The sequence below is a fragment of the Cydia pomonella genome, chromosome 20 (assembly GCF_033807575.1).
Source record: "Cydia pomonella isolate Wapato2018A chromosome 20, ilCydPomo1, whole genome shotgun sequence".
In the NCBI taxonomy this organism is placed as follows: Eukaryota; Metazoa; Arthropoda; class Insecta; order Lepidoptera; family Tortricidae; genus Cydia; species Cydia pomonella.
This window is the reverse complement of record NC_084722.1, coordinates 13,770,827-14,032,476: the sequence shown is the minus strand read 5'-3', so window position 1 is coordinate 14,032,476 and position 261,650 is coordinate 13,770,827. Positions and strand designations below refer to the sequence as shown.

The following is a 261,650-nucleotide window of genomic DNA, read 5'->3' as shown; positions in this document are numbered from 1 at the left end:
CAATCGGTCGTTTTATAAAAACTTAAATTATTGAGTGGTATTTAAAATATTCAAAACGGTGTTACCGTTCGGTATTTAATTAAATTATTTCCAAAATGGACCACGATACAGGTGAGTCATCTGATTCATCAGATTCTACTAGTAGTTCTTCCACGGATACTGCCCCTATGGAAAATACCCCGAAGCCACCCGCGGAGGCACGGGAGCCCGGACCTTCGCAAGTTGGAGGCAAGAGGAAGACTGCGAAACGCACAAAGCGGCGCAAGAATAAACGCCGTCGCATGGAGTCTACAATAAGGTATTTAAGTAAGCAAGTAAGTGGAATATCAAATTTCATCACGAATAGCACTACCTTTCAGCCTACCCTCCAACCTGTGTTTCACTCCACACCTGTTGTAGAGGAATTTTATGATTCTGACGGCGTTAGTGCAAATGTTAGCGGAGACCTTTTTGATAATGGTACTGCGGGCACGGCGCCCGCGCCCCCGCCCCCGGCTCGCACCGAGCAGCCTGCACCCGGGTGCTCATTTCAATTGCCGCTTAATACTGTTTTGAAAGAACCGACTATTCCTAAGTCGAGGCCAGACTTAGTTAACTTAATTAACAACATTCAGCGATTTAATTCGCAGGACTGGGATAGTGTGCGCTATGCAGATGTACAAAAACAATACTGTTCTTCGCCAGGTTTCACTTATCTAGAAACGAATGATGAGCTCAAGCCATTTGATAAGTCTAACTCGCAAGCACTTATTGAACGTGGGTTTGCTACTATTACGCAAGCCCTTATTAAACAAAATGAAGCGGCTCAGAGCGGTTTTAAAGATTTAGTTGATTGGTCGAATTCAGGGGCCCAGATTACTCCCAAATTACTGGAGGAGAAATTAAACGACATTTTTGTGCAAGGTAGCTTTCAGAAAATTAGTAACGATGTTTTGCAAATAGCTTGTGGCCATAGGGCCGAATTAATACAACAAAGGCGCGATAATATGTTACGATCAGTCAAGGACAATTTTCTGAAATCTAGCTTGAAGAAAATTCCACCCACTTGCGAGAATTTATTTCATAAAGAACAGTTGGCCAACGCTATTGAAAAAGCCGGTGGGTCCTCTAAAATATTTTGGCCGCCCAGGGCGCCTTCCAGTCATAAGGCTGCTGCGCAAGCTCAGCCACAACAGCAAGCTCAGGCCATGCCTAGTTATGCTAATACCTATCCAAACAAAGCACCTCCTTTGTTTAATACTAATTACGCATACCCTGATTACACAAATCGGATGCCATTGCCCAATCCATTTGTGAACTATCAATCACAACCTCGCGACTACCCTCGCTTTAACCAAAAATATAACCAACAGACAAAGCCGTCTCGACAAAGGGCTAATAAAGGTTTTCAAAGTAACGACACCTTTACCAATAGCTACCGCGGAGGTAGGTTCTCAGGCCCATCCTCATCGCGAGGGCAAGGTAGACGGAAGTTGTGACTCGAGCAATTTTCGGGCTGGACGTTTAATGGATTTTGTAAAACATTGGAAGGATTTACAGGCTCCAAATACCTTAATCCAAATAATTCAAAATTTTCGGATCCCTTTTATAGCCAAACCCACTTTAATGGTGCCAAATGTAGTCACTCATCCCTTGATGACTCCCAAAAGTTGCGAAATGGATCTCATTATAAATCAAATGTTACAAATGAGCGTGTTGGAACCTGTAGATCCCAGCCCCAGCTTCGTATCCCCAATGTTCATAATACCGAAGAGCGACGGGTCAGCCCGCCCGATATTCAATTTAAGAAATCTAAACGAGTACGTTATAGTGAAACCTTTTCGCTTAATGAACATGCACAAAATACCAACTTTCTTGCAACCGCGCGACTGGCTTGTAAAAATAGATTTATCAAATGCATATTTCCATCTTCCGATTGCCAAAGCACATCGATGTTTCCTACGGTTAGTTTACGACAATCAATTAATGCAAATGACCTGTTTACCTTTCGGCATAGCCTGTGCCCCAAAAGTCTTTGCATCCCTCACAAATTGGGTGGCTCAGTTACTCAGGGAAAAGGGTTTTCGAATAGTTGTTTACTTGGACGATTTTCTAATGGCCAATCAGGACCCCCGAATTTTAGCCAACCAAGCTTTAGAAGCAACCCGCCTATTAGAATACCTAGGCTGGCAAGTCAACTATGCCAAATCGATACTGACCCCCCAAAAGAGCCTCCAGTACTTGGGCGTGATTTGGGATACGCACAGAAACGAAAAGTCTCTACCGTTTCAAAAAATGCAAAGCTTTCTACAAAAAACACAAAGCTTGCTAAATCGAAAAACAGGCAATCTAGTCGAAATTCAGAGTCTAGTAGGAATGGTCAATTTTGCCAGCTTTATGGTACCCAGGGGTCGTTTGAATCACAGAGCGCTATTAAATCATTGCCAAAGTCTATTGCTCAAAAATCCACGCCATCTATACCCAATTCCATCACATGCCTTAAGCGAGTTAAAATGGTGGTGCGCAAATCTAATGAAAACTTCCCCAATTCATTACCCCCCTACAACCAGTTATCTAGTAACGGACGCATCGGGGCAAGCGTGGGGAGCCCAGTTAGACAATCTCAAGCTGTGGGGTCTCTGGACTCCAGAGGAAGCAAAACTTCACTCGAATCAGCGCGAAATGTTGGCAATCTACTACGTTCTAAAAGGTCACGGTCGGCACCTAGCCGGTGCCTCTCTTTTAATTCAATCAGACAACAAAACGGTAGTTGCTTATTTAAGAAACGAAGGGGGCACAAAGTCACCTAGAGATATTCAGAATCCTAGACCTGTTCAAGATTCACATGGGAATCCATTATTTACCAGGCCGGTACAACGGCGAAGCCGATCACTTGTCTCGCCTTACGAGGCCTCCCGAGTGGCACCTGTGCCCCAAAATAATGAATCGGATTTTTGCGAAATTCGGCCGTCCGTCAATAGACCTATTTGCGTCGTCAGTAGCCCATGTCCTCCCAATATACGGCACTCTGGACCTGACGGACAGACAGGCCAGCCTTTACGATGCCTTCAGCCAAACGTGGGATTATCCCCTAGCGTGGGTATTCCCACCCCCGTTTCTGATACCCCGCGTGCTACAACACCTCAACAATGCGAGAGGGATATATTTGTTGGTAGCCCCACGTTGGTTGAAAGTGTTCTGGAGACCAGACCTCAAGAACAGGGCCCTGAGTCCTCCGTTCACAATTTACAACTTAGACCAAGTTCTGGTGGACGCGACAACCGGCCTTCCTCCTCCCATGATACAGGACATGACTCTGGAGGTCTGGAAATGTGGGGGTGGTCAGCCAGCTTGAAGGGGTGGTCACAGGAACATATACATTTTTTACATAAGAGTTGGCGGGATTCTTCCATTAAAACTTACAAAAATTCCTGGCAAAAGTGGTGCGTTTGGGCTAATACAAATTCTGTTAGTATGTCAAATCCACAGGGGGCCGATTTAGCTAAATTTTTAATTGATCTTCACCTTAAGCAGGGTCTGGCCTATAATACTATATTAGTATACAAATCAGCAGTTTCAACTCTATGTGATCCAAACCTAAATACCCCTCTTAGCTCACATATACTGGTACGCCAGGCATTAAAATCTATACGAAATTCGAGCATTAAAAATAAAAAGGCTCCTATATGGGATACAGACGTCCTTGTACATTGGTTAAAGAACAATAATTGCAATGAGGATAGTTTATACGAATGTTCTGCTCGCGCTGCTATTTTATTATTATTATGCTCTGGTCGTCGGGTACATGACTTGACATTATTGGCTGTAGGTGATGATAGCTGTATTGAGGCTGATAATTCCATGACTTTCTGGCCAAAATATGGATCTAAAACTGATACTGTAGTAAATCGTCAATCAGGATGGCAAATTTTTCAAAATAAAGATAGTAAAGTCTTGGATCCATTATTTTGGATAAAAAGAGTCGTTTTACTATCGCAACCTAGACGTAGAGCTTGCGGTGTTGACAACTTATTTTTGACAACGTGTGGACAGCCAAAGGCTGCTTCACGTACAAATATATCTGGATGGATAAAAAAGATCCTACTGCAAGCCGGTATTAAAGCTAGTGCTGGCAGCGTCCGGCCCGCAGTAGCATCTAAAAGTTGGGTTGATAATATCCCACTAGATGAAATTCTAGCCAGGGGAAATTGGAGGTCAGAAAATACATTTCTTAAATATTATTGTCGACCAGTTCAACTTGCTAATTTGCCGTCACAATCATGTGCTAATTTATTTACACCGGTAGGTGAATGATAAATATAATTGATATTGATATGATTTAAAAATAATTATATCTAAATGTTAGAATGAAAACTGTGTATTTAATCTTGACAGTAAATGTACTTACATTAAACTTGCTCATTTTGTGATTAAAGTGTTTTTGTGTACATACATATAATTTAATTTCTTAAACTAATACTATGATTCTATAATTTATGGTGATTCTCTTGTATACATACTACATGATACTAGGCAGAATCAAAGATACTTATGTAAAGAGTAATTAATTAATTTTAAGTTATGGTATAATTACATATACCTAATTAGCATTATTTTTGCTTTCATATACTTATTTGTGCTTGTCTGTAATTATTATAAAATAAAATAAAATAAAAAATAAAATTTGTTTATTTCAGACCATCAGATTATTGCAAATGAATATCATTTAAATAAAAGATTGTCATACAATACACATAATGTCTTTTAAAATTCTAATATTCCCTATATTCCTAATCACATTGGCGCCATACAGTGCACCAGGCGATATCAAACAGATCTCAAATTATTCATTTATGTTAGGCTTCAAATAACGGTTCAAAGCTTAATAGCAGCGTTTTACCTACCATTAAAACGCTTATTAAGCGATAACCTTATTTGAAGCCTAACATTTAAATCCTGCCTGGTACATTCATATTTGAGAGCCAATGACGAGGGCTCCGAGCGCTACCTGCCTCGTTGCCCCACCTGGTGCACAGGACCTGACGTCACAAGGTAGGGATGGAGTGGGGCGTATTCGTGGTTTGACCGATCTGTTACAAGAAATCAAGTTCGCAACTCTCAAATTATTCATTTATGTTAGGCTTCAAATAAGGTTATCGCTTAATAAGCGTTTTAATGGTAGGTAAAACGCTGCTATTATAGCGGCAACAGAAATACATCATCTGTGAAAATTTAAACTGTCTAGCTATCACGGTTCATGTCATGAGATACAGCCTGGTGACAGACGGACGGACGGACGGACAGCGAAGTCTTAGTAATAGGGTCCCGTTTGACCCTTTGGGTACGGAACCCTAAAAAGGTAAACAAAATCTACACTCAAATGGCTTCTTAAGCCAGTTGAGGGTAGATGAAAACATTGCATGATCAAATAATGTAGGTTTAAAGTCGGGTCGTTCAGTGACAGATCCAGGAGGTTTTGTATTTGGTTGGTTAACCAATAAATATTAAAACTATCCGAAAATTTTACAAATTGTTTACTTTTATTTAAATATCTAAAGATACAGAGTAGGTATAATGATAGCAATGCTGAGCCGAGAAAAGCCAAAAGGAGGAGTGTCGCCCCACTGCTCACGACTCTGGAATACCGGCTCAACGCTTTTGCAACTGAGCTATTAAAGTTTACCTTGCGGCGAACTGTAATTTCGTTTTATTTCTCAAATACTAAATTGCCCCAATTTCTCGAACCGATCTGTAAATTTAGTATATTCTGTCCGTTTGCAAAGATCAAGTACGCCATAGTAAATGTATGGCGAAATTGATCTTAGAAATCGGACAGGCTATACACTACACAATCTGTAGCAGAGAATTTGAAATAGAGGTGGATTGTCAAGAAAACTTTGTAGCCACAGTAAATTTACTGCCATCATTCGACACATGATTAAAACTTTTAGAACGCCATTTCACTTTGATCTTCATTCTTTCACTGACATGTGTTAAATATGTGGCGCCATCTAATAGATCAAAGGCCAGAGGTATGGCGGTATCTTTTCGAACGATGGCGCCACAACTTTTAGCCTATGCCAGGCGTTCTAAAAGTTTCAATCATGTGTCGAAAGATGGCAGTAAATTTACTGTGGCTACAAAGTTTTCTTTGACATTCCACCTATATTTCAAATTCTCTTTGATCTGTAGGTACCTAAAAGTAGGATGTTTGGAAAGTAAATTGAATATTCGCCATTCAATAAGAAATTAAACAATAGGTTATATAATTCGTTTTTATTCAAAAATATATTCCTACATTTGTTGCCTACCTATTGATACAAGTATATAAAAACAAGCTTACTACATTCCTTATCAATCATTCTTCCTACACTAAGAAAAAAAAATCATTTAAAACAATTCAAAACTGCATTAACGTGCTTTATACAGTTCCATATGAGTGATATGAGCCTATCGAACAAAATGGTAAATTTTACTGTTTTGAGTAGCTAAAATGTTTTTTTCAATACTTAACAATTACCGTTACCGTTTTGTTTTGTTTTTGTGTTTAACGTTACTCTTTTTCAAACATTTGTTGATATGGTATAAAGCAGTTAATCACTTAAATGTGTGTTCGATAGATCATATTTTTTTCAGCGTATACTTAGTGGTACTTTTTTGAGATCACACACAGGACAGTTATTAATTGTCCCTTATATTATGTTGGCGACCGATCGTAAACTTCCCGTGTAATGTTTTGACAGTAGTCACGTCAAACCAATAGATAGGTAGGTTAGGTTCGTTCATTCGCTTGCTTCAGATGCCCGAAGGGCAAACTGTCCAGAAATAGGAACGACGCGTACCTGGGCTCCGGAAACGAGACAATGATATTCACGATATGCCTAGGAATTTCATGATTTGCCTGATTTTACGATCGGCCGCTGAAATATATAAATGAAGCGAAGACCTACTGTTTAACTGACGACCTTAACGTAATAAATATAAGGGTGAATTCTTAATTGTCAAATGCGCCGGTTATAGTCTACTAAAAAATTATCTACTCCATTTGAAAATCGATGACCTGTCTCTATCGCTCAAATATGCAAGACCGATAAAGATACATGAATAAAACATGCGATGCATTTACGAACTGTACAAGAGAATTAAAAACTGTCAAAGAGGATAAAATTTGGAAAAAATCGTCTTTTGTAAAACATGCACGACCAATGAATATTAAGATGTAGTTTCAGCCCGCAATTTTTGAAAAAATATAGTGTTAGGGTTTCGTAGCCAACTAGGAAACTTTACAGTTTCGCCATGTCTGTCTGTCAGTCCGCGGCTTTGCTCGGTCGTTAGTAATATGAAAACTGTTTCAGGTCAGACCAAAACACATTTATAGAAAACAAAAAAGTACCCTTATTGTAAATTTACAAACTGTAGCGTTTTTTTTAAGGATAAAATCTCAATAAATCGATCAACAAAGGAACGTAGTACACTCAATTGCCATTGCAACAACAATCCCAGCGAATTAACCTGCTAAATTCAATTATAGGTACGCAGGTAAAAATCATTTTATTGATGTTTTTCTTATATTAAAACTGCAAGGTACAGTCGCCATCAGAGATATATCTGAGCAGCCATGTTGTTCACAAATATTTGAACAAAACCTCTATTGTCGAGACATTAGATAACGTGTTCAGATATTTTTGAGTAACCTAGTCGCTCCGATATATCAGATGGCGCCTGTAGGTACTACAGCATCAACCGATCGATCGTTGATCCTCACGCGATCGATGATGAAGCTTTAAAATCAATAAATAGATCAATTATCGATTAGTCGATGTGGTAACAGTAACACCTAAGTGACTATCATCAAAATTGCTAATCAACTAATGTTGCATTTAGCAGGATAAGTTAACTGGGATTTGTAATAGAAAACTGTAGGGTAAATCACCTATCACTGCCACTCAATATTCTATGCAATTACAAATGATACCTTCTTTAATCATTATTATTTATTAAATCATTTATTGCAGAGAACATTGATCCATATACATATAACATTTATAAAAAGAATTAAAATAATGTTTTAGATAATAGTTCTTCAAAAATTAAGTAGGTACCGTAAATATCACAACATTCTTTTTGCAAAATGGAGACGGCTGGCAATAGGCAACTTGACTTAGCTTAACAAAAACTTGGTACCTCCAAGACTAGAGCTATTATATACAATTATTTAGATCTAGACATGAATCACTGTTCAAATAACGAATATGGTGCAAATAAAAGAACGACGAAACAGTAGTACAATGAAAGATAGGTGCAACTTTACCCTAAGCTATACAATTAGATTATGCAGTCTCTCTCAGAGTGTCAGAAGTAAAATAATATTATAGTTCAATATCAGTAGCTTTACTTAAGATAAAAGCCAACGGTTACCACTTTTTTAAATGCCAGAAAAATGAAATTTATTTGTTGTTTATAGATCGATTTAGCAAAGCTGTTGTAAAGCCCCATTAAGATGGTTCAAGAACTTGCATGAAATATTTGATACATTGCTTACTACAGGCAAAGAGAATTGGAAATAGAGGTGGATTGTCAAAAACTTTGTAGCCACAGTAAATTTATTGCCATCTTTCGACACATGATTGAAACTTTTAGAACGTCATTTGATATGTGTTAAATTACAAAAAGCGGCACCATCTAATAGATCATAGGCCAAATGTATAGCAGCATCGTGTCGAGCGATGGCGCCACAACCTTTAGCCGATGCCCGGTAAGATAGCGCTAGTTTTTGATATTTAACAAATTTAACATTTATCAGTGAAAGAATAAAGATCAAAGTCAAATGGCGTTCTAAAAGTTTTAATCATGTGTCGAAAGATGGCACGTAATTTACTGCGGCTACAAAGTTTTCTTCGACAATCCACCTTTTTCTACTAATTTCAAATTCTGTTTGCTACAGAGTACAATGAATACAGTCGGTCGACCAATACCGCAATGTAACGAAAACAGCATGCAAGATGACATCTCTCGACAAGTACTTACGAGTGGTACCATGTCTTATATAAAATGATTTATAACTACATCCATATTTACTTTCTATCGCTTTTTCAACGTGCCGTTAAATTTAACGGCAGCTTTGGTAAATCGACCGATAGGTATTATATTTGTCATATTTTTAACGTACCCTGTCATATTTTTAACGTACCAAATAACAATCACAATGTATTTTTCTCGTGGACGATTAATCCAAGAAGAGCTAATGCTATTTTATCGTATTATAGACTAAAACGTCTACAACCTGACCACTAATAAATGTCTTACCATTAATGTGAAAAAAAAAAAAAACAATGAACATAACTCGAAACTCGTTCGACATATTTTTACAAATACAGATAAATCTTAAACAGAAATAACTCTCCACTTAAAGTAACTTTGATATTATACTATATAATTATGGCATCAAGAAATATCAGATCCGATCTACGGCAAATGCCTGCACCAAATATAGGTAAAATATAGGTTGACTGGTAGAGAATGCCTATTGGCATTAAGTCCGCCTGTTGTACTCTTTTTTATGTGCAATAAAGTTTAAAATAAATAATAAATAAATAAAATATTAAGTTCGTTGTTACATTATATATGATGTCGTAAATAATCTAAGTAATCATGATTATGCATACAATATTTTTTTTAAAGCAAAAACTAAGGAATTGAATACTTTCACGAAACCTTAGCAAGCCAATCGATCGAACGACCATAAATCGATTTTTCGATCGATGAGTTAAGGATCTATTGATGTGGTAAGCTTAAATAGTCTAACAATATGAATAAAAGGAATCAAAGATATCGTAACCGTTTCAATTTACTTCTAGGTACCCTACGAGTATAAGTTCCACATAGCAAATAAGTAAGCAGATAAGTCTTATTTATTCTTAGTAGCGCGGTCGCATTTTATCACTTGTCACTATGCCTGTCACGTTCTAACAAGTATGTAAGTGCGAAAGTGACAGGCATCGTGACAAGTGATAAAAATGCAACCATGCTGCAGCCGCAGCTGTAGGAAAAACACATAGTGTTGTGATTACCTCGAGTTGATTTGGAGCCATGAGAAGTTCAAATAAGCAAACATGTGACCACTTACCCTTATTCATAAACGTCTACTAAAGTTAACAAGCCGCTAATAATCGTTTAACCCTTTCCATCACACCAATACGTCGGAAAGGGACAAACGATTATTAGCGGCTTGTTTATGAATAAGGGGTGTTAAATTATAATTATTATCTCATAGGCGTCTGCTCTCGACACTTCTCGAAATATAAATAAAAAAGCGGCCAAGTGCGAGTCGGACTCGCGCATGAAGGGTTCCGTACCAGTTATGACGTATTAAAAAAAAATCTACTTACTAGATCTCGTTCAACATTTTAACACTTTGGACATACATTTTACCACTTTGGAAGTGTCTCTCGCGCAAACTATTCAGTTTAGAAAAAATGATATTAGAAACCTCAATATCATTTTTGAAGACCTATCCGTAGATACCCCACATGTATGGGTTTGATGATAAAAAAAAATTTTTATTTTATGACTTATTAAAAAAAACTACTTACTAGATCTCGTTCAAACCAATTTTCGGTGGAAGTTTGCATGCTAATGTATATCATATATTTTTTTTAGATTTTTCATTCTGTTATTTTAGAAGTTACAGGGGGGGGGGGGGGGACACAATTTTTTTCACTTTGGAAGTATCTTTCGCGCAAACTATTCAGTTTAGAAAAAAATGATATTAGAAACCTAAATATCATTTTTCAAGACCTATCCATAGATACCCCACACGTATGGGTTTGATGAAAAAAAGTTATTTTTTTAATTTTATGACGTATTAGAAAAAAAACTACTTACTCGATCTCGTTCAAACCAATTTTCGGTGTAAGTTTGCATGGCAATGTATATCATATATTTTTATTAGATTTTTCATTCTGTTATTTTAGAAGTTGCGGGGGGAGGACACACATTTTACCACTTTGGAAGTGTCTCTCGCGCAAACTATTCAGTTTAGAAAAAAATGATATTAGAAACCTCAATATAATTTTTAAAGACCTATCCATAGATACCCCACACGTATGGGTTTGATGAAAAAAGATAAAGTATGGGGAACCCCCAAAATTTATTGTTTTTTTTTTCTATTTTTGTGTAAAAATCTTAATGCGGTTCATAGAATACATCTACTTACCAAGTTTGAACAGTATAGCCCTTATAGTTTCGGAAAAAAGTGGCGGTGACATAATCGGACAGACAGACGGACATGACGAATCTATAAGGGTTCCGTTTTTTGCCATTTGGCTACGGAACCCTAAAAAACATTAATGAATAATAATTAAAGACAGTGTCACATTCGTCTAAAATTTTAACTGCCGGCCTAGCAGAGGTGACAGTCGCTATCGCTACGACAACGAAACGCTGTGTCTCTATCACTTTTCCATATTAGTGCGAAAGTGACAGTTCGTTTCGGTCGCTACGGATGGTAAGCGATTTGCATGTTGGCTACGCGGCCTTGTTAGCTAATGAGAGACATCCCCTAGAGTCCCTAGTTTGTAAAGTTTAATGGAACCATAGAGAAATAAGAAGTAATAGAGTGCTCGCTCCATACATCAGTTTTGGTACCAAAATGATTATTATATACGCAGTCGACATCTAGCATCGAAACTGTCAGTACTGCTACTCGACAATAGATATCGCGGCAAACAAAAAGTCTAATGCTCAACGATTTTCCGCTAATATTTTAACTAGAGTAACCGGAACTCTATATTCAACTCCTACACTTACTCTGGTTATAATATTAGCTGAAAATCGTTGAGTATTAGACTTTTTGTTTGCCGCGATATCTATTGTCGTGTAACTCGTGTAGCAGTACTGAGAGTTTCGCTACTTGATGCTAGATGTCGACTGCGAATATAATAATTTTGGTACCAAAACTGATGTATGGAGTAAGCACCCTATTACTTCTTATTTCTCTATGATGGAAGATAGTTCTAAATGTTCCGAGAAATACCAAAAAGTAATAAGTATGAGGTAGTTAAGTTATTTACAATACAAGTGCGGAAATTTGCACGTGTATGTGTGTACGTAACGTGTGTCGTAATGTAGCTCCAGATGTACAGTAAAATACATAAAGATTTTAGGGCATATTTACCCTAGTTCCAAACTTAGCAAGTTCATGTCCATATAGTGGGAGATACGTTATAAGACATATACATCCTCATCTGTTATTTAATCATATAATAATTCAGCCTATATACGTCCCACTGCTGGGCACAGACCTCCTCTCATGTGCAAGAGGGCTCGGGCTATAGGGCTATAGTCCCCACTTTCCTTCACCGAAAAGCTAGTGGTAAATATAAAATGACATTTCGTACATAAGTTCCGAAAAACTCATTGGTACGAGCCAGGATTTGAACCCACGACCTCCGGATTGAAAGTCGGACGTCATATCCACTCGGCCATCACCGCTTATATGATTAATCATATGTTATATCAAATGAAAGCTTATTTTATTCGTAATTTACTGTAATACTGCAGGCTACTATTTGATATGGCATACGATTGACATAAATCTACTTATTTTTAATGAATACTGACTGTGCATCCTATGTGCAATGTGTGAATGTGAATATTACCTCTCATTTATTCCTTGTCACAAATAAATAGGTATCGGAGTTTTTATTGCATAGTAAGACTAGGGAGCTATGGTTAGCAATAAAATGTAACTCATATTCATAATCATTCACCTATTTCATTAATTTTAATTTTATAATCAAGAACAAGAATGTTAACGAGTTCGTAAACGATCCTTTAATTTTCTGTTTCAGGACATAAACATTACAAATAAGGATAATGACCATTTTTTGTATATCATATTTATATATTCAAAGACAAAATTAAGGGTTGTTTATAAAATAAATATCAGTAATTAAATAGATGAATGAGTATAAATATGAGTTGGATTTTATTGTTAATGTCGACTCCATAGCTCCCTATTAATGTTACGGTGCGTTAAAAACTCCGATGACTACTAATTAATAACAGATGAGGGTATAATTATATTTCTTATACCGGATCTTAGACCAATATATGTCCTAGGCCAAAATATACATCTCCCCACGACTTCGTCTGCGTGGTATGATAATGATGATAGATAAAAACTATCCTATGTCCTTGCCTTGCTCGGAGCTCAAACAATCTCCATACCAAATTTAATCTAAATCGGTTCGGTTTAGCGGTGTAAGCGAGAAGAGATTACAGACAGACAGACAGGTTTTAAAGGGATGTACAAAGTGTAACAAAAATACTGGGGATCCGTTTAAGGGTATATTCACGACCGACGACCGGTCTGGTTTCGGTTTTGGGTTCGAATCCCGGCAAGTGCATTTATTTGCGTGATGAGCACAGATGTTTGTTCCTGAGTCATGGATGTTTTCTATGTATTTAAGTATTTGTTTATTATATTAGTATATCGTTGTCTGAGTACCCACAACACAAGCCTTCTTGGCTTACCGTTGGATTTAGTCTATTTGTGTAAGAATGTCCCTATAATATTTATTTATTATTATTCATATATCGTGTTAAGAAAAAGTATAAATTTTGTGACGTGTAAAAAAATATTTTTGATGGGGCAGGTTGTCCACGACCATAGAGAGGCATACCTAAATATTTTTGCGTCAATTTTTTTTCTACTTTTTCGTAATCAGAAGATGATATCAAATATGCCCTTAAACGGGTCCCCACCATTTTTTTTACATCTTGTATATTAAACTCGTCCTATCTTGTTGCGGATTCATTTGATGCTAAACAGGTTACAGCTTGATTTTTTTTTGGTACTGGCAACTATATACTTACTTGAATTAAATATGACGAGGCCGTTTATTGAATTTTACTTCGGCAAATTAGTTCGGTAACCAGTACTTTTATCAAAGAGAATTTGAAATAGAGAGATGGATTGTCAAAGAAAATTTAGTAGCCGCAGTGAATTTACTGCCATCTTTAGACACATGATTAAAACTTTCAGACCGCCATTTGACTTTAATCCTCATTATTAAACACATATCAGTGAAAGGTTAAGGATCAAAGTCAAATGGCGTTCTAAAAGTTTTAATCATGTGTCGAAAGATGGCAGTAAATTTACTCTGGCTACAAAGTTTTCTTTGACAATCCACTTCTATTTAAAATTTTCTTTGCTTTTATTAAATAATAATAATATCTTTTAAACTCGTCTCGTATTAAAATATATATGTTTGTGTAATTTGTTCCGGAAGTACCTACTGTACAGTGAATATCAACTGTTCTTTCAATTTTTAATCGATTACCTCTTTTTGATTTAGGACTAGGAAACGATATGTATCTAATTTGTTAATTTGGATACATATAGTTTTTAAGATAAAATACTATTCGAATCGCATTCTATACACGTCAGGCTACCCTTATTTATAGTTTTATAACAACTTTATTACAATTTTTTTACGCAAGTCTCTTTAATAAGGCTAATAATTCACAGATTAATTTACTTAAACCATCAAAACTTTTTTAGTTTGGTATTTATAAAAAGGTTCACCCTCTTATTCATTATCGCACTTACAGCCTCAATTAGCATATCATCGTATCATCTGTCATTTGAGCTTATACATTTGTAAGAAAGCGATAATAGTACATTACGATACAAGTGCGAAAAATAGGAAATTCGAAACGAGTGGCGATAAATTAAAACACGACCGAAGGGAGTGTTTTAAATCGACACGAGTTGCGAATTACCTATTCGCACATGTATCGTACAACGTTTTACAGTACATATGGCCCTTTAAATGTTCGACACAGTAACGTAATATGCTACTTTTCGCACTAGTGCTATAAAGTAGCCCCATATGTACTGTAAAGAATATTTACTTACTTACTTACTTATATTAACTAATTGGGGTTTGTAGTGTTTATGACTAAGGGGGTAAATTTTTGCCAGTAAATTTTAAACATATCCAATGTCAATAGTAGGTACGGTAATATTCATTTATTAGTATCCTAATTCCACGAGTTTTACTCGCACTCACACATAAAACATTTTTTACAACAAGTGAACGAATAAAATATGCTTTATTCAGGACCAACAATTCAAAAACTACTAGTTACTTAACTTACGAGTAAATTTTATAATAAAGTAACGATTTAAACTTACTGACCTTAGACAATTTACCTCTTAGAAATCTATTAGTTAAATTTAAAATCCGGCCCATATCTTCGTTGGAATTTCTGTAACAAGAAATTGAATTAATACATTAAAATAAAATGCCGCTTAGGGAAGATTGCAGTCTAAAATGTATAATTTATTATTACTAAATTTTGAAAACACATCCTATAGTTCGTTTTTTAGCATTAGAAAAAAAAGCGGCCAAGTGCGAGTCGGACTCGCGCATGAAGGGTTCCGTACCATTTGAGACGTATTAAAAAAAATCTACTTGCTAGATCTTGTTCAACATTTTACCACTTTGGATACACATTTTACCACTTTGGAAGTGTCTCTCGCGCAAACTATTCAGTTTAGAAAAAAATGATATTAGGAACCTAAATATCATTTTTGAAGACCTATCCATAGATACCCCACACGTATGGGTTTGATGAAAAAAAAATTTTTTTTTAATTTTATGACGTATTAAAAAAAACTACTCACTAGATCTCGTTCAAACCAATTTTCGCTGGAAGTTTGCATGGTGATGTATATCATATATTTTTTTTAGATTTTTCATTCTGTTATTTTAGAAGTTACGGGGGGGGGGGACACACATTTTTTCACTTTGGAAGTGTCTCTAGCGCAAACTATTCAGTTTAGAAAAAAATTATATTAGAAACCTAAATATCATTTTTGAAGACCTATCCATACATAACCCACACGTAAGGGTTTGATGAAAAAAAAAATATTTTTTTAATTTTATGACGTATTAAAAAAAAAAAACTACTTACTAGATCTCGTTCAAACCAATTTTCGGTGGAAGTTTGCATGACAATGTATATCATATATTTTTTTTAGTTTTTTCATTCTGTTATTTTAGAAGTTACGGGGGGGGGGGGCACACATTTTACCACTTTGGAAGTGTCTCTCGCGCAAACTATTTATTTTAGAAAAAAATGATATTAGAAACCTCAATATCATTTTTGAAGACCTATCCATAGATACCCCACACGTATGGGTTTGATGAAAAAAGATTTTTTGAGTTTCAGTTCTAAGTATGGGGAACCCCCAAAATTTATTGTTTTCTTTTCTATTTTTATGTGAACATCTTAATGCGGTTCATAGAATACATCCACTTACTAAGTTTGAACAGTATCAGCTCAACGAGGGGGGTGGGGTTAGGGTCGGCAACGCGCATGTAACTCCTCTGGAGTTGCAGGTGTACATAGGCTACGGAGACTGCTTACCATCAGGCAGGCCGTATGCTTGTTTGCCACCGACGTAGTATAAAAAAAAAAAAAAAAAAAGTATAGCTCTTATAGTTTCGGAAAAAAGTGGCTGTGACAGAATCGGACAGACAGACGGACATGACGAATCTATAAGGGTTCCGTTTTTTGCCATTTGGCTACGGAACCCTAAAAAGGTAAACAATTTTGACGCGTCTTTTTATTTAAAATTATTGAATTTAAATAAAAATAAAAAACGCTTTTTAAAAATTAGTTTATATTAATTATAAAACAAAATAAGTTTAAATCATGTGTCAAAAGATGGCAGTAAATTTACTCTGCCTACAAAGTTTTCTTTGACAATCCACTTTTTATAATGTAAATAATCGTATATGATTTATAATTGTTAGATATTTGCTGCGCTGGTCAGACAACCTAACAGCAGTCGCTGGCCCAAACTGCATAACGACAGCTTCAGACAGAGGGCTCTGGAAAACCTTGGAGGAGGCCCATACCCTAAGAGGGGTTCTCGTACAATCGAGTTCATAAATATGTATACATTTCTTTCGCCTTAATCTATTGCAATAAGGTGCAAAAATGTATACATATTTATGAACTCTACTGTACATTCTCTCATATCGTTAATTATATCTGACGTGTAATATTTTTCTGTGTTCGAGAAATTTAACGCTTTTCTATTGTTTATTTATTTTACATATTTGCTGGGACTTATTTTTCAAAACCTTTCTAATGCTAAAAAAAGCGAACTATAATATAAAAATTACCAAAATAGGAATGCACGTAGGAAAATTAAAATTTATTTATCTGCCTCTCTATCACTCGAATATGCAAGAGAGGCAGACAACTCAACTTCGATTTTAATTTTTCGATGTAGGCCCTCAGGTATAAAAAACATATCGTTAGGATTCAGTTTCAATTAATCTCTTTTAAGCTATCTTAAAATAACTGTTATTTGCAGCTCGACAAATAAATCAACTCAATGCCCATTACAAGAACATACATAAGAATTTGAAATAGAGGTGGATTGTCAAAGAAAATTTTGTAGCCACAGTAAATTTACTGCCATCTTTCGACAAAAGAATAAGGATCAAATTCAAATGACGTTCTAAAAGTTTTAAATTTAAACATGTGTCGAAAGATGACAGTAAATTTACTGTGGCTACATAATTTAAATAATTTTCTTTGACAATCCACCTCTATTTCAAATTCTCTTTGCTATTTCTCATAACAGCACTTGTGCTTTAAAACCTTAGAATCCTTACATCATTTAAACAATCGGAGATCGCTTTTAAAAGCTTACCAGTCTATCGAAAACCTCTGTCAATGGCCATATTCACGTCATACCTATTGTATGGACTAAAGGTTATCTGCATGGCTATTTGTACGTAACGTACAATTTAACGTGCCCCTCCCCCGCAGAAATCGGTACACTGGTTTGTACAGAATATTACAGACAAGGCGTGTCCAGTTGGTTAAATGCTCTGAGTTTAAAACGGCTAAAACGATACCGCGATTAATGGCTACCAACCTAACAAAATCAAAATTAATAGTTTCAAACTTAAAATATATTCATTAGGTTGATAATAGAAGCAATTGCTTCATAAGTCAGAAACACGCACGTATATAGCAACATCCATAGATAACGAAAACAGCTTAACGTTGCTTGTCAGTCTCCATAGGCTACTGTGGCCAAAATCGAGAAAAAAGCTGTCCAAACATTTAATTTAGCAAGTAGCAAGTACCAGGGCCTCATGAGTTACGAGAAGGTGTCGCTGACCAGCCGGCCGGGCGCGTAAGAAGGTATGCTCGCGTATCTTAGCAGTATATAATGATTCTACTAGTTTCAAGTATTATTTTTGTTGACTTGTAGAAAAAGTATTGTACGCAACGTTGTGTACGCAAGGGTCAAAAAAGCGAGTGGCGTGGGTTAAAGTAAACATACAGACGATGGGTGTCCAGGTCGAGCCGTAGGCCTCTTCACAGGCCTCGGCAGCCTCATGTAAGGCATCCTCGGAATCCGCGCCATGATACTGCACTCATTCCATTTGCGGTACTGCGGACGCGGCGGGAGCGGGCGCGGTGGCGGCGGCCTCGGCATGCACATGCCCATGTTGGGAGGTCTCCTATCCAGGTGATTAAAAGTCCGTATTATGGTTGGCTCCGTGACGAGTTTGTTCTGAAATTTTTTAACGTTTTTTATAAATATCTTTTTTTTTCAATGGGGACTAAATTATATTTAAGAAAGAGCGATAAGTATAGATTACTTGCATGCAGGGACCGATCCGGTGTCCCCTAAAAGGGTTTTTGAAGGGATATTTCGTAAGGCTTTGTTTACCAAAACCGTTGCTAATTAAAACCCTTTCATTTGGCTTTTTAAGCTGATACCCGTTCCTAAGCGCTAACCCCTTGAAGGGGTATCGTGTATAAATTATAACGATTATGCCATTTTCAACTATCTCTTGGTAAAAATAGAATCAAATATTGCTTATTTATGTTTAAAGAGAAGGATTAGGTGTCTAGCGCGTTGATAGCATAGGAGTCATATTTTTTTTAATTAGGAAGGGGATATCCTTTCATTTAGCGGTATCTCTGAAAGGGAAACCCCTTCCTAGATCTAAGTCAAATGACCGGGTAAGCCATTCAAAGGGAAAGCCAATCGTTGGAGCTATTCGAAGAACGGCTAAGCCATTTAAAGGCTTTTTTTTCTGGGAAGGGTTGGACGGATCCCTGCTTACATGTTTTGAAGCTACCTACATCATAAGCCTAAATACCTTGGAAATATCACACATAGGGTTGTAACCACATATTTTATATTTTTATGAGTTTCAGAGCAATCTATCTTAAATCATAACGTAGTGGAAAAATATATTATTAAAATGATAAATAATTCAACTAGGCACCGCCAATTGCCTGTCACCATCTTTAATCGATTGTTTTCCTAAAGCTGTATTTTGTACTGAGGTGTGCAAAAAAAGAGTATTCTATCTATCTAGGTACTCAAAGTATCAATATTGTATGTTTTTTTATCGTAAAATTAAAATACTATATTTCAACGTAAAATTAAAATAACTATATGTACTTCAAACGCAAGTATATCACGAAATATCCCTTCCTTGCTTTTTCACATAACCAGTATGTGACGTCATCACGTCACAGAGTGCGGCTCATTAATATGCCGGAGGCGATTTAAGTGCAATAAAGCGTTAGAACCTAATGTAAAATTTAATATCTTTTGTACCTGGTACATGTATGCAATTATAAAAAAGAATAAATATTTACAGGGTGGCACAAAATACGTAGACAGTTTTTAAAAGAAGATTTTTGTTACTTACACATATATATTTTCTAAATTATCATTAAAAATTAAAACTACAATGATTTCACTAACACAAAACGTATTAGCTTCAAATATTCTCCTTTACCTTTAATAAACAAACGCAAACGTTTGTAAAATTGTCAACAATATGCCGCATGAAGTCTTTGTCAACGTAATTTTTGGGCTACCTGTATTGGAGTAAGGACCTCCGCAAATCTCCGAAGGTTTACACAAAGTATTTGCGGGGGCCCTAAATGAGTATAAAAATAAGTTTAAGTAACTCACCACATTATCCACATTCGTAGTGTCCGGAGAGGTGTATCTCTGCTCAGAGTCTTGTGCGCTATTCGGGTTGAAAATCGGCGGTTCCAGCTCCCGACTGCCCCGACTGCCACATGGGGATGGCAAAGAGGGCGGCAAGGACGCACCAGGCTCACTGGCTGACTTCAACCTCACACTTGATACACCCTCCATTTTGATTGACAAATACCTATTATATAACTCCTTGTTATAAGTTTCCAGCGACAACTCGAACCTATTAGTCAAACTGTTCTTGAAGATCTCCCTATCAGTCTTTGCTAGAATCGATATCAGACTCATTGCCAATGAGACGTCAAAAGGCAGAATGCACACTCTCTCCAGGATATGAAATGCCACATCAAATTCAAACGTCCGATTCGCACGTACCATGAAATCTATCAGATTTACGAACACTTTCTTGAATCGTGAAAAATTTTGTGTATTTGCTATTATTTTTAAGAACACATCACACAGGACTTCATCTCCCAAATTATATTCGAGCAACTGTTCACAAACCATCAAGTTCCAATTGTTAAGGTGCATCAAAGCGTGTTCAATTACTTGAACTCTGAGATCTTTATGTTCTACTATATTTGGAGGGGTTCTGAAAAGAAAATCTATAACTATTTCAACTAGGATTTTAGGCAACTCTCGTCTTTGGCACTCGTCGATGAAGCATATTACGTATTTCTTTCTCAATATTGCCCACCTCGCAATATGATTATACTCTTGGATGAACTGTGATTCGCTAAGTTGGGCAATTCGCATCCTAAACTCGTCTTCTTCAATGAAACGGTGAGGGATATGAGTTAGGTGAAACGGATCTTGTCTGTTACACATTGAGGACAGATTTAAGAAGCAGACTCCACTTAGCGTTGCGCTTCTATCGCGAGAACGGAACGGGTAATATGAGATAGTAAGCGGTGGTGGTGGTGGTCTTTTATTTGCAGCCGTCGACTTATTTATGGGTGTCTGAGCCAGGCCAGTTCCACTTATTGTCTCAGGCGTTTCATTCGAAGCATCATTGAGTTCTGGTTCCTTGTGTATGGAAGTAGAATCCGCGTTTTGTTTCTCGCATACGGGTTTTTTCGCACTTGAGGTTTCTGGCTCGTTTATTTTTGAAGGTTGGTATCTCACGGCGGTGGGGGGCCTCTGGATAAGGGGTTGAGGCACGTACTCCTCGAAGATGGAAGCCGCGCTACCCATCCTGGTAGAATCAAGGTCGTTATCGGTGGCGTAAAGCTGCAGCACGTCATCGTCAGAATCGTCAGAGACCCGTCGCCGCGTAATACTGCTTGGTGTATTATTAAAATTATCACAAACACTTTTGTCGGAGATCGCAGTATGGTTAGACATAGCAAAGTCTGGTTCTTCGCTATGTTTCTGTTCGATTTCGGGAGCAGTAGTATTTGGCAGATAGCTCTCCGATAAAATTCTGTTTAGAAAACTACACTCTAATATAGTATTATACTCCTCATCGAAATATTTGGAAACCTTCTCCTCGAAGGGACTCATGTCGTAATCTTCGTCGTCATCGTCGATACCAGGAAAGTCCAAGTCCAAAGTTTTCAATTTGGGTGCAAGTATTTCTAGTATTGAAGTGACTTCGTCCTGCTTAGTTTTATCGAAGCTTTGATTGCGTGGTGTATAAGTCGGGCTGTACGGAGGAGCAGTAATTGAAGATGTGCTTAAATTTAAGCCGTTTTCTATCGCAGATTTATCGCTTTGGGAGGAACTAGAAGACGAACTAGAAGAGCTGCTGCTGCTGCTGCTGCTGTCTTCTGAAAGGGAATGCTCTGGTTCTATCTTCTCGGTGAGGGGTTCTTCCGATTTATCTTCTATTAGGCTATTTTTTAGATTAGAAGACGATTTAAAAGAGCTGAAGTTGCTGTCTTTTGAAGAGGAACGCTCCGGTTCCACCTGGGTGATGCCTTCTTCCGAGTTGTTTGGTCGTATTTGGCATTTCTTTAGCTTAGTTAATTTTAGTTCGGGCAGTTTTCCGTCTATACGCACGAAGTCGTTGGAGGTGACGGTGATGCAAGTTGTGGTACTGGATTCAGATAAATCTTTGGTCCAAGATAATTCCGACGCAGGTGCACTTGTGATAGATGTTCTTCTGGACTCGTTATTGTTTTCTGCGGCGTTGGGGACCACAGGGGATTTAGCGATCGTTTTCTGTGTGTCCTTGACAGGTGTTTTGACTTCTGTTTGACAGTAGCTCAAGATAGAAGGGGAGGTTATGGTGCAGTCGTCTTCCGCAGGCTTACCTGGCTTCCGCTGTCGGCATCTTTGTCTTTTTGGAGGCGGACTTATGGAGGGTGAAATTTTTGAGACAGCCTTTCGCTTTGGAGCTGCAACTGAAACATGTCTATATTTAATTATACTTACCTATTGACCATCGTTGCTATTAGTTGAATATAATTAAAGTTACATTGATTACGTAAGATGTGTAAAATCTAAGACAATTTCGTGATTCGAATTTGACAGGTAAACGAGATGGCGCTGAACAGCTCCATACAGTTTGCGGAAACTCTGATTGGCAAAAATTTACGTTTGACCGTTCAGTGACCGCAAAACATGGCACAGTACAGCGCCATCTGTTTTGGATGTCAAACTAGTGCAAGTCTGGTAGAAGGATTCTATCATGGGAACGCAATCTCGTTTGAGTGTCCCCAAACGCCATGTTAATTCACTATTGATTGTTTTGGTTCTATCATGACAAGACATTCATGAAGTTTAATTAAAGAGTGCATTTTGTTAATGCGAATAAATTGTATCATTAAAAAAAAATCATAAATGATTATTAGTGTAATAATAATTTTATATGAGTACAGTATGTAGGGTGAAAAATTAAAACTGTATGAATAAAAAAATATTAGAGTAAACTGCTATACTTACGAAATCGTCCGTGATACCTCCCTTCGTACGCAAACAATTGACATAATATGCATGAAATGTTCATAGATAGGGATCTACGATTAGTACGATTACTGTAAGTGAACCATAATCACGACCACTCTGCCAAGAGTAACAAGCGACTAAGAAGAAGAAAAGGGAGAAGAAGTATAGGAAAAATAAATATAAATAATAAAAATCGGTCTCTTTAAAGCAAGAGTGAATAGGCTACTACTGAATCGGTGAGCTCCATCTTAGGCCCTGTCTTCACTTTCCATCAGGTGTGACTAGAGCCAATCGCCGATCAGTTTTTAATAAAAAAAAAAAAAATCTGCCAAGAGTAACAAGCGACTAAGAAGAAGAAAAGGGAGAAGAAGTATAAGAAAAATAAGTCCAAAACTAATCTTAATTTAAAAAAAATCCACATGCCCGTATGGAAAATCATTTCATGCAGATAAGGGGTGTAACGAAAAAAAAAACTGTAAATTTCAAATGAAAAAATTGATTCGATTGAGAACAAACTAAGGTTTTTAGAATAACTACAATAAAAAGTTAATTTTAATTTAGATAATTGACAGTATTTGCCTGCATCAGCCCACTGCTGGAATTGTTAATGTTTTTTGGTTGTTTCATTCTTCCCTTTTAATACACTTGATTTGAGCCGAATAATAGTTAAGAGAACGCCATTGCAGGACGTTTGGTGCTCTTACTCTGCTCTTCGTCAATTACCAAATGCGATTTTTGTACGAAGGGAATTGTATGATATTCGACTTGGCCTAGAATTTAAAGTAAATTTTCGTTTACTTTAGCTATCCTTACCTTCGTACGATGAACTGAACTGACTTTCGTCGTAGTTCGTTCCACTTTAGCCGCATATGTACCCCAGTTTTTACGATAAATATGCCAGACATGCTTCGTTTTCGCAAATTCTATTACCAATCATTCTGACGAGCCTAGAGTCACTTGTTCCTAGAGGTCTAGCGCTTCGAGGCCTCTGTTCAAGAGACAACATACTAAATTAAGGTTTTTAAAGGGTCGGCAACGCGCATGTTATATATACCTCTGGGGTTGCAGGCGTCCATAGGCGACGGTGACTGCTTACCATCAGGCTGGCCGTGTGCTTGTTTGCCACCGTCGTGGTATTAAAAAAATATATTTATTATGAAATGCACGAAACTTAGAGGTAATTTTAAGTGTTTCGTAATCAAGCATACAGGATGTTGCAAATTGTCTTGCTATTTGGAAAATACCAATTTTCTCTTCTATTAACCGGTGTAACGTCGCACAGCGTTAACTAAACTTATTACAGCAGTAAGAAAGTCGTAGTCACTTTGCTTAGAAACAAAGTTGCAGCCGTTTGAAATTTACAGTTTTTTTTTTTCGGTACAGGCCTTAAGCATCAATTTAGTTTAAAACTAAACTACTTTTTTCCTATTTCAGCCTTTTTTGTCAAACTACAAGCTAAAAATAGTTACACACTTATTTTTGTAATAGCACTAAGCTAAGCAGCATCTACTTTTACATATTTTTATTTATCTTCTATTTTTGTGTCTATAATGAAAAACTACGTGCAAATGTATGTTTCTCACTACTGCTGGTACTGAATTGGCCTACCTTTTGGCGTCTTTGTTTTTGCCACCTTCTTAGTCGTTTTTTTAGGAACTTTAGCCTTTGTGGGCAACTTGGGCCGTTTCTTAGGAACGACCTCAGCCGTTTCTAAAAAATATATTATTATATTAAACACTTAAAAAATCTAGTTTTACTACACGAATCGAATAATTGTATGTGTGTGTTAATCGAATCGAAAGTGATCGACGATTTATAATGGAGTTGCTAACATTTTATAACCTGGTTCTCCGTAGACCAAACCCATATACATACATATTTTTTTTCTGTATAGGTATACATATACCTATTCTATGCCATTTGGCACTTGAATCTTAAAACCACCCTAAACCGACGAGCATGTATGAGGAATGTCATGAAAGTGAAGGAAGCGAAAGAGGTATGTCAGGATCGTAGCAAGTGGAAATCCGTGGTCCCTGCCTACCCCTTCGGGAAATAGGCGTGATTATATGTATGTATGTATGTATGTATGTATGAATCTTAAAACACACAGTGTGTTATGCAAGCTAATTAGTCTTATTTTTTTCATCTTCCTCACTTTGTCCGGGCATTTTTGCCAGAGTTCATGGGAGCCTGGAGTTCGCTAGGTAACTAATCCTAAGGATTGGCGTAGGCACTAATTTTTACGAAAGCGACTGCCATATGACCTTCCAACCCAGAGGGTAAACTAGGCCTTATTGGGATGAATGGGACAATTTCCCAAAAATTTTTCTTTAATTTTTGTGCCTAAAATTTTAAAAATACGGGAAAATGTATCTTTCTCACTAACTCACTATTGCAGGTACTAAATTGACCTACCTTTTGGCGCCTTTCTTTTGGCCACCTTCTTAGTCATATTTTTGGTTGGAACTTTAGCCTTTGTGGGCAACTTGGGTTTTTTCTTAGGAACGACCTCGGCCGTTTCTAAAAAGTATATTATTATATTAAACACTATTCATTATAAAAATAATGCTTCCAGATTTCACTTACCCCCCTAATTGCACATGTACTATTATCTCCAGAATGTGCCCCAACTTCTATAATTTAACGTCAAACGAACATAACATAACTTACCTGGTTCCGGTATCTTCTTTTTCCTGCCTCTTTTCTTAGCCACGGGGGCTGGGGCGCTTTCAGTGACTGCCACAGGGCATTCTTTGACTAATTGTGCACGAGCCACTGAAAAATAAACATCAACAACTAAGTACTTTACAATAAAGAACTAATTTAGACGAGCAGATTAGAATTATGTTCCAAGTGTCATACAGTCTCGCACAGCTTCAGTACAGTAGACAATGCCTTATAATAAAACATTCTTGCAGTAGAAGCCACTGTGCGCCTCCTTAACCTTTTAACCGCCGTGGCGCCGTAGTCTTGCATAGTAGCGATAGATTAGATATACAATTTCCAGCTCATTTTGCCGCATTTTGATAAATAAGACAAAATTTCGTGTAACTTTGTACCGGCGGCAACACGAGCACGCTTGATGAAAAATTCTAAGCGGTTAAAAGGTTAAGGCGTGTATAATTTAGGGTAAGTATAGAATGATAGCAACTTAATCCCTTAACGTGTCATAAAAAAATATAGTTTAAATTTGAACTTGAATAGCTGTCAATAGAGTAGAAGATTATATCAGCCATATATATAGGTTGCATATGCGGTAAGGGGTTAAGTACGGTACCTTTTTAGGTGCATAAAAATGTCAAAAATGAGCACTGTCTCGCCAACAAACCGCATAAGCAGTTTGGCGAATAACTTTAAAATTGATTATGTATATGTGCCTTTGAAAAATAAGTAAAAAATAAAACATAAAGGAAAGGGCTTCATTCTGTGTAAAGATCTGGTAAGTTCCGGTGGCTACGTTGGTTTAGAGCAGTGGTGGAAGGATTTTATCCGGCCCGCCGGTCCTATGAAATATTTATTAATTTAGTACATGGCAATGGCCCACGATAATCGCAAATCAAAATACATTTTTGCTGCAATTCTGGCCCTCCTCTTAAATTTCTTAAACTTTCTGGCCCCCCATGAAGAAAGTTTGCCCACCACTAGTTTAGGGAGATCAGACTGGTGTTCTGAAAGGTTCGGGTCTAGCATGAAACGGATCCTATAATATTAATAAAAAATATCAAAGACATTAAGATACCACATGGCACATCAGTAACCTGGCTCAACACATTAGACTTAGTTTTATTTTTCCAGTTGAGCAAATTCCTGTTTGTATACTCAAACTGCGACAAAAAAAAACTTAAACAAAAAAAATATATATTGGGAGCTGGCTCATTTCTGTCTATTGGTTTATGTAGGGTCCCCTTTTTTATTAACTTATTTTTTTTCCTTTCTTGATCCCTATTTAGGAGTTCTCAACCAATCAAGCATCTACAATTCTACAAGGACTGGATCAAGACCTGCAACCGAACTTCTGCATCCAACAACCTTGACGCTGGCAAAATTGTCCCAATCGGCAGATACCATAAGAATTAAAAACTAAACTGAGCTGAAAATGGCTGTCTCAAGAATTTTTGTTATGTACATAACATATATTAACAAACATGTTAATGTTGTTTAAAGTGTAATATTGAAAGCTTATTATGCAGTAAGTAAACTAATGTGGAAGTGTGAAATGTGATTAACCATTCTTTAGTTAACACTGGGCGATCCATCATGGGTATTTGTAAAGTCAAGCTATCACTTTACTAAGAGGAATTACCGTACAACATGCAGCTCTACAAGCACACTTTAGATATAGGCGATTTTTTTTTTTATAATTTAATAAGCAGGTAGGCAGTAATGAGCTGTATATGTAATATGCTTGTCTAATTTATTTTTAAACTGGTTCATATTTGTCCTAAAACCGTGTCTTCTGGTAGTTTGTTCTAAGCTCTCACTACTCTCAATTGTTATATACATGTCATGGCGGCAATTGGAACTGTTTACTGGATAGTGTTGTGACTGCACCCTCGGTCAATGTGTTTAAAAACAGATTGGACAAGTGGCTTTAAAACAATAAGTTAGAATGATGTTACTAACTGATGTGATATGACTTTGCACTAAACTAATTTATTCTGATTAGTCCAACAATTGACTAGTAAAGAATGTGTTAAGGTGTTAAGTCTACCGTTTGTCCTCTATTGTGAAAGTTTAAATAGTAAAATACTACATTATAATTTTTTTTTTAAATCAAGGCATTTCATATTTTTGTATAGAAACTTATTGACTCTCCATTATTGAATCTCAGGAATGCAGTATTTTTCTCACCAAATCGCCAAGTAACAACTAATTGTTAGTATATAAAAAGTAACCTTCATTCATTCTGTCTATCTTCATGTCATTCTGTGGGTTAAGGGTCAGCATGTCTTTCATTTCAACTTCTGCAGGACTTTTTGGGTCCAAGGTTTTCTTCTTCCCACCAATGGCATTTTTAACATCTAAAGAGAGACAACACATTTTATCACACCAGACAAAAAGTCATAAATATAAGTAACGCTAGGCTAAAGTGACTAGAAGTAAGTCAAAACTGTATTCATTTAGGTGGCAGTGGGCTGCAGGTTCAGTCACATCAAAATGTCATGGAAAAGAAAACGCAATGGCACTGCTCACCAAATCTTTAACACATTCACTGCCGGGAACCCACCTGGTGGGCGCTCGTGAACTTTGTTGACGCCCACTGGGCGGGTTGTTTTATATGCAGCTATAGACCACCGGTTTCTGGGGTAGTGCGCCGTTTTTTGTCTGGCAGTGAATGTGTTAAGTGAACTTGGTAGTTCACTTGCCGTCGCATTTTCTTTTCGAAAAAAGCTCTGCCCTGCCCTGGCACCAGGCACCAGCCTGTGATGTTTTGGAAGTATGACAGTATGCTAGTAAATAACAATTTATTACACCAAATGTTAAAAGGCAATAAAATGGAGAGCTAACTTTACTGGTAAAGATGTTAAATCGACAATGAAATGTTTTAACATAGATGTCCTAAAATCCAACCTGTATTAATGTCCTGTATAAATGAAATGTTTTAACATAGATGTCCTAAAATCCAACCTGTATTAATGTTCGATTCAAATATCCAATTTCAACTTGTAAAACACACGACCATGACGAGTTAACCAGGAATAGTGCAGAATTGCACAAAAATATACTTACTTTTACTCTGAAATTTTACTTTCAGCTTGTTCTGTGGTTTGAATGGTTTAGCTTTCGAAATTTTTTCTGTTGGAATTTTTAGTAAAAATGATGAACTTTCAGTTTTCTTTTTCGGTGCCATTCTTGGTCAAGTTTACAGGTTTCTATTTTAGTGTTATTAATCAGGAATATCGTATATTATTTTAACTGCACTAACAACAATATTCTTATTGTTAAGATTTGCTTTCATATCGTATTATCGTAGTGATAATGAAAAAATAAGACTATATTTTTCACATTTACAATGCAATGCAAATTGCAACAGACAGAGGCTAATCTTAGAAAGGGAAAGGAATGATCCAAAATATTTTGTATCAAAATATTAAGCCGAATATACATCTATTACACCATGTGAGTAACTTTTTAATCAAGAGACGTATTTAAGTAATGCATTACTAGGACGAAAAAAAAAAGTAAAGTATTACTGTATGTCCTGCTGCATCGTGTAGAATCTTTGTAAGAAAACTTTGTCTATGGTTTTATAGATTTAAGGTAATAATTATACTTTATTTAAAAGCAATAAGGTTTACTTTGCCATAATACTAGCTCGCACGTAAAACGTCATTGATGAAACAATAACGGAAGGTCAAAGAGAGGTTATTGGTGTCAGACTGATAGATCAAAGAGTTGTATTAGATTAAAGGTTTGACCGGTTACGAAATTTTCGAAAACTATGCCTGGAAAATACAAAATTGTTATGATTCGCCATGGCGAAAGTGAGTGGAATCAGAAGAATTTGTTTTGCGGATGGTTCGACGCCGATTTGAGTGACAAGGGTAAGTTTAAAGACATGTAAAGTTTGCTCATTTTTGTCTTGATGTTGTCTGATTAGGTAATTGCCGCAGGTCGCGAGGAGGCCGTGGCTGCCGGCAAGGCGTTGAAAGCTGAGGGTTACACGTTCGACATCGCCCACACGTCGGTGCTGAAGCGAGCCCAGATCACGCTGAACTCTGTGCTGAAGGAGATCAACCAGGCTGACCTGCCGGTTAGCAAGACTTGGAGGCTGAACGAGAGACACTACGGTGGACTTACCGGCCTTAACAAGGCCGAGACCGCAGCCAAATATGGAGAAGCTCAGGTATGTATGTATGGCAGGCTAGCCTAGTTTGGGGCTCACCGGACACCTTTTGTGTATGCTATTGTATACTTAGTTATTCAATAAATTTATTTTATTCTATGTATTGTGCTTGTTTGTGAGTGGATTGTGAATTGATACCGACTGGAACATACTAGCGTGTTCTTATACTATCTGACATCTATTTCAGTTTATACTCCTATCCACTGAGGGGGATATCGCAGTAGGGGTAGGTGGAATAGGGGGTTTAAAGTTTTAACAGAAACATTTCAAATGAATGTCTGATTAAACATTGTAACTCCAATCCCATAAATTCAAATACGTAATTCCTTCAATAATGCATGTTGGTTATATGACGATACAAGCATTACTAGCTTCTGCCCACAACTTCTGCATCTAATGATGATTGAGCTTGGGACTTTTTGGCACTTACTGTGACTTAAAAAAAATAATATTTTACCATATGACAACTCCGTGGATTCTAGAACCATGGTAAGCACCCAAAAGTCAAGCCTAATGACGACAATCCTATGTCCTTTCCTGAAACTATCATGTTTATATAATTACCTTTATTTATCTGCTCAAGGATGACAGGAATTTGTCCTGTTTTAACTAAAATGCAATCTGCTTTCATTTGAGACTGCGGCTGGCGAAACATAAGGATGCTTGTCATAAGGATGATATTTGCGTATTTTTATACAATTAAGTCAAATAACCTGCCCAGGCATACTTATGGCAAGCGACAAAGTGGGATGTTATGCCGGCCACAGTCACATTTACTAAATTACTTCTCAGAATCTTTTATCCTAGTAAATTCTCTTTCTCGTCAGAGTTACAGCTATTGTTATTTGGCAGCTATTGTTAAATTTTGCTAGTTTCAAGTCATTTTAAATCAGACTCGATTTTAAGCCTTAAAATGTTGTTTGTTAGTAATATTTCCATTTTGTTATTTTTGCAAAAGTATGGCGAAATAATGTTTTTAATGTTAGAAGTCATTTATTATTTCTTAAAGGGTGAGAAACGGAAGCCCATTAATAAGTCCCTGCTGTATTTATGTATGACTGCATATCAATCAACCAACTTAATTACTAAGAAATTGCATAAACCGTTTAGTGAATATTTTTAAAATTGATTTTTAAAGGCATGTGTTTGCTGAGGCATTTATATGCCTTTAAAAAATAAATGAGAATAAAATAAAAGGAAATATTTGAAAACCATTAAGAGCCACCAATTAAAATTTGCACAGTATTGTTTTATATAATTGTTATGACCACAAATAATAATAGCCCAGAGTCTACACTGGCCGGTTTGTGCGCGAGGAAATTGCCTCGCGCGTATGCTCGCTCTGTGTGTACCTGCCTAATAAATAATAAAGAAATGTAATAATTTGGTTTATCTTAATTTTCTTTTTTTCTAACACCAACATGGTAACAGATAAGAAACACTGGTGGTAAATATTGGATATATTTTATTGGTATTTCACAGTACAGGTAAAAAAGTTGAGAAAGAATTCTCAGTATTACTATCAAAATCATAACACCAACATAAACATGGAGTCACTCTACTAGATAGTTTTTAAGTAATACTGTAATGACTGTGTTCAAAGTATTTGTATGTTCAGTCAACCTTATTTTTTATAATCCAGGTCCAAATCTGGCGCCGCAGCTTCGACGTGCCCCCTCCCCCCATGGAGAAGGACCACCCCTACTACGACACCATCGTGAATGACCCCCGCTACGCTGGCGACCCGAAACCTGAAGAGTTCCCGATGTTTGAGAGCCTCAAGCTCACTATTGAGCGCACACTGCCGTACTGGAATGATGTTATTGTGCCCCAGGTACTTTAAATCCTATACCTTTTTACTATTAAGTATATATATAAATTCGTTTAATTCAGACCAGATGATCCATATTTTTGTTAGTAGAACTAGAATAACTTACACCCTATATCAAAACTCACTTAAACTTTAAAACTACCTTAACTACTTAAACGTACGAACGTGTCATGGTATTTCAGTCCATCTCAGTAAAAAAAGGACTGAGGTTGACTGAAGTAGCATGATAAATACGAACGGGATTTCCGGGAAAGAAAAACAGTTCCCACTATAGTTACCAGCAAGTGTTAATATACCACCAATTTTTTATTTTTTTATTTTTGCAGATCAAAGAAGGCAAGAAAATTATCATTGCCGCTCACGGAAACAGCCTTCGAGGCATTGTCAAGCATTTAGATGGTGAGTTCAAGAAAATATTACAGTTATTTAGTTCTAACTTATTTCTAGTTTTAACTTTAAATTCAAATAATTTTTATTTTATTATAAGCCCATATTGTCCCACTTCAGGACAAAGGCCTCATCCTTTATTCTTCCACGTGTCCACATCCTCGGAAGTCTTTCACCAGTCTCTGTCAAAGACAAAAAATCAACATAACAAATATCAACCAAAGGCCTTACTTAAATCGTGCTAGATCAGTGGTATCACTCACGAATTCGAGCCAATCAAACAATCGCGCGCGTGATGCGTACTCATCATCCAATCGCGTTAGACTGCACGATTGGCTCAAATTCGTGTGCGTGACACCGCTGTACTGGCCCCATTCTTATTGTCCGTAAGGCCCGTCCTTGGATATATGTCAAAGATATAAACATATAAAATTTTATTTAAAAAATTGCAATTTTTATATAAGTAAGCCAAGTGCAAGGTTTTATTATTAATTTTAAAATTATTTAATGTTGACAATGTATGTAATAATATGGTGGCAATAGCTGGCCAGAAATTTGTACATCGAAAATTATTGTATAGTTTAACTATTAAATTTTAATACAGGCCTCAGTGACGCCGCCATCATGGAACTCAACCTGCCCACGGGCATCCCGTTCGTGTACGAGTTAGACGAAGACATGAAGCCGACTGACTCCATGCAGTTCCTCGGTGACGAGGAGACGGTCAAGAAGGCCATGGCCGCTGTAGCCGCCCAGGGCAAGGCTAAGTAGAGATTAGACCTTATTTCTTTTGTGTAACGTGTATTGAATAATATTCAATCATATTATGATGTGTCATTTAGAAGTTTAAATAAAAAGTGCATCAAATAATTAGTTTGAGTTTTTCGTTTTACGCGTGGCAGCAAATATGTTGGCAAATGAGTTAACTCATTTAGGGACAATCAACGGAATAATTATTTTACTATCTGAATTCAAATTAGATACGTAAAGTTGATGCACTTTTTTCAATAAGCAGTCAAAAATGATTTCATAGGGCGAAACGATATTCGTAATTATTAGTGTAAGGCAATATTCGATAGAATTCAGGCAATGGATTACAAATAAGCATGAAATTTTACCAGCAATATTCGCCTGTCATAGATATTTAGATGTTTTTATTCTAGAAGACAGGAATATAGACAATATTGATATCTCTCTATAATGTTTTGATGTTGTTCGATGTTTGACAACCAGGAATCTCGAATAGTTTGCCATTACACTGTTAAAATTAAATATTTTAATATATGCTCTGAGGATAACAAATTAATACAATATCACTGAATATATGCAAGTCATATAAACATGTTGAAATTTAGTAATAAGCTTAATTTTATTTATTTAATAGTAATGTAATGAGTGTGAGAGTAAATAAACTGTTATGATGTAAAGTTTGTTTTATTAAGTTGGTAAACTGTCTTTTAAGTCCTTTACAACTTCATCCATGTTTACATCTGCGGTAGTGTTTTCTTTATCTGTTGTAAACTTTTTTCCTGTATATTTAGGAAAAGCTTTTTGTTTTCTATTAGTAAACATGAATTGTTTTTGTTTTGTAACTGTATCAACATCCATAGAGCTCTCTTCGTTCGACTTTTTATTTTTATTCTTTGCTTTACCCTTTTTGTTTTTGGGTTTTTGGTCGAATCTGAAATCTTTAGGCATTCTGTGAACATTAACACAGTGTTCTAGACGTTCTTCCGCATTCATGAATTTTTCTTTGCATTCTTCTATATAACAGCAATACTGCAAAAAAAAAAGGTTTAAATTAATATATCTGTACAAATTAAATAATGATATACAGAATGTATGGCACTGGCAGAAATATCTCTATTAAGGTTGTGCATACATATTAACATCAAACATGAACATCTTACTTGTTCTAATATATCACGTGATTACAGCTTCGGATTTTCTACGTACTCCTTAGAATTAAGTCAAAAGAACCATTTGTTTCCGAATTTTCAAGATGTAAAACCGAAAACCTCGAAAAACTAAATAATACCACTCGAATAAATAAGACTAAATAATGTCACATTACTACAGAATAAAGATGTGTATGTTACGGAAAGTTTCCAAAAAGTTGAAAAAAATGGAACTTTCGGAAAAAATCCCAGGAAAAAAAAACCTTGGAAAATTTCGACCTCCTCCGGAAACCTAGAGCCGCGACGGCACATCAATACATATTACATTATGATTCCATATACTTTACCGAAGGTTTCTTAGTGGCCATCACAGCGAAAAATGAATCATGCTGTTCCTGTATATGCAAGTCTAGCAGGTGTGGCGATGGGAGGACTTTCTTGCATTGACTGCACGAGTATCTATGTGAGGCGTTGTAGTGGTTCTCGAATTCTAATAGAGATTCTGTCGTGAACTGGCATCCCGGAATGCTGCAGGTGGATTTTATTCTGAAATAATGTAAAGGTTTGACTTTATATTCGGACTGAACACATTTCGGCAGAAGATTTCTGTGGACAATGACAATTATATTTATGTGTAATTTGCTTGCTACATAGTGAAAAAAGAAAATGGAAATTCCGTTGTCAGCCTCTCGAAAGACTGTGGAAGAGCGATAGAGAGGCAGATAACGAAATTTCGTTTTTCGCGGAAGGCCCTCAACTCTTTATTATATGAAGCAAGTAATGCGAGCGAGGGGCATTGTCCCTTGCGATATCCCAAAATGTATATGCAATGAATTAGAATCCGGTTTCCTCACGATGTTTTCTTTCACCGAAAAGCGAAGGATTCACTGGTAAATATCAAATGATATTTCGTACATAAGTTTCGAAAAATTCATTGGTTTGGTACGAGCTGGGGTTTGAACCCGCACTTCCGAATTGAATTAAAGTCGTACACTTTTACCGCTAGGCAGTGTTGGCCGAAAGTTAATTAGAATTGAACATAAACTATTATAAATTGAACCGTAAACTGTAACCGTCCGTAACGGTATACGATTTAATTTGTAATGGTTCATTGTCAATTCTAATTAACCTTCAGCTAACACTGCTGCTACGCCACCAACGCTTGAACTTTACCAAATACATATAGCAATGAAGACTTACATTTCATGACACAGTTCCTCTTCATCCTCATCTCGTACGCCGAGTCGCGGCAGTGGCGGGTCGTCTTTAAACAAGTCGTCTGTGAGCTTCCGGCGACCCACGCCATATTCTTTCAGCTTTTCTATCAGGACCAGCCTATCCATTGTGATCTATCTTGGTAGTCAAAATACACAGTATATAATTATAAATAAGCATTTTACATAATTACATAGGTAAAATTCGGAAAGTAAAAGAGAAAGATGCCCGAACTTTGCGAAATTTCGGTTTTCGCAGTAGGCCAGAGGGCCTACATGAAAACGACACATATTCTTAATATTGAACATGGCTCTCAAAAACATAACATTAAAACATTAACATTTAACCTGTCTCGTATGTGTGTGGTGGTCAAAAAAATCTTGGGTTCAAACCTCGGTGGCGCTGTATAGAGCAGATTATTTTTCGAAAAAAATGTCAGGGTCATAAACGGATAAATTATTAATTAAAGTAAGTATGTTTTTGATGGTAGAGTTGTAGGTCCATAGCCGATGTAGCGGTTATGATATCCGTTTTTAGACAAAATTTAGGAACAAGCATATAATTAGGCATATTCTATATAAAATCGACATTTAAATCAGATCAGTGTTTGATACTTCTGATATATTATAGCAAATGATTAGATTGACAGCCTTGTGTACCTTCAAGTACCTAACCCATAACACCGCGCTCTATAGATATAGAACTTTGTGCCTAGGCCATTGATGTTTTGATTGAATGGTTTTTAACAGTCAAATAAGTGCCTATTGAGCGGGGCAGATACTACTTTAACCTTGAAGCCTTAAGACCATTATACATTAATCTTGACATAATATAAGTACCGGGCCTAATAATAACACATATTATTATGCTTGTTATGAAATCATTATAAGTATAAGTACCTACCAATTTTTTTTTACTACCCATAGTTTACAATAATGTATATACCAACCTGATATATTTCGTAATTGGTACCTATTATATTTCATTTATGGGCATTCAATTAATATATAAAAGAATATTTTTTCCTTTTTTTATTAATTAAATTATTTAAAATTATTATGAATGTAAGTATTTGACTTCTATATTGGTTTTTTATGCTTATCAACTGTTCAATTTATCAACAATTGTATTACTTATATAAGTAGCATAGGTAATTATCTACTTAGGCATGGTAATAACTTGGTAGGTATTCGCTTATATTAAATAGGGAACTATTTAAATTCATGTGTATGTTCAGCTTGGCCCATTATGACGACATATTTATAAATAATACTTAATAGAAGATAACGTATCGTAAATACGTTACTTCCTCACTCTGCATTGGTGATCGTATCCCGCTAGTTCTCGCATCAATCATTAAAAAATATTGCGAATCATCGTGACTACGATAGCCCAGCCCAGTAAGACCAGACGTTGGGTTGATACGATTTTCCTTGACAAATAAATTAGTGATATAGTAGTCGCTGCGGCAACGGCTGTTAGTGGAATTGTGTAAAAATACATCTTTAGTTATTGAACAAACTTTATTGCAATGGCTGATGTGCGCAGACGGAAGGTAAGATAAATTCAAATTATTAGTAGTTATAATATAAACAAATATTTTCTTAAATTATAGGCTTTTGCGATATTGGGTATAAAATAAACTTAGTTTGGTTACTTGTTTTAATTTCGATTCTCTCAAAGGGGACTAGTAAAAGCTTATGCTGTGTGTAACCTAAACATTTCTTAAATTGATAATTAACTAATTAAGTATTATTATTAAGCATAATAATTAACCTTAACCTTCAAACTTAAAATTTGTAATTATTAATTATAAAATAAAATACTCACATGTGTCAAGCTGTATTCACACGCTGCAGCACAAGCACATCGCTTTCATAAACAAAGTAGAAGAATTTGAGGAATACACTTTTGAAAAACGCCCTACATTTTTTTTTCTGTCCAAGCTATTTAAGGTACTCTTTACATCGATTAAAGCTGTTGCCAGCAGCAAAGCATCATTAATTATCCCGCTTAAACAGCTTCACTGACATATTTTTGACAGCTGTATTTCTGCCTTCCAAATTTTGCGAGCGACGTCGATTCTAGTCAGCTAATTGTGGAAGGCTTTAGTTGCTGAAATCATGTTACAAAAAGACGACGTCTTTTAACATTTAAATGTACAGTATTTATTATTTAACATAGTGTCTGGTTGTGATGTTTATGTCAGCCCGATATGGGAAAATTCAGTACTTACCGGTACTTAGAGGTAAGGGTGTTGGTTGTTACTTGACGAACGCAAGTTGTAAATACTGAATGAATTTTGCACTTTAGTTGGCATATTTAATGCGTGTCTTCACAACTGGGCAGCGTAAAATATTTATAATTAATTTCTTGTTATTATATCTACCATGCCAGTACTCAAGAGTCATTACTATTGATTTAACAAAACAAAATATTTTAGACAAAGTTTCTGTCGTTATAAATAGATATGCCTTGAATTTCAGATTTTTTTGCAATGTTTGTTTGTGCTGGAACGATTCCCCTAACATTGACAACCCCAATAAAAAAATGCCATTAAAAATGCATCAAAACTTATATATACAATTCAAACGAGAAAACTTTAAAAAGAGCCTCCTCTACATATATTATTCCTAAAATACTAGGTTTTCGGCCCAAAACTCGTATGATGTCTTATCAGCGTGTAAAAAGCGTATTATTTTGCAGTTAAAAGATGATAGCTCGGCACCGAACATCAACATACGGAGTAACAGAGTGCTGAAACCTCCGCGTCGGCTTAAGAAGACATTCATTCTACTCATTGTAGCTGCATTATGCATGACATATTTTATGGGTAAGTGTTTCTTAAAGATTATAGCATCAAACATCAATATAAATACAGTGTAAACTCCATAGAGTGTCACTTGATATAACGAGGCAATCCCTATAATGTCAACATTTGTTTTACTTTAGTATTAATTTCTCTTTATACAACTTTCTACCATGGGGGGAGGAACATCTTCAAAGTAAACCCCAGATGCGTTGGGACGACAACATCAAAATGACTGTGGGGATACGCAAAATAGGCGCGAATTGCGACGTCGAGTTGCGGAAACCTAGCCCGCGAATATGAATACGAATACGACTGTGGGGATGAAGTGGCTCCAGGTCGCACAGAACTTTGAGTAGCATAAAACGAAAGGAGACCTACATCCGAAGGGTAGGGAAGGGCTAAAGAGAGAGAAGAGAGATACAACGAAAACTTTATTGCATCAAAAAACGGTTGGTCCCTTGAGTGTTGCTATATAGAGTTTACAACTTCACACTGTAGTACTAAAGCAGAGTGGGCCATTGATCTTGCTATTGTAGTCGGACTATTGTAGTGATCGTTTCATAAACAAGTGTTGTGTCCTTACTTGGGGCACATTCTAGGAATTTAATGTTGATAAATTAGATGCAGATATATATTTATACATAGGAGCCCTGAGACAGTTAACTGATAGTTAACTCTAATTGTAATAGGTCCACTGCACAAACAGAAATCGGGAAGATAAAGAAAAAGATTGGTCAACAACATTGTCGCAATCATAGGAAGAATTGGAAAAATACTGATGCAAACAAACAAAAATGGAAGAAGATGGAGGAGGCTTTTACCCTCAAGGGATCATATCATGAGCATATAACAAAAGAAAAATCAATCTTTAAAAGGGATGTGTGGGAATAAAACTTAAATAAACTAGAGGTGTAGACCTCGCGTTAAGGTTAGAAAATGTTTTTTAGTTAAGTCATTAGCACATTGAACTCACAATGGTCTTAAGCGCCAGAGACACTATTGGCACTTAAGTCCTTTATGCCAATTTCGGCATTTTGAAAGTTTACTAAAAACTGGATTGACAATAAATAACTATTTAATCATAAAATGTGGTCACAAAATTTCCCGAGAATCAGTGAAGAATTGCGACCTGTAGAGTAGAACATCCAAAAGCAAAATGCCCAAGTTAAAACAGAGACCTTTGCTAGCGCTTCGGTCAATAAATAATTAGTCCTTGATGGGTTGTAAAATGTATCAATCTTGTACAACTGGTTATCTCTAATAAGTATTGTATTTTTTATGTGAAATTTAAATTTACTACATATTCAAATTATTCGAAAACAAATTTGAATTTTGAGGTCTGTAAGCTTAGCATGAGTGCACCACAATAGCAAGGCTCGGAACCGGTTTTAAAATACCGGTTTATTTCGGTTTTCCTCCGATTTTTTATAACAACACGAACGTTTTAAGAACCGACGCAACGCACGTAAACATACACATCGACATAGGAAGAAACCGGTTTTTATTGTCCTAAACCAGTTAATTTGACAATAATAAATTTGATATCTGTAGCATTTGTTTATGAGACTGCTAGTCCAGACGGGATTTATTTGTTTAGTATAAATTTTATTTTGACACTTGGAGTGACTTTACACCTCCAAATCTTATTAGTATTAGTACTCTGACATTGGGGACCTTTTACATCTCAAGATTTAATGTATTTTTAACCATAGAGACTATACATCTCTATTGTAGTAATTATTTATTTTAAGATTATTATAGTGTAATGTTTCCCCAGGTATTGGCTGTTGTATTTATAAATGTTGTAATGTATTTTTCATGTCACTATATGATGTTACTATAAATGTTGTATTGACTTGTTAAAACAGCCCTTGAGGCCTGCTTGCAGAATAAATTTTTGATTTTTTAATTTGAATTTTGAATAACTAATTCTCATAAAAACCGGTTTAAAAATAACAGTTTTTCGAGCGAAACCGAAATTAAAAGTTTTTGCGCCAAGTACATGATAACGGTTTGGAAATTTAACCGGTTTCCGAGCCTTGAATAATCCTTGGGTAAATGCAAATATTAATCTTAAATAATAACCTTATCAGCTGCCGTATAATTACTATTAGTAGTAATACCGCAATAACAGCCATCATTAATTTCGAACCTAAGTTTCTACCATGGCTATGTTGGCAAAAACGGGTCATAAATAAATAACTAATAAATAAATAAATATTATATGACATTATTACACAAATTGACTAAGTCTCACAGTAAGCTCAATAAGGCTTGCGTTGAGGGTACTTAGACAACGATATATATAATATATAAATGTGTTAATTAAAATGAATAAATAAAAAAAAAAAAAAAAAAAAAAAAAAATTTATAAATACTTAAATACATAGAAAATACCCATGACTCAGGAACAAAATATCCATGCTCATCACACAAATACATGCCCTTACCAGGATTTGAACCCGGGACCATCAGCTTCGTAGGTAGGGTCACTACCCACTAGGCCAAACCGGTCGTCATATTATGAAATTCCTTGCAACATGTTAATAAGTTTTGTACCTTTTTAGGGTTCTGTAGCCAAATGGCATAAAACGGAACCCTTATAGTTTCGCCATGTCCGTCTGTCTGTCTGTCTGTCTGTCCGAGGCTTTGCTCCGTGGTCGTTAGTGCTAGAAAGCTAAAATTTGGCATGGATATATAAATCAATAAAGCCGACAAAGTCGTACAATAAAATCTAAAATTTTAATTTTTTATAGGGTACCTCCCCTACACGTAAAGTGGGGGTGAATTTTTTTTTTCGCTTTAACCCTAGAGTGTGGGGTATCGTTGGAAAGGTCTTTCAAAACTAATAGGGGTTTTCAAGAAACATTTTTTGATAAAGTGAATATATTCGGAGATAATCGCTCCGAAAGAATAAAAAAATGTGTCCACCCCCCCTCTAACTTTTGAACCATAGGTCCAAAAAATATAAAAAAAAATCGTGGAAGTAGAGCTTAAGAAAGACATTAAATGAAAACTATAACAGATATGATCAGTTTAGCTGTTTTTGAGTTATCGCAAAAAGTTTTCCCTTCATAGTAAAAAGACTTACTTTAATTAGGTACTGATTATGCAAATTTGCCTATTTGTTTAACTCGGGTGAAAGGTACCGTTTCATCCCTTGGTTAACAATTTACTATACTTTAAGCTCCAGTTTAGCTTATTGTGACGGAAGAGTAACTACGGAACCCTACACTGAGCGTGGCCCGACATGCTCTTGGCCGGTTATTTTATCTATTTCTGATAAATTGATGAACAAACAAATATACTTATACCTATATAGTAATCTCGACATATATCATAACGAGAAGCACGCCTTAGGTCTGCGTCGGTCCGCCAACGCGAGCTCCCGTTGAATGTCCTCGTTGATTGAGACTAGTTAGTCGAGCAATCTTCGACTTAAAGAACGTGAGTTTTAATGTCTGTCTCACGGCAGTTTTGTTTTTAAAATTCCTATGTGACGACCGGTCTGGCCTCGTGGATAGCCGATGGAAGCCGATGGTCCTAGGTTCTAATACCGGTAAGAACATTTATTTTTTGATACGAGTCCTGAGTCTCTTTTCTCCGGGATGTTTTCTATGTATTTAAGTATTTGTATATTATATATATCTGAGTACCCACAACACAAGCCTTTTTGCGCTTACCGTGGGATCAATTTGTATAAGAATGTGCTTATAATATTTATTTATTTGTGTGTAGCCCAATTCTTGTGATAATTTAGGACTATTGTAACAGATTTCTTACAAACGCACAGTCTGTGTTTTTTCTATAATGCTGTCGCGATAGTACCTACTTCGAAATAAACGCGCGTAACTGCCTATACCTACCTATAGTAAAGTATCAGAATCATTTTTGCATTTTTGAATTTGAAATTTAAAGCCTTTTATTCCATAAGATTTCAATTTTTTTTTGTATAAGACCGCGATAACTTACAAAGGTATAACTGGTTAAAAATTCAATATGTCCATTGTTGGCAATGTTACAACAAGTCTACTGCCATTGCCTATATTAATATCAGGTTAGTCATTTATATTTTCCTAAATGTTTGTGCTTTTTATTATTTCGATGAAAAATTGTTTACTACCTTCACACAACTCGCTTAGAAATGTCTAACCTTTACGCTTTAAAAGGACAAAATCAAATCGAGTAATTTTGAACTATAATGCAATAGAAGAAGGGTCCAAATTCAAAACTATAAAAATGACTGGGACTTAGGAGGTAACTCATAGGTGTGTATACACTGACCTGTGCAGGCATCCTATTGGTTGTGTGCGCGATGGTGGTACCTTTTTTTAAATACATGGCTTTTAGTCTAACGCTAACTTTAGCAAGGTGGATTCTGCCAATGGCATTGGCACTGGCACCTGCACCGTGGTACATTCACGTCTGAAAACATCGTCATAATCGAAGTGACAAAAATATGTATACACGACCCTATATTATCGGGTAGTGTAAACATATTTTTGGCACTTTGTCCGTATCGATTTTTTCAGACGTGACCGTACCTACCATCACATTGTTGTTTCAAAGATGAAAAGTAGTATGAAATTCAAATGTCGAGTGCAACCATCGCTTTAAAGCACTTTGCACATCAATGGAAAATAGCAACAGAATGTGACCTATTTGTTTTGAGACATTTGCTGTCCGAATATTTTTGTCACTAACGTACAAAAAGCACGTCTGTTTTCATTATCTGCATATATTTCCAGTTTTGTTTAATAATATACCATCAAAATTGAGGTGTTCAAGGTTGTCATGTCAGTGTAGACTTGGCCTAAATTATAAACAATGCTTACAATGAATACTCGTCTTAAGTGAGTTTCCATTCCAGAGTGCTAGAAAAATAAATCTTGGAAATATAGTTTCATATTGCTGACCTTAAAAAGTAGTGTCGGACCAAAAACTGGGTATTTTTTTCAGAATCTGCCGATACCGACACTTTAGTCGGACACTCCGAAAATAAAGTTTCGGCGCGGTTTTTGGCGAAACCGAACCTTCGGCCAAGACATGATTTTTATGCCGAAACCTACCGATACCGAAACTTCGGTCGAACATTATTCTATTAAAAATCGGCCAAGAGCATGTCGGGCCATGCTCAGTGTAGGATTCCAAAATATAAGTTTGAATTGGCCTCTCAACATCATCTTTGACAGAACAAAGTTTAAAGGTGCTATTGTAAACGTCATATTTTCATGGAAAGGTCTCACTATAAATCCTGTGCAAAGTTCCTTGGCCTATTCTATTTCTTACGTAAATATATTTTTGTCTGCAGGTCTGTTCGCGGGCCAGACACAGTGGTTCGATGGTCTGGCCAAGAGCCTCGGGTACGAGAGCGAGCGCCACCACGCGGTCATCATAGACGCCGGGTCTTCCGGCTCCAGAGTACTAGCATACAAGTTCCGGGTTCCTTTCACATGTAAGTAGAAGCCATAACTCTGTAGGAATAGTGTTGTGTTCCTAGTGATCATCATAGACGGCTCTTCGGGCTCCAGAGTACTAGCATACAAGTTCCGGGTTCCTTTCACATGTAAGTAGAAGCCATAACTCTGTAGGAATAGTGTTGTGTTCCTAGTGATCATCATAGACGGCTCTTCGGGCTCCAGAGTACTAGCATACAAGTTCCGGGTTCCTTTCACATGTAAGTAGAAGCCATAACTCTGTAGGGATAGTCTTGTGTTTCTAGTGATCATCACAGACGGCTCTTCAGGCTCCAGTGTACTAGCATACAGATTCCGGGTTCCTTTCACATGTAAGTAGAGAAGCCATAACTCTGTAGGGATAGTCTTGTGTTCCTAGTGATCATCATAGACGGCTCTTCGGGCTCCAGAGTACTAGCATACAAGTTCCGGGTTCCTTTCACATGTAAGTAGATGCCATAACTCTGTAGGGATAGTCTTGTGTTCCTAGTGATCATCATAGACGGCTCTTCGGGCTCCAGAGTACTAGCATACAAGTTCCGGGTTCGTTTCACATGTAAGTAGAAGCCATAACTCTGTAGGGATAGTCTTGTGTTCCTAGTGATCATCATAGACGGCTCTTCAGGCTCCAGAGTGCTGGCATACAAGTTCAGGGTGCCTTTCACATGTAAGTCATATATATTCGTCCGTTTCTAATGAATAGAGTTAGAAAAAGACGGGTACTCTCTTTCGCGTTGGTACGAGATACTGTCGCGGCTAAGCCTGCGGAGTTGGTTTGAACTCCAGTCACGCCTCGAACTCAGTTTTACGAGACTGCGTTTAAAGACTTCAAAGTTTTTCGAGATGCGAGTTCGTTTCTAGAGGACTCGCGTAAATAATCCGTACCTATTTAATCAGTTTATTTAGTTAGCTAGAGTTACTATGTGGCCAAAGTAGGCAAAAAGAAAAGCGTGGAGACCATTCACCAGATGCTCAAATGATATCTGTCGAGCAAGTATGGACATTAGATGAGATTAGATACACCAAAATCAAGGGATTGCATAGGTATAGATCACGACCTATTCAAACCAACTTAGCCGCGACAGTATCTCGTACCAACGCGAAATAGGCTACCCGTCGTTTTCTAACTGTATTGATTAGAAACGGACGAATATATATGACATTCACGACGACGCGTGCCTTGACTCGTATTGTCATGTTATTAAAGTTTAGATTTGACAAATCTGCGCGTCATCGTGGATGACACGAGCTATAATAAAGAAGATCCCTAGGTATATACATCAGTATAGGATACAGACTGAATAGATATGTAAATAGACTTTGATTAGATATGTGAAAGATTACAAATATGTCGCATCATGAAAAGTTACAGTAAAAGTGTATTTCTCTACAAAATCTTGTGTCGGCGTGTTGATAACACTAAAACCTGATAACAGCACTGTTTTGTGATTAACTATACTCAAGGCCAAATGAAAGAAATAAAAGCTATTATTGCCTATTTTAATTGGGTACTTGACACGTATTGAATATTGACCCTGCCCTGCCTGTCCTGGGTTCAAATCCCGGTAAGGACATTTATTTTGTGATGAGCACAGATATTTGTTCCTGAGTCATGGCTGTTTTTTATGTATTTAAGTATTTATATATTATATATATCGTTGTCTGAGTACCCACAACACAAACCTTCTTGAACTTACCGTGGGACTTAGTCAATTTGTGTAAGAATGTCCCTATAATATTTATTTATTTTATTTATTTATACAGGAGGTGTTTATAAATATGCTCCAAGTTATCAAAGAAAAAGGCTCACTTCTATGTAAATATGTTTCAAAAGACGATTAATAGTATTTTATTATTTATTTCATATTAAAATCTTACATTGAATCAAACAGAAAAGTGCCATGAAAAAGCTCTCTGTAAAGCAGGGGTCACCAATTAGTTTCGCTCGGGGTCTGTTTTAAGAAATGAAATGACCATCGCGGTCCGCACAACATTTTATAGAAAAAATATTTATTAAACAAATGTAATTACAGAAATAACAAAGGTATTTTTTACATATCAATGAGAAAAATGTCATTTTTTGTTGCGGACTATCTGGACTATCTTAGCTAGTGACTTCGCCCGGCCGTTTTCAAATTGACGTCAACAAAGATAATGCGGGGGATACATTTTTATTTTAAATTACGTACTCTGTAGTGCAAAAGTTGCTGTGTTCTCGCGGTCCGCACAAAATGGGTCGGCGGTCCGGATGCGGACCGCGGTCCGCCATTTGGCGACCCCTGCTGTAAAGTGTTCTGATGTTGTGTTGTGTGCTAATTTTGTATATTTGTTCGCAGTATTCGGACAGCCTAATTTAGATTTAGAGGAGGAATACTTCGAGCAGTCAAAGCCGGGGCTGTCTTCCTTCGCCGACGACCCTGCCAAGGTATGGCGCACGTAATATATAACAGTACTGCGTAAACTATATTCGGGTAATTCCAAGTATTTAATTCCGAAATCGTTATTTACGATACAAGTGCAGAAAATAGGGAATTCGCAACGAGTGGTAATAAATTAGAACACAACCGAAGGAAGTGTTTTAAATCGACACGAGTTGCGAATTACCTATTAGCACGTGTATCGTACAACGTTTTACATTACATATGGCTCTTTAAAGTTTCAACATATGCACGGCAAGTGATCATTCCCGCACGTGTGCGGGAAAGTAGCACCATATGTACTGTAAATGAACTTTGTTGTGATGGAATTATTTTCAAAACTAGGTACCCGAAAGTACCCGGAATTATCCGATTATGAAAATATCAGTGAACTCGAGTTCCAGTTATACACAATATCAAAAACCTCTCAAGTCCCAAGGGACTTCTCATACATGTTGTATGGTAATGTTTGCGGTGATTATGTTCGACGACCGGCCCGGCCTAGTGTGTAGTGATTGTAGTGAACCTGCCTATGAAGCCGATGGTCCCGGGTTCCCGGTAAGGACATTTATTTGTGTGATGAACACAGATCTTTATTCCTGAATCATATTATTTATGTACGTATAATTTTATATAATTTTGTGATATTTTTTTTTGTCATTTTACTCTGTATTCTGACCCTGCACCAATTAGGATCTTTCGGTTTGGCTCATGGTTGACTGGTAGAGAATGCCTTCTGGCATTAAGTCCGCCATTTGTACTCTTCATGTATTGTGCAATAAAGTTTAAATAAATAAATAATAAAAATAAAATCATGGGTGTATGTATGTATTTATGTATATATGTACGTACATCATCGCCTCGAGCCCATAGTACGCGCTTTCCTTAGTTTGGGGCTAGGTTGATCTGCGTAAGATTGTTGTGTGTGCCATATCGCGTGGGACTTCAAGGGTTAAAGTCATGATCTCTCATCATCATGATTTTCTCCTCTTTTTTTTTCTTTTTTTTGAGTCTGCTTTGCCTAAAGGTTGACTGGTAGAGAATGTCTTATGGCATTAAGTTCGCCTTTTATACAGTGCAATAAAGATTAAATAAATAAATACTTTTATTTTTTATACTTTGTTTAATTTTTTTGACCGAAAGTTGTCTTATATTAGGGCGCGGACACAATAGTGCAGCTAATCAAGAAGGCGGAGTTCCTGACGCCGCTGGAAAAGAGACGCAACACGCCACTTATAATTCGGGCTACAGCGGGCCTGCGACTACTGCCACAGGTATTTTTAATGAAAAAGATTATAGCTCGTGTCATCCACGATGACGCGTGGATTTGTCAAATCTAACTTTTAATAACATGACAATACGAGTTAAGGCTCGCGTCTTCGTGAATGACACGATTTATATTGGAGATAAATATAGTTTTTTTTTTTTCCTCTTCCCAAGTGCGGTGCCTACTCTAGACATCTGACCCGAGAAGATTTAAATCCCTCCTAAATTGTAGGAGGGTATCCCAATATGGGATTGGCAAGAAGCTCGGCTAGCTGATAGAGGATAGTAGGGTAGAACTGGGCGGCTAGATGATAGTGGATCATTTCTCCATAAAAATCACAGAGAGTCTACCCCAAACCACGCTCGACGTGTCACACTTACGTACGAGTTTACAAGTGCGACAGAGAGGTAATACGTCGAACGTGGCGCGCGTTAGGTGCACAGTAATACAGACCGTTCAATGATTAAAAGAGCGGCAAAAATTGTACTGAATTCAAGTGACATTGGGAGTATTGAAACCGAAATTGATATGGGATTGCGTGAGTTATGTATTTGTATAACTTTAAATTATAATTAATAAAGACGTAACCAGGCGCCACATTACTTAATTGCACCTGTTCGACGACCGGTTTGGCCTAGTCGGTAGTGACCCTGCCTACGAAGCTGATGGTCCCGGGTTCAAATCCTGGTAAGAGCATTTATTTGTGTGATGAGCATGGATATTTGTTCCTGAGTCATGGGTGTTTTCTATGTATTTAAGTATTTATAAATATTTATATATTATATATATCGTTGTCTAAGTACCCTCAACACAAGCCTTATTGAGCTTACTGTGGGACTTAGCCAATTTGTGTAAAAATGTCCTATAATATTTATTATTATTATTTATTTATCTGTTCGCATGTTTCATCATAACAACTTTAAAAAAAGATGCAAACGGGTTGATGACGGGTTGACGGGTTGATGTTGTCGGACGTCAGACCGCAGCATCTGCTGAGGATGCCTCGTAGAGAGCGAATGACATGTCGAGTTTTGTACTTTTGGTTGTTGTATTTATTTGCGTATTTATTTTTGCGGTGGGAGGGTGGGAACATTAATTGCGTGTAAAAATACGCAAGTAAGTATAACGGGTTAGCACTGATTGACTAGCACGTTATCTTTTCGCGGATAAGCAAAGTAATATTTATTGTTTTAATTAGTATGGATTTTCCGCAAAGTAACGCCTGATTATATTCATAATTTGATGACAGATAATTATAATTAAGTATTCTTGCAAATAAATGATATTGGTTGATTGAAGTTTAAATTCCTATTTATTAGGCGGGTCCACACAGAGCGAGCATACGCGCTCGGCCGAGGCACGTCTACAGTGTGTATTTTTGATATAACCTCAAACTTAAACTAGACGTAGGTTTTAGTGCTATAAAACAATTCTGAAAGATTGTGACGTTGCGTCATTAACGAGATGTTTTGAGTTAAAACAAAGCGGAATTATTTTGTATGAAAAAATAAAAGTCGTCCATTTTTTGTAAAACCTATGAAAGTGTGTTAATTACAGCCTAAACTAACTGCCCTTTGATTATGTGTTCGTATCAAAAATACACGCTGTACACTGGCCGTTTTGTGCGCGAGGAAACTGCCTCGCGCGTATGCTCGCTCTGTGTGGACCCGCCTATTTCCAAATATCTGATGTCAAAAACTTCATAACTCTCCTTCTCTGATGTATCAATGGGAATATTTTGTGTGCGTGCTTATTTTTGACAGGAACCATTTGTATGTCTACAGGAAAAGGCGCGCAAGCTGCTAGCGGCCGTTTCAGACGCAGTCGACAAGTGAGTACAATATTATAATCGCTTGAGAAATCCATATTTAAAATGTTTTTACGATCGGTCTGGTCTAGTGGGTACTCATCCTATAGAAGCCGATGGTCCTGGGTAAGGGCATTTATTTGTTTGATGAATACAAATAGATATTTGTTCCTGAGTCTTGGATATTTTCTATGTATTTCTATATAATATATATATATCGTTGTCTGAGTACCCACAACATAAGCCTCCTTGAGCTTACTGTGTTAAACTGTGTAAGAATGTTCTATAATATTTATTTAAAAAAACTTACTTAAATTACCTTCTTCTAACCTGTATTTCTTGTATTTAGTAAACATTAATTTCGTCTCAAGTCGTATTAAGCATGACGATAGTGTGTAACGCGGAAGATTCTAAAAATTTAAACACAAACGGGTAAGTCTACAAAATTCTCTATCCTCTTAAGGCCCAGCCATAGAAATGAAAAATCCAAAATTTGCCACTGGAATTTGAACTTATAGTGCACGGAATACAGTAGATTTTATTTTGTTTGAAAATTGCATGAAACAAAACAAATGCAACTCTGTCCTAATTGAATATGATTTAAATTTCATCGAACTGAATAAGTCCTACAGGTAGGACCTTGGGCCTTGCGAGGCTATATAATAAAATACGCAGTGTTGTTCAAGTTCTACAGCTACAGTAGGCGCTCGGTAATGCGGCTCCCGATTTCATCCCTCTTTGCCGGATTGTTACACTGTCGGATTACTGGATTTGTATGAGAAGCAAAAGCACGAAAACAAACACGTGGCACTACCGAACAATGCAACCGCTCTGTAATCCGGCGTTCGGCTGTGTAAACTGACGGATTATAGAGCGGGTCATTTAAGACGTTAAGAGGCCGTTATCGATTTTAGTCGCAATAATGTCAGATTGACAGATTTCGTCGATGAAATTGTACACCTTTTGTTAACTGTTAGAAGTTACAAGTACTGGTTTCTATTAGCACGTCTTGTTATCTTCCATTTTAATAAATTAATTTTCGGAAAACATACTCACTAGTAATGATTTTTTTCTATTGGATGGATGGATTTTTTTTGGAGGTAAACGCGCGTATGGACAAACGTTTAGTTAACATTGATTTTGTCGATCTTATCTGTAAATTTCGTAAAGTCTGGATTGCTAAAAATGGTAATTTTGTATTACACATGTCCTTTCTTCAACTTTAATATACTACATTTTTGTTATTATAAATTTGAAGTAGTGTAAATGAAAGTTAGACGAAATCAATTTTCTCCAGAAATTACTTCAATACAAGTGACAATTACTCTGAAAATCGACTTAATTTCAACGTAATTTTGATACTTAAACAATCTACAACATTTGGTGAAACTGTTCTTATACATCATTTTGTATAATTTACCACCATAATTTTTTGATGGATTTTTAAAAATGGTCCCTTCTCGACACTTATTACCGAGGACGCACGCTTGCGCCCTCATTATTAAAAGACAAAATGAGAAGACGTGCTAGAAACCAATACTTGTTATTTAGATATTACGTAACAAAAGGTGTACAATTTCAACAACTAAATCTGTCAATCAGACATTTGTGCGACTAAAATCGATAACGGCCTCTTAACGTCTTAAATGACCCGCTCTATAATTCTTTTGTCTGTTTTAATTTTTTTGTCTTTTAATTATTTATATAAGAATTCAAGCCTTGGCGACCCTCTACATCTCTAAGGATAATTTAATATATATTTTTATATTTTATCTCTGACACTTAGAGACTTATACATCTCTAAAGAATTTTAGTATTTTATGGTTTTATTTTTTTATCATAGTTTTTTTTTGTGTAATTTGACATTTAGAGACAGTATACATCTCTAATAAAGTATTTATTATTTCATAGATTCGATGTTTGTAATTGTTTTTTTTTTTAATTTATTGTTTGTAAAAATGGACATGTAAAAGTGCCCCTGTGGCCTATTTGCTGAATAAATGTTTGATATTTGATATTTGATATTTGATATCAATTTTACATTTTTGGTTTAAAATCGTCACCGGGCTCTTAACTGCCGGAATACTGAGCGTGCCGGATTACCCAACGCCTACTGTGATTAATATCGTTGTTGCAGGCTGGGGTATGATACACGCGCCGGTATAGAGATTATGGATCCCGCGGATGAAGGCATCTTCATCTGGTACACCATCAACCTGCTACACAGTGAGCTACTAAGTTTTTTAATTTATTCTAACACATATTTTAAAAGTATCGGTGGCTCTGCAAACTGTAGATCTGACGGCGAAAACGAAGGGGCAAAAACATTTTTATAGTATTTTATACAACCGTTGTATAAGAAGGGTCAAAAAAGGCGAGTGGCGTGAGTTTACAATGCGAGCCGGAGCCGCAAGCGTAGGCGAACATTGTAAAGGCATACGTCACGAATATTTTTTGACCTACTTATACAACGTTACATACAATTCTTTTTCTACGGGTACTGACTTAAAATAAAATGCAAAAACAAAAAAAAAAGTATAGACGCGGGTTACATCAAAATGAAAACATTGTCTATGGTGAACTTTGTTTTTAAGTGACGTTCCCGAGACTTAGTTTGAAAACTGTATTAATTTTGATTTTGTTAGGTTGGTAGCCATTAATCGCAGTATCGTTTTAGCGATTTTAATGCACAAATGCTGTTATGAGGAATAGACAATATAGACTTCTTTAAACCTTTTATGTATTGTTCTTATTAGTGTTCATGAATGTATAAATGACAAATAACAGTAGAGGAGTAAAAAAAAGTACTTTATGAACTTGATGAAATTAAGTCTTTTTGAATGCAGATGGATCCAATCTTAAATCTGGACCATTCCATTGTAAGTAGAATCTGGAAGGCAAAAATAATTAATAAAATTCAAATTGGTTGTTAATCATATTTAACTATTGCTGTACCGATATCATTCAAAACAACGAAATGTTATATAAACGAAATTGGATGAATCGCATAAGAGGTATTTCATTTTAATTACTTTTTGTAATGTATACATACCTAAATGAATGTGCAATGCGAACCGACCGATCCCCGGTCTTCGGAGGGTAGACGATGCGGTCCGACGTGTCTCTCGTGTACGTAAATACCAATTTGTGTTTTATAAAGCGAACCCCCCTCACGGTAACAGTGGATGTTACACTGTTATTTTACACGTGACAAGAATTTTGACCATATCAGTTTATAATATTTTTTCTTCGATACTAATTGGTACAGTTAAGATAAGAGGAATTTATTAGCACAAAAATAACAATAAAGCGGCCAAGTGCGAGTCGGACTCGCCGATGAAGGGTTCCGTACCATTTATGACGTATTAAAAAAACTACTTACTAGATCTCGTTCAAACAAATTTTCGGTGTAAGTTTGCCTGGCAATGTACATCATATATTTTTTTTAGAGATAAAACCATAAGGCGCGCACTGTCGAAAAATTATCAGATCTCATGTAGAGCCAAGCTTTTAAATGTACAAGCCAACTTTACAAACTTTACACGTTAGTCAAAATATGTGGCTTGGCCGTTTCGTTACATGAACTATTTATTGTAGAAACCTAAAAACCTATTACAAAAAAGTAATGAATAGTAAAGTAAGTAAATTTTTCACCTTACGTCCATGTAACGGTAGCGAACAAACTTTCATCCCCTAGTTTAAGGGGTTGGGGAGGTAAAAGTTCCAAGTTTTAGATTTTTTTTTGTTGCTTGTGTATTAATACTAGCTAACATAGTAAATTTCAGCTTTCTAGGACTTCAGGAAGTATCCTAAGAGTTTTGATGACCATCAGTGAGTGAGTCAGTGACGAAATAGTTTTGTTTAGATATCAATAAAATCTAAAGAGTATATAAAAAAAAAAAGTTTATTCACGTTTCATGCCTTATAAATATTTACAATATACTTCTGCCAAACCACAGAGTGGTTTGTTGGCAGACGAAGCTCCTATAATATGCAAGCTAGGTAGTCTATATGTTACTTATATTTTTATCTATTTAACCCCTTACCGCATGCGCAGCCCTATATGGCAGTTATAATATTCAATTCTATTGATAGCTATTAATGTTTATTTTTAAACAGATATAATACTTTTGTTTAAGACATGAAGTAAGGGGTTAACGCTACAATCTGATCATACAGTATAAAAATGCAGTGCATGTATACAATTTATAGCGGTTGTATTTTACCTTTTATTTTATTTAACAGATTATTGCTAAGCTTTTTAAATGTTCGTTTTGTTATAAGTAGGAGCTATGTAATTGAAACTTTCGGAGGCAGTACCGTACCCTCAAATGGACGTAATTAGATGACGATGATAATAACGTTTGTTTTTCAGATATAATGGAGGGTGAAACTATGGCAGCTCTAGACCTGGGCGGGGGCTCCACCCAGATCACATACCAGCTGTCCCCACACGACACTCCCAAGTTTCCAGCCAAGGATCTACACCTCGTGCCCACCAGCTCTGCCAACCTTACCGTGTACACGCACAGGTACATTTAACATTTCATATGTATGTGGTGTGAAAAACTCGTGGTTCAAACCCTCTATGAGTAGGGTTTAGTGTTATTTGGCCGCGGTTTTCTGTAAGGTGGAGGTACTTTCCCATTTGGGCTCTGCTCTAGATCTGGAATGTCATCCGCTGTGCTGTGCCCTACCACACAAAGCGAGATGACATTCACAATGCCCAAACCTCTCTTTTGGACGTAGTTTAAGGACGTACCCGGGTCGACAGTATATTTTACAGTACATATGGGGCTATTTTATAGCACTAGTGCGAGAAGTAGCATATTACGTTACTGTGTCGAACATTTAAAGGGCCATATGTACTGTAAAACGTTGTACGATACATGTGCGAATAGGTAATTCGCAACTCGTGTCGATTTAAAACACTCCCTTCGGTCGTGTTTTAATTTATCGCCACTCGTTTCGAATTTCCTATTTTTCGCACTTGTATCGTAATGTACTATTTTATATCTCCAGCTACCTGGGCCTGGGCATGTACGCGGCACGTCACGGCATCTTCAAATCGGAGTCCGGCAACGACTCGCTGCACGTCACGTCCGTGTGCGTCGAGCCCATCGTGGCGGGCGAGAAGTGGACGTACGCTAATGTGGAATACACTATCAGGTAACACGGTCTAATTACATATGTAGATACCACCAGCAGATTGTGTCAGGACCAATGAAAATTAGACAAGCTTTTGGAAAAATTCTGAGTATGAATAAAATTGAAGTAGCAATGTATATCGATTTTTTTTCAATACTATACTATAGTCCTCCTCATCGTTTTCGATGACGGCGACCCCAAATAAACACATTATGGACGTTGTCTAACATGAGCCCTAATGTGGCTGGCCAGGCCGAACTTGCTCTTAAATACTCTATTGCACGCGTGACAATAAAGTTGGCCAGCTGCGTTGAACGTGTACACATAGGAGGGCTTAGGTCTCTCTTTCCGTGACTGGCGTTTTATGTCTAGGCTAGGTTTTTGTAATATGTAACTTTTTTAATATGTGACGACCGGTTTGGCCTAGTGGGTAGTGACCCTGCCTACGAAGCTGATGGTCCCGGGTTCAAATCCTGGTAAGGGCATTTATTCGTGTGATGAGCATGGATATTTTTTCCTGAGTCATGGGTGTTTTCTATGTATTTAAGTATTTATAAATATTTATATATTATATATATCGTTGTCTAAGTACCCTCAACACAAGCCTTATTGAGCTTACTGTGGGACTTAGTCAATTTGTGTAATAATGTCCTATAATATTTATTTATTTATTATTTATTTATTTTAACTTTGGTAACACGTTTTATGTAAACCCTTTTTGTGTTTTTTTTTTTCATGATTTCGGGGTTGGTCCCATATTAAAAGTTGCTCAGTGTGACCTAAATATTCAGCCCGTAAATTATTAATAAACACCTTGTATAAAAATATTAAATTCCCCGAAATATTTTATAACATCACTTAATCAACTATGACATTGTGATGTTCAAAAAATCATTATCACATGAAGAGAAACTCAGGGGGATGCAATACACTAGGCGCCTCTACGGCACTATCTGTATGACGCAATCGCAATAGATCGATCTCTGGAAAACTTCATTTCATTGTTGCCAGGTAGCCGATTGCTGCAGCGAACTACCCAGTGTGATAACACTAATACATTTTATTAATAGTCGTTCATGTGACTGCTACATAATAAAATGCATTAATATACACGAGTGTGGGTTTAAGAAACGAACGAAGTGAGTTTCTTAAAAGGATCACACGAGTGTTTTAATGCCTAATTATGTACAGTTATATACACGATTTTATCTACACACGTATTTATTTATTTAAACTTTATTGCTCAAACAAAGAAAAATGTACAAATGGCGGACTTAATGCCAAAAGGCATTCTCTGCCAGTCAACCATTACACATACATATTATATACACATATATATTACATATACATATTATAAACTTTCTATGATGTATTCACTAACCCAAATTACAGCCAACTTTGGGGTATCGTTGCTCTCTTGGCGGAACTCGCGGATATGTGGTGGCATCACCGAAATATTTTTATGGCTCATTTTACACGAAACTTTTGCTATATTTACTTTAAAAACAACAAAACATATTCATTTTATACTTAAAACAAATCAAATAGCGGCAAATGGAAACTTTTTTCACGCATGTCACCCATTCGTAGTTTTTTTTTCAATTCAGAGACTAGAGTCGGGGGCCTATTTCCCTATCATTCGATACAAACTAACGCATATTAGATATGTCTCACGTATGAGAACTCGCCACTGCCCCGCGCTCTCTCACTAATGAATGCGCTCGTGACGTCAACACCGGAGTGCGATCTGATTGCATGGCGGTGGGCGAGTGTGAGAAATGAATGCTTGAGGTTCTGTGAGGTGATGGATGCCAGGCCTTCGAGTCTAATGTTTTTTTTTTCTTTTTTTTTACGTATTGAAAACTACACAAACAATAAAGTAAAAACGTTAGTGACTCATGGTACCAGTTAAAAATTTTAGTACCATATTTAACCGCTTGGAGCTCTGTACACTTTCTCCATACATTTTCTGTAACGTTCTCGATATCGAGTAACGTAATCCGATCTCAATGTAATATTGTTTTATTTTGTGTACAATGTTATTGTATCTTCTTTTATTATGTGCTGTTGTTAACATGTTTGATCTTGGTTGCATGACGCATTAGACTTCTGTAATGTCGTGTAAACATATTTTAAATAAATAAAATAATTTTAAAATGTCAAAATTGTATGCAATTGACATTTCATTTCGAACAAAAAGGCATCTCGACTGATATTAGAATAGATGTCAAATCGAATTGCTTTTTTTCTCAGAGATGTTCCAAATTTGAATGTCATAACCAAATCGATTTTGATGTAGTTATGAAGCAATTACAACATCATCACAGATAAGAAATTGGTTGTAACAAAACAGTTTATCGTAATGTTGGCCAGTATTTAAGGATTTTGAAGGCATCATAGAAGGTTTATGATATGTGTGTAGATAATAGTACATTACGATACAAGTGCGAAAATAGGAAATTCGAAACGAGTGGCGATAAATTAAAACACGACCGAAGGGAGTGTTTTAAATCGCCACTCGTTTCGAATTTCCTATTTTTCGCACATGTATCGTACAACGTTTTACAGTATATATGGCCCTTTAAATGTTCGACACAATAACGTAATATGCAAATTTTCGCACTAGTGCGGTAAAGTAGCACCATATGTACTGTGAAATAATTTTGGTATTTTGTGTAGCGGAGCCTCCCGGCCGGCGAACATGAAGCGCGAGGCGGCGTTCGAGCGCTGCTACCGAGTCGTGAGCGCGTACGTGCGCGCCGCGCTGGACTGGGAGCCGCGCGGCCCGCCGCGGGGCAGGGTGGCCGCCATGAGCTTCTTCTACGAGGTCGCCGCCGACGCCGGGCTCATCGGTGAGTTTACACATATTGGGAAAGTAGTATTCAAAATAAAACTTTTCGAAAAAAAAAAAAAAAATTTGGTACTAGCTTTTATCGCTGACTGAACTTTACTTTCCACAGGCAACTAATACTCATTGAGCCAATTCTAAAAACCTCACACACAATTAAGTTGCATTGTTTTATTACAGAGTTCCTATGTCCACCTCTTGTCTCCGTCATCAGATCAGCTCGATGGTACCATAATATTTTTTGTCACCCGACTTACATGTGTATGCAAATTTTCAGCTCGATCGGAAACCAGGAAGTGCATCAAGTTTAACTTGCAAGATTTGATTACAAACAGACAATGGGCAAGTGAAAGTAAATAAAAGCTTGTAAAAAATAAAATAGACATTCTGGGATTCAGATATTTTGTTACTATTACGTTTTATTCCGTAAAGTGAAATTAAGTCGCTGTTAAATAACCTACTTCCTTAACTTCCAGTTCCTCCAAATCGATCTTCCTCGTGTTTGAACTTAAAAATGGTAGTTAACTAAACTGAGGCCAAGACAACTAAACTAGGGAAATACAGCTTATAAAATTTTTGGTTGTATGTGTTCGTCGCTCAGATACAGTCAGAAAGGAAGATATTCGGTCCTGCTCTACCGACTTTCTGTATGTGCTGTATGGGTACAAACGCAACAGTTCGAAGCGACGAAAGAACATTTAGACGGTTTGACCTGATATACGGTCTTCTCCACATTGTCGTTACCATACATCGGGGTTTTCAAACAACCAGGTATGTAACCAAAACAGGTATAAACCATAAAAACCGATACTATTTTAATATTTGTAAGCGCATTTGGAGCTTACTGTCTATTATTAATTCCTAGTTTGGTAATTATTTTACAATAAACATAGTTATAAATACACGAAAACATTCCCGCACCAAAAACCCCGATGTATGCTTATAACAACATGTAGCCCGGGTAAGCTTAAACAGACCGGTCTCCACAAACAGCAACCGTTCACGAGTATGACGCGTATCTCAGCCATCGCTTCTCTCAACCTTCATTCAGGAAAGTGGCGACCCGATTAACGACGCTACCGCAAGCAAAAACTTTTTAAGCAAGCATGACATGTTCAAGCTGCCTGTATTAAATCTGTGAGATACACCATTTGTGCTTGTATCTTATACCTTTAAACGAGCAATTATTGTATATATATTTATATATATATTTCTGTGATCTCGGAAACGGCTCTAACGATTTCGCTGAAATTTGGTATATAGGGGTTTTTGGGGGTATACAATCTATCTAGATTGCAACTCGAAAACACGCGTTTTCCCAAACATAAGGAAAACGCGTGTTTTCGAGTTTTCATGCGTTTTTCTTTCGACGCAGAATATGGTCGCTAATTTCGTATTGCCGGCCACTGTGCGTCTGATCCAACGGGTTAAGACGCGGACTGCTGAACGAGTGTTACGGGTTCGAATCTCGCCCGGTGACTAACTTTTGTTTTTTTTTTATATGTTCAAGTTTATATATAATTTTTTAATTTTTATTGTTTTAGACAAGTTTAATTTAGTAAAAAAATGACCTTTGTAATAAGAGAAATTGACAATAGATGGCGTTACTCTGTAACAAGTGCTGTAAGGTTAAAATCGATTGTAAATAATATAATAATAATTGTCAGTTCACATTTTACTTTTAAGTTTATGTAGATTATCACCTATACACCACCATATTACAATAAATAGTTATAACCGAACAAAGCTCGGTCGCCCAGGTACTGTTATATTAAAGACGGCAGAGCGCCACATAAACGCGACAACATAATATTCGTAAGGATGCCTTAGTTCACGACCTCTCTTCTGTCGGTCTAAATTTCACCTTCCTTTTACAGACGTAATGAAAGGCGGCACCATATCGGTGTCGGCGTACCGGCAGGCGGCGCTGCGCGCGTGCGGCGCCAGCAACGTGGAGCAACCCTTCGCCTGCGTCGACCTCAGCTTCTGTCTGGCGCTGCTGCAGCAAGGGTACAAGATCCCCGACCACTCGCCTGTCTCGGTGAGCAATCTGCTCTCTTAGATCTCATTTTATTGAAAAATGCAGTATATAGACCTGAAAAGAGATTCCCAGCCTCATATCTCTATACGACCCCGTTACGCTTGGCCGTCTGTTACTACCTCTCTTGTAATCTATAATTTAGTCTACTGTATATCGACGTGAAAACGTATTGATAACCTCATCCCTATACGACCTCGCTGAGCTCGGCCGGCTATAGCTACATCGCTGGCAATGTTTAGTACACGATTCACTTGCATTGAGAGGGGTATAAAATCCCTGACCACTCGCCTGTGTCGTTAAATATTCTATAGTGTTGTTCAAGGACTATTTATCGGCGTAAAAGGGATTGCCTGCCTCGTATTTTTATACGACCTCGCTACGCTCGGCCGTCTAACGTCCAAGCCGTCTGTCGTCCGAGCCGTCTACGTCGTTGTTAATTGCTAATTTTGTCCACGATTCGCTTGCATCGAACTCTTCTGTCCGTCGATGATATAACTGGACAGGGGTACAGTTAGTACAGTATTATAATCTACTCCTAAAAAAATGATGGACCCTGGAGGGAAAGTGCCTTAAACCCTAAGTTAGCTCATTTTATTTAAAGGAAACATTCTTTGATTTTTAAAAAGAAACAAAACTACATTAAAAAATATCGCAAACATCTCGCCCGGGAACCGAACCGAAATATTAATGTTTAAATTTCTCCAAGAAACAGGTTTTACCCTCGTCTGTCGTACAAAATGTAGGTACACATGAATATTTTTAGACAAACAAATTGTAAAAATTATTTGAATGCAAATTTCTTTCTTTGTAACCTTTTGATCGGCAAAGACGTCATATGACGCGCGCGGCTACAGCCCAATATCAACCTTCATGCGTACCGACAAGGTTCACGATTACGCGTCGCGTACGATAGGCGTGGCATTCAAAAGGTTAAAAATAAAATGAGCTAACTTAACGTTTTTTTTCACCTGTAGATACAATTCATAGTAAATAATATAGTGTGTTTAAAACATACATAATACATTTTTATTTATTTAACAGCTATTCAAGAAAGTGAACGGGCACGAAGTCTCCTGGGCGTTAGGGCTCGCCTACACTTCCATTGTGAATCGCCTCGCCGAGACCAAAGTGTAAACACGCCCTAAGTATTCAACCTAGCCTATAGGCTATGCGAACCGTGGTGGGGGAACTAAAAGCACAAATACTTGGTCTTATGTCAGCCATATGATTAATTCAGCCGCCTGGTGGGCGCCACTGTCGTGCACGTAGTCAATATTGTAGCGGGTGAAAAGGAAGGAGTTCAGTATCAGTGAATTAATAGAAGCCAGCGAGTCTTTAGGCAAAACATTTGACGTAGTAAGTATTTTTTATTATAAATTAATTTTTAACAAGCACTTGAACTCACGGCCTCTGGATCGATACTCCAGCGCTCTGCCAACTGAGCAACCAAGACCTCATCCATAGTCAGCATATTTTCCCACGATATTGGTCTAGGGGACCTTACCGACATCTACCGTAAGAGCGTTATACTTCTTAAACGGCTACCGCAGTTCCAAGTCATTGGAAATTCACCAACGGAAGTGGTACCCATACTAAATTATTTTTAACAGGCAGAAACGTCTGCGAACATTGCCATTATGCTCAGTTGGCAGAGCGCTGGAGTATCGATCCAGATGCCGTGAGTTCTAATCTCACCCGAGGCAGTAATTTTTCCACTTTTAAATTTATTTGTTTTTTTATTCCAACATACAAAAAAATGTAGTATTATTTTTAATTAAACAGCGTACCAAACGGTAGCTAGTATAAACTGAAACGATGCAAACCTATTGATTTATTTTGAATTAATGGTCTTGTGTAGGTATTTATTTGATGAGTGAAACTGTTTAGCTAGACCATTTTTCACATTTCGAGTTGTGTAATTCCGAATATAGTATTAGAATGTTTTGCCTAAAACTGTTTTGTGTAGAAAATGTTAAAAGGCACTCTTAAAAGACCAATTTTAAACCTTATCGGACTTAAATGAGCTCTAATATTGGTTGTTTAATTGGGAATATTACGCAAAGCTTTACGTAAGGGGCGCCGCAAGCACAAACAGTAAACATTGATGCATCATGTCAAAAATAATTTGTAAAACTCGTCAAAAATTTGTTTACGGCCATTGACATATATCTAAGGACGGGCCTTATGGGCAATAAGAATGGGGCCAGTGAAGCGGTGTCACGCACACGAATTGGAGCCAATCGTGCAGTCTAACGCCACAACGCGATTGGTTGATAAGTTCGCATCACGCGAGCGATTGGTCGCAACTATACTCAGTATCTTTAGGTATTTAAAAAAAAGTAAACAAACAATTTGTACATTTTCGGGTAGCTATAACATTTATTGGTTAACCAACCAAATACAAAACCGCCTGGATCTGTCACTAAACGACCAGACTTTAACCTACATTATTTGATCATATAATGCTTTCATCTACCCTCAACTGTCTTAAAGAGCCATTTGAGGGTAGATTTTGTTTACTTTTATTTAAATACCTAAAGATACAGAGTATAGTTGCGTAATGCGTTAGACTACACGAAACTGAACTTGCACCATTCTTAGTGCCCGTAAAGCCCGTCCTTAGATATATGTCAATGTTTTCGACGTAGTATATATAAGTGACTCTATATGGTTTACGGTTTGAGCTAGTGCTGCACTCTAGCGGCAGTAATACAGCCCGATTCGACTTAAAGATACGTCAAGAAATTCGTACATTACGATATAGATTGGATAAAATGTCAGTGTCTAAAGTGAAGTTTTTGTTTGAAGAAACATCTCTTTTGACACTCACATATCTAATCCATATCGTATCTATGGAAGGTGGAGGTAAGGAATGGAATCTCCATGTACCAAAAAGTGTCATCAAAAAACCTTAAATAGGTGGCGCTACAATACCTAGAACACTTGAAAAAAAGAATCAAATCATAGACAGCGCACTTCACTCCGTCAATTACGCCTAGGTTCTTAGCTACTCTAGCGCTACTCTGGAGCGATTTGGAACATTTATAGCTGACAGCTGGACACTTGCAACAGTTATACTATAAGAGATTTCACTCCTTTTAATTCCACACTCCATAATCGTATCTTTAGCAAATGTTTGACGTATCTTAAAGTTCGAATCGGGCCGTTACTCCTTATTGCCATCGTTTGGTATTTATTAGTTTCATATTTTTTATGAAAACTTTTGAAACAGTGATTTTAAACTGTATATAGTATTAAAAACGTTGTGAAAATGGGGTTTATTTCGAGTGTTATTATTTTGTTATTTATGAGATCCAATTTCTTCCTTCTTACTGTTTTTTTGTTATTATTTATTCCGATTATCTGAGAGATACCTAGTGAATATGATTTTGTGAGATACTTATGATTATTTTAATATTAAATAAATAGTTCAATTTATTTTTTGATATGATTTTTATTTAATAAATTATTGAATACACATTACATTGATTTGCCATATTTCCTTTATTATTTTAGTTGGGCGTATTTTATTAGGGTCAGACCAAGCTAAGTTGGCAGCGATTTTCACAGCCCAGCCTGTGCAAGTTTTAAGTAATAGTACATTACGATACAAGTGCGTAAAATAGGAAATTCGAAACGAGTGGCGATAAATTAAAACACAACCGAAGGGAGTGTTTTAAATCGACACGAGTTCGCACATGTATCGTACAATGTTTTACAGTACATATGACTCTTTAAATGTTCGACATAGTAACGTAATATGCTAATTTTCGCACTAGTGCGGTAAAGTAGCACCATATGTACTGTAAACGCCATAATTTCTTAGATGTTTGACATTTAACATAACACTTGCACTGTCTGGGCTATCAAAATCGCTGCCAACTTATCTTGGTCTGACTCTAACACATTTAGTGCACGCTACGAGTGTAGCCAATAACATAGGAAAATGCGTATGTAGCGAAAAGCGACTACGGACTGAGCGCCCGCCTGGCGGGTTGCTGGCAGTGAATGCATTAACATTTTAATTTGATGAAATGCCTTGTTTTATGCCCAGACTGGCTTCGATTTCAACATGATCTCGCAATTGGTCTTATTTTCATATCAATCGCAGAGCAACTCGCACGAACATAAGAAGTACAGTCACGTCTGAAAATATCGATACGAAAAATATGCCAAAAATATGTATACACTACCTTAATGGGGAATAAAGTCACGTACATATTTTTGGCTCTTTTTTCGTATCGATATTTTCAGACATGATCGTACGAGCAAAAGTCACTGATAGTTTGGGGTTAAGAATTTTGACGGAATTTAAAACCCATCACGCGTGGTATGGGCATTTAATGAGGAGGGATGAATGCCATATAGGAAAAAGAATGTTAGGAATGAATGTTGATGGACGGAGAGCGGATGGTAGACCTAAAAAACGATGGATGGATTGTGTGAAAGAGGATATGAGAAAGAAAGGAGTGAGTGCTGAGGTGACGAAAGATAGAGGAGAATGGAAGAGAAGAACATGTTGTGCCGACCCCACATGACGTGGGATAAGGGCAGGAGGAAGAGAAGAGAGACTCCTCCATCAGTCGGCTAATCAGATAAGGCTGCAGATTTATTTGCAGCAGATTTTGTTTTGCAGCACCAGGTGGCAGTAGTTTTTCCTATAAGGGCATTATCAGTAAAAAGTGTACCCTGTACTTTTTTTTAAACCTAACAAATTTTGGGTTATTTGTACTCAGAATTACGAGTACTATCGATTTAAGCAATAAAAAAGTGTCCCACTTTTAATTGGCAGCTTCGTTACGCAACTCGCAGTTAACATGTTGTATGGACCGCTACAAAACTGACTAAAATACATTTTGTATGGAAAATTAGACTTGCCTTAATTTTCATATAGGTACTTACATAAATTGTTTATAAGTGGTACATTTTTTTAGAAAACCCCCATAAATAAGATAAATTTTTGACTGCAATACAGGTTTCGTATATTATATTTTTGGGCACTATATTCACCTGTCTAGCCTGATGTTTTTTACCCCCTTTACACATGTAAATTACTCATTTATACATATAAGTAAAGCTATAAATCTGTGGTTAGGGGTCTTTGAGTCTGTATTTTTAGAAATTTTGAGGGAATTTAAAACAAAGTGACTTTCCCAGCAGTCGGTTAAGCAGATAATAGGGCAAACCTGGGCTATTCGGTGATATTTGGTTATTTAGTGATAGTCAGTTTTATTGTCTTTTAGCCGAGTTGCCCTGTAATTTTATTGCTTAATACGATGTCTAAGAAATAGCACGAATGTGGCTAATGCGGTGTAATATGGTTTCAAGTCATAAAATTACCAGGTAACTTGGCTAAAAGACAATAAAACTGACTATCACCGAATAACTATGTATCATCAAATAGCCAAGGTTTGCCCTACCATAGTATATATATTATGTAATATAAAAAATATTAATTCAGCCTATATACGTCCCATTGCTGGGCACAGACCTCCTGTCATGCGCGAAAGGGTTCGGGCTATCCCAAACCCTCAATGCGGGTTGGAAAGTTCACATACATCTTTGAATTTATTTGCGGATGTATGCAGGTTTATAACAGGCAAATATCACATGATATTCCGTAGATAAGTTCCGAAAAACTCATTTGTACAAGCCGGGATTTGAACCCGCGACCTATAGATTGAAAGTCGGACGTCAGATCCACTCGGACACCACCGCTATACTAACTTATTTCTCCATTTGAATTTATTTTAAGACCAATTATAATTTTCGATATCGGGCCAAAAAAAAAATTATATATAGATTCCTGTCAACGGTCTTCTTCTTCAACCTAGCGTTTTCCCGGCCTAGCGCCAGGGTCCGCTTTCCTACTTAATCTTCTCCACTGCCCGGTCTTCGGCATCCTCAAATGTGAGATTGTTCTCTTCCTTGTCCGCTCTCACAACCTCCAGCCAACGGTGAGATATAAAATATCGATGCGCTGGCTAAACCATGCCGGTAGGTGATGGGGGGATATCAATGTCACCCATTGGTGGTGAGTCATTAGTTCATTACTCATCAACGTTTTTTGGAAGCAGTTTTTTTTTATATTGCAGACAAAAATGGGTGAAGAGTTTAAAAATGTTATTTGATGACTAAAATTGTAGTTGATTATGTTCATGTTTAAATTAATTTCAATACCTAAAAGTACAGACGATATAGACATAATATTTTTATCTCGGTGGGTAGTATTAGCTAGGCTGTGAACACAATGGTTTACAGTTATTGTCTGATATATGCGTCCCGAAAAAACTTAATATTTTAATATTGTTTAAAAGTATGAATTTACTTATTTTATACAAGGTGTAACAATAGTGGAGAACCGTTTAATTTTCTTCTACTTTTTCCTTATCAGAACACGATTCTGAATATTAACGGATCCCCAATATTTTTTACACTCTGATGTATGTACGTAAGTATGTATAATTAAACGTTTATATATCTTTTGAGTTTGACTGTACTAGACGGTAAACATGTACTTGTATTTGAAGAATATAGAGAAGTTAGTCATACATTATATGCTTATCTGCAAAAACGGATAACCTCAATTTTTTTTTACTTCAATAAAAATATATCTATATTTTATTTAACCAGGATGTTAAATTAACTTCTCTAAATTCTTATATTACGTAAAAACACACGTAACAATTTTTGTAGCACTAAAATTTAAATTTGGTAGCACCCATTTACAAACCTTAGCGTAATTGTAAATATGAACCCAAACAAATTTTAACTCTCTTCACTGAAGTTAGAGCTGAAAATTGTGTAACAATGTACTGCCTCGATTCATGCACCGTTGATACAAATGAAATATAATTGTCTTTGTGATTAAGTTCATAATCAGTTCTCGGGAAAATGGCGAGCCTTCCTATATGTAGGTCGTAAGAGGAAGTAAGTTTAACCTATTTGCTTGGTATTTGAACTCTATTATCTAGGAAATAAGGGCGACCGCTGATTACTGCAGGTATGAAGCAGTCACTGGATAAAAAGAGGTCAAAGTACAGTAAATACACTATACGAGGGTCTACAGTATGAGGTTCTTCAAAAAAGGGGTGTACAGATTTTTAAAGGGTCGGCAACGCGCATGTAACACCCCTGGAGTTGCAGGCGTCTATAGGCTACGGTGACTGCTTACCATTAGGCGGGCCGTGTACTTGCTTGCCACCGTCGTGGTACAAAAAAATAATAATATTAAGGTACACACGTATTCGGTGTGCACAGGCCTTTGCCGAATCTTCCATACGGCGACCATTTTTACGAGGACATTTTCATAATGTATTTATATTAGATTAATGATTTTGTGTCTAAAATGCCGTTAGACAAAACTGTGTCGCGTAACATTTTTTGTTTTCCGTTAATTTCAAGGGTACTTCCCTGAGCTTAAATTAAGTAACACTGGTATTCTATAATAAACTCCATTTCGGAGATAATCAATAATTATTTTTTTACCTTATAAGGCCTTTCTCCTAAACGTAAGTACTATCTCTGACGATTGATGTTCGAAATGAATGAATTTTTATAAAAAAAAAAAAAAAACAATAAAGTAAAGTTTTTTTAAATTAACTATACCATTTTGTTTTCTTAAACGTACTTACCGATACCCCGAAGTTAACGGAATTCAATAAAAATACGATGTATAATTTAAATATAACGTATAATTTAAGTATTTTTAAATATAACGTTTTTTTTCAGACATGATACTGATATGCTAAATATGATGCTTTTGAAACAGGTAAAGAAATATGGCAGCAAAAATTGAATAATATTCGTACTATGTTACTTACAGAGTGAGAATTATTTTTAAGTAGCTCCTTTAACCCTTTGAACGCCATAATCTATAGAGTCCAACTGTGGCGCATAACTTCAAGCTGCCCACATCTCTTCATCCGGCACGGCAACGTGTCGGAAGCCGGTGTTGCTCGAAGAAGCGAACGGTAATCTTATTTCTAAATCAGTTTGTGTTTATAAACGTCTAAGCTATTGGCAATCGACACAGTCTGGGAGCGTTTTCATAATGCTTATGGAAATAAGACTTTTATAATAGCACTGTCACACTTCGTTACTGCCATGTGGGTGTAGTTTTGATAGGTAAAATAGGGAGCGTGCATGAACTGTAGGAGGCAGCACAGGAGCCATAAAATTTTTGGCGCGAGGCTTAATTGTGATGTTTATTGTTCCGATGTAGCTCAAAAGATGGCAGAACCTTCTATGCACAAGAAAACACGTGACGTGTAAATGTACATGTTTATGGTTCCGTTTCAGGCCACAAGATGGCAGACCCTCCAACGGTCCCTATAGTCACTCATCATACGCCTAGATTATGGGCGCAAACGAGCTAATGTAAACCTTATTATGAATCTTGAAGGTTACATTGACATTGACAGCGTACGCCATTACACTTATAGGTAAGTGTTCTGCAGTGGCAGTATGGTTCCATTATTATCGCTTGTCACTATGCCCGTCACTTTCACGCTTACATACTTGTTAGAACGTGACAGGCATGGTGACAAATGATAAGGAGCCGACCATCTTAGCCCTACTGAACGACTTTAGGCGTTTTTGGCGTCCAAAGGGTTATTTATCTAACAAATGTATAAGTTACGAAAACATTTTATGTAAGCACAAAACTATATTATTTTTGATATCATCAAAAAAGGTTGTGTGCCTAATTTAAACACTGAAGATGTTTTAAAAAAACATTTTACTAAATTTCTTATGAACCTAAGCACTAATCTAACTATATTATATAAATTAAATGTAGATAAATGCTACCCAATATTTTTATGAGAAGATGAGATTTTTCCATTTTTGAGGCATTGTATGAGATGTTTTGTATTAGCTTCCTGCACTTAGGTATTGAATATGCGGGCAGCGTCAAATATATAACTACGACCAAAGTAGCCAAAAATATCTATATCATTGTAACACACTTTCGTTGCTATATAAATGATGGCTATCGTTTTTATTCTCACCAGTGGGCGCCACTGTAGATGTAGGGTCCAGAAAAACAGATCTCTAAATTCTGCAATACTTATAAAAAAACAACACGTTCTAATATGCACAAAGGTTTTTTAACGTCTAAATTTGCCGTTTTACAACCTGTTTAATTTTGGATATATTTTAATCGGCACTTTTTAAAACCACAAACATTTATTGAACTATATTGTTTACCGTGATTAATCAAAGCTGGAAAAAGATTTACCAAAATTATGAATAAGGTGGACACTACACTAGCGCCCATAGCGGTGAAATTAAACGCGGTAGTCCTCATAATGATGTGTTCCGATATATATGGCACTTTGGTGGTCACTATGTATTTGTTGTTGACTGTACCTATCGTGACTTGATGTTTACTGTAAACTGTACAAATTTAATAAACGTTGGATCTCAAAACTTGTTTTCTTTATTTATATAATGGATATGTACAGTCAGCATCAAAAGTAGCGGATCAAATAACGCTTCATAAGTATCTACCACAGAACACAGATAACAGCTTAACAAAAAGTCATGTCTTTAATAAAGAACAACTAACTAAGACTGTAAAAGATATATTTTTGAACGCGAATTTTTGAAAATTATTTACATTTGGAAAAGTTATACGGAATATCAGATACTTTTGGCGCGTTGTTTCATCCGCTACTTTTGATGCTGACTGTACACAGTTATTACTATTAGTAACTAGCTTAAATCTAAAATAGGCCCCTTATCTCATGGCATTGTACCAAGGATGCTCGCGGCATTTCCTCGTTGTATCGCAATACTGATGCGTTGTGCGAGGAAGCCGCGAGATCTTCGGTCACCAGCTACGTAAAAGTAATCGATGAGTCAACTCAAAAATAAAATTGAGCATTTTTAGAAGGAATATTCATTTTTATATTCATATTTAATATTATTTTAGCTTCTGTGCATAAATTGTTACACATTTTAAGTGTGTTTTGGGCCTGTGTTCGTGATTTTTTTCTATCGGGTGAAAGTCACAAAATCAGGATTCAAAACAATGAAGTCCTTAGAGAAAACCCTCAAGATTGCTAATTAAATTTTTGGCATCCGTATTGTTATTTAAAAAAAGCGGCACGATTTTTCAAGAACTCCACATACGGCACCTTAGGATGGAAGGGGACGACCGCCCTGAAACCGGCTTTCCATACAAATATAGTCCCAATTTTCCTGGATATTAACATTATTTAAAATATTTTTTACACAATTTGATGTTTTAATCATCACTATGCGCGACCGTTTGATTCTTTTAGACTTTTTCAATATTATAAGAGTTAGGAGCATTAAAAAAATTGGTTTTCGCTCCTTACTTTTATCTACCCATTCCTCTACCCAACCAAGTATCTATTAGGTACCCTCGGATACAATTTATTAGAGGTCAAACGGACCTTTAGTTTATTAGTTACTGCGTGTCGAGTCCTGCGCGGCGAGTCGGATTGCCCTGAACTAGTAAGCCGCCTAGTGCGACTATTTGTTCCAGACGTCCCCAAAATATCTCTCAGGCCTCGACGACGCGTTCTTCTTGCTGTCCCGGCTGCTCGGACTGTGTCGCGTAAGAACTCGCCACTGCCCCGCGCTCTCCCACTGCTTAATGCGCTCTTGGCGTCAGCACCGGAGTGCGATCTGATTGCGTGGCGGTGGGCGAGTGTGAGAAATGAATGCTTGAGGTTCTGTGAGGTGATGGATGCCAGGCCTTCGAGTGTAATGTAATAAATATTGTTTTATTTTGTGTACAATGTTATTGTATCTTCTTTTTATTATGTGCTGTTGTTAATATGTTTGATCTTGGTTGCATGACGCATTAGGTTTCTGTAATGTCGTGTAAACATATTTTAAATAATAAAAATATATATATAATGATTAAAAAAACGATAAAATGAAACGGGCACAGCTAAGACTAAAATACTGTAAAAATATTTTACATAATGTCAATATCCAATATGACGACCGGTTTGGCCTAGTGGGTAGTGACCCTGCCTACGAAGCTGATGGTCCCGGATTCAAATCCTGGTAAGGGCATTTGTTCGTGTGATGAGCATGGATATTTGTTCCTGAGTCATGGGTGTCTTCTATGTATTTAAGTATTTATATAGTATTTTATGCAACAGTTGTATAAGAAGGGTCAAAAAAGGCGAGTGGCGTGAGTTACAATGTGAGCCGGAGCCGAAGGCGTAGGCGAACATTGTAAAGGAATACGCCACGAGCATTTTTTGACCTACTTATACAACGTTGCATACAATATTTTTCCTACGAGTCAACAAAAATAAATCTTAATTTAGGTAAACAAATTACAGCAAAAGTATATAGCCAAGACGCGCGAGCATACCTTGTTACGCGCCCAGCCCTCCCCGGGCCGCGGCCGGCCGGTCAGCGACACCTCGTAACTGATGAGGCCCTGGTACTTGCTACTTGCTAAATTAAATTTTTGGACAGTTTTTTCCTTAATTTTGGCCACCGTAGCCTACGGAGACTAACAAGCAACGCTAAGCGGTCTTCGTAGTCTATGGGTGTTGCTATATTACGGGTGTCACATGCGTGTTTCTGACTTATGAAGTAATTATTTTTACTATGCAACCAAATGAATATTTTGTAAGTTGGCAGCAATGCACTTAGTTTAAAACTGTATTCGTTTTGGTTTTGTTAGGTTGGTAGCCATTAATCGCAGTAACGTTATAGCGATTAAAAGCACAAGAGCTTTTATGAGGAATAGACAATATAGACTTTTCTTGAAACCTTTTATGTATGTTCTTATATTCGTGTTAATGAATGCATAAATGACAGATAACAGTAGAGGAGTAGGAAAAGTATTTATATATTATATATATCGTTATCTAAGTACCCTCAACTCAAGCCTTATTGAGCTTACTGTGGGGCTTAGTCAATTTGTGTAATAATGTCCTATAATATTTATTTATTATTTATTTATTTATTTATTTATTATCCAGGGAGGAAAATGAAGACTACGTTGGTATGGAGAATCGAACGTCCGCTTTCCTCTCAAGTCAAAGGAGTAAACTTAAACCATATAAGTTTAGTAAGAAAATCTTAATGACAGGGCTTAAGGTTCAAATTCAACAGTTTTTTTTTAGAAGTTTCCTCTGTTAATTTTTGTATATTCAATATATTTGTGGGTTTGTAGGGGCTAATTTCTCTTACGCTATTAGTCTAATATTATTAGTGTGTTGCCATGGTAACCCAAACGACTTGACAGGGGCCCATTTCTCGAACGTATTAGACTAATATTCTTCTTCTTCAACCTAGCGTTTTCCCAGCCAGCGTTGTTGTAGCCAGCCTAGTGTTTACCCTGGGGTCCGCTTTCCTATTTGATCTTCTCCACTTTGCCCGGTCTTCGGCATCCTCAGATGTGAAATTGTTCTCTTCCATGTCCGCTCTCACGACATCCAGCCAGCGCTTCTTAGGCCTACCGCGGCCGCGTGTTCTAGGGCCTTGGACAGTGAGGTTGAGGCATCTATTTCCGACGTAGTCTACTGGTCTGCGGCTTATATGGCCATACCATCGGAGGCGACTTTCCTGCAGCTTATCCGCTACGTCACGAATTCCGAGGCAGCCACGGATGTGTTCGTTACGTATGCGATCTAATCGCGTAACGCCACACATCCATCGCAACATCTTCATTTCGGTGACGTGAAGCTGCTGGACATGTCTTCCGAGGACAGGCCAGGTCTCGCTACCATATATTAGGACTGGGCGGATGATGCTCTTGTACACAAGGCCCTTTAGCTTAACCGGTATCCTAGGATCGCAGATGACACCGGTTACTTCTCGCCATTTTGCCCAAGCAGCACTTATTCGGGCTTGGACGTCGTGATCGATTTCACCAGATTCGTGCAGCACGGAACCAAGGTATTTATATTAGACTAATATTAGGTTATTTGTATTAGACTAATATTATTAGTCCAAAAACTGTCAAATCGTATTGGTAACCATGGCAACACTAATAATACTTGTCTACCGTTCGAGAAATGGGCCCGAGGACGGGGTTTATGAGAATAAATAAATAACAACAATAGTTTTATAATAGTTTATTATTAAGAACCATTCAGTAGGTACAATAAAAATGTCATACTAATGCACTTAATATTTGAGTCATTTCAGTCTCGTCTAAAATGATTATTAAATTCTATTACTATTGAAGATTACACGTAGAAATGTCCACTAATCGAAATAGTTCATTACTGCCATACAATTTTCCTTCAGTATATAATTCGCTTTCATTTTATGGCCATCAGATATGAGCTGCCAAGGTGCTCAAAAATATCTGAACATCCACTTCAAGGTCTTGATAACAGACGCTTGCTCAGACATTTGTGAACATCTTGGCCACACTAACACATTTTTCTTTTTAAATTGCGATTTCTATCTGCTTTTTGTACAATAAATAAATAAATGTCATGGGACAAATTTCAATGAAAATATGACGTTCATAATGACACTCTAAAAGCAAAATCTTGGTAATATCACTTTTGCATACAATACTTTTTAGAAGTCATCTAAAATAATACTTTTTCTACTGTATGTCCCTAATATAAAATTAAAGATAGAGAATTCGATGCTAGTGCGGAAAGTATGTCATTACTTCACGAGTACCGAGATATCTTGCCACGAGCCGTAGGCGAGTGACAAGACTCGGAACGAGTGAAGAATGATATTTCCGCACGTGTATCGAACGACGTTTTTTAATACATTTGCGAAAAAATAAGAAAAACAACAAGTACTTTTTTTATGCATGTTCTATAAGACATAAACAATTGTAAATATAAAATATTATACTATTATTACCTAAGTATCGTTATTTACGATTATTTGTGTATCGTATATTTAAATTGCACGAAAACAATATCGAATGTTGCCTTTGAAAACTTAAAACATTCTTGTAGTAAGAAAAAATGCCTCTGCTTTGACAGGCGTTTCGGCAGCTATTCCGTTCCATTCAGACAACTTCTTAAGAACGGTTTTTCAATAATCAATATTAAAAAAATAAACGTGTTATAATGATGAAGTGGTAAGTAATAAAATATGAAATATGCTTATATTTATTATTTTTACATTAACAGTAGGTTTTTATGTTGATTACGGCTTTTAAAAGAAACTAACATTAAAAGTAGTCATGAATTGGAACAAGTGGAAAAGTAAAAAGCACTAGTTCGCGAAATCCAACTTTCCGCACGCTAAACAGCTACGTAAAGAAGTACTTTTTGAGCAACTGTATTAAAAAAAATAAGGGAAGTATCTCTGTTTAAGACATCAACGTGTGCATAATATGTGAATATTAGGTACATGGTGTATTTTTCACTGGACCGCGGCGCCACGTGATTTGTCAATATCATTATAGTTGACTACAGCGTTTGCTTTTGAATATTATAGTTGAGAGAGCCCATACATGAAAATTACGCAATTACAGTTTGGTATACGAAATTATAATTCAACCATTACAGTCGACGAGTAGAAAAATGTATTATACAGTTTCTTTAATAATTCGAATAATTTATTTTGATATTGCCTATTATCTTTTTTACCACAGCATAAAGATTATAATCGCTTGGCAGCAATAAACCACTTCCACTGTCACAATGTAAGGAAAGTTCACTGTAGGTTTCTAGAGCTAAATGTACATGCAGCCCAACTAACTCAGTTTCTATCAGAACGACAATTTTAACAGTAACATCAATATTTTGAAGTATAAAAATGATGGTATCAGAATTATGTAAGATTTTCTATTAATTGTTTTAATTCCTAAACAATGTTTGCTATGTTTACTTATTGGGTATGATTTGACTTCGTAAATAAATACAAGTCACTGTAAATTTTACAACTTTTTAAACTTTAACTTAGTAAAATTACACTTTTTAAGTAAATAAACGAATGCTTGATTTAAAATATAAAACCATAAAACTTCAACTAAGCAAGAAATATAGATATAATATTTTATTTTGCCTGTTTTTTTTACACATAAAATTTACTCGAAATTATACTTAAATCCATGCGGCATAGAGTCTACTTTTAGCAACTCGAGTAAACTTTGTTATTATGTCCCAGATACCTAATAAAATTGTATAAAAATTGTAGTTCCATTGCTCTAATTTCCTCTACCAATCTGTCGTTTTATTATCCGGGACGTAAAAACCCTTTTTCTGAATTTTACATATCAACGTTTGAAAAAAATACTACTTACTCGAAGTTACAATCAAATACCAACATTGACACAATTATTTACATTAAAAGTATTGTTCTTAAACAAAGACTTGTAAACCATATTAGTTAAAGTCTGTTGCCATTGTTTCTTAGGCGATTCACACACAGATACCACGATGCCAAAAAAATTACATAATAGGTGGTTTTTACTGGGGCTGGGTGAATCGCCTTAGCGACATTTGAAAATTATTGATTGACATGGTTTTATTTAACAGTTGGATTGACTAAGTTTTTAAGTCTTTTGATTAATGGACTACACTAAAGATTTGGTATGCGTGACATCTCGTCAATATCCTAAGCAAAGAAATAAATAGTTTAGATACTAATGAGCCGGTATAATGAAGAAAATACTAGATCCTAATTTGATACTATTATTAGAACAGCAGATGTCAAATATTTCGTTCGCAAATTCAATTTGTCTTTAGTTTGTGTACATGTTACGAGGGATTTTAGAGTAGTGTCGGACCAAAATAATTCTGTAAACCATTTATAATAAAGTGTGGCAATGTCATAATTAATATCAAATTTCTATGAAGATATGATGTTTTTAATGACACTAAATTTCTCTAGCTTCTCTTGCCCACAATCCTGAAATGCATGATTGGCGTAAATTCTCAAATGTAGATACTAAGTATCAGACACGACAGACCAAAACGACGGCTGTGTGGCCTTATAACCCAGAGGCATATCTCGGCCAGATTAGAATCAGACAAAATTCCTCACAATGTTATTATACTCTCTTGTTAACCACTTTTAAATTTTGTGCATAAGTTTGCAAAAATTGATAATTGCGGTCGAATTATTTTCTCTGCTAGGTTTGTGCCTCCGTTATAATACTATTAAGTTTCTAGCAAAGTCCTCCAAGATACCTACGATCTAAGAGCCGCTGATAGCGCGGCAAAGGAAAATACAGATTTACAGCTTCTTGTACCAGAAGAGATAATGCTCCCCGTCCTCTACCAAGAGATCGTCGACACCTGAAATAGGGAAAGGAATAACCATTTAGATATGACAGAACAGACAAAAAGATAGCTTACAATATAAATGTTCAAGTAGATATGAAGGAACAAGTAGGTCAATTGTGCGTCACCTTGTAAAAAGAGTTATTAAAGTTTGGCTTCTAAAATTCAGGGTAAAAAATGATGCCGTAAACTAAAAAAATGTCAGAAGAAAATCCTCTTCATTCCATCTATCAAGCGTTCTAGGTCTTTTGTCTCATTCGTGAGAGACGTGATTCTTCTGCTGTAGCATAATTTTCTGCTTGATTGTGATAATGTGCGGTCTTTGGCATCATGAAATGTGGTGTGAAACTTAATGTTCAGGGCCGTGCAAATTTGGTCAGATCATCTTGTTTTATTACGATAAGTTCGTTTACAATCTGCTTTGCGAGTGACTAGGGGTAGACATTCATACTCTTAAAACTTACCAGTTCGAAACAAGACCGGCTGGCTGAGCCGCACATCTTGGTTAAACGATACAGCAGCCAACACGAACCTGGTTGTTGTGTAAACTTACCAACGGCAGTCACGATCGATGAGCTAGCCGGTCCGGAATTTCAGTAACGCAGTAAAGGAACTAGTAATGTCATACCAAGGGTTCAGCCTGTCAAGAGTTCGGGACTTTCAGGAGTTTGTAGGATACTCACCAACTGGAGCAACAAGCTGGTTGCCAGGTGGGCTGGCTGGGTCAGGAATCTCAGTCAGACGATACAGCAGCCAATAATGGTAACCCATCGGTTCCTCCTTATGTCCAGCAAGCGTGTGGACGTAATGCCCGTTCGGCCACTCACTGGCTTCGAATTTGAACTTCGGGTCCTGTTCGGCAGCCATTTGCATTACGTGGTAGAAGGAGATGTTTCTGAAATTAGTAAAATATTTATGGTTTTTATGTGCCAGTCGTATGTTGTTTGGGAGGGGAAAAAACAATTATTACAATGTTAACATTTAAAAGAGCAATTTGGTTGCCAAGCGGATCCTAGGCTCCCATGTGTCGTGGCAATAAACCGGGACAACCTCTAGGAAGAAAAAAAAAATGCGAATGGTCTGTTTGATTCCATTATCACGATGCTCAAAAAGTCACGGTACAATATGTAGAGGGTTCTCGGTGACATTAGTGCCGAGCCTCAGCGTTTGTGCTCTCAGGAAGTGAAGCAAGTTTGCTTGGACCAGTGACACAGGGTAACATTACATGAGACATGCCGTACCTTGGAGCCATCATGTAGAGAGTGTAGTTCTCGGTGACATTAGTGCCGAGCCATAGAGTGTAGGTGAAGGATACGTTGCGCGCGTCGGACTCGTTGCTCGTGTGCGACAGGTATGACATCTTCAGGCTGCCGTCGCCGTTGTTGTTATCTGATGAAATACCACGATTAAAATATTCATTATCATGATACAAATCATTTGTAGAAAGGGAGTAATAGAAATGATGCTGAGAATTTTTTTGAAAAATTAAGACTATGACGGTTTGAGGGGATGAAATGTTATCCAATAAAGAGATCTAGCAATTGAAGAGACGTTTAGCTGTTAACAACTTTATGCCTAGCGATTTGTTTCGGTTGTCTTGCAGCTCGTTCCTGCAATGTCGTAGTATGTATGCTGCCAGGGAAGCAAGAGTGAGGGCAGCAACGGCAACAGGAGTATCACGAACGACGCTCCAAACGCCGTAGCTTGTTGTCACTCATTTAGAAGAATTAAGTGCAAGAGACTTATTTATAGCTTGAAGATACAGTGGATCACGTACCTAGCGAATCATTTCGGTTGTCCTGCAGCTTGTTCCGGCAATGCGGTGGCCTGACTGCTGCTAGGGAAGCAGGAGTGAGGGCAGCAACGGCAGCAGCAGTATCACGAACGTCGCCCCAACCGCCATCGGCTTGTTGTCGCTCCAGCAGCCATTTGCGAGCTGAAGGTAGGCTCCAGTGCTGATGCGCACCTGGTCCACTATCGGAGTCTTCTAGAGCCTGAAGAGAATTTTAGTTTGAAAGTAAATAATTGCATATTGATTGCCTATCTTGTCTCTTTACACAAGAAGAATATCTAATCTCTAATTAGCGTCTCCAAACTACGGCCCATACCTGTATAGCCAGAGCGGTGGTTGTCAGCTGCGTCCCGAACCCACCGTCAGGGTGTTGCTGGCGCGCCAGGCCGGCCATGGGGCGCCGCACGAAATGGAGCAAACTGCGGTGGCGGTGGTCTTGGACCACGCAGCGCAACGCCAAGATCACCATTGAAATCGTATCTGTAATACAGATAGATTTTAATCTAGCTTGAATACGAAAAAATCCTCTGGTGTCAATTTTGTTTGGTGTGATAAATCCGCGTGTATATAATAAAACCTGAATTAGAATTTGTATGCTCCCAATTCTCCAATTCACTAACCGCCAATGTCAATACGCCTCTACGAAGCATTTTCGAAGGACTTTGCTACAGCTAGGCAACTACAATAAAGATGCATCTAGATCTGGCCTACAGGAAAGACAAACTCGAATCGAAATCTAATTAAAAACTAAAGGAACTTTAATAAAAGTATCTAAAACTACATTTCACATTTAAATTCTTTAGACAATCATAAACACAGATTCAAATTACAGCACCAACTGATATATATAAAATATTGTTTTAAATTCCTGCAACTATATTTTTATCATTTGTATCATAGCTACCGTTGCATAAGGAATGTTAGTGACCGTGACATCAATCAAAATCAAAATCGAATTAGATGGGGGACGGATTTCACCAATTTATTTATTTGCACCACTTTTCCTTGTTGTTTGTCCCCTTATCCAATCAAGACATTCCAGCGAATGATTAGATTATTTCCTTATTTGAAGCGTCTACCCGGAAAATAAGAGGACGATTATTCGTAGTGTTTGTAAGAGAAAACCAGACTTTGCCAAAGGGGCTTTTCTTTTTGTTTTCTACCAAGTCAAGTATGAAATGCCAATACTTTTGATCCCATCAACACAGAGCATTTCGTGATATTATTCGGCGTTTGATGTGGCATTGATTAATATTATTTAAGGAGTAGGTACTTACGTAAAAAAGTTATAAAGTAGTTTTAACTGAACTGCATAATCACAGCTGTAATACATGGAAATCGTACCAAAAAAGAGGTGTTGCCTTACATTAAATGAGGTAGTTCTGTTTTTTTATATATGTTATTAGTGATGAAATAGTAATGACAAATCCAAGTTTTCCACCTCAAAAACCCTTCGGATCATTGTGTGTATAATATACAGTACCTACGGTGAGGGAACTTGTTATAACTCGCATCTCTTGTATATCTTTGATGGACCACGCTTGTCCTCTGAATCCACAGCACTTCTTTTGCACCTAGCGTATGTGGTAGCATTTTTTCGTCAAACTGATCAGGCAGGCCGAAATCGTTATCTGATGGTGGATCATCAATGAATGGTTTTTCAATGTCGGCACGCATCTCCGGTCTGGTATAATCTAGCAGGATTGACCATTGCTGTAGATGCAAACAGCTGAGCATGTGAGTCCTGCTTCCCTGCAACCACAACTGCTGGTACAACCTTTTTTGCAGTTACAGTTAATTCAAAATTTGCAAACCTTGGAGAAGCCGTAGAAACTATTTGGCTCACTAAAACTATTAAGACTATATTGTCAATTAATTGCAAATTTCATCTTCTTGAAAGTGTGCATAGTGAATTTTGCCGTAACTCTGTGGATTTTTTTTACAAAAACGGAAAAATTCCCAATATTGAATAGATTTTTATGTACTTTACAATGATCTCAAGGGCTTTCGAGGTCGAAAACTGGGATTTGTTATTACCATTTCATCACTACCAACATATTAAAAAAACAGAACTACCTCATTTGATGTTAGGTAAAATGTACTGCACCGCGAGTTATATAACACATTTCATCGGGAAAGCAACTAACTACATAAATAATATTGTTTAACTAAGAGAACCAAGGTGTGTTTACCCTGGTAGTTTTTGTTGTAGGATGCGTTTTGTGATGAAATTAGATAGCTATGAGTCAAGTGTTAAGTTTATGAGTTGTTACTTGTTAGCTGTTGTGAGTGATTCAAGTTTACTACCAGGCTGTGTCTGTGGAAGGATCGTAGATTTATGCAGAGCGAGGCTATCACTAACAGATAGCGTTTATTAATCTGACCAAGGCTGATCAGCGGCATTAGCCATTTAAGGCTATCAGTTTTCGAATCCTACCATGGCTATGATTAGCAGCAGCATTAGCGATATCCAGCAACCAGTGGCGGGGCAAGACCAAAATTTAGTGTGGGCAAGGTACATTTAGCGAGGCCCTCTGGTGGCGCAAGAAATAACTAATATTTTTTTACGTTGCTTCCCAGTTACATGTATTTGAGGCGCGAGGCCCCTCGGACCGCGAGGCCGTAGGCAGTGGCCCACGTCGCCAACGCCTAGCGCCGCCTTTGCCAGCAACCGCCTGATATGCGCGGCAAACGAATAGAAGTAAAAATCGTGTGGGGGTTCGTGGTGGGGTAACATTTTTGGTTGTTTATACCAGTCAACCAAAAATATTAAAACAGTTCTAAATGTCGAAACACTTCGTGTATTAATAGAATTTAGAGAGAGAGAGAGAAAATGCTCTGAAATAGATCGCATCCGTGGAAGGAATGCGGGTATTCGCAAGCGACTATAACTCTGTATCTTTAGGTATTTAAATAAAAGTAAACAAACAATTTGTACATTTTCGGGTAGTTATAACATTTATTGGTTAACCAACCAAATACAAAACCGCTTGAATCTGTCGCTGAACGACCTGACTTTAACCTACATTATTGGATCATGTAATGTTTTCATTTACCCTCGACAGGTTTAAGGAGCCATTTGAGGGTACATTTTGTTAACTTTTATTTAAAAACCTAAAGATACAGAGATAGAGCTGGCTATTACTCACAAAAAAGTGTTAAAAATCTTACCAAGGCTATGAACAGCAGCAGCATAAGCAATATCCAGCAACCGCCTGATATGACGACGTCTGACATGAGTAGCAGATGAACAGGCCGCCACGGTTGTTGTTGTATGAAGTCAAAGTCCGTCGCGTTGTGCGATGGAGTAGTGGTGCTACCTACCAGCTAGGTCACATCTATGGAAGGCACACGTCTTTGCAGAGAGTGCCTAAGGTGAGGCTACCAGTTATAAAAGTAAATTCTAACCAAGGCTATGATCAGCAGCAGCATTAGCGATATCCAGCAGCCGCCTGATATGACGACGTCTGACATGGGCAGCAGACGAACAGGCGGCTAAAGTAGCATAGGCGAAGTCGAAGTCGTGCGGAGGTTCACGGTGGAGCAACGCTGCTACCAGGTCGCGGCCGTGGAAGGAACGAGGGTCTTTGCAGAGAGCACCGAGGGCGAGGGTGTAGGCAGCGAGGCGGGCCAGCGGTGGGGGAGACTCATGGTGCCTGTTGATGTCACAAAACGTTTAATAATAATAATAATTCAGCCTATTTACGTCCCACTGCTGGGCACAGGCCTCCTCTCATGCGCGAGAGGGCTCGGGCTATAGTCCCCACGCTAGCCTAATGCGGATTGGGGACTTCACATACACCTTTGAATTTCTTCGCAGATGTACGCAGGTTTCCTCACAATGTTTTCCTTCACCGAAAAGCTAGTGGTATATATCAAATGATATTTCGTACATAAGTTCCGAAAAACTCATTGGTACGAGCCAGGATTTGAACCCACGACCTCCGGATTGAAAGTCGGACGTCATATCCACTCGGCCACCACCGCTTCCAAACGTTTAGTCATACATTCTGGGGCAGGGCCTTCCTACAACTAACCACTAGCTTGAACACTAGTTCAGGATTTACAATAGAGATATGATTTTAGTACAACTCGAAGGATATTATTAAAAACTCTTTAAATGTTTATGTTTTTGGGTTAGTAAATCTAGTGATCAGAATAATTTCTCTATCGTCTTTTCTTGCAAATTTCGATCTTGGGCAAACGTATAATATTTATACTTTAGGGTTATATTGTATAGTTCCGAAGGTGGGGTAGCGAGGTTAACGAAACACTGTATTTACTGATCTGATTATATTATATTATAATTACATGAAAATCGACAAGTGTTATATGACCGATGGTTAAGGTGAGACTGGTTTACATGTAGCGGGGGGGGCCCGCACTGTAGCCGCGGGCACTGCCTAGTCAGCTCATATCGCGGTACACGCGCACTTGAATATGAGCTGACTTGGCAAATGTCCCTATAATACAATTATATATAAGACATGTACTTAAATGATGAAATATCTTACTTTGACATCATAAGTAGAATCTCGATCTCCATTTGTTTGGCAGAGAGTTGCATTTCCAATCCCTGCTGCTCTATCTCCTTCCCAGTATTGTTTGCAAGCTGTAACAAATAATTCATTACATTATGTGCCTACAAAATCACTGCATTCTATTTGGAGTTGAATAAAACCGAAATCAAACCTTTGTTTAATTAGTTGCAAACCAAAATTACTTTAGGATCGGGCTAGCACATGTATCTCGATGAGTCACGTGCCAGGTAAACAATGAACACCTCCTCGCCTTTCCGCATCTTTCTAACCTTCACCTGAAGAGTGAGGAGGACATCATGCGTATATTCCCCGGCTCCAATCCGCCTGACGCGCAGCGTCCAAGGTGCTCAAAGATATCTAAACATGCACTTCTCGACAGTGGAGGCTTTGTTCAGATATTTGTAAACACCTAACAACCTTTGGCGACTGTACCTAAGTTACTATGTTTATTATCGACCCGCACGCGGTGGAACCGCGGGCACAGCTAGCTACAAGCTCCTTAGCTACGTATATCCTTGTATACGGTCAGATCTGTCTGACAGATGTGTCTATCTGGCTCGTAGACACTGGCACAGGTACCAGAGAGGCAGATCATTATAAGAGATCCTTATAAAACCCACCTGAAGAGTGAGCATGACATCATGCGTATCATTTCCCCAGCCCCAATCCGGCTGCCGATGCTGCAGCAGATACTGCAAAGCCTTTTGAATGGCCTGGCCCTCGTTCAGGGTCTTGGTCTCCCAGGCGACGGTGGTGGTCGCCGCTGTGGTGGTGGTGGGTGGCGATTTGGTGGTGACGGTGGTAGGGGGTTCGGTTTCTAAAAAAAAAAGCGAAATATTAGTAGACTGACACTCTTATGCCTAATCTCGCCACTAAGAGCGTTTCGTGTTGTCCCCCGTTTTTTTAAACCCCGGCTCATACCAATGAGTTTTTCGGAACTTATGTACGAAATATCATTTGATATTCACCAGTCGCTTTTCGGTGAAGCAAAACATCGTGAGGAAACCGGACTAATCCCAATAAGGCCTAGTTTACCCTTTGGGTTGAAAAGTCAGATGGCAGTCGCTTTCGTAAAGACTAGTGCCTACGCCAATTCTTGGGATTAGTTGCCAAGCGGAGCCCATGCGCCCATGAGCCGTGGCAAAATGCCGGGACAACGCGAGGAAGAAGAAGAAGATAAAAAGGCATTTTTTAGACTTTTCTTCTTTGTGGTCGTATCCGACATCCGATATCAGATCGTACAACTTGATAACGTTCTAAGGATAAAAATGCATAACAGGTACATATTTTATAGGCATGAAAAATCACTTAGAGCCAATTTACTCTTGACGGTTCTAGCGTCAGCGCCTCAGCGGCCCCAAGGGTTATTTGACGAATTGTTATTGGTGTGAGTGAACAGGTGGATAATTGAATATAGCCTTACCATTTGATTTCTCGCCCCGAATTATACGAGAATCTTAATGCAATAGTAGGCACATAGCAGGCATATACTTATTAAATAAAAGAGCTCTAAGTACATATGAAGGTTGAACTAAGTATAAGTATTTAGACGGGGATATTTAATTATTTACTCAGTATATGTCTTACGCGGAGCTCGGCCTTAAATTGAGTCTTGCGCGAACCGCATAGAGTTCAAATCGCTCATTACTTATGGTAGTTATAACCTTTTCGTTCTCAGGTCCGCGCGGAGCGGTCTCAGTACTTCAGCAGGTCGTCTAGTTCCGTGAGGGCCAGTTTACTGTCTATCATTTGGTCCGGGATAGTAGTAGGGAGGGGGGCGCTCGTACTCAGTGGGTCCGTGGTAGCGGAGAGGGCCTTCTTCCCAGTGCTTATACAGCCTTCGGCCACTTATACTTTTGTTCTGTGTTTAAAGACTGGCCTTCGCATTTAGACACTTATTCTATTATTCTTTGTTTGAGCACTGACCTCCTGGACACCTCAGACCTACGGCCTTACGCGGAGCTCGGCCTTCGGCTTTCGCATTTAGAAGCATTTAGACACTTGCACTATTGTTCTGTGTTTGAGCACTGACCTCCTGGACACTTCGGGCCTTCGGCCCTACGCGGAGCTCGGCCTTCGGCCTTCGCATTTAGACACAGACAGTATTCTGTCTACTCTTACTTGTGTTTTTTTTATTGAAAAACCGCATTTCGAACTTATGTATTTTGATGGTAAAAATGATGTTATTTGTTATCATTCGCCAGTGTGTCTCGCTCGGAGTACGGACGAAATGCAAGCACGAATTGACATCACTTTGCCCTTTGTCTTACAAGTCATATAGAACCCCTGGTATAGAGTGACAATGTCGGCTGTACACACTCGTTAAGAGAATTTCGCCGAAAGTCTCGGTAAAAACCCGACTCATTCGGAGAAGGGCGAGACGAGACGACAAGAGAGCAGTTAGTACACACTCGTTCTCGGCCTGGCTCTCGACAAGTGTATACAGCCGGTGTTAAGTTTGGCGCATGCGATGCGCGACTCACCAGTCTGACCTCGGGCGGCCGACAGCGCCAGCAGCGCACACAGGCTGAACAGGTGACGGGCCATGCTGATCATCTGTAACAAAAGAAATACAAGTAAATGTATGAATAAATCGAAATTTATGAATAAAGTGGTTCAGAAAACGGAGTTTTAAAAAGGCTTTTTGATATAAAATGATATTTAACAAATTTAACACACATCAGTGAAAGAATAAGGATCAAAGTCAAATGGCGTTCTAAAAGTTTTAATCATGTGTCGAAAGATGGCAGTAAATTTACTGTGGCTACAAAGTTTTCTTTGACAATCCACCTCTATTTAAAATTCTCTTTGATGTAGGTATCAGGCGTATTCCAAATTCCAATATTAGTTATTCGATCTGTTTCTGACATAATATATCATGTACTGATCTGTCAGTATCAAAAATGAAATTTCTTCAACCAAAAAAATCACTTTTGACACTGACAGATCAGGATCATATTGGAAACAGATTGAATAACTTCCGGTTCGAGTGCCATCTTGATAGTTAGCCACGTGATTAATTCCTTTTATTTTTTATTCATTAATATTGTTTACAGTACATATGGTGCTACTTTACCGCACTAGTGCGAAAATTAGCATATTACGTAACTGTGTCGAACATTTAAAGGGACATATGCACTGTAAAACGTTGTACGATACATGTGCGAATAGGTAATTCGCAACTCGTGTCGATTTAAAACACTCCCTTCGGTCGTGTTTTATTTTATCGCCACTCGTTTCGAATTTCCTATTTTTCGCACTTGTATCGTAATGTACTATTAAAGTATAATACCTATCGATAACTTAATATACAGTAAACTAATATGGTAGTATGCAGGGAATGGTGAATTAATCTTGAAAAGCATTTAACCACCATTTTGGAGTCACCGGCCGGTAGTCCACGTGCTGCTTGTAAAGGTCCAGCTATTGCTTTACAACAGCTAATAAAATATGGAATGATGTCAGGGGGCCTACCGCGAACACCGAAATTAGCAAATTGCGGGCATCTTTCTCTTTTACCCTCACTAAGACGTAATTAGAGTAACAGAGAAAAATTCCCGCAATTGACGAACTTCGATTTTCGCGGTTATAGCCCAGATCCATGTTAGATATTATATTGTTGGAATTGGCCTGGCATACTATAAATGATAAATATAAAATAGGCACCGTTACAAAACTGTACCCACTCTATTTTCGGCACAGTCCCTTTATGAATCCTTAAGTGACGCCATATTCACGAACAGCGTAAAGGTTTTTAAAACGTTATTTGCATCCATTAAAGCATTTTATTTTTACACTAAGCCATAAAAGCATCGGTTCGTAGCTTCGTATGCTAAGTGGATATTGAAATTGTAGACTAGATCGATAGCTACACAATTTTAGTACAGCTCTCGAAAAATAAAGTGTGTCGAACATTATCCGTACCCACTCGAGACGGCGCGCTATTCACGACGTTACAATATTTGCTTTTGCCAAACAAAATACGCTTACATTTCGAAGAATATCTTATAATAATAGGATAATAAATTGTATTTTGTAGCGCCTTATGATTAGTCATCGCGTTGAAAGGCTTGGTTTATTTACTGCTATGTTTATGGGTGCCGTGCCTGGTAGTAGAAGCTTCAGAATACCTCGTCTAAAATTTAAGTTTCCAATGTAATTTAATATGTAAGTGCTTTTTATGTTTAGCGTTTTCTTGTGTTTCTTCTACGACTCGCTCAGAGAGCCTGGGGGGCTCTGGATGTTGATAATCGTTGATAGAAAACCTTAACCGGAACTTAGACACCTAATTCTAAGTTTAATTAATTTTAAATTCTAAGTTTGGAAATCTTCGAGCAACACTAGGAAGAAGGCGGCATTCCTACTATTTCCCCGCTGCCGAAGCATATGTATTTATTACAACTGTACCTATGGCGGTGCATGTTGTGACTCGTTCGTACACAAAAAGAGATCGAAATGTGCAAAAGACAAATCTTTGATGTGTGTCATTTTCTATGTATTTTTCACACATCTGATATTGTATGTAGTGAGTGAGAAATGCGACTGTGTGCACGTTTCCCCCCGCAAAAAATAGCAAAATGATTTGTACGGTAAGATATCGCTTGGGCTCCACCCTTCCGACGTGTCGGAAGCCGGTGTTGCTTGAAGATGGAAATAGTCATGTGAAGTCTGAACTAGCCTTTAGAGATGAAATGAAACATGTACCAATACTAGTGCAATGTTCTTTTTTTTTATTGCCGCTGGCTACACCAACGTAACCTATTTTTTTTTGTTTCGTCACCGTTGGTATTAACTTGGTGTTAACAGTGGCGTACGAGTAGGGATTGCAATCCGGTCCGGCGGATCCGGTAATCCGGCCGGATCCGGCACTTTTCAGGAGCTACCGGATCCGGTAAAAATCACCGGATCCGGACTGGATCCGGTAAAATAAAAAAATCGCCTAAATGCAGCACGCGCTGTGCATTTTAGATGAGAAAAAGACGACGGATGAGAGATATGAAGTTGAACAGAACAAAAAACGAATGAAAAAGTTTAAATTTACTAAGATAAAAATATATTTATTATGGCGATTACTGGGAACAGAAGAGGATTTCTTCTTCTTTCATGTTGGTGGCACGATATGACGATTACATAAATACTGTAATAGAAGGAACAAATAAAGGATGGAGATGCCATGGAAGGCATTTGTAATTTATGCTAAAGAGAAGGTTAATATTGTGATAAGATTTTAAACTAAACAAATGAGCAGGATTAAGTCGGCGATACTCAACCGACTAGAGTTGGGCTCATCAATATGTGTGAATGAATATATGATAAATGTCTTTACAATTTGAATAAATATTATGCTATTTCCTTCATCTTCTGGTACATGCTACTTTACGTCTAGCCAATTGTTTATTTGATCCATGTAACTTTTCTTAGGGAGTCCCTTTCCGCGTTGGTTTTCAATCCTACACTCTATTATTTTTCTTATGAGATCGTCGTGTCGTATTTTGTTTCCTATCATTTGAACAATGTACTTTTCTCTAAATTAAAGATAAAACAATTTTTTTAAATCAGTCGACTATTTTCTCTAAGTAATATTGTCTAAGATAATATTGGAGCGCATTTAATATCATTTTGGTTAAAAGTAAAATATCTTCTTTTGTTACTACAATGGATGTCAACGTTACAAAGAATTCAATCAAAGAACAGTTACGAAAACTTGTCATTTCAAGAAGTTCCAATTCCCAACCCACATCCCATCATCAGGCTTTGAAAACTAATCAAATGTATAATTGTAAACGAAAATTTGAGCACTTGTGAATGGTTAAATACAATAAATGACCGATTTCATATTTTGTTTTTAAAGTAATATTGACATTGTAACACTTTCTACTACTAAGTTCTATTTTATTGTTAAGAAGTTATTTATTAACTTCAAATTATAGGTTCAGGAATACGTATTACGCAGAAAACTAGAAAAATATGTCATTTAATTAACTTTAATATCCCTATACCAATCCGGATCCGGTCCGGCCGGATCCGGCCGGACTATGGCCAAAATCCGGCCGGATCCGGCCGGATTGAAAATCAATCCGGTTTGCAATCCCTACGTACGAGATTATTATTTACATAATGTGTGTGTGTGCGTGGGCATGTGCGTGTGTGTGCGTGTGTGTGCGTGCATGTGTGTGCGTGTGTGCGTGTGAGTGTGTGTGTGCGTGTGCGTGTTTGATTAGGTAGTATTCCTTTTCATACAATCGAGTTCATACATTTGCCTTTTAACGCAAGTTAGCAAGGTGCAAATGTACGAACTTGCAATAAACAACTAATGTGTAGCAGTTACACTATTTACCTATAAAGTCGACTCTTTTTCTTAAGAGTTAGGGCACTGCCCCATACTCCCCCCCCCCCCCCCCCCCCCCCCCTATAGGTCGGCCCTAACGGCCCTGATGTGTAGGCCAGTCACACTTACTCGTATGCCACATTTTCCCATACTGACTTTATGTAAATGTGTATTACTTTAATTCCCGTATCGCCTTTTAAATAAAGCTTCAAAAATACTCTTAAAGCCAGTGAAAATATAATATGTATATCTGAGGCACCAGGGAAATCTTATTGCAAGCCATATGAAAGGTACCAGCCAATAATGGGCGATGAGGAGTTTCCCGGCGTATGTTCTAATATAATACTTGCACGAGGACGGGCGAGTATAGATTTTTGAGAGCCACTATAGTGTGACCTTGGGACCTAGCCAAGATGGCAATTCGTAAATCGAAAATGAAAAATCAATTGCATATTTCCATACATAAATAGGCCAAATAGAAATCGAAGTGTCTGACGACTCAGACGACTTAGCCCGGTGCCCAGGATGCTTTACGTGTGAGTCATCCTTAAAGGACGATAGTCTTATATCTTAGATCTTGTACCTATCAAAGTTCTTGCTTGGCGTTTAGGGTTTAATTCCTTAGAGGTGAGGCGTAACTACGGGCTATTGACAGTGTTTGTAATGTCTTATGGGGGGACCTGGACTGCCCTGAACTGGTTGCACAGCTCGTACGCCTGTTCTTTCCATCTGAGGCTAAGGCCCTATTTAATTTCCGACCACGAAGTCGTCACCTATTAGCAGTGCCTGAAACACGCACTATGTCCCATGGCAAAACACCACTTGTCCGCGCCCTACAATATATTAACGCGCTCCTCGCATCAGCACCGGAATGTGATGTACCTATTTGCAAGTAGTTGGATGGATCTGTGTAAATAATGTATGAAGTTCTGTGAGACGATGGATAAGCGAGAATCTTCTGTCTTGTATTAGTCTTCTTTCTTACATTTGTTCTGTTTTTCCTTTCTAGGCTGTATCATGTACCTAGTTTGTATAAATACTGTCTATTATAAACACAGTATAGTCGTTCGCTGTAATACTGTGGAATTTTTTGTATCAATAAAAAAGCTTCCGATTTGCCCATGCATGGAAACATGAAATTGCTATTATTGCTATGCTATAGGAATTACACTACCTACTGCAATGAAAGCGAATTGCTCATCGACGCGGTATCACGTATGCAAAGTGAGTGTATTAGATATCATGGCGCGGCTTCGCAATACGGCCAATTTCTTTTTTATACGCGTTAATAGCGGGGATCTCGCGCGTGAACAATTTTATTGTTTAGTGCTTCTTTTTTATATTTTTTATATCCATTTCCATTCTGCCGTTCAAGAAGTACCTGTATGTATGGGGTCCAATACATTCCACGACTCTTCTCTTTCCGAACAGACCATACCAACTTAGATAGATAGATAGATAGAATACTCTTTATTGGCACACCTCAGTAAAAGATACAGCTTAAAGAAAAACAATTGATTAGTGATAGAGGCAGACAACAAGCGGACTTATCGCTAAAGAGCGATCTCTTCCAGACAACCTTTGGGTAGCTAACTTAATTTACTTTCATTAAATTCAATTTTATGTTATGAACCCCAACGTATGTATTTATTTATCGGTATTCAACACTCCCATTTGCATCCAGGCGCCTATTTTTCCAACGGTATTAGTTTAATATTACGACTAGACCAGTCGTGAATGAATAATATTAGTCCAATGCTGTTCCAGAAACGGGTTCCAGATAACAGAAGGTTATTTGTTACTTAATCCTCGAAACCACAGAGTAATTCGTCTGTCGTAAAGAGCTGAGTTATTCCACTCGAAGACCAGTTTCTCGCTCCAACGAGATAGCGTATTTTTCAAGCATAGAAAAGGACGAAGATACGCCTTTTTGCTTGTATGATTTTGTGCAGTATGAAGGTACGGGACCCTCAATTATACGTAGTCCGATACGCACACGGTTTTTTTTCTAGTTTGCTATGATAATATGTTTCGTTCTATCCAGGTTCTTTATACATCCGTAGTTCTGTTGTCTAGGATAGAATTATTGAAATATTGTGGGAACCACGACAACTTTTAAGTACGGACGTAAAGGTACCTACGAGTAATTGTAATGTAATAATTATAATGGTAACATTCGTACAGTTGCGACGAATATCTATCTAGGTACCTTTGATGAGTAAAGGTATGCAATTTTCCTGTGATCATAAAATAAACCCTAATTTTCGTACTTCATCCTTATCGGCATGTTAACTTTCTACTTTAAATTTGTAGTCTTAGAAAAATGTATTCCACCAAAAATAATTTCATCTAAAATGTTCCCACGATGAAACCATAAGGCTCGCACTGTCAAAAAGTTATCAAATCTCATGAAGATACTGTACACCTTGGTCATAATATGTGGCTTGGCCGTTTGAGTTTTGTTAGTGGCTCTAAGAGTTTTGATGATCATCAGTGAATGAGATAGTCGTATAGGTCACGTTGCACTGGTTTATCTAAGAACCCAGTATATGTAACCACGGATAACGAAGCAGCCGCGTGAGATCAGTGATGGATGGTTGGAATATCCCTTCCATTTAAACTTGGCGTTTTATTCGCTCGGCCCGACGATTACTAATCTGCCTATTTCTTTGCAGTGATCGTTGACTTGAAGTTTAAATCGGTTACTATTAAAGCCCCATACCTTCGTGTTCTTCACTCACTCTCACTCTAACTGAGCGTAAGCGAGAGCGAGATTGATATGCGTGCTCTGGACCGCGGATATGTTTTTGAATTTTAATTTTTTGTAAGTCATATATTAGTAATCGCTGATTTCCCTCAAAAATTAGATTGCGCATTTTAGAACCAATTTTCATATTTTTAGCTTTTGTGCATAAATTGACACAATTTTTTTAAAGTGCGTTTCAGACCTATGTTCGTTTTTTTTCGAGTGAAAGTCAAAATATCAGGGTTCGAATCGCTGAAGTCTCTAGAGAAAATTCTAATAAAAAGATTGCTAATTTTTGGCAACAGTATTGTTATCTAAAAAGCGGTACGATTTTGCAAAAACTCTGCTTCAGAATCTACGGCACCTTAAGGTATAAAGTTGTGAGAGATTCGCGCCCGAAACGAGCGTATTTTTGCGTTTATTTTATTTTGTATTTAAAAATAGCAATGCGGAAGCAACAAAATCACAGTGCGCTGTAATCTAAGGCGGGCTAAAGAAATTAAGGCGGGATTCCACCAGTGTGCGGCATAAGCATATTCAGTACAAAAATGCTTGTACCGCACAGTGCTGCACGCTGGTGGAATCTCGTCTTTTAGTACGAAACTTTAAAAAAATATTAAATCGCACCCTCTTCGTTGAATTATTTGAAGTACGAGAAGTAAAATTTCTGTCTTCACTACAGAGTGTACCTACACTAAACGTAAACATGCAAAAAACTTAAACCTCTTCACTTATCACAGGTACCTTATAAACCTTAAAGCATCAGCTGAAGTACCAGGGGAGCATTTCGGGCGAGGAGTTATGCCGTCTACACACTAAACGTAAAAATGCAAAAAAGCTGAAATTTCACCCTCTTCTCTATCATAGGTTCCTTAAAAATAACGAAATTTAGCGTTAAAAGGCTTGAAGCATCAGCTGAAGTACCAGGGGAGCATTTCAGGCGAGGAGTTAATTTTCCGTCTGGTGCGCTAATTGCGAGGCGCTCGCGCAGCCACCCGTGTAAATGCTGCTTTACTTCGTTACGTTACCGCTCACGAAGGCGTGCTCAATATCGGTTACATTGGAAAATCTAATCTATCGAATATTTTGATATATTTTCTGTGGAGAATGTACGTACTTTTCTTGATACCTATATGATGTGTTGTTGAGTTTGAGATAATTTAAAAGGCTTCTCGTAACTTCAAGGCATATTGATATTTGAAAATGATTTAAATACAATTTCGCACACCTGTCACAATATTATTTTTATCGTGTTATGTAAAAAGTGAAATTTACAAAACGTGTTATAAAACTGTACAAGAACTAAGGGTTGCGGTAGAACATGTTACCAGGAGCATACACCACAACATTTTGCAGAGGGCTACGCGAAATTAATTTCAACGAAGATTAAATTTGTGTGACTGGAACGAGGGGGGTCATTTCGAGCAACTTATTTTTTCAATAACACGGGGAGGCCTTAACCTTTTAACACACAAAGTAGAAAACGCGGGTTATAGCGCTCGTAGAAATGAATGTGAAAGTCATTTTGTGTGATTAAGTTATGATTTTGTTCTGGATTTGATATAGATATGCCACTTTTGACACTGACAGATCATATCCATTACAGAACAAATTGATAACCTGTTATCACAATTAGAATAAGCCCCCAGTTTATGCTATACAACCATTTGCAAAACATTCCCTAAATGAGTTGTATGAAATTCCATTCCGACATGCACCATTAGCTACATACCAGCTGAAGTCAAAGTACTAGGGCAACATAACACAACAAGAGAACCATTAATCAAGCACAAATCAAACACGGATCAGCGCGCGCCGGAGGATTTATCTATGCCTTTACATACAGTTTGTACGAACAACACTGTTGACCTTAACTGGACTTTATGGGCTTTGAAATAAGGTTTACGAATAGGCAGTTAACAGTATAGAATATAAACTTATGTGTAGCGAGCGAAACGTGAACGGTAATACATATTTAGAGATGTGTTTATTTATTTCTTGAACAGCGCGTGTGAAAGATGATCTCGCATTTTACCTTAAGCTTCGATGAATCAATATCTTGGATATTACTTACTGCCCAATTCGAACAATACTTACTTACCTTTTGTTGTGGTACATCGTTTGTATTGCATTGTTGATATGTTTATACGACTGTTTGGTTTCTAAATAAATTAATACTTAAAAGATGTCACAGCGATACGATATCGATCTGTCAGTGTCAAAAGTAATGTTTTTGGTTGTCTGGAGGTAATGTCTGGAGTTGCAGGCGTCCATAGGCTACGGTGACTGCTTACCATCAGGCGGGCCGTATGCTTGCTTGCCACCGTCGTGATATAAAAAAAACTTTTGACACTGACGGATCAGTATCGTATCAATGTGACATCTATTAAACATTGTTCGAAGTGAGCCGTTAGATACAAAATTTATACCGTTAGATATTCGTATTCGTACCCTCAATTAAGTGTTTTACTACTAAGTACTTAGGCAGAGAGGGAATGCGATGAGTTTATGCAGTCGCTAACGTAAATGTCAAACGCTTACTCGTGGTAACCGTACTGGCCTAAATAAGTACGTATTTGAATTTTGAAAATCCTTGATATTGATTTAACATTAGTCACAGTGCATCTAGCTCTTGTTTTTCGATGCTTAGGAGACACTCTCCAAGTAATGTCTAATCAATATCAAACCAAGTTCAGATATTTTAAACTTGAATTGTCCTCTGGGGTAGTGGTCGTAAAATAGCAACGTATGTAGATGTATGTATGTAGATATAGGTTCACACTGCGGGGTAATTCACACTGCCGTCGCATATCGTTGCGAAGTGCGAAGCGACGAATTCGTGTTCGGCGACGACGACTGTACGATGGTGTGGTTTTCTTCGTATCTTCGTCCGAAGCTGCGATGCGCGACGAACCGCGTCTACGTCATTGACATATATCTAAGGACGAGTCTTACGGGCAATAAGAATGGGGCCAGTACAGCGGTGACACGCACACGAATTCGAGCCAATCGTGCAGTCTAACGCCACAACGCGATTGTTTGATGAGTTCGCATCACACGTGCGATTGATAGTAACTAGTTGCGTTAGACTGCACGATTAGCTCGAATTCCTGAGTGAATTGACTGAACTAGCACCATTCTTAGTGCCAGTAAGGCTTGTCCTTAGATATATGTCAATGGTCTAAGTACAAAACCTCTGGAGTTGCAGGTGTACATAGACTACGGAGACTGCTTACCATCAGGCAGGCCGTATGCTTGTTTGCCACCGACGTAGTATATATAAAAAAAAATACTACAGCGTTTGGTGCGCACCGCATCACCGTCCGAAAGCACTCATCGTCGGGCGATTCGCACCTTCGCACGGAGAGGCGGAGCTAATCTGATATTATGATATACCATGCGGATTTGGAAACAAATCGAGATTCGACAGTACAAATAAGTTAAAAATCGCAGCATCGGACCTCGCTCCGAAGTACGAAGCAGTCTGCTATGGGCCTATATACACACGGCTATCATAAACAAACGTCAACCCAAAATAGATTTCCATTTAGATTTGCATCCACCACATCTGGGTCAAACGCTAGCGGTCAAAGGATCCATCCCTTAGTTTCTATAACACGCAATCTCCTTGAAAAGGTCTACACATACATAACTGCTTTGCAGAGTATTGCCTAAAAGCACCTTTAACGTTGTATTTTTTCTCATTTCATTTCGCCTGATGGAAAGAGGCCTTATGAATATGTGGTATAGTTATCACAATTAGATCGAAAACGTATTGATTTCGTTTTTCGCTGCAGTAATTTCTTGGATTTGTAATCAAGTATATAACTATATGTACATTATACGGGATCCTTCGACTGATACCATGAGATTGCGAAACATATCGCAGCCAAGTACAAACTTTCAATAGGATAAGGTATATCTAGGGCTCTAATCAAAATCTAGCTAGTCGTCATGAAATGAGAGCGTAACTACGTGTGTATGGAGAACCGAGCTTGCTGGGGACCCTCAAATAACACAAACAGAAAAGACGAATCCAGTTTTCTTCTTTTGATATGGGTCAATGATCGGGGAACGGTCAAAAGATCCCATTCCGGGGCTCTTATAACACGCAATTTCCTTATAAAGGGCTCCATACGCTTTCAAACATCAATGGGTACTCTTCGGACTTTCGAGGAATACTTTTGCTATTTAACATTTACGCTAATGGACAGGGGTTATTCAGAAACAATTATTTTACACCGATTGATTCAATATACATTATCTTGATGGCTGAAAAAATCATTAGAATCATTATTTTTTGCATTGATAAATAAATAAATAAATAATAAATAAATATTATAGGACATTATTACACAAATTGACAAGTCCCACAGTAAGCTCAATAAGGCTTGTAAGTTTAATTTTGTATTTACCGTGTAAGCGCTTTGGTTATTATTTACTGTAAGCTATATGTGAAGTAAACGAAGTTTAGGTTTAATAACGAGTAGGACATATAGGCTTTAGGACAAATAAATATTATGACAAATTGCTATTATGGAACACAACATTAGAACAAATATTCAATAAGTCAAGTCAAATTAGGAAATAACCCTTTAGGGCAAATCATTTTCATACATCCCATTTTAGGGAAACCATAATTACTAATTAGGGCATAAGAGCTAAGCTAGTTAGGACTAATGATCATTATGACAAAAAATAGGAAATGGAAAAAATAGGAGAAAAACGTTTAGGAATCCCGATATAGATCCATTGTAACTATATGTATGTATACCACGACTCATAATATTAAATGCATTTTTTTTTATACTACGTCGGTGGCAAACAAGCATACGGCCCGCCTGATGGTAAGCAGTTTCCGTAGCCTATGTACGCCTGCAACTCCAGAGGAGTTACATGCGCGTTGCTGACCCTAAACCCCCCTCCCCCTCGTTGAGCTCTGGCAACCTTTCTCACCGCCAGGAATACAACACTAATAATCATATACTTATTATATTAAAATATAATCATATATATATATATATATAATCATATGTTATATTAAACATTACACACCCATGCACGGTCAGCACGATATTACGGACAATGTTTCTGCCCTCGGGAAATGTCCCACTAATGACACAGACCACTTCAACTGCTAGATGGACCATCTAAATTATGTAAGACGACACTGTCACACATTGGTGCTACGATACTAACCTAACTATTCGATTGTACCTATATGTGTTCATATACCGTGGTACATATGACGTATTAGTACGACGACGTGGTGGTCAGTCGTGACTCATAATATCATATGTATCGTTTTTGTAAGCACATCAAATATTACACACCCTACATGGTCAGCACGATATTACGGACAATGTGTCTGCCCTCGGGAAATGTTGCTCTACGCACAGATCACTTGTATGTTACAGTAAAAACTCGAAGTTCGGTTCGGAAAACCCCACCTCGGTGGCTTTCACTGCAATACTTTCCACTCGTGTAAAATATGAATATTTAAGTTCTATAGTCCGAATGACTGTAAGAATTAATTTTTGACAATAGTTGTATAGATACGTATGAATCTAATTCCTATCGTTTAACTGATTCGTACCATATATAAGGGTTAATCAATTACTGTCATAATAACAACCGGTTAAACTAAAAAAATACGAAGACTAGATAATCTAAATAGAATGTTTCGACACCCAACAATTTTGACACTCGTATTTCTAAGAAGAAACTTAGACACAGACAAAGTCAACTACCAGGGTAGAATTTCACAAGTTAAAGAGTTGAGTTAAAAACTCGCTGCACGTGAAGCAAGTAAAAAAGAGACAGGACGCTGCCCGCCGCAGGTAGGTGTGACAAAGAGCACACTACGTATTCGCGTGCAGTGAGTGTTTTTCTCAACTATATTAGTCATGCACTCATGGACATTGAACGTTGGCAGGGAATTGAATTACGGAGTCTCTGTGAGATAGTCTATGGCTACACGCGACCATTGACCCCGATTGACGCTACGTTTCACACTTTAGGGCTCCAGGGCTCCAGAGCAATAATAAACGTAGGAGCGTGGTTTGGCCGGTGGTGAACTGAATTGAAGGGTGTGTTATAAAAATGTTTGGTTTAATACTTTTTAGATATGATTTGATAGTCAACAATTTAGAGTCAAAATTAATGTAAGTAGTACAAGTGTACAAAACAAAACTACATTGTAAGGTCCTCTGAGGTACAGTCAACTGTAGAGAAAAGTGACCCCCACTGCATAGAAGTTTGTAAGATGCTAAGCGAATAGTATTGCTGACTGATATAGGCATTTCTATTTTTAAAAAAAATATTACAAAAGATAAATATAGGAACTTAAATTACCTCAAAAATTTAAAAGGTATTTTCCTTCGTTTTTTACACATACCTGACTAATCGTAACTATACCTATCACGGGACTGTAACTACTAATCACGACACGTCATCGTCTTGGTCAATTGAATAACAAAAACAGAATAGAAGAAGAAGAATACTCTTTATTGGCACACCTCAGTAAAAAGATACAAGAAAAATAAACAATTGATTAAATGTAGAGGCAGACAACAGGCGGTCTTATCGCTTAAAAGCGTTCTCTTCCAGACAACCTTTGGGTAGGGGAAATAGAGAAGTAATATTGAGTAATTGTCTCTTATTTTCCTACAAACTTCATACAACACCTTCGGCCAACTCAACAAGTCTCAACTTATCTATAAGAATTACTTCTAAAAACAAGTCCGCCATAAAAGAAAGCTACCGGTAATCCTGAGATAAAACTGCGATACAAGAACAATTTAAAAAACCATAAAAAAAGTCCGCGTGGGAAATGTTAAAAAAACGTTACGAGATAAAAGGCGAGAGATAAAACCGTGATAAAAGCTAGGAATGAGAAGGAATGGAAAGAAAATAAACTAAATCTTTAACCTTACGATTGCAGTAGTTGAACGTAACATTGCCACCGATTTTCTTTTGTGACTTCATTAAATTATGGCTTTGTTTCATTGGTCGATAGGAGGATTTCCAAAACTAATACAATTATGAGTTTCACTAGTCGTTATACCACCTTACCGCCTGCAGGGAGTCACCCGTATGCTGTATATCGACTGAACTATCGACTTATGAGTTTCACTAGTCGTAATACCGCCAGCGAGGAGTCCCACGCTTTATATCGACCAAGTTATCGACCAATGAAACTGAGCCATAAAGTGAGATATTGGTAGGCTTAGAGCATTTAATGCTCTAAGTTGGCAGGTAAAATAAATAGGGAAGACATGTAAAAAATCGTACCTTTTTGCATATAGTTTGGCAACCATTCCGATTGTAGATGGCGCTCTCGACGATGATTTTAAATAGATTGCATGATTGATGAAATTAACACATTCACTGCCAAGGACACACCTGCAGTTTGTTAATTTTGTGATGGAAATGGGGCACTTGGCACTGAGAGTGTTAATCTTCCCTATTCTGTTTTATTTAAGCCATTATAGCTAACTGTATTGTTATTTAACACTCATTGAAACAAATCTCATTATTTCAAATATTCTGAGGTGGTTGTATTTTATTTGCATAATGAATATTTTCAGACCACTAACAACATGGATAATTACATCCTTCAATAACATTCGGTTTTTGAATAATCATGAAGCATTACTAAAGTAATCAATTAGGAACACATGGCACATGCAGATGGTCAAAAAAGCTCTTGAGTGGTAACGGATCTTTCCTAAGGCGGCAACTACACAAAAAATCCAAATCGCAATGACCCTCGAAACTCGAAGAATCAATAATAAAACCAAAATTAAAACAAACAATGTTATTTGCTAATCCGCGAAAAGATAACGTGCTAGTCAATCAGTGCTACGAGTAACCCGTTATACTTACTTGCGTATTTTTACATGCCATTAATGTTCCCACCCTCCCACCGCAAAAATAAATACGCAAATAAATATAACAATCCACCACCGAAAGTACAAAACTCGACACGTAAATATTTCGCCTCTCTACGAGGCATCCTCAGGAGATGTTAACGATCCGAAGTCCGTCGACTGAAAAGTCAAACATCGTTTCAGTCGTCGGTAGCACGTTGTCTTTTCTTTAGCATTTTTTGTTTTAATAATATGGATTTCCGCAATGTAACACCTGATTCTATTTGTTACGGTTATAACCATTACTTGCACCGTGAACAGTAAGACCGGGCAGGATTACGGCTTACCAACCGTGCTAATGGCGCATCGCGATAGGCAGATTTACGGCCCGATTCGAAGAAAGATTAAGACACGTTTAAGATCTTAGAAAGATCCTTAAAAGATCGATAACTAAACGACATGTCAAAATTGACGTTTATTTCGATTCCGCTGTGATCCCAATAAGATCTATCTACGATATTTCTAACGATGCTAATTCTAGATTCGCGATCTAATTCTAGAGCTTCGAGGTCACTGTTTGAAATGACATCTTTAATATTTCACTAACACCTTATAAAACAGAGTTCCCCGCCGTGTCTGTCTGTATGTTTGCGATAAACTCAAAAACTACTGAACGGATTTTCATGCAGTTTCCACCTATCAATAGAGTGGAGGAAGGTTTAGGTGTATAATTTGTTAAGGTTTACCTATGCGAAGTCGAGCGGGTCGCTAGTCATTAATAATGAAGGAAGGGTAAGTAACCGTTTTCTACTATTTTCCCTGCCCCGGCGTACCAATATCCGATGAAATGAAAAATAATGCGAAAAGCTTATACTGGCTTGTAACAAAGTGGTGTAAGCGTTGCCGACGACAGGGCCAGATGCGGCCAGCACGTACGGATCGCGTCGACCTACCGCAAGCGAAATTCGAAAATAGTCTATCTACGTCCTTGTTACTCCAATAACACAAGAGTGATAGAGATGGACGTAGATTTTCTTTGAATTTCGATTTTCGAGCGCTTGAAGCACGGAGCAATTATAAAACCAAGACGTGTTTCCGTAGAATTATTTCCAAAATGGCCGTTGGAAATGGCGTGGGAAAGTTAAATCTCAGTTATAATCACTGTTAATGGCAGTTCAATTGGTATTATACTAAGGATTCCATTGTATTTAAGAGGATAGTGGAGAACGGCTTCTACATGCAAACGTAGTACCCATTTACTCTCTGGATATTGATATTATAGTGAATATTTTTACATAATTTTATATGTATTAACCATAGCTTTGTTTGATTTTTTTCGATTTTTAACCGACTTTAAGATTTCATAGGAGGAAGTTCTCCATTCGGTTGTATGTTTTTTTTTGGTTTACCCCATAGTAAAAATTGTTCAGTATGACATGCGCCTATGCTAAGTATAGTCAGTCATCATAAAGTCACTCAAGTATACCAAGCCCTAAGATATTGGCAAATCTAAAGCCAGCTCCACATTCTCGACAAAACTACACGAGACCGGTTTTGTAGAGGTATTTGCCGAGATCGGACGAAACCGAGAATGTCCCACTACATTCTTGCCTTGCGCAGTTGAAGTTTGATTTTCATCCAAGATAGTCGAAATTTCTGTCGCTGCAGTATTATGCGCTGTATTACTTACTGATCATTGAAAAAAAGTTATCAAACAACGGTGGAATAGGCGAAGGTATTGGATGATGATATACATCGCAACAGAATAAGGTAAAACAAATTATCTGCCTTTAGTAATTTCTTTTATTCCAAAACAGCGAGAGTGTGGAGCGTTAGTTTTCACGCAAACACGAAACTTCACGAAAGCACTTTAATGTTTGGCCTTTTTACCGACACGAAACGGCGACAACACGAACATAAGCGAGACAATACGAACATAGGCGAATACTCACTCCACATTCTCGTATTCGGTAAGTCTCGTGTAGTTTTGTCGAGAATGTGGAGCGGGCTTAAGTAAAAAATGCCGTGTAAACATTCTCCCGATTGAATTTAACAAAGGTCCGTGTTACATAGACTTACCCCGGGAAACGCATACGATTAAATCCTTTATTTCTCTTACCCCTGAACCCGCTACAAACAGCAACACACTAACCATTCTTAAACCTTATGTCATTGCAATACAGCTCACGAATGGTGCGTAACTGTGTCGAGAATGGTACAGTTTGTGCCAAATTTGGGACGAGATGGATGCATGTCCATCGGTCAGCATTCAGGTGTCCGATACGGGCTATCCATCACACGCTGTGTAGGTATTGGAAGAGGAATGGGTGCTATACCTACTCGTATTGATATCAGTATTCTACTGTTTTGATTTAGATTATATCCATTGGGCATTTACATGGTTATTGGTTATTATAAATGGTTATTGCAAATTGCAGCATTGATTTATCATGGAACATTTAATTATAAGATATAAATTCCTGATAAGAAATAAACAAATAACACTAGACCCTACTCATAGTGTTGTGTTCCTGCCGGTGAATAAGGTTGCCAGAGCTCGACGAGGGTCGGCAACGGACATGTAACTCTGGAGTTGCAGGCGTCCAGAGGCTACGGAGACTGCTTACCATCAGGCAGGCCGTATGCATGTTTGCCACCAACATAGTAAAAAAATACACCAGTAAACACCGACATGCAAGGACAGTAAGGCTACCACCAGTTGGACATTGTCATATTCGCTAGCGTGTGCGTAACTTAGTGCGAAAAAGTGAATAAGAGTATGTCAGTTTGACTCTGCTAAGGCAGTCGAGGTAAGGCTATAGATTTATTTATTAAATGATTAAAATAACACTATAAATTTGCATTGCGGGTTAATGAATATCTTGCTAGAACGGTCCGGGTCCGGGCTGAGGCATCTAACATTTCGTTTTTAGGGTTCCGTACCCAAGGGTAAAACGGGACTGTATTATTAAGACTCCGCTGTCCGTCCGTCTGTCCGTCAGTCACCAGGCTGTATCTCATAAATCGTGATAGTTAGACAGTTGAAATTTTCACAGATGATGTATTTCTGTTGCCGCTATAACAACAAATACTAAAAAGTACGGAAGCCTCGGTGGCCGAGTCCGACTCGCATTCGTCCGGTTTTTTTTATGATGGGTGATCACGCAATTCTGTAGAAAACTGAAGTATCGGCCGATGATCATTAGACGCCTGCACAGATCACCGCTGGATGCTAATTGGCACTCGGGCCAGAGACTAATAGAGCACCCTTCGCGAGCTTGTTGCAGAGTTCGGAGTTTTATCCTTTCATTTAAATATCAAGAGTTCGGAGGAGAAACGATAAGTTTATTTTCCAATTTTTTTTTGTGGTTCATTCTAATATAAAGTTCTCGTAAATAATATTCTAAAATATTCTATCTTTGCCACCCATCCCCAACTACCTATACCTACCTTATCTTTTTTTTAATTATGAAACATGCCTTCGACCCCCTTATAACTTCGTTGTGGATAAAACTAGAAGCCTGAAATAATTAGTAAGTCGCACGACGTAACGGTTTCAAACCAAAATGCTTTTTTTCTGCAGTTCCGACTCGCCTCGGTTTTTTTTTAATTTTCTGGCCCCTCATGGACAAAAGTTGCCCACCACTGAGCTAATCTAACAACATATTATAAGTGACCATATCAATATTTAAAAAATAATTATGTTTTAAATAAACAAATTGACTTGGCCATCGCACAAAAACAATACATATTATATTAAATTAGATTGTTTAGTTAAGATTTCGTATACTAAATTATAATTGCATACTTTTCATATGTTCCCAACTTCACTATAAGATTCATTTGGATATACGTGGTAGTCAACAATAAAAAAAAACCAATCACGTGCCACCGCGTTCCCAAAAGACTAAACGGGCGGTGTCGTTGCCTAAACACGGTACTCGTTTGAAAAGCTCTCTATTATATCACGATTGTATAATAGTACATTACGATACAAGTGCGAAAAATAGGAAATTCGAAACGAGTGGCAATAAATTAAAACACGACCGAAGGGAGTGTTTTAAATCGACACGAGTGGCGAATTACCTATTCGCACATGTATCGTACAACGTTTTACAGTACATATGGCCCTTTAAATGTTCGACACAGTAACGTAATATGCTAATTTTCGCACTAGTGCGGTAAAGTAGTACCATATGTACTGTAAAATACTATTTCCGGACGGTCATGTTTTCGTCGGTTATATTTTTTCGGGAAATATTAGAACAGGCAACATGATAAACTACATCAAACAAACGAGAAACCCTATTTTCTTAATAATAAATCCATGACCAATGCTCTTTTCCATTACATTATACAAAATCTGAGGGATTTTCTTATAAATACTTCCCTCAAAGGACCAAAAAGCCTAACGAATACCTTCATGAATTATTCCTGCAAACGTATTTACCCAAGTTTCTTTGATCCTGTGGTTCTAAGTCAAATTAAAAAATAATACCCAACTTGCCTTATAGTAACTTGGCCAGTTTAAAAGTTTAGCTACTCGCGCGAGCTACTGGAAGGCAAGTGGAAAGTTAAATGCCGGGATTATCCATGAATTTTTAACTATGTTCACTTTGAGGAGTTCTAGATAAGGATTTTTAGTGATACTGAGCAGGGCTTCTTAAGTTTTTCACTTTGAGCTAATTTCAAGATTAAAATGCATGAATTTTGTTAACGATGCTATGTTTTCTGAGTATATTTGTTGTTTGTTCAAAAGCTAAAAAACTTTGCCTCTCCATCATCGGAAGGTCGATTATATATTTAAAGGTCGTTCCCGGATACTCCGTTATATTTTTTGTACCAGACTACGACTTGTTTGCCGACAAAAATCATAAACTTTTAAAGATTATTTACGTCTTTGTGAATTAACATAGGTAGCTTATTAATTATTGTCATATTTATCGTATAATTTTACCTATAGCTTATAGCTTTATTAATACCTACCTAATTTAATAGCGGGACCCCTTTGTTTGACATAATTATTGAAATTCATAATGTAATGATAGTCAGGTTATCATTAGTCATAACTCTAAAACCGTTAACTTTTAAAAAACTTTTTAAGGAATTTCCTTAGTTTATCCTATGGATAGGTTAGGTTAGGTTAGGTTTGTTTCATGGCAATCCTGAAAAGTTACGCGTTTCTGAGAAAAACCAAATTATGACTAACGAAAAAGTGGACAAACAATACATTATAACTTAAAACTTTATAGGAAACAATAGCGCATTGGCACCCCTTAGCTGTAATGTAAAATTGTATCTTAAATAATATCATATCAAATATCATCATTTTATATTGGTTCGAGCTGGTTTTGACATATTTTAATATGACCTTGACGATCGTTTGGTGATTGGCGCGCATCACACGCACGAATTTCACTTCATTTCACAAGGACCAATTAGAGTGGGCGATCTTCAAGGTCATATCAAAATAAGATCAAAACCGTATCGTGTCATTCACGATGACGCGCAGATTTGTCAAATCGAACCTTTAATAACATGACAATACGAGTCAAGGCACGCGTCTTCGGGAATGACGCGATCTATAAGTTATTAAATTTGAACCGGATGCTGGTTTTATTAGGCATTGGACCTTCTTGACACGAATTATGGATATACTTTTAAATATTATGCTTCATTTTTTTAGTCACAGTATACTAAAACATTTTCGTCTTACGTTTATTTTTATCAGTATTTTCTAAATCAGAATCGTTTAATTACAATAAAACAATAACATACACGCGAAAAACATTTTTTTGCTTTGGCAGTCGGGCAATAATGGTAAACGATCTATAGCTAATTAAATGATGTCAGCAGTCGACCACGACACTCTGCAAAAGAGTACAACGACAAAGAAGAAGAATAAAAATGCATATCTAAAGAGTGCATATGCCTCTAAATTAATCAAACTAATTAAGAATGTCACGACCATGTCACGACCACGTGTCTATATGTCACGACCACGTGTCTATATGTCACGACCACGTGTCTATATGTCACGACCACGTGTCTATATGTCACGACCACGTGTCTATATGTCACGACTCAAAAGTGCGTTGCGTCAAATGTCATAACTCATATACATGTCATATATGAGTCATATCTCATATACATATATGAGTCATATCATAATTATGGACAATTATTCGCCGTGACAGGTAGGTATAAAATCCAATTTTTTCATATTCAGGATGTAGGTTAGAAAAAAGGTTCCAATAAAAAAGTTTTCTCAATTACTCTATTCAACATCTTGTTTACCGGCAGTCCACTTTGTCCCAAGTAATAAATCTTGAAGCGATCGCGAATGACCGATCGCAATCCCTGCCCCTCGCCCCCCCTCCAGCCCCCTACCACATCAATCACCGCGATACAAACACGTTTTATTAAAACACCATGTTTTGTTTGCGACCCGACAACAATTTTCCCTTTTCCGTTAGGTTTTCGTTCAGTTTGTCTTTAGATGTAGTTGGCTTTCTCGGTAGACGTAAATTTATTAAAGTAATATTTTGTTATGATGTGCCTTAATAAACTTGTGTTTATATAGGGTTTCGTGCCTCAAAAGGAAACAACGGAACCCTATAGGATCACTCGTGCGTCTATCCGTCTGTCACAAGTGTCACAACCTATTTGTTTTGAAACTACTGGATTAATGAAGTTAAAATTTGTTCCATAGGTATATGTGTCTGTGAACCAAAGACAGATATGTAAAATAAATCCCGGCCCGGTCTGGCCGAGTCGGTAATGACCCTGCCTATGAATGAAGCCGTTGCGTTGGTTCTGGATTCGAATATTCTGGATATTTCATGAGTCATGGGTGTTTTCTATATAGGTATTTAAGTATTCATATCGTTATCCGAGGTCCCACAATACATAAGCGTCCTTAAGTTTACTGTGGGCCTTAATCAATTTGTGAAGGAATGTCCTATATTTTTTTTATTACAAGTCAAGTAATATGATAATTAAAACTACAAATAAAATGTGAGTTATTATGTAAACTGCTATTGACGACTAGGTACTTCTATGTACATATGGCTAAACCTCTGCAAAAGTTCACTCAACGGTAAATGTATTAAATCCTAAATAGAACCCCACGTCACCAGAAACATTGACAAAGTTCGCGTTTGATGTGCAAAATGCTATAGAAACGGGACGGAAATCCACAATTATAATTATGAGTCGAATCGAAAGTTTCAAATGTTGCGAAATTTTAACTTTTAAAAATTTTGGAAACTTCTAATATGTTTGTAGGTATAGTAATTTTAATTTAGGTTTTACTTAGTTATTCCTGTTTTTAAATATTTACAAATAAAAAGATTAAATATTAGCAAAAAAATTCATATATTAAGTAACGTCTGCATAACTTACGCTATTACATCTCGCTTGCACTAATATGCCATCGCTCACGCTAGCGAATATCGTCGCTATACTCACTCAACCTCGTATCTATATATTAGATACGTATATCAGATACGGGTTTGAGTGGGTATAGCGACGATATTTACGTGACAAAGACGTACTTAGTCCCACAAAAAGTTCAATAAGGCTTGTGTTGTATATTAACATTAATAAAATAGACGATGATATATAATCGTTTTTAGATATGCTATACCGCGTCCACCCGTGAGGGACAGAACATACGCAATACGACAAAATTAAAAACACGTTTTAACATTCCTGACAACATACCAAAAACAACCTACGTAATTTAGTCGGGTTCGTTGTTACCCAACCATAAAAAACGGTGGGCAACAAAAAACGTCTACGTCACTTAGGACTTTTTAGAAGTAGGCAGAAAGAACTAAATGAGACTATGACAAGGACAAACATAGCGCTTTCTCTGCTACTCCTACTGAAAGATACATAAGACTATCCCGTTCTGTCCGTTCCCCCACCACTTATGCCCAATCCATCCTATGATTAAGTTACTCTATGGCTTAAACTAGTGTTGATCTCTGACGGCAAAACATTGCATAATACCCCTGATTTTTTGTTGTCCAATGACAACTTTTTTAATGGCGAAAAGGTGTGTATTGGCTAATATAAGGAAGACTAGTACTCTCCAGAGTAGCGCTAGAATAGCTAAGAACTTAGGCGTTATTGACGGAGTGAAGTGCGCTGTCTATGATTAGATTTTTTTCTCAAGTATTCTAGGTATTGTAGCGTCACCTATTTATGGTCTTTTGTCGGACACATTTGGTATATGAAGATTCTATTCATAAACTCTACCTTCCATAGGGTAATATTTAAAGCTGCCCGCGGGATATTTTTAGATAAGGATAACTGTCAGTGATGTCACATAAGTTTCAGTCACCTTTAAAATAGAAACCATTTAAGAGATGATCGGTGAAATCTCTAAAAGGGAATGAATGAAGTCAAAATGTACCGAGAGCTTCGCTGGTAACCTCAATCGAATTCCAGCTCGCTCCGCGGCCCGTGTAGTGTTCAGACACTACGACTCGCAATAACATTGACAGTTCGCGTTTGATATGCAGATGCTGTTTACACCGTGTACCTCTACCTATAGTAAATACCCCTATAATGGAACAGGCACCAGTAATGGGATGGTATAGACAAATCCTGTAAAACAAGAATTTTACCATAAACAAGAGCCAAAGAGCTGCTTAAGTTTAATTTTTCATTGATATTTGTTAGTTTGATAATTAATGGCGCCATACATCCCATGACTGGAGCAAAAAATCATAGTTTTAATTGGTTAATAATATTGAAACCAATTGTAGTAGCTTTCATTCAATACATAGAAAACATAAAGGACGAATTGGACATTCAACTTTTAAAGCATAAAGCGGTAGAAATTTTACAGATATCGGTGAAATATCAAAAATATTCCCAATTTTCTCTTAAATGTCCCATGATTGGTGCCGTTAACATACGTCAGTCTAAGTTTGCTAGTTGCGATCCTGTGTGCATTTTATATTTTTTTAAAGCTTTGATTTAACTTTCAATGCCGGTAATCAGTACCGTAAAAGGGTCCTTCATAGATTCCCTTGTTGGCATGGTTTGCACGACGGATCTGAAATGTATGGTAAGGTCCGTGAATCCGGATCCAGATCCGGATAATTTCATACATTTCGGATTCGGGTTGCAGACCCTACTTATGGGTAATTATGATCCGATTCTTAAAATGATTAAGGGCCTGTTTCACAAAGTCTGATTAAAGTATTGGATAGCTAATTAACAAATTAACAGCCAAATAGATCTACCTTAAGTTGTGAAAGCTTATTTAAAGATTGTGAAACACCAACGATGAGTTTATATTCATCAGAGAAGTGGCACGTAGCTTATTCAGAACTTTACTTGGACATTGTGAAACAGGTCCTTAAGGTTTAATGTATTCAAATATTATATCTATATGTTATATGTAAGTAAATAACTTAGGACAAAATAGGACCATTTTACGATAAAAAAAGAAACCTTAAATACTTTAACTACCTGAATTCGGACGTAAACTTTATAAATGGTGCTTAGACAAAGCTTACTATAAGATAAGTGACCACTTTATGCCGTCGAGTTAGTATGACATATTATTTATTAATTTACCTATTGACACAGTACCAATCATTTTATTCGCATCACATGTAATATTTGTATAATTATTTAGCTGTAAGATTAGTTTTAGTATTAACATTGTACGCCGCATCGCGGTTGATTGTGATGATTCTACCCTGACATAATTTTAAGATCATTGTAACTCAGAATATGACAATAAAGATTTCAATTTCAATTTCTGCTTGGCATGCATTCAATGAAATTTTTAATCCTTAAATTGACTTTGCAAATATTAGTTGGTATTTTGTATCTCATAAATGCACCTGAAACCATGTCGTGAAAAAGGCGCTGGCCCTACAGGAGACCAAAAGAGGACCAGGTCGCCGGCCTGCTACCTGGTGGTCCACCGTGTCAAAGGATTTAGAACGAGCCCAATTAAATCCACAGACAACCCAGGACAGACGATCCTGGCGCATGCGAACGAGGAGAGCCGACCTCAAATTATGGGATACAGGCAAAGGAAAAGAAGAAGAGAACTGCACCTGAAACATTTCGTTTCTCCCTTAAAAAGATTTAATAACCTAAAAACGCTGAATGTCGCAAAATTGTATTGAGAGTATCTATCAGCATTACGTTACTTACTCCGTTGGCTCAGCGACCCAAAATGAGACTTGGCCTCCGACACAAGACAGCGCCACTTTTCTCGGTCCTGTGCGACCTCTCGCCAATTGTCGACTCGAAGCTCGCGCAGATCCGCCTCCACCATGTCGCTCCAGCGATACCTAGGGCGTCCGATAGGACGTCCTCCTGCTAGGCGACCCAGGTACGCTCTTTTTACGTTCCGATCTTCGTCCATTCTCTCAAGGTGGCCCAACCAACGGAGTCTGTGGGCTTTACTTTCTCCCATGATGTTAGATTCAGCCACTAGGGTCTTCAATCTCACATTTGAAAAATACTATAGTTATATAAAATCAAACGCATATCAAAGTAAGACCATTGTTGCCATAAAGATAATTCCTAAATACCCCTCATATTTTATTTATTTAAAATATAAGAAAAGCATCGCCATGGAACGGGGTAAATGCAACTGAGCGAATGAGCCCATGGCACGGATTCACTGTTATGAAGTATTGATTGAGCTATTTTTAAATATAACCTAACCAGAGTGGTTTTGAAACCACACATTTATAAGGTACGGGACAGCTAGGGATATACATACATACGAAATTAGAAATGCTGTATACTGCTATCAAAGTACAATTTTATACAAAACTTCGAATATACTTATAGATGGAAAGAAGACCCCGTATTGTACACAATACATATACACCGGGTTTTTATTGAATTCCGTTAACTTCGGGGTATCGGTAAGTAAGTTTAAGGAAACGAAATGGCATAATTAATTTGCAAAAATATTTTTTTTTGCAATTTTTTAATTATTTTTATTTTGATAAAAATTAATTAAATGTTGCATATAACATTGTTGTAACACGGGCATTACATTTATCTCAACCAAACAATTGAAAACTGTCATTTCGAACATCAATCTTCCGAGATAATACTTTACATTTAGGAGCAAATGTATGGACTTGTACTGAACACTAATCAATATGTAAACAGGCCCTAATGCAAGTGTACACGCTCGTGAGGGCCTTATAAGATAAAAATTAATTATTGATTAACACCGAAATGGAGTTAATTAGAATACCGGCGTCTTTGAGAAATTTACTTAATTTAAGCTCAGGGATGCAGCCTTGAAATTAACGGAAGTAAATTGAAATTAATGGAGTGTTAAGAGGCTGTCAACACCCAATGTCCTTGAAATTGATGTTACTTAAACAATTTTTTAAGAAAGACTATTTGTTTTAGTCAAGTAAGAAAAATATATGTTCATATTAATTATATTTCAAAGACCGTGGTTGTACTCCATACATGAATGAACTAAATCGGCTCTATAGAAAATAATTGCAAAGATTAGTCTTAAAATCACAATTAAACGGTTTTATGTCTTTATTGTTTTGACTTATGGGTCTGCAATTAAAATCACAATTTCAAAACATTTATATCTAAACCGCTGTTGAGTAAAATATTACACTAATAATCCACTTTTTATATTTAAATATTTTTCTTATTATTCCCTTGCCCAGGCCCAGTAACATGCGACAGTGCTATCTCATTTATTCCGATACAAATAGACAGTGTGCGCGCTTTAGGTATTGACAGCCTCTTAAGTAGTTGTGCTAATGAGTCTTAAGATATTGAGCCATTCGAGCTGATACTATTCAAAGTTTGTAACTTCCACTAAAGTAACTTTGACGACGCTCCAAGCTAAGCAAGCTTTGTTACACGGCGCTGGCGAGTTTCGATTACTAGTTATTTACTACTTGCTTTTCGTACTGCATAGCTGTTAACTTGTGCAGTTATACAACAAAATGTAACTTTTCCTAGGTATAAAGCGTTTCTGCTATTATGATAATAAAATTTAAACAATTCAACCGACATCCTATTTATTTATTTTATCTTTATTGCACAAAATAAAAACTTATAGTACAAAAGGCGGACTTAATGCTAAGAGCATTCTCTACCAGTCAACCTTAAGGAAAAGCAGAGATATTGTAGGCAGTGCTACTGTTATTACTACTAAAAATACAAAACGCAAAGCTAAATTATACACATACATATATGCAAACACATCAAGAAACATATACATATGTACAATATAAATACAAATAACTATATAGATATATGAACAATATTATGAATTATACAATTAGGAATCCTTCACAATACCAGAAAATGCCTGAAAATGACACCATGAGCATAAAATTACCTTTGATAACCGACTATAATTCGTGTTATCCGATTTATTACCACCTACTCGATTTTTAACTACTGGGATTTTTTTCCCAGGGGTTATTTGGTGGGATTTTTTTCCCAGTAGTTACCACCAAAATTTTGTTAGAATTCAATATTTATAAAAACAGTATAAATATAGAGTGTCAAGGAGAAGTTTCCGAAGTAGCCAAATTTCTATGAGAAAAATCAGATATTTTATTTTAGCAAATAATGAAAAAATTTCAAGATCTTAATAGATACAGGATTTATTGACATATCCTTTGCCTGTCTAATATATTATTCTGATATAAATATAATAATATATTCTTAATAATAGTTTTTGAAAAATTCCTACAAAATACTTTCTGAATAGCAACTTGCTTTAAATTCTGATGTAAGTTTCCAGAAACTTCCGAGAACCTTCCTGTATTTTTAAGAATATTCTAACAACGTGCACATTGCTTACTAAGGTACATTAAAAACTAAAGTGAAGTTATAACTGAGTTGTATTGCATTGTGCGCTCGCACCGCGGCCGCAACTGTGTCAAGTGCGGCCTTTGTTCCGCGTTCGGGGCCGCAATCATATCGCACGAGTACACCATTGAGGTACAGTCAGCACCAAAAAGCGGATCAGAAGGCCTAGCCAAGATGCCAATCGATCGCGCCATAGCGAACGAAACGGTAATGTCTCTCCTCTCTATCATTCTTCCATATTAGTGGGATATAGAGACATTAGCGTTTCGTTCGCTACGGCGCAAACGTTTGGCATCTTGGCTAGGCCTCCAGACTAAGCGACTAAAGGTTTAAGCCATGTTAGAATATTACCGCTATTTAAATTATGTCTTTGATGCGATGTATTTGAGTGACAAAATGGAGGAAAAGTCCATTTGAAGAGGTTACAAAATTTCAGTTATTCTCAAAACAGCAGTTAAATTCTCGCAAGTTTCAGGAAAGTTATACGAGAATTTAATGCTTGAAAGTTTCCACTTAGAATTTTTCTTGTGGGAATTTTTCAAAAAAGTATTAGCTGAATGTTATCACATATTAATTAGACAGGCAGTAGAAATATCTATGTCTTGACATGTTTTCATTGTTTGCTAAATTGTTTTTTTTTTTCTTTTTTTTATACTACGTCAGTGGCTAACAAGCATACGGCCCGCCTGATGGTAAGCAGTATCCGTAGACTATGTACGCCTGCAACTCCAGAGGAGTTACATGCGCTAAATTGAAATTAGAAGAAAGAAGAAATAGAAGAAATGACTTTTATTCCATAAAGCACACATACACAGGACAAGAAGATGAAAGAAATAAGATAGAAAGATAACGATAAGAACAACAAAACAAAAACAAAAAAAAACAACAGATATAAATTATGTACACATTAAAATCCGAAAATTACACACTTGGGTCCAGCAATGTGTGCAGTAGGGAAAAGACCCTGTCTCAGCATATTGTTGCTATTCGCAAACGAGGCAAATTGCAACGCTGTTATTCTACCAAGGCCTTGGGGAGTGACATATAAATATTAATAAACAGGTTTATATAGTAATATAAATAGGTATTAAAAAAAACTAATAATATAGTAAATGAATAGTTACTGAAGATTAAATTAAAATATTAAATATTCATGCCAATAACAATTTATACCTCTAAAATAATAACAATAATTAATGTGCAGCGGGTCCAGATTTACTGAAAACAGAAATTCGGCAACTTCGCAAACTTCTCCTCGGTACAATGCTAGAGCGGGATTGGGATTGGCCACTTGGTTGCAACATTGGTTGCGTTTCCCAATTAAGTAACCAGGTCTCACCGTAGTAGATGAGCGTTGAAATAAAAGCATAGAAGCAGTAGTCGGCGCTACAAGCTTTTATCTATTTACATGCTTCTATTTAACTTGTAAATCTTGCAATGTATGTATGTAAATTGTACCTATGTAACTATGTTTGTACGGGTCAAATCTTGCAAGTTATATTTGACTCGTTTCCAGTTTTCAGAGAAGTTTAAAATTTGCACTAAGTTGGGAGACAATGCAATATTATGGTACCATCGAGCTGATCTGATAATCGAGACAGGAGGTAGCCATTGGGACTCTGTGATAAATCAACGTAACCTGATTGTGTTTGGGGTTGTTCGAATTGTTTCGATGAGTATTAGTTGCCTGTGGAAAGAAAAGTACAGACAGCAATAAAAGATTCTATCAAAGTGAATTTTTTGTCAAAAACTTATTTTTATTTTTAACGACCTGTCTGACCTAGTGGGTAGTGATCTTGCCTATGAAGCTGATGATCCCGGGTTCAAATCCTGGTAAAGGCATTTATTTGTGTAATGAGCACAGATATTTGTTCTTGAGTCATGGGTGTTTTCGATGTACTCGTATATATAAATTTATATATTATATTATATCGTTGTCTAAGTACCCACAACACAAGCCTTATTGAGCTTATTGTGGGACTTAGTCAATTTGTGTAAATAATGTCCAATAATATTTAAAAATAACATATGTACTTTTCTATGCTTATTTATTTTTTAAGCCTTGGATTTGCTCATATATTTATGAACTCAACTGTACCTAGTGAAAACATTGCCGGCAACTACCGCATTTACATTATGCATGCGCCACGTGGCGAGCAGAATTAAATCAGTTTTTATTCGGTAGTCGAGTTGTCTGCGTTCTGCGGTATACATTTTTTAAGGATGTCGTTGAATGCAAAAAGGAAAATAAGTTGGTAAATAAAAAACCGGACTGACTCCGTACGTAGAACTTGATAAGTTTTGAGAAGCTTGAAATTTAAAAGTTGTACGCATGTTTTCTACAAATGAGGACATCTTCTTCCTCGCGTTGTGCCGACATTTTTGCCACGGCTCATGGGGGCCTGGGGTCCGCTTGGCAACTAATCCTTAGAATTGGCGTAGGCTCTAGTTATTACGGAAGCGACTGCCACCTGACCTTACAACCCAGAGGGTAAACTAGGCCTTATTGTGATGAGTCCGGTTTCCTCACGATGTTTTCCTTCACCGAAAAGTGACTGGTAAATGTCAAATGATAATTCGTACATACACTGAAAGAAATATTAATATAGAATAATAATATAGAAACATTATAACTATTTATTGTGTCTAATATTGTAAACAACCTACTCATTAAGTGAAATGTAAATTTCTTTTGAGTAAATAAATGTCTTTAACCAGAAATGTTTGCATAACTGTAACAAACATTTTGGTTACTGTTTACACAAAAATTGGGACTTGCGAACTATGTGTTATATGTTACAAAACCGTGTTTGGCTATCAGTGTTCAGGTATTTATTATACACTACAAAATAGTTTTGTAAATTTATGCAAAGTTTATTTTCTTATAACCGTAGTTTAGTTATTTAGTAAAGTTACAAAACCAGTTCGGCTATTCATTTTTTTCAGTGTAAGTTCCGAAAAACGTGCACGCTCTCGCACCGCTAGGCCACCAGCGCTTTCTACAACTGTTCTCTACAAGGCTCGTTTTCTACAACTGTGTGTATATACGTAACTGAATCTAGCAACTTTGCTTCAGCACAAATTCTATTCAGCAAAAAGCTTGTAAATCGAGTTATATTCCTAACATTAATTCAGTTCTATCATAGAGAAATAAAAGTAAAGAAAGAGAGGTAACTCCGTACATCAGTTTTCTTACCAAAACGCGAGTTATTTCTTAGCCGACATCTAGCGTCAAGTAGCGGAATTTATCAGTACTGCTGTTGACAATAGATGTCGCAACGAACGAAAACTCTAATGCTCAACAATTTTCAGCTAATACTACAACCAGATTAATTGGAACTATATTTTCAACTCCTTCTGCTTGTAATATTAATTGTAAATTGTTTTGGCAATACATTTTTCGGCAGTCACGACCCTTGTGACAACTAGTGTGAAGTAGCGGTACTGATATATCCACTACTTGACGTTAGATGTCGGCTACGAAATAACTCGCGTTTTGGTAAGAAAACTGATGTACGGAGTTACCTCCCTTTTTTTACTTAAATTTCTCTGTGGTTCTATCAAATTTACTATACCCATTCACAAATCAACACAATAAAACATAGCATATTATTATATAGCACAGGTTTATTCAATAAAGTATAAAAATAAAGGTCCATACCTACATGCACGTCTCCTACGCATCAGAAATCCCTCTACAAACATTAAAGGTAAACCCGTTTATGGAGCTCAACTGTTTTACATTCTGTCGCCAGTACAACGTTAATAAATCTCGCAGAGAACCGAGTCTGAGACCGAGATTCTAGAGATTTGGAGAGATTTCAGAGATTGAACAGATACAGGCAGGTGTGAAATTACAGCTTACCGGATCTTGGGATAAGGAGGATTGAGTACAGAAATATATATCTGTTTAACGTTTGGTTTGGGTCATACACATTTTATAGTATGCTTAGCTCTTTCGCGTCTTTTCTGTAGACATTGCAAAGTTAAGGGGATCCATAGCTAATTTTAATACTGCATCCTTAATTCCTTATAGGCGAGATACATATTATCAATACCTAAGACTCCTAAGAAAAAACAGGATATACTTATACACGGTGTTCTTTTTAAGGTCCGTTAATTTCAATGATGTATTCCTGAGCTTAAATTAAGTAACTTTCTCAAAGAAAGCGGTATTCTAATTAACTCCATTTTGGAAATAATCAATGATATATTTTTTATCTGATAAGGCCCCTACCAGCGTGTACACTTGCCTTAGAGCCTGTTTAGCTGTGTTTTGATTAGTGTTTAGCATAACACTTGTGATTTTCTACTAAACGCAAGTACTACCTCGGACGATCGACATTCGAAATGTCATTGATATGTCATAGTTTTCAATTGTTTGGTGGATTTAAATATAATGTCCTTATTACAACAACGCTATTAATTACTTTTACGAAAAATCTAAAAATTGAATGGAAAATTTACTTTGCCATTCAGTTTCCATCACTGATTTAGCCATACCCCGAAGTTGCAAATAACACCGTGTCGTCAACTATTATGGTACGAGTATTGTAACCTTTTTCTAAAATGTGTTGACCTTGTCGTACAATGTGCCAAAACGTTTGATTTCGATTCCTAAGGGCTCATTTACACGGTGCGAGAACTGGCATGCGAGTTTCATTACATTGCGGTATTTGATCGGTCGCCGAATTAGTTGTAACCTCAATAGTCCGCAATGTAACTAAAATCGCATGCGAGTTCGCGTGCCGTCTAAATCGGCCCTTATTCTATTCTTTTGGTGTAGACGTGAAGTTTGTATGTATGTCACTTTATTGTACATAAAGAGGTTTATATGAAACAGACAAAACAAAACAAAAATAAGAGTGTCATGTTATGGACAAAGGCGAACTTATCCCTAAAAGGGATCTCTTCCAGATAACCTTTGAGAAAATGCGAAAGGATCAAACGCTAACAGGTGAAAGACAATTTAGTATGAATAATATGAGAATTTTGCATACACATAAATTAGGACGAGAGCAATAAACATCATTGTTGTTCACTAAAACGGGTAGTCAGTCGCGTATGAATAATTTTCATCCGACGACGTTTCGAAGACAACATTTTTCTCGTGGTCGTCGGATAGTTACACAAATGTCTGTTTTGACATTTTGCTGGAACATCAGTTATAAGTGGACAAGACCAGTGTGACTCGCGTCGAAACATATCGGGACGTAAATAAAATTACGCATAAATAGTAAGTTTAAGTAAGTAGCAACGTTAAAATACGAGAAGGATTACAGGTTTTCAACAGTATTATTATGTATTCCATTCAACGCTTATTGTGGATTTTCCATCCAAACCCCTATATAATTCTAGCGCGGAAAGTACTGGAATATAAGCTCTTGTGCAGATTATAACAATACATTAAAGTATTATAGATATTTATTTTGCATTGCAGTCGATTTTTAAACCGAAAAGCTTCGGTTTTGTATCCTAACTTGTAGGCACCAATATGTTTCTTGTAATTTAATACAGATGAAATAAAACAAGAATCGAGTTATTAATATTAAATTTCTTCATGGAAAAAAAAATAAAAAATATAGATGCTGTTGTTGGCTTGTGTGTGACGTTTTTTTACGAATAACGGTCATAAGAATCTAATATTGCAGTGTTTTAACATTCAAAATCTATATTATATTTCCATAAAAATAATCTGATTTTCACGGTTTCATTTGCAATTTGGATTAAACAATGAACACTCTGTGTAAGTCGATATCAAATCTATCTAATATTTTCTTGGGATCCCTATGGAATAAAAACTCAATCCTCCCGTCCGTACAAACTTTTCAAATAAAACGAAAAAAGTCCGAATTCAAATGCCGCCGTCGCATAATTAAAAAAAGACGGCACATCGATCCGTGTCCATTTGAGTAACGATGGAAAGGGACGGAAGCTGGGCTATTCATAATCGAATTGCTAGTCGACCGCACTACCCTAAAGTGGACCAGTATAAGGAGATTTTTTCCAAACTGTCATTTTTATTTTACTAGGTACAGTGGAGGCCGGTTAGTACGACTTAGGGCCAGTTGCACCAAACCACCTGCTAACGTAAGCACAGTTCGCTAAATTTTAACGCTTACGTGGGGGTCTTAACGATTGCTAAATAAAATGCGTTGCACCAACTATAAAATAACAGAATGTCGTCGCTAATCGTGAGGCCATACTATGAACGCGTTCCTACCAAAATTTTTATGGTAGAATTATTTTTTCATATAGCAACCCAGTCATAAATGTCAGAGTTGTCAAATTTTTCAATAACGAGAAAACTTTTGTAGGCGCGAACTAGTTTCTTTTCAGGTTTTAAATCTAAATACTACACAAGTTATGCCATGCCAATCTTCTATATATTTATGATTATATTAAAAACAATGTATCTTCATGGCACTTTAAAGTGAAACTGCTGACTACGATTGTTCAGTGGCCAAGTGCTTTCCAAGCTGCAAAGCCGAATTAAACAAGGAGCTGCATTGCCCGGTAAGTTATCTTATTCGTTTAATACGTATCCCTAACTACTTTCAGAGCCCTAAGCACAAGGAATTACCTACGCTACCTACAAATACCGACAGTTGGGGCAACATTTCCAATTACATATATTGTTGACACAATAATACATAACTGTTAGTTCTGTTAGTAGCAGATATTCAAGTTACTTTTGTACTTTAATTTAAACCTGCTTGATCTAAGCATTTTCTTTTTGCCAATGGTTGAAACGGATCACAATATATTTTTATTCACAATAATTTCATGTTACTTTCTTTTCAGGTTTGATATACACCATTTGATATGGAATACAAGATGAAAGTTACACACAAGTGAATCGATTCAAGAAATCAAAGAATCATACACTAGATTAACTGGAAAAACTTGTTGCGAAAAATAAAGTATTATAAATGATATCTGAATTTAATTTTTGATAATAAAATACATTTTTAGTTACCTTATCTTACTTTATTTTCTATCTTACACTAAATCCTTTTTAGGTAGTGACTAATGGAGGTAAAAGGTTATCCGGAGAGAAATCAACAACTCATTGACATATAATATATTATTTCACAATTATATTTAAGTGCCTACTTACTTATTATATTTTCTGTCATACTGGTGACTTCACTTGTTTATTCCAACTATTATTTAATTTTTCTTTATTGGGGTGATCATGATATAAATCATTTATGAAACATGCATGGGCTGTTGAAAAACTGGTATGGGGAAAACAAATAAAATCAATCTGAGGGCCTTTTATTATGACTGATTTTAGAGCTATTTAGGTATGTTAGGTTTTAAATGATGATGAATAGGGATTGGTGGGTTAATATGTAGGTAGGGTATTGTCAGTAGTCAGTCGTGTGTATAATAAATGTGTAGTCAGGTTTAAAAATAATGGGTTTACACATTCTCTAAAGTATGTTGTAATGCTCTTTTGCAAATTAAGACCTATGGATTATATTTTTACTAATTAACTGTTATGTTATTTCCTATACATGGCTAGGGTTACATACAATTGTTACATTGTAATTTATTTATATGCGACTTCACTGTATGACTGGTTGAATACAAGTAAAAATCAAGTGACAGAAGGGAAGCCATATTATATTTTATCTAACCCAGGTATTGACTGTTATATTTATAAATGTTATCCAGTATGAAAGGAAACAATTAAGATGGTCAGCTCTTTATCATTTGTCACCATGCCTGTCATGTTCTAACAAGTATGTATGTGCAAAAGTGACAGGCATAGTGACAAGTGGATAAAAATGGAACCATGCTGCCACCGCAGGTTATACCTATTAAACTACTCAGTTGTTCTCATGTATATTCGATATTTCCAGAAGAATTACTTTATTAGGCTCGGAGGCCACTATTGTATAGACACAGTAAGAGATCCTTTGGCGTAGTATCAAGGTAAGTATGTCAGGGCATGCCGAGGCATCCCTCACACAAACAAATGCTAAGAACGTCTGGCATTTCTAAGACACTGTGGTAAACCTGAAAATTCCAGAGGGATACCTTGACATTCACAAGCAGAGCTCAATGTGTAGGGATGCCTCGGCAATATGCTGAAGGACGCCCTGCCATGCCATGTCGCTAACGGGTGCCTATAATACCCTAACTGGACCCTATAATAGGTATAATGTAATAATTGAAGATAAGAGATACCCAGGTAGCCCACACTCTAAATAAATGTAGATTTTTGGAGCTGTTAATTGTTAAATCTAATTGTAACTTTGTATTATAATAAATATTAATTTAAATATAAATATCACCATAAATAAAACTGTTTTAGTTAATTACTTGCAAAGTTGTTGTTTCTAGGGTTAATGAATAAGATATGTTGTAAAAGCAAATAAAACACAAGCAAGTATGTATGAATTGAAGTATTATAATCAGTTTTACATTAGGTACACATTTTGCCCACTTATATATAACCTATTATGCCGACTGGTCTGTAATTGTCCAATACATTTTCTTCGCACTAAAATACTTGATTTCATATGTAGCATCTTGTTTTATGTGATTTTATAGTTATAAATATAGTTCACTTCTCTTCTGGGTTACGATTTTCAGAGGCCGACTTTGTATACGTTAATAGTTGTCATCTCGCTGTTTTCGAATATCATAGTTAGTCCACTAATATTTCCAAGGGATATAACATTCTTATCTTGATTCCAATAAACAGAGAGCGTTTTAAATTGATTTTAATGACCAGTCTGTCGATAAATAGTGTTCATTACATGCCGTCGAGTTTCACTTTATGGGACGTATTTGTTAACCTGTGATAGCATCAATCTGGTCTTATCCTCAACTTAAACTCATTCTGCACTCGATTTCAATTTAAACACACCTTTTCTTTGAATATCCGGAACAAATTAATGTATTTTATGAAACACAAGTAGTCTCGCAACTAAAATGACATTTAAAACCATTATGTCAACTATCACACGTTTTTGCGTTTAGATATTTCCACCTTTTTATTGTTATAAATATATGTTTAATAATTTACATTACTTTTTACTCAAATTATTTAATAATCAAACATAAATTCGTGAAATACGGACGATTTCCAAAAAGCGCCGCCATATTTATCGAACGACTTTGCTGTTAACCAGTGCTCTACCACCGGTTAAGGGCCAGTTGCACCAAACCACCTGCTAACGTAAGCACAGTTCGCTAAATTTTAACGCTTACGTGGGGGTCTTAACGATTGCTAAATAAAATGCGTTGCACCAACTATAAAATAACAGAATGTCGTCGCTAATCGTGAGGCCATACTATGAACGCGTTCCTACCAAAATTTTTATGGTAGAATTATTTTTTCATATAGCAACCCAGTCATAAATGTCAGAGTTGTCAAATTTTTCAATAACGAGAAAACTTTTGTAGGCGCGAACTAGTTTCTTTTCAGGTTTTAAATCTAAATACTACACAAGTTATGCCATGCCAATCTTCTATATATTTATGATTATATTAAAAACAATGTATCTTCATGGCACTTTAAAGTGAAACTGCTGACTACGATTGTTCAGTGGCCAAGTGCTTTCCAAGCTGCAAAGCCGAATTAAACAAGGAGCTGCATTGCCCGGTAAGTTATCTTATTCGTTTAATACGTATCCCTAACTACTTTCAGAGCCCTAAGCACAAGGAATTACCTACGCTACCTACAAATACCGACAGTTGGGGCAACATTTCCAATTACATATATTGTTGACACAATAATACATAACTGTTAGTTCTGTTAGTAGCAGATATTCAAGTTACTTTTGTACTTTAATTTAAACCTGCTTGATCTAAGCATTTTCTTTTTGCCAATGGTTGAAACGGATCACAATATATTTTTATTCACAATAATTTCATGTTACTTTCTTTTCAGGTTTGATATACACCATTTGATATGGAATACAAGATGAAAGTTACACACAAGTGAATCGATTCAAGAAATCAAAGAATCATACACTAGATTAACTGGAAAAACTTGTTGCGAAAAATAAAGTATTATAAATGATATCTGAATTTAATTTTTGATAATAAAATACATTTTTAGTTACCTTATCTTACTTTATTTTCTATCTTACACTAAATCCTTTTTAGGTAGTGACTAATGGAGGCAAAAGGTTATCCGGAGAGAAATCAACAACTCATTGACATATAATATATTATTTCACAATTATATTTAAGTGCCTACTTACTTATTATATTTTCTGTCATACTGGTGACTTCACTTGTTTATTCCAACTATTATTTAATTTTTCTTTATTGGGGTGATCATGATATAAATCATTTATGAAACATGCATGGGCTGTTGAAAAACTGGTATGGGGAAAACAAATAAAATCAATCTGAGGGCCTTTTATTATGACTGATTTTAGAGCTATTTAGGTATGTTAGGTTTTAAATGATGATGAATAGGGATTGGTGGGTTAATATGTAGGTAGGGTATTGTCAGTAGTCAGTCGTGTGTATAATAAATGTGTAGTCAGGTTTAAAAATAATGGGTTTACACATTCTCTAAAGTATGTTGTAATGCTCTTTTGCAAATTAAGACCTATGGATTATATTTTTACTAATTAACTGTTATGTTATTTCCTATACATGGCTAGGGTTACATACAATTGTTACATTGTAATTTATTTATATGCGACTTCACTGTATGACTGGTTGAATACAAGTAAAAATCAAGTGACAGAAGGGAAGCCATATTATATTTTATCTAACCCAGGTATTGACTGTTATATTTATAAATGTTATCCAGTATGAAAGGAAACAATTAAGATGGTCAGCTCTTTATCATTTGTCACCATGCCTGTCATGTTCTAACAAGTATGTATGTGCAAAAGTGACAGGCATAGTGACAAGTGGATAAAAATGGAACCATGCTGCCACCGCAGGTTATACCTATTAAACTACTCAGTTGTTCTCATGTATATTCGATATTTCCAGAAGAATTACTTTATTAGGCTCGGAGGCCACTATTGTATAGACACAGTAAGAGATCCTTTGGCGTAGTATCAAGGTAAGTATGTCAGGGCATGCCGAGGCATCCCTCACACAAACAAATGCTAAGAACGTCTGGCATTTCTAAGACACTGTGGTAAACCTGAAAATTCCAGAGGGATACCTTGACATTCACAAGCAGAGCTCAATGTGTAGGGATGCCTCGGCAATATGCTGAAGGACGCCCTGCCATGCCATGTCGCTAACGGGTGCCTATAATACCCTAACTGGACCCTATAATAGGTATAATGTAATAATTGAAGATAAGAGATACCCAGGTAGCCCACACTCTAAATAAATGTAGATTTTTGGAGCTGTTAATTGTTAAATCTAATTGTAACTTTGTATTATAATAAATATTAATTTAAATATAAATATCACCATAAATAAAACTGTTTTAGTTAATTACTTGCAAAGTTGTTGTTTCTAGGGTTAATGAATAAGATATGTTGTAAAAGCAAATAAAACACAAGCAAGTATGTATGAATTGAAGTATTATAATCAGTTTTACATTAGGTACACATTTTGCCCACTTATATATAACCTATTATGCCGACTGGTCTGTAATTGTCCAATACATTTTCTTCGCACTAAAATACTTGATTTCATATGTAGCATCTTGTTTTATGTGATTTTATAGTTATAAATATAGTTCACTTCTCTTCTGGGTTACGATTTTCAGAGGCCGACTTTGTATACGTTAATAGTTGTCATCTCGCTGTTTTCGAATATCATAGTTAGTCCACTAATATTTCCAAGGGATATAACATTCTTATCTTGATTCCAATAAACAGAGAGCGTTTTAAATTGATTTTAATGACCAGTCTGTCGATAAATAGTGTTCATTACATGCCGTCGAGTTTCACTTTATGGGACGTATTTGTTAACCTGTGATAGCATCAATCTGGTCTTATCCTCAACTTAAACTCATTCTGCACTCGATTTCAATTTAAACACACCTTTTCTTTGAATATCCGGAACAAATTAATGTATTTTATGAAACACAAGTAGTCTCGCAACTAAAATGACATTTAAAACCATTATGTCAACTATCACACGTTTTTGCGTTTAGATATTTCCACCTTTTTATTGTTATAAATATATTTTTAATAATTTACATTACTTTTTACTCAAATTATTTAATAATCAAACATAAATTCGTGAAATACGGACGATTTCCAAAAAGCGCCGCCATATTTATCGAACGACTTTGCTGTTAACCAGTGCTCTACCACCGGTTAAGGGCAGCGTAACTTTTTAACGGACACATAGCGTGGTGCAACCCAAATATGCAGTTAGCATTCGCTAGCGCCATATTTACACATGATCAGTACATCAAATGGGCATGGTGCAACTGGCCCTAAGGGCAGCGTAACTTTTTAACGGACACATAGCGTGGTGCAACCCAAATATGCAGTTAGCATTCGCTAGCGCCATATTTACACATGATCAGTACATCAAATGGGCATGGTGCAACTGGCCCTTAGTATATAACAACCAACCATTTATAGCGACGTAAGTAAAGGCCATAGAGAAATATATGTAAGTAAAGAAATAGTGGTAACTCCATACATCAGTTTTCCTACCAAAACGTGAGTTATTTCGTAGCGGACATCTAGCGTCAAGTAGCGGAATTTATCAGTACTGCTAGTTGACAATAGATGTCGCGAAACTGTAATGCTCAATAATTTTCAGCTAATATTATAACCAGATTAACTGGAACTCTATTTTCAAATCCTTCTTTTTCGGCAGTCACGACACTTGTGACATCTAGTGTGAAGTAGCGGTACTCGCTACTTGACGTTAGATGTCTACTACGAAATAACTCGCGTTTTGATAAGAAAACTGATGTACGGAGTTACCTCTCTTTCTTTTTTTTTTTTTATGGTAGAGGAGGCAAACGAGCAGACGGATCACCTGATGGTAAGCGATTACCGCCGCCCATGGACACCTGCAACACCAGAGGGGTTGTAAGTGCGTTGCCGGCCTTTGAGATGGGAGTACGCTCTTTTCTTGAAGGTTTGAAGGTCGTATCGGTCCGGAAATACCGCAGGCGACAGTTCATTCCACAGTTTAGCTGTGCTGTGCTGTCTTTACTTATATTTCTCTATGGTATAGACACATGTTTGGTTTTAGTACGAGCTACTATGAAAGTACAACCGTTTATTACGCGACTCCGCTTAGACGAAATTTCACACAAAATGACACAGAAAATTACAAATAAACTGATGGTAAAAAGCTTATTCCGTACACGCAGTAAGATAAAATAGGTAGGCAAATCTTGTAAGCTAAATTAGACCCATACTTCCCTGATGAGTTGATGACGATGTCTATAGAAACTTTTTTTTTTTTTTTTTTTTTTTTTTTTTTTTTTTTTTTTTTTTTTTTTTTTTTTTTTTTTTTTTTTTTTTTTTTAATACCACGACGGTGGCAAACAAGCATACGGCCCGCCTGATGGTAAGCAGTCACCGTAGCCTATAGACGCCTGCAACACCAGAGGCATTACATGCGCGTTGCCGACCCTTTAAAAACCTGTACACTCCTTTTTTGAAGAACCCCATACTGTAGCCCCTCGGGAAAACCTCGGCAGGAAGCTCATTCCACAGCCGAAGCGTTCGCGGGAGGAAATTCCTCTTAAACCGCACAGTACGCGACCATTTAGGTTCTAGGGTGTGAGGATGAACACCCTGCCGACGGCGAGCGGTGCGGTGATAGAAAGCGGCCGTTGGCATCATGTCAAACAATTCTTCAGAGCACAGCCCATTGTACAAGCGGTAGAACACACACAAGGAGGCAAAGTCTCTCCTTAGACTTAAAGGTTCAATACCGCTTGTGAGTTTGGGATCGTCGACGATTCGTACAGCGCGCCTTTGGACTGAGTCGAATGGTCCAAGCTGGCATGCAGGTGCTCCTGCCCAAAAGTGACAGCAATACTCCATATGGGGTCTGACTTGCGATTTATAAAGCAGCAGTCTTTGCCCCGGAGTAAAGTATCGCCTTGCTTTATTGAGCACACCCAGTTTTTTGGATGCCAGCGCAGCCTTTCCTTCCAGGTGGCTACGGAATTGGACGTCACTGGAAATGTCGACACCGAGGATCCCAATACTCCCTGATAAGGTAAGGACTGAGCCTTGGAACTGTGGGACCACAGTAAATGGGGTTTTCTTAGCGGTAAACGCGCAAACTTGTGTCTTGGTGGGGTTGAATCGGACTAGATTGTCCCGACCCCACACCGAAACTCTGGATAGAGTGCTCTCAATGTCCGACACAAGCTTTTCACGACTCTCCAGCACCACAGAACGAGGGATATTGGCACGGCCTGTGTAATAGGCATCCCCAGTACTGTCGTCCGCATAGCAATGAATGTCGTCGTTAGACAACATGTCATTGATGTGCAGCAAAAACAGCGTTGGGGATAGCACAGAACCTTGCGGAACGCCAGCGTTAATGTCCATGCTATCGGAGCAGCTTCCGTCTACTACGGCTCGTATGCGTCTGCCGGACAAAAAGCTAGCGATCCATTTGCATAGTCCCTCCGGCAGTCCATAAGATGGTAACTTCGATAGGAGACCCCTATGCCAGACCCGATCGAACGCCTTCGCTATATCTAGGCTAACTGCCAATGCCTCACCTTGACTCTCAATGGCCGAAGCCCAGCGGTGTGTGAGATACACTAGAAGATCACCAGTCGAGCGACCGTGGCGGAAACCATACTGGCGGTCGCTGATCAGGTCGTGTTCTTCTAGGTATCTCAGGAGCTTTGCGTTAATTATACGCTCCATGACCTTTGAGAGAAGAGAGGTAATAGCGATAGGCCTGTAATTCGATGGGTCCGATCTGTCGCCCTTTTTAGGCACAGGGTGCACAAGGGCCGTCTTCCACGAAGATGGAACATGCCGTTTCTTGCTAGAGAGTGTGAAAAGGCGCGCCAACACGGGACACAACTCAGGAGCACACTGCTTAAGTACAATCGCTGGTATGCCGTCTGGCCCGCTCGACTTATGAACGTCCAGCGATAGCAACTCCCGCCGAATATCCCTCTGCGTGAATGATTTCTCTGCGGATTTGAGCAAAAGCAGTCAAGTGGCGGGACCCTGATGAGCGGTCAGCGCGGATTAAGAGGATTTTACAAAATCATCGATTTAAGCTTATCTATGCATGAAAGTATATATAAATCATATATTATTGGAATCAGCATTAAATAAGCTATTTAAATGTCATAATAAAATGATTGTAATGTTTACGCATTTAGCCCATATTTAGCCAGACCTAATCAAACTTCGAAGAGTGACCGTTTTCCAGTTTCCTTGTTAAAAATGACTACCACCGTTAAACTGATAAATGATTGAAGGTAATTGCTATTAAATTATCGAAATAAGACTTTTATTTTTAAGATTAAATCACTAAAAAGCACCTAACATGCATTTTATTTTACAAAACGACCTCTTAAAAATCAAGACTGAACTCGGAATAGGGGGTCGCTCCCGAATGAATGTGTTTTTGTTTTTCTTACGGTATGTTATCCTTGTCTAACTCGCTACCTAATTTTGGGCGCTAGAAGAGCGTAACTATACATACGTTCAATTTCACCTCTAAATACGGCAACACCTCACTAACAATCACTGGTGGCCGACAGTTTACTGGTTTTCGCATCTTCGCATTTCGCAAGAATCTTGGCCTGTCAATTAATATAGGAATAAGGGAGGCAAATGCATGCAAACTTTTCAAAGTGAGAATTTCCTTTTGATTGGTAAACCGTGACCACATCGGCGCAATCTTTCGTGAACAGGCTATCCGTCCCGCAGATTCTATTTCCGGCCCTAAACTCGACGGGCCAGTTAACCTCGATAGGAACGGCCCGGCTTTCTTCTATTTTGCCTGTAACAGACTTATGAATGTGTTATGCTATCCTGGTACGTATGGTTGATGATAATAGTCAAACAAAGTATGTGCAATGTGTGGCATCTTATCAATAACAAGGATATGTATTTGTTTATTTTATTAAATTACAGTGGTGATCATTATAATAGGACTAAACCTAGAGTTTTTTTACAAAGATTTAAATATAATATCGAAATTGAAAATACTTTTACCCAATTTATCCACGAATCTTCTTTCTTTCACATCATAACTGATAAAAAATATAATACTTTAATAATTGTAGTTTACAATACATAAATAAAGTTTCCATATAAAATACCTAGAACGGCAGTGGTCAACTACGCTCGATGTCAGGTGTCACTCGTATTGTTATGTTATTAAAGGTCAAATTTGACAAATCTGCGCGTCATCGTGGATGACATGAACTGTCTACAATTTGTATTCGTTCAAGTTGTATCAATATCGCTGTACAACTACTAGTCTAATGTTATCTACAGGGGTCGTACAAAAAGTGCGGATGACGTCAAACCACTTATAGATGATTTCAAATAGTATTTTTGATTTTCATAAACAATTATCACTTATCATTTATCAACCTCTTTATTAAACGATATCGCCACTTGAAATGAGTAAATATGTTTTTGACTGACACATTGTCAATCAGATGAACTATAACTTGACTTCGTTATTGTAGCATTGTAGCATATTTTAAGTCTGTGACAACAATAATAGACTTGTTAGAAAAATAGTCATCTATGCATAATTTCATTAAATAATAAGTATAATAACATCAAATTATCTTTTTTATTTTTACTAATCTTACCTACTGTTCCCACTTTTGACTATTAAACCTATTTATCTGAGGATCCCACAGACTTGTTCTAACTAATTTCAAATAATTATACCTTATGGTAACAAGTTTCGTGAAATTTATTTTATTCACTACATCACCCTACCACCTGTATTATTAATTCCATGGATTTATTTATGATTATTTTGTTTCTTCATTACTACTTTGTTACTACATGTCACACGGAAGTTTAAATACAAACTCAAACATCATCCTGTGTGCACGATTACGTCATTTTTACGTCATCCGCACTTTTTGTCCGACCCCTGGACTTATCTAAAATGAAGTATACTCTTGATTATACTTACATTAAATCTCACTACTATTTTCGCTGCGAATCTTGTACAAGTTGTAGGTATACGTACAGTGAGTGGCTGCCTACCTGTCTACTTATCGAGCGATAGACGTGTTTCATTAGCATCGTTAGGCGATCGGCACGCTCCTGGCTTCTGCTGATCCCCTGGTATATTTTTTCGCTAATGACGTTTCAAACTTCTATTCACGTCAAATTGTTATTACGAGTACTTATATCTGACAAGACTAGGGTTATAGACAGTTACTGAGACAGCAATGAAACGCAACTGTCACTGTCCCACTAATAAGGAAGAGTGATAGAGAGAGATGACGTTAACACAGTTTTCCCTTTTAAGGGCCTGTTTCACAATGTCCAAGTAAAGTCCTGAATAAACTACTTGCCACTTATCTGACGAATAAAGTCAGCGTTGGCGTTTCACAATCTTCAAATAAGCTTAACTGGTAGATAAAGTGCTATGTGTTGCAGAATATTGTATCTGGCAGTTAATTTAGGCTCTCAGTAAAATAACGATATTATCATATTACCCAGTATTTATCAGTCCGTGTTCCGCAGTGTACCCAATCGTGTTTCCGCGCGAAACTCCACGCCTGTATCGGTTTACGGCCCAATGGGCACGATAAGTATCCCTCTCACAAACTCACATCATTTTGTTGGGAAATATATAGATTTAGATTTTGTAATATTTAATTTTGAGATATTTACTTCAAATATTACGAGATTCGTTTAATGTGAAGAGCAAATACGTATTTATCTTCGCCAATTGTTGACAGCAAGTTCGCGCAGATCCACCTCCACCATGCCACTCCAGCAATACCTGGGGCGTCCGATAGGACGTGCTCCTGCTAGGCGACCCAGGTACGCTCTTTTCACGTCGTTTTCACCTAGTGAACGTGAATAAAAAGAAAAAATTATCTAAATAATAATATTATCAATATAATCGTACACACATAAACAGCATATATTTATATACATCTATCTATTAGATTGGAATATTTGGAATCCAAGTCCAATATAATCGTTAAAACGTAAATTCCGTAAAGCTAGATTCGTGCACCCTTTAGCAGTTAAAGCGCTGTTCCAGTGGCTTCCAAGTTCCAGCCCACTGACCACCGAGATAAGCGATTACTATTACCGTTTCCACACATTTACAATCTTCTATATGTTGGCGGCCAATCGTTAAATCCGCCAGATCATGGAATTCCTAGGCATATCATGAAAGGCTATCAAAAATTCTAATTTAAAATTCACGGGTCTATGAATATGGTCGTTTTTCAAACACCACGATTAATTGCGGGTGCAGTCTTGCGATTGTAATCGGGGTATTGAAAACTTGAACAAAGTGCTTAGAGGATCATCAATTATTTATTTGTCGAGAATTAACCACGATTCGGAGAACGTATCGGTAATAGGCTAAAGTTTTGCAAACCGTAGCAGCATGGTTGCATTTTTCAGCCAAAATCGTTACTTACTAACATTCTATGGATCATTGTTCTGCAATAAATGTTTTTTTTTATCCACCTGTCACTATGTCTGTCACTTTCGTACTTACGTACTTGTTAGAACGTGACAGGCATAGTTACAGGCGATAAAAATGTGACCGTGCTTAGCCCGCAGTAGCCGTAATGGTTACCCTTTTGTAGAATATTCTAGAAATTGTTTTGCCAAAGCCTGTGCTCCTTTAGGATTTAACGGGGAAAACGCTAGAGAAGGATTTACTATTTTGTGAAAATATTTCGCAACACGATCCCACCTCTGAAATAGAGTAGAATAGAATTATTTTTATTCGTAAACACAAACGAGACATATTACGTAATATAACAAAAACATAAAATGCCAGGAAATGGCCTCATCTCAGCATGTTGCTGGTGGGTTCCAGCGACCGGAAAGTAACAGACAAGAAGAAAAAGACAAAATAACATAGAGTGAACAAATGGTTAGATAGAAAAAAGTTATAAAGCAAGAAAATTCAACATAACGAGTAAATTAAATAAGGATTATTTATATAAATACCGTCTAATAATATAAGACCGCCTGTTGTTTGCCTCTTCTTAATGTGCTGTATTATTTATTTTGTATTGTTTCTGTATTGAGGTGTGCAATAAGGAGTATTTATCTTGTATTGTATTGTATTGTATAAATCAAGCATCGTACTCATAACTCATAACACTATATCGGTCCGGTCTAACCATACCTTGGCTCAACGTTACATCTGAAATCTTGTTGGCAGTCGCGAATTTCTCTAGTACGAGAAACAATAGCTACACGGGAAATACCATACTACTCCGTTGGCTCAGCGACCCAAAATGAGATTTGGCCTCCGACACAAGACAGCGCCACTTTTCTCGGTCCTGTGCGACTTCTCGCCAATTGTTGACTCGAAGTTCGCGCAGATCCGCCTCCACCATGTCCCTCCAGCGATACCTACCTGGGGCGTCCGATAGGACGTCCTCCTGCTAGGCGACCGAGGTACGCTCTTTTTAGGTTCCGATCTTCGTCCTTCGTCAAGGTGGCTCAACCAAAGGAGTCAGCATTAATTATAGCGGATGATGCTCACACTTAATAATCGTATCAAAATAAGATCAAAACTTTATGAAATCTTGTAAAGAATTGGTCTCCAAATTGGACATTGCGAACTTTTCCCGTAACAATAGCTACACGGGAAATACCGTACATTTGTCCGGCGCATTTGTCTGCCCCGGGCACTCTGTGATTAATGAAACTAAAACTAAGAACTCCATTACTTTCATGAGATTTGCCATTGAGAGCGCTCTGACACGATGTACTTAAGAGCAGGAAATGAGTGCGGTATGATTTAGTGTGGACTTAGAGCTTCAAGCCCTATATTCATCACCGTCGTGAATCATAACTGGACGCTAGTTACGTAAGAACGCTACAATCTACAGTAAAATATCATTGAAATGAATTATGCTGCTTATGGGTCTGCGATCGTTCTGGGTCGTATCTGGCTCAGCAGGTCTCTGTTGCAGTTCAGCGAGGAAACTCAGCGGGAATAATGGGGACCTTTGTGCCAGGTACGATCCAAAACGGGTTATTTTAGATTTAGTTTTGTAGGTTATAGTTTAATTCTTATTTTATTTATATTTAATTTTAATGTGACCTGTTTTATTTATTTACAAATGTAACTTTTGCATTTTACCATGGTGCAATAAACTTTAAAAGAAATTAAAGTGAAGGCACATTGTATCGGCCATGAATGAGTTGTTATTCGTTTTGACTGAAGGTTTATCCATTTCTCACTTGGAGGATTTAAGATTTATATAAAGTTAAGTCGTGGTTAAGTCGATAGAATTTGATCCCAAAAATAGCACCAGTCGGCTTGATACCTTGCTTAAAGTCACAACAACCCTTGTTTGTCCTTTAGTGTGAAATAGTTATTCGACCGTAAAATATCGTTTGATACTCACCTCACCTGCTGAGAGACACGGCACCTTTTACGTTAAAATATGTGTGAAGCCGTTTTATGTACAGAATACGCAACGTTGAGACGAAATAAATTATTTCCCGTCATCTGGACTTAAAATATAAATGTAGCATACATATAAGCCAGGAAATTCAAGGAAATAAAAGATGGTGCACCGCGCAAAATTTGCGATTATGGAAGGTAGAGGCAAGGAATAGAATCTCCATAGCTAGAAATATTGCAAGAGTGTCCAGCTGTCAGCTATAAATAATAGTTTCAAATCTCTCCAGAGTAGCGCTAGAGTAGCTAAGAACCTAGGCGTTATTGACGGAGTGAAGTGCGCTGTCGATGATTAGATTTTTTCTCAAGTATTCTAGGTACTGTAGCGCCACCTATTTATGGTTTTTTGTTGGACATTTTTTGGTATATGGAGATTCTATTCCTTAACCCTTCCTTCCATATTTGCGATGGAAGATATGACCGTCGCGGGTTTTTTTTTCCTTTTACTCAATTACTCTGAAAATATACTTCTAATTAAAGTTTTGAGTTTGCTCGTCAGATCGTTCGGCTATATCTCTAGATATTTTGAACCAAGATTATACTAGTTATGGTATGCAAGGTAACGATATATAGTTCGTGGCATCCACGATGACGCGCATATTTGTCAAATCTAATCTTTAATAACATGGCAATACAAATCAAGGCTCGCGTGCTCATCAAAACTTCGAATGTCGATTTTTTTAGGAAAAAATGAGTTTAAGCCAAGTTGCTTGAGCATCACTTTCTATAGGAGTTAGAAGATTTAGTAATTTTTTAGTACTTTGGAGGACAATTTCTCCCCATAGGTTGAGTTTGGGCAGCTAAAAAAAATACGTGTCTGTTATTTTAGACTACTCTATAACATATATAAATATAAATCAAATCGGAACCGGACAGTTGGGTACCTTTGCTTGTTAGTGTACCCTAGAAAATATAGTCTAGTTTCCATGTGATTGTTTTTGACCTTTGATGTGTGTAATAATTAAACATAAACCCTACAATATTGCGTTAGCCCCCTCTTAAAATACCGCTCTCGTTAATATGAAATGTTTAAAATGTCTGACAAACACACACAGGCAAATACAATAAAAGATAAATCGCGGGGATTACGGGGCCTTTCCACGTGCAGTAATTATTTAACTGGCAGTAAAGTAAGATTATCAGATAACATAATGTCTTACCATTCTCGTTTGGCTGGGATATAATTTCTCATTTAACTCTGCCTGCGATGGCAGCATGGTTCCATTTTTATCACCTGTAACTATGCCCGTCACTTTCGCACTTATACTTGTTAGAATGTGACAGACATGGTGACAAATGATAAAGAGCCGACCATCTTAGCCCTACTGATCTATAAAGATACTCGTATTTGTTTCGCTAAGATAAGCTGCTGCTTTTTTTTGTGATTAATTCTTTTCTTACTAGTATATTTACTTTCACCTAGATTTTGTTTTATATGACGAGCCTAAAATAACAAAGATAGAGTAACTTATTTTTTTACCTTTACTTCTTCTAGTTAATATTCCAATATCGGCAAGTGCAAATTTTTGTATGATGAATATGATAACAAAGTAATTTTATGGTACCTTCTTGTAAGAAAATTACTTGACAAATTATGACACCCGTTTCGCTCATGTTCTATATAAGCTAAGCAGGTATGTGTAAAAAGTAAAATTCAGTCTTAAAATCATGCACGAATGACTTGAATCAAAACGCTTCAAACGCGAAAATTATTCGTTCATCATCCGTTACATGCTTTTAAAACAAGGTTACAAAGTGCGATACTAGGTACCAGTTGCTTATGTCCTAGAAATGTATAAAAATAAGCGTGTTATGTGGCCGCACGCATGGGCGCGGATCAAACGCGCTGCCGACGGAGCGTGCGAACCTCGCCGAGCCGCGGTAATGCGTCGCAATATGCCGCGTTTTGTTCAGTAATTTCATATTACACAATCATTCTTTGACATTTTTTTATTTCTGTGGCAAAGTAGAATAGCAGACTGATAGTAAACTGTTAGCGCAGGTTTAATTAGTGCGCTGTAGTTGCAGGAAATTATTTTGTTGGAATAAAAAACTATTTTCACTGAAAAAAGGTAGCAGGGACAACGGGACACGAGTGACAACAAATGTGGTAATACTCCTTTGCTTTCTCTCATCCGTCATCTTATCATTCATTTCTAGTCTGTTATGGCATGAACTCTTCTTTAAAAATATATTTAAGAACTTTTAATATACCAAGTTATATAAGAAACTAAATAAATAAACTAATCACTAATATTAAAACTAACTTACAATACATCTTAAAATAAACTTACTCGTATAAATAAAAGATACTCCCCAGGTCACCGTTATGGTGCCTAGAAGGCTGGCAGCGTTATCTTTTTGGCTGGCCAGGCTTATCCTCTGGCCACGGTAGTTGCCAGCCCTCCCGTCAAGGTGTCTATAAGACACTGGGAAATCTCTGTCATTATGGATTTTGCGTTTTTATTTGATTAATTTCAATTTAATGTAGTAATTATTTATTTTAAGATTATTATAATGTAATGATTACCCAGGTATTGGCTGTTGTATATATAAATGTTGTTATGTATTTTTCATATCACTATATGATGTTACTATAAATGTTGTATTGACTTGTAAAAGAGCCCTTGAGGCCTACTTGCAGAATAAATTTTTGAATTTTGAATAATTGAATAACTACTTGATACAAAGTTAAAAAAATAACCGGCCAAGAGCATGTCGGGCCACGCTCAGTGTAGGGTTCCGTAGTTACTCTTCCGTCACAATAAGCTAAACTGGAGCTTAAAGTATAGTAAATTGTTAAACAAGGGATGAAACGGTACCTTTCACCCGAGTTAAACAAATAGGCTTTGCATAATCAGTACCTAATTAAAGTAAGTCTTTTTACTATGAAGGGAAAACTTTTTGCGATAACTCAAAAACAGCTAAACTGATCATATCCGCTATAGTTTTCATTTAATGTCTTTCTTAAGCTCTACTTCCACGATTTTTTTCATATTTTTTGGACCTATGGTTCAAAAGTTAGAGGGGGGGGGACACATTTTTTTTTTCTTTCGGAGCGATTATCTCCGAATATATTCACTTTATCAAAAAATGTTTCTTGAAAACCCCTATTAGTTTTGAAAGACCTTTCCAACGATACCCCACACTCTAGGGTTGAAGCGAAAAAAAAAATTGACCCCCACTTTACGTGTAGGGGAGGTACCCTAAAAAAAATTAAATTTTTAGATTTTATTGTACGACTTTGTCGGCTTTATTGATTTATATATCCATGCCAAATTTCAGCTTTCTAGCACTAACGACCACGGAGCAAAGCCTCGGACAGACAGACAGACAGACAGACAGACAGACAGACGGACATGGCGAAACTATAAGGGTTCCGTTTTATGCCATTTGGCTACGGAACCCTAAAAAGGTGATCACATGAAAATTACAAGCATATTTATGAATACCCTCTTTCAAGTTAAGTATGTACTACAAGTAAGTTTGTAAGTCTTTGTTCCAACGTAACTTTTTAATAAGAAAGTTCGTTACTTTGAAATCCCAATACACCGTGCAATATACTGGAAATACCTGTTTACCAAAAATCGAGAAATTTATTTACCGGAATTTGCACACAAAGCAAAAGTAGCAAAAGCTTGAATAGCGGAAATACTCCCTTAAACGTCGTCACGTACACCTTGAAAGTTGCTGGATAGCCATTTTCAAGGGAATTTACATTACTAACTTCAAGATAATCAGGTTGCAGTAAGAGACAGATTTTTTTTAATGGTCGAGTCTCAAAACATTTCTTTTTGCCGTTTTGTATTTGTCTTTGTTTGGAAAGCGAATATCTCCGTTTTAGGTTGAACAATTTTTTTTCGTGTATCTGTTCGGCAAAGCGGTGCGGTGACTGCTTACCATTAGGCGGGCCGTATGTTCGTTTGCCACTGTCGTGGTATAATAAAAATCTGTTCGGCTCTCCAGCCGTTTTTCTTCTATAAGTCACATTTTTGGGTAGGTGCAGAAAAACATAAACAAAACCTCTGCATATTTAATTTATTTTTAATAACATAAAGTGTCTAATTAATTCTTATTTAATTGGTATTTAATGACCAAGTAATATATCTCACCTACCAGCAGTTCTTCTTAATCTCCATTAAATAAAAGTAAGGAAAAATCAAATCACTTGCTCAACACAAAACATAACCTCTAACTATCACAATGGAGTCCATTAAACAATCTATGGCTGAGTTGGCTGAAGACTTTAAGAAACGGATGGCAGCCTTCCAGAGTGAAATAGATAAGGCAGCTCCTTCCAGTCCCACCATCGCCTCAGTGTCAGCGGACTTCAGTGCCTTCAAAAAGTTCATCCTGAGTTCCCTGGAGGCTTTGCAGAAGCAAGTAAATTTTCTTGGACAGCAGTTGGATCAGCAAGAGATGCGTTCAAGGCGGAAAATGTTGCTGTTGCATGGCGTGCCCGAGTCTGAGAATGATTCTCTGGCAAGCACCGTGGAGCTTCTGAACAGACATCTCGAGAGCAAGCTGGCAGTGGATGATGTAAGCCGCTGTCATCGAGTTGGTAGGCCACACAATAACAAATCCAGATGCATACTAATGAAGTTCGCCGATGTTTCTGTGCGGAACTCTGTCTGGTTCGCTAAGAAGTGCCTTAAGGGCTCCGGTGTCACAATGTCTGAGTTCCTAACGGCGCCGCGTCATGCTGTCTTTATGGCTGCCCGTGAGCGCCTGGGAATACGGAGATGCTGGACCCGCGACGGCAACGTGTACGTCCTTGATGCGGCCGGTAAGCGATGCTGCGTTACCACTGTGGCGGATGTGGAGCAGTTCCCGGCGGCGACATCAGACCCTCAGGAGGCTTCTACTGGTGGCATCGGAGCAGTCCAACCACCCACAGTTAGGGCCAAGAGGACTCAAAGATCGCGCGTTTAATCTGAGCTTCACTAAGATTCATTTATGGTTTTGCTTCCGATCGTTCTTGTAAACAGCCTAACCACTTATTTCGGTAGGATTATAACTCGCCTTCAATTTTTTTTTTCTATACCCACTTTGTATTCGTTGTTTTGACCTCTTACTTTTTTTATTGTTATTAATGTTATTGTGGGTGGACTGTGAATTTTATAATATAATACATTGAGTTTGTGATTTTCGACGTGTACTGAGCGACATGACATGACAGCTGTCCATATTTTTCTTTTTCTTCATGTTAATGTTGCCATTCTGATGCCGCGTTCCGTTTCACGAAGTGTAAATGTCAAATACGAATATTTACTTGGATAGTTATTTTTCCTCTTGATAATGTTTGAGCTGTTAATCTACTTTCTCAATTTTTACTGCTTTTCTTTTTATCTGTTTTTTTTTTATATATTTATGAACTGCTGGTGGATAGCGGGTTTGGCATAACTTTGGCTTGTGCCAACTATACTGAAAACTTTTTAGAGTATATAACATATATATATATATATATATATACATATCTTAATTTATATTTAATGACGTTAGTAAGCGAAAGCAGTTTATCTTCTGACCAGTTTACATCTTTCTCTTCAGATAACGATGATGGTAGTTTTTATAGCCTCCCACCCCCTCTGCGTGATGCTCTTAATAGTCAATTGGCTGATGTCCCTAAAAACTTAAACATCATACATATTAATGCGCAAAGTATTCCCGCTCATTACAATGACTTTTTAACTACTTTTGATCTAACCGGAATACATGCTATCCTTGTCTCGGAATCATGGTTTAAACCTTGTCTGCCTTCAACTTCTTATTCTTTGCCGGGGTTCCATTTAATTCGAAATGATCGCATTGGTAAAGGTGGTGGTGGTGTGGCCATTTACCTTCGGTCACATGTTCCTTATTCAGTAATTTCTGCTTCAACCTCTTGTCTTAATACCGCTGAACACCTTTTCATCGAATTGAATATTTCTCATACAAAAATTCTCCTTGGAGTTTTTTACTCTCCCTCTCTCCATATCGACTATTTTTCTTCTTTCGAAAAGGTACTCGAAGATCTCATACCTTCTTATAATCATCATGTTATCATGGGGGATTTTAACACTTGCCTTTTGAAAAACGATTCACGCTCAAGGTCTTTGAAATCCCTCGTGGAAGCATGTAATCTTACTATTTTACCTTCCAATGCCACACACCACTTTCCCAACTGTACCCCTTCACTTCTTGATCTCACTCTTGTTTCATCTCCCTCCCACGTTGCAAAATACAGTCAACACTCTGCCGATTCCTTCTCTTACCACGATCTACTTTTCCTTTCTTACAAAATTCGTCCTCCAAAAGCCAAACCGAAAGTTGTTCTTCAGCGTAATTTTAGTCGGCTTGACGTCGTTAAGCTTCTTGAAGATGCCTGTAAAATTGATTGGGGCGTTATCGATAACGCTGGCACTGTTGATGAGAAAGTGGCGGTTTTTAATTCCCTTCTCATTGAGCTCTACGATGTCCATGCTCCAATTCGGCCAATCAAAATTAAACATCTACCAGCTCCTTGGCTTACCGATGAGATTAGAGCTTTAATAGTGAAAAAGAATTTAGCTAAGTGCAAGTTCAAATTGAAACCCACGGACAAGAACAAAGCCAAATACCATGCTTTACGAAATCGCTGCAGTACGGTGTGCCGTGACGCCCAAAGGCACCACATTCATCAGTCAGTAGAAAGGGGTGAACCTGCCAAAATCTGGAAATTTCTAAAGACATATGGTATTGGTAAATCTAGCAGTTCTTCTATTCTCATTGACTTAGACGTTAACCTACTTAATCAGCATTTTTCCTCTTCCACTTTTCTTAGCGGCTCACGTAAGGCTGAAACCCTTACTTGTATTTCTTCTTCTCCAACGCCTGGTTTTTCTCCCTTTATTTTTACGCCATTCACTACCAGCGATGTTGAGAAGAATATCCGTTACATTACCTCGAATGTCGTTGGTGTCGACTGTGTGGGCCGCAACATGATCATTCCGCTTCTAGACCTTCTTGTCCCTATAATTACTAGCATCTTTAACGCTTCCATTTCCTCCTCTTCTTTCCCAAATACTTGGAAAGATGCCGACGTAATTCCCATTCCAAAAAAACCGAATCCGTCTTCCTTCTCTGATTACAGACCAATCTCTATCTTGCCTTTTCTTTCTAAAGTTCTAGAGCGCCTAGTGCACTTCCAGCTTACTTCGTTCTTAAATAGAAACTCCCTTCTTAATCCATTTCAATCCGGTTTCCGATCTGGTTGCAGCACGGCTACAGCTCTAGTCAAAATCACAGACGACATCCGCTCAGGAATGGATAAAGGGATGCTTACGGTACTGACATTACTCGACTTTACTAACGCTTTCAATACTGTAGACTTTGATATATTGATAGGGGTACTAAGTAGCCTTAACATATCTCCTTCTGCAATTAGGTGGTTTCGTAGTTACTTGGAAGGTCGTCGGCAACGGATTAAAATTGAGGACACTCGTTCATCGTGGTGCAACACACTGGCTGGCGTCCCGCAAGGTGGCGTGTTGTCTCCCCTCCTTTTCTCTATCTTTATTAATTCTATTTCTCGTGACCTCCTTTCCTCTTATCATTTGTATGCCGACGATCTCCAAATTTACTCACAGTGCCCGATTGCTAACTTATCTTCTCTGATTCAATCCACCAACTCTGATTTAGAACGCATTCTGCACTGGAGCTCCTGTTATGGAATTAAAGTTAATCCTGCGAAGACTCAAGTCATTATTATTGGTAGCCCTATGAATATAGCAAAGGTGAATTTTGAGAGTCTGCCTCCTATCTTATTCGATGGGGTCCAGATCCCGTACTCGTCCCAAGTTAAGAATCTGGGAGTGATTTTGGATCGTACTCTTTCTTGGGGTCCGCAACTTAATGAGGTTGGACGAAAAATTTTTGCTGCCGTGGGATCGCTTAGGCGTCTCCGCAACTTTTTACCGCTTGCCACTAAAATGGCGCTGGCGCAATCACTTCTTCTTCCTATTCTAGACTATGCTGACATATCTTATCTCGATCTTACAGAAGAGCAATTAAACAAGCTTGAACGTCTTCAAAATGTGTGCATTCGTTTCATTTTTGGGCTACGGAAATTTGACCATGTCTCCAGCTTTCGGTCACAGCTCAAGTGGTTACCGATACGTTTTCGACGTAATACGCATATCCTTTCTCTTCTCTACAGTACCTTATTTATTCCTAATACTCCTGGTTACCTTAAAAAGCGGTTTAGTTTTCTTTCGTCTGTTAGGTGTTCTCAAAATCTTCTTCTTGCTCCCCCTCGGTCATCTAGTAAGTTCTACATCAAATCCTTCACTTTCCAGTCTGTAAGAATGTGGAATGCTTTGCCCATTGATATAAAACGAGCTCAATCCTTAACCATTTTTAAAAAACGTCTTAAAGAGCATTATTTATCACTTTCTTAGTCCTGGTCATTAAATTCTCCTTTATTTTCTCTACCTGGTTGTTACTTCACTCCCTAGAATGCTTAATATTTATTTATGTAGGTTTATGTAGTGTATTATTGTAATTTAAATAATTTATGTAGTTTATGTAGTGTATGTTTTATTGTTTGTAGTTTATAATTTAAAATTAACATATTATAAGTATACTTGTTTTATTGTTGTTTTGCACTGCCCAATAGCCTATTTCTTGCCACCGGTTCGCTATCTGAAGGTTGTCTGGAAGAGATCGCTTTATAGCGATAAGTCCGCCTGTTGTTACCTACTAATTTAAGTCCTGTATTGTTTGTATTATGAGTTTTTCTTTAGTAGTGCACAATAAAGAATTTTATTATTATTATTATTATTATTATTTTCATGTGATTCTCGGGAAATTTGGTAAGTTGATTCGGTTCAATTTGATACATAAGTATAGATTTTTTGTTGCTTCCGTTTTTGGATATATTTCAAAATGGCGGAACAATGGGGATTCGCACTGTCTACAGCTCACAAAGCCGTAAGTGTATTTTGTGCAAACAAAAACAATAATCAATCTTGAACTTTTGCTTTACGAAAATTCCAGTTAATATCTATAAGTTTCTTGCCAAAACCAGATTACAAAACGCGATGTATCCAGGGAATCAGAGTTCCGCTCTAATCTCAGATGTAATTTGTATCTCACGCATACCAGCATCCACGAATGCATTCAAATGGCGCAGATAAGCGCCCAATTGAATTAAATGTCGTACCTCAGCCAATTCAATTAATACACGGGGATATCTGACGTTACAAATTCAACTTATCGCAAACCAACTTGGATACCGATTAAACTGTAGTAGATTTTGTCACGGGCTGTAGATAAATTAAATTGTTTTACAGCAGTCATCAATCACCTTTACGAATGCATGATGAGAAAAACGAGTTCAACGATCCTTATGCGTTCAATGATTGTAATTAGCAAAAACTCATATAAAGGAAGTGTATTCATACTTCATAGTGAATGTCTCTGCTTAGCCTTAAAGTTGACTGGTAGAGAATGCCGTATCGTTAGGTCCGGCTTTTGTACTGTAAGATTTTTTTCTTTCGTGCAATAAAGTTTAAATAAATAAATAAATGTATGTGGTGTATTTATTCATACATATGTATAAAAAGGCCGCGGGTAAAGGCTTTATGGCGATTGGCACTTACTTTAAGTAAGACCACATTAGTATGGGAGCGTCGTTAATAACAGCGTAAGCGCCAACCGCCAAAAGGTACCTTTACCCGTGGAAAATCGCCTAACCACTCACATGATTCCGATTTTAACGAAAGGTGCCCTGAATTGCTCTGCCATTTCGCAGATACGACGGCACAGTGTCGTGATATCTTCAAAAATCGATAACTTTGCTTCTGCTTAAGCATTTGGAATAATTCTTTCGGTTTTATAATGGTAAAGAAACAAAGAAATTTATTTTCTTACTTTAGCTATTTGCTGTTATAATAAAAATAATTATTAAAAATTCACGAAGTTTACCCAAAGGAATAATTTCCGAGTTATAGTAGAAAACTATTTTTAATAAAAAATCTAAATCGATAACATGTCTTTTTTTTTTGTATTTAATTTAAAGAAGGCTTAATAAGCTTTTAATTGATACTAAAAACCTTGATAGCTCACCTATAAAATTGCAGAGTAAAACTGATTCAAATTCTGATAAGGAACTTTCGAATTGCTCCACCTGGCGTGTAACTATGTGCTATGTTCGTGATTTTTTTGTGGCTAATTTAGACACTGAAGTACAAAAATATAGTAAAAAACAGTTTAAGACACTAATTACCTTGAAATAAAATACATAATTTATGTAATTATCACAATGATAGTGGCTTTATAAGTTAAAATAACAAAAGAGTATTTACATACCTATTAAACTTTGGTGTTTTTAAAACGGCCGATCACCAACAACCGAACTAACTTATAACTACACTAACACGTATAATATATACACCATAACATACACTTTACAACAAATTAAGCACAATAAGCAAATAGTAACTATTAACACATGAAATTATACTGATTACAAACGTAAATAAACAAACAAACTGACCTGCGCCATGTCAAAAACAAAGATGGCTACCTATTTAGGTCGGAGACACAAAAGTCGCGCGGTGCAGATGTTCAACAGAAATAGGAACTTTTAACACATTCACTGCCAGACGAAAAACGGCAAGCTACCTCAGGATCCGGGCAATATAGCAAAGAAATATTAGTAAATAGAAATTATAAGTAAGTAGTAACAAACACCCCAAAACGCGTATGCAACGTCTAGTGTACCACATGCCTTACGATGTACAGAAATGCTTTAAGCAACCAGAGTTGCTGTGTTTGTACTTACAATTTTCCGTCACATGGTTTGTTCGCTAATCCTGGATAATACACAGTGATTTAATGCATTTTATTGTTTATTAATGTAATTTAATAATCGAACTATTTAATGAGTATAGGTTGCTCAAGATATATTTGGTAATCATAGAAATCTAGGGCATTAAAATAGGAAACACGCCAAAAATCTACAGAGTTATTGGTTTGAAGTAAGATTTTATGGTCATCAATATTAAGTAGGTCTAAAATATAGTTTTAATCTAATAGACCAATAAACGCGGAGTAATTTAATATATAATACTAACAGAAATATGTAAATTTGAATACTTACGGCATTTTAAAACACGCAGCAACTTTTAACACACGCACTTTTCCGAACAACTTGCAAAGTGACATAGATAAAAAATACTGTGGTTATGTCTATGTGGTTGAAACATTTTTTAAATATTGTCACGTTGGTATTCTGTGTTTTAATAATTGTTTACACCATATCTGTGCAGCCCTTCACAGATAAGAAATAAAAAACCGCATACACTCCGTTCGCAACTCGAGTTGCGACGATCATTTTAGAGGTGCGAAATGTTGAAACCTTAGTTGCTGGAATCATGTGAGTGGATATAGCGATATTATTTATTTTCATTTTATTTCATTACACGATGCGTAGATGCATGTAAATGTTGCTATTGACTTAGGAAGATACTTTCTTAAGTTCATAGTAACATCAACATAGGTTTTGTTAGACTGAAAATTCTGTACGTTGTGCTGTACAGTATAATTCTGTACAGTTAGCATCAAAGGAAAGGAAGACTACGTGTCAAAATTTTACCACCATTCTCTAATAACCCGAGGCTAACCGATTAACAGGTTAACTATAGGTTTTGTATAAGATTGTTTGACTGTTTGTTGACATGAAATCTGACTGTTGATTTCGTCACTTGCAATAATTCTTTTGGACCCGGGTATGTCCTTAAACCACGTCCACAAGAGAGGTATGGGCATTGTGAATGTCATCTCGCTCTGTGTGGTAGGGCACAGCACAGCGGATGTCATTCCAGATCTAGAGCAGAGCCCAACTGGGGAAGTACCTCCACCTTACAGAAAATCGCAGCCAAATAACACTAGACCCTACTCATAGTGTTGTGTTCCTGCCGGTGAGTAAGGTTGCCAGAGCTCAGCGAGGGGCGGGAGGGGGTTAGGGTCGGCAACGCGCATGTAACTCCTCTGGAGTTGCAGGCGTACATAGGCTACGGATACTGCGTACCATCAGGCGGGCCGTATGCTTGTTTGCCACCGACGTAGTATAAAAAAAAATTACGGGGTGAATATATAGGTTATACTGAGCAACTTTTACTATAGGACCAAACCTGAAATCGCGAAAAGGCTGTTTCATATATTTTGGCTGTCATTCCTTGACATTTTCTATGGGAGAGTTTTTTTTTCGCGATTTTGGGGATTGGTCCCATAGCAAAAGTTGCTCAATATAGCCTATATTTTCAGCCCGTAAATTATTGCAGGTGACTAAATAAACACCCCGTGTTCATGTATATACAACAATTAGACTATGACCGATACGTTTGACCGCGAGCTGTGGAGATACCAATATCTCTATTTGGAAAATAATTCCAGCGGCAGCATGGTTTCATTTTTATCGTCTGTCGCTATGCCCGTCACTTTCGCACTTACATACTTGTTAGAGCGCGACAGGCATGGTGACAAATGATAAAGAGCCGACCATCTTAGCCCTACAGGATGTTAGATACTTTTGGAGCGTTCTTTCCTACGCTACTCTCGATGCTAACTACTGTACATACTTATATCTAAACTGTGTAAGGTTATTGTAAATTGTCATAAAAATAAATTTAGTTCTTGTAACATTCAGTTAGATATATTTTAGATTCTGCAGCGCATTTGGCATGTTTGCCGACGCCCACCTAGAGGACTTCCACGCCATGATGTGCAAAGGAATCATGTCCATAAGAAGCAGAATCCAGGGTAGTCCCAACAGCACACTATGTAAGCAACAGTATGTAAGCGGATAGGCCAGGTAGTCTTTTCTTCATTGGATGTCCGCATTAATTAACCCCCATTGTGGGGATGTTTATTATTTAAATAAATAAATAAATATTATAGGACATTATTACACAAATTGACCAAGTCCCACAGTAGCCTCAATAAGGCTTGTGTTTAGGGTACTTAGACAACGATATATAAAATATAAATATTTATAAATACTTAAATACATAGAAAACACCCATGACTCAGGAACAAATATCCATCATGCTCATCACACGAATAAATGCCCTTACCAGGATTTGAACCCGGGACCATCGGCTTCATAGGCAGGGTCACTACCCACTGGGCCGGTCGTCAATTCGTCGGTCGGTCGGTCGTCAGTATTTATATTAGAAAATGATATAAAATTTTGTAATAGTTTTTGTATTCTTATTTTTTTTGTACAAATACAATGCCCTATTAGCTTATAAGATACACACACACTAACAAATGAAAACTGAATAAAGAAATTATTTATTTATTTCATTTTAAAAGCAATTTAGTTTCACACGCCGACCATATTGTAACCGAGAAAATCTATCTTATTTTATCAAAGAATATGATCCAGAAAGGGTGCGGTAGAGCGAAATAGACAATTTACGGGGCTATTATCAGATAGACGTTAGTTATCGCCGCCGTGATTTACTACCTCTCGCCGACTTGCACAATAGCCTCTATTTAATAATTATTACTTTGTTGAGACAATCGAGACTATTATTAGATTCTATTTTGATTTGGTATTGATAGCTATCGATAAGCTTTATCGTGGGTTGCGACTCGAACGATCAATGAACTGGACGTGAAATATAATGTATATTACGTCGGATCCCTTTGTTTGACATAATTATTGAAAGTCATAATGTAATGATAGTCATATTATCATTAGTCATAACTCTGAAACCGTTAACTTTTCAGGAATTTCCTTAGATTATCCTATAGATTGGTTAGGTTAGGTTAGGTTTGTTTTATGGCAATCCTGAAAAGTTACGCGTTTCTGAGAAAAACCAAATTATGACTAACGAAAATGCGGACAAACAATACATTATGACTTAAAACTTTATGGGAAACAATAGAGACCCATATTACGTATATTTCAAACCCAGTTCACTTTCATTGCGGATCAACCCTCGACGACACGGAGACGACGGAGGATCTCAAGGCTTATCCATTTAAATATATAATTAAAATCTTTATTTACAATAACAATATACATAATGGATATATACAGATGATTACTATAACTAGCTTATATCTAAAATAGGCCCTTGAGGCATTGTACCAAGGATGCTGGCGGCATTTCCTCGTTATATCGCAATACTGATACGTTGTGCGAGGAAGCCGCCAGCTCTTCGGTCACCAGTTACGTCAACCAGAATATTTATTGTGTTTGTACTGAAAGCGATACCTATACATAGTTATATTTGAACAGGCTATTATCAATATTCATTAATGAGCCGATGTCGCCACTATAGCAGTAACAGTCGATTGACATCCACGGTTGGCAGAATAATGGATATCGGGTGGCTCACGACCGTCGGCAAACAGAAACAGCCTCAGTTAGGACGGGCCGTTAAAATGTGAACAATGTTTATGTTTCACTAAACATTGCTGCCGGCAATAGAAAAAGGTATAAATATTATAGTATTTTATGCAACAGTTGTATAAGAAGGGTCAAAAAAGGCGTGTGGCGTGAGTTACAATGTGAGCCGGAACCGAAGGCGTAGGCGAACATTGTAAAGGAATACGCCACGAGCATTTTTTGACCTACTTATACAACGTTGCATACAATATTTTTCCTACGAGTCAATAAAAATAAATCTTAATTTTGGTAAACAAAACAAAAGTATATAGCCAAGACGCGCGAGTATACCTTGTTACGCGCCCGGCCCGCCCCCTCGTAACTCATGAGGCCTTGGTACTTGCTACTTGCTAAATTAAATTTTTGGACAGTTTTTTCTCAATTTTGGCCACCGTAGCCTACGGAGACTAACAAGCAACGCTAAACGGTCTTCGTAGGCTATGGGTGTTGCTATATTACGGGTGTCACATGCGTGTTTCTGACTTATGAAGTAATTATTTTAACTATGCAACCAAATGAATATTTTGTAAGTTGGCAGCAATGCACTTAGTTTAAAACTGTATTCGTTTTGGTTTTGTTAGGTTGGTAGCCATTAATCGCAGTAACGTTATAGCGATTAAAAGCACAAGAGCTTTTATGAGGAATAGACAATATAGACTTTTCTTGAAACCTTTTATGTATGTTCTTATATTCGTGTTAATTAATGCATAAATGACAGATAACAGTAGAGGAGTAGGAAAAAATATAAAAGAGATTTTTGATCTGACGACTTGTCATGGCGCCGAGCTGACCCCGCAGGCCGATGTCAGCGACCGTTTCGTTTTTTTTTTTAAATATATTTCTCGTTGGACAACTGCTTTGCCTTATTATTAGCGTCTCTTTTGTCTGCAGAAAACAGCGAAATTAGTTATTGTTAATGTATTTATTTAAATATCCTCATACATACTTGCGCATAAGATGGCCCTTCATTATTTTTATAATTTATTTTGCTTGTAATTTATTATGGACTTGCAGATATTTCTATGGTACCTACTTGCGACTTGGACGTAAAATTTGAACCCATTTAAAAAGTAAATTTTGAAAGTAGGTTAAGAACGGACCATCTTAGGCGTAACGTACAGGTTTTAGTGAACGGCTATGTTTCTAAATGATAGTTTCAATTAATATTACAATTATCTAGCTACTTTAATGTAATAACTTGCTAGTGGCTTCTAAACAATTAGTACAATGAGGCGTTACTTTGCGGAAATCCATATTAATAAAAATAAAAATATTGCTTTCCTATTCCGCGAAATAATAACGTGCTAGTCAATCAATGCTAACCCGTACTTACTTGCATATTCTATATTATGGATAACATGGTTATTATTTCGCGGATTAGCAAAGTAATATTTCCGTTTTAATTAACCTTTTTTATCATATCCTTTTCAAATACAGAATACGTATTTTACTTTTGAATATTGCGATTAGTTATTACCAACTTAAGCCTATATCCGTGTGATTTACGCAAACTTCCCAACATCATAAATAAACCCTTGACTATCAGCATTACACGGGAACACAGGTGTTCACGATTGAAACACGTCAATATATTGGCCTAAAGACTGCCCAGAAAAGACACCGCATTATAAAGAGTATTCAAGATGGGTAGTAGGATGGTCCAAGAAACATTTTTAATTTTTAGACCCTCATTTTGTTACAGTTATTATGTTCATAAAATACAAAAAAATATATATATATATATATAATCTCAATGACAAAAAGGTGCTAAACCACTGATTTTTTTGTGTTGTATAAAATCTAAAAAAAATATTTTCTGATTTTTATTTAAGTTAGTATTTTTACATTGTTTGAACATGTTATTTGTAAGTATGAAGTAAAATAAAACATTTTTATTAAACAATATAAAAAATTGGCGTATTTTATCAACATAATAAGCGTAACAAAATAAGGGGGTTTCGTTTCTTCTGGCAGAGTTGGTATTTTTTCCACACAAACGTGAACAACCCACATGAGCTATTTTAAGTGTGAACATGCTCAACAACCGTCACACGTGGTAGTATTTTACAACATGTTTACATTGTTCAAAAAATTGAACTTTTAAATAGCAATACAGAGGCAAATTATAGGAATACACAGATAGAATCTGGACATGGTAATACTAAATACATGCACAATATCCACTGAAACTAAAGCACAGTACCTAATGTACTAAATATACTTACATTATGTGCATATGCAAGAGCGTAATATATTATATATGTATTTATACAAAAACAGCCTATTTATAAGTATGAACAAAATTTTTGGTGATATTTATAAAATGCATGAGTTCGTACTATCAGACGTAAATGTTAAATCAACAACATACGTGGTTTAAGTTGTTTATTTATCATCTTAGAACTTCCGTGGTTTCATTCTAATAAGCCCAAACTCCGCTTATGGAACCTAATCTTTTGAGATTAGTCCGGTTTCCTAAAGATATTAAAAAAATCATCATCGATAATTACCGGTGAATATCAAATGAAATCTTGTACAAATTTCCTAAAAAAGTGTTAGTCCCGTAAGCTTGGAAGTAGCTTTTCCATTAGGCCATCAAGTGTTCGGTTGAATTACTTATTTACCATGGCTACATAGTCCTATATTATAATTTATCTCATATGTTCCGTCTTGTAGACAAGTGGTCTGTAATCCAGCCACACCTGCACCTTTTGAAGGGTCAGCTCACCCAAAAAGGGACTCACAAACAAGGGTACGAAAATAGCCCGAAGGTTTTGCGTGTCATCAAAGTAATTAAATTGTCTTTGGTGTCGGCTACGGAATGTCTTTAAGATTTTGTAGTGGATGAGATTGGCATCTTTAGGAAGGAATAACCTTGAGGTATTTCTGTTGCCTTGGTGAGTTCATTTAGGCAACAAAAGACAAAGCCTGAAGCTAGGCTTTACAATTTACATGCAATACAGACTTAGGAAATAATCTTGGTATATACCCGGTGTAACATGAGGAAACCGAAAGATTACAGTGTATTCCTGATCACATTTAGAGATTAAAATGTCATATAAACTTTTCTGGATTTCGCCTAGTTTTTGGCGAAATTTATTTCTTCTTCCTCGCGTTGTACCGGCATTTTGCCACGGCTCATGGGAGCCTGGGGTCCGCTTGATAACTAATCCCAAGATTTGGCGTAGGCACTAGTTTTTACGAAAGCTATTGCCATCTGACCTTCCAACCCAGAGGGTAAACTAGACCTTGTTGGGATTAGTCCGGTTTCCTCACGATGTTTTCCTGAAGGATGAAGAAGGATGAGGAAGGATGTTTTCGGTGAACCGAAAAGCAACTGGTAAATATCAAATGATATTTCGTACGTAAGTTCCGAAAAACTCATTGGTACGAGCCGGGGTTTCAACCCCCGACCTCCGTATGCTTGCGTTTGGCGAAATTTATTTAATCTCATATAACATTTTTACCTTGTTTTGGCCTCAGAAGTGCGTGGTTAAAATCTTTCGCGTTCCTCGTGTTACACCGTGTATAGAGTTATTTAAACTAAAACACACATACATAACTCTTATTACTTTTTATATGTGATGCGACTAAACGATGTGTCTTCATGGTCCAATGGTCCATAACAGTAAAAACTAAGTGGTATATTAATTTATTTCTAAGCCATATTGGCTTATAAATAAATTAATATACCACGGAATCGTCCATACAAAAGGAGAAAACGTTTTTCCACTTCTAAATATTTTCCATTCTCTATGATTCTTCTTTATTTTTTTTTCTCTATGATACAATGAAAAACTAGGTTTTTTTTCAATAAAGCGCAACCTATTAACCTAGAATATTTTATGCTGAAGCGATCGACATCAAAATGAAAGTTATTTGTTTAGATTTAGTTATTGAAAACAGTTTTCTCCCGAAATGGAATTTCATAGAAAAAATACCGTTATTTCGTTAGATTTAAAAGCTGTTCTTCCCTCTTAAGCTACGTATGTTACGGTAGTTATTATCTATACTGAGGTACATTTAAAAGAATCTTTTCTAACAGCCAGTGACAAAACATTAGTCTTAAAACGTCCAGCAAAGTGAGACAAGTGGAAAATCCGTGAAAACAGCAGCACATTTCCCGCGACCGTTGCTTTTCTGATGTTTCCGCTGGAATTTATAGAACTGGGTATTTTACCTTACAGTCAAAGATATTTGAATATGTGTTTTTCACGACCGGTCTGGCCTAGTGGGTAGTGACCCTGCCTACGAAGCTGATGGTCCCGGGTTTAAATCCTGGTAAGGGCATTTATTCGTGTGATGAGCATGGATATTTGTTCCTGAGTCATGGGTGTTTTCTATGTATTTCTCTTTCTTCTTCCTCGCGTTGTCCCGGCATTTGCCACGGCTCATGGGAGCCTGGGGTCCGCTTGACAACTAATCCCAAGATTTGGCGTAGGCACTAGTTTTTACGAAAGCGACTGCCATCAGACCTTCCAACCCAGAGGATAAACTAGGCCTTGTTGGGATTAGTCCGGTTTCCTCACGATGTTTTCCTTCACCGAAAAGCGACTGGTAAATATCAAATGATATTTCGTACATAAGTTCCAAAAAACTCATTGGTACGAGCCGGGGTTTGAACCCGCGACCTCCGGAGTGCAAGTCGCACGCTCTTACCGCTAGGCCACCAGCGCTTTTTTTTGTGTTTTCTATGTATTTAAGTATTTATAAATATTTATATATTATATATATCGTTGTCTAAGTACCCTCAACACAAGCCTTATTGAGCTTACTGTGGGACTTAGTCAATTTGTGTAATAATAATGTCCTATAATATTTATTCATGTGATGATGTATGTAAATTACTACGTTGACGCCATTTGTCTTTTATTTTATAATATATTCGATTTTAAATATTTCAGTAGGGCTAAGATGGTCGGCTCTTTATCATTTGTCACCATACCCGTCCCGTTCTAACAAGTATGTAAGTGCGAAAGTGACGGGCATAGTGACAAGTGATAAAAATGGAACCATGATGCCGCCGCAGTTTACATTCCCCGACATAAAAGAGCAATTTAATCCGTATGTTTGTTCGAGTTGTGAACGTCAACAGTTTTAAATTATTCTGTCCAAAAATATTGATGAAATTGGAGTTATTTACAATACGCCTTTTGAACAAACACAAATATATGTTTGGTGGAGCTCTGATATAAATATTTAATTAACATTGATTACTCTGGCGGTTGCAGACGTGCTACTTTAATGGATTATGTTAGAATTTACCAGGGAGGGGAGTTGGTAAATATTTGGTACCTATATGTAAATTACTTTTAAAATCTTCTTCCTCGCGTTGTCCCGGCATTTGCCACGGCTCATGGGAGCCTGGGGTCCGCTTGACAACTAATCCCAAGATTTGGCGTAGGCACTAGTTTTTACGAAAGCGACTGCCATCAGACCTTCCAACCCAGAGGATAAACTAGGCCTTGTTGGGATTAGTCCGGTTTCCTCACGATGTTTTCCTTCACCGAAAAGCGACTGGTAAATATCAAATGATATTTCGTACATAAGTTCCGAAAAACTCATTGGTACGAGCCGGGGTTTGAACCCGCGACCTCCGGATTGCATGTCGCACGCTCTTACCGCTTGGCCACCAGCGCTTATACTTTTAAAATACTGACGTTTATTTTATTTTTTGTATATGTTTATAAATATTTAATTTCATTAATTAAATAGCCGTGTAAAATATTTTTACACAATTTTCAATCGTGGCTGAAACAAAAAGGTACAGACCTATCCGCGGCACAGGTCTTCGATGTCGAAAAGGTTGTCGAACGAATGTTTGAAATATTGAAATGTCACCGTATTAAGGAATTGTTCAAAAATCAGAAATTATTTATTTGCATCGATACAGTATGGGGATTTTAAAATACAGTTTTACAGTCAATCAGTAATATAATATTACTAAATAAATTTAAATTAATATAAAATGTCAAATCGAAATAATTGAAAAAGTTAACATAATAGGCATATCACAAGTAATACAATTATATAACTAATTATCACTAATTTGAATACTGTTGGTATTCGAGATACGACTTTACACTGTAAAAACAACGCTAAGAGCCAAAAAAAAAAATATTTTTCCTCATAAGTGTGATGAGAAACATTGTGTGTGCCACGGGCGGTACAAGAATTACGAACTCGTGTTAATTAAGACCTCGCCATTCTTGTTTACCGCCTTAATACGCAATGTAATATTGATACCAAATGACTACAATTCTGATTTATTAGTTTTGTTAAGGTTTTGATCTATAACAAACTTTTAGATGAATAATCGACCTCCTCGAGGCCGGTTAAGATTTAAATAGATATGATTAGATCAGTATCAGATTATATTGTTAGAATTGGCCTGACAGTCTTAGCATGCAATCTGCCTCACAATTTGCTACGGCGTAGCTGCTAATCGTAGCTGCTACGTCGCTTGCCTTTGATATATTCCGCTCTCTATTTAGATTCCAATTCGTTGCAAGAAAAGTTACTTAACACATTCACCGCTAAGCTATAGCCGTAGCGCTTCGTCGTCGATAACATGGATTTTCCAGTATGTAGCAGAAATACTTCGTAGAGGCTAAACGACAATGTGTCGTGATTAGCGCTGAATAAGTTAAAGTAGTGATTAAATAAAATTAGTAATAAACAAATGTCTCACTTGGTTAATACACTTATTTAGGCATAGTAATTTCAATATACACTATTTATTTGTCCTAGACTATTTAGGTGCAGAACCCCTAGTGTAAATTTATTCGATAGCGTGACATGATATTCCGTTAACTCTCATTTTATATGGGATTTAGAAACAGTGCGCCATGCGGGACGTTTTGGAAACCCAAAATCCCATACACAATGAGACTTAACGCAAACGCGTACGTCACGTCACGCTGTCGAATAAATTTCCACTAGGGGTACAGAACTAGTAGCGGATGATATGATTTGGAAGAAGTCATAATTTATAATTAATTTGTTTATTTAGGTTTTGTTATTAGCATTCGTTTAAATTGTACTTTGACTAAATTATTAATTTAATTGTGTTTGAAGCGTTGGTAGCCTAGCGGTAAGAGCGTGTGACTTGCAATCCGGAGGTCGCGGGTTCAAACCCCGGCTCGTACCAATGAGTTTTTCGGAACTTATGTACGAAATATCATTTGATATTTACCAGTCGCTTTTCGGTGAAGGAAAACATCGTGAGGAAACCGGACTGATCCCAATAAGGCCTCGTTTACCCTCTGAGTTGGAAGGTCAGATGGCAGTCGCTTTCGTAAAAACTAGTGTCTACGCCAATTCTCGGGATTAGTTGCCAAGCGGACCCCAAGCTCCCATGAGCCGTGGCAAAATGCCGGGACAACGCCAGGAAGATTAATTTAATTTGCTTTTTGCCTATAATTTAATTTGCCTTTAATATATTTAATTATTGCCTAATTTCATTATATCACTGAATATGTACTATTGTAAGTCCTAAGTATAGGTATTTATGTACAGACTACAAACTCCTTTCATTGATTACCTTTGTGTTGGCGTGAAGGCTGTCATCGCGGATGATGGATGCCTGCACTAATGAGATCCTCCTGATTTGCTCCCATTCAACATTATTCCAAATGAAAATTTGAAAAGTTTGGAATTGGTTATCTTTTGAGTGTGATTGGACAGTTTCGGGAGTGACGTGAGGGTTTATAATAATTGATAAATTTGTTTGTGGATACATTGTTGACAAATAAGTTTATTCAAATTGACATTTGACATGACCTATGTCTTACATTAATAAATTATGTAATGATTCCTTTAGCATATATCCTAGTACCTAAGAACTCGGCAACGACTACGCACGGCGGCTATAGGTGTGAAGGAAAGGTCGGATTGCTGTATCTTGCCCCAACCTATGGCTATGTTTGTGAAGTTGGCATATCAAAGTCTAGAAGTAGGGCTAAGATGGTCGGCTCTTTATCATTTGTCACCATGCCTGTCACGTTTTTATTGGATTTCTATTGGATAACGCTTTATATAAATCATTAAATATTGCTCATGAAAGCAAAATAATGTAAATGATAGTGTATGATTTATAATAGTTATATATTATAAATCATACACTATCAAAAAGACACGTCAAAATCGCTTACCCTCTTTATAATGCTAAAAAAACGGTCTATATGGAGCCGTGATAATTATCAGGTGACAATTGTCACCGTAGTGAAACTGGAGGCCGATTTTTTAATTTCTAGCGCTCGATTTCGTCACTCGAAATCGGTGAAAAACGGTGAAATGCAGTTTTGAAATACGATCGATAGAAATTGGTAGTCTTGTTGTTATTGACCACTCGTTTTCAATTCTATTAACGATTTAAATTCGAAAATCGGCCTCCTGGGGCCTGACAATGCATCGTAGAGAGGCAAAACACGTGTCGAGTTTTGTTTTATTTCTGGTGGTTTATATTTATTTATTTATTAATTTAATCTTTATTGCACAAAAAAAAAACAATCTTATAGTACAAAAGGTGGACTTAATGCCACGGTTGTCAATTTTCAATTTGTTTCAATTGTCAATTTTCAATTGTCAGTCTTCAATTTGAAATTAAGCTTATCGGCAACCGACAATGTGGTACCTTTTGGTTATTCGTAGTCATAAGTTCGTCAGATCGAAAATATAATTAAAATTCGTTTGTTACATTATATGCGCTTATCAGGGACACAGAAAAATATAATTAAAATAATTGAAGAGTGCAGATGGGAAGCTATCATGTATACAAATATTTACGCAAACACGTATTTTTATTACAAATATATATTTCATATCTATATCATTTTTCATTTTTTTAATACATTTCATATAGTTCATATATTGTATATAGGTCTATGAAATCATATAACCCCTTATTCATAAACGTGTACTAAAGTTACGATGCCGCTAATAATCGTTTGTCCCTTTCCAACGTATTGGTATGATGGAAAGGGACAAACGATTATTAGCGGCATCGTAACTTTAGTACACGTCTATGAATAAGGGGGATAAAGTATATCTCTCAGCTTTAAATGAAGAGCTCGCTAAATCGACCTATTTTTACTATACCACTCCCAAATCGCGAAAAAATTTTGGCTTTCCATAGAAAACATTGATACCAGCCTAAATGTATGTAAAAAGCTAAAAAAAAAGATTTCGGGGTTGGTCCCAAAATAAAATTAGCGCAGTGTAGCGACTAGATTCGAGTTCTACAACTTAAACATATATGCACATTTTCAGCTTCATTGGAAACCCTGAACTGGGTCAAATTTAACTTGCAAGATTTGATCCGTACAAACATATTTAGGTACTTACATTGCAAGTAAATAAAAGCATGTAACAGAGTGCGTTCTAAAGCACAAGGCGATCATAAATCAAAGCTTGCATATTGCGGATACTAATTACCGTAAGAACTAACCATTCATAGTCCTTATCTCCTTCAGCTAAGGTCCACAAACGGTCAGTTAATTTCAACGGAACAATGTGCCTGCGATCTCGTGAAGCAATCAGCGAACATTATTGGCAATCAAGATTGATCCGCGTGCATCGCATGCCAGGCTGAGTCCTGTTTCGCGGTGGACCAACCAGTTTAACGTGAACTTTACTATAGGCAATACCCATTATCAATTATGAACTTCATAAAATTTGGCAAAATACATTCCTTATATTCGACTTCAGTACAAAATTTTGCCGTAACAAGCATTAAATAATAATTCCGCTATAAATTGTATTATAGAATTCATGGGCGTACCTATATAGGTACAACATTTAAAATAAGTTTTAGTATTATTTTTTATAATAAAAAAATGATTAGGCGGAGTTGGCAAAGATAATCCTATCTTTACTATCTTATCTCTACTTTAAAATCTTTATTTTTTACTTTTACAATTGGATCCCACAAATTGCACGCACCCGAGCTGCATACATCGCCATTTTTCGTAGCTCGGTACTACAGAGCTGCCGACATGGTTTTATCCAGCTGTCCTTTTGGGCAGATATGTAAAAGTCTGTGACAATCCTACTGTGTTCTTGTGCGATGTCGGCATTTTCGCAAACATCAAAGGCGTCGGTCCACTGTCATAGCAAGCTGAATTATAGAGAATCACTGTTTTCAAGACAGGCCATCTTGGTGGTAGGCAATATTGACCGTGTTAATACTTACGGCATCTAGTTCTATGGTCTGTGGTGTCGGCAAATGCACTTGTGAGACGAACGCCTCATCGGTCCTAATAGCATTTACTTCCCTTAATACTTGGAGGATTTAACAACTGGATACGCCTTGTCTGTAATTTTCTGTATAAAATAGACTGCCGATTTTTGTGGGGGAGGGGCACATCAATTTATTTTTTACCTTTGTCTCAATGTAATGGAATGATTTAATGAATTGACATTATTATTATTTAGCTAATTACACGCTAGTTATTATTAGAAATTAGTGTTAGTATGACTCGCGACATTTTAAATTCGATTATTATTATTATTTGTTTATTGACATCCCTGCATTTTTTTTTAAATATAATATTTTAATCCGTATTGTTGTTATTAGTATAGTTATTTACATTGAATAACTACTATTTAAACGAATGATTGTAATGTATTTAAAAATATTTTCGGAAGTATACGTAGACTACTAAATTTAGATATTAGGCAATAGGTAATAATATGTTTTGTAAGGTAATTTTAAGTATTTAGCTAATAAGGTTAACTTGCTATACCCTACTCAGGGTCCATGTTGTGACAATTTAATTTTAGATAACATCTGTATGTACCATGGAATGCAATTAATAAATGAAATGAAATGTATGGCTATTTGTAAGTAACGTACAAATAGCCTAGTCAGATAAACGCCAGCGCATACAATAGATATGACTATTGGCCGAGGTTTTCGACACAGGGGTAAGCTCTTAAAGGCGACTCTAATCCTCGAAGCCTTAATTCTTACTCGACGGTTTCAAAGAACATCCATTCTCTTAGGAATTTGCCACACTGAATGCGTTCTGCGGTCTGCGGTCAAGTCATTACATACATACATTTCAATTTAACTTGAACTGACCGCAGACCATAGAACGCATCCAGTGTCGCAAATCCTTTACGGTTTAAAGATGTAGACACTGACTGACTGACGTCACAGTCTGGTGCTATACAAGTGTGAACCCTCACACGGTTCACACAAACCGTTCAGTTCAGTTCAAATATACTTTATTCATGTAGGCCTAGCAACAAACACTTATGAATAGTAAGACAGTATTACATATAATTATCTTAAGCTAATTGTCAGAGCAATTTATTGATGTAAATATTATTCCATATATAATACTAATGAATATCATTCATAGATCAAATGTAATACTAAGAATTTCACAAAATATCGTCATACAAAAAAAACAATTGTATAAAAAATACTAGTCTAGAATGTTTCTAGAATAAATTCTATATATCAAACAAATAAATAAAATAAAAAATATTTATATTGTCAAAATTAGCGAAATTATTATATTGTTATTATGAGTCATTGTTTTTCTTTGGTAGAGTGTGCAAAAGCAAAGCCATCACGTATAGAAACAATTGATGAGTACGAGTAGCTATAAAAGAAGCAGACTACAAATGAAAGACGTGACCACTTTTGGCCTCGCAGCGGCCGCTCGAACGTACTAAAACGTAGGGTTAGCGGGTTGAAAAGTACGAAAAGCTGAATTCAGGAGATACGGTCGGCGTTTACCTTGGAACATACTATTATAAAAGCAAATTATTAACGCAATTAGGTACGGCCACCTCTGAAAATATCGATACGAAAAAGTGTCAAAAATATGTATACACGACTTCTAAACCGATGAGCGTGTATGAGGAATGTCATGAAAGTGAAGGAAGAGAAAGAGGTATGTCAGGATCGTAGCAAGTGGAAATCCGTGGTCTCTGCCTACTCCTTCGGGAAATAGGCGTGATTATATGTATGTATGTATATTAAGGTAGTGTATACATACTTTTGGCACATTTTTCGTACCGATATTTTCAGACGTCACTGTACATATTATTTCTGAATAACATCATTCCGATTTTGGTCGTACTTAATATATTTGACCATTGATTAATTTGACAGGCAAACTTGGACAGTAGCGGACTTCAATTCTTAAGCCACTTACGGTTTATTTTACATTGGACGTTTCATACAACTAAATTAGCTTGAACCCTAAATGGGTCAACAATTCAATTCAAGGTCCGTGATCGTACATTCTAGACCTGTATTGGCATCGGCCCCTTAAGTACTGTCTATTTTTGCTTGTCCTTATATTAAATTATATTTTCACAAGTTTTAATAATTTTACTTATCAAGTACGTGGTGAATGACCACTGCTTCACGATCTGCTCAACAATGACTAATAGCTCCTCTACACGATGGCCCAGCGCTGGACCAGCGAGGCCATGTGATGGTTGAGAGCACGCACTATGGAATGGGCCACTTGTAGATGCCTACGCACCATCGCTAGCCCACAACCTATGATGTGCGGATGAAAATCTGACACCGTGGCCATCCATCGCCATCCCGCCGCGCCATAAGCCATCCGACATTTTACCCTGTCTACACGCTGGCCCATCTTAGTGCACCAGTAGGATGTCTCATCGTGTAGATCAGCCATATATCAGGATGGTGTACACAGTCATGCACAAAGCGAATGGTTGAACCGAGTAAAGCTTTTGGAACGACACGGCAGGCTTCGGGAGCAATCTCTTTGCAACATGCAATCCCTTTTGTTAATTGGGATCGTGTGAAGCGTCCGTATTGATTCTGTTCGTTGTTAATAGCTGTAAAATCGGCGTTTCAGTTCTGTTTTTACTTTTTAAAATATTTTTGCTACAAAGATAAAATAAAAATATTATGTACTTCTGTCTGCGATTTCATCTACGTGAAATTATAAAAACTACCCCATATCCTTCCCCGGTCCTCAAACTATCTTCATATCAGAAATTTTATCTAAAATTCTAAGTCGTTTCAGCGGTTAAAGACGTAAAAGACAAACAGACAGACAGAGTTACTTTCGCATCATAATACAGGCTGTTTATATAGTCACCTGCAGTAATTTACGAGGTGAATATATAGGTCATACTGAGCAACTTTTAATATGGGACTAACACCGAAATCGCGAAAAAAAAATTTGCTGTTTCATACAATTTGGCTGTCTGACCTTGACATTTTCTATGGGAGAGTAAATTTTTTTTCGCGATTTCAGGATTGGTCCCATAGTAAAAGTTGCTCAGTATGACCTATATATTCAGCCCGTAAATTATTGCAGGTGAGTAAATAAACACCTTCGATTAAAATGAATTATTGTAGGTAATATGGTCCCGGGTATGTCCTTAAACTACGTCCAAAAGAGAGGTATGGGCAATGTGAATGTCATCTCGCCTTGTGTGGTAGGGCACAGCACAGCAGATGTCATTCCAGATCTAGAGCAGAACCCAACTGGGGAAGTACCTCCACCTTACAGAAAACCGCAGCCAAATCACACTTGACCCTACTCATAGTGTTGTGTTCCTGCCGGTCAGTAAGGTTGCCAGAGCTCAACGAGGGGGGTGGGGTTAGGGTCGGCAATGCGCATGTAACTCCTCTGGAGTTGCAGGTGTACATAGGCTACGGAGACTGCTTACCATCAGGCAGGCCGTATGCTTGTTTGCCACCGACGTAGTATTAAAAAAAAAAATAGCATAATACGTAAAAATCTCAAAAAATGATGTTTCGTACTCAACTGTTTCCTCCTCCAAAACTCAACCAAATGTAACGAAGTTTTGAGATCTAAATGGTAATTAAATTATCTGTGTCGGACTCGGACTGTTTTGATTATTAGGCTAATTGATGTCACTTTTGAACACCATGCTTCTCTTTGCGATCTAGTAAATTAGTCCGTTTTTGCGTTATTTGTAGTGCACTAGCGCCTTAAGAAACAAAAAAAAACAAAAAAAGCAAAACAGTCCGACACAGATATTAATAATACTAATCTATGTTGAAAAAAAATCATCGCTATAGCTTCAAAAACCACGGAGGAAACAGTCGAGTACATTCGAAAAATGGAGAAATGACCACTCTTGTTGCCTCTTAAGTAGCTATAGCCAATAATCTATTCAAAAGCTGGAAGGTTTTTCAGGCAAATTTTTCGTAAAACATGGTTGCAAAAACAAGATGATGTAGCGCAAGTGACGAACGCGGCCCGTCACTGTTTTTCTTCGTGACATGATTAATGATATAACGTAAAAAAAGTGTAACCCGCGCCTTACGTGTTTTAAAAGCGATAAAATCCATTTTTAAACGCCTATACTTTTAGCCATCCTCTTTATATTGTAAAGTATTTTCATATAGTTAAATTGAAAGAAGAAAATAGGAGAATATTTATTTGGCCTAAAAAAACAATAAATTAAATAATGACACGTACACCAAATAGAATGCCGCTCAGCATAAGCCGTGTCTGTTAGACGCGGCACTGGGTTTCAGAGAACCCAAAATTAAAAACTAAAACTTAAAACTAAAACAGAACAGAATAGCAACAGAATAAGACATAAAATGTGTAAGAAAGGAAGAAAGAAAGAGAGAGAGAGTTAACACATATTTCTTTTTGACTATGTCCGCTTAGTTATAGAACTTGTTGGGTTACCACTGAGAGTTTTCAGAAAATAGTGTATTGGGTACACTATTAGCGTGAGTTGTTAAAAAAAGTTAATTGCTGTTAGTTTTTTAACAATAGTTAAGCATTAAATTTCAATAAAAACTTACTTTATGTGTTCATTTCATAAACTTACTTACTTACTTACTTGGCTGGCGCAATGACCTAAAATGAGTCTTGGCCTCCAACACAAGAACACGCCACTTTGCTCGGTCCAGAGCGGACTCGCGCCAGCCTTCGCTGACGCCGAGCTCACGGAGATCTGCCTCCACTCTATTCACCCAACGATTTAGGATTTAGGATGACCAACAGGACGGCGTCCAGTTGGTCGACCCAAGTAAGGGTCTCCCCAAACTAGTCGACGCCGTTTCGGCAAATCGCGTACGGAAAAAGCTTTATGTCAACGCAATAAGAGCGAATAAGTCGTAAATCGGCTCGGCTCACGCGAAACGACGTCTTTCGACGGGAAAACGGCGTTTTGCCGTAAAGCTGTTCGCATTCGTACGACGCTGTTTGCAGCCTACCGCACACGTTCGCATTCATAAATCTCCTTATACCGCCGTACGGTGCCGGAAAGAGTTGAACGGCTCCGATCACGGCCGAGTACCTACGATAAGGACCGGTCAGAGCTGGCGGAAGCCGATCAGCGTCTTCGACGGCCGAACATAGCTGACGACGGCCGAACAGAGTCGATGACGGCCATAATAATCGTAAAACATTTTTGGATCGAGTCTCAAACGAGGATATCGTAAATTAAATTCACCTTCACTTAATCTATATTGCCACAAAGAATCAATCCACGGTCGCCTCCGCTTTTGCTGCTGTTCTAACTCTTCCAACAAGTAGGCTACGATAAAAATGCTGGTAAGCCTTTTTTTCCATGCCCGTCTACGTAAAATATCCATCATCACAGGTTATTATATAATATGTAACAATTACCAAAGAAAATAATCTTACAGGTCTGTTCAATTTCAAACTCAGGTTGTTACTAACAACCAGTCTCCAAAAATGAGATTTATGATTGCCGATCACCCGCTGTCCTACATCTGTTCGTCGGACTCAACGGCTGTACGTGTGCTGTCTGACGTCTCGACGGCAGGACGGAGCACGGGAGAGCCGACCGTCGCTTTAGGGTCTCCCCAAACCAGTCGACGAGGAGTCGGCTTTCGCCGAGTGTTTTACACCACACTATTCGCATTTAGCCGATCGACCGTCTCCGCGGTTGGACACCTGCGTTTAGCAGTCTCATCCTCCTTGCGGCCGTAGAGACGCCCGATCGCCTGCGACTTGCTATCGCAACAGTTGTAAAGCGACGGTCGGCTCTCCCGTGCTCCGTCCTGCCGTCGAGACGTCAGACAGCACACGTACAGCCGTTGAGTCCGACGGACAGATGTAGGACAGCGGGTGATCGGCAATCGAAAATCTCATTTTTGGAGACTGGTTGTTAGTAACAACCTGAGTTTGAAATTGAACAGACCTGTAAGATTATTTTCCTTGGTAATTGTTACATATTATATAATAACCTGTGATGATGGATAGTTAACGTAGACGGGTATGGAAAAAAAGGCTTACCAGCATTTTTATCGTAGCCTACTTGTTGGAAGAGAAAAGCACCTACACCAGAAAAAGCGGAGGCGACCGTGGGTTGATTCTTTGTGGCAATATAGATTAAGTGAAGGTGAATTTAATTTACGATATCCTCGTTTGAGACTCGATCCAAAAATGTTTTACGATTATTATGGCCGTCATCGGCTCTGTTCGGCCGTCGTCAGCTATGTTCGGCCGTCGAAGACGCTGATCGGCTTCCGCCAGCTCTGACCGGTCCTTATCGTAGGTACTCGGCCGTGATCGGAGCCGTTCTACTCTTTCCGGCACCGTACGGCGGTATAAGGAGATTTATGAATGCGAACGTGTGCGGTAGGCTGCAAACAGCGTCGTACGAATGCGAACAGCTTTACGGCAAAACGCCGTTTTCCCGTCGAAAGACGTCGTTTCGCGTGGGCCGAGCCGATTTACGACTTATTCGCTCTTATTGCGTTGACATAATGCTTTTTCCGTACGCGATTTGCCGAAACGGCGTCGACTAGTTTGGGGAGACCCTTACAACTGTTGCGATAGCAAGTCGCAGGCGATCGGGCGTCTCTACGGCCGCAAGGAGGATGAGACTGCTAAAAGCAGGTGTCCAACCGTGGAGACGGTCGATCGGCTAAATGCGAATAGTGTGGTGTAAAACACTCGGCGAAAGCCGACTCCGCGTCGACTGGTTTGGGGAGACCCTAAGCCGGCCGTCACCCATCCTTTCGAGGTGGCCCAGCCAACGGAGACAATGTGCTTTGGTCTCACCTATTATATTCGGCTCGGCTATTTGTTATTTATTAGCATTTCATATACTATAAGCTATGCTTAATTCTCGTCACAAAACCGACAGCGATTAACTTTTCTTAACTACTCACACTAATTGGGTCTATTTTCTGAAAACTCCCAGGATACCCACATTATTCAACACAGATACTATCAGCTTACGGCGTATTCGTAAACTTTCCTATTAGTTTCCAGCTTACCGAGTCAAGGTATTTCGATAGCGAGTAACTATCGAAACTAAGTCAAAGCAAATATTTAGTACAGGTACTAAACAGCAGGCTAAGCTCGAGTATGCAGTTTAAAAATACCAATGCTGTGCTAAGCATAATAGCAACAATGTGTACATTTAAAAAGTTCTTAGTAGGTAGAGTTTTTGTGAGGAACCAGGGGCCGGATGGAGATAGTTAGAATAACTTGTTATGATACTGATATTTTATTTATTATGTTTTTATTCCATAAACCATCGCGAGCAAGGGCTTTTGGCCTAAGGGTGTGGTATTTCGATAGCTAGTAACTATCGAAACGAAGTCAAAGCAACTATTTAGTACAGGTGCTAAACAGCAGGCTAAGCTCGATGCAGTATGCAGTTTACAAATACTTGTGTTAAAGCTGCCGATGCTATGTTAAGCATAATAGCAATGTATAATTTTTTAAAGTTGTTAGTAGAGTTTTTGTGAGGAACCAGGAATCCGATTGAGATTCAATAACTTGTTATGGTACTGATCTTTTCGTTTTACTTAATATGTTTTTATTTCATAATCAATCGCGAGCAAGGGCTTTTGGCCGAAGGGTGTAGTATTTCGGCGGTTCCGTGGGATTCTGCCGAATCCTACATCAGATGCCGTCATGAGATGAAGTAGGTACACATGCTAGCTGTACAGTAATAAAAACCGATCTTGTTGAACAATTGATGTATTCACGCAAATTTTGTTAAAACTTAACCTAAGTATACTATATGAAGTTTGTTCTGTACTCTGTAGGTACCTAATATAAGGTACAGAGTATTACTTATAATAGTTATAATAATAATTGAGAGCGCACTATTCGCCAACAAACTGTCTTCAGTTTGGCGAAGCTTTTGTATGTATATAGTCATAAGTATTTTTTGAAATAAATTAATTAAAAAACCGGCCAAGAGCATGTCGGGCCACGCTCAGTGTAGGGTTCCGTAGTTACTCTTCCGTCACAATAAGCTAAACTGGAGCTTAAAGTATAGTAAATTGTTAACCAAGGGATGAAACGGTACTTTTCACCTGAGTTAAACAAATAGGCAAATTTGCATAATCAGTACCTAATTAAAATAAGTCTTTTTACTATGAAGGGAAAACTTTTTGCGATAACTCAAAAACAGCTAAACTGATCATATCCGCTATAGTTTTCATTTAATGTCTTTCTTAAGCTCTACTTCCACGATTTTTTTCATATTTTTTGGACCTATGTTTCAAAAGTTAGAGGGGGGGGGACACTTTTTTTTTTCTTTCGGAGCGATTATCTCCGAATATATATTCACTTTATCAAAAAATGTTTCTTGAAAACCCCTATTAGTTTTGAAAGACCTTTCCAACGATACCCCACACTCTAGGGTTGAAGCGAAAAAAAAATTTCACCCCCACTTTACCTGTACGGGAGGTACCCTAAAAAAAAAAATTTTAGATTTTATTGTACGACTTTCTCGGCTTTATTGATTTATATATCCATGCCAAATTTCAGCTTTCTAGCACTAACGACCACGGAGCAAAGCCTCGGACAGACAGACAGACAGACAGACAGACGGACATGGCGAAACTATAAGGGTTCCGTTTTATGCCATTTGGCTACGGAACCCTAAAAAAAGAACAGGTGACGCAGTAAAAAACTGCTGTGTCGCTAAAATGATTTCTAGTTTTTAAGATTATCATTATTGTAATCTGTGAGGTATTATGTAAAGCTTAGATTGTCGTTTTGTATAAACGATTATCATTTGACTTAGGTCCTCTCGGATAGTCTCTAGTGGGAGAATTAAAAATAATTGTACTTACAAATTGGACTTGTAATTGGTTAAAATTAAAATCAGGCAACAAGGCCCATATTACAAATAACTTACAGACACCATTCACTCCATTAAATGTTTAAGTACTTAAATAATAAACTGAAATAGCTAGATATCAGATTAGTAATAATTTTTACTTGGTCACCGTGTCGTCTTATATTTAATAAGTTTTTGACAAAAATTTAATTTTTGGTACAAGCTTTTATCGCTGACTGTACTTTAATTACCACGGACAATTAATATATACTCATCGACACAATTGTAAAAACCCCAAACACAATTTGGTTGCGTTGTTTCATCACAGAGTTCCTATGGACACCTCCTGTCTCCATCATCAGATCAGCTCGATGATACCATAATATTGAATTGTCACCCGACTTACAAAAAATTTCAGCTCAATCAGAAATCGAGAAGTCGATCAAATTTAGCTTCAAAGATTTGACACTACCAAAATAACATAAATACTAACAGTAGGGCTAATATGGTCGGTGTTTTATCATCTGTCATCATGTCTGTCACGTTCTAACAAGTATGTTAGTGCGAAAGTGACACAAGACATGACAAGTGATAAAAATGCGACCATGATACCGCCGCAGGGCAATATAAATAAAAGCTTCTAAAAATGACATAAACCAAACTAGGTAGTTATTTTTTCATAACAACAAAGAGTCTTCTTCAACCTAGCGTTTTCCTGGCCTAGCGCCAGGGTCCGCTTTCCTACTTAGTCTTCACAACTACTTAATCTTCAACATAGAGTAAATTTGCAATATCCCGTCATACCAAAAGCAAGCAAGTACCCGTACCATGAGTCACTGACAGTGTCAAAACTGACATAATATACGCTATCTTGAACGTAATTTACTTTCTATACATCTCTCGCGTTTATGTAAGTGCCGAACTGGTGGTAGCCACATAGTTGTTCACATCGCCCGTTAATCAACACGGTTTGAAAGCGTCAAACGATGTGACAGCGCGTTTTAGGTCACCACCATGGATTACCATTTACAGACTACGAGTTATGAAGTTCATGTTTAAACCTCATTGTCTCTCTCTACCCTTCGGAAATAATATTCCCATCTGATGGTTGGGTCTGCTTTGCTTGTCTTCTTCTTACACTTTACTCTGTTTGACGTATCTCGTATATCTTTCCTACCACATTTTTGGGGTATTAAAGTCATTAACATGGCCTACAGTTTGTCATTTATGATGACCGCATATTTGCCAAATCTAACCTTTAATAACATGGCAATACGAGTCAAGGCACGCGTCTTCGTGAATGACACAATCTATACTTTGTGAGGGGACATTATGTACTATGTGTTCGATGGTGCCCACATTCGCAGGCGGGAGAACCACTTCAACCCTATTTGCTACTGTTGTGTTGGTAACTACCAACTCCGATCCTAAAGCAGTTAATGGCTGACCATACGCGACAGGGCGCGTATGGTCGGCGCGTCCTGTCGCGTATGGTCAGCGCGTTAAGAATGCTGTACAATCATCATCGTCCGCCGGTCTAGTGATGCTCGTAACAAATCAAATCTTTCCTAATTAGAAAGTATGCCTTCAACTGGTCACTGTAAACTTGATTTTCTAATCAGGAACGATTTGGTTGGTTCCAACGTGGTTAGGTGAGCGGACAATGATAATGTTACTGCATTCTTAACGCGAACAAACTATAAACTCCTATTTTTTGTTATAAAACGTTTAAAATCTTCTCCTGAAATATAAGTGATCTGTGGTCAATGTGCAACGTAAAAATACAAATAAAATTCAGTTCAAAAGCTCCCAATGACGGCTGTCAGCTACATCTAGGTCGAATCGCCAAAGCTAGCTTGAATAAGCTTATAGAGTGAATAGGCCTTTAAACAGTACTGGTTTAGTACAAACTAATAGCATAAAATATTTAAATCAGAGGCATCGTTTTACATACTGATAATTCAAATTATCTAAAAGGCCTATACGAATATTAAAAAGCTCAGCTTAATTTGACACCGTTCTAAAATTGCTGGCTGTGGTAATTAGTGCGCGCGCACTACGACACAAATTAATACTATATTACATTGAGATTTCAAAAACTCGAATAGGCCTCGTTGTTTACCGAATCGACGTGTCAGGTATACAGATAAGCAATACCGCTGTAGCTAAACGCTATATTTGCATAATTTGATAACGCCAGTAAATATTGACTGCCTGTGAAATAAATTGGACGTCGTGCGTGCGTGCGATGTAACATACAGGGATGCCATATATCATGTGAATAACCTTTATAAAAAAAATATAGAAACCAAAATATTCATATTTGCAGCAAAAATGGTAGAGTTAATTACACGAGCTGTTTAAAAATAGAATACCGGAAAACCAACCAACTATATTCCGTTGTATGTACTTAGTTTTAGGCAAAAAAAAATTTTTTTGGTACAAGCTCGCTGACTGTACTTTTCTTTCCACAGGCAAGTTGAGAGAATTCTAACAACCCTAAATATAAAATAATTCTACGGATTACACCCACGTATTTTTAGTCACTCGCGCGACATGTTTCGGAGAGCTTAGGTCTCCTTTCTACACTAACAATGCGAGCAGCGTTCACGACGGCCATGAATCGCGTACTGCTCCGCGCCGCGTCGCTCGCTGCGCGCGCGCTAGAACCGGTCGGGGGAGATCTTGCGCTGTCGTAGTAGGCGGGCATATTGGTGTGGTACGACAGCGCAAGATCTCCCCCGAAGAATTCGTAGAATTATTTTAATGTCTCACGACAGTTTAAATTCGATTAACTCTAAATATAGTTGGCTTTGTTTTTTCACAACAGAGTTCCCATGGCCACCTCCTGTGGCTTTGTAGTGAGTTAATTGTTTCTTTAATTGTATCACTTTATGATATAAATCTCAATAAAAATAATATAACCCTTCAACACTTTTTAGGCAGTCAGGCAATAAATGAATGGAAATTTAAACCATAAAGTATCAGAAGCACCCGCTTTTGCTAATTTCCTCACCGGAATCAGGCTCTAGAACTCCAATCCAATGATTAATTCATGAGGACGAGGAAAAATGATCTGCTTTTAAATTCAAGCAGCGATGCTCCTGTCTGTAACATAATGTTACAGGACGAATATATAGGTACAAACATACGGCCTTATATTAACAAAGCATTATAATAAATATGTATCGAAGCATAAGATAGATTTAGGAAACTAGGACTGGCTAGATGTACTAGGTAACACATCCCTAAGGCGTGGGTATTAACGCGAGATACTATCTCAATGAACACACGGATTATGAGACTTGTTATAGATTAAGAAGAAAAACCAATTAGGCGAAACCTAGTCTAAGGATTGCGTGTTTCATGTGCTAAGTCACAAGAAAGAATGTGTCTACTCCTTCGGCTCCATCTCAGGCCTTGCCTAGCCTGGCGCCTAGGATTAACTTCGCCACAAAAAATCATTAACCTAATTAATAATCAAACAAGACCCGTGAGAATACGTCCAGACCAGAAGTGCGCCGAATGTCGCCAGATTCAAGGGGTGTTACATCACACCGTCTATTTGTATACTCAGGCCTTAATCCCGATCATCGCAGCAGGGTGCTGGCTACTTCGAGTTTTTGCATCAACGCACCATAAGCAAGCTCTGCCTCGCTAATATTCCGCTTACAGAACACTTGAATACTTATTATGTTTATTATTATTACTAGGTGCTTCCTTGGATTTCACGGGTCTATAAATCCCGGTATTTTAAAATGCTTGCGTGGGGATATAGATCCAACACGTAGAGCCCTTGGAGAGCATTAATGACATGTAGAACGCCTGCTGGAACCCGTTTACAGGTGCAACCTCATGAACAGGTCGCAGCAGGGATTAGGATTATTGTAGAAAAAGTGAACAGTATAACCGTCTACTGAATTGAAGTTTGGGTGAACAATGAGGTCAATGAGACTGATGGATTATTGCAAAGACGTCCGGGCACCTGCCACAGTTCAGCGGGGCAATGCAGCCAGCATCTTCGAGGCCTTGTCACAGGGGCCTTTTCATATATTTAGTTTACTTTTAGCTTGTATTTAGTGACGTGTGTTTCTTTTTAATTTATTTGATAAAATATTTAGATTATAATTCTAATGCTTACATCACAAAGGCTGTGACTTCAGGCAATCTATCCGTTCCTAGAATTAGTAACCACTACGGGGATAGAACCCTTAGGAAAAGAATTCCATACTTGCTTAATAGTTTGCCTGAATCCTTAAGACGTGAAAATAATAAGACTTAATTTAAATCTATGTTAAAATAGTACATTACGATACAAGTGCGAAAAATAGGAAATTCGAAACGAGTGGCGATAAATTAAAACACGACCGAAGGGAGTGTTTTAAATCGACACGAGTTGCGAATTACCTATTCGCACATGTATCGTACAACGTTTTACAGTACATATGGCCCTTTAAATGTTCGACACAGTAACATAATATGCTACTTCTCGCACTAGTGCTATAAAGTAGCCCCATATGTACTGTAAAAAACATTTTCATACATTGTAGTCATTTATTATAACTTATATACTACAAGTTTTTTAGTTACATAAATAGAAACTGACGACCCCTCAGTCAAACTAGAGAAATAAGAAGTAATAGAGTGCTCACTCCATACGTCAGTTTTGGTATCAATCAAATCGAGTAGCAGAATTATTAGTACCGTTACTTGACACTAGATGTCTCGGGTGTCGCGACTGACGAAAATTGTATTTCCCAACAATTTATAACTAATATTACAAGCAGAAGGAGTTGAAAATAGAGTTCCGGTTAATCCGGTTATAATATTAGCTGAAAATTGTTCACCATTAGACTTTTCGTTTGTCGCAACGTCTATTGTCAAGTAGCAGTACTCTACTCGAGGTCGACTACGAAAATAATAACCCCCTTATTCATAAAACTTTACGGGCCTGTAGGGCTAAGATGGTCGGCTCTTTATCATTTGTCACTATGTCTGTCACGTTCTAACAAGTTTGTAAGCGCGAAAGTGACGGACATAGTGACAAGTGATAAAAATAGAACCATGCTGCCACTGCTGATTTAGTTAAATTATGTTTTATCCCACTCTGACAAATACAGACGTCAAAATGACAGATAAAGACAAACTATTCATAGCTAATTCAGGCCAGTAACGCGTTTATGAATAACGCCATAAGTGTTTTGGTACCAAAACTGATGTAAGGAGTCAGCACTCTATGCGTACTTCTTATTTCTCTATGACTGTAACAATTACTTTGGTCAGGAACTTTTGGCACGTTGTTTCATCCGACTACGTATACATGCTGATTGTACAAGCCATACTGAATACCCCTTCCCCATTCTGAGTAGGTGACCGAGCCAGCGAAGTCTGTGGGATTTAGTTACGCCGATGATATTGGGCTCAGCCACCAACTCTTCGATCTCGGCATTTTTCCGGATCCTCCAGGAGCCGTCGTCACTTCGGACAGGTCCGCGCTGGATCGGGACAGGTGGCGTTCTCTCTTTTCGGAGGCCAAGATTATTTTTGGATCGCTGAGCCAAAGCAGTTAGTTAGTTAGTTAGATACTGAATACCCCGTATATATTAAGCTTAATTTTCAACCGAAGCCCAGGGACCTGGGTTTTAAGATAGAGAAAATACATCATGTTTTAGCGCCGGAACCGAAAAGTAAGCCAGGCCCTTAGGGATGCCAATCCGGATTCCTGCCAGTTACCTGCCATCTCGTATTTCTCGCGTATAATTTTAACAGTTAAGGCTCGTTTAGACGGTGCGATAACTCATTGCACTGTTTGATCGGTCGGTTGAATTGGGTGTAACTTCAGGTTATTGCAGTGCAGCAATGGATCTAAACTAACCCTATGGATGTAAATGAGCCCTAATATATATTTGGAGATGAGAGTTAGGTAAGGGTCTCCCCAAACCAGTCGACGCGGAGTCGGCTTTCGCCGAGTGTTTTACACCACACTATTCGCATTTAGCCGATCGACCGTCTCCGCGGTTGGACACCTGCGTTTAGCAGTCTCATCCTCCTTGCGGCCGTAGAGACGCCCGATCGCCTGCGACTTGCTATCGCAACAGTTGTAAAGCGACGGTCGGCTCTCCCGTGCTCCGTCCTGCCGTCGAGACGTCAGACAGCACACGTACAGCCGTTGAGTCCGACGAACAGATGTAGGACAGCGGGTGATCGGCAATCGTAAATCTCATTTTTGGAGACTGGTTGTTAGTAACAACCTGAGTTTGAAATTGAACAGACCTGTAAGATTATTTTCCTTGGTAGTTGTTACATATTATATAATAACCTGTGATGATGGATATTTTACGTAGACGGGCATGGAAAAAAAGGCTTCCCAGCATTTTTATCGTAGCCTACTTGTTGGAAGAGCTAGAACAGCAGCAAAAGCGGAGGCGACCGTGGGTTGATTCTTTGTGGCAATATAGATTAAGTGAAGGTGAATTTAATTTACGATATCCTCGTTTGAGACTCGATCCAAAAATGGAATGACCGCAACAAAATTTGACTTCTTATTGGATTTGCTAAGACGAACACTTCAAAAACAGAACACAAAATTAATGTGGGTAATAATTCAAATGAACAAATACAAACGCATCAGTAGCTACTTCGGCCGTCATCGGCTCTGTTCGGCCGTCGTCAGCTATGTTCGGCCGTCGAAGACGCTGAACGGCTTCCGCCAGCTCTGACCGGTCCTTATCGTAGGCACTCGGCCGTGATCGGAGCCGTTCAATTCTTTCCGGCACCGTACGGCGGTATAAGGAGATTTATGAATGCGAACGTGTGCGGTAGGCTGCAAACAGCGTCGTACGAATGCGAACAGCTTTACGGCAAAACGCCGTTTTCCCGTCGAAAGACGTCGTTTCGCGTGGGCCGAGCCGATTTACGACTTATTCGCTCTTATTGCGTTGACATAAAGCTTTTTCCGTACGCGATTTGCCGAAACGGCGTCGACTAGTTTGGGGAGACCCTAAGTGTCAAAACTGGCAGATCTATATCAGCGTGAAAAATGTTAATGTTTTACTTTAATCATTTAAGCACTTAAGAGGGAAGATCGTGATCGTTCATACAAAAAGAGAAAATGTTTATCCACTTTTATATATTTTCCATTCTCCATGATTTTTTTATATGTTTTGTATGTTATTGATACAATGAAAAACTAGGTTTATAGGTTATTCTTTTTTTTTCAAAATCTGCCAGAAAAAGTTTTTTTTAAAGCGAAACCTAGAATATATTATGCTGAAGCGATCGACAACAAAATCAAAGTGCTTTGTTAAGATTTAGTTAGTGGAAACCGTTTTCTCCCGAAATGGAATTTCATAGAAACAGAACCGTTATTTCGTTAGAATCGCAAAGCTATTATTCACTTTTAAGGTATACTAACAATTAAGTTTAATTACCGCAATAAAACAAAACCAAAGTAATTACAATAAAATGATACGGAAATAACGAACATCAATTGACAGTTCAATCGACAACTTTTTTTGTATTTAATTTTTTTAAATACTTTGTTTTTAGATACGGTCCGAATTGCGGATAATAAAGACTCGGCCCGATTCGAACTTTAAGATATGTCAAATATTAGATCTAGATACGATATGCATTAGACACGTAAACGTATCCGATCCCTATCGTATCTAGACCTAATATTTGACGTATTTTAAAGTTCAAATCAGGCCGTATGATTTTAACCCTAATGTCAACTAATGTGCAATACAAATTCATATTAAATATTCCAAGTCTCTAATTGACAGTTGAACCCAATTATCAAGCTAATTATCATACCAAATGGCTGCCACGTTTAAATTCCCTTATTTACCGAACTGCGCAAATGCGACTTCCATTTCCACACAAAAGTAATTTCATTAGGTATTTAATATGCCGACATAGTGGTTGCCATTGCAATTGCTTACATTAGTGTGACGATCAGTAAGACGCTAATACTAATCGAAATTAAGCGATTATCTTTTTTTCAGTGGTTTGTTATTTCTACTATTATATACACCGTGGGCTAATAAAACCCGACAGATTTTGAAGGTGTATTCCTGACCCCATTTAGAGACTAAAATTTCATACAGTTTTCTGAAATTGGTCTTGTTTAATGACATAATGACAATTCTTTTGAAAATTTGTTGTGATAATTTAGTGAATAACACCTTTTTGGTTGCGACGCTGCCACCATACCTACACTTACACTATATCTACTGACAGACAAGACAGACAAAGGAGAGTTTACATACAGTTTTAATGATACTCGTAATTTTTATTTGTAAATATAAAAAAAAAGTTACCTACTTGTTTTTTTTTTTTGCCAAGACCTTAAAAATAAATAATTATTGTTTATTGCACAATACATAAGGCATTCTCTTCCAGTCAAGACCAGAAAGGTTAAACCAGAAAGATTAAGTAATAATGTGTCGTGTTCAAAAAAACAAAATTATACCGAATTTCACCAAAACCATATAACATATTTTGCTCCTTATGACCGCAGGAATGCGTGGTTAAAATCTGTCGGTTCTTACCAGCCCACGGTGTATATTTGTTGTATATCTACTGTTACTTTTGAACAAAAATGAAACCAATGGTGCTGGCATTGAGCTCTGAGGTGTATTATTATGCTGTAAACATTAATTGTTTATAAATATGGTCCTAACAAAATGTATCGTTGCAAGATGTAAAATAAAAAAAAAACTATCCACTAATCCGGTACATCCCTAGTGTGCGAAACGTTTAAGTTGATAAACAAGACCAAGTGAAAAATTCGCGCGGCTAGATGTTGATATCAAATTTACCCAGTCTTCTTCGAGACCACCGGGACAACGCCGTCCTCAACTTCGCAGGTAAATTTAAAAACTTAATTATACGCGATTACCTGACTTAAATTGACCGGGATATGGACCGTGATTACCTATTACCACGGGCAACTTCTGAACAAGATGCACGTAACTGCGTCGAAATATCGCGAGCTCGATAACAATACTAAAGGTAATCACGGTCCATATCCCGGTCGATTTAAGTCTAGTGAGTCATTCAAAACTGTTATTACAATTATTTAAGTTCCGTTTTTAGTAAATAAATAAAGAATGAAATTGAAATTCGACTCAACTGCGCTCGAGCTAAATAGCAATGATAATACGCGACCAACACTGAAACGAATTATAAAACGATGTAAGTAACACTAATGGGAAACTGGAAAATGGAAATTTATTGCAGCAGGCGCTTAAGCCTTTGTTAATATTACTCTCATTATAACTGAGACGTTTCGGACGTAACTGCCCTGCACACTATGACCATTTTATTCGGTTTCATGTTTTGTATACATACGCCATTTTATTACTAGGACATAGGGCAGACAGTAGGCAAATACGCCATGGGCCAGTGAAAAATTCAATTGTATTCGGCTAGACGGACAGGCAGAAAGGCCGTGGCTGAATACATTATACGATATGTGTGGAGATTTTTGGACTGTCATCGAAGAACAAAAGCATTGTTTGATTTGCAAAATGGTTAATTGGCCTTTGCTTTCAATTGTTATAATATGTACGGGGAAAAGCCGCAGACGGACAGACAGCCGGACATGACAAAACTATTATAAGGGTTCCTAATAATTGACTACGGAACCCTCAAAAAGACAACTATACTTGTGCACTCTTCATAGTGCACTTTGGTTTTAAATTCTTTCATAAAAACCTAATTTGAAGAGCATTAAATCAGACCAAATAGGTACTAGGAGAGCACGAAACGCAAGACATATTACAGCTAACTTCATACGCTACGACGAGGCAAGGAATAGTGATGTACTGGGGAAAAATGCCATAGAGGAATATTAATACCCTAACACAAGGGAAAATGGTTACTTACAAACGACGACAAAGTTAATTTCATTCTAGATAACGTTTTATACAGCTGCATACACTGTCAATAACTTTACTACTAATGATACTAGGAAGTGTTAGTAGGGAAGGTAGTAGGTATTATAGAAATGTCGTAATTATATGGTAGCATAATCAGATTCAAAGCCTATAGGAGTACTTTACTGGAAACATCCCACCTGGGGTCCACGGAACGTCACATCACTAGAACTAGTCTCATAACAAGATGCATTCAACATGGCGAGTATTAAATACGCGCATAATGGCTGTCACAGACCTCTAGAGCCTATATATAAGAGTACTTTACTGGGAACATCCCACCCTGGGGTCCACGGAACGTCACATCACTTGAAAGAATCTCATAACAAGATGCATTCAACATGGCGAGTATTAAACGCGCGCATTATGGTTATGGCTGTCACAGAACTCTAGAGCCTATATAAGAGTACTTTACTGGGAACATCCCACCCTGGAGTCCACAGAACGTCACATCACTAGAACTAGGTTTCATAACAAGATGCATTCCACATGGGGAGTATTAAACGCGCGCATTATGGACGTCACATGCCTCGAGGCACTTCTGGTCTGTTTAATATGCACGTCGCTATTACGAACTAATGTAGTTACTTACACGCGAGTTTTTAGCCCTCATTTTAAGAATAGAACGAACCTGCAAACAAAAAGTATATGAACGCTCTAGTTTCTCTAATTTCTTTGTGTAAAAAAAATCTAGCAATAAAAGCTAAATAAATATATATCAATTAAACTAGTAATATCAGACATAGATGTCAGTTGAATGTTTATATACCTACCCATCTATTTCATTATAATTTTGGTCCTTATTATATTGTAATACATCATACAATATACCACACGCTATATTCTCGAAGGTAGGCAAAATGTTTAACCTTGCAAGTCCCAGCGTACTTATACAAATAATAATTAAATTCGAGTTTTTAATAAAAATGAAAGAAAGTTCGAAATTCAAATGTGCAAAAATGGGTCTTATAAGAAATATACGAGGAGAAAGAATATACTTAAAAAGGAAAGCAAAATAAACAGCAACCCGTTACGTATAATTTCCATGTGTGTACATAAATCTTCATATTCGCCATCTTGAAAGTGCATTTTCCACGTAGGTAATTTCCCTGGCAACATCTATCATCGTTCGCACTGGCAACACCAAGGAAGATGTATGACGTTCGGAAACTACCAGTGCTTAGGGTTCTTTATTATGATTACGGCGCTTTTTTTGTGACAACCAATATATTTGGGTTTTATCGTTGAATTTCCGGTTTGAACTTCAAAATGGCGAAGTCTCGAGTTCTTTTGCTTATTAATGTCTTTTAAAAAGGACATGTGTCGTTTACGAGTGAGTGTTTTAAATTAACTATATCTTTTGATTGAATTCACTCATTGGAGATTTAACTCGCTCAGTAACTCATATATCTATCTCAGTGTTACTTGCTCGCTCTTTCCCACTCATGAGTCGAATGAGCCGGCCGAACCAAATGAGTGAGACGATGCGTTGCGAATATGCGAAACGACGGTTTCAGAACGGTTCGGTTCGGAAGAATCAGAAGAGGTGTCGGGAAAACATTTTTTCGATGGCTGCTCATGGCCGTATGCGCAAGCTCGTTCGTCGTGGTAGACAGAAATTCGCTTAAACTGTCGAATTGTGTGCTCAAAACCCTCGCCAGAGCCACCCCAGCATCAGCTCGCCATTGGAGAGTGTTGGTACCAACCAGCTGTTCGGCGTGCAGAGACGGGGTGAGTTGGCTTTCGATTGATTCGTTTTCACTGTCATTCGATTTTTTTTTATGGTAGAGAAGGCAAACGAGCAGACGGATCACCTGATGGTAAGCGACTACCGCCGCCCTTGGACACCTGCAACACCAGAGGGGTTGCAAGTGCGTTGCCGGCATTTAAGATGGGAGTACGCTCTTTTCTTGAAGGTTTGAAGGACGTATCGGTCCGGAAATACCGCAGGCGACAGTTCAGTGTTTGTTCAGATTGGTAATTTTTTTCACTTAAAACAATTTCCCTGCTCTACATTGCCAACGAACCTACCTACTCAATGAGATCTTTTATCCGATACAGTTTTCTTCAAGGTTTCTCTAAGCGTAACACATAATAGAATTCCTGAAAGTAGGTTTAATTTTAATCCTTTTTTTTTATGGCTTTCCCCTCTTGTGTGTTTTGGCAGGAGGGATTTTGCCAATGACGACGTTTCAAGACGTACCACGCACGATAAGCATGTTCGGTGTATGATACATTTTGGTTTGGTAAAAGGACTTATGGTAGGTAGGTACCTAAGACAAAGAACATTTAATGTTATGGACATCACAGACAACACAGGACATGTACAGTTTATTAGAAAAAGAGCGGGAAAGGTGACAGTTTTTACAATTAGAAGGCATACCAACATAAGGATAGATAAGAAATGGACACTAGACATAAGATGATTTTGCCGTTAAAGTTTTATATTATTTTCTTGCATGTGTTTAAGAAGAATTCCAGTGATGGGAGAATCCTTAAATGTAATAGAGTCAGACAAAGACAAGTTGGCAGCGATTTTGACAGCCCAAACAGTGCAAGTGTTATTTTAAACGTCAAACTTCTATCAAATTATGACGTTTACTTAACACTTGCACAGCCTGGGCTATTAACAACGCTGCCAACTTAGCTTGGTCGGACTCTAAAAAGATTGCCGTTAAACACGAAAAACTAATTTCAAATTAACAAGTAATTTGCAAGACTACGTAGATTTCCTATAAAGCCTTAGAAGTTAATAAATAAACCGTCAAAATGACGGTAATAATAACACTAATAACACTAAGCGATGGGACGTTGTAAACAAATTACCTTTTGAGGTAAAATTCTACAATAAATTGCCACAATATGCCATTTTAATTTTCTCTAAAATGGAAAACGGCGCGTTACTTTCTCGTAAATTTCTCTTTTAAATTAATATCGCAGGTATTTTCTGATCTTTTGAGCGCGGTGCAGATAAGATTAATGTGGTAAGATAAGATAAGAGGTACTTACCGAAGTATTTCTTTTGACAGCTTAATTCCGGGCTCTGTAACAATAAAGATTTATTACGTGGCGTAAGGTAGACTAATTTGTTCGTTCCTTGGGAGTTTAATAGGTAATATGTAGACTAAAATTGCGGTGTGTATTATAGAAAAATATATAAAGGTGATACAGGCTTTGAAGCCTATGTAAAATACCAGTGTAAAGCTTGCTTTACACACTTGTGTTGCGGTGAACTTTGAGTAAACCTGGCTAGCGCTTATTTACAGTGCTTAGAACGATCATAATCGTTGTTGTTTTTGTAAGTATATTGTATAAATCGTTGTCTAAGTACCCACAACACAAGCCTCCTTGAGCTTACTGTGGGGCTTAGTCAATTTGTGTACCATCGCCCACACTGTTAACTGTACCGATGGACAGTTAAGCGTAGGTATTGCTATTTGTACCTAATAGTGTCCTATAATATTTATTATTTCCTTTATATAACCGTTATTATTCGGATATAACCGTTCTTAATATAATAATAAAGGAAATAATAAATAATAATTATTATGATTATTTGTATCTCCGTTACAAACTCTCGGGGTTTTAAGTCCAGTCTTTTATAAGGCGTGCCTGGGGATATAGTTCCAACACGTAGAGGCCGTTTGGAGAGCTTTGATGTCCTGTAGAACGTCTGCTGAAACCCATTGAAGGGTAAATAAATAGATACCCGTAAATCGGTTTCAGCAGGCATTGGAGACTATGTTTTTAGTTAAGCTATAATTTTACCCATTTGAAATAGCTTAAGGTAAATATTTAAAAAAAGGTTTTTTAATGAGTTTTGCTGATCTCATTGCGGAAACAGGTGGCCATGGGAACTCTGTGATGAAACAACGCGAACTAATTGTGTTTGGTGTCGTTAGATATGTCTCGACGAATATTAGCTAACTTGTACTAAAAATGCAATTATCGCCAAAAACTTATTCCTTTCTTAAATCCATACATACTTATAGTAAACACCCTTATAATGGAACAGGCACCAGTAATGGGATGGTATAGAGAAATCCTGTAAAATAAGTATTTATCATAAGTTTTCAAACACTGGCAATATTTTACCATTTATGTTTAATTGATTTCTTTTTGTTTTGAAATTAATGGCGCCATCCCTCCCAGGACAGTATCTTTCATGAAATACATAAAAATCATAAAGGACAAATAGGACATTCAACTTTTAACGCATAAAGGGGTAGAAATTTTACGGTTGCCGAAAAAATATCAAAATACCCCAAATTTTATCTAAAATGTCCCATGACTGGTACCATTAACATACTACTATCATGCAGTCAAGCCTTCAACCAATCCGTAGCCGATACAGATAATAACTTCGCTAAAATAGTTCATAAAAACTTCTTAAACGCCCAAGTTAAACGGTTGACCTATAAGTATTTCTAATTCGATGGCTGCTTTAAAATATTTAATTTTCCTCTGGGAAACTAGCCTATTACGAAAAGGCAAGTTGCCAAGACACGTTAAATATATTTCAGGATGTAGGAGCAGATGTCCTTTGTTACCGCGAAAATAATAAGTGTAAAGATTTGGACGTGGACATAAAGTTTTTCCGTTTCTTGGCAGCGCCCGCTTTTGGATAAGTTATTTAATCGCTTGTTGGTACAGTCACGGACTTAAATTGTTAAGCCATTTAGGTTTCAAGCTAATTTGGTCAATACTAAATTAAATGTACAATGTAAAGTTAAAGTATCTAAATGCAAAATTACTGTTAGAAGGTGTTTATAATCCCTTAACACACACACACACACACACACACACACACACACACACACACACACGCGCGCGCACGCACGCACGCACGCACGCACGCACGCACGCACGCACGCACGCACGCACTAGGTGTAGTAGGTACAAAAAAATTTTTAGTACCTACTCGTAAATTTCCAGATGAATAATCAAGGATAGTCGGTGTTAATACATCATTATGTACAGTCAAAAGATTTAATCTGTGACCCATTTTGTACTTAGTCACAGTGACAATAGTATGAGGTCTCTAGCGACTTTCATGCTGTTTGTCACTGTGAGGTACGAAATGGGTCACAAGTTAAATCTTTTGTCTGTACTTGTTGAATCAAAAATTGCACCAGAATTGGATTGGTAAACGAGCCCAGGAAAGCGCTTCTCCGGTACACTGCAACAGCTGATATGCTCTGAGCATACCAAAAACAAGGATACACTATCGTTCACCGGTTACGCATAAAACATTTGAACCTTCTAACATTTAGAACCTACCTAGCTACTGACCTACCTAACCTACGTGCCTTCTACCTTACGAAGGTAGAAGAGATCGTAAAGTATGTACGAGTCAAGTTCGGATTCGTCCTGAGGGTCGTCAAGTTGGAATCTCGACACAATGTGAATTATTATTTTGTGGTGAGCATTCCGACTGAACACCTAGCAACCTTCACCAAGGAGGAGTTTTGACCGAAGAATGTCAAGTTCCGGCGGTTCCGATTCCGCCTCCCTGACACTGTGGGGTTGCGAACTGCATTGCAGCCATAATTGTGTGTTTTTAGATATATTTTATATCTTATAATGTGTATGCTAGTTTATAAGGTATTTATCTATGGGCCAATAGTTGCCTGAAAATAATGATTTTAATTCATTCATTCATCAGCCCAATTACACATAAGTTTTGTGAAACTTTTAATGTTCATATTCTGTCTGTAGGGAATAAAGTAACCAAAATTAATTATTCAAATGTAATTGAACACAACTCAGTTATTCCAATTGCGTTTGTATCTAAATATTGAAATAACTTGAAGCTATGTAAGTCGATTCGAAATTTATGTAAATAATTAAAACTTAATTAATATGATATTCGTTCATTTTACCATTCAAAACTCAAGAGGATACGAGTACCCTTTGAGTTTTCTCACGAATACTGTAAAGTATCGAAATTAAATTAAAAATTATTATTTCACTAGAAATTAGTACTTATTTATTAATTGCATAGCTTACATCAGTTCTCTACTTAAATACCAGAACACAAGCCTTATCGAGCTTACTGTGGGACTTAGTCAATTTGTGTTGTGTGTGTAACAAATGTTTAACATATCAGGCTTTAGTCATGTAACGGCATTCGTCGATGGGGTCTTAAGATCTGTTTTTCCGTTAAAACTTGGCGATGGGATTACTAATAAAAGCAGAGAGAAATAATTCTAAATTCAAAAATAAATTTAACCTTTTATCCGCTCAGAATTATTAAACGAGCGTGCTCGTGTCGCCGCCGGTACGAAGTTACACGAAGTTTTGTCTTATATATCAGATTGCGGCGAAATGAGCTGGATATTGTATGTATATATGACTACGGCGGTTAAAAGGTTCATATAGAGTTTTAATCTCCATGCCTCGTTATTCTGTATATTTATCATGTTTGCTTTTTTATCTTTATGTGTATGAATGGTATGAAAGCTTCTTAATTTACGAAACGTCAAATTGGAATTTATCACTAGCTTAGACCTACAATGAAAATATACACAACTCAACCTCGTTAGGTCCGTCATAATTTTTTTCCTATTTTTAATTTGAACCTTGTTGTATAGTAAATTGGGAAGAATTTCGTTTGTTCGGGAAAACAATGAAACAACAGAAATGCTACTTTATTTGGTTTATGAAAGGTTTTAATTAGATTGAAACATTGTAATGCACATTGGGCCTTACAGTTTAGGGCATTTTAGGCTTATATAACATACTTCTATATTAAAATGCAACGCTATCTTCTTTAAAATTTCTCATATATTTATCTAAAGAAGATGGCCGATCTGGTCTAGTGGGTAGTGGCCCTGCCTATAAAGTCGATGGTCCTGGGTTCGATTCCCAGTAAGGGCATTTATTTGTGTGAGGAACACAGATATTTATTTCTGAGTCATGAATGTTTTCTATGTATATAAGTATGTATTTATCTATATAAGTAGTTTGGGGCTAGGTCGGTCTGTGTAAGATGTCCTCTAATATTTATGTATTTAATTAACTTATTATTTATAAATGAATTGACTTATCGAATAACAGCGTACATACCCGTACCCCTAGTGTAAATAAATTCGATTTTGAAACGTGACGTACGCATTTGCGTTTAGTCTCATTTTGTATTGGATTTAGAAAGAGCGCGCCAAGCGGGACGTTTTGGAAACTCAAAATCCTATACAAAATGAGACTTAACGCAAACGCGTTCGTCACGTTATGATATCGATAAAATTTACACTAGGGGTACTGAAGATTAAAGTCACATACCTATGGCAAACAAATGAAAGTAGGTAAATACCAACAATATAATTGAGTACGTAGTTATTATAAATTATTAAACCAACTAACAAAGGAATCATTAAACGCAGAGATGCTGAAGTTTAAATGGAGACGCTTTCAGCAAATTCCTCGAATTCTGTAAAAGTTGAATTGACTTCGCGAGAACTAGCTCAAATTATTAACAGCCCGAATTCATCCGAGTATTTTGAGTCTTTGTAATAATTTAGTTTTTAGTTCGTGAAATAAATCTGTGCTGTGGCTGTTTATGCGTAGTTTTACTTAAAATAATTTAGTAAAGCAATACTTTCAGACGAAAGTAGTGCCTGGCGTCCGGTGGCTTTGGGTGGACGACATTCGGAAGATTGCGGGTCACTTCTAGATAGATGGCTGGACCGGGATAAGTGGCGTACTGGAAGAGAGGCCTATGCTCAGCAGTGGGCAATAAAAGGCTGATATGATGAGTAAAGCAAAGATTTTAAGTGGTGCGCAGGCGATTAAGCCAGCTTGATAAGCTCATGTAGAGTCACCATCAGATATATCGGAGCGACTAAGGCACTCTAAATATCTGAACACGTCTCTATTGTCAAGGCGTTAAAGTGCATATTTAGATATTTTAGAGCACGTCTACCTGACGACGTATGAGCGTATGTGATTGACAATACTGCTTGAATTCAGTATGTAGCGCCTTTCGCCTGACAATCACTTACGTTAGGCTTGGCAGTCGAGTCAAAGGATAAATAAGTTTTTGGCAAAAATTTCAGTTTTAGTACAAGCTTTTATCGCTGACTGTACTTTTTTTCCACAGGCAACTAATACTCATCGAGACAATTATAAAAACCCCAAACATCATTATCGTTGCGTTGTTTTATCACAGAGTTCCTATGGCTACCTCCTGTCTCCATCATCAGATCAGCTTGATGGTACCATAATATTGCATTGTCATTCGGCTTACATATGTATGCAAATTTTCAGCTTCATCGGAAACCGGAAAGTGGGTCAAATTAAATTTGCAAAATTTGTCACATACATACTAACAGGGCAAGTTAAATAAAATCTTGGAAAAAAATATGTTACTTATTAAAATTAAAATAGGTAGGTGTAAAATTTTGAATGTGATAATTAAATTTACTACTCCATTTTGAATGAAAAATATTTTGAAAATATATTTTAAGCATTTCCAAAAATGTTTACAGTGCAATATTATTTGCGAAATATGATATCGACTCGCCGACAGGCAACAAATGACGTCACTCGATACAATGAATATTAATAGTGCGGTGCGTTGCGCGTCATACTTTTGATTATGAATTATGACTCGCAATAATATTATACCTTCTCGATGGTACACAGTTAAAAAATGGGTGAAAGGGGCATACCTATACATTTACTTAAACGTATCAAACTCTTGGAATGAGGCATACAAAACGCTTAACAGAGGTTTAATCAATATCCTGTCAGGTTTTTGGACCCGGGTACGTCCTTAAACTACGTCCAAGAGAGAGGTATGGGCATTGTGAATGTCATCTCGTTTTGTGTGGTACGGCATGGCATAGCGGATGTCATTCCAGATCTAGAGCAGAGCCCAACTGGGGAAATACCTCCACCTTACAAAAAACCGCAGCCAAATAACAGTTCCTACTCAGAGTGTGTTCCTGCCAGTGAGTAAGGTTGCAAGAGCTTAACGTGGGTGCGGAGTGTTGCTGGTGGGGTTGCGGATGATTGACACCACGTGCCCGTGACTCCACCCTAAAGGCAGAGAGATGAACACCCCAGGTTTTTTAGTGAGTAGAAACCTCACATATCCTCAGGCTTCCCCTGGCGCTGGGGAATCTTTCGAAGATTTTTCCTGGGCAACAAAAAAAAAAAAAGGGTGCGGAGTGTTAGGGTCGGCAACGCACATGTAACTCCTCTGGAGTTCCAGGCGTACATAACTACATAGGCTACGGAGACTGCTTACCATCAGGCGGGCCGTATGCTTGTTTGCCACCGACGTTGTGTAAAAAAACAAAGGCGGCGTTGCGAATATCCTACATCGCGCGAATCTTTGTTTATCGTAGCGTCCATAAAGATGTTACACTTGAATTAGATATTAAGGATTTACGAACGAACGGTCGTTTGGTAGAATTTTATGTGTTGATGATTTTCGAACGTTCATTGACTTTTTTTTTTAATATTGTAATTGGCAGATAAAGTTCCCGCGGTTTTGAAGGGCATGGACATTCCGTTTTGATGGTTGTTGACGATTTCTGGAAAAAGGACTGATGTAGTGCATTAAGAGATTTATAATAAACATTTGTTGCAAAATTAAATTTGCATATTATATTAGTAACTTTTTACCTAATGTACTAAACCTATGTTAATAACTATTTTATAATGTAGTTGACTATTCATGCATGCATGTAGGCTCCTCCAGTACTGCCAGAAAGTGCCATCTACCCTGGCCATATTTATGTTATTAAAATTATAAAGATATAGAATTATATCTTATACCTTTAAACGAGCAATTCTTGTATATATATATATTTCCGGGATCTCGGAAACGGCTCTAACGATTTTGCTGAAATTTGGTATATGGGGGTTTTTAGGGGTAAACAATCGATCTAGATTAGTCTTATGTTTGGGAAAACGCGTGTTTTCGAGTTTTCATGCGTTTTTCTTACGACGCAGAATATAGTCGCTAATTTCGTATCGCCGGCCACTGTCCGTCTGGTCCAGCGGGTTAAGACGCGGACTGCTAAACGAGTGTTACGGGTTCGAATCTCGCCCGGTGACGAACTTTTGTTTTTTTTTTATATGTTCAAGTTTATATATATTTTTTTAATTTTTATTGTTTTAGACAAGTTTAATTTAGTAAACAAATATAGTTAAGATTGTCACCTATACACCACCATATTACAATAAATAGTTGTAACCGAGCAAAGCTCGGTCGCCCAGGTACTAGACATTAAACGTACATTTCACACCAAAATCTGTTTTCCAAAATACGGTTGACGCACCCTCATGTCATTATCGTGCAACGTGTGTTGCGTGTTCCTGCATAAATTCCATACGAAAAATGTCACGCCGGTAAAAAATGTGTTATCATTAAATGCATGTAACTTGAGACGAGAAAGGACATACAAATAGCGGCCGGAGTCGAAGAATGAGATACGATAAGAATAATTTCTGGTTTAGATAAGCTCTCATTTAGATATCGTTTGTTTGTCGCATAATTGACAGAAGCAGCGCGATTCGGGCAACCAATGTCACTTTGAAGTTAGAAATATCATAGATAGATCTTATTGGGATCACAGCGGAATCGAAATAAACGTCAATTTTGACATATCGTTTAGTTATTGATCTTTTAAAGATCTTTCCAAGATCTTAAATGTGTCTTAATCATTCTTCGAATCGGGCCGTAGGTATATGCTTAAGAACATTTTATTAAATAAAATAAAATAACCATTGTCATAAATATAAGTCATATAAGTCACACAGGTATTATACATTCAAGAATTAATTAAGTTACATTATTAATATTATTATACCCTACCCTACCCCCCTACCCCTAGGTACCCTATATTTACTTGTATGATTGACACATACCTACGGTTCACTTCTCTCATAAAGGCAAACTGTACATCCAGCTTGCCTTTATGAGATTTATTTGGTTTGGTTTGATTTTACGCGCGGTCAATATACATCAAATTATGTAGTAATATTTACAGTACTTACATATGTTGCTACTTTACCGCACTTGTGCGATAATTAGCACATTACCTAACTATGCCGAGTTGTACGATAAATGTGCAAATAGGTAATTCGCAAATCGTGTCGATTTAATAAATAATAATAATAAAATCATTTATTTCGATTTAAAACGCTCCCTTCAGTCGTATTGTAATTTATCGCCACCCGTTTCGTATTTCCTATTTTTCGCACTTGTAATGTCGGGTGAGACTGGGAATACGTTGGTGCCATATGCCACGTAAGTACATTGATTTGCAGAAGAGCGAAAGCTTAATTTTTCGAGAAGTTTTATATTTTGGAAATTTTCGAGTTATTAATCATTTATGTGCATATGTTTACTATTTATAGTACCATATAAATATTTTGAATATAGTGGTAATCATGAAATAAAAGTATTTATCATTTATCATGCTCTGAAAGTGGGTTGTTGTTGTTATAAAAAGTGTGCAGAAGAATACACGTTTCTGCACTAGAGCATCTTACTTTCCCAGTACGTTTTTTTCTTTTATATTACAATAAAAAAATTGAATAAAATTTGATATTAAATGGTGAACGGTGGTGATATTTGATATTACACCGGTCTGGCCTAGTCGGTAGTGACCCTGCCTATGAAGCCGATGGTCCCGGGTTCAAATCCTGGTGAGGGCATTTATTAGTGTGATGAGCACGGATATTTGTTCCTGAGTCATGTGTGTTTTCTATGTATTTAAGTATTTATAAATATTTATATATTATATATATCATTGTCTAAGTACCCTCAACACAAGCCTTATTGAGCTTACTGTGGGACTTAGTCAATTTGTGTAATGATGTCCTATAATATTTATTTATTTATTTAAATGGATTTGTAGTTCAATTTCCATTCTGATATTTAACTCCCCATTCCATAAATAAAGATACCTACTTTTACCTAAATTGTTAATTGAAAGTACCCTTATTCATTTATTTAATATCTTAGGTTAGGATTTTTTATAATATGGATATAAAAGTAAAATATAAAAACACTTACAAAACAATACAAAAGATATAAACACATTATAAAAAACCTAACCTAGGGTGCCGCCAGCAGCGGGGCAGGGCCCAAGCTGCCGGTGGTCAGGGCCGCAGAGAGAGGAACCGACGTACTATACGCGCCGTGTCCAAAATTACTGCCTTCTGCCTTTATTTATTTTATTTTTATTTTCTTTATTAGAGAAACAACAGAAGCAAGTACAATAATAGTATAAATGTTATACATTGTAAACCTTAAGAAAACCTCCCGTCAATTAAAGTGCATACCTAGTCATATTTTTTCAAATACACATATTTTTTACTTTCCTCGTATTCAAAATGAAAAGTAGAGTGTTTAATTCGGGGGAAAGACACCATTTCAGTCTCGGACTCGTATTACCTCGACAGAAATGAGTACCTTTCATCCCTTGGTTAACAATCTATTATTTATTATTGCCGTATCAATTTTTGATGGGTGAATGTTAAACGTACAATACCAACCTGAAACCTTTACCTAAAATAAAGTTTTTGATACGTAACAACTTTTGTGATAATTTTCTGTTAACAGAGTGTAAATTATCCTAGTAAAATGCAGACATGGCATATTTTTGAAAAAAAAAATTAAACCGGTTAGTGTCAATTATAGCATATTTTTTTGTTATTTTAGGTATCATTAAAAAACGATTTTGCTCATAAATGGTTACGGCACAAACGTATGCTCAGCCGACGATAATATCAATAACATTAACGATTATACCTCGCCCGTCGAATTATGATCCGTGTGTCAGTTAATTTTTATATTATTTTATTTTGGGTAAATGAAAACAAAATAAATGATATGAAAAGTTTTCTTGATCTCTTAAAATATCGGTAACTAATTTGTTACCTTATATTTAATTGTTTTGTAAACATAAGCGTAGGTACTACAGTACCCCTAGTGTAAATTTATTCGTTGACGTGACGTGATGTACGCGTTTGCGTTAAGTCTCATTTTGTATCGGATTTTGAGTTTCCAATACGTCCCGTTTGGCGCGCTGTTTCTAAATCCTGTACAAAATGAGACATACCGCAAACGCATTCGTTACGTCACGCTATCGAATAAATTTACACTAGGAGCTCAGCCCGCGTAGCCAACGTGCCTATCGTTCACGCTCCGTGGCGAACGAAACGCAACTGTCACAGTCGCACTAATATGGAAGAGTGAGAGAGAGAAGTGACTACGCTACGCTACGGAGCGTTAACGATTGTTGGCTACGCGGCCAGGTGTAACCCAAGTCCCGGCTCCCACACGTTTATGTATGCGAGCGTATAAACTCACGCACCTATCATGTTAGCCAGGATAGCAGAAATATTTACTGCGCCCCATAATTAGGTTACATAAGACTGACCATTAAGGTTAATACGACATCACCCTGCAAGCCTGGTGCTACAGATCACTTTACTGCTAGACGGAGCATGTAAGACAATCCACGGTCATGACTCATGACATCTCTATCGCTCATTTTTGCGTTCACGTTTATGATCTACAGTAGTCTTGTAAGTTACAATTATTAATAACTAGTGGCTCTGTGAGTTGTAAACCTCGCGAAGCTTCATAATTCTAAAAATGTGAAAATAAATAAATACTTCGTTGAGTCATATCACAGCGAACTCATAATGGTCTTAAGTGCCATAGACCCTACTGGTCATTAAGTCATTTATACCACTGTATTACTAACCTAACCTGAACAAACCTGCTCACAAAATTTCACGAGAATCGGTTGAAAAAGCTCGTAAGCTATGTGGCAACGAAGACATTCGTTAACGCTGGGTCAAATTACATTTTTAGGAGTAAAAGTCTGCTAATTTAAGTTAAAAATTAACTAGGATGTACCTAACTGATTAGTGTAATCTCAAGGTGCAAAAGTGAAATATTTTTCTCATCAATGCAATAATTGAGAAAATACACAAATAAAAAGGTTTACCACAACGGGTGTGTGGTGCCCGAGGGCGACTATTACGCTTACCATCAGGGGATTCGTCTGCTCGTTTGCCTGCTGTATAAAAAAAACTAATATCCCGACGTATTACAAATCTTTTTCAAAGCCGGTAAATATAGCGCATGTAAGTGTGGAGTCTGCATGGGGTACTCCACGGCTAGTACTCACTTGGTAATTTGGTTAAAAGCTGTCCCCCAGCGACGATCGCTTAATAACCTGCCATCAAATTACCGCAAGCTATTTCATAGCTGTTATGGTTTTATGCGAGCCTGGTGTTTGAGTTGTTTAGAGTGTTGCCCTGGTATATCACTAGTTACACCAACCGTTTTAAAATAGCACGAAAAATCACATCCAATTTACCTGGTAGAAAATAAGTGTTATAAAAAACTTCTGCTTACAAAAGAGGAAACAGAAAAAAGTTATTCTTTGTAAAACGTAGCCCGTACAAAAAAATGTTTAAGCCTCGTTCATATTTTTTATTATATATAAACTTTAGCACAGCGACCTTGTCAGTAGAGAAAGGCTGAAAATTTAAAAAAATGTAGGCATAAAGAGTTGACTTTCCATAGAAAATTTGAATTTCGAAATGTTCTTCTGACAAGTTGGGTTTGTTTCACAGTTGGACATGTTTCACTACACATTGTAAATACACGGTGGTTTTTTTAAACTCCGTTAACTTCAGGGTATGGCTAAGTACATTTAAGGGAACTGAATGGCTTACTCGTAGTTAGAAAAAGTTATTTGTTAATTTTATTATTATTTTCGCAAAAAGTCATTTATAGCGTTGTTGTAACACGGACATTAAATTTAAGCCGACCAAACAATTGAAAACTATGACATTATCAATGACATAACGAATATCGATCGTCCGAGACAGTACTTGAAGCTGCTACTAAACTCGAGTACTATCTCTGCAAATGTATAAACTCATACTAAAATATGTAAATAGGCCCTATTATGAAATAAAAATAAATCTTTGATTATTTCCAAAATGGAGTTAATTAGAATACCGGTTTCTTTGAGAAAGTTACTTAATTTTAGCTCAGGAAAGCACCCTTGAAATTACCGGACAAAAAAAGACCGTGTATACACTCGTCGCATGCTTCGCGAGGCTGATCTTGAATCACAATACAAACAAGAATAGTTAACACTAATCTCGGGAGATGTTTATCCGCTATTCCCAGCTTATATTTATTGTTAACACTAAATTCAAGTCTAGGCGTTCCCTCGAGAGTTACAGTATTCATAATATGCAGTTCCGTACATCCGATACGCTCTGTTTGTGCACAGTGCAGCCTGATGCACAAACCTAAGAGGGTTACCAGGTTCCCAGAAGCTTTAAGGAGAATCATGTACTAACATAGTGATTATTCCACCCCACCTCGCATAGTAGGTGTGTATATCAGAAAATGAAATCACTTTGAATTTGAAATTTGTTGCGCTAGAATACGGTAATGAACCCACTTGTTAGTGTACAGTGTACAGTACATTGTGCAACGAGAGGGGTAAGTGAGATATTGGAAACGAGTTTGTTAAGTGAGGGGGGAATGAAAGTTCCGAGTTTGCAATATTCTTACCCCCGGAGTTATACTGGTTACACACAATGTTTTTCATCACACTTGTGAAAAAAAAAACTAAATTTTAAGCGAAATAATTCTTAAATACGGGGACATATCAGACATTGGTCCGCCATATTGTCATTTCTTAAGAGGTTAGGCATCGAAAGCACGCCCTATTTGGCATTCAGCCACGATTGAAAATTAATTAGTGTGATGAAAAAATCATAACCCTTTTTTGTTCCGCTGTTGTCAATATTTATAAAAATTTTGTTTAACTTGCCCTGTTAGTATGTAAGCATGTGAGTGTGGGTCAAATTTTCGAAGCTAAATTTGACCCACTTATCGAGTTAAAATTTTGCATACATGACGACATTGCAATATTATGATAACATAGAGCTGATCTGATGATGGAGACAGGAGGTGGCCATGGGAACTGTGATTGTGTACTTCGGGTTGTTAGAATTGTCTCGATGGGTATTAGTTGCCTGTGGAAAGAAAATAACAGTCAGCGATAAAAGCTTGTACCAAAAATGAAATTTTGGGCAAAAACTAATTTACTACTCAAATACTGGTTGAGAAGAAAACTTGCCCGAGCCTCGGTAAACGTTGGGAACAACATCCGTGTTCGTTTCGCGGGTTGTATTCGCTATGTTTACCTTTTTCCAAGTGTATGTTTTCTTGGTAGAATTTTGTTAGCGTTTTATTTGAAAATAGAGCCCAATTTATGTCTATATTTTTTGTTTATTGGAGCATGCTTACGGCATACCGACTGAATTATTGGACATATTATGCTTAAAATATGTAATGAATTGTTTAAATCTTCGATAAAGAGCTTATTTACCTTGTTCTTCTTCCTAGCGTCTGTCCCGGCTTATTGCCACGGCTCATGGGATCCTGGGGTCCACTGGGCAACTAATCCCAAGAGTTTGCGTAGGCACCAGTTTTTTACGAAAGCGACTGCCGTCTAACTTGTTAACCTATAGGGCAACTAGGCCTTATTGGGATAAGTCCGGTTTCCACATGATGTTTTCCTTCACCGAAAAGCGACTGGTAGATATCATATGATATATCGTACGCAAGTTCTGAAAAACTCATTGGTACAAGCCGGGGTGAACCCGCGACCTCCGGATTGAAAGTCGCGTGCTCTCACCGCTAGGCAGCCAACGCTTTTTTTATTATTGTTACCTATAATTTCGTTTATCTATCATTTACAAATAATTCAATGAATATAATTTTTTATTAATTAATTATTTGATAATTGTTAATAATGTATCATTTATAGTCAATGAGCTTAGTGAAGTTGTGGAGAATAAATAAATTGATCCATTTTGTACAGGAAAATAAAGAACATATTTTTTATTATATTATTATATATATTAATATTGGTTGACTGGTAGAGAATGCCTTAAGGCATTAAGTCCGCCATTTGTACCTTCATGTATTGTGCAATAAAGATTAAATAAATAAATAAATATATTTAATATAATAGTAAATACTACCCTAGATTCAATTTATATTTATATCATTTAGTTGGTGAAATGCTATGTACGTGTCCCCAGATCGGGTAAGAGTTGTCAGTAGTTAATTTTAGTTGCTAATTGGAGTTGTAATTTTTGTAAATTCTACATTCTGTGTAACTGCCACATCCATGAACACCAAAAACATGCTTAGGGATCGCTTAATATTTCTTCCTTTGTGGGCCGGATGTCGCAGTCACTCAACATTTTCGGAATTTTCCAAAGAGGTCTAACACCTTAGGGATCAAGTCTGGGATTAAATTAGGCCCTCTTCAATCCCGTGGCGTATGCTGCTGTGCGATTCGAATGTTCCTGTTTACAGTCCCAGATCCGGAACATTGAAGTCGAACACCTTTCTATGGCGGTCTCGGATCCGTAACATTGGAACGGGAACCCACCAACCTGGATGCGCATGATCCGGAAGGTTCCGGAATCAAAATCCGAAAATCTGCTCCGGGTAGTTTTTCTTCTCTTTCTCTTGGTAGGCCTATTTTATGCGACGCTAAACGTCACATTGGCGTCCATAATAGGTAACTGGGCTGAGCACTACTGAAACAAGTCTAACATTTTTTCTTATTTTCAGTGATGTAGGTTCATTAGTCATTTTAGTTTTTAAGACATTTTTGCGCTGGCATATCTAGTTTATATTTTTTAGAGCCGATCCTTGGTACGTGGTTGTCTATTTGAATGTCTCAGTTTGACAACTGAAGCAAACATCATAATTAAAACAAATCAAGGTATATCTGTCATAGCTATATTCAGAAAAAAACTTAGATTTTGTTTCCCTAACTAAGTATTAAGACGAAAGCGCCTTTTCATACAAACGTAGTCCTCATTTTCCTCTCTGGATATTAACATTATTGAAAATATTTTGACACAGTTTGTTGTTTATTACCCACAGCTATGCACCTACGCTTGATTTTTTTTCGAATTTAAAATTATGATAACAGTAATGAGCATTTAAGAATTTGTATGAAATCTGTTTTTCGCTCATAATTTTTACAACAATAAAAAAATCGAAAAAAGTCAAACGTATGGGCATAGCTATGGTTAATATACCTACATCAGATTGTATAAACATATTTTTCATAATGTCAATGTCCAGAGAGAAAAATGGGGATTACGTTTGTATGGAGAAGCACCCGTCCCCTCTAAAGTGCCTGAAATAAATACCCAGAGGAATAACAACGACATTTCACAAGCAATAACTAACAGAGATCAGAAAGCCTATTTACTCACAGTACCAATAAAGATGAAACAATTGCAAAATTCATAACGTTATTCCGTTTCCGCGTACGTGTTAGCCGCCCTATGAATGCATAAGTTGGGCGATATTCACGAGGCACGACGACCGTTCGCGTGCGAGCAATGCTTTGCTAAACCATGTTAGTTCTTGTCATCCACGATGACGTGTAGATTTGTCAAAACCAACCTTTAATAACATGACCATACGAATCAAAGCACGCGTCGTCGTGAATGACACGATTTATATATCACTTCATATAACTGCTGTGTGATAGCGTCATTAAATAAATGAATTTGACAGTTGTCAGTGTCTACGTTATGGAAGGTAGAGTTAAGGAACGCAATCTCCATAGGCAGACCTTATGCAAAAGTGTCCAGTGGTCAGCTATAAATAATAGTTCCAAATCTCTCCAGAGTAGCGCTAGAGTAGCTAAGAACCTAGGCGTTATTGACGGAGTGAAGTGCGCTGTCTATGATTTGATTTTCTTTTCAAATATTCTAGGTATATGGAGGTTTTTGGTATATAGAGATTCCATTCCTTATCTCCACCTTCCGTAGTCTACGTATAGTCGTATAACTCGGAACTCGGAATCTCCATGTACCAAAAAGTGTCATGAAAATACCTTAAAGAGGTGGCGCTACAATACCTAGAATACTTGAAAAAAAATCAAGTCATAGACAGCGCACTTCACTCCGTCAATAACGCCTAGGTTCTTAGCTACGCTAGCGCTACTCTGGTGAGATTTGGAACTATTATTTATAGCTGACAGCTGGACACTTTTGCAACAGTTTTACCATAAGAGATTTCACTCCTTTTAATTCCACATTCCATAACAATTGCATCTGTTGAGTGGCTAATTTGGGTATAGACATCATCGAGTTTTTGTTGTACGAGTATTCTATATTGTCAGCAAATAGAAAGCAGTATCACAATTTGTTGAAAAAAATGTTCTACGACAGCACACGACACAACAAGCAAAACATTCGGCGAACATGCTTACGAGGCGGCTCATGATAAAATGGGCTATATAACTACCACAAACCAGCATGTTTTAATGTTATCCTGTATTGTATAGTCACCGACTTCAATTAGGTCCAAGCTAATTTGGTAGTCAATACTAACGGTATGAAATGTCCAATGTAAGGTAAACCCTAAATGGCTCAAGAATTAAAGTGCAAGACTATACGACAACCGCCAGGGTTTCAAAAAGTGGCGCAGGTTACGAACGTAACCATGATGCGTAACAAGAAAAAAATGATCTACCCCTTAAGAGAAATTCACGTGAGACTACAACATGACAAAATGATTTATAAAAATCGAATCATGTCGAGCGATTATTCGACTAAATACGTGAGGCCAATTCGAATGTATATCTGACATTAAAATGATATCTAAGTGATGTCTTTTATTTCGCTCGTGCGTACTTGTCCGTTCTAGAATTGTCGCGAACGAGACAAATTTTTAATGTAAAAAAGTAAGTCTGAATTGGCCTCCCGTTTAAAATAATATTAAAACCCTTATGAGTACAAATCTCGAAACCGCTCTAGAATTGGCATTCAGCACTGCTATGTGAATATCCTTGTTGGCTGGGAGCCAGGCGTATCTCTGATTCGTTAATAGATAAATCGGATACTCACGGGGGGCGTCGGTGCAAGGCTTTAGACGCTGACGCTGCAGTTGTATCTCTTACGCGCTCTGGGAGTTTTGTGTTAGCTTTTGAACATATGTCAGCCTTTAAATGTGTAACTGTAGGTACACACATAAAGACTGCCACAGACAAACACACACATAGCGGTGTAGCAACATTGTGCAAATAAACTTACTACAAAAACTTGTTATTCATAATTAACAAGAGAAACGTACGCCTTTAATTAACAAAATGCGCCTGAAATATTAAACGAACATTATATCTGGTAATCTGGTGTTTTCTTTGTAAAGAAACGGCCAATTTCAGAGAACTTTGTGCTTTAAATGAGAAAAGATAATGACGTTTTTGCTTTAACATCTAATGAGGAACGATTATATTTGGTAAACCTCGCAAATGTCTTTTAATAAAAAAAAAATTACTCTGAAAAAAAAATTGACTTAAATCGACCGGGATATGAACAGTGATTACCATTTATATTGTTTATGAGCTCCCGATATTTCGACGCAGTTACAGGCATCTTGTTCACGGGTTGTTCATATCCCGGCCGACTTAAATCTAGTGAAACTTAACCGTGAATCATTCAAAACTAAAATAGGCTGTGACACTCAGACAGATGGACGGACAGACAGATGCACGAGTGATCTTATAAGGATTCCGTTTTTTCCTTTTGACGTCCTCTAAAAAAACTAACGAAATAACTGATAGTAATTATTAGTATTAGGTTGTCTGGAAGAGATCGCTTTTTAGCTATATGACCGCCTGTTGTCTGCCTCAAAATTTAATCAATTGTTTATTTTTCTTGTATATTTTTACTGAGGTGTGCCAATATAGAGTATTCTATCTATTCTATCTAATTATATTCCTCATAAATTTTATGAAACCCCTTTTACACACTGCGACTGTTTGCAGTGTTACAATGCCGATCTGCAATCACCACTGCACCAATGCGAAAATGCAAGCTTGCGACCAATTCATATTAATTTACGATACCATTCCGATACATACATCTTCCGGTTCGAGCGCCATCTTGCTAGTCACGCCTCGTGATTAATTTCTTTGTTTTTTACTCATTAATATCGGTTAAAGTGTAATGTCGATAGCGTATTATACAGTAAACTAATATGGTAGTGTGCAATGAATGGAGAATTAATCTTGAAGCGCGTTTAACCACCATTTTGGAGTCAACGGACGGTAGTCCACGTGCTACTTGTAAAGTCCAGCTATCGCTTTGAAAGAGCTGATAAAATCACTGTCTAACCGTACAATTTTAGTCATAATTAAAGCTCCTAATACTGAACTGAAGCCATAATTTAAAAAGAGTGAAAGAATTACGATACATTTATGTAAGTCACTTATAAAATTTTGCTACTTGCAGAATTGAATATGCTACACACTTAGCCGTAGTAGCATTTAGCACTTTACAATTTTGCCTGATAATCTCGAAACATGAAGATACCAGTACAACATAAAACTACCACTTGTATGTACATTAACCCACATAAACAACAGCTTATCTCCGCAAGACTACTGCAATTTAACGACTCCTATCCTATTTACTACAAACTACGGCCTCCCCAGAACTCGTACTAGAATTTAAACCTTAACTCTACGGATTAAGACTGGTTTTGTGAACACAGTATTTAAATATATACGATTTTTTGAAAAATAGAGCTAGGTTTGTGGCGTGTAAGGAGCGGTCTGTTATGTCCATCGTTCTGAACACATGCGAGCATTAGCTTCAAGGAAACCAGAGCAAAAAATTGTATATTTCGTTAGAATTTATATAAAGAATATTGATTCATTATTTCCACATCATACGTCATGTTAAACCTGTCATGCGGGTCGTGCCATTCTGACAATCATAAGCGGCCGAATGTGGAGTAATATGGATAATATGGATAATATGGATAATATGGAGGGTAGAGGTAAGGAGAACAACCTATTATGGGAGAACTGTTGCTAAAGTGTCTAGCTGGCAGTTGTAAATAATATTTTGAATGTCTCCAGTGGCGCTAGGGTAGCATAACATGACATGAACATAGATGATGTGACGGTGAAGTGCGCTGTCAGTGATTTGAATTTTTTTATCAAAGTCAAAAATATGTTCGCGATGTATTGTGGCGCCTCCTATTTAAGGTTTGTTGGTGGACACTTTTCATACACATAGAATGTTCTCCTTACCGCTACCCTCCATAGCCGAATAGTTGCTGAATATTCCATACTAGTGACTAGTGCCCATTGTTCCTCATGAAATACGGCGTTTTGTGAACCAAAGATTTCCTTTGGCAGGATTGGTCCTTAGGACCTAAGGATGGATTTAAGAAGTGGAGCCACCAATATTTTTGATGCAATTTTTAGGGCAGTTGACGCTGATACCCTCCTCCCCCACCGGTATTAAAAATTTGAGTGGCTTCACTTCTTAATACATCTTCATTTATAAATTTGTTCTGGATTTGTTATATGATTCAACCTGAAACGTTAATGTTGACGTTGACAGATCGTGTCCATAACAAAACCAGACCAAATTCGTAAGCAGTTATTACAATCAGAATACGCTTTGGGGTCTATTACGGATCGAATGAAGGTAAATGATAGAGGACCTTGAGAGTTACCGATTTGGATTTGAACCCCAATGTTCAAGATTTGATCTGCACTGAACACGAGTAACAAGTTTCTTGTATAATTTTCCAAAGAATCTAAATGCTTGCTAAGCGTTGGAATATACGGCCAGTTAGGTATAGCGGCGGTAATTCCGGCATTCAGCGCCTGCATTAGCAGGGACAATGCGAGGAAATGCATCCTCATACTCCTAGCTTCTGTTTTCCTGGTACTTAAACAGTAATGGACATGAGACAAAGAGACATGTTAAGCTACTAGAATAGACTGCAGAAGTGTGCTATTTGTCTGAGCGAGCCCGAAAACGCGGACAGTATAATCTAATTCGAAAAGGTTATTACTCAATCAATGATCCTGCACGATATAGATAATTATCATAATTAATAAAAACAATGCATTTTCTCAAATATGCTTTGAAATGCTCACCTTATTGTAGCATAAATAATACGGGAAGTATAGTACATAGGTGAGGAAACAAGGTGCTTAACCACACATTGTGACCTTTTAACTATATAAGTATTCTGCAGCGGGATCTGATATAAGAGACAAAAACGGGACGAGAAAAGATACGGGACTCTATACTTAAATATTGTTTTTTTATTTTTTTTCCACACATACAATTATCATTACAGGCTGAACCCAATGCGATAATGTAGCAACAAATTAAATATACAAACAAACAAAAAACAAGTACCTATATCTAACAACTAAATTTTTAACCTACATACTACCTATTCAATATAACAAAGAGTTAATACAGCTACTTTTGTGAATTCACTCATCGTACATGAAAATAGGTCTATATGTGTGGCTATGATGTTCAGGGTACGCACGGCGCGTGTCATCGGCGCCTCGCGCAGTAACTTGGTGCGCCCGCGCGGCACGGCCAGCAGCCCGGGCTGACGGCGCGCCACACAAGAGCGCGGAACACAAATACCCACCGACCCCAATATATCCGCATTGTATATCTTTCCCCTAAGCAGTTTAAAGATATATGTAACGAGTGCTAGCTCCCTTCTGACTTTCAACTGATTGTATCCGACCGTGTACGATGGTGACAGTCCCGTATATACGGGACGTATGACAATCCTAAATATAGGTATTTTCTATAGATGTGCCATACGCGTGCACCCGTGACGAACAGAACATATGCAATGCGACATAATAAAAAAACTCGTTTTAACATTCCTGATATACTTACCAAAAACAACCCACAGAATTTGGTTGGGTTATTACTAGCCCACCATAAACCGTACTAATATTTACGGTGGGGAATTAAAAAAAATGAGACTGTGACAAGGACAAACAATAATATAGTAGGCAGAAAGGAAAAGTTATACTTGACATCATTTCAATTTCGATCGTTCTTTTAATATTTGACAGGCAATCCTGTATATTGTAGATTGCAATAAAATTACAAAAAATATTTTTTTGATTAATATAAAATGTTAAACTGAAACAGATATGAATATTTATTCAGGGACCATAATTTTATATCCGCAACGCAGGCTTCGTCAGGTGAACACAAACTCATAATCAGCTACAGGCGTCGTCACAATACAATACAACGGTAAAATCTGCAACAGGCTACGTCAACTTACTCTAAAAGTAAACATTAAAAAAACCCTACAAATAAAAAGCAACCTCTAACTCGCCGCCAGCAGGCAGTATGCCCGGCAGGCTGGCCGCATTTCCCCGTTGAATGGCGATGCTAATTCTATTGTTGATAAGACCCTACAAATAAAAACCCACCCTCTAACTCGCCGCCAGCAGGCAGTGTGCCCAGCAGGCTGGCCGCATTTCCCCGTTGAATGCCGATGCTTATTCTATTGTACATTTTGCGTTACTATCAGAATAATCAATTTAAGTAAGATGGTTGACTGCTTTTGAGTGTCCCGACTAAAATGTAACTTCGAAATATTACGGCTAACCGAATAGCCGAGAAACGTTTCAATCCTGAACTTGGTTGCTAAACTAATATCAGTTAGACCGAGTTATTTAGGACTTAATTAAAACCTAGTGCTTCACATAAACAGGAAGATTATGTGAAGCACTAGGTTGTTGGTTGTAGTTGTGCATTCTGTATTTGAGAGGGGGGAGTAAAGCCAGGAAATTAGAAGGGGACAAAAGATATAGCGCGCCGCGTGAAATTTGCGACGGAAGAAATGGCCATTGCCAACTTTTAGCTATCTCAATTACTCTGAAACTAAATACTTCTGTGAGATCCCTCAACAAATCACTAGCTATTTTATTATAAAATTATACTATTATGGTTTACGGGGTAACGATGTACAGTCAGCATCATTAGTAGCGGATGAATAACGCGCCAAAAGTATCTGTTATTCCGGATAACTTTTCTAAATATAAATAAATCTCTTCAAATTCACGTTCAAAAGTATATATTTTACCGTCTTTAATTGTTCTACAATAAAACCATCACTTTTTGTTAAGCTGTTACAGAATATTATGAATAGATACATTTGAAGCGTTGAGTGATCCGCTACTTTTTATGCTGACTGTACAACTGAAAATAAATTAAATTTTCGGGCAATAGTAAAAGTAGCTCGATTTAGTGAGTAGTATCGAGCCCTGCATTTAAAGTCCCATGGCGGGAGACAACCTGTATAGATCTTAGTAGCACCTAAAAAAATTCACCCCGTATTTCCCCACTTTCCGCATTCTAGCTGTGCACTTTAGTTTCCCTCCTTTTTGCTATCCCTTTGATTCTACGAATAGAAACTTTTATTCACTTTTCACATTTAAAGGATTTTTAGCTCTATAGTGATTGCTAAATGTACAGTGAGCTACGAAATTGCATGGAGAAATTATGAATGAATTCATTGATAAAGTCGACGTGCATTTTCAGTGTAAGGCCTGAGTGGACGCTTGAGTTGGGCGTGCAGCGGGGCGGGGCGTGCGGCGTGCATGTTAAACAAATGCAAGCGTATAGGAGCGGCCTTAGTGCACGCTGCTCACGTCACTTGTGAGCCCGACGCCACGCTGCACGCCCCGCCGAACGCTCCGCTTCGAGCGTCCACTCAGGCTTATAATTAACACTAAACACTTACGGCTGATGCTGGTGGCTGGTACTTTGTGAACCAAATTTCTTATTTAATAAAATTACCAGTTCTTTTCAGACCAGGTAAGAAAGTAAAGCATACTCTTCTACAGAGCGTTTATTTAATCACCTGCAATAATTAACGGGGTGAATAGAGGACATACTGAGCAACTCTTTATTGTACAAAAGACAAAATATAAATATGACACAGGACAAGCAGTACAAAGGCGAACTTGTCCCTGTAAGGGATTTCTTACAGTTAACCTTTGAGTAGATGAAGAATGGTAGACAAATATAGCACTGAGTACAATAGACTAGAGGAAAGTCAATAATATTATAAAAGAGGGCGAAAAAAAAATAGAAGTAATAGCAATATATAAGTTATGCTGTCAATCAACCTCTAGACGAGAACGGAAGAAGATAATGTCGCTGGCGGTTCCTGGGTTAGACCCACTGGCTAGCTTACCATAAGAAATATAACGTGTGCTGTGATTTGTAATCAGTCTTGCCCAGTAAAGACTGTGAGTTGAACATCATGTTTCATTGAAAGCCCTCGTCATCCACTATTGAAGGTTCTGATGCTCTGTCTCTGGTGTGATACGCACACGATACCCGACGTATCAATAATGTTTGAATGTTAATTTATTCGTGTGTTGTTGGTGTACGTGTCGCTATGAAAATGAAAATGATTTATTTCATAAATGTTGGTACACATATGACAAACAAGGTTGGGTCTTCCTAGTAGGTAAGAAATACCTGTGTCAGGAAGTCCCGCTCCTCCATAATAAACAGTGGTTGTTTGTAACAATTGTAACTATTTAATTAATTATCTATAACTTAAAAACTAGAAGTACTTATTACTCATTACGACGACAGAGCAGTTGTAGTAATAATAGCCTTACGGCTAAATAGGAACCTGTAGTTGGGTGCGTCTGTGTATGCGTGATAGTGATTATGAGATTGTGTATTTGTGTGCATGTCTGTGTGTGTCTGTGTGCGTGTGTGTGAGTGTGTGTGCGTGTATGTGAGTGTGTGTGTATGCGTGTGTGTGTGTGTTTGCGCGGGTGCGCGCGTGTGTGTGTGTGTGTGTGTGTGTGTGTGCATGAACTCTATTTAGATTAAGTCAGGTCCCCACAGAAAACCAGCGCCACGGATTGCCGCGGTATTATGCTGAATGGGGATCCTATTTTAGCGTCCAAATGGTGTTACTATGTTGTGGCGTAAAATATTTTTTTTCTTTCTTTCTTTTATACTAAATTTGTATGGGTGTACTTAAAATGTGTGGTGACCTTGATTGTCATGTGCTCCGTCAAGTAGTTAATTAACTCATTCATATTAATTACTAATTTAAGTCCAGATGCAATATCCCGATCATCCCGTAAATGAATCGTATTTTTCCACTATGCACACAAAGTCCCACAGATGCAGGTTTAATATCGGATATTACGTGGAACCAATATGTGCTCGTTAAATTAAAACCCTGTATCGAAAAACGAAGCAAATAACGCTTCAAATTGATGCTTTATGACTTTTATTATAGCGAGCTTTTAGCTTGTTATTTGGCTCCGGCAAACACTACAATATGTGTTTTTATGAAAGGGTAAAGACCCTTTTTAGGGTTCCGTACCTCGAAAGGAAAAAACGGAACTCTTATAGGATCACTTTGTTATCCGTCCGTCCGTCTGTCGGTCGGTCAAGACCCTTTTTCTCAGAAATGCGTCGAGGTATCAAGCTGGAATTTAAATCAAATACTCAGGTCTATTGTCCCTTGGAGCTGTGAAAAAATTAAACTTCTAAGCCAACGCAATCAAAAGATACAGGCGTTTATGCCGCGAATTTCCGAAAATTTTCGACACTCGCAAGGGAATCAAAACCTACTGGGCACTCCCGTGAACTCAGAACCTTGAAATTTGGTACACAGCAACGTCTTATATATAGCACAGATAAAGAAAAAAACTGCGAAAAACGTAATTTTATAGTTACATAATATCATATAAATATATTTATGTTTGTTGTTTTTTATATTTGTTGGTGCAATAAAGAATATTTACTTACTTACTTACTTATTTCTAATGATTCGATATGACTCGATTGTCGTGATGGGTGAACTTTTACTTATATACCTACAGGTGTGTACGGAATCCTCGGTGCGCGAGTCCGACTCGTACTTGGCCTTTTTTTTTTAATACTACGTCGGTGGCAAACAAGCTTACGGCCCGCCTGATGGTAAGCAGTCTCCGTAGCCTATGTACGCCTGTAGTTACATGCTCGTTGCCGACCCTAACACTCCGCACCCTCGTTGAGCTCTGCCGGCCGAGCCAATGTGACAATCGCTATCGCTACGGCAACGAAACGCTTTGCGTCTCTCTATCACTCTTCCATATTAGTGCGACAGTGACAGTTGCGTTTCGATCGCTACGGGGCGTAAGCGATTTGCGTGTTCGCTACGCGGCCTGGCAACCTTACTCACCGGCAGGAACACAACACTATGAGTAGGGTCTACTGTTATTTGGCTGCGGTTTTCTGTAAGTTGGAGGTACTTCCCCAGTTGGGCTCTGCTCGAGATCTGGAATGACATCCACTGTACTGCGCCCTACCACACAAAGCGAGATGACATTCACAATGCCCATACCTCTCTTTTGGACGTAGTTTAATGTACCCGGGTACGGGACCCTTTCGAGAGATAGAAAATACACTACTAAGTATAGATCCTAAATTGTTTTAATGTTGGTATTCTGCTTAGTTCTACGCAAAGGAAGTACTTACTCGTAATTACTAAAGCATCCGTGAAGCGATGATTCCACGAAAGTTTCATCCGCCTCGTTAGAGCTAAGTATTTTCTAGTGTTTCATAGAAATTACAAAAATAAATGCACTAATTACCCACACCCACTAACTTTTCTGCTGTGCCTGTGTTTCTTCCCTGCAATCCCTGATTTATCTCCGGGATTCAACTCACTCTAAAAATTTATAAAAATATGATACACAAAAAATATAATTCACAGTGAAATTCATCGAGATGATTTGAGCATAGTTGTAGAGTAGATTAGAGTAGAGTCGAGTAGAGAGCGTTTATTCGTGGCAAAATAAAAGAGGAAAACAACAAGTAGGGAACAAAACATAACATACTCGTATAAGCCACGAAATGGTCCCGACTCAGCGTGGTGCTAGCCTGGCTGGGCTAGCGCTGGTCTTCCTTCGTCTACGCCGTAGGCTGTAGCACTTTTTTCACGCTACGAAGCTGCGGAATTGATTCTCCGCTGAGCTACGATCATAACGCTACGTCGTAGCCGATAACGTGGATTTGCTCCGCAGAGGCAAAACGACAACGTGTGATTAGCAGTGAATTGGCTTAAAACGACAGCACGGTTATAAAAATAATTTCATAGAAATAATTAGATTTGCAGGTCCCATTCCGATTCAAATAACATTATATCATAACCCACTAAATACAGGTTTCTTAGCCAACATGCCAATCGTTAACTCTCCGTAGCGTAGCGTAGTCATCTCTCTCTATCACTCTTCCATATTAGTGCGACTGTGACAGTTGCGTTTCGTTTAAGAAGCGTAAGCGATTGGCATATTGTCTATGTACCATGGCCTAGAACGGAAGGATTGAACATTCGGCATGAGAATAAACGTAGAATTGGACCAACCTACCTGCCAGGTATTTGCATTGGCAAAGTGTGAAAAAGTTAAAATTATTGTCAAAATTCTAAGATTACATGACGTTAATAATGCCACGCCTCACTTTGTGTTATTAAAGTCGGTGCAAAGTTAGCTTAGCTGAACTCAAACCCGAAGTAATCTCACGTCATTTGTTTACAATGCTAACCAACCTGTTATATACATATTATATAGAGCAGCTCAAGTTTTACCTCCGTTTACACTAGAGATGCAACGGATAGTGGCTTGGCCGGATACCGGATATCCGGCCGTTGGGTCCGCCGAATATCCGGTTAAAAGTTTTGTCAAAACTTAATTAAATTAGATCATGCGATTTCTTGAAGTTTGATGCAGGTTGCAACTTGTTTCTAGTTATAGGCAGTCATTTATAGATAGGTAAGTGAACTAAATTCACTTACAGTGAGTATTGAATAGCGGTACGTTACAATTTTCTTAGTAAGTTTTTTTAATATTTCTTTGCGAGTGCTTGTGAATTAACTTTTTTTGTTATTTATAAGATGTTTTAGTGTTTAGTGATATTTTTATTCATGAACATCGCGCTAAATTTGATATTATCATTTGATATTTACCAGTCGCTTTTCGGTGAAGGAAAACATCGTGAGGAAACCGGACTAATCCCAACAAGTCCTAGTTTACCCTGGGTGGGAAGGTCAGATGGCAGTCGCTTCCGTATAAACTAGTGCCTACACCAAATCTTGGGATTAGTTATCAAGCGGACCCCAGGTTCCCATGAGCCGTGGCAAAGTGCCGGGACAACGCGAGGAAAAGCAGAGAATATCGCGCTAAATTACTATCCGGTATTCGACCGGATACTACGCAACTATTCGGTAACCGGCCGGATAGTAAAAGTATAGCCGGATAGGCTGGATACCGGATAGTAAACGGATATACGGTGCATCTCTAGTTTACACGTACATTTTGGGAGGTTACATCATAGTAAATTCTGAATTGGTAATACAGAACCTGCTGTGAATGGAGTCCGTCTGTCGGATTAGCTAAGGTAGGCAACAATGAACCAGTAATACACATTGAACCATTGCTTTATTTTGATTATGCGACGTTGCCATGCCGTGCTAAAAACCGTTGCAAAAATATGCTTTAAGTTTGCCCGGAAGGCTCCCCCGCACTCAGGGTGTTTAGCGATTTTCGATATCAAAAGAACGAAAAATAATATTTTATGTTATTTCACGCAACGTGCTGTATGTGAGACTGTGAGTACGTCTATCGGATTAGCTGTGAACAGTAAGAGCGTTCAAAATACTCTTAACTATTGGTAAACCTTATCTCGTACCATTAAGGTTCAATATGGTCTGATAATCCACGTTGCACCGAGTCTTAGTTACTGTAGGTGTAAAGCTACCCAACTCACACATGGTGGAAAAATTTGCTGTTCTCGGGTGAAGTGTCGGGGTTGGTAGCAAAATACCAAATAGAATTTTGAAAAATTGCAAAATTTCCATGAAATGTTCTCGGTAGGCATTTTTTTGTACATTTATTGCCAAATCTTCTTATAGTTAGTTTCCATTTCTACGACACTTGAAATATACGCCAATGAGTAAGGTAAATGTTAAATGAAACAGTCGTCAACAGTTATACCCCATTTCATTTACCACGGCGGGATTCCACTTGAGACGGTCATTAGGCATAAACAATAAATATTATACAGCGTGTGTTTTTGACATTAACACATAATCAAAGGGCAGTTAGTTTAGGCTGTAATGAGCACACTTTCATAGGTTTTATAAAAAATAGACGACTTTTATTTTTTCATACAAAATAATTCAGGAAGCAATGTATCACTACTTTGTTTTAACTCAAAACGTCTCATTAATGACGCGACGTCACAACTGTCACAAGTGATCATGAAGCATGATGTACGAAATACATTGCCGGTCGAAAAAATTTCAAAAATTAATTGTGCTCTGGTAGTGAAGACTAAACTAAAAAAAATCTTTCAGAATTGTTTTATAGCACTAAAACCTACGTCTAGTTTAAGTTTGAGGTTATATCAAAAATACACACTGTATAAAATAAATATTATAGGACATTATTACAAAAATTGACTAAGTCCCACAGTAAGCTCAATAAGGCTTGTGTTGTGGGTACTTAGACAACGATATATATAATATATAAATATTTATAAATACTTAAATACATAGAAAACACCCATGACCAAGGAACAAATATCCATGCTCATCACACGAATAAATGCCCTTACCAGGATTTGAACCCGGGACCATCAGCAGGCAGGGTCACTACCCACTAGGCCAAACCGGTCGTCAAATTGGTTGGAAAATAGTAGTGATAACAAAAAATACACGGCATCCTTTTTTTGTGGCGTCGTGTCTTACATGTTACTGTCCAGTATTGATCTTTGTGTTATTATTTAATTACACGCGGGCTTTGAAGAGAAATCAGAAATCAGTTATTGCGAGCCATGGTACATAGTTATTACATTTAAATTATAAAAAACACATGGCACCCTGGAAAGGGTATTGCAAGTATTGTTATAGCTAGCTAGGATTAAAGTTATTAAATATAGTAGTACCCATTTATGAACATTTTTTTTAAATACATATAAGTATAATATATTACGATTATTATTTTATTTAACCTATAGAGGAGATCAAAGTACTACTTATAATTAATATTTCTTATTATGTAAAATTATCTCCCATAAATTCTTGGGTAGAGTAATATGCCTCGTAAAGCAATTGGTAAACAATAGATCCACATTATGGTTATCTTTGTGCAGTTTCAAGTGGAATCCACCATGGTAAATGAAATGGGGTATGGTATAAGAACATTGAGTAATAATCATATCGGGATGTTTGGAGCGGGAAGGTTTTACACTAGTCAAAAAATTGGCGAAAACTATAAAAACCGATACTACTTATTTTATAATTTCTAAGCACATTTAGAGCTTGATACTTCCCTGTTTTTATTTCATAGCTTAGTAATTATTTTACAATAAAGAAAGTTAAAAAAAAAACGAAATCATTCCCGCACCAAAAACACCGAGGTATCTTATGCATAATCCCAAATCAGAACGAGAACTTTTGAAGTGCAAACTTACATAAGAATTTTCTCATTAAAGTCTCCCGAAATTTTCGGAAATTTTGAGGTTGTTCTGAAGTTTACACACCGCTAGCTCTGAGAGCCTACTGCAAACCACGTTCAAGGTGTTGCCTCTCTGTCGCACTTTTAGGTTCGTTCGTAAGCGTAACAGGGAGGCAACATGTCGAACGTTGTTCGCGGTAAGCCCTCTGAGCCCAGCGCAGCCGAGATCCATTTAGAGCGGTGGGCAGTTAGGCGTAAAGTCTGTGCGGCACTGAGGGATTATTTGTTTATCTCCCTGAGATGCACAGCAAGCGCTGGTCCAAGCAACAAGCGGCAATTGGTTACCTTTGAAACTATGCAATTACATCTGGCCAATTCGACCCGACTCTACAACGAACGTATTTATTACTGCAATAGTTTTTTACATAATATGGGCCGCAAAGAATGAGATGGTGTGATATAGGGAAAAATGTTGCGAATTCGAAAATCACTGAACGTATCTGAATGTCTAAGAAAATTTAACGAAACTGGAGTAATATTGCTCGATATCGTGAGCTTTGAAGTCCTTTAGAGGCAATAGGTCGTGTTCCATGTCGTTCCAAAGGACCAGACCATCCAAGCACTGCAATACAATGCTAAAAAAATAAGCAACAGGCTGCCTCGTTCGCACATTGACTACGCACCCACAACGTTTCACGTGCCCACTTCCTCTGCGGCAGTCTCTCAAATACAGCTTCCACGTTTTTTGTCTTCGTAACACTTACAGACCATTTTGAATGTACACTGACATCAGAATGACACCTAAATGATGTAATGCAGTTAACGTGCATTTCGCTCGTTTTACATATATTGGCGCAAGCAAGACGCACGACAACTAAATGCCATTATTCTGCCAGTGTACGGTAGAATTGGCCTGTTAGACCAGGATGATGTGTAGGTAAATGTACTTATCTCCTAACTGTATTTTTTAAACAAACCTTTTTGCCGCATAGCCAAAACTCCATGTTTTGTTTGAGTTAATATTACTTACCTGCAAACAATAAATACATTATAAGTAAGTATATGATTATTTCTTTATAACCAAATACTTTTTCCCTCCTTTCCTTGTTTGTTTAAATTCCCACCCAATTATACATTTTCATTCTTCCTTCAGTCGTTTCTGCGTGAATGTGTAAAAACATTAACGAACATCTTCCCAGCCACAGCCCACACCACAAAAACTGTCTTGTTATTGACATTCGTGAGATTGAGAGCGCTACTGCTGCTGAACAATAATGAATGCAACTTAGTTAAGTTTATAAAACAGTTTAAATACATATTAAGACTAATTGGATAATTAACTGGTTGATGCAAATCGTTAACAGTTAAATCAATTATAAACCATCGCTATTCGCTCATGCCTCACACCAATTCAGTTACGGCTCCGAATGCTTTACAAAATTATATTCGGAATCCCATTCGTCGGGCCGCGGAGACGCGCCTTAATTAGGGAGTCTACCGACAAAGCCGGCCCGTGTATACGAGCCCTTATTTTTTAAATGTCTTTTGTTTATTGTAACTCTGTGTTCGTGAGCGCTTTAACGGTGTTCCAGTTTCGACTTTACAAAAGGTTTTTGGGTCGAATGCTTTTTGTGCCGATTTTTGTTATCTGAAGGAATATTTAAAACAAGTAGGTACATACATAAAACAAAGAATGTATGTTCGTAAAGCGAGGATCTGGTAGGCCCAGACCAGACGGAAATAGCGGGACGACCTGGACGCATATCTCAACGACTGGCCAGAGATTGCTCAAGACCGAGACGAATAGAAATCGAGGGGGGGCCTTTGCCCAGTAGTGGGACACCGTGTAGGCTCATAATAATAATAATTTAAAGTGAAGAATATTACTAACATACTCTAAAACATCATCATACCAGATATCAAGTAAGTTTTCGCAATAACTTTAACCCTAATTCCATAAAGTTGTCACATTCGACCCGACGACTTTAGTCTCCACGTCATGTCGCCGGACCAATTGTAACTTTTATATGAAGTTAGCAGAAGTTAGTCCGCGCCGGACCGATTCTATGGCTGTGTCTAGACCAGGCCACCATTTTTGATAAACGATATGAAACTATTAATGGAGCATTCCATGATTGTCCACTGTTGTCCCGTACAAATGCCGTGCGAATTTTTTGAAGATTTGTCGGTAAAAGATTTTCCTTTTCTGTGACTAATGAGAAAAATATGCACAGAAAAATAATCGCCTGACTTACGGTTAAAACGTAGTTGAAAAAGGATAAAATAATTTTGAAACCCCCGACTTAAAGAATTTATGCTATGACTACTTTAACTTAATAAAAAAACCAAGAAAATCCGTCGGGGGCTGCCATCTCTATTTTGAATATGAACTCCACTCCCTACTCCCTACAGAAACAATAAAAACTATTCATAGCAAAGATAATTTCCGACGTCATTTAGCGTAATTTAAAGTATATATTTTTAATATCTTTGCATGAATTCAAAATTATTATTTTATGAAGCATTTACTTAATACAGATGAATATTTATCTACATTCACTTTTTATAATTTTTTTTTTTTTTTTTTTTTATTTATTTATTCATAAACAATATTTACATTGTGTTTGAATTTTGAATTATAATTATTATAAAACTACTTAAAACTACATGAACAAAAACAACAAACATGCAACTAATATTAAAATTAAAACATAAAAACACGAAAAGTAACAAAATGGGAATTAGGATTTAATTACAATATAAATGTAGAATGTCAAATTGTAAATTTAGAAAATGAAAACACTATTATAATTTTATATGTTAAAAAATTTAGTTAATTCACAAATTCCTCTACCGAATAGTAGCACTTCTCTACCAAGAAAGACTTCAACTTATTTTTGAAAATTTGGCTATTTGTGACTGACTTTAACTCAACAGGTAACCTATTAAATAGTACAGTAGCCTGGTACCCTGCAGCGTGCTTGACTACTTTGAGTCTGGTACTCACGATCTGAGGTAAGTCTCTTCGCCTTGAAGCTAAACGTCTATCCCTCTGTTCTATAGTTTCAATCAAGTGCAATTTTTTAACCAAGTCCGTGAGTATAATCAGTATATACAGGCTGGGAACAGTTAAGATTCTGAAGTCTAAAAAGTAAGGTTTACATGGAGTCTCCTGTGGTACCCTTGCCATTACTCTAATAGCTCTTTTCTGCGCAATGAAAGCAGCATGTACATTATATTTGTAACTATTGCCCCAGAGTTGGATACTATAACGCAATTTGGATTCGACCAGTGCATGGTAAACCATTCTCAGTTGAGTCTGTTGCAACTCATCCCTAAGACTTCTGAGTGCATAGCATGCGCAATTTACTGCGTTTATCACAGCAGATAATTCAGGCTTCCAATTTAAATAGGAATCAATATACACCCCTAAAAATTTGGCAGCCTCCACCTGCTCTATCTTATCGCCCTCAAAGGAAATCTGCAATGCATCTTTATTTTTGGCTGTGGTTCTAAATAACATTACATTGGTCTTTTTGGCATTTAGTTTCAAATTATTAGCCTGAAACCACCTCGTGAATGTTCCCAAAGCATAATTAACCTTAATGTTTAATTCTGGTATGCTACTTCCAGATATAACGGCATTCGTATCATCCGCAAAAACAACTAAGGTGGTGTCGGGGACATTATCTTCAATGTAATTAATAAGATCATTTGTAAAAACAATGAAGAAAGTAGGGCCTAATATGGAGCCCTGTGGAACCCCTCTGTGTGCGTTAGCAATGCGTGATCTGTGGACTTTTTCATGTTGATCATGGTTCCACTGTATTTCTACAAAGAGCTTTCTGTTTGTTAAATACGCCTGAAATAGGGCCAGCGAGTTGCCTCTGACTCCATAGTGCTCCAGCTTCAATAGCAGTATGTTGTGGTTGACCATATCAAAAGCGGAGCTAAGATCCAGCAGAACTCCCGCCACTTTTTTCTTGTGGTTAAGTTGGCCAACTACATCAGCAATGAGAGTGCTAATCGCGTCATTTGTGCCTCTACTCTTCTGATACCCGAACTGTCTCTCATTTATGATTTTATTCATATATAGATGCCTAGTGAGCCTGTCCTTCATGACCCTTTCAAGCAGCTTAGATAGTATAGGTAAAAGTGATATGGGCCTATAGTTTTTCTGATCAGTTTTCGAACCCTTTTTGTGCACTGGTAAAATTTTAGCTATCTTGAATTGGTCTGGAAAGACAGAATTTTCAACGCACTGATTAAAAAGATGTGCTAGTGGACCCGCTAGGATATCAATATTATCTTTGATAATCGTGATTGGGATACCATCATACCCGCTCGATGTCTTGGATTTTAGTTTCTTGACCATCACGATAATTTCCTGTGGGTTCACCTGCTCAAACACCATGTCATTTTCTACTCTTTCAACGTGTGTACGAAGTATTGACAGAGCAAGATTACCAGTGGTATCTGAAACACTTTCTTCACAGAATTGCTCCAGGAACATTGTACAAATAGCGCTGGGACAGTTTACAATTGAGGATTGCCCATTTGGATCTTCATTTTTTAATAGCATATTTTCGGGCGATTTACCGGTACTTTTGTTGCGGTGTCTGTTAACTACTTTCCAAATCTGTTTTGATGAGTTCTCTGCTTTTTTTATTTGAGTCTGCACCGCCAATTTCCTGGCATAAAATATAAATTTCTTATACTTACAGGGTCTCTCCCACCATGGGGATTTAAATTCAGCGCTTGATTCTACTCGCCACACTGAACTTTTATTATGGGACTAATCCCGAAATCGCAAAAGAATTTTGGCTTTTTCATACATTCTGGCTGAATCTGGCAGATATCGGTGTTTTTATGGAAAAGCCAAAAAGTTTTTCGCGATTTTGGGGTTGGTCCCATACTAAAAGTAGCTCGATTTAGCGAGTAGCGAGCTGGATTTAAACCCTCATGGTGATGGACAAACTGAAGTAGAAGACATAGGGTAAAATACAAACGTCTCACATTTCTTTAACCCTTTGAACGCTTTATGTCATAAACACTAATATCACCCAAGCGCCAAGATCCCGGGCGAAAGAGAGCTAATGTAAACCTTTACTGAAAGTGTGGACTTGTGGAGGTTACTTTGACAGCGCTCGCCATAATACCTATAGTTGTCTTTGGCGCTGTGGGCACGACAAGTAATGACGCCTTTGGGTGTTCTTGGCGTTCAAAAGGTTAAAAGGTTGAAATATACGTTCATAGGACGTGACTGTTGGGTTAGCAACTACTCGCACAGCCACATATTTCTTTACTAGCTAGCAACAACTACATGTCCGATTCTTTCTCTATTCAGGCAGCTCGCCTTTCGAACAGGTTTGCTTTTAAAAAATCCTTAAGTGAGCACTTTGCTTTGTAATTTCATCTGATTTTATATATGTATACTGGGTGGTATAGGTATGTATATGTATTTGTATCAATATTATTTATATATATATATGTGTATGTATTTCTTATGATTGTATTGTGTTCGTACAGGTACCTAATTGTATCATATACCTCATGTTTTTGCATCGCCTACAACTTATCTGCTTTGCCTAAAGGTTGACTGGTAAAGAATGCCTTATGGCATTAAGTTCGCCTTTTGTACAGTGTGTTTTCTTATGTGCAATAAAGATTAAAAAAATATATAAAAAAAGGTTAGATTCGACAAAGGGTGGATCACACGAACTATACAGACGAATTGAAAACTAGAACACAAAACATGTGGGCTTTGGATCAGAAATGTCTGTGTGAGCTGTTCTGATTGAAGAATTATTTGCCCCGGGAGACGTCCGGCTCGTTGAGGCTGTAACATCAATATAGAGATATTTACTAGACACGTAACTATTTACTTTCGAAGCGATATTGACGCTTCAATTTTGAAGTAGTAGATTTAGAATTAGTATTTTATTAGTAGAGATTTGATGCTGAGCGAAAGGATAACGTCCTAGAAGGGTATCGGGGAACGAGAACTAACTTAATAGCTACCAATTTCAGGGTTAAAACGAAAAAGAATACTCCAGATTGAACCGAATTAAATATGCAACAACAATGTGAATTTTGTGTAATTTAGGATTAGGTATAGGTATAAAATCTTAATCAATGACCAAGAAAAATTATAATAATAATAATAATTCAAAGTCAAAAAGCAAAAAGGGTCTAAAATGATCAAGTTTCTGCTTCATCTATGCGTTCTAAATCCGTATCACGCGTCGTATTCATGAGATTAGCCAGCGCTGCCCGCAGGCCGTCGTTGCATAATTGAAATCTCGCACTGCACTACCAACTTTCAACCTAATAATTAGACCAATAAAGTCCATTCTTCAAATTTCTAAGGACTTGCGCGTAATTAGCGGGCGAATCAGCGCTAAAGGTTGTTTTAAATGACATAAATATTTAGGAACGGACAAAAACCGTAATAAATCATAGAGAGCTTAAGTGGGATGCAAAAGGGAAGTGGGAAGTGTGAAGTGGTTTAATGCTGATATTATAATGGACGCTTAGTTTTTGCTGAAAAGAGGTTAAAGTAGCGGGAATGAATGGAGAAATATTTAATTTGAACTATTTCCAGACAACCCAAAATCACCAAGTAGCTGGGATAATATTTACTGTGATTTAACTTACTCTTCTAAACAACAGTACAGTACATTTTATAATTTATATAATAGTGGTTCTACTTGAAATAAAAACAAATTAAAATATTTTCTGAAAATTATTTAATTTGCTCTAATACTTCCAATAGTATGTACAGTACAGGTCCAGATAACGCGAGGCTTTTGACAGTCGGAGCCCCGGGAAACTGGCTACTGGCTACATGCCCATCCTTCACCTAATACTGGTACTTTCTTGGATCCGACCTCTCTAAGACTGGCGATTGGTTTGCGACTCGGGGTTCGGTATGTACACCACATATATGCTCTGGGACCGACTGGGACACCATGGATTATCTTGTCAAAAAATTGCAGGTCGTTTTTCAAGACATGCATAAAAATAACATAAAACAATAGTAATTTAATAATAACACAGGTCAGGAGTAAATAATAAAAATCTGTAGAAATAAAATAAAATATCAATACATGTCAAAGATTCTTTGGATTGTTTTTTAAAGCTATTCAGTCAGGAGTTCAGTTAAGGAATAATAGGCCTTCTGGATTAAGAAAGTTGAGACAAACCCGACATATACTATAAGATATGACTAATAATTTACACTCTGTTAACAGAAAATTCATTGTACACGTGTCCTGTCATACATCGTACGTTTAACATTTACTTATCATAAACGGATATGGCAATAATAAAAATGCTTCTATTTCATGTTAACCACTATATTTAAAATATTTGTATGGTATGTACTATAAATATTAAATGTGGCTATATGATAGACAAGTTGAATATTTCCTGAATATAAAACTTTTACAAAAAAAAACTTTTTTGCTTCTTTTCGCTCTCCTGCAAGCCAATGTAAATAGCGTATGGCACAAACGTATTCTCACTCGACGTAATACCGTTCGAGAAATGGGTCCCAGAAGTAAGTTTGATAAATTAAAGTATGTTTTATTGACATTGGGTCCAAAATTACAGTTTTAAAGCAGTTTAACGACCGGCTTTATGCCCTGGCCCTTTATTACCGTAAGCCGATGGCCGCGGAGCCACATGTGGCGATTACGTATCCGTGATTAGTGCAGAAACAGCATTCGTGGGATTAATACTATTGCTAATGTTTACAATATGGTTAACCTGTAAAATAAACAATTGTTTTTTTTCTATACTACGTCGGTGGCAAACAAGCATACGGCCCGCCTGATGGTAAGCAGTCTCCGTAGCCTATGTACGCCTGCAACTCCGGAGGAGTTACATGCGCGTTGCCGACCCTAAACCCGCCCCCCTCTCATTGAGCTCTGGCAACCTTACTCACCGGCAGGAACACAACACTATGAGTAGGGTTTAGAGTTATTTGGCTGCTGTTTTCTGTAAGGTGGAGGTACTTCCCCAGTTGGGCTCTGCTCTAGATCTGGAATGACATCCACTGGCTGTGCCCTACCACACAAAGCGAGATGACATTCACAATGCCCATACCTCTCTTTTGGACGTAGTTTAAGGACGTACCCGGGTCCAATTTAAGGACGTACCCGGGTCCAAAAACCACCTGTTGCAACCTCAATATCTAATATCATGGTAAGTTTACAACATATTATGTAGTATAAATTAACTGGATTCACAATCACACATGATGACAGAGACAGCAATGCACAAGACGGTGCTAAGTTAGCTTAGACGGACTTAAAACATGAGTTACCCTTTTATTTTACAAACCAACATAAAATCTCAGTTTTGCTCATCATAAATAGTTAAACAGGGCGCTGTATTAAACACAGCAGCAAGGAGCGTAACGGAAACGCTCGGAGTGGCTCCGGAGCCGGAACAATACCGGCAGCTGCACCCTCTGTTCTGTAGCACTGTGCTCAACACAGCAGGTCAGCATCGAATAAAACATTCCTAAAAACAAAGTAACCAATTATAGATACTCCACAAAGGATGCCGCTCAGCTTAAGTCGCGTTATAGACATGACACTAGTTTTTAGGGTACACTCGTGTCGACAAAGGTGTCAGGGAGTGAAGTCAAGATGACAAACATAAATCATTGGCATAATCCACCTTGCTAAAATTGGCTAGGAGTAAAAGCCATTTAGGAAAAAAAAACAAATCAATATCAATCAAAAAGTTTAAAAAAAACGCTACTAAATAAGACATTCCACGATTCTTCTCTTTCCGCACAGACCCTAAAATAATCAATAGCTAAAGGCCTGTTTACACTGTACTAAACGCAAATTGTACGTAAATGTTTGAACTCGCACTAAACACTTGATCAATATGTAAACAAGCCTTAAGGTACCTAGTGAGTTCAAGCCTCCTTGACGCGTATTGTCCGAATGTATTGAAAACAAATACAAAAAGGTACAAACTGACCTTAATTAAAAAAACGCATTCAACTCGACTTATCCGTTGGGGACTTGCGATGCCACTTATGGTTTTTTTTTGTACTACGTCGGTGGCAAACAAGCGTACGGCCCATCTGTTGGTAAGCAGTCTCCGTAGCCTATGTACGTCTGCAACTCCAGAGGATGCGTGTTGCCGACCCTAACAACCCTCCCTCCCCTTGTTGAGCTCTGGCAACCTTACTCACCGGCAGGAATACAACACTATGAGTAGGGTCTAGTGTTAGTGTGGTGGTCACGACTCTCAGACATGAGGAGGCTGAAAAGTATTACATTTGAATTCGTATTCATAGTAGTTTATTTTAACTTCTCATGTGTTTAAGTTGCGTGTTGTATTACGTATTATGTATTACGACCCTTGTTGACTTAGTGTTAATTACTACATACTGATAAGTAACAATAATGTACATTGACGGACATAAGTGTATCTTGTATACCTATATGGGAAAAAAATAAAATAAATAAACCTGCCACTGCAGCTGGCAGCCGGCGACGGACCCGAGTACTCATTTCTTTAGTCTTTAAGTTTTAAAGTCTATTTGAATAAATACTGTAAAATAACCTTAAATATTAAATCTTCTTCTTCCTCGCGTTGTCCCGGCATATTGCTACGGCTCATGGAAGCCTGGGGTCCGCTTGACAACTAATCCCAAGATTTGGCGTAGGCACTAGTCTTTACGAAAGCGACTGCCATCTGACCTTCCAACCTTGAGGGTAAAACTAGGCCTTGTGGGGATTAGTCCGGTTTCTTCACGATGTTTTCCTTCACCGAAAAGCGACTGGTAAATATCAAATGATATTTCGTACATAAGTTCCGAAAAACTTCGCACGCTCTTACCGCTAGGCGCTAAATATTATATATTTCTGTACATTTCCCTAGCAATTTGCCTCTGACTAAAGGGGTTATTTTATTTCATGCCCCTTTTTATATAATCTACTACGTATTCTGGTTCTGCTGTTCCTTGTGCACCACGACAGGAAAGCACAAGTGCTTTCCGAACGGAACCGCAGGCGTAATATCCGCTGCGAACGAGTCATAAACAGTTTTTGAACGTACCTTCTCTGCCAGGTACCGCATTCGGAAACTAAATAACTAAACTAAAAGCAACTGGTAAATATTTCGTAGGTACATAATAAGTTTCGAAAAATTCGTTGGTACGAGCCGGGGTTACTGCATTACTGCCGCAAATGTCAAAGCTCCGGGCAGCAACATCGATTTAGACATTTCGTCAAACGTCAAAAATGTCATTTATCGAGAAATTTATATAAAATTTCACGTCACCTTAAAGCTAAAGGTGGCATTCTGATAGCAACTGGCACTGCAGCTGCATTACTGTTGCGACATCAAACAAATGTTGCTTCTAATCACAAAGCAAACCTAAAGTTACAATCACAGCCCTGAAATGAAATGCTACTGTTTTTAACCGACTTCAAGATTTCAAAAGGAGGAGGTTATTAATTCCGTGAGTATGTTTTTTTTTAATGTTTGTTACTTCATAACTCCGTCATTTCTGAACCGATTTTGAAAATTATTTTTTTGCTTAAATTTATATATATACAGATTGGTCCCGTTTTTGTCAAAACTCAGTCCTCATGATGAGGTCCATGAGGCATCGAGGGAACTCCTCAAATGTTAAAGGCATATATATAGTGATTTTAGTATTTTCATCATCAAATCAAACATTTACATTTATAGACGTGACATTTGATGAAGCGGAACTGCTGATGATGAACAGAATGGAACGCTTCAACGCCGCATAGTTCACGTTTGGCAATTTGTTCTCTTCGCATGTTTTTGAACCAGTTAGATTTTCAAGCACATTTTTATCAAGCTTGAGTTTTGATGATGGATTCCATGAGGAATCGATGGTACTTCTCATCTCTTTTAAGCAAACTTATAGCCATTTTTAATATTAGGTGTTTCATGCATGGTGTGAAATAATTTATTATAGTCGAATACCCTATTGCGGGTATTTTCCCGGTCTTTTTAATTTCATTGTATGAAACCCAAAATCAACAAAAATCTTTCTTTCACCGGTCTCACTCATTGAAGTCGGTTTTTGTTTTCTTAAAAATTATGTTATAACTACCCTTATTTTATAAGTACAATACCATCCAAATCCATTTATCCATCCAAATCGCGACACGGAAATGGAGATGGATAGGACATACTATTCGAAGAGGGGAAACGAATAACGCTACCATAGCTTTTGCTTGGAAACCGCCAGACGGAAGCCGTGGCTCCGGGCGCCCGGAACACTCCTGGCAACGGTCCGTCCTAAGAGAGCTACGAGCGGTCGGGTTGAACTGGAGCGAGGCCAGAAGGCCAGCTGAAGATAGAAAGGCGTGGCGCGAGTTTGTGAAGGCCCTTTGCACCTCTGGGGTGCCTTAGGACGACAACAACAATACCATCCAATAAATAGACTTTAGTAGGTGTAGGTACCTAACTAATAAGTAATAAATAAATGTGAATTAACTACGTCCAATATCCAATATGTATGTAGACGATAGGTAAACTATTAACTGACCATTAACAGACCTTACATCTTTGTGATAAGGCTTATGATTGGTTAATTAACAAAGCAGACGTTAGGTAAGTAGATGGGACACGCAACTATACTCGTAATTAGCTAATGAGACATTAGTTGGATGTTGTTATCGTGGACATAATTATGCCAGAATAATTAGACACGTATGGTATCCACTAATTACGTTTCAGTTTATTGTATAGATGCCGCAGTCAAATTTTAAGAATCCTCCTTTTACAAATGGCGTCGTCAAACGCATTTTGTGACATTGCCGAAGGCAAATTGTAAAAAGCCCGCATTTTGTTAAATACCTTATGACATTAATAGCGCCTTTGAAATTCGTTGATTTACCACGCGTGGCGCTGCTCATCAAAACTATGAAAAACGCTGGGGTGTTCATCAAATCTGGAGTTCGTCGGACTTAGGGTTTGGGCACAAATCACGCGAGATTTTTTCGGCGAATTTTTTACCCCTCTCCCCCTTGGTGATATTTGGTGAGGTTCTTGGCTACCCCTTCCTCAACCCACATAATCTCACGTGTATATCTTTGCGTGTTGTCACGTGTTTATCTTTGTTTTTGTGTATGTATCTTTTTTATTTATTATTGATATGAATGTAATGTTATTTTCGTAAAATAGACTCGCTATTTTTAAATGCGAAGTGAAGATTTATGTTTAACGAAGCCGAGAAAAAGTATCACGTGAGGTCTCCTTATACCCCCCTCTCTCCCAACGTGATCTGTCGTGATTTTTTGTGACCCAATGTGAGGGTGCAGTTCGCTTCGAACACGAACTATACTGCCAACAAAACCATTTATATAGTCCCGATCAGACACCGCCTGCCTTTGCAATGAAATAGCGAAAACCGTCGGCAAATTGCAGCGTTTAAAGTCGCAATCGTTATTGTAACAATAGTCGAGCATCATAAATCGGGCGTGCGTGCCTTGACTGGGATCGTGTCGTAAGAGTCTAATGATTTATACGAGTAGGTTTTGATATAAAGATCGAACTGTGGCAGATGAGGGTCTAGGCAAGGCACGTGGAGAACATTTAAATATTGAAATGAAGATGCTTAGCGTTTCTCAGCGTGATTTAAAGCCCGACCAGAAATATATGAATTCAGGGCCCGTACTTTTCGTGCCGTTGACTCAAAAATGACGTAATTTAACATACAGGTAGTTGTTTTACAATACTACAAAAGATAATTTACTTATTTACAGGTATCAAAATAAATACTTGTTACGAGATTAAATCTGTTAAAAATCAAAAATATGTATTATTTAATAAATTAATAGTCTATTATTTATTTGAGTGACAATAAGATGAATGCCAGGTAAACGTTTCTGTACTGATTGTCAAGTATATGTATATCTTACCTAAAGAGGTTGATAAATGATTAATTATTACGAAAATACTAATTGGAATCATACTCTATGTAGCGTGACGTCATTTTTCTGTCAAGGGCATGAAAAGTACGGGCCCTGTATATGATCATTATCTAGAGGGCGCAGTTATTCTCATACATAGGTTGACAGTTCAGATTAGTATGATAAAAGTTCCAATGAAATTCCGCAATATGGCGCATGATCGGAGTGATCATATATTACTGGTTGTCAGGAAGAGATCGCTTTTTTTGCCATAAGACAGCCTGTTGTTTACCTCTTCTTTATGTGTTGTATTATTTGTACTGTTTCTGTATTGATTTGTGCAATAAAGAGTATTTGTATTGTATTGTATTGTACTGTTCAGACTTTAAGGGTAAAGAGGCCCACGGATTACCAGTTCGCCGGGCGATATCGGCCTGTCAGTTATTCGCGATTGTCAGCTTTTGCGAATAACTGGCAGGCAAATATCGTCCGGCGAACTGGTAATAAGTGGGACCCTTGAAGGTAGCGTTCGGACGTCAAATATAGCTGCGTTACTGTTGCGGTGTTGTCGTTGCCGCCGCTGCATCTGTCGATATTCTTGATAAAATGAGTGACCGAATGAACATCATAATCGCGGTAGGTACATATGTAGTGAATAATCCTTTCCCATCGTACTTTCTCGGGATCATTCGTATTTGTCATGCTACTTCAGTCAACCTCAGTACATTTTGTACTGCGACTGACTGAAATAGCATAACACGTTTGTACGTTTCTGTAAAAAATAAGATGGGAAAGGATTATTCACTACATCTGTAGCATAATTTAGTCAAGGAAATTGCCAGGCCTACCTAAAAGAGGGAAGTATAGCTCGTATTTTTCCATACAATGTTAAATATAAAAAAAAAAATATATGTCAAATATTTTCCATTCTCCATATTTTTTTTGTATCTTATTGTCACGATAAAAAGCTAGGTTTAAAACAATTTTTTTAAACAAAACCTATTACAAATACAAAACCCACCGAGCGGGTTAGCCAGCGACCCGCTAGGCACGTTCTACGAACACAAGAATAACTTATAGCGAAAGGCTACGCATTTTATTATACTACGTCGGTGGCAAACAAGCATACGGCCCGCCTGATGGTAAGCAGTGTCCGTAGCCTATGTACGCCTGTAACTCCATTAGCATTTCCCCCCGCGTTGAGCTCTAGCAACCTAACTCACCGGCAGGAACACAACACTATGAGTAGGGTCTAGTGTTATTTGGCTGCGGTTTTCTGTAAGGTGGAGGTACTTCCCCAGTTGGGCTCTGCTCTAGATCTGGAATGACATCCGCTGTGCTGTGCCCTACCACACAAAGCGAGATGACATTCACAATGCCCATACCTCTCTTTTGGACGTAGTTTAAGGACGTGCCCGGGTCCGGGAACGCTGGCAGTTTCTACTTTTTACGCATAAAACAATAATCGCTAATACAATATTTTATCGCAGTTTTAAAACAAAGTTCGGTGTTCATAGGTTTTGCGTTAAAATAAACAATTTACATTCTGCCTTTTGCGAGGAACATTGATTTTAAAACCCCATATTGTGTGTATATAAAAAAAGATATCACAAAAGCCTTTGATATTTATGGCCCGTGTATTTTACCCTGCCAGCAACCTTTCAAAGGAAAATAGCCATAAAAGTCAGGTTTATAAGTCAAAAGTTCATTTGAAGCGAATGGCGGTCGTGCTCTGGTGTATAGCGGATGCGATTCGCACGTCGCTCTGATCTGCGAGCGGGACGTCGCTATAATAAGCGCATAGCGTTGTCTCCACCACTCACCTAAGCCTTCGCACGATACCGTACCTTAATACCTGCTCGTAAGTCAATATTGTGACGATATATTGGAGATTTCCGATAACTTACCTACTATACAGGGTAAAATTGGGAACGTGATAAAAAATGACATAATGTGATAAAGAGTGAATAAGGAAAATGTAATAAAGTGTATATGTAGTGTAAGTGTATGTGTAATGGTGTGTGCGTATAATAATTGTTTAGTTTTACCTACGCTTGAATCCCTCAACCGAAAATTCGCAAGCGTTATTTATTGCTAATAGTTTAAAAAAACCGGCCAAGTGCGAGTCGGGCTCGCGCACGAAGGGTTCCGTATCATTATCTAAAAATCACTTTTTTGTATGGGAGCCCCCTTAAATATTTATTTTATTATGTTTTTGTATTTGTTGTTATAGCGGCAATAGAAGTACATAATCTGTAGAAATTTCAACTGACTAACTCTCACGGTTAATGAGATACAGCCTGGTGACAGACGGACGGACGGACAGCGGAGTCTCAGTAATAGGGTCCCGTTTGACCCTTTGGGTATAGAACTCCAAAAAACAGAGGAACTTCAGTACGTTCATGTATCTAAGTACACTTAATGGCTACCTAGGCGGAGAGTTACGAGCTATAAAAATAGGTAGTAACTATTCAGGGTATTAATTTAGTCACCTGCAATAATTTACGGGTGAATATAATAGGTCATACTGAGCAACTTTTACTAAAACTGGGACCAATTCCAAAATCACGAAAAAAAATTACTCTCCCATACAAAATATCAAGATCAGCCAGCCAAAATGTATGCGAGATTCAATTTTTCTTCGCGATTTCGGGGTATAGTAATAGTTGCTCAGTATGACCTATAATATTCACTCCGTAAATTATTGCAGTTGACTAAATTAACAACCTGTATAGATACATGTTTCCCACGGTCATTGCAACTAACCGTCTGCCATGAACGTTACAAAGCCTACCGAGAACCACGTTCGACGTGTTGCGTCCCTGTCACACTTACAAATTTACAAGTGCGACAGAGAGGCAACACGTTGAACATAGTTCGCAGTAGGTAGGTCTATGATAATGATGGGTATGTAGATTCAACCCCTTATTCATAAAACTTATCAACCTTTTACAAGCCTCGGGGACAAATGATTATCGGTTTGTTACATTTGACACACGTCTGTGAATAACGCCAATACAGTAGAACAGTTCAACAGAATTAATTACCTCGATAGATCGACCATACAATGCAATTATTACCCATATTTTAATATCATTCTGTATTAGCAAAGTACACATTTTACGGCGTAGCAAATTCCAAAAGAATATAAAAATTAGAGATGCCACGATCATTCGGCAACTATTCGGTATTCGGCCTATTCGGCCACTTTGCCGAATATTCGGTATTCGGCCGAATGGTGCGTACTATTCGGCCGAATACCGAATATCTGTGGGCATACCTAGAAATAAATATTACACAATAAAAATAACCAAAAAGTAGGTATATTTAATATTGAGAATGTAAGTTTAAAAGTCTTTTCTATAATCTTTTTTCAGCATTTGTTGATTACAAAATATTTTATTTTTATCATGGTTCTAATTTATTTATCTATTTACATTGATTAATTCTGTTCAACAAAAACTATATCTTGCTAAGATATAGTTTTTGTTGTGCTTTGTGCTTTGTTGGTGAACAGTTTTCATAATAATTGTGACTCAAAATGTTCACATGTCATGCCGAATATTTGGCGCTTTGGCCGAGAGGGGCCAAATATTCGGTATTCGGTATTCGGCTACCACTATTCGGGGAATATCTAATAAAAATCCCAGATCGTATCACAACCGTATCCTATTTGTCTAAGTTACGCCGCGGTCGCCAAGAAACGTAATTTAATATTCAATTATAGGGATTCCCTGTCCCCTACCAGGGGAATTGTCATCAGAAACATCACCAATATATCTTGGTCCGTGTCTCCGCGGTTCACGAAGTAGGCTTGGGAAATCCTGCTGATATTATTAAAATATGTACTTATAAAAGTTTGTAACGCAAAAATATGTTTATCATTATTTTTGTATGAAAAGCTTCTTTAAGAAACTTTTGGGAAAACCTGCAGATTCGTTTACACTTCCGATGGAGAAAAAAAATGTGTCGTAAATGGTCAATTCGAGATCGTCGTGTTTTACTATGTATTTTTTATCTGTAGGTATTTTGGAGCCTATCAACTATAAACATAAGACTAACTAATTTTGGAGACTATAAACATAAGATACTTGTGGGGGAAATCAATTGAAAGTGAGCGAGTTTTAAAGTTAAAAAAGCAAGCTACCTATAAGAATACTAGTGGGAGCTAAGTTTCGGGATTCACGTAGACAGCACTTTAAATCAAGTATTTTAAGTTCCATCTCTGTATAAATCATGGAAATAATCTTATATGCAATACAATATTAAAGATATAGAAAGTGAAAGTTTATTCTGTATACAGGTAAAAACACTTCTCACATTGTACAGCGTTAAGTCTCGCACATTGTACAGCGTTAAGTCTCGCACATTGTACAGCGTTAAGTCTCGCACATTGTACAGCGTTAAGTCTCGCACATTGTACAGCGTTAAGTCTCGCACATTGTACAACGTTAAGTCTCGCACATTGTATGGCGTTAAGACGCAACTTTCATGATATCATTATATATTTTCTGTACCACGTCGGTGGCAAACCAGCATACGGCCCGCCTGATGGTAAACATTCACCGTAGCCTACGGGAGTTAAAATGCTGGCTTTATTCATTGAAACAAATTTAAATATATTAAATAACATTTTGAAACTTGCGACATCAGGTTTCTAACTCTCGTTAACAATGACTAAAAGTCAAAAGCAATAAAATTGATAGCAATTACTTTTCAAATGAAAACCCCGACATTAATTTCTCGTTAGCTAAGGGATCTTCAGGCTAAGTGTCTGACACAGCGTATTAGAGACCAACTTCATTGATGTCACAATTTATATAATCTACTCGTATAGTGATGTGCTATTTAAATTAGTTTTTGGTAAAAAAATCATTTTTGGTACAAGCTTTTATCGTTGACTTAAACCGCCTATATCCAGAATATACTAGATCGGAGTGGATCCGTAAGCGTCTAGTGACGTGCCTTTAATGGGAATATTTCTGGCGTCGGGGAATATTAAGAATAATCGGTTGTCCAGTGTGTTATTTCCACAAGAGACTAATATTCATTAGGTCATCAATTAGGTTGCATTGTTTCATCGCAGAGTGCCTATGGCCACCTCCTGTCTCCATCATCAGATCAGCTCGATGGTACCATAATATTGCATCGTCACCCGACATACATATGTCGACTGCAAATTTCCAGCTTCATCGGAAACCGGGAAGGGGGTCAAATTTAACTTGCAAGATTTGACCCGTACAAACATTACATACACATACATACGTAGTTAAAAAATAAATAAAAGCTTGTAAAAGACTTCTAAAAATCTAATAATTGTAGGTATTAATTTTAAGGGTATTTTAGTTTTAATTTAGTTTGCTGTTTAGTTTTTTTGCAACTCCTAATTAGTTAATTTAAGTTTCATTTCTCCACTACCTAAAGGTTGTCTGGAAGAGATCGCTCTGTAGCGATAATGCCGCCTGTTGTTTACCTCTATCTTCATGTATTATATGTGTTTCCATGTACATTTTTTCAGAGGTTGTGCAATAAAGAGGATTTGTATTGTATTGTATTGTATTAGGTCAGTTAGTTTCCTATTTATTACCGTACTAACAACCCGCCCCGGATTTGCATGGGTTACACTAAACCTTAAGTAATTATATACCTAAACCTTCCTCAAGAAGACATTGATAGGTGAAAACCGCATGAAAATCCATTCAGTAGTTTTTATGTTTATCGCGAACATACAGACAGATAGATGTGGCGGGCGACTTTATTTTATAACCTGTAGTAATTTAAATGTTTGGGAAATACAGTGAAATCTGGATAATTGAAATGTCAAGGAAGCGACAATTTTATGTCAAAGAGTGACTGATGATGACGACGATGATTTTACTTACAGAGGCTGTACCAAATATAAAGGTTCAAAAAATGTTACTAAAAATTTATCTTGATATTCCCGTTTTAAACCTATGTTTTCCTTTTCCCGAAAATGACTTCGTGGCGCCTCACTAACCTCAACTAAGCCACCGACACCAAAAGGCCTAATCGTATCATAACAATCTTCATGGCACGGATTCTCACAAATACTTTATTTTCTAATTTGGTGCTATTTCATGGATTCTAGTGCCCAGACGTCTTTCAAGAACACAATTTTCTTTTCGTAAATTTAATGAAAATTCTCCCTTTGAAGAAGTGATTTGAATTTAAATTCATTCGTTTTTTTTTGTTGCGTAAGAATAAAAATTACTAAAGCTTTGTTTGGGTTTTTATTAGATTGTTTTTTTTTCTGCGCATCGAATTATTAATTAACTAATAACAATTCTAATGGCGAAAACGTGGCAATGCCAAAAGAAAGTTAGTTTCCCACTTTGTTTCAGACGTAATTTTGATTTGTTACTCGTAAATACCTACAACAAACTGTCCATACTTTTGGTAATAATTGTCATATACTTGTGCATATAGTTAGGTGTAAGTACCTACGCATGGTATAACTATGAACCAGTTAACGAAGTAAATAAACCAGTACCCCTAGTGTAAATTTATTGGATAGCGAAACGTGACGTACGCGTTTGCGTTAAGTCTCATTTTGTATGAGATTTTGTTTCCAAAACGTCCCGCTTGGCGCGCTGTTTCTAAATCCCGTACAAAATGAGACAACGCAAACGCGTATGTCACGTTTTGAAATCGAATAAATTTACACTAGGGGCTCAGTTCGCTAACAGTAACGTAGTGTATCACCTGTGTCTTCCCGAGCCATATCAGTGGCGACGAGGATGGGATGAACCCGCGCGTGCAAATCTATCTATTATCTAAATACTTTAAAATATCAATTTCGGTTTGTACCACTTTTCCATAGAAAAAATAAACTTTTTTTTTAAATAAAAACGCGCCCGTGACGGAAATATGTAGGATGCAAAAAATTACAAATACTTCGTATTTCTACTAATGAAAAATAAGTCATAGCAAAATATGGAATAATTAAGTACATAATATATTTTGGTTTCATAAGTAATAGTTAATATTTTTTAAAGCGTATTTCAGTAAAAACACTTCAAAATTGTTTACCCTTTTTCTAATGATAATAATGATAAAAAAAACGAAGCATACCGTCTGATATTTGCCAAATAACGAGTAACACACGAGTGAGACTTCTCATTTTATACACCTATCAAAGTCGTCTAAGAATAATTTGTAGACTAGCATTTCAACAATCCTATCAGCTGTGTGTTACACACTAGATCTAGCATATTGCACGACTAAATAATAATATAGGTATAGAGCATCATTTCAACAATTCTATCAGCTGGTATGTGAGACGTGAATATGTAATACTGAATGAGGATAAAGCGGAGTCTATGTTACACAATAGATCGAGCATATTACACGACTAAAGAATACTATATACTATTATATAGAGCTTTCAACAATCCTATCAGCTGGTTTGTGAGACGTGAATATGTAAGTCTATGCTACACACCAGAATCTAGTCTAGATCTAGCATAGTACACGACTAAGGAATAATAAAATATAGGGCATTATTTCAACAAATTCTATCAGATGGTATGTATGCGTGAATATGTAATACTTAGTTAGATTAAAGCGGAGTCTATGTTAGACGGAAACCAGATCATACATTTTACACGAATCTTACATTGAACTGCATTGAATTATTATTCTGGAATCTCCAAGGCTCTGTCAAACTCCCGGAAGGTTGGAACATATTTAATCGCACTTTATCTCATTTCAATTAATTATTTAAGAAATACAAACAAAAATCTATATATAATATTTTTAAGCAACATGTAAAATATTCGACGAAACGATTCGGTCTTCATCGGAGTACTTCCTAAGTCAGTTTAAGAGAATCTATATTGGTGAGCGTTATCCTGTGAATGAATATTTTACATAGTACTTGTTAAAGCCTGACCAGTAATATATGATCACGCGCTATATTGCGAAATTTCATTGGAACTAAATTTTTCATACTAAACTGAACTGTCACCCTATACATGAGAATAACAGCGCCCTCTTGACAATGATCATATATTTCAGGTCGGGCTTTACGTAACAATACAATGAATAAGTACTATGTGGCGAATAAACGTCAATGGATATCTGAGTACCTGTAAAAATAAATTCTTTGGTGACAAAAACGCCCATTTTTCAAACCCGGAGATATGTTCCGATATCTACCTATAACAATGCTGAATCTATGTGAGGTGATCTAGAACGTGGAGTGAAACACCCACGCAAGTACGATTCGCGAACTTAGTACCTGAATACAAATTCAGAGAAACAGATGAGAGACTTGAAATGTTTGATGAGTACTGTCGGTAGTAGAGAAGTTTATTTTATTAGGGTTAAATTAAATAAGAATATAGTATTTTATACAATTGTGTTATAATAGAAAGAAAGGAAGCTTGCTGAGTTGCCTATGTGTGATATTTCATAGGATTTCGAGAATAAATTATAATAATTATGTGTTATATTAAACAAAATATATTCAGTGGGTATTGATTAAAAATGTGATTTGTGTGTACCCGAACATTTGTCGGTACGGTACTCGCGAAAATGACCGTTCTCTTCTATCCGCCGATTCGAATGACGAAAAAGTATATTATAACGTACCATATACTGCAAGGGGCATTCTCGCTATGGCGTTTGAACCAGTAACATGTAGTATGAAGGCTACGGTTTGTTAAGGTTGTTTAAGAGTGATGAAGTAAGAACTTGAAGTAAAATAAAAGTAATTGTTTGTGCCAAGGACTTTGATTCATCACATAAGTAAGATACGTGTGAATAAACTTTCATTCATTCATTCATTCATACGAGATTGAATAGCTTGATTATATCACTATTTTCAATACTTTTTCTACAAGTCATCTAAAATAATACTTTAATACTAAAAAAATAATTGAAATTGGTATGTGCCTCAGTAGACAAAAAAGTAGTACAAAAGACATAAACGCGCATACAGTCGATGAGTAGAAAAAATATTTTTTATTAATGTTAAAAGCGCTGATAGTAGAGTAATAAGAGCATTCAATCTGGAGGTTGCAGTGAAGGGAAACATCTTAACCAAATTAGTTGCCAAGTTGCCATACGGACCTATGAGCCGTGGCAAAAGGAAATACCTCAGAAGGCATCTCATTCCACATTCTGCACGTTCTAAGAAGAAACAAGCGAGATGATTCTTGATGCGCCATGTATCCAAAAAGTGAGGATGAGCTTTGCTCCTTTGGCGGGAGGTGCGGTGATAAAAACGAGACGATGGCACCAATTCAAAAAGTTCTTCGGAGCATTCCCCATTGTACAGACGGTAGAACGTGCAAAGAGAGCCAACGTCTCTTCGAAGGCTGAGAATCTAGTTCAAGTTTTAGTTTTTAATCCTTTATTTAAAGTCAAATAAATAGATAAATAAAATATTCATTATAGCACACCTAAATCAAGTATTCATTGATTGTTTAAAATAAAATAAAGTCGATTAAAGTGATTTTAACTTACAATAATTGTTTGTTTTTCACGTATGTAGAAGTCGCAAAATTCGTACCTGAAAGAAAAAACAAATATATAAAGTCAATTCAGCCTAGATCTGTCTGCGATCTATTTCAATTTTATAAATTTAAACTGCATGCACTTGCATGCCTATATAAGTCTATACCTATGTAAGTTTAAGATATGAGGGTATGTACTTACATACCCTCATATCTTAAACTTACATAGGTATAGAAACAATGTGGTTAAACAGAGATGATTGTGAGCATTTTTATACGTTTTCTACAATGGTGTTGATTTACGGGACAAAAACGAGACAGGTAAAAATACGGGACGCGACACTTAAATACGGTGACAGTATTTATATAAGTTTCCCGTACATACGGGAAGTATGGCAACCCTAGTGATAAGACAAGATACCTGACGCCAAAATTTACAATGCGTCGTCTTAAGGTTGACTCACGTTAGAACGGCTGATGTTTATAGGGTTCCGTACCCAAAGGGTAAAACGGGACCCTATTACTAAGACTGCTGTCCATCCGTTCGTCCGTCTGTCACCAGGCTGTATCTCATGAACCGTGATAGTTAGACAGTTGAAATTTTCACAGATGATGTATTTCTGTTGCCGCTATAACAACAAATACTAAAAAACAGAATAAAATAAATATTTAAGGGGCCATACAACAAACGTAATTTATTTGCCGTTTTTATAGTAAATGGCACAGAACCCTTCGTGCGCGAGTCCGACTCGCACTTGGCCGGTTTTTAAGCATCGGACGCCTCCGCCCGGACCCGGACCTTTCTAGCGTTAATCATCCTTTAAAAATAAAGATGTAACAAACCAACACGACAAAATTTCCGACAATTAAAAGAATAACAATATGTACACTAAACACACGGAAATTCGTTAGATAGACATATTAATACGAGTACAACATAAACACGTTTTATTCCGCCACAGAGTAAGAACACAAACGCCATTGCCTTTAATTAAATTACACCAAAACCACACGAAAAGTTGCGCCGCTCCCTTTTGGGTTATCCGTAGACCGCCGCCCACAGACTTCGTACATATAATTTATTGGACATAATACATAGGACTTCATTGGAAGTTTCAAAAACTAAAACACAAGAGAATATGTATAATACACACAAACACAATCTTACCGCTAATAGATAGATAGAATACTCTTTATTAGCACACCTCAGTAAAAGATGCAGCTTAAAGAAAAACAAGTGATTAATGAATAGGTGGTCTTATCGCTAAAGAGCGATCTCTTCCAGACAACCTTTGGGTAGCAGAAACAAAACAATTAATAAAAAAAAATGTAATAAGTGAAATCATTTTGAAAAATCTTCCAGACAACCAGAAAAGCTGTCTTTGTAAACCTTTTTTTGGTTGTGAAGTTACAACACTTACCACATTTGGACGTCTGTCTACCTTCCAAAATAACAACTTAATTTTTACAAGTAACAGCTCATGGTGAGAGTTTTAAATTTCTAATATATTTCACAAGGGCTATTATATTTCAAAAAATCTACAGTTGCATTCAAAACTACTTTCTATGTGAGTATTACCCACTCACCCCAGACTCGATTTTTTTAAATATTTAAAACTTAGTTAAGTAAATGAGTTTTTGCCATGACTGTTAGCGGTTGCGTATTAATTAAATTAAATTAATATAAGAGCGCGCAGTGTTGGCTGAACGTTAAATAGAATTGAAAATATTGAAATGTAACCATTACAAATTACATGTAAAACATAACGGACGGTTACAGATTACGGTTCAATTTGTAATGATTAATTTTCAATATTTTCAATTCTAATTAACGTTCGGCCAACACTAAGCGTGAATGCATGGCGCCCGCGAGTCGTGTATACGCCGTCTAGTAGCATGCGATTTGTTGGGTTACCCCAAGCGGTTATGATTGGTACTTATGATGCCCTGGTTACGTAGATGTTATGAGGGTTGTGTGGAAGACAACCTTATTGCATATTTAAAAGGGTGGTCGCTTTACAAAATTAGATTAATTTATAATAATGATAATACACGTGTTTAGTTACGGTGTAGTACATTTAAACTTTAAAACACTTTCTTACCTAAACGGAGAACGGATTTTAAGTATATTAGAAGACGTACTCGTATTCTAAAAATGGAATGGAAGCGCTGGTGGCCTAGTGGTAAGAGCGTGCGACTTGCAATCCGGAGGTCGCGGGTTCAAACCTCGGCTTGTACCAATGAGTTTTCGGAACTTATGTACGAAATATCATTTGATATTTACCAGTCGCTTTTCGGTGAAGGAAAACATCGTGAGGAAACCGGACTAATCCCAACAAGGCCTAGTTTTACCCTCTTGGTTGGAAGGTCAGATGGCAGTCGCTTTCGTAAAAACTAGTGCTTACGCCAAATCTTGGGATTAGTTGTCAAGCGGATCCCAGGCTCCCATGAGCCGTGGCAATATCCCGGGACAACGCTAGGAAGGAGAGACTCGTATTCTAAAAATAGGTCCTTAATAGTATTTTATACAATCGAGTATCGTGTTTAACGAAGCTTGCTGAGTTGCCTAAGTAAGGTATGAGACTGAAAAGCTTGATTATATCACTATTGTATACAATACTTTTTCTACGAGTCATCTAAAATAATACTTTTTTTACTATAAAACCTAAATAATTAATGAAAGTGGGTAAGTATCTCAGTAGAAAAAATTCAGTACAAAAGACATAAACGTGTGTCTAATGTCTATTTAGTCCCGCCCCGCGCCCGTTTAGCCTTTTCTATGGGAGCGCGGCGAGACGTGATTGGTCGATTATTTTCTAGTATTTTATAGTTGCATACAGCGTATTGAAATGAATATGATATGTAGTTCAGTTGGGAAAAATGAAAAACACGCAATTATAGTTTGGTATACGAAATCTTAATGTAGTTACAGTCGACGAGTAGAAAACGGAATATTATGGTTGAATTTTTTTCGTCATCACCTTGGTACATACTTGTTAGAACGTAACGGAATACAGACGATAAAAGCACGACCATCATAGGCTCGTTTGAATATTGCGTAAGATGAAAGGGGATAACGTCGCGTGACGCATGATTCCTTCTTCATACAAACGTAGTCCCCATTTTCCTCTCTGGATATTAACATGATAGAAAATATTTTTATGAATTTTTATGTATGTTAACCACTTTATGCCCTTTCGTTTAAGTTTTTAGATTTTCAAATATTAGAGTTAGGAGTATTTAAAGATTTGTATGGAATTCGTTTTTAGCTCTATAATAGGCAAAAATCGAAAAAAGTTGAACAAAGAAACATCGCTGTGGGAAAGGTACAATAAACAATTTAATAGTTATTTGTGTCCCAAGGGAGGAAAAGTACGAAAATGCGTGCCGCGTGTAAAAGGCGAGGGTGGCAAACACGCGGGATGGAATGTCCTACGTTTCTTTCCGTGGTGCGCATACTATTTTTCTGCTCGACGGAGGCGGAAAGCGACAACTTCGTTTAGCGCAGCGGGAGCAAAGTTTTCAATAAAATACGCTTTCCGTCCGTCTAACAAAACCGTCAACGTTCAAAACTAACAGTATAGTCTATAAAAGACGCACCAAACATGAAATAGCAATTAAAGTACTAAATAAACGGAGTGCTTAAAGAAAAGCCTATGATACTCAGACCAAAATAAAAGAGCTCGCGAAGCACTAATATTAAATTCATTGTATTAATGAAGATGCCAGACGGCTCCAGAGTACTCCAGACCTTGGCAACAGGCCAACCTGTGACCACTACAGACTTACTCCAAATTGGTCACTGACAATTCAAGTAAATAAAAATAAAAGCTTTCGAAGATTTTTTAACCCGAAAAAATCATAAAAGGTAAAATAAAGTTCGAGTCGGACTCGCCCACGAGGGTTCGGTACTTTTTAGTATTTGTTGTTATAGCAACAGAAATACATCGTCTGTGAAAATTTCAACTGTCTAACTATCACAGTTCATGAGATACTGAGAGACAGCCTAGTGACAGACTGACAGACAGACGGACGGACAGCGGAGTCTTAGTAATAGGGTCATTAAAAATATAATGGGTTATTTATTACGAAAAGTTATACTCTAGAAGATAGAACATATTATCAAGTAACACTTGCGGCCCGATTCGAAGAAAGATTAAGACACTTTTAAGATCTTTAAAAGATCTTTAACTAAACGACATGTCAAAATAATATCTATCTACGAAATTTGTAACGTCAAAGGGACATTGGTTGCCTGAATCGAGCTGCTTCTGTCAATTATACGACATACAAACGATATCTAAATGAGAACTTATCTGAACCAGCGGTGGCAGCATGGTTCCATTTTTATCACTTGTCACTATGCCCGTCACTTTCGCGCTTACATACTTGTTAGAACGTGACAGGCATGATGACAAATGATAAAACGCGGGCCATCTTAGCCCTACAGCGGTGGCATGAGGGTTCCATTTTTATCACTTGTCACTATGCCCGTCACTTTTGCGCTTATTAGAACGTGACAGGCATGGTGACAAATGATAAAGATCCGACCATCTTAGCTCTACAGAACTTTTCGTTATCGTATCTCATTCTTCGAATCGGGCCGTTTAGATAGAATAAATAGTGTTTCGAATGAAACATTTTTTAGTTGTGTTATGATATATACCAAAGATGTTTCTGAATTCCTTCATTTTGTTTCTTCGTTTTAAACTGATTTTGATTCTGATACGACCTTGACGATCGTCTTGGCATCTCATGCACGATTTTCACTTTATTTCGCATGCACCAACCAGCGTGAACGATCTTCAAGGTCGAATCAAAATAAGATCAAAACCGTAACAAGTTTTTAGATCTGAATCAGGCTCCAGGGTGCCTAGCCAAGATGTCAATCGTATCACTACCACAACGAAACGCTGTCTCTCTATCGCACTAAAGGCCAGCCCGTACTAGCGTCTCCCGAGCGTCGGCGTCTAGTCAACTCTATGGCTGCTACTCGACGCAACGTTGGCGCTATTGCGCAGCGACGCCATTTTTCATAGCGCTAAAGACGCCGACGCTCAAAAGACGCTATTGTGGGGTGGCCTTTAAGAGAGACATATCAATCGATCAATCACTTTATTTTGCAATAAAAATGGTTGGTTTATAAGTGTTATGACAATATTCTCACCTTAATTAGCCATAATCTATAGCATGCAAAATATTCACAACTATTCATATACGTTGTAGTAGCGCAAACGATTGGCATCTTGGCTAGGCACCCTGTTCTTCTGGGTCGAGTAGACCCACCGCAAAGTGATTTCAATTTAATTAACTTGCACTAAATAAAATAAATCACAAAAACTGTCAAACGGAATGAAACGAATGGAAATGATCTGTCTGTGCATCTCCTTTGACACTGCGGTAATTAAACTCTCTTAATTAAAAGTCTATCTGCTCTTGATAACCTTCAAAACCTCTTTCTATTTTAAGATACAATATAGGACCTTATCTCGAAATCCTAAGGTTCAAAATAAAGACTAATTAAAATCTTTTCCTCACAATGCTAAGATACAAATGCAACTCTATTACTGGGCTATTTAAAGTCGAAATTTAAATAATAGGAATGGTATATTGAGAAAACCGATGCCCATCTGCAGCCAGATAAGTTATTTTCCAAACATTGTACCTAACTAGGCAATATTGTAGTTGAAAATACGATCTTCTTACTCAAGAATAAGGCTCAAAGTTTAGATATATTACAGCACAATAAGACATTGTGAAATTGGATTGAGGTTCGTTAAAGTAGTTTTATGGAAGTAAAGAAGTTTAAGAGTTGCCAGTACAGAGCCGCCTCCATACAATAAGTTTGCAATATTCTTACCGCTGGAGTTAAACACAATATTTTTCATTACACTTGCGAAGAAAAAAACTAAGTTTAAAGCGAAATGATTCTTAAATACGGTGACATTTCGAAAATTTGACCGCCATATTGTAATTATTGACAGACGTAGACAGTCAACAAGCGTTGACAGTTACTTTAAAAAGCTCGTAACTTGTGTGTTGCTTTACATTGCGGGCCGAATTATTTTGTATGGTTGATATTTTCATTGTATTTCTAAGCAAAATCTATGTCAATATAATGCCAACCACCGTTTAAATATTCGCACGTATTGAATTACTGCATACCTACCTCTGTATACCTACATAAACATTATGCTGAGGGATATATTGGTCATTTAGCAGTACCTTACTTAAAATATACAAACTAGTAAAATTCTAAATGACTTCGTTTAAGCGTCAAAAACCAAAACAATCTTTCATTCAGCACATAGGTCATAATTATACGTCTAATTTGGTGTAAGAATTGTCAGTCATTATTTTTTACTAGTCTTTGGTAATCAATATCTTCTTTAGCCATTCCTTTGCTTCGATTTATTCAGCTTGGTATGGACAGTTGGATTTTAATTAATACTTCGTAAATCCTAAGGAATCCGTGGTTTTAACTTAGCGGACTTTATTATCTTTTTAGGGTTCCGTACCAAAAAGGTACAAAAGGAACCCATATTGTGTGACTCTGTCCGTCCGTCTGTGTATCGCTAAATATCTCGAGCCTCTTAAGCTATCGATTTGAATAGTTATGAACAACGCTAACCCAGACACACTGAAAGAAAGTCTTTTAATTTTTAAGGAGAGGTGGGGGGGGGGGGAAGTTTTAAAGTCTAGTGACTAGGTCAAGTGGCGTACCTATCATTTGAAAATGCTCAAATTCTACTTTCCAATTTTTTTTTCTTTTTATTAAAATCAGAATAAACCTCTTAGTCTTAGACATATGTGACGTCCCACGGGTCCCAAGGTAGGTACCTACCTTATGGCGGTTGGCACTTACGACGCGACGCGTAGCAGCGTATTCGTATATGAGTGTGATTAACAGCGTAAGCGTCACCCGCCATAAGGTACCTTTTCCCGTGGTCACATATATATATACCTGTTTACTACGAAATATTTTTTGCTGCTGAAACGGAGACGCTTTGCGCTCGCTTAGTCCGATACAATTACATTGTGTAGGTACAGTCGCCATCAGATATATCGGAGCGGCCAAGGTGTTCATAAATATCTAAATACGCACTCTAACACCATGTCAATAGAGGCGTGTTCCGATATTTGTGAGCACCTTGGCGACTGTATAATTAAATCAGGCAGGACTAAAATAGTCAATATTTTACTGGATTTTAATCCAAATAATAACAAAGTACAAAGTGTTATAAAGGTACTGTTTACTGTTTTTGTCGCTTTCAGTAACCAATCAAAAACTCCGTACAAAACTTATATATTACGGTACCGTACCAAATTCAATTAAAACTTTTGTTAATTTGCTGTCTTACAGTTTTTTGTGATCTAAATATAATATATTTTTCGGTAAAATATGAGCTGTCAGTAACTTTGTTCAGGGTTGTCTGCTTTTACGAAAATTATTATTTGATTTTTAATAAAACTTTTCAACTTATTATGAAAAGGTTTGATTTAGTTGATAAATATCAACTTAATTTTACCAAAACTTTGTAAATATTTATAGTTTTTGCTTTTCTTGGTAGTTAAATATACTTACAACAATTTTATTAAAGTTCCTTTGATTTATTTGTTTGACAGAGAGAAAAATGCATTCCAACTCTGTTTTTTTTTTAGTCCGACTCGCACTTGGCCGGTTTTTTTTTATTTGTCATGCATAATATATTTCCCTTTATTATTATTTGTTTACCTACATAAAACTATAAAACAGACTGCTAGAAGTTTAATTCAGAATATAAACACCTTCAGCCTTTACACATTAAAACATTTACTGTGTTGTCTGCCATTTACCTAAGTGCCAAGTCTAGTCATGTCAAACCTCAGTTCAGTGCAGTTCCACACGAGATTTACCTAAAGCAATTTCTCAGAGAATCATATGATATAATAGAATGTATGGCTCAGAGCCACGCCTTGGGTTATTGTGTTCGATGCCTGTGCGAGGCATAGCTGTAATTCACATACGAGGTAATAGTGGTTCTAGTCGGTATTATGTAGGTAAGTGAGTACTAAGAATCATGATATTTACTATATCGAGCACAGGTTTAAAATGATGCTTACGATTAAAGATAATTGTTGTGCGTATAAGTTTTTGGCAAAAATTGAATTTTTGGGACAAGCTTTTATCGCTGACGGTACTTTTCTTTCCACAGGCAACTAATTCATCGAGACAATTCTAAAAATCCCAAACACAATTAGGTTGGGTTGTTTTATCACAGAGTTCCTATGGCTATCTCCTGTCTCCATCGTCAGATCAGATCGATGGTACCATAATATTGCATTGTCACTCGACTTACATATGTATGTAAATTTTCAGGTTCATCGGAAACCGGGAAGTGGGTCAAATTTAACTTGCAAGATTTGACCCGTATCTACATACATAGGTACATTGCAAGCTTGTAAAAAGGGACCCATCACGTACCTATATGTGAACCACGGCCGGCAAAACATCCCACTTTGTCGCTTGCCATAGGGACGAGATTTGCTTGTATATTTATACGAAGGCATCCTTATGGCAAGCGATAAAGTGGGACGTTTTGCCGGCCGCGGTCACATAATGAGCATGAGTGCGAAAGAGGCAAAATACAAATAGAAAACTGTGACTACTTTCGAGCTTAATAGCGGCCGCTAATAGCCGTCTGAATGTACTAAAACGTAAGGTTATGCGGTGCGTGAACAGTGTAAACTGTAACGACGTAAAACATGGGATGCCCCAACAACTGTGTTACTTTAATAGAACATTATATTTTAATAATTCAGGCTTGTTTTGTTAGTGGTAAACAACAAGCAACTTTGGGAGTTTAAGTAATGTTAAGATATTATTTCATTTTATAAATTATCCTAATAGATCTGTGGGGCACAATGGTAACGCAGTGGTAATAATAACAGAGTTACCTACAGTAGAACAGTTGTAATAAAGGAAAAATAAAGAACTTTATTAAATCTTATGTAGGTAAAATATTGTAAGTTAATTGTATTAAATTCGGAGTTTTCTCATAAGTTTCCTATTTTTTTTTGCGTTATAAATTGATTTCAATTTGTAAACGGACAAGTTTGCAGGCATTATGTCTACAATACATTTTCTCAGCTATACCTACTATAATAAACACATATAAAAAATAAAATAAAAAGCCTTTTATTTCCCGCAAAATTAATACTTACAATTATTTTGTTTCTTACTTTATGACGGTTAGTAAACCAATTTTTGTTTTTTTTTTTGCTTATTTACTAGTTTTGGAATTGTTAGTTGTTTTATAAATAATTTGTAGGTACATCAGGAACCCCTCTTAGGTGAAGGCCTCTTAATAAACACATAAGTATGTGTAATATCTGGAGCCCGATTCAGATATAATAACTTGTGACAGTTTTGAACTGGTCTTGATGCAACCTTAACGACCGGCCCGATTCGAAGAATGAGATACGATAACGATAAGTTCTCATTTAGATATCGTTTGTATGTCGTATAATTGACAAAAGCAGCTCGATTCGGGCAACCAATGTCACTTTGACATTAGAAATATCGTAGATAGATCTTATTGGGATCACAGCGGAATCGAAATGAACGTCAATTTTGACATGTCGTTTAACTATCGATCTTTTAAAGATCTTTCCAAGATCTTAAACGTGTCTTTATCATTCTTCGAATCGGGCCGGATCACTTAATTTTGCATGCACCAATCAGTGTGAGCGATCTTCGAGGTTGTATCAAAATGAAATCAAACTCGTAAAAAGTTATTAAAGTTATTAATCTAAAACCAGGCTCCTACTTATACACGACGGCATCAAAAAATCAGTTTTCAGCGAATTCAGTCCAAAATTTCGTACTTATTATAACTGTATTGAATGCAACCTCCATCATACAAAATATTTTCATTCAACAGGCGAGACCTGAAAACATACTTTACTTATTTGAAACACGGAACTAATTCAAGCCGTCATGAATGCAGAGTGTATCCCGAGCGAAACCTTTTACGTCCTACGGCTATCTGCCAGAGGAAACATTGCCATGGCTTCTAAAGTGTGGGTGAGGCAGTTTCGCAAACAAATTCAAGCCAATCGTACACTCTAACGCCACAACGCGATTGGTTGATGAGTTCGCATCGCGCGCGCGATTGGTCGCAACTCTTTGCGTTAGACTGCACGATTGGATCGAATTCGTCAGTGACACCACTGAACTAGCACCATTCTTAGTGCCCGTAAGGCCCGTCCTTAGATATATGTCAATGTTTACGGCCCGATTCGTACTTTAATATACGTCGAATATTAGGTCCAGATACGACATGGATCGGATATTTCAGTGTCAAGAGTGACAATTTTGTATATTTTCTTATTACGATTCGTATCTGATTTATCAACTCGCGTGTACTCGGAAACCGTTTGGAATGTTCATGTATTGTTCGAGGCAAAAAGCAAGCGTAAAATATAGCGCCCCCTTTATTCCATCTCGTTTACATGAAAAATAACTCTTCGCGAGTATGCTCGCCGTACAATGTGCGAAAACAAATCTAGTTGCGCTTTTACATACAAACGCATTTATCACTAACTGGTTTGCATGTAAAACACAGATTTTAAATAAATAAAATAAATAAATAAATAAATAAATATTATAGGACATTATTACACAAATTGACTAAGTCCCACAGTAAGCTCAATAAGGCTTGTGTTGAGAGTACTTAGACAACGACATATATAATATATAAATATTTATAAATACTTAAATACATAGAAAACACCCATGACTCAGGAACAAATATCCATGCTCATCACACGAATACATGCCCTTACCAGGATTTGAACCCGGGACCATCAGCTTCGTAGGCAGGGTCACTGCCCACTAGGCCAAGCCGGTCGTCGATTAACTTTCAGGATTTTTACACCTTATTAAAATACACCCAATATCATCGGCGAAACGAAATGCTACAGACTTCGCTGGTTCGGCCATTTACTGAGGATGGGTGAGGATCGGGGTGTTAAGAGAGCTTATTTGGGACGAACGACTGGTCGCCGTCCAGTGGGTCGGCCCAGATACCACTGGAGCGACAGTGTACAGGCGGATCTGTGCCAAATCAAAGCCGATAACTGCCAGGAAGTGGCACAGGATCGGGACAGGTGGCGTTCTCTCGTTTTCGAGGCCAAGACCCTCTTTGGATCACTGCACCACAATAGTTAGTTAGTTATTAAAATATACCGGATGGAACCCTCTAGAATACCTCGACGTGTCTTGCTTGGTGCAGTTGCGTATGCTAAAAGGAACGTTGGAAGACCGATGCTGCGCTTTAAAGACTGTGTTAAGCGAGACATGTCAGCATTTGAAATCGACCACCATGCCTGGGAAACTTAAGCTGAAGACCGTATATATGCTCCTGACCGTTTTCGGCCACGGCGACTGCTTCAGCTCCTTTTTTGGCGTTCATGTGCTCTCGTGTGGCTGACGTAGCCGATCTTGTTGGCAAAGACCCGTGCGCACAACGGGCACGAGAGGACACCATCAATATAATTATAGCTGATCACCGCTGATGGTCGGGCTTTCAGCTCATCCCTCTTGTCGTCCAGTTCTGTTCGACGACGGGATTCAAAAATATCCCTTTGTTTCCTTATCAAAGATCTTCACCCAGGGCGGTTGGCGGTCTGCTTCTGCCACTGTAGGGGCTCAATGTCGCAGTTGTTCATATGGCGTTTAATCACGTCTTTGTACCTGAGGAGTTGTCCGCCTTGCTTTCGCTTGCCTTCCTCTAACTCGGAATAAAAGATTCGCTTAGCCACTCCACCCTCCACCATTTTTTAAATGTGGCCGCTCCAACGTAACTGTCATCGCATGAGGTAGACTTCGATTTCACCCACGCCTTTGTACATTCTTATACCTCTTACGTATATCTTTTACTTTTGATTTGTGCCTTATGTATAAACTCGTTCATGTGCAATTAAGTGATACCTATACAATACATAAATTATTACATTTCCGGGCAGAGAGATGGTTACTGCTACTATTATACTGTGCTAATAACTCCCTTATTCATAAAACTATAGAAGAACTGACCTGAATCATTTTATATTTTATCTCTATATTCTTCTTCAAGTGCATTGCATAACTGAGCTTTTAAAAAGAAATATTTTATAGGTACCTGATTCTCACAGAACCTGGTGTTTTTGGGTTCCTTTAACTCATAATCATTAGCATATTTAATCCTGATGCTAAAAAAATGTTCCAAAAATTTGTATGGAAACTGTAGTTTTCACTACGTCAGCCACATACAAGTGAAAAAATATCACACCAAAAGGCGACATAGTGGAACGGACATTTTGGAACATATCTTTTTATGGTTAAATTATTCTGAGTAATTAATATGCTTATTCTGACTAAAATAAGCCAAAGAAAGTCCAGATTTATAAGAATCAGGTTTTTAATATTTATTTTTGAAAACGCCCAGCTTCAATTAACTAGTGAAGGTAAGCACTCAACTTCGCATATTTTTTTTGTCCTTGGTGCGGCGTACCTAAGTCTTGGTCCATTCTCGGACCGAGACTTAGGTACTCGTACTTCTCTCTTATGCAGACACGATTTCCTTCGACAGCTATTTTTCTTACCTAAGTAAAAACGACAAATTAACACAAATGATTCATAGATAATTGATGCTCGTAGCAAGGTTATGAATAATAAAAGTACAGTCACGTCTTAAAATATCGATACGGACAAAGTGCCAAAAATATATGGGATATATTTGTAAAAGGCTGTTTGTTTTCTAAATAAATAAAAAATAAAAATAAAAAATAAGGTCGTGTAAACATATTTTTGACACTTCGATCGTGTCGATGTTTTCAAACGTGACTACAATAATATAACGGCGCGCTTATGTTGAAAATTATTTACAGACATCTGTTTTAAAGCCAGTTTGGCAGCTTCCCAAATTTCCCGATACTGACAGTACCTAATAAATTTAATAATAAAACTGATAACGAACGATACTTAATAGTCAGACTCGAAATAGTGGAAATATGTAACTAGGGAAACCGGTCAAATTGTTTATTAAAGATATTGATTTGTATGCTGCTCGCCTCGTAGTCCACAACGTCGGATGTGAACGTCCGACCAATATGCGATTTTGGCCTAATGATAATAATTCACGCAGTCTCTTGCTTCTTAACTAACTCTGGTATTACTCTTATTTTTAGTTTCTGACATACAGAAGGTAATAAAGGCTGGATTAGACAATTTTCAATTTTCTCGCTAGGTATATATCTCGTCAGCCTTAACTTGACATCCGAGTTTTTCTTTAGTCTTTCCTCTCAAATGTTTTGTTTTTATAAATGGCGGTTGGTGACTTGAGGCCTTATGCATCTAAATTGCAGACGTATACGAGTTTTTGTCTATAAAGTAACAGAACTATCCGTTTATTGGATTTTAACTTAATACCTTATATTTAAAATATGTACTGTTCAATTAGAAAAAAAAACAGATCAGATAAATTTTGCATAAATACCCTCTTTTGAGATAGTAAAATTTAACGTTTTTTACTTATCCAAAACAAGAGGTCAAAAAATGCTAAATTTAAAAAAATGGTCCAGATAGCTTACCAATATACAGGACATATTGACAATCAAAAGTGCTAATTCTGTTTTGGCTCTCCAGAAAAGTTTTTTTTTTCATATTCAAACTTATTGTGTTAACTTGTGGTGAGACTTATTACTTGTTGTAGTTTAAATCTTATTTCTAGGAATTATTTGACCAGAAAAATAACAACATTGCTCAGACTCGGCCAGTAATTAGGGGGAGTCCGGGAGACTTGCCCAGATGGGAGACCTAAACCATTTTATAAAAAAAAGTACCAAAACCAAATTACTCATTTTATCGGCACTCTAATATTACCTAAAGATACCTATCCGGACATGATATATGCATGCTAAACAAATATATTTTGATTTTGAGAGTTTTCTTTATATAATGGTTACCATACTTATTTCTCGACCAGGTACTTTTTTTTTAATATACTACGTCGGTGGCAAACAAGCATACGGCCCGCCTGATGGTAAGCAGTATCCGTAGCCGTACTCCAGAGGAGTTACATGCGCGATGTCGACCCTAACCCCCCTCCCCCTCGTTGAACTCTGGCAACCTTACTCACCGGCAGGAACACAACACTATGAGTAGGGTCTAGTGTTATTTGGCTGCGATTTTCTGTAAGGTGGAGGTACTTCCCCAGTTGTGCTCTGCTCTAGATCTGGAATGTCATCCGCTGTGCTGTGCCCTACCACACAGAGCGAGATGACATTCACAATGCCCATACCTCTCTTGTGGACGTAGTTTAAGGACGTACCCGGGTCCACTTCTATAAACTTTACGTATTTAGACTTTGATGTACGTTGTCTGCCATTCAGTGTTAAACTCTCGCTCACTTTCCACCAACTTTTAACCAGCACAAAGAAACTTCACCACAAATTATATCCTGACTTGTCTACATCTACAAATATATTTCTACAAAGTTTCGCTTTGTTTGCCCCGAGTCAGGGGTCGCAAACAGCACCTTTTAACAACTTTAAATTTCGCTTGCAGTAATTAAGGTGTTTTCTTTGAGTAGCTGTCAGTCTTTTAATTGACTATATATTTTTTCTTTAAGGAAAAGAGAAGATCGTTATTTCGACTAAGACGACGTAAGGTTTTGATGTTCTATTTTAACGAAACTTATCTACTTACGCGATTAGGTACCTACGACCCATTTAATTAAACTAAAAACCGGCCAAGTGCGAGGCGGACTCGCGCACGAAGAGTTCCGTATTTATAAAAACGGCAAAAAATTATGTTTGTTGTATGGGAGCCCCCCTTAAATATTTATTTTATTCTGTTTTTAGTATTTGTTGTTGTAGCGGCAACAGAAATACATAATCTGTAGAAATTTCAACTGGCTAACTATAGCGGTTCATGAGATACAGCCTGGTGACAGACGGACGAACGGACGGACGGACAGCGAAGTCTCAGTAATAGGGTCCCGTTTGACCCTTTGGGTACGGAACCCTAAAATGACTCGAAAATGACTTAAATTAAAACATGTTAACATGTAGGTATATGTAAATTACGAACACGGTAAATGCATTCCTTTTGAAACTCTTATGAAAACATGCTCTTAGTAAACAGTATTTTCAAAGCATAACTTTCACGTATAGAGAGCGCTATTTTCCAGACTCGATAAAAAGCACCCGTTGCCAAATATATCGGGTACAAATAAACAAGACTCTAGCGTTCATTTTCAGGACCTTCTAGTAACAATTTTATTAATACTACGTAGGTGGCAAACAAGCATACCGCCCGCATGATGGTAAGCAGGCTCCGTAAGCTACGCACGCCTGCAACTCCGGAGGACTCCGCACCCTTGTTAGTTACATCGTGGTCCGTTATTTACGATAAAAATGTGACTGGCAGCGAACTGGACGCAAGCGGCGTGCGGCGCGGCGAGTGGCAAATCAAGGCTGTAATACATTTGGTCGAGCTCGATGTATGAATGGCCGTTTGCCGCGCGCCGCCTGCGTCCAAACCAGCCTTATAAGTAACCATTTACATTTTTAAATAGTCTTCAGTTCAAGGCGGGTAAAGGATGACTCAGTCTAGAATGATCCGAGTCTTCGTTTTCTATAGAGTATCAGTATCAAGTGATCACCGATCACCGATCACAGGAAATAATGTGTTGAACGCATCGGCCGGACTCGGATCGTACTAGCGTTACTCATCTTTCAAGCATCCATGATAATAAAATACACAAATCTTATATTTAGTAATAATAATTGAACAAAATATGGAAGTTGCCAGACGCACGCGATTCCAATACTGTAATCGTTTAACCGCCTTAAGGAAATGCTACTTAAAATGTATTCAAAAAATAACTGTATTTTTTTTACTATACGGTTCCTTTTAGACGATTACCGAGTTACGTCCTAATCGAAATAAACTCGAGATAGCTCGATGTTAGCTAAAGGGGTTCAGATAATTTTTAAAAGCCATTTATTGCGGTTGAATCGAACAGATTGCAATGCGAGAGTTCGATTTTAGGACTAATATGGGTCATTCTCAAAATATATGAATGCGATCAGACTCAACTCCGTCAAACTTTTCATACATTTGTGGTTTGACGTAGTTTAGACGCAAACACAAATCTGGAGAATGGCCCATAAAACATTTCAGTCTTATATATTTTTAAATAAAGTATGGAAAGGAACTTTTGTCGCATCGATATTTTTACAAGCTTTTATTTAACTTGCCCTGTATGGCTAATATGTTCGGCTATTTATCATTTGTCACCATGCATGTCACGTTCTAACGAGTATGTAAGCGCGAAAGACAGACATAGTGACAGGTAATAAAAATGGAACCATGCTGCCATCGCTGTAGGGCACAGTTTTTTTGTTATGATAGAGGAGGCAAACGAGCAGACGGATCACCTGATGGTAAGCGATTACCGCCGCCCATAGATACCCGCATCATCAGAGGGGTTGTAGGTGCGTTGCCGGCCTTTAAGATGTGAGTACGCTCTTTTCTTGAAGGTTTGAAGGTCGTATCGGTCCGGACAGTCGGCTATTTATCATTTGTCACCATACATGTTTCGTTCTTACAAGTATGTAAGCGCGAAAGTGACGGGTATAGTGACAAGTGATAAAAATGGAACCATGTTGCCATGTATGTTATTTTGTTAATATCAAATCTTGGAAGCTATATTTGATCCACTTCCCGATTTTCGATTGAACTGAAAATTTGCATAATTGGGTTTGCATAAGTCGGGTGACAATGCAATATTATGGTACCATCGAGCTGATCTGATGATGGAGCCAGGAGGTGGCCATCGGAACTCGGATGAAATGACGCAACCTGTTTTTGGGGTTTTTAGAATTGTCTCGATGAGTATTAGTTGTCTGTGGTAAGAAAAGTACAGTTAGCGATAAAAGCTTGAACCAAAAATGTTTTTTTTTTGCCAAGAACTTATTACTTTTGGATTTGTGTTCATCGATATACGATAGTAATATATAGGCTATAGCATGTTTTAGTAATGGGATCTAATACGATCAGACCAAGCTAACTCTGCGTGGCATTAACAATGACACGGTGTGAAAATGTCATAATGAATGACAAATCTCTATGGAAATATGACGTTTATTATGAGACTCCCTCACTTTGTTGTGTTCCACGACGGACTTTATGATTTAAATAAAAACATTTACAATAGAACTCACTATTTCAGCAGATGTATTTTAAAAACAGGGTGAAATTGTTATGATTTACCACGCACGGACCCAGACCGCCAACCTATATTTTTAAATGACTTATTTAATAAAGTTAAGTAGCGAACAGCGATGGTCATTTTATTTTAAAAACCGGACCGGACTCTTGTTAATTGGTGATCCCTGGCTGAGAGGTGGTGGATGTAGGTCATATCGAACAGCTTATACTACTTACGAGTATAAGGCCAACCCCAAAATCGCGAAAAAAAATCTACCATCTCATACATTTTGGTGAACCACATGTCAATGTTTTATATGGAACAGCTGATTTTCATAATACAAGTGGTTCAGTATGACCAAAGAGAATTGATTGTAAATTTGTAATCGATGTGTAAAATCTAAGAAAAAAACGTGATCCTTATTCATCCAAAACAGATGGCGCTGATGTACTGCGCCATATGTATTGCGGTCACTGAATTGTCAAACGTCAAGTTTTGACAATCAGAGCTGTCCAGCGCACATCTCGTTTACCTGTCAAATTCGAAGCGCGAAATTGTCTCCACCCATATTCACCCCTCCGGATATGGTCAAACATAACCATTTCACCCTGTATAAGTAAATATAACAGGTATTTATTTATGCCAATCCACTTACTTAAGTAATAACAAGGTACTTTGTGGCCTTTTGTGGATAAAAAGTATTCAAGGAAAACCTCGCAGCAAAATGAGGGTCTGCTCTGTATTCATTTGGAATATTATTTTTAAAAATATATTGTACTTAGTAAAGAAAAAGTAATTGGAAATATACCTGGAGGCTAAATAGACTTTTATTAATGACAGTTCATGAAATGCTGACCTTTACTTTTCAAGGCTATCACATTTTAGTGAGTTATTATATGAGTGTGCGTGTGCGTGTGCGTGTGCGTGTGTGTGTGTATGTTTGTGTAGTCTGGCTAGGGCTACATATCCTAATAATTCTTCCACCTGATCGTAATTTTTATCTTCCAACCACTTACAGTAATTTGGTACTATCGAGCTGATCTGATGGTGCCTGAATGGTGGAGAGTATAATCGTCGGTAGCTACTAGTAAACTCGAAACTAGGTTTATTGACCGAGGATAACCGAAGGTCTCCGATTCAGCTTGGGCAATGCTTTCGTTTGCTGGAATGTTGTCTCTGTTCTCCTCTGCTAAAGGCCACGATTCTCAACCGATTCTCGTGAAATTTTGTGAGCAAGTTCAATGATCATGTTCAAATATATTTATTTATGTCGATTCAATTTTTGTTTTTTTTTTTCAAAATGGTGGTGCCGTACATTTATTCAGTTTTAAGTTATGCTTGCGAGGTCTACAACTCACAGAGCCACTACAATAACATGTTTTATCAAAATGTCCTACCTTATAATTACACTTTAGACGAATAAACAAATGAACTGTAAGTAGGAAGACAAACCTGTCCCCGAGCACGGGACATTTGGCCGTTATCTCCTGCGTTGCTGATTAAATTCGGGTCGCTCCCGGGGCAATATTAGTTTTGCCAAGAAATTGGCCGTACTCCATCGCTTCCTAGTTGTTTGGTTAGTTTCCTGTCTCAGGTAGCTAATATACTAGCACCGAGAAATAAGGCTATAGGCAGATAGCCTATGCCTTACCACTGTTTTTTATCCGCGAGCGCAAATTGATAAAGATAAAATAAAGATAGTTTATTATTCAAGTAGGCAGATTACAATTCGCTTATGAACGTCAAATAAAGCTACAGCGGCTCTAACCTTTACCCGAGAAGATTTAAATCCCCCCTCAATTGGAGGAGGGTATCCCAATATGGACCGGCAAGAAACTCGGCGGGGCACATCTTGGTTCATTGGTTCATCATTAGTTCTGATTGTCAAACTTATATGACCGTAGTGTTAGATATTATTAGGTTTTTAAATTAAATAATAATACGCCACGTGTTATTTTCTAATAACAGACAATCACTTCCAGTATAATTATAATTTGTAGTGGTTGTAAATAGTTTTAAAGGTACTGGTTCAGGCAGACCACGCAACTCCCATACCTGAGGGCTCAAATTTTAGCTTCCGCAATCAAGATATTAAATATCGACACGGATAAAGTGTCAAAAATATGTAAACAAAACTTTATTACCTACACATTAAGGTAGTGTGTACATATTTTTGGCACTTTGTCCCTGTCGATATTTAATGCATTGATTGTACCAATTACTTTCTCAGAATTACTTTGTAAAAAAAATTAATCTGAAAAGAAATTGAAATAAATAGAAATCTCCAACGGCTCTGCCAGTGAAGGCTAATTTCGCAATTCCTATTAGAGCATGAATCTTTAGCTTCGAGCAACACCGGCTTCGGACACGTCATAAGGGAGAAGCCTAAGCGATATCTTACCGTACAAATATATCTGCCATTTTTTGCGGGGGAAACGTGCACACAGTCGCACTTCTCACTCACTACATACAAAATCCAATCTGTAATGACGACACAAATACATAGAACATGACACACTGCAAGGACAAATCTTGCACACCTCGATCTCTTTTTGTGTACGGACGAGTCACAATATTTATGCACCGCCATAGGCACAGTTGTACCTATGCTATGGCAGAGAGGACATAGTATGAATGCCGTCTCCGTTCCCTGCGTTGCTCGAAGATCTATAGACTTACAGTTATGTGACCGTCAGAGAAATTTCACATTTATCCGTTCCGATATCGGATGTACGGTACGACAAAGAAGCATAATGTGAAAAGTGACTTTTTAAATATATTTATTTATATTCTATTAAAGACAATAAATGGTCCAATGAGTGTTAGTTAATCCTAGCCCACGTTAGTACTTAATATCAAACTTATTTTGTCCTTTGACAAAGTTTCCACAACAAAAGACAAACAAGCTTATTAGCTATCATATTTAAGATGCTATAACTGCTCCCACGTACCGGCCGTTTTCTTGCGCCAGACAGCGTCGAAGCTATCTGTCCGCGTCGCATATTGCTCATTTCATTTCATGTATTTGCTTGTTTTGTAAATGGTTATTTTTAAAAAGAAAGTGTTAAAGAAAGGACTCGATGCCATGGCACACTCTCTAACAGCTATCTTTCTCCAAGGCTCATCCTATATGGGTTCGGAAAATGTGACAACGCTCTTAATCAACAGTTTTGTTACAATTACGTGCCGTAACCATACGCCAAACGAACTCTCATGACAATAACCAATTACCGTTAGTTAACACAAATTGTGTGGCTCCACTCTAATAATTTCAATTGAACTTAAATCCAATTGCAACTGTTAGCAAAATTCCCCGCTGGCCAAATCGAACCAATTTGAATGTAGCTTCATTCCCATTCAAAAAGTCACATTCATTTATTTTGAATTTTTAATTTACTGGCCGTCCATGAATGTGTGATGTGGGTTTTTGTTTTTCATGAAAACCGCGTCCATTGGGACGTTATGTATAAAAAATGATGTGCGAATGGAGAGGTCAAACTGCGTGGCTTGATGAACAAATGACCCCTGGAAATGAGATAACGAGCGAGCCGGCGGCGATCAGGGAAGCTGTTCCAATCGCTCATAGGTTGAACGCTCCGGTGAACGAATGAACCAGTGGGTTATACATAGATGTAGATTGTATGTCAAAATCACCAATCATTCCCATAATTGGTCTTTAAGAGAAAATTGGGAGTATTTTTGATATTTCACCGACATCTGTAAAATTTCAATCGCTTTATGCGTTAAAAGTTGGCTGTATTCATTCTTTATGTTTTTAAGATATTGCAATTAGTGTCAATATTATTAAAGTATTAAAACTATGTTTTTTTGTTCCAGTCATGGGCAGTAAGTAGCACCATTAATTTTAAAACAAACTCAAACTTAATCAGCTCTATAAAATAAAAAATAGTAAACACTTTCTTTCTGACCAAAGTCCATATAAAAATATAATACAATCTAAAAAAAAATAAAAATTGAGCAGTCTCGATTTCGCGACAGCAATGTTGAATTCAAATTCCGTTATGTGTTCCGAGTTCCAAACTTAAAAAAAAGTTGAAACGGCCATATCATATGAACCTATAGATCCATTAAACAGCCAAACAGGTAATCAACACTTATTATTACAATGTTGGTTCCGCGACTATTTAGCTGTTCAAATAGGTTGGCGTATTTTCGGCAGAAAAATACGCTTCTATTTTTATTATTCTATTTCCTTCGGTTTCAATTAAACGGACTCCCAAGGTCATTCGTCAATCCTGAGCCAGCAAGTAGCTACTTCCAAGTCTGGACAATAATGTAATAAAAACCGCGAGTAAGAATTATTACGAATCTTAATTTTAACTGGTATTGTATGAGCGTTTGACTCGCCGCCGCTCAACAATCAGAAATATACACAGCTTGTTATTTACCCCACTCGCCATTACCGCCTTTATTGCAACGATACAGGGGCGATATCTACGTTGAGGATACGCAGTTATCTTTGATGTCAGTGATTTCTTTTATCCTACGCGTAAATAGCTCATTAAAGTGGACGGAACTCGCCGGGAAATGGAGCGGCAACGGTGAAACATTCGTAATTTAAAAATCGAACTTGATTTGATAAGTCAAAGATCAAAATATTCCTTATTCAAGTAGTCATCACGCTTTAAATAGTCCTAAGTGTAGGTACACATATGACCTTAATCTTAACATCAAAGCACTTTATTGATGCAATTATAATTATTGACCTTAAAGTCAAGACCTGTAGTTGTGTGTCCACGAAACAAAAAGACTAAATACGGTATTGCGTGAACAAAAGAATCTTTTGGCAGGATTGGTCTATAGGACCCAAGAATTGATTTAAGAAGTGTAGCTACCCAGGTTTTTGATGTAGGTTAGGGATTTTAGCTTATAATACAATATACAGACAATAGCTGTTTGTTTATGTTCTAAGTCACATTTGGTATAATTTTCGACTAAATCAATAGATTAGACCATACCAAATTTCGCCTACTTAAATCAGTTCAGCGGTTTAAGCGTGAAGCGTGATTTCGATATATATATATATATATATATATATATATATATATATATATATTATATGTTACATGTTTTTACTTCGGAACGGTGTAAATATGATAGCACAAATGAATTCGGCGTCCCCGTAGCAAAGGGTCCTAAGTAGCAAACTACCAAAGGAAATCTTTTGTTCACGCAACGCCGTATTTCATGAGCTAGAACTACGACTAGGTACTGGAGAATAGTTCATTCCAACTAAATGCTTCCATAGCTACAAAAATAACGTAACTCAATATCCCTCTCAACTTAGCAAAAAACAATACCAGTTGGACAGAATCTTTATTGTTCTTTACATTGCAGAATAGAAAGTTGTAAAACTATAATCGGCACCAATCATGGGACATTTGAGAGAAAATTTGGAATATTTTTTATATTTCACCGACATCTGTAAAATTTCTACCGCTTTATGCGTTTAAAGTTAAATGTCCTACTCATCCTTTATGTTTTCTATGTATTTCATGGAAGCTACTGCAATTGGCTTCAATATTACTAACAAATTAAAACTAAGGTTTTTTGCTCCAGTCATGAGATGTATGGGCGCATTTTCAAACTAAAAAAAAAGAATATCAATGAAAAACTAAAATTTAGCAACTCTTTGGGCCATGTTTATGCTAAAATGTTGCCAGCGTTAAACAACTGATGGTAAATACATGTTTTATAGGATTTGTCAATACCTGCCATCCGATTACATGGTGCCAGTCCCATCAATATAAATTTTACTTCAAAACTATCTGCTAGCATCTAAAGTTCTAAACGATCTTAATATAGACTTAACACGAGTACAATACCGCGAGCACTCGAGTCCAGCCGTAGAACAATTGTATTGCTCCGCTGTTGTAGAGGCCGATTCTAATATAACTATTGGTTATGGTTTTGATACGACCTTAACGATCGTCTTAGTTATTGGCGCGCATTTCACACACGACGACCATTTCATTTCGTATACACCAATCAGCGTAAACCATCTTCAATGTGGAATCAAAAAAGATGGACATTATTCTAGTATAACATATATCTATAATATTGTATGCTATACTTAACTTATTAGCTACATACTAGTTTTCTATTCTGTAGCATTCGTTATGAGACTGCTAGCTTAACAGTCTACATGCGATTTATTTAGTAAAAAAATTTGACACTTGCTGAGACTTTACACCTCGAAATGATTTTTAGAATTTACTCTGATATTGGGTACCTTTTGCATCTCCAAATCGTATGTATTGTTAACCATGGAGTCTAATATACATCTCTGTTGTACTGTAGTAATTATTTATTTTAAGATTATTATGTAGATAAGATTAGGTATTGGCTGTTGTATTTATAAATGTTGCTTTGTATTTTTCATGTCACTATATGATGTTACTATAAATGTTGATTTGTAAAAGAGCCCTTGAGGTCTACTAGGCAGAATACATTTTAGAATATTGGATTTTTAAATTTGAATGTTCATGTGAAAACCGTCACAAGTCGTAAAATCAGAATAGGGTTACTGTTTGTTTTATAGTACTGGCATCTGATGGCTCTTTAAAATAATAGGAAGAGTGCTATAGTACATTGTGCAACGAGGGGGGTAAGTGAAATTTTGCAAACGAGTTTGCAAATTTCTTACCCCCGGAGTTACCTACACAATGTTTTTCGTCACAGTTTCAAAGAAAAAACTAAATTTTAAGCGAAATAACTCTTAAATACTGTGACATTTCAAACATTCGTCCGCCATTCAGCCAAGATTGAAAATTGTGTAAAAATATAACAAAAACAATTTGCAAACGTCAATGTTTTCAAAGTAAAACTCATTTACACCTACGTGGTTCGTATGAATTAGTGACATAGGTAATTAAAAAAACTCACTCGTGAGTTATAGTTCTTTTTTTCACAATCCATAACCGCAGGAACAATATAGGCCTTTATCATAGGCCTATATTGATATCGAGCAAGTCTGATGAAAAAGTTTTTCCAAGCTTAATATAAACGTATTTTTATCATAGAAATTTATAAGCGGCACTCGGTCGCTTGCTAAATCGGTACAGAAGTACCTCAAATGGAGTCTATATATAATTAGTCTATTCAATATTCATCTTAAAATAATGTTAGTAAAATACTTCCATATTTATTTCTATATCTATGAAGAAATTTGTAATTTATAATTAATTTTCGCATTCCATCCGTCTTTGTCATGCTCGTTTTTAAACATAAGCTTGTCTCTTTCGGTGTGCTTTCGCTCAGCCGCGACTAAAGGCAGCCGCGACTTGTACAATTTGTCACAAGGTAAGCGCTTCAATTTTGGAACGCCTTTTAGCTACGTGCGAAGTGCATGGTGGGGGTAAGTAAAGCGATCCCAGCGCATAAGGTGGTAAAAATTAAAACTAACTGCGGATAGCGTCTTTAACATTTCGTACAAGTTATGTAGCTCGAAATGAAACTTAAATTTACGATTACTCCTGAAATGTTCATTTAAATTGTATGGTGTAAGGGACCATTATAATCTGTATGAAATGCTTAATATAACTACGGTATTTAATTTGATAATTATGAATACTGTATCCGTGTAATAGCTTTGCAAATGCCACATATTATGTGATCTTTTTCTAGAAGTTAAGAATGGGTATAGTAAGTTATCCTTAAAAGATAGACATTCAACATCGAGGACTTTTTCTACACCCTTAAAAGAGAGACAACCCCACCATACATTGTGTCGTTATAGCTCAAACGGATTACGAGTAGACAGCGTAGACCAGCGAAATTTTTTCCGACAACATCGTTATATTTTAACCAATTTACACAAAACCTTAACAAGCTATATACCTAAACCTTCCTCAAGAATCACTCTGTTGATAGATGAAAGTAGTATAAAAATATGTTCAGAAGTTTTTAGTTTTGGAGTAGTTTTATAAGATGTAGGGAATTGACGTTTTCCCCTAGATTTGCAAATGCTAGATTGACAGTCGTGCACATAGCGAATAACCTATCTTGAGTTATAAAGCATTGAGTAAAATAAACAACGTAACTCGCCTATCGGTCACTCGGACATTAAGAGGAAATAGCCAGGCAAAAAACAGCCAGATGAGCCCCTTTTCAGATTTGAGAATTTTTGGTAAATATCTCCGTCGCGTTGACGGAAGTGGCTCTTATAGTGCGATAAAGACAACTGCAGCTCAGGTGAAAAATCCTGCGCTGTGTAAAAAGCTCAGAAATCGAGATCTTGTTCTTCTTTCTTCCTTTTCTCGTTCCTCCTCCAACACGTAACCAATCGTAACAAAATTTTGGGGACGGAATGAGTAAGAAATTATCTGTGTCTGATCGTTTCGATTTTTGCGTTTATTGTTGCGGATTTAGTATGCTAGGCGTCTCTATACGGCGCATTTATTTGGCCGTTTTAGCGCTTTTCAAAGTAACCTAGCTGATTCTTACAAAAACTTACAGTAACAGGTATTGGTAAATTAAACTCATATAAAAAAATAGACATCAAAGGGCCAAAATCCAGAGAGGAAAATATTGAGAATGCTTGTATGGAAAATTTACAACTAATGTTTCCTCTTAATACCGACAAAAATCACCTGAAGGTAAAAGTGGCAAATATATTTAGATTTATATATATTATAATATTATATGTACCTATCAGTGGCGGATCATTCAAAGAACTCGATTCCCACCGGCTTGTCTAAACTTTAGCCCGTTGAGTACTTTCACGATCGGTTCATGGAGAAAAGGAAAGCAAAATTAGCTCCGGGTTCCATACGAATGTTTGTGACGCGCCGCCACTGATATCTATTATAAGAATTTGTTGATCAGAGCCCCTAATGTAAATTTATTCGATAGCGCGACGTGACGTACGCCTTTGCGTTAAGTCTCATTTTGTATGGGATTTAGAAACAGCGCGCCAAGCGGAACGTTTTGGAAACTCAAAATCCCATACAAAATTAGACTTAACGCAAACGCGTACGTCACGTCACGCTATTGAATAAATGTACACTAGGGGTACAGAACAATTGAACAGATGTGGATATTTAGTAAACTAGAATAAATAACACAAATAACAGTTATTCACCATTACCAGGGCCACATACTTTCGTATCATCCCGCCTCGCTCAGCTTATTTTCGGGACATATCATTCAGGTAGTCCACTTACTGGGGGACGTAAGCCGGAAATATGGCACAGTTACCCTGCTATCATATTATATTAACTAGTGTTGCTATTTCTATAACGACCGTGCGCGTTGTAGGGTCTGCCATCTTGTGGCCTAAATCGAAAACATATCATGTACATTGACACTTTTTTATACTACGTTGGTGGCAAACAAACATACGCCCGGCTGATGGTAAGCAGTCTCCGTAGCCTATGTACGCCTGCAAGTCCAGAGGAGTTACATGCGCGTTGCCGAGCCTAACACTCCACACCCTCGTTAAGCTCTGGCAACCTTTCTCACCGGCAGGATGAGTAGGGTCTAGGTTTATTTGGCTGCGGTTGGCTCTAGTTCTTTAAAGACATCCGCTGTGCTGTGCCCTACCACATAAAGCGAGATGACATTCACAATGCCCATACCTCTCTTTTGGACGTAGTTTAAGAACGTACCCGGGTCCTTCATGTGAAAGCAAGGGCTGCCATATACCGTTCTCATACGTTTTCTTGTGCATAGTAGGTTCTGCCATCTTGTGGGCTACATTGGAAGCATAAACTTCACATTTACACCTCGCGCCAAAAATCTAGCGTCTCCTGTGCTGCCCCCTACAGTTTATGCACGCTCCTTATAGCAGACTGGAATTTTACCTTAGCTGTTTTACTAGTTTTTAGAATTTGACATAATAAACAGCCGCCTAAAAGTTCTATTTTTAATCAATATTGGATGAACCATTATGTGACATAATTGAACATAATGTTGACATCACTCGACGTTACATCTACCACGCACTTACATATTAGTACGAGCGAGATACACTGCACTTAATAAAATAAAATAATAACATGTCAATAAAAAAATTTGAATAGACAAATTCCGCTCCGCGCTGCCCCTGGACACCCTCTATCGTTAACAACAATGTATTATAACCACTGTATACCTATACTGCAGCTTTCCACACTTAAGGTTCTCTATGTTGCTCGAGGTGCTTACAGTTTCAATGACGAACTTCGATTTTCGCGGTAGGCCCCCTGAATGGCGGGTCGTTGGCAGTGAATGTGTTAAAACTTGGACAATACTTTTAAACACCAACTGTAGACAATATATCTCTATTAGCAACACTTTTATGGGTCGGCCAAGAAAATAGGTGTTTAAAATTAGGCCTTTTAGGTATAAGTGTGATGAGATGCTTAACTCGTAACTCGTATTTTATAGCAAAGTCAGTTTTTTCGTCAAAAAGATCCGTTGAAATCCATTCAGCCGTAATAAGCTAAAGATAGTCTCATACTCCAACGTACCTATTAAAGGTTCTCAAACTTTTACCTCGCCTCTTGCACGTCCGTTGAATTATGTAGCCGACAGTTTTTAAAGCAGACTCCGGAACTTCAGGATTCAGTAACGATTAAATAGACATTTAAGAAGTTATAATAAAGTAAGGACTTTTAGCATCGATTTATAATTTATTTTACTCATATACCAACGTCAAGAAAATAATTTGAAATAACTTTATATAAGATGTTAAATCAATACGGGATAATGTGGGAAAACCACATAGTATTGGTACTGTCAAGGTATTAAATATCGATACGGACAAAGTGCAAAAAAATGTATACACGACCTTATTGCCTATATGTATATTAAGGTAAGGTTAGTGTGTACATATTTTTGTCACTTTGTCCGTACTGTACCTAAGAGAGCTATTAGGGACCATGAAGCTAATGTAATACGAAAAATTACATTCTAATATAAAAAAAATTAAACCTGTTTTTTCCTAAGATCTAATTTATAAGTATATGTCATATAATTTAAGATTCTTCCATAGTGTCTCATTAATATTTAAAAAATTACATTAACATGTTGTTTTTACATGAATTATACTGCACATCAAACTTTCCTTAGGATATAGTTACCGGAAAAACATAACCGAATACCTAACTGAATATAAACCATTATTTTCCTTTTAATAAAAATATTCTTTGGATATGGAAATTTAAATTTTCTTCTTAGCAGACCGCCCCATCAAAAACATATTAGCCTTACAGGACAATAAAACAATACTAAACGAGCGCATTTAGCCTAATGAATATTATACCGCCAGAATCACCCTATAAAACTGCGGAACCACAGACATTTAAATACGATGCCTTTTTAAATGTCCGCCCCAACTTCAACTTTTTTAATAAGCCGACCCAACTGACTCTGAAAGATTAACTACCAAACTTCGTCCGTAAAACCAGCAAGGCTTCCGACCCTCTCCTTAACAAATGCTTCAACTTACCTGCTTACGTCATCGATGGATTAAAACACTTCTTAATTTGGTATTTGGATGAAAGTTCGAGGTAGGAGTGCCGCGAGCGCGCGACCGTTCGTGTCGGCGGGCAGGCGAGTACTGAAGTGGGTTTTTAAAATTCAGAGGGTCGGGAGGCAGCGACCCTAATGCAGCCTGCATTTGTCTGAAATAAAACGCTTTGTTTTACCCCTCTGTTATGATGTCTTGGTATCGTTTGAAGTTTTATCGATTTGTAGCTATTTGAAATCAATAAAGTTTAGTTTCAGTATGTTTTGTAGTTTGTGAATTAATTTTAGATTTACAATCTCCCAGAGTGTTAGATGTGAGAGGCCGAAGGCCTAAATTATCTTGCCTATCGTGTGTCTCAAGTACTTAAGGATCATAAATACTGTGCTCTAGCGTAAGTACTGTTCATGATTCATTCTATTACAGGATCAACTGAATGAATCATATTCTAATGCGCACGAAACAAAGTCTTAATGCAAATACGAGTTTTGATTCGGCTTTAATATATGCCTCTGTATATATTTAGCTTTATTTCGAATTTCTGTCAATAAGCAAATACTATTGTACAACATTTTTAAATAAGTGGAATCATTTGCAAACTGACAAACACATATGTACTTCTCACTTGTTCATATTTCCGTCCGAATACGTAGTTTAAATAACTTTAATCGAATTTTTGTATATATCTTAATACCTTTATTTGGGAGAATTTGCCATATGGGGGTTTTTGGGGGCGGATCATCGATCTAGCTAGGTCTAATCCTTATCTCTGAGATCCTTATCTCGTTATTTTTCAGTTTTTCTACGTTTTCCGAGCAAAGCTCGGTCTCCAAAATATTACGTAGTTTAATGAAGATGTACAGTCCGCATCAATAATTGCGGAGCACAGAAGACTACGCGTCAAAGGTAATTACCATTCTCAAACAACTTGTGAAAAGGGGTTTGACGACCGGTATGGCCTAGTGGGTAGTGACTAGTGACCCTGCCTATGAAGCCGATGCTCCTGGGTTCGAATCCCGATAAGGGCATATATTATGTCATGAGCACAGGTATTTGTTCGTTATCGTTGTCTGAGTACCCACAACACAGCCTTCTTGAGCTTACTGTGGGGCTTAGTCAACTTGTGGAAAAGTATCCCTATAATTATTGTTTATTTATTTATGTCTCTCTATTAGATCTAGACTGTAACAAATACTCTTGAACGCGAACTGTAGATATATACAGGGCGTCCCAAGACTACGGGACATCAAGGGAAAGTACCTTAAATATCGTAGATAGGATATTTTGCTGAAAGAAGACTATGTTATTTTTAAAAGTCAGTAATTCTGCATTTAAAGGTTTTCTAAGTATTCCTTGCTTCGCCTGGGAATCGAACCGCTTACCATCAGCCGGGCCGTATGCTTGTTCGCCACCGACGTAATATTAAAAAAAATCGGCCAAGTGCGAGTCGGACTCGCGCACGAAGGGTTCCGTACCATTGTCTAAAAATCACTTTTTTTATGGGAGCCCCCTTAAAAATTTATTTTATTCTGTTTTTAGTATTTGTTGTTATAGCAACACAATCCGTTGAAATTTCAACTGGCTAACTATCACGGTTCATGAGATACAGCCTGGTGACAGACGGACGGACGGACAGCAGAAAAAGGTTAAACTAAGAACAGAAAAATACCGAAATATTTCGCGATAGACCAACATAAGCCCATTATTCCGGCCGGCTTACCGACCAGGCGGTGGCTGCTTATTGCCACTCAGTTTTATTATACTCCGAGGATTTCGTCTGATAAACTCCAACAAGGGACTGCGATGAATAAGACCATGTATTAGACGTGGTTGCTAGGACAATCTCATGCTGTAGGTATTCTTATCAACAAAGATATGATAAAATATATTTTATCTGGAACTAGTTTTCTTTGGTAATAATTGTAATACGGGTAAAATAGCGAAAGTATAAGTTTTGTATATAAAACTTCACTTTAACTTCTTAGTAACGAATAATAAAAAAAATATAAACAAATATGTGGGGAACTCAGATCATAGAAGGTACTTAAACATCTGTAAAAACATGGTTTTCTTTTTTTATACTACGTCAGTGGCAAACAAAACTTACCATCAGGCTGGACGTATGCTTGTTTGTCACCGACGTGGTAATAAAAAAAAAAGTTATGTGTACATAAAGTTGGGTACATTTTGAGGTAATTTAGCTTTTGCAAACTTTTTACAGCATAGCTTTTTAAGCTGAATATTTATTTAGGCACAATAATAAAGACTATCAAAGCCGGAACTTTTTTCATTAAAGCTCAAATACAAATTTAATCACTCGACTTTGCCTCGCCAACGATTTGACATTTATTGATATTAATGCTTTGATTTCGCTACTTTTATTAAGATGATGAAATCAGATAGATTTAATTTGATCTGAATTTAAATCGACGATTTACCTTGAAAGGCTATTTTCTTTTTTCTTGAAATAAAAACATTGTTTGTTTTTTTTTACTACGTCGGTGGCAAACAAGCATACGGCCCGCCAGAGGAATTACATGCGCGTTGCCGACCCTAACCCCCCCTAGTTGAGCTCTGGCAACCTTACTCACCGGCAGGAACACAACACTGAGTAGGGTCTAGTGTTATTTGACTACTGTTTTCTGTAAGGTGGAGGTACTTCCCCAGTTGGGCTCTGCTCTAGATCTGGAATGACATCTACTGGCTTTGCCCTACCACACAAAGCGAGATGACATTCACAATGCCCATACCTCTCTTTTGGACGTAGTTTAAGGACGTACCCGGGTCCATTATTGTTTGTAAATATTCATGTTTTCTAATAACGTGATTCATAACGTTATTAGTAACACGTTAATAACGTTACACGCGTTATGCAAAAAATTGTTTACTTCGATGCGAGATGCTATACGACAGTTCTGTGGTACTTTATCC

The 261,650-nt window shown here is 37.3% G+C and overlaps 5 protein-coding genes and 2 long non-coding RNA genes across 16 annotated transcripts; 4 read left to right on the top strand and 3 right to left on the bottom strand.

Annotated features, from left to right (window-relative positions):
• Positions 1-11,922: 11,922 nt before the first annotated feature.
• On the bottom strand, positions 11,923-29,052 carry LOC133529037 (muscle M-line assembly protein unc-89-like). 3 transcript variants are annotated; one of them, XM_061866624.1, is made up of 8 exons: positions 28,670-29,052; positions 27,835-27,960; positions 25,610-25,714; positions 25,355-25,459; positions 24,545-24,646; positions 20,021-22,392; positions 18,362-18,595; positions 11,923-15,255 (listed from the first exon to the last, which is right to left on the bottom strand). In XM_061866624.1, exons 1-8 carry the CDS (start codon positions 28,788-28,790, stop codon positions 15,214-15,216), a joined length of 3,207 nt encoding a protein of 1,068 aa, XP_061722608.1. In that variant the 5' UTR covers positions 28,791-29,052; the 3' UTR covers positions 11,923-15,213. The 3 variants fall into 3 exon arrangements, with proteins under 3 accessions (XP_061722608.1, XP_061722610.1, XP_061722611.1); XM_061866626.1 differs by lacking the exon at positions 25,355-25,459; XM_061866627.1 differs by lacking the exons at positions 24,545-24,646; positions 25,355-25,459.
• Positions 29,053-29,305: 253 nt separating this feature from the next.
• Positions 29,306-33,431, top strand: LOC133529050 (phosphoglycerate mutase 2-like). The gene is made up of 5 exons (XM_061866661.1): positions 29,306-29,484; positions 29,554-29,786; positions 31,429-31,620; positions 31,944-32,016; positions 32,609-33,431. Exons 1-5 carry the CDS (start codon positions 29,382-29,384, stop codon positions 32,773-32,775), a joined length of 768 nt encoding a protein of 255 aa, XP_061722645.1. The 5' UTR covers positions 29,306-29,381; the 3' UTR covers positions 32,776-33,431.
• Positions 33,363-37,120, bottom strand: LOC133529052 (protein lethal(2)k10201). Of its 2 annotated transcripts, none has more exons than XM_061866662.1 (4): positions 36,948-37,120; positions 35,103-35,255; positions 34,250-34,448; positions 33,363-33,783 (listed from the first exon to the last, which is right to left on the bottom strand). In XM_061866662.1, exons 2-4 carry the CDS (start codon positions 35,243-35,245, stop codon positions 33,442-33,444), a joined length of 684 nt encoding a protein of 227 aa, XP_061722646.1. In that variant the 5' UTR covers positions 35,246-35,255; positions 36,948-37,120; the 3' UTR covers positions 33,363-33,441. The 2 variants fall into 2 exon arrangements, with proteins under 2 accessions (XP_061722646.1, XP_061722647.1); XM_061866663.1 differs by having other exon boundaries at positions 35,103-35,251; positions 36,948-37,119.
• Positions 36,429-62,393, top strand: LOC133529046 (nucleoside diphosphate phosphatase ENTPD5). 2 transcript variants are annotated; one of them, XM_061866656.1, is made up of 12 exons: positions 36,429-36,672; positions 37,824-37,950; positions 43,241-43,384; positions 45,722-45,810; positions 46,960-47,076; positions 48,854-48,900; positions 51,014-51,102; positions 53,252-53,408; positions 53,899-54,045; positions 56,704-56,876; positions 58,750-58,913; positions 59,955-62,393. In XM_061866656.1, exons 1-12 carry the CDS (start codon positions 36,649-36,651, stop codon positions 60,045-60,047), a joined length of 1,371 nt encoding a protein of 456 aa, XP_061722640.1. In that variant the 5' UTR covers positions 36,429-36,648; the 3' UTR covers positions 60,048-62,393. The 2 variants fall into 2 exon arrangements, with proteins under 2 accessions (XP_061722640.1, XP_061722639.1); XM_061866655.1 differs by lacking the exon at positions 36,429-36,672 and adding an exon at positions 37,184-37,365.
• A 9,584-nt stretch (positions 62,394-71,977) lies between these two features.
• On the bottom strand, positions 71,978-258,858 carry LOC133529044 (uncharacterized protein CG3556). Of its 6 annotated transcripts, none has more exons than XM_061866651.1 (11): positions 258,702-258,858; positions 178,236-178,269; positions 83,950-84,013; positions 82,078-82,274; positions 81,431-81,528; positions 80,325-80,572; positions 77,233-77,396; positions 76,902-77,118; positions 76,366-76,513; positions 75,808-76,019; positions 71,978-75,139 (listed from the first exon to the last, which is right to left on the bottom strand). In XM_061866651.1, exons 3-11 carry the CDS (start codon positions 84,011-84,013, stop codon positions 75,078-75,080), a joined length of 1,410 nt encoding a protein of 469 aa, XP_061722635.1. In that variant the 5' UTR covers positions 178,236-178,269; positions 258,702-258,858; the 3' UTR covers positions 71,978-75,077. The 6 variants fall into 6 exon arrangements, with proteins under 6 accessions (XP_061722635.1, XP_061722631.1, XP_061722632.1 ...); XM_061866647.1 differs by having other exon boundaries at positions 83,941-84,013; positions 258,702-258,851; XM_061866648.1 differs by lacking the exon at positions 258,702-258,858 and adding an exon at positions 230,020-230,068 and having other exon boundaries at positions 83,941-84,013.
• On the top strand, positions 117,316-118,240 carry LOC133528999 (uncharacterized). The gene is made up of 2 exons (XR_009801086.1): positions 117,316-117,773; positions 118,062-118,240. It is a non-coding gene; the product is annotated as an uncharacterized LOC133528999 (long non-coding RNA).
• LOC133529027 (uncharacterized) lies at positions 120,321-121,346 on the top strand. The gene is made up of 2 exons (XR_009801088.1): positions 120,321-120,879; positions 121,168-121,346. It is a non-coding gene; the product is annotated as an uncharacterized LOC133529027 (long non-coding RNA).
• Positions 258,859-261,650: the final 2,792 nt, after the last annotated feature.

Excerpts from the sequence above, each read along its gene's own strand:
- LOC133529037 (XM_061866624.1), bottom strand. The coding sequence starts at position 28,790 with ATGGCACCGAAAAAGAAAACTGAAAGTTCATCATTTTTACTAAAAATT. Across the intron at positions 27,961-28,669 it reads AGTAAAATTTCAGAGTAAAA|ATGTTAAAAATGCCATTGGT; the intron begins GTAAGTATATTT and ends GTCTCTCTTTAG. Across the intron at positions 22,393-24,544 it reads AAAAACAAAGACGCCAAAAG|TTGCAGCTCCAAAGCGAAAG; the intron begins GTAGGCCAATTC and ends GACATGTTTCAG.
- LOC133529050 (XM_061866661.1), top strand. The coding sequence starts at position 29,382 with ATGCCTGGAAAATACAAAATTGTTATGATTCGCCATGGCGAAAGTGAG. Across the intron at positions 29,787-31,428 it reads CCAAATATGGAGAAGCTCAG|GTCCAAATCTGGCGCCGCAG; the intron begins GTATGTATGTAT and ends TTTATAATCCAG. Across the intron at positions 31,621-31,943 it reads ATGATGTTATTGTGCCCCAG|ATCAAAGAAGGCAAGAAAAT; the intron begins GTACTTTAAATC and ends TTATTTTTGCAG.
- LOC133529052 (XM_061866662.1), bottom strand. The coding sequence starts at position 35,245 with ATGGATAGGCTGGTCCTGATAGAAAAGCTGAAAGAATATGGCGTGGGT. Across the intron at positions 34,449-35,102 it reads GAGGAACTGTGTCATGAAAT|AATAAAATCCACCTGCAGCA; the intron begins GTAAGTCTTCAT and ends ACATTATTTCAG. Across the intron at positions 33,784-34,249 it reads TGGCCACTAAGAAACCTTCG|TATTGCTGTTATATAGAAGA; the intron begins GTAAAGTATATG and ends TTTTTTTTGCAG.
- LOC133529046 (XM_061866655.1), top strand. The coding sequence starts at position 37,333 with ATGGGAAAATTCAGTACTTACCGGTACTTAGAG. Across the intron at positions 37,366-37,823 it reads GTACTTACCGGTACTTAGAG|TTAAAAGATGATAGCTCGGC; the intron begins GTAAGGGTGTTG and ends ATTATTTTGCAG. Across the intron at positions 48,901-51,013 it reads GTTTCAGACGCAGTCGACAA|GCTGGGGTATGATACACGCG; the intron begins GTGAGTACAATA and ends TCGTTGTTGCAG.
- LOC133529044 (XM_061866647.1), bottom strand. The coding sequence starts at position 84,013 with ATGATCAGCATGGCCCGTCACCTGTTCAGCCTGTGTGCGCTGCTGGCG. Across the intron at positions 82,275-83,940 it reads GGCCGCCCGAGGTCAGACTG|AAACCGAACCCCCTACCACC; the intron begins GTGAGTCGCGCA and ends TTTTTTTTTTAG. Across the intron at positions 76,020-76,365 it reads CTCTACATGATGGCTCCAAG|AAACATCTCCTTCTACCACG; the intron begins GTACGGCATGTC and ends TACTAATTTCAG.